This window comes from Chanodichthys erythropterus, chromosome 17, assembly GCF_024489055.1.
Source record: "Chanodichthys erythropterus isolate Z2021 chromosome 17, ASM2448905v1, whole genome shotgun sequence".
NCBI lineage: Eukaryota > Metazoa > Chordata > Actinopteri > Cypriniformes > Xenocyprididae > Chanodichthys > Chanodichthys erythropterus.
In genome coordinates, this window is record NC_090237.1 from 39,566,656 (window position 1) to 39,782,628 (window position 215,973).

General features: G+C 37.7%; 5 protein-coding genes and 1 long non-coding RNA gene across 9 annotated transcripts; 1 reads left to right on the forward strand and 5 right to left on the reverse strand.

The window, feature by feature from the left end:
• Positions 1-14,959: 14,959 nt before the first annotated feature.
• Positions 14,960-17,133, reverse strand: LOC137005479 (uncharacterized). Its single transcript, XR_010892251.1, has 3 exons — positions 17,048-17,133; positions 16,834-16,867; positions 14,960-15,035 (listed from the first exon to the last, which is right to left on the reverse strand). It is a non-coding gene; the product is annotated as an uncharacterized lncRNA (long non-coding RNA).
• Positions 17,134-33,922: 16,789 nt separating this feature from the next.
• Positions 33,923-85,494, forward strand: LOC137005459 (tyrosine-protein kinase receptor UFO). Of its 2 annotated transcripts, none has more exons than XM_067366389.1 (20): positions 33,923-34,588; positions 38,150-38,357; positions 39,651-39,751; positions 39,959-40,141; positions 44,037-44,117; positions 45,234-45,349; positions 48,952-49,135; positions 62,889-63,028; positions 65,814-65,961; positions 66,054-66,071; positions 67,708-67,837; positions 70,115-70,206; positions 73,565-73,660; positions 73,748-73,825; positions 73,914-74,006; positions 77,632-77,753; positions 78,651-78,760; positions 78,891-79,050; positions 80,966-81,102; positions 81,766-85,494. In XM_067366389.1, exons 1-20 carry the CDS (start codon positions 34,429-34,431, stop codon positions 82,214-82,216), a joined length of 2,808 nt encoding a protein of 935 aa, XP_067222490.1. In that variant the 5' UTR covers positions 33,923-34,428; the 3' UTR covers positions 82,217-85,494. The 2 variants fall into 2 exon arrangements, with proteins under 2 accessions (XP_067222490.1, XP_067222491.1); XM_067366390.1 differs by having other exon boundaries at positions 65,817-65,961.
• Positions 85,495-87,470: 1,976 nt separating this feature from the next.
• On the reverse strand, positions 87,471-102,477 carry bace1 (beta-secretase 1). Its single transcript, XM_067366399.1, has 9 exons — positions 101,767-102,477; positions 95,667-95,755; positions 95,367-95,583; positions 95,129-95,266; positions 94,657-94,791; positions 92,622-92,723; positions 92,382-92,531; positions 89,064-89,235; positions 87,471-88,939 (listed from the first exon to the last, which is right to left on the reverse strand). The coding sequence occupies exons 1-9, from the start codon at positions 102,040-102,042 to the stop codon at positions 88,695-88,697; spliced, it is 1,524 nt and encodes a 507-aa protein (XP_067222500.1). The 5' UTR covers positions 102,043-102,477; the 3' UTR covers positions 87,471-88,694.
• Positions 102,478-102,671: 194 nt separating this feature from the next.
• On the reverse strand, positions 102,672-121,819 carry LOC137004271 (T-box transcription factor TBX1). Its single transcript, XM_067364453.1, has 8 exons — positions 121,720-121,819; positions 121,329-121,500; positions 120,933-121,034; positions 105,083-105,254; positions 104,851-105,006; positions 103,712-103,779; positions 103,392-103,504; positions 102,672-103,242 (listed from the first exon to the last, which is right to left on the reverse strand). The coding sequence occupies exons 1-8, from the start codon at positions 121,817-121,819 to the stop codon at positions 103,043-103,045; spliced, it is 1,083 nt and encodes a 360-aa protein (XP_067220554.1). The 3' UTR covers positions 102,672-103,042.
• A 1,029-nt stretch (positions 121,820-122,848) lies between these two features.
• apoa1b (apolipoprotein A-Ib) lies at positions 122,849-125,352 on the reverse strand. The gene is made up of 4 exons (XM_067366417.1): positions 125,299-125,352; positions 124,605-124,651; positions 124,049-124,193; positions 122,849-123,788 (listed from the first exon to the last, which is right to left on the reverse strand). Exons 2-4 carry the CDS (start codon positions 124,645-124,647, stop codon positions 123,203-123,205), a joined length of 774 nt encoding a protein of 257 aa, XP_067222518.1. The 5' UTR covers positions 124,648-124,651; positions 125,299-125,352; the 3' UTR covers positions 122,849-123,202.
• A 14,521-nt stretch (positions 125,353-139,873) lies between these two features.
• Positions 139,874-211,010, reverse strand: septin4b (septin 4b). Of its 3 annotated transcripts, XM_067366401.1 has the most exons (12): positions 157,988-158,116; positions 155,316-155,621; positions 154,315-154,411; positions 151,760-151,846; positions 151,565-151,688; positions 151,181-151,315; positions 150,304-150,421; positions 150,112-150,213; positions 148,408-148,504; positions 148,111-148,273; positions 143,987-144,083; positions 139,874-141,113 (listed from the first exon to the last, which is right to left on the reverse strand). In XM_067366401.1, exons 1-12 carry the CDS (start codon positions 158,114-158,116, stop codon positions 141,045-141,047), a joined length of 1,524 nt encoding a protein of 507 aa, XP_067222502.1. In that variant the 3' UTR covers positions 139,874-141,044. The 3 variants fall into 3 exon arrangements, with proteins under 3 accessions (XP_067222502.1, XP_067222505.1, XP_067222503.1); XM_067366404.1 differs by lacking the exons at positions 155,316-155,621; positions 157,988-158,116 and adding an exon at positions 210,967-211,010; XM_067366402.1 differs by lacking the exons at positions 155,316-155,621; positions 157,988-158,116 and adding an exon at positions 169,945-170,009.
• Positions 211,011-215,973: the final 4,963 nt, after the last annotated feature.

Below are 215,973 nucleotides of genomic sequence, written 5' to 3' on the forward strand. Positions count from 1 at the left end.
AATTACACTCCCCAAAGTTAAAAATCGAATCTTCTAAAAATGTGCAGTCTAGATTAGATTATGTAGGACAAATGTGAAACATTAGTACTTAAATATGATTTTTATGACATAAATGAAACAATGCAGCATTCCCAGAATTCTTTGCATGGGGCTTTATGGGAAGGATAAAATGTTGAAATTAAGTAGGCTATAATTAGTAGCCTATAATAATTTTTTTGAGCAAGATGAGAAAAGGGGGAGACTTGATAGTGTTTATTGTTCAGTTATGTTGTGATTTAGAACCATTTCAATTAAAGTTAGTGCTAATGCTGAGGATGGGTACAAGAGCTGTCTTTGCTGTTTTACTTAAGAAACAGACTTAGCATTTAGCATGCCCCCTTGTCAACTCATCTGCTTGCTAGTCTGTTTATGGCTGCTATAGTTGCCACAGAGAGGTATCTGTGATAAGGAGAAGGGGAAGACTTTTCTCCTTTATGCTTTGATGTTGCACCGTTCACAGAGCCAGGTCTTAGTCAGCAGCTTTTAAGAGCTCTATCCCTCTCTGTGGGTCCTGAGCAATGCTGATGTTCAGCATGCTCCTCTGGAGCTTAGGTCCAGAGAAAATCTTATCTGGTCAGGAGGAATGATGCTCCTCTGATGTAAGGTCTACTCTGTTGAGAGCTGCCAAAGGTGTTGGTCACAGTGTTGGTCCTCCCTCGAGCTTAGCTGGAGGTGTTACTCAGAATATGCCTGGTCCAGAGCATCCTGTTCTGTTTTTTTTGTTTGTTTTTTTTAAATAATTCCCCCGTGATAGGGTTAAAGTAGAATTGAGAGAGTTCGCTAGTTCTCTTTTTCAAGTCATGGTATGGGCTTAAAGGTAACCTATTATGCCCCTTTTTACAAGATGTAATATAAGTCTCAGGTGTCCCCAGAATGTGTCTGTGAAGTTTCAGCTCAAAATACCCTATGCATTTTTTTTTTTTTTTATTGTACCATGTTTTAATTGCCTATTTTGGGGTGGAAGAAAAAAATGCACTGATTTGATGTGTACCTTTAAATGCAAATGAGCTCGTGCTCCCTGCCCCCAAGCTTGCAATTCCAATACACTTGGCATAAACAATACAGGAAAAGTTCACACAGCAAATATAACTCTAAAAATGGATCATTACAAACTGTTCGTAATGCAGCATATCAGATCACGTATGGCATGTATTTTGTGGATGTTTGCTAACATTCGATTCTGAATGAGTTTGATAGCGTGCTGCATGGCTAATGTGGCTAAAGCTACACACTGTTGGAGAGACTCAATAAAAATGAAGATGAACGTTTATGAATTATACAGACTGCAAGGATTTTCAGGTTAAAAATTTAAATACAGACATGGCTCTGGTCTCTGTGAATACAGTAAGAAACAATGGTAACTTTAACCACATTTAACAGTGCATTAGCAACGTGCTAACGAAACACAATTTGCAAACATCACAAAATATACAGTATATAAAATTAGATCATGAACATTTGGTTTCGATCCATCTTTGAGAATCAACTTCTGTGTAAATTTTACTGACCCTCGTGTGCAAAGCGGTCTGGTGTAAAATGACTTGCCCATACTGGTATATGAAATTATCTAGACACATTACCTTCATAAACAAAATTACACCACTGCATCCTTGGTGGCTCAGATGCCAGGAGTTTAGGCAAAATTAAATGTTAGTTATAGCCGTTAACAGATCAGATATAATGTTTACATAGCTGAAACATACCATGAGCTCAGGGAGGGTCGTTCTTGAGTACTGCTGTCCTGCAGAGTTTTGCTCTGACACAACTTCCTTCATGTAGCTTTAGTAATCCTGAAGACATTCAAGCGTGTTTGATCAGGGTTTACTGTGCAGGACAGATGCACTAAAGGACCAGAGTTACTGGTGCACCATTGTCACTTGCAAAAAATAAAAAATGAAAAAATAAATAAAAAATTGGAAACATACAGATTAAGAGGAGGTAATATTACAATAAGATCCCCTTCCTACGTCACAAGGGGAGCAAAGTCAGATTTTCATTGTGGTATCTTTACTGCAATAGTTAATGTTTGACTGCAGTGCACATAATGGCCACAAGAGGGGACTATGTTTATGTATATGGCTATGAGGTACTCTTCCGAGTGAGTGCTAATGTTGTACATTTTCTGTCGCTGCTTGTGGAGATTGAAGAGTTCAGTCTCTCGGGAATTATTGTCTTTTGTGTTCATTCGGCACAACACCACATTCATGATATGTCCTCTTTAAAGGAGAGTTAAGGGCAGGCCACATACACTAAGCATCCTATTCTCCTAATTGCTGCTCTCAATTATTTATGGGAATTTTAATTAATTAAATTATTGGGTAAACTGCAATTTGTATTTTCTCTTGTTTGCCTCCCTCACTGATTATTTTTCTGCAGGAGGGATATATGCTTCCCCTTGGATGTAGAGATATACTTCATCATAGAGAAATGAGTAGATATCCACTCATCATCCGTGGCCTTTCTCAGTATTCTCAGTATGGAAGTACTGAGGTTTAGGACCCCTTTGGTAAGGACCGCTTTCCTAAGAGCCTCTGGTAATATTTGCAGAGGCGCTAGCGAAGCATACCAGAGCGTAGCTGAGGCTATGTTGTGTATTTCCTTTATAGCTCTGCTTTGGGGCTCTAGACTGAGGCCTGTCCCACAGAGACACGGACTAAGGTGTTTCCCTAGCACCTGTGCATACTCCCACATAGCAAATGTTTTCTGGCCCAGCTCCGGGCCACACAATCACGTTTCCCTCGGCCCAAGTACCGCAAAGAATGATGGCCCTGAAGTGGCCCAGAGCTGTATTAAAGACAAGGGTCACTCATGGGCCATAACCGGCCCGAATCACTCTAAACTGGCCCTGACCTGGGCCAAAACAGGTTTTATTATTGGTAACAATTCTCAGCCATATGTTAACCATATCAACACCTACCTTTAACCAGACACCCCAAAAATGAGCCATAACCCAGCCTCATCTTACCCAAACCATGTGAACAAAAGAGTCACAAGAAAATTCAATTCTCAAAATTAGTTTAGTAGCCAATAATAATAATAATAATAATAATCACATTCAGAATTGGGTGAAGGCTATTTTATTTAGTACAATCAAAAATGCTATTTTTTGAGGCGGTCTTATTACCGCCTCAAAAAATTGCATTTAATTTCAAAATGTACTGGTATGTCTTAAACAGTAGGTAGCGACCAGGGCGGGCGAGAGCCGTGAGGGAACGGCGCGAGGCCGGTGGCGCGAGTGTTGATGAGCTTCACCTGGGAGTCCCTCGAGTCTCTCACGGAGGAGCCCCGTGAGCATAAAAGGAGGAGCGACATCAGTGAAGGACGAGAGAGGACCAGGCCTGGACTTTATTGTATGTTTTATTATGTTTGTGTGGCCGGCAGACGTCCGCGAGGGTCTGCCGGCATTACTTTCATTTTGTTCTTTGTTTATTTTGAATTAAAGTTTTGTTTGAATGTTCGCCGGTTCCCGCCTCCTTCTTCCCACATTTACGAACTGTGTTACACAGTAGCTTACTTATTGTAGTAATGCGCAAGCAAAAAAAAAAAAAAAAAATGACAGCTAGAGTTGTGTAACTGTGTGAATGCTATTTTAGTTGCCTGAACAGCCAACTATGTATAACAATTTTTTAATTCTAACTAAATGAATATATGAATGAATCTAGCACTGAAATGTAAACATATTATAATGTAATTTTACTCTCAACAAACATAGAGCAAATTAAAAAAATGACTTAAAACAAATTTACACATCAGAATGTTTGTATGTGTGAGGGAGAAAGTGATCCTATCCTCCTAAATCTTGCCTTGAATATAGCAGGCCTAAATACTTACAAATTGTCCGGTACACAAAGTATGGCCCATAATCACTACACTGATCTGGGCCACACACCTCCCATCCACACTCAGCCCAAATGTTGTCTGCTGTCATGCCATCATTGCCACGCATGCTAGTGCCGGCAACACACCAGCACTGCAATTATGAGGCCACATTTGGGCCAAGTCTGTTTGCTATGTGGTCTGTCTTTAGGGAATATTGCCAATGTGCAAATTTGCACAAGTCACATACTGTAGGATGTTCCCTTGGGATTGATGTGTTCTTGAATCTGACCTAGTCCTGTATGTAACTTAGCGCTATGTGCACTTTGTTTATGCATGTGAGGCAGGCATTCCCTCAACATGGCATAGTGGTTATTGTTTTCCCCATAGTGTCAATACCAAGACATAGCGCTGAAGTTCCACTTCGGAAGGGAACATCTTAGGTTATGTATGCAACCCAGTTCTCTGAGAGGGGAACTGCATGTCTCCTTCAGAGTTGATGACGTGTAACTCAGACACCCTTTTATACTCACCGGATCTCCCCGTGTGATGTCATGCCACTGAATATTAGTGTGTATTTACATGTGCAGGGAACCGTGTTACATACGTAACCTAAGACAATGTTGAAGTTATGTGAACGAATTATGTTTGTATTACTTGATTGATGTGGATTAAATGTATGATTAAATCATGTATACACAACAGATTTTTTTTCTCATGGCTTTATTTACTTTGTATGAATGTAAGCATAAAACATAGTTTTAAACATTTAAGCAATTTTAAGCAAGTCGCTTAATATTGAAAATTTTTTCAGAAAACAAGTCTTAATATCTTTAGTAATTATGCTTCTTAAGTTAATGTATCTTGGTGTAAGAATGGTTAGATGTTTGTACTGAAAAACAAGACATTCTGAGCAAGTGTTTTGTTTATTTGTTTGTTTGTTTTGTAGTGTGACACTCGCATGTGAGCTAAAGTTCACTTCTAAATGCTGCCTCCAGCTAATCTGCTTTATCATCCTGTTTAACTCTTGTCCCAGTCATTTATCACACTGTAAACATGATCCTACTCATTCAGCTGAAGGACAGACATTCACTATGACATAACATTAGATTTCCATTTAATAAACACTCACCTATGTTCTCACTTACACAAGCTCTCCATAACACAAACAGAGAAAGAATGTGAGCAAAAGGGGACATAAGAGGGAAAGGTATAACAAATTTTATAAAAATATTATACATTAAAATTAAGAATTACACACAGTTTGCAGAAATCACAGAAAAAAATGCACTGAATAAGTGAATTAATCGTGTCACAATAAAGTCCTTCTTCACAGTTAGGATAGTGATAATGACTGTTTTTGCAGTCATAAACTATATAAGTGTATCCACAAATATCTGAAAAGTTTTCAATAAACTTTATACAAAATAAAACTTTTGACCCCTTATATTTGAACAGGATAAATAAAAAAAGGGTTAAGAGTTCTAAGGAACAGCAAAAAAATTGTATCATCATTATTATTTCATATGGGAAGATGATGTATATTTGAAACATCCAATAGCCACAACATAAGAAATAAAAGGAGCACAGTTGGATGAATCTCACAAAACCTGCCAAGGGCATTTCTTGGTCATATTCCATACCAAAAAGAAAAAAAGAAAAAAAAAAGAAAAAATGGTATTTTGTATAAAAGGAGGGCATGGGTGTGACAAGGTGCTAAATTGGCATGGAAATGATTTCATAATTAAAAACAAAACAAAACCATAATGGTCTCTAATTCACATATTGCAATGTCTTCTACTGAAAAGAGATTACCAAATAAACTGTATACAGCAATGCATACCAATGGGTTTATATGATTTTTCCAGTTCCCCTTTCTTGTGTTTGCACTCACAAAAGAGCAATATATTATTAAGTAAAATAAATATTTCAAAGTTAGTTATATTCAGAACAGGAATTCCCATTACTTTTTGAAGGTTTGGAAATAACAATTTTTTAATTCCCTAACATTTCCACCTTTTCCATGACTGTGGGACCCCTATGGATAAGATAAACATATCCCATTAAAATGCAAACCCTCCACAGTCAAAAGCATCAAAATCAGAGTCTCCCTCAAAGTCGAAGCTGTTAAAATGTGGCGACTCTATGGCTTGGCTGCAGGCATGGTAAGAACCGCCTCCCCCCATGTCAGAGAAGGCTGTGGAGTGGGTCATTTCAGGATTATGGGCAGCCATGTTAGAGGAGGCGGGTGGACAGGAGTTCAGGTACCCCAGCGCTGAGGTCGCGGCCGCTCCGCCCATCAGCAGACAGACAGCTCTCACAGCCCGTGCATCGCTGCTGTTTCCGTGGCGCAGGCAGTCTGCGGAGCGTAGGGGCGGAGCCACTGTGGGGCTGCAGGGAGGCCGCTGATTTATGCTGCCTAAAGTTCACAACAGAAACGGTTGTAGATAAACGACCTGAACATGTCATGACATTGTATGCATATGCAATATCCACGATCATTTCAACTGTTCATAATGTGCTGAGTCAATGTTTACAGAGATTAGACAGCACTGCACTTCAGCCTAGTTTATATTGTTGTCTGCAGTGCTGTTCATGACACAGTTAAGCACCTTTCTCCTATTAAACTTCAAAAGAAAAGGAAACGATTACAAACACTAAAATGACTGAAACTTACAGCATGTTATGGCAAGGGCTGAACTGCATGAGTGTATTTAACTGACTAAATTTTTATATACTAAAATTCTGTCAGTCATAATCATCACTGTTTCAGTAATTGGCTGAATTTTGTTGTGATGTTCCACCCATTTGAGAATGATGGCACAGTAATGCAATAGTGGTATTTTTATTTTTGTGGTTGTTGTTGCTTTTTTTTATTTAAAAATTCACATGCGTCATGGCTCTGTATAGAGAAGAATTGAACATAACCAATTATGAGACTTCACAAAGATGGAAAAGAATACAGGAATATCAGTAACCAACTAAAAATCAGTTGAAACACAAGAGGTATAGATTGAGTCCTCATAAATAAGTGCTTCAGAATTAAGAGATTCTGTGAAAGCTCAGAGAGTGCAAAGGACATTAAATAAGGTCACCCTGGCAAAGCCCTTGTCTGAGACAGTGGTGGCACCTAGTGGATTTACAAAAATACAACCTATTTTGCAAATCCCCCTTTAACACATTGTGCGTCCCCTGACTCAAGACAACACAAATACAGCTCTTACAAGTGCTTTTGAAGACATGTCTCAACAGGTAAATGTAGGCTACTTTCAATAAAAGGCCCAACATGCTCTGTTCACTTTGACATGTTCATGACCTGTTTAATCTTTGAAGGTTTGAACTTCTGTAACCGAAGCTGAATGTCTTTTCCCATGTAACACGTCAGTCATGGTTCCACACCAACTAAACACCCTCTGGCTCTGCCTGCTACAGTAGCCACACCTCAAACTCACGCTAGTGGTTGAGCTGGAAAAATTTTGACAGATCTGAACGGACGCTCTCATTATTTAGATGGTGCCTGGGGGGATCAATGTTTACACTACTGGGGGAGATAAACCAATGAATGACATACAAATAGTAGTCAATGAACAATAAACTGGGTTAAGAGAATGTATTTTAACATAACATTTCTTATATACACATCACATTTAATATATGGAAAGTTTTGCAGAACATATGAAATATGAGCATATATGAGAGTTTAATTATAGAAATAATGATGTTACTGGATAAAATTATTTTGTATAATCCATCCATGGATTTTTTATGATCCATGCAAGAAGCCAAGTGTGGATATTCTAAAAAAAAAAAAGTCTACTGGAGAAATTTCAAAACAGAATTACTATATGTGGTGATTTGAATTCCCCAAATAGCCTATGAGAACTATAATGGGGAAATAATAAAAGAGTTTATGGAAGACAACTCTAGAATTTCTGAATAATGGAAAGACTACACAAATAGATATAATAAAAGCCAGGAAATGCTTTAAATGCACATGGACAGACATAGATAATAATTTGGGAAGTGATCATTTCCCATTGTAATGTCCAGATTTTGCCACAGTATCAAAACTTTTATAAATGTTATAAATGGAATTGTAAGAAGGCAGTAGGGGTGTCGCCGGAAACTATTATTTACCATAATTGTGATATTTAAAAAAAAAATAATGAAATATCGTTACCATATTAATTAGGTGTGTTGCAATATACTGGTATGGGCGTTAACCATAATATTTAAAAGAAATAGTGTATTCACATGATAATATGACATGTAAATTATCCAGCGCCAGTATCTGGTTGATATCCCAATGTACAGTAGGTGGTGGTATTGTACCTTTAAACAAATGAGATTTACATAAGAAGGAGGAAACAATGGTGTTTGAGACTCACTGTATGTCATTTCCATGTACTGAACTCTTGTTATTCAAGTATGCCGAGATAAATTCAAGGGCAACTTTAAAAGATCTGTAAAGATAAAGATAAAGATTGGTAAAGATCTGATTGATAGAATTATTTCAATAGATATTGCAATAAGTTGTTATTGTGAATTATTTTAACCACGATAATCGTGTAGTGAAAAATCTGATATCATGACAGCTCTACAAGGCAGTTTGGGAAAAATGTAAAATGTTATGTGAAGAGTTATTTAACAAAATATCTTTGGAAGGAAATACTGGAAGGAAGGAAATTGTCTTTGGAAGGAAATACTGAAGAAAACTATGGTAAATCTGTAAATATGATATCCCTTGCACAAAAGGAATCTATTCCTATAGCAATGGGTAGGAAAAGGAAAAGAAGAGTGTACCATGGTGGAATTAGGAATGTAAATTAGAAAAAAAGGCATTTCACATGGTAAAGAAAAAACGCGGGGCATTTTTCAAAGGAAAAGAGCTGTTTTAAGGAATTAATAAGTTGTTTTAAGTAATTAAGGATGCAAAAAAGGAAAATATCTCAATTACGACTGTAACCATGGTTTCCTGAGAGGGAACCAGACACTGGGTCGAAGCACCCGGTGACGGACGCATCTGTTGTAAGCATTACGTGATGACAAGGAACCCCCAACACCGGCCATTGGGAAAGGAACCAAGGTTTTTTTCCACATGACACAGGTAAAAAGGCATTGTCGCCTGACCTTGATAATGTGAAATGGATTCCCCTCGAGGAGAACCAAGGGTCTCATGTGCAGCAAGGCAAAAAGTATCACGGTGGACGCAGCTTCCATCAGACCCAACTCTCTGAAACTGTTTGCCAGTGGGTGACTGGCCTAGCTTTAACTTGTTTACGGCTATGAGAAATGCTTCCATTTGAGCAAGAGACAGACGTGCCTGCATTGACTGAAAGCTCTTGAGGTGGCATGGTTGGCAGAAAGGCCCCCTGAGGGCACCGAAGGGAGACAGGCACCGTATAATGAGGTGTGATCCATCTTGCCCCGAAGGAGACTGCCTTCAGAAGCCTGATGCCACTGGCATCAGGACGTCTTCGTCGAAGCCTTCTCAGAGATAATAACGGTCCTCAGATCCGTTTTATTCTTCAAAGGCTTCGGCTGTGAGAGCCGCCCCGATCCCAAGGTATTCTGCGGGGGAGCTCAGGTAGCATCACTCAAATTCTGCTGTGCCCTGTATGACACTAAAAGTGTACTTGTAAGTGTACTATTTTAGTACTACTTGGGACCAAATTGTAAACTGTACTACAAGTGAACTTATAGGTATACTGATTGTTTACATATGGGTAATTGAGTGTTATTTGTGTTCACATTGTGTTGCTTGAGTTACTTATTTGTACTTGTGTCTTCTGAATGAGAATATGGTTAAACCTGTGCAAAATTAAGGCATTTTTGTCTGATGTTTTGCAGCTTCTGAGTAAATTGGATTGTGTGTGAAAAAAACAGGTGAAATGTGTTTATAGTTTTGAGAAATGTGTCGTCGTATTGAGAACTGAACGACATCTACATCTACATCATCATATCTAAATGAGTTTTATTCAAGTCAAAAATATTAGTTAATATTGTCGAATCAACCTAAATGCATTAATTTATTTAAAAAAAGAAAAAAGAAAAAAGTATTTTGTTAGTCAATTTTATGCCAACAAAATTATTTTTATGGGTGAAATCAAATCAAATAATAATAATAATAATAATAATAATGATAAAACTCTTTAAGGTAGAAAATGCAGTGCACCATTGAAAGAGAGACCTAAATACATAATACTGAACATAGCAGAAAGAATAAGCATGAAAAAGGAGCTAAACATGCTTAACAGATTATAGCAAAGAGAGAGAGAGAGAGAGAGAGGGAGGCTTACCACAGAACAACTGCACTGACATTGCAGGAGATTTTTCTCTTTTAATCAGCAACATGTCAGGATTATTTATTTCGTTTGTGTAAGTGTACTCTAAACCACAGACAGTGATGATTTATGATATTAATACTATGATTCTTTGATACATACAATCATCATCGAGAACAGGCAGTGGCTTCATAACATCACCTGTGTCTACAGAAGCTCTACTGCAGGTGCTGACCACCTAAAGTGAAACTATGGGATTGTCCCAATACTCACACTTGAAATAACTTGAGAGAATGTGCATGCAACAGGAAATAGGTGCACAAGACTGTCCCAGGACCATATTTTATGGCCTTCCCTCGCAAATTTCCCTGCGTCTCGTTCACTCAGATGTATGTCATTGCTTATGTTGCATCAGTGCCCACAACTGACAGAACTTTTGCAATGGATTTAAATGGATGCCCTTAGACAACTAGCTGATTCATTATTTACAGTTTATTTCCTTATAAATCTGTTTTATGCACAATTCTATAGGCCTGTATGTATGTGGTTAACGTGGTTTCATGAAGTAGAACATGTTTCTGGATCAACATCCTTGTTGATCCTGGAACAACATTCCAATCAACCAATCAGATTTGAGGGATTGGTTGTCATGTTTAGGCTTACAACAAGGGTTAGGGGCTTCTTCACCATTCTTATTCTCCTATCATTTTCCTCTGATTTTTGGGATAAGTTATGGTAGGGTTAGGTTTAGGGGTAGGGATACCCTGCAAACATGCCCCTGCAGGGCCCATGCTGGCTTTTTGCGGGCACAGTGGGCTAGGGCCAGCCCACACCAAACCTAAACAGGCCCAATGCGGGCTTGCCCAGGCGAGGCCCACAGCTTTGGGCTCACTGCAGGCTCTATGTGAGCAGCCCACACTAGCAAACTGCCCATATTAAGCCCATGATGACCCAGTGTGGGCCAGCCCGTTCAGGCCCAGAGTAACTTTTGTAACTTTGGGCCCATGCAGGTTTTGTGCAGGCAGCCCGATTTCGTTTCCCATGCTCTGTTTGGCTGCTTTCTAAAATTTTATGTAAAAATTCAATAAGACCTTCCTTCCATTTATAACTCTGCACAGATGGAAGAAAATTTAATTACAGTAATTCAAATTTTTTTATACTGAAAAATTGCTGTATTTTTATATAGTATTTTCTGTTTTCTTAAATTACATACAGGTGCTGGTCATATAATTAGAATATCATCAAAAAGTTGATTTATTTCACTAATTCCATTCAAAAGGTGAAACTTGTATATTATATTCATTCATTCCACACAGACTGATATATTTCAAATGTTTATTTCTTTTAATTTTGATGATTATAACTGACAACTAAGGAAAATCCCAAATTCAGTATCTCAGAAAATTAGACTACTTAAGACCAATACAAAGGATGCATTTTTAGAAATCTTGGCCAACTGAAAAGTATGAACATGAAAAGTATGAGCATGTACAGCACTCAGTACTTAGTTGGGGTTCCTTTTGCCTGAATTACTGCAGCAATGCGGCGTGGCATGGAGTCGATCAGTCTGTGGCACTGCTCAGGTGTTATGAGAGCCCAGGTTGCTCTGATAGTGGCCTTCAGCTCTTCTGCATTGTTGGGTCTGGCATATCGCATCTTCCTCTTCACAATACCCCATAGATTTACTATGGGGTTAAGGTCAGGTGAGTTAAGAACAGGGATATCATGGTCCTTAAACCAGGTACTGGTAGCTTTGGCACTGTGTGCAGGTGCCAAGTCCTGTTGGAAAATGAAATCTGCATCTCCATAAAGTTGGTCAGCAGCAGGAAGCATGAAGTGCTCTAAAACTTCCTGGTATACGGCTGCATTGACATCGGACCTCAGAAAACACAGTGGACCAACACCAGCAGATGACATGGCACCCCAAACCATCACTGACTGTGGAAACTTTACACTGGACCTCAAGCAACGTGGATTGTGTGCCTCTCCTCTCTTCCTCCAGACTCTGGGACCCTGATTTCCAAAGGGAATGCAAAATTTACTTTCATCAGAGAACATAACTTTGGACCACTCAGCAGCAGTCCAGTCCTTTTTGTCTTTAGACGCTTCTAACACTGTCTGTTGTTCAAGAGTGGCTTGACACAAGGAATGCGACAGCTGAAACCCATGTCTTGCATACGTCTGTGCGTAGTGGTTCTTGAAGCTCTGACTCCAGCTTCAGTCCACTCTTTGTGAATCTCCCCCACATTTTTGAATGGGTTTTGTTTCACAATCCTCTCCAGGGTACAGTTATCCCTATTGCTTGTACACTTTTTTTCTACCACATCTTTTCATATCCTTCACCTCTCTATTGGTGCGCTTGGACACAGAGCTCTGTGAACAGCCAGCCTCTTTTGCAATGACCTTTTGTGTCTTGCCCTCCTTGAGCAAGGTGTCAATGGTCGTCTTTTGGACAACTGTCAAGTCAGCAGTCTTCCCCATGATGGTGTAGCCTACAGAACTAGACTGAGAGACCATTTAAAGGCCTTTGCAGGTGTTTTGAGTTAATTATCTGATTAGAGTGTGGCACCAGGTGTCTTCAATATTGAACCTTTTCGCAATATTCTAATTTTCTGAGATACTGAATTTGGGATTTTCCTTAGTTGTCAGTTATAATCATCAAAATTAAAAGAAATAAACATTTGAAATATATCAGTCTGTGTGTAATGAATGAATATAATATACAAGTTTCACTTTTTGAATGAAATTAGTGAAATAAACTTTTTGATAATATTCTAATTATATGACCAGCACCAAGTAAAATTACAAAAATAACCTGTAATTAATACAATAACAAAACAGATGATAAAACGGTCAAATGACTGGCAGTAAAGTCAAATTAAAGTAAAAGTCCTTATTTTATTACCAATAATTACAGTATTACAGTTAATTATTATTAACTGTGTGTTTCTGAAGCACTTTTATTATAGCAAAAATTAAAGTTGATTACTTATTGATGATTCAATCATCATGCAGTGGTCAGAATCAAAGATATTTACATTTTACAGAGTATGATTTAGGATATTTTTGATAGGCAGATACTTCTGCCAGTCATTGACCATTTCTTTTTTTTTAACAATCTTTAACTGTTATTTTCATTAATGGTAAACATGTGGCACCCTGTGCTGTCAGATTTATTGTTGTAGATTAATAGTGTGAGCCCTGTGTGGGCCTAGTGAGGGCTTCTTGAGGGCTGCCCATGCAGTGCCATCGCTAAGGGGTCAATGTTTTGCCAATGAGCAAATTTTCGGACCCTGCGCTGGCAGCCTGCTGGGGGCCCTTACGCTAGCCCTAAGTGGGCCCGTAAAGGGCCAGTGCAGGCTAGTTTGCAGGGATAGGGTTAGGACTATGTTTTTGAACAAGGAATGTTGTTCCAGAATCAACAATAAATGTTGATCCAGGAACATGTCTTACTTGGCAAAATCACGACGACTGTATCTATGCTTGGGCTGTTGAAGAAAATATAAAAAAAATAAAAAAAATTACACAAAAGAAAATAACAATACATTAAACTCTAACTGTGTAAAAACAGTCAGCTTAAAGTAGCTACAAGTACGGTTAAAAGTCAAAATAACTCCAATATCATACACTGGAGTTGTGTGGGGTGGGGGCTAGCGTAAGGGCCCCCAGCAGGCTGCCAGCGCAGGGCCCGAAAATTTGCTCATTGGCAAAACATTGGCCCCTTAGCTATAGCACTGCATGGGCAGCCCTCAAGAAGCCCTCACTAGGCCCACACAGGTCTTAAGTGACACAATCGTGTTGCATTGTGGTCTATGTATCTGTCTGAAGTGTACATATTGAGTAGGCTTCCTACCTCTGTCAAGCAATGTAAGTTTATTTGGACAGACCCTCGACCCTTCGATTTTGACAAAGTTGAACACACTTCAAAATGACGGCAGATCTGATTTCGCTACATGTCAGAAAAACTTTCCAATGACTATAGACTATAGAGATTATATGTATTTTGTAAAATGTTTGCAAATTAAGCAGCACAATCACTAAAAATGTGGTCAAGTGCAAACACCACAAGTTTGGTATTGGGACAAGCCCTTTATACAAATTCAGCAGCCATGTGGATTGATTTTCTAACCACAAAGCCACAGTTGTTCAAATTAACTTTGATGCCTGTAACTGCTTTCTCCTTCTATTTATTTTGTTGACTTGACTGTATTTTTTCAATACATGTATCATTCAAAATTAAACATGTATTCTGACTAAATAAAACTTTTTTGGCCGCTAAAGGAGGGTTTGGGACTGTTGTAATTTTACATGCCTTCAGGCAGTCTTCACCTTCACATCCTGCAGGTGCAGTGTGTCACATGGCATTAGCTTTTGAGATGTTTGGCTCCAAAACAATTGCATCCAGAACTTAGTTTCCATGAGTAAATATAGCAGAATTCATATCACATACTGTAGTTCCAGGGGGAGCAACTGCCTTTTACTTGAATGGGAATGCTAATAGTTCTCCTGCTTGAGAACCACTGCTCCAGAAGGAATATTTGTATGAATGGTTTAAAAAAAAAAAAAGCCAAAAAAATATGATATTACCATAGCATGGTAATATCACTGCATATTTTAATAAATATTAAAATATGCAGTGAAATGTAATAAAAATGATGTAATGTCAATGTAAGTATGATGTAAGTAAAAATGATGAAATATGTAGTAAAAGTGGGCCGCACCTCTGTGTCTGATGGAGTTCTCTCTGGAGCGGATGCGCGGGGAGCTCAAGCCCTTGTCGCTGAGGTGCGGGGATGTGGGCTCTTTGTCACTGGAGATGTCTGGAAGCGGCTCCCGGTCTGTGATGCAGGGCGTGATGCTCTGCTGTCTCTTCAGGGCCAGTGGTGAAGTCACACCCTGAGCAAAAAGAGGATGCCACTGATGTGCAAATATACTGTATGCAGAGTGGTCATGAAAACATCTTTCTAATCCAAAGATTAAAGATGGCAAAGTATTCGGTTGTCTCTCATGAGAGATTACAACACTTATCATTGATATAGGATCTGGAGAAGGCACTGCCACATGACATATTATGTAACATTCATCAAGAATAATCCTGCTGTTCGGCCCTGTATAAAAAGCATTTTAACTGCATTTATGGGAAGTGCATACAATGTTCGTTGCCTTGAAAAAAAAAAAAGAAGAAAAAATATAAATATATATATATATATATATATATATATATGTGTGTGTGTGTGTGTGTGTGTGTGTGTGTGTGTGTGTGTGCAGACTTGTATAGTCATGTACAATCTTACTAAATTAAAGCAAAATGGAATGACCAAATACTCCAAAATCACTCTCACACACACACACATATATATATATATAAACAATATATATAAACAAACATTAAGACATTAAGAAATAAGATTTCATTGGTCAAATACCAAATAAAAATGATAGGAACACTATGGGAACTGTTTTCTTTATGTTCTGATGATACCAATAAAACAATTTTTACACTACTATTGAAAAGTTTGGGGTCAGTAAGATTTTTTTTTTATGTTTTTGAAAAAAGTCTCATGCTCACCAAGGCTGCATTTATTTGATGAAAAATACAGCAAAAACATATTGTTAAATATTATTACTGTATCATTTAAAATAGTCATTTATATTCAGTAAGGATAGATTAAATTGATCAAAAATGACAGGTAAAGATATTTATAAAAAGTATATCACAGTTTCCACAAAAATAGGAATATAAAGCAGCACAATGGTTTTCAACACCGATATTAATAAGAAATGTTTCTTGAGCATCAAATCATCATATTAGAATGATTTGAGGCATCATGTGACACTGAAAATTCATCACAGGAATAATCTTTGTTTTAAAATAAATTAAAATAAATATAAATAAAAAGTAAATAAAAATATTTTTTTTATAAATAAAAAATCCAGCGTTAGCGTCAGTTCTGGCAGGTCACGTCAGTCAAGCTAGTATCAGCTGACTCGCGTTAACCTATAGGAATACGATGTCTATCACAGCATCCATATATAAGCTCCTCATATTATGAGCAGCTATCGCATTTCTCAGGAGTAAATTACCCTCCTCCATCCCCAGCTCCTCCTCACGTCAGTCAGGATTTGGCCTTATGATTCCCCTGAATCTTAAAAATATCTGTACGTTAAATTACTGACATTAATGATATCTGCACATTTATGTTGGTTCTGTTCTGTTTACCCTAAGGGGGGTTATCGCTGCTCTCCCTGCTCTTATCCATGCTAGGCTGCATGGATGCACAGGGAGTTCTTGCCCAGAACAGAACAATACCGCCAATACAAACTGCCAATATGCATTATCAATCACATTTGACGACAGTGGTCCTGACAGAAATAAAATGAAAATAAGCCAATCTTACTGACCTCAACCCTTTGAACTGCAGTGTGTTTATTGCTTAAATGGGCTCCAAAATAATGAGCTCACTAGAGAAAATGCTTCTATCTGCATTCTTTTTAAATTAAATACAGTATTTTTTACATCACACATTATGATATCAGCATAACAATTTGAGTAAAAGGTTTAATTCCCCCAAAACTACAAGAAAGTCAGTATTTATTTTCAAAAATGATTTCCAGGTATACAAGGTTTTCCAGTGTGGTCTCAGACTTTCTGACCCGACAGTATATTTGGTGTTAATGAAATATAATAACTCACCTCCTTCACCTTCCTGAGTAACTTCAGCCATTGACTGTTGGAGACAAAAACTTTAGTATCACACTCATCACATTTGCTAAATATTTCTCTTAACAGAAACTTAACTACTATATCCATCAGTTAAGGTAATGCACAATCCACAAATGCACAAATATATACTTATACAAATGATAATCATTGAAGAAGCTTTACATGACCCAGGCTGTGAGCCCACCTGCACTCTTCAGGGCTATCAGAGAGCAGGAGGAGGAACTTGTCTTGGGGCAGGATGAGGGCAAAGCAGCTGTCTCTGCGTCCTCCAGGGGGTAAACGGGGCAAGTCCAAGATTTCTTTACCCTCCACTATGGACTCACAGTTACTCTGCAGCACCACCACCAGGTCAGGTGGCGAGTCTGCATCTCGACACACCATTAGATTTCCTTCCACCGTCAACACCAGATACTTTTCCTTCCATTGCTTAAACATGAAGCCCCCTTAGAGAAAAACAGAGAGTAAATCTGAGACATGAATACATGAAAGTGCACAGTTTTTGCTCCATTCTCAGAAAACAGTGAATCTGTGTGTCTGAAAATTTCAAGAAAATTATATTCATTGTTCTTATTGAAAAGGGTACTGCCAAACCTTCTAGAAATTATACTTTCTATAAATCAACTGGATTCTTCAGGCTGTGAGCAGTAGGGTCACAGAGCTTCTTAAATGACTGAAAATATAAATATGCCAAATTTGAATCATTATTATTTCATGGTCACGTTTAGTTTCATGGTTTTCATTGACTGTGTTTTAGTTCTTCATTAGTTAGGAATAGTTCACCCAAAAATGAAAAAAATTAAAAAAAATTTTTAAAAAAAATTACCCCATGATTTACTTACCCTCAAGCCATCCAAGGTGTATATGACTTTCTTCTTTCAGACCAACACAATCAAATTTATTTAAAATATATATCCTGGCTCTTCCAAGCTTTATAATGGTACTGATTGGCAATTTTGAAGTCCAAAAAAGCACATCCATCCATCATAATGGTAATCTATATGATTCCAAAGGCCTTCTGGAGTGAAGCAATGGGTTTTTGTAAGAAAAATATCCATATTTAAAACTTTTTAAACTAAAATATCTAGCTTCTGGGCCTACGCAAATCGACTTGTGTCAAATGAGTAACCCCTGACGCGATGTATGACGCAGGATGTAGGAGTAGTGTAGGCTTAGTGCAAACAAATAGAGCTAGGCAACAAACTTGAGCTCATCTTCTCTTATGTTGAAATCCTCCCACATTTCTCTTTAAAAATTATAATTTTACACCTAATTCGTGGCCGGTGTTTTGTTTTGCTCTATCCTCTGTGCTTCCGCATTCGTCACTGCCTCAGGTCAGAGATTACTCTTTTGGCGTAATAATCAAGGAACTTTGCTGCCGTTCCATGGCTGCAGCAGGCGCAATGATATTACGCAGCGTCTCTCACAAACGTCTCCATGGTTGCAAGGCACGTTCCCTGTGCAAGCAGGGGCTCACGGGCGCTGCGTAATATCATTGCACTGCTGCAGCCATGAAACGGCAGCAAAGTTCCTTGATTATTACGTCTGAATGAGAGTATAGTTCCTAGCCATATCAGCCTAGAAAATCACAACTTTTCATTTTCCGCCGGTCTTAGTACACGATTTAACTACAGAAGAGTCAAGTTTTAAATAGGAAAAATATCAAAACTCTTTGGTCATTTTTGAGCGTGATGCTAACGGTCTAATCAGATTCAATGAACTATGCTAAGCTATGCTAAAAGTGGTACCGCCAGAACCGGAGATCGGCTGAATGGATTCGAAAACGGTAAAACTCAACTGTTTAACTCTAGGGGAGTTGGAAAATTAGCCTATTTTCAAAAAAAGTGGAGTGTTCCTTTAAGCATAACCCTATAGCGCTCCATTAATTCAACACCAGTCACAGTATGTTTTTATTGTCATATGAACAGATTTAGGCTAATAGATAACAGTGAATCGAACAGATAACAATGCATTAGTATCACTCGTTTAACTGTGCCTTATAAATCACACATAAATAAATAAAAAACAACAACAACAACAATGAAACACAATATCAATAATCCATTATACCTATCTTTCACACATAATTTGTGCCAGCCCAGGTTGGTACATTCAAAATGTTTTGCCATTTAATGTAACAGGAATGAAGTTAAAAATGTCTATTAATAGATTTATCCACCAAATATAATTAGACCAGATTTTTACAGTCAGTACTAGTGTACTCATACAGGAATGTGTACTTTTTTCAAATACCTAACCTATGGCACTGAGGCTGTATGATGTATGATGTTACAAACATACTACAACTTTTAAAGGAGAAAATATCAGGGTTAAACAGAAATGCACTTTTCTCTTGACAATTGATGGCATGAAATCTCATCTCAACACATTTGATGAAATATGCTACACTCTTCTTAATTTTGTAATTTCATCTGATTATCAACATTTGTGAGATTTAGTCAGACAAAACAGTTTTGAGGCTAACTGATCTAATTTTGTGTCTCTGGAAAGTAATGATCTATATGACATGACTTTTTGTTAAATATACCAAAGCTTTTTGTGTATATTTGTTAATGATGGATTTGTGGACAAATTTGTGTTGTTAGATTTGTCGAGTATAAATTATAGTTTTTATTTTGAAGTAAAAAGATGAAATTAGACCCTAAGGGTATGACGGGCTACCAGATTTTGCCCAGAAGTACCCGAGTGGCATGTATTTGTTACTGGTGTTATTATCATGTTAGCCCAGTAGTGGAGTAAGATGGCCTCTTTGAACAACCAGCTAGTCCAAAACACAGCAACTAGAGTTCATACTAGAACTAGGAAGTATGACCATATTAGCCCAGTTCTGTCAACACTGCATTGGCTCCATATTAAACGTCTCATACATTTTAAAAATCGTTCTAATTACAAAACACTAAATGGTTCAGCTCCCAACTACTTGAGCAAGCTCTTAACACATCATAGTACTTCACATCTATTGCAATCTCAAAATTCTTGCCAGTTTGTAATACCTAGAATATCAAAATCAACCGCAGGCAGTAGATATTTTTCCTATTTGGCACCAAAACTCTGGAACAATCTTCCCAGCATTGTTAAGAAGCAGACACACTCTGTTAGTTTAAATCTCGACTAAAAATCTCTTTAACCTGGCATAACACATTATCACATTTCTATAAATTCAGGTCCGTTAAAGGATTGTTAGGCTGCATAAAGTAGGTCAACCAGAACCAGGAACACTTCCAACAACATCCGATATACTTGTTACATGGTAAGAAGAATGGCATCTATGCTAATATTAGTCTGTCTGTCTCATCCTTATCCCGAGGTTACCGTAGTCAGTCGGATCTGGTCCATATCCACATTAGAGGTGGACCTGCACCTAGACATGACCACAACAGCCCTGAATGTCAGCAGAGACCGTGTCTACTAGACAATCCCCTGTGAAGGCCTCGTCAACATGCCAGCCATCAGCACAGATCCACAGCAAAGACCACAAGAACCAGACAAGTCCTCTTCACAGACCCCGATGGCCAGCTTCGTCTCCATACTGGCGTGATGAATCTGATCTTCAAACAGAAGGAACTAGATGAAATATTATGAATGATACCAATCCACAGTCTGACTTCTGACTTGCCTGAATCATAATCACACCATGTTCGTTCGTTTGCTAGAGGAGAATTGGCCCCGCGACTGAGCCTGGTTTCTCCCAAGATTTTTTTCTCTTTTTTTTTTTTTTTTTGGTTTCTTGCCACTGTCTTGCTTATAAACTGTTTTATAGCCGAATTGAACTTATTCCATAATTGATGATCTTTACAATGGGACAGAATCAACACTGAACTGACTTCAGCTAAACAATGACACTCATTTCTTTTTAGAGCTGCTTTACAGGCGAATTGAACTATGTTTGCCTCATTGAATCATTACTTTCCTGTTGATCACTGTAAAGCTGCTTTGAATCTGTATTGAATAAAGCACTATAAAAATAAAGGTGATGACTTGAATTTTGCATTTTGTGCTGACAACTAATTTAGCAAAAAAAAAAAAAAAATCCCTTAATAACACAGTATTAACAAACACTGATGCATCATCATTCTGCACATGCTAAACTTACATCTAAATATGTTACAATTTAAAAGTAAATGCATATTGTTTTTCCCACATCGTCCCCTATTTCATATTCCATATAACCCATAAAAAATGTAAGGGTGATGATTGTTATCATTGGCTAATATTTAAAAATGATGTTAATGTATCAGTTTACTAACAATGCGAACTTATTGATTTTTGTAAAGTAAAATATTTCAAACCAGACAGGACAGTTTAAATGTTTTGTTTTGTAGTATAATCTTTTCCCCTTTTTTTGTTGTAGACTAAGTCATTATGAATTTTATCATTATCATTTCATCATCATCATTTGACCTAAATACAGACATACAGGTGGACAGGTGGAGCTGACACACTTTATGCTGTGAAAGCCTGAAAGCAATAGATGAAGAGCACATACAAATAGCTCACTGTCAGATTATAGATTATTTAAACATCAGATAGATTAACGTTATAGTATATTGATCGGTAACAAAAAAAAATTAATAAATTCTGTTTGAGTATTCTGCAATGTATTTTATGAAAGTTGTGAGATGTGTCATAGGCAGAGATTTTATGTTAAATGTAGTACTATATTCTGGACTGAATGTTGACAGTGTAAAACACAAACACAAAACTCTTTTAATCTCCAATCAACGTGTCATGATCTTCTACAAGGACACATCCTTTATTTTTGTATCAAATGCAAGTCACAGACTATTCAAGAACCTTTAAAAGGAGTTATAAGTAGTCTACCATGAATGAAAGCAAAATAAATGTACCAGAAAAATGTCTGTGCAACATAAAATTAAAAATGCAGGTAACACTTATGTATTATGCATTATAAAGATATTCAAAATGTATGTTACAATGCATTATATCTTTTTATAAATAACTGTAACCAAATTTAAACTGCATTATAATATTTGCAGATTCTGAAATTGTTGGTTTGTCACGTGTTTTAATGCATTATACTTTCTAAAGGTGTGTTCAATGAATAGATCCGTTTTATAATGTATTATAACTGTGGTTACAATTATTCATGAGACCATATGCATTATAAGATGCATTACAAGGCATAATTACTGCATTAAAAATATTTTTATTATGCATTATACATAAGGACTTTAAGTGTTACCAAAAATTACTGCATAGACAGAAACAAATCAATGGCATTAGTCAAAAAGTATTTATATAGGTTTATAGAATAATGAGTGGCACACAAAGTGGCTAAAACATTAGTGAACAAAATAATAATAATAATAATAATAATAATAATAATAAAACAACTCAGCCGGCACAGGTGGGATTCAAAAGAAGAGGGAAATCAAAAAGTGTAAACTTTACCATATTTCCTGAGGAATCCTCTGTGCACCACTGCTGCGTTCATTCCTGTGCCCAGCCAAGCAGCAGAGATACAAAGCATTCAAGCTGCAGCTTTACTCACAATTTGAGAGAGAGACACACACATAATCCGCACTCATTTAGAACATTCCAGCAGGCAGCGTCCAATCTCAGCATGCAGAGCAGGGCATTATGGGATTGTAGCGACTGCATCTGAAAGGGAAGACACACCAGTGGTTATAAACATCACATGCACCCATAAGCTGCCAATCATGATCAGAACCAAGAGAAAATCCCATCGAGCTAGAGGTTGACAAATAACATGTCAACAAGGTCTATCTCTTAATGTACACTTTACGTAAAAAAGCATGTGATTTAGTTGGATTTCGGCATATATTGATCATAAAACAGTACATAAACGCAGTATGCTTATACCAACAATAATGTTTCCACATGCTGTGTACCACATTCACATGTGTATGAATCCCTGCACTCTTAGAAAATAAATATTTGTTATTGGCATTGATGGTTCTTTGAAGAACCTTTATTATCAATGGAGCCTTTTCATTATACAAAAGGTTCTTAATAGTGGAAAAAGGTTATTTAGATGAAAATGACACTATGACGAACTCCCTCAGCGTGACCGGTGTCTGAAGCACGTGTGACAACCATACCAATTAATTGGCTGACGACACAAGCGGTGCACCCGTAAGTATAAAAGGATGCCTGTAATACACGTCATTATCAGCTTTTTTTCTTCAGGAGCTGCTTGTTTGTACGCACATGTAAGAAAAAAGCTGGGTATGCTCATTGTGTTGCATTCACAGTAAGTTCTGTTCTTTCTTTTGTTCTCTCCCGAGGGATGAGAATATAGCATTTGCACAGAGCATGTTCGGTTCTCAAGGTAATAGGAGGCGCTCATGGCAATTTATTCACAGTAGGAAGCTCTGTTAATGCTCGATTCTCTCTCGATATAAGAATCGAGCGTATGCACGTAGTGTGTTCAGCTCTCAAGGGAGCTGAATGCATTCATTGTGATGCATTCACTGTGAGAAGCTCCGCCCTTGCTTGACTCTCTCTCTCTGGAGGGATGAGACTCTAGCATTTGTAGCTTGCAGTTTGGGTCTCTGCAGCTCCTGCCTGCTCTGTTGCTTCTGCGTTGGTTCAGCCACTCTAGCCACTCTATGTCTATTTCCGACCTAATTGTTAATGTGGCATGTGTAATTCTGAGGAATTAGATGCAAAAAGAATTGAGGCAGGCGTTATTAAAATAAGCTGCTTATTCCACTGTTCTGCATATACATTTGTGAGCCTTATTCCCTCTAGATCTCCACGTTGATGTATTGAGGTTACAGAGGAATTTTGTAATAGCGATATGCAAGGTCGCCCCAGTTGAAGAGCTACTGAAGAGCTATCTCTCCGCTGGTGTAGCCTCTTTGAAGGCCCACCTTGCCAATAGAGCGAGCACATTCAGCTCTCGAGGGAGTTGAATGTGCTCACTGTTGTGAGTCGTGGTGAGGCAGCTCCCCTTGTGCTTGAATTTTTTGGGTGGAAAGCTGAAATGGCTGGAATACATGGCACCTTCGATCGTGCACTTGTAGGGGGACAGAGTATAGGCAGATATTAGCAATTAAGTCCTCCTCTGCTTATTACCCTGCAGATTTTTAGCAAGTCATATGCACAGGAAAGACAGGCCTGGGAGGCCCTACACACCAAAAATCCACCCAATCTCTGATCAGAAGAAGCTCGCCATCATAGACTCTGCAGAGTACTACTTTGAAAAAGAGAAATTGGTGTGACACTCTTTCTGTCACTAGTCTTATAATGTGCACTAAACAGTGCTTGATCACTTCTGCATGCTGGTGTATTTTCAGCAAGATGCTTTCAGATTAGGCTGTAGGATGTACATATGTCTGAGGACATCCTGCCTCCACTTGCCCCTAAAGATGAGAGTGGAATTGGTCAGAGGCTGTGGGCAGAAGTTGATTGTCTCTGGCCTCTCTCTTGCTCTGCTCTGATATCCTGAAAGCATATTTTTTCCAAGTTTGAGCTATATGCTCCCCTATTTTAGGGTCTAAAACAGAATTACACTTCCCTGTGAATGGGTTGCTTGGTAAGCACCCCCTTAAAGGTGGATGCAGGGTGAATGGAGTTATATAGGGCAGTACAGATTTCCTGTACTTTGTTAACCTCCCTCCACAACTACTGCTGGGTCTTGAAATAGGGATGTATGCACCTAACCCCCAATCACTCCCTGGGTGCCGCAGCAAAAATGTCTGCCCACTGCTTGGAGAGTGTGTTCAATATTTACTACTGTGTGTGCACTTGGATGGGTGAAATGCAGAGCACAAATTCCAGCAAACTTGGCTACACGTTACGTCACTTTCACTTTATAGTTAGTGCTGGAGTAGAATGCCAGACATAGTGGGTATTGGAGAAGTGCCTTTATTCAAGTCAGGGTTGGGCTGCTCTCTCCCAGTGTTCTGGGTTATTTAAGTAGAGCATAAGCTCCCCTGTGCCCTCAGTGGGGATAGATTATGGATTATAAGAGCTATTGGCAAACTGCAGCCTACCTTTCTCTTGTCTGGGACATATCTTCCCTTTGGATGGCCCTTAGGGTTGATGCAAGGGGAATGGAGTTATGTAGGGTCGTATAGATTCCATCTACCTTGTTTACCTCCCTCCACAGCTACGGTTGGGGTCTTGAAGTAGGGATCTTGGGTCTTGAAGTAGTAGTACACTTCTCAGCCACTTTCTGAGGACCTTCTGCCAGAGCCTCCAGTACACTTGGAACCAGTTCTTCGCCTGGGCTGAGTATGCCCAGATCTCCCTCCGACAACCAACAACAGGTCTCACTCCATTTCAGTGCATACTTGGTTTTCAGCCTCCATTATTCCCCTGGTCAAGTGAAACATTCTTTCCATCAACCAGTGAGAGGTTGTGGGATGAAGCTCATCACCATATTCAGCAGGCAGTGCGCAGACATACGAGTTATGTGGACGCTAAACGAAGCAACACTTCCACTTACCAATCAGAACATCGATCCATTCCAGGTCATAAGACAGGTCAACTCTGTCACATATGAACTCAAGCTCCTTGCACAATACAGAAATCACCCCATATTCCATGTTTCCCTATTGAAACCTCACCAGACCTCCTGTTTCTGTTCCCTCCAGAGCCTGGTCCCAGTGACAAGCCCCCTGTACCACTAGTCATTGACGAGGAACCCATCTACACCCTGATGGAGATCCTGGACTCCCAACACCATGGTGGCTGCCTTGAGTATTTCGTGGACTGGGAGGGTTACGGCCCAGAGAAGACCGTAAGACAACAGTTATCGTACAGTGCTCAGCAGTGGACAATAGGGGTATAAACAGTGAACCAAATTGATCTCTTCTTGTAAACTCAGAGATGTTTATTTGGGTGGCAATTAAATTACCACACGACCTTGGTGTTTGTCAAAAAACAGTAACTAATTTGGCTGGGGATTTTTTTGCAGGTGGTGGGAGAAAAACAGTGACATTCTGGATTCGGACGACAATAAAATCACAGACTAGCTCCTGTATATATTGAAAATACCTTACATTCCCATAACAAACAATTACCATCCGAATAGGGCTATAGACAGAAAAAAAGCCATGTAGAAAAGGTCCTCATCCACACTGAATTATGGTGATGGATCTTTAATGGTCTGGGGCTAAATTTCTTCAAAAGACCCTGGACAACTTGTTAGGATACATGCTATCATAAACTATCAAGTACCAGCAGATATTAAATCAACACCTGACTGACCCTGTCAGGAAGCTTAAACTGGGCCATGGGTGGATCTTGCACATCTCAAAATAAACAACAGAAGAGTTCACTGACCACAGAATGAAGGTTTTGCCATGGACATAGCAGTCCCCTGACCCAACCCCCTTAAAAAACCTGTGGGATGAGCTGAACAAAAGATTCCACAAGCATGGACCACATAATCTGAAGGATCTGGAGAGATTCTGTATGGAGAAATGGTCTCAGATCTCTTGCCATATGTTCATCAACTTTATTACCATTATAGGCAGTGCTCAAAGTGGGCAGGTACACACCAGTACCCAGTACCAGCACTTCTATACTTTAATCTGTAGTGTACCCTCACTTTTTCTTGTGTACCGGCTCTTCTCAGATGTTGCCAGTACTCTTGTTCCACCCCCAGAACACAAACCGAGGTGGACACTTGTGCGTGTGTGTGTCAGTTTGCAGTCTTTTTACCCAGAAAAAAAAAAAAAATCTGCTCCAGAGCTGGATAGCCATACAGCATAAGTGGCTAGTGCTACCCAGGTAAGTTAGAGTTTAGTTTGCTTTTTAGTTTAGGGCCTTTAGCTCCATTGTACTCATATTTACATGTAAACAGAGAAAAAGATTCTATCAGCACAGCAGTTAAACAGTCTCTGAGAGTGAGGTCATCACTGTGGATTCATTATTTCTCTCTGATGTTGGTGGTAAGCCATGAGCTCACTGGATTATCAGACGTGGGATTGTTATTCTCCAGCAGCTGTCCTGCGCTCCAGCGCTCGCTGATAATCTCAGGCAGAGTGGGCACACGTTCCTCAGCCCCTGCCCTCAATAATATAAATTGTTTTTTTAGTTTTAGATGTGAGAGAGAAAAAGGAAAAAGTAGAATCATTGTCCTAATGACATTCTGTTATGTAACTAACATACAAGAGTAATAAAAGGTTGTCATCTTAAACCCATCGTGACCTTCCGGGCACTGCCTATAGAATATATACAGATGAATATTATAAGCAGATCCTTTTGCTGACTCTAAGCCTGATTCTAAACCTTGACATTAGATACTGTGTTTGAAAACTACTACAATCACATTTCATACCATCTTATTTTTTTCTTGCTGTGCTAAACGTTGAATATTTCTTATTTATATTATCTGAAATATTAGTTTTGCACTCATGGTTTTCAGTCACTATATTACACTTTTGAATATGGTAAAGTTGAATCTTTTACTGTATGGCTTACAGTCTAACAACACCTCTTATTTTAAATGAGAGATAATAACAAACTTCTGGGACTTGATCTTATCCATCAGCAAACATGAGCTGGTTAAGAGTGGGCATTCAGACCCAACTGTAGTCCTCGCCCCTCCAGAAACATTAGAGAGAGGGCTTTTTCATTGGGATCCACTCTTCAGAACCATCTCCACTTATCCCAAAGTTAATACTTCTTTTTCAAATATATCGGTATTTGCTATGATTTCTATAACATTAAGCAGTGCTTATTTACACTGAGTGCAAATAGCTAACCTTGTTGGCAAAGGCTGTTTTTACCTCAGCTCATCATTGCTCAGATATTTTACGATTAGTACAAGTAGCATATTACAACTTTTATTTAACAATTAAATTATAGCTATTACATCTAACTATCGGTAAGATTTTAGAAAGGTGGCAATACCTACAGTACAACAGTAGCTTAAACACAGCCAAAAAATCTTCACTATAATATTTTTCTTAAGAAGAATTTCTAGTACATTTAGTTCAAAATTAATGCGCGAATATAGAGCACTTTAAGTACATTATAGAAGTTTACTTTTAATCACCTGGGAAAGCAAGGTAAGTATTACGCAACTGTCTATACTTGATTCTGATTGCTCATTTTCAGCATTCAGCAGTCAGATGTTTCTTAACATCTTTGACAGGTAACTGAAACCACTTTCATGTCTCTCATATCACAACTTAAACACTGCTCACTCTCTCTCTTTTTCATACAAACACAGCTGTCACCATCGTGTTATTGATTGCATTCAAAATGACCTCCGAGGACTTTAATGTTAATGCCTTGTTGCAAGGCTGATTGTTTTGTATGTTTGTTTGGTTTTTCCTTAGAAGAGACTTTAAAATATTTTTTACAGGAAGGAATATAAAATAATTTCAACTTAAATATGTTTCATGCAAATATATTTATTTATTTGGGGGGTAGCCAAAGAATAAGTGGTATAATGTACAATTTTGCGGGCGAGGACATCACCCAGTTTATGACCAGCTTATGCATTATTATTACATTAAGTTTTCAAAGAAATTATTTCTATGGAATAACATGTATTGGTGGATTGAACATATGGGATGTGATTTGCTGGTAGACCTTAGAGCTGCAAAGAAAAAGGCTGAAAGTTTCAGCAAATAACAAGACATCCTAATTCTGCTGTGCCACCCTTGTGCTCTTTGTAAAGTTCTTTAAAAGGAACCTAAGCAGTAATCAACATTGACATTGCTTTCAATCCTCACTTGAAGTTTTGTTAGCAACCACAAGGTGGTGCACCGGTCGTGTTTAGGAACACAGAACACATAATCTCAGGACTGCAATCTCTTTCTTGTGTTCAGTCAATAAATCACATTTGTGAAAGTGTGAGCTTTAGTGTTTGAATTTAACCACGTCTATGAGTTGACAGAGATCATGAGATAAAGGACTGACCAGCTATAAGTAGATGAAGGCTGTTGTTGTGAAGCACATTGTAGGTAGGCTACTTACCTTACGAAAACACTTCATGTGTGCATACAGGTCTAATTCAGTATCGGCTCCTGACTGTAAAAATTTAGGTAGGGTAGAGTCTGGGTTTTAGCTTTAGTTTATGCTAAACATAAATTCTAATCGCTGAACGCATGCAGACACACTTTTGACAGATTTCTCGTGTCCTTGCATTGTTCAGCATGAGGGTGGCGCTCTAATGTTGATTGACAGGCTTTACGTGCATAAACATCTTAGAATTGCCTTAATGTAGTATTTATTGCCTCCGAATGTTGTTGTTGTTGTTGTTAAATATCACAAGTTGTGGAGGAATTCCACTGAGGAAACGAAAGTCATGTCTGTTCTCAAACATGAAACGAACACGTTCCCACGAGCACGTTTAAACTAAGGGATTTATACTCTCATTAATTTGGTAGGAATTTGGTAGGAAGAACAGACATGTCAACTAGTTACTGACCTGATGCAGACTAATATACACATAGCTGAAGCGGATTGATGTCATCTTGGTCTGGAGCGAGGTTTACCTAAAGGTAACCTGAAAATAAGCGGGCCAGTCTGAAATCTGCCCCAATGGCTTTCAATTACAGCGTGCTGCAGTTCCATTTTTTCACCACAGATTTACATTGGAAGGTTGTGTGGCGCTGTAGAGCTGAGGAGAAACTCAGGCACCCGCTGCCACCTTTTAGTAAACATACACGCCTGTAGAAGACATGCATGACATTTTTAATATATTCTGCTCACTTTACGAATTAAAATAGAAAAATCCGAAAAATATTTGTTGCAGAATTCTGAACACATTTATCAATCATTATTCATCAATCAGTGAGTTGGTGGGAATGATCTTATGCTTTACAAATCGAGTGATCGACTGTCTCTTTAATGTTCCCCACTTAGAAAATCTTATGCATGTAACTGCACTCTGATGTGCTTAATGCTTAGTTAAGTTTTTGTTTTGTTTTGTTTTTTACGTTGTCTCTGAGCAGCTTTGTCCCGAAATGTGCTATTGTTTGTTTTCAGAGAAACGATCCTCGCATTGTTTCCAGTCACGTGAATGCTTCACTTTGCGTGTCAGAATGTTTGAACCCAGACCATATGGAAGTTCAAGTCCATTTACTAAACATTTTGAACATAAATAAGCCTGTAGTCTATATTACATCATCATATGTTCTGTCAGAATAAAAAACAGCACAATTTACTTGCCTCAAACAACTCAGTATGCATTAGGCTATTATTATTATTATAATTATTGTTTTTGTTGATCTATTTCATCAACTGCCAGACTTTAATATGTGAATTATTTTATTGAAATAAAAACATTTAGCGTCGTCAAGCTTTTGTTTGTGCTTAATGGATAAAACAACGGAACTGCGCAGTCAAGTTTATTGGTGCTGTAAATTTGACCTGCCACAAAATGGCGCTGTTTTCAACACTCTTGATGCTTTGAAACCATAAACCTTTCCCGAATCATTTAGAGAAAAGCTTCAAAGATTTAGTTTTACGCACTTTTGCAAATGTTTCAGTCGAATTTAGCTGTTTTAGAGAGTGTTTACTCATCTTGAGCCAGTTTTTAAAAATTAACTATCTGTAACATAATTTTTCATGTGTGGAAAAAAACGACGAAACTAAACTAGCCAATCAGATATCTTTTCACCCATATCCCCCACGCCCACCCATGCACGCACATACACACGTTTGACTTTACAACACACAAACGCACACCTTTATTTATTCTCATTTTCTCTTGCTTTCTTAATATGTCATGTACGTGTGTAGGCTACGCAGATAGATTTTAATAATCAATTTAAAAATTATGTAAAAAATAAAAACGGTATTAATAAGCGCCCTCTCATGGTACGCACAGTGCGTACAGCCGTACAGCTGCAGGCGCCACTGATTCAGTTTAAAGCTGCAGTCCGACATTTTTCCTCTTTGTCGCCATCTCTGTTTGAAACATGCGATTGCAGTCATATGGGGAATAGTTATTGTTACGTGCGTTGTGCATCGGCACGGCTCAGCGCGGATGAATCTAATGTTTGCTGTCAATCACTACACCAGTGTGGATGCTGTACTTCAGAATCACAGATTCTACGTCTTGAAAGTATGACCAATATAATAATTTTCACTGGAAAATATCAGCTGAACAAGTAACATTTCTGCCACTTTTGTACTGACAAATTGAGGAATAAATCATGCTGCTAATGATGATTAAATCTAACGATCGCTTAACTCGGATCACGCCAAACCGTGCAAATTATTATTACTGTTATACTTTGTTCTCAAATAGTTAATGTTAACGGCATCAGCATTGCGTGACTATCCCTGCGTCTCAATCAGCTCCCTAGTTCGTGAATCAGTATATCATGTAAATGAATGTGGCCGATTCCCTGATCAGTGCCTGACTACTGAACTAGGGGGCAGATTGAGACGCATGCTATGTGTATTTAGTGTATATTAGTGACGTAACGTAATGACGCAAAGACAAACGGAAAATCCACCAGGTCGCTCTTATTATAAAACATTATTACAGGCTCACCGTTGTGAATCGGGCTAAGATAAGGAGATAGTTTTGAACACTGGCTGGTTATGTACTTGCTTTAAAAATTGATTTTGGTCAATTTGGTCAAACAGTAGAGGTTTATGTTTTGGCTGAATATTTTATACCTGAGCCGTGGCTGCTCAGATTACAATTCAGATTTCAACATGCCAGTATTTTCACATTTCATATAAACAGACGGATGATAAATCAAAGAAAAAATCCATGGGATTCGGCGGCTCTGCTATGCTGTGATGGTCATATTGCTGACATGGTGTGGGTCCACTTGTCCCATTAGAGGAGAGGGTCATGTTCTGCAAATCATGTTCATCTTAGACAACACCATGAAAAGAATAAAAGAGGGAATATGTTTTGGAAGAACAGTGTTCAATCCCTCCAGTGGAGATCCAGAGACTTACAGAATCAATACCATGGCAGCACGGGGTGACCCAACACCTTACTAATACACTTTATGTTGTTGTTTTGTTTTTCTTTCGTTTGGCATCCACAAAACACACACGCACACCATCAACTGTCCCAAATGGCCATCCATAAAGTTGAGCTCTAGTATATAAACTATGCGGATACAAACTGTTTTTCATGAGAATAAATTCCAGAGCTGAATTTCAAGACCAGTCAACAGTTGAGTTGTTTGCGGTCAGTTTTCTCTGTAACCTATTTTCTAATGGCATGATTGTCATCGTAAGTGATTTGAGGTAGACCGGGTCTAACCTGTTTGACAAGTTTAGTGAGGCAGTTTAATCAGTGCTGAAGTTCTCTCTCATATAACCTAACCCACCCACACTAGCCCTCTCTGTCTACCCAAACAAAGTCTCCTCATCTCCTCAGTATTTTGCATTTTTTCTCTCTTCTCAATCTTTTAGGACCATGTTTGATACTTTCTGCCTCCTTTATCTCCTCCTCTCTGTCTGTGTATTTGTGTGTGAGTGTGTGCCTGTGTGTGTCAAAGAGAGAGAGAGAGCTTGATTCCTTGGTTTCTTTTGAAAAGCAAGGACACAATGGGGTCTTTCTCAGATGGGTTCTGTCTCCATTAAAGACCCTGGGAACACTGCACGGACCCCTCAACCTCCTCTTAAAGGGCCAGAGAACTCCCCATCCAATGCAACCCGAGAGCGCAGCAACAATCCCTTGCGTTTTCATGGGAAAAAGCAGGAATCAATTATTCATGAAGGGTGCATGAATCCCACCTATCTTACACTCTCCCTGCGGTCACCCAAACAAACTTCACCCATATTTATTATCTCTCCTGAGTCCTGTATGAACACGCTGTACTCTCTCTCCCGCAGACATAACCATGAGAGCGACATAACAAACTAGAAAACAAGAGAATATATACACACAAAGTACTGTGTTTGTCTTTTACTCAATGGGATTAATGTTTAAATGTCTTCATCTGGGTACAGATGCTCACTTGGATAATAAGTGAAACATGTTTTCACAGATTAATATCAGTATGGCTCAACTTTAAAACTTTGATGAGCTTCATCTTTTGTAATTCAGTTTCAAAAATGTGCCAAAATCCTAATACAATTTACAATGAAATTAAATACAAGAAATTGCGTACAATGAAAGTGGTTCATGAATTTTAGGAATATTTTCTCGAATAGACCTTGAACAAGTTTGATGCAAAAACTTGAGAAAATGAGATCCAGGCAGTTGATGCCGTTGAAGAAAAATTGTTTATTCATTGCAATTAAATTTAGCCTCACACGAAGCTTCAATCGATAATGAAAATATTTAATAAAACCAAAAGATAAAATAAAAATCAGAAATAGAACATCTATGACAATAACATTCTGAAATCTGAGTATATGAGTAATCTAGAAGAAAGTGGCGCCACGAGACCGCAAGATGATAGGATAGCAGGTACCAATTGAGAGAATGAGCCAGGTTTTATACCTTAAGATTGGAAGAACTTACATCACCCTTCCAGGTCTTGTTTGATTAGATAAGAAAAGGTCAAAGTGAACTTTTCCGTTGTTTTGGAGGATTTCAAGAAATGTTGCTATCCAAATATGCATTGGGTAATTTTATTTTCTCGTGACGATTGACATTATCAGTAAAAACAGCCCCCAAAAGTGTGGGTTTACACCTTCGTCAGAACAATTGAAAAACAAAGTTAACATTTTTCAAAGATTCCCTTTTATTTGAATACGTACAAAATATTATTGCAGAAAAAGTATAAAGTGTGATCAATTCACTAAAATTCACTTAGAACTTCAATGTCACAGAGTTCAACAGGTGAAAGAAACACAATGAAGATCAAAATAACAAAAGAGCACAATAAGGAGTAAATATGTGATTATACTTGACTATACGTGAGTAATTAAGTAAGATTATATGAATACTTGAAATCATAAGTAACATTAAAGATCATAAGCAATACAATGAGTGTAACGGATGAAGAACTCTGGACAATCTTTCTTTGAAGCTGTCACAACAAACTTTTAACTTTAGCCATTACAACGACTCATCCTTAGACAATTGCAATAAGATTTAAAGTAAACACATGTTCTAAATATATTTAGTTGGTCTGAAGGCTTAGTTAAGTCTAGGTGAAGGGGGTTGTTGTGTATTGGAGCACCGAGAGGGAGGGCGAGATGGAGGAGGGGAGGAGAAAGAAAGAATGGACAAAAGTTGAGTGGAGGAATGTGAGTTCGTCTGAAGAGGGAATACGGCGTCCTGATGGGAGAGAGTTTTGGAGGCAAAAGGAAATTCTGACAAAAATACGCGTCGTGATTCCAAAAATAACAACTCTGGTTGGAAAACTCTAGAGTGCTCTTTGGTTTCGGCTTCACGCGCTTCAATAGCCTACTTCACGTACAGGATTACTAAAAACATTTTGAACTTAAAAAAGAAGAAAGGACGAATTAACTGCTTTTGGAAACAGATTTCAACGGATGACAATTTTGGGGACAACTTGACAGCTGCTATTTTGAACCTGAGGATTCGAGATTTTCTATGTATTCCCTTCTTTACCTTTTTGAAGTTTACTAAGGAATCCGAGAGAAGCGCTCATCTGTGGAAAGTTGAAGCGCAATCTGAGCTCGCGTTAGCGCTGGAGCGATGCGATGATGATGATGCGGTCTGAGTCCACCGTCACTGATTCCCTCACGGCACCGACGCCGAACCGCCGCGGCCCGAAACCAGACAAAAGAATGACCGGGTCGAACCTTATCATTCTGTTGCTCGTGATAGTGCTGCGCCTCGGGACCGCGGAGTATGTGTCAGGTACGAGATCTACCAGATTTTTGGATTTACAACCTTTTAAATTCAATGCATTGGAAGGTTCAAATGTTTCCTGAGCATGCACACTGATTGAATATCAATATAATCGTTGTTGAGTCTGAAAAAAGTACTCGGACACTTTAGTTAGCTACTCTTTAAAAATGTCTTAATGTCATATGCATTAGAAAATACAATTTTCACTTTGCAAGCAACGCAGTGCTTATGTTTGAAATGATTGCAATAGATTTAGAGTTAAATATAAAGTATTGCGACGCTTAATGTGATAAACTTCATGTCTACATCTGCGGTTACTCCTCACTTTTAACTTGAGGGAAACTTTTTATAGTCACTAAAATGACCAAAGGTTATTGACTAAAGTGTCCAACAACTTTTTCGAGCCTATGTATATTCATTTCTCATATATGACTAGTGCATCTCATTGATGACAGTGACAAACAACCAACGATGCTTGACAACATGTAGTTAACTCTCAACTAATTCATGCACTTTGCTCAGTTTATGTCTCACCAGTTTTGCTCCATGGCTAGTTGAGAAGTTTGTGTGATTTTATTAATAATATTATTTTCAAAACAATGGGACTGTTTTCACCTGACAGCCCAAAGCTTAATCCTATTGAAGTTGGGACTTGAGGTATATCTCCAGACAAGAATGTCTTATAGACTTGAGGGTGGGCTCTTTTGACTTGAGTTAGTAAGAAACCACCCCCTACCAACACTCTTAACAACAATAGCATTGCATGACCTTAGCAACCAGCCAGAACATCCAACTGCATTGCATCATGACAGCAGCTTTTGCAAAGGCAAGCATCATTCACATTTTCCTCTGGAAAAAGTTGTTTGTAGCATTGTCTTGCGCAAGATAATGGGTTTAAGTGTTTACCAGACACAAACTTACAGTTGTTTTAAAGTTGTCTAAGAGTGGCCCTTACTTGTGCTGACATATTGAGCCAAGAATCTGAGACGTGACGTGACGTGTTTCCCCAGTAAGTCTGGCAGATTGGACACTTATCAGACTCTCACATCAAATCTTCCAGAGTCTGAGGACGGGCAGCCTAAACATGCAGTGTGGAATATTGTGGGGATGTGGGGACAGATGAGGGATTTCAGACGGAATGTGATTCGGGGGCCAAGCTGAATCAGACAGGGGAAATGATGGATTGAGTTTGGGGCAAAGGGACGGATGAGGGGATGAATTGAATGAAGAATGAATAAAAAGCCACGGGAGGAGACTGAGATTGGCCGACAAGTGAAAACATACAAGAAGAAAAGAAAAAGTGATTTGTGTTAGACTGGGCTGATAATAGAGAGGGACTGCTTTTCCTGCATGTTAGTTGTTGTCTTTGACAGGAAATTAGAAAACATGGTTGGCCTTAAACCTAACAGACATGTTGTGGACTAAAATAGACAGTTTTCTATTATAATATACTTTAAAATATAATTAATGTCTGCGATGCAAAGCTGATTTTTTTTAGCATTTTTAGCATTTTTTTATTCTTTGATGAGTAAAAAGTTTAAAAAGAGCAGCATTTATTTAAATTAAATCATTTGTAACAATATACACTACTGTTCAAAAGTTTGGGGTCAGCATTTTTTTCTTTCTTTCTTTTTTTGGAAGAAATTAACACTTTTTTCCAACAAGGATGTGTTAAATTGATAAAAAGTGATAGTAAAGATTTATATTGTTAGAAAAAAAATCTATTTTGAATAAATGCTGTTCTTTTGACTATTTATTCATCAATGAATCCAATGAATCCAAAAAAAAAAAAAAGTAAATGCAGGCTTGATAAGCATAAGAGACTTCTTTCAAAAATATTAAAAATAGTAATTTTCCAAACTTTTGAATGGTATTGTATATAGAGGCCATTTTTCATTACAGAGTCAGTTCTCCATGGAAAGTTTCTTGCTGAATAGACAAGAATACAGAAGTTTCTTCTTGATAATTACATAGTTTTCTTTAGAAAAATATGCCATATTACGAAAGTATAAAGGATTTGGAACACCATTTTAATTTGGCTTTAAACATTCATATTTAAAAGGAAGCTGAAAGCACACAAAGAGAGGTCAGGTCAGAGTTGACCGCCCACTTTCAGGATATCATAAAAGGAGAGATGTTAAGAAGAACTAGTGAAGCTAAAAGCCACTATAGCAATATAAAGAAAAAACTAACCATGACAGGAGGATTTAGTGGGCCTCATTTTAAACATCAACTTGGGACTTGCATCTCTGTGTATGTGCGTTCTCCTTTACCTTCCCTGAAAGATTGACTGTGTCAACATGTTGTTCACCCCATTCATATTTCAACAACCTCCAGATGCATTGGAAGGAATGTTAAACGAAAAAAAAAAAAATCTTTAACTCAAATCTAAGTGTTTCTGTTGAGTATTCCCCTGAATGTGAACAGTGGTCCAAAGTTTCTGAAAGTTAGTTCTTTTTCTTGTCGTTGAGAAAGTAGGTCCACGCAGAAGAGTTAGTAAGTGTTTTGGATGCCATGTCACACTGGGTGAAATAATCATCATAGGGTCAAAGGTTAAGGGTCACGGCAGTGTCTGACAGCGTTGAGAAAATCCAAAACTTGAGTTACAAAGCATGAAGGAATTCAGAATGAGTCTAAACTACACGGATCTGGCCTAATACTGGATTACATGCCTCTGGTATCTCTCCAGCTTCAGCTGCAGAGCTTGTTATCGACTCCATGCCGACACGGGAATTTAAAACATTCCAGTTCTTCAGGCAGATGGAAATGCTTGGAGCCAATGGAAAGTGAGTCGCCATGGCCATGCTGATGTTTGACAGAGAGCTGATTTGCTGTCTTACAGTCTTATTCACATCTTAAAAATCCATGCGAGGGAGGGTTGTGTTTTTACCCTACAAAATCAGTTCACAAAGCTACACCACCCCAATGGCATTGAAAAGAAGGTTTGTCTGATAAGTTCATGTAATGTACTGAGAGACAAGGATGCAAAATCATTTAGAAATGGAAGGGCCTAAGCCATATCTTAGGATGAGAAAAGCATTGACACTTTGAGGTGGACTCAGAATAACCACTAAGAAGTAAGGTGGTTTTCAACCCATGTCCTGGACTCCCTCCGATACACCTGATTCAACTCAGAGGTGAGACAACAAGACCAGAAATGTCTGTGTGTGATAAGGACTGGTGTTGGGAACCACTGATTTAGAACAGCTGACCCCCACAAAGAAACACCTTAGCCACCGCAGAGCAATGACCCTAGCAAGAATCACACAGAGTTTCCTTCAGGAAAATAAACAGAAAGTCATGAATTTTCATCTTCTAAAATGATGGATTAACCCTTTCAATATGATGACCAGCTCTTCAGACATCAGCAAATTACATTGCCAAAAAGTACCATGTTTTTGTGGTCATTTAGTGCTTTGACGTACTTTGGAGCACCATGTAAAAGCCTTGGCTGGCAATTATTTAGCACCATTGTATCTTTCAAAGTACCACGAATTTGGAAGCTGAAGTGATGGTCTTGACTTTACCTCTGACTTAATGAGTTTTTCATGATTTTCCTGCACTGCACAGGTCTACATTTCGTGGAGAGCCCTGAGAACGTGACTTCTTCTCTTGGGAAGCCAGTGGTGCTTCGGTGTACCTTGCAAGCGGACGGGGTGGACCAGGAGCCCCTGGATGTGATCTGGCTGAGAGAGGGAAAACCGCTGGACTTAGCTGACACCAACCAGATGCAGTTCCCCGTAGATGAGAACAGCTGGCTGGTTTACAGTGATCTCAAGTAGGAATGCCGTTTTTATGTGTCTGTGCAGATCTGTCCATGATCGGTGTTGGGGACCATTACTTTTAACTTGTTTGTTACGTACATTATTGTGTTAATGCCTAATAAAAGCACTGAATTAGTTGACTTCAGAATTTAAATTTCCTGATAATTTACTCATCCAAGATTTTTATGACTTTCTTTCTTCAGTCAAAAAGAAATGAAGGTTTTTGAGGAAAACATTCCAGGATTTTTCTCCATATAGTGGACTTCACTGGGGTTCAACAGGTTGAAGGTCCAAATGTCAGTTTCAGTGCAGCTTCAAAGATCCCAGATGAGGAATAAGAGTCTTATCTAGAGAAACCATTGACCATTTTCTAAAAAAATGAAAAAATGATATACTTTTTAACCACAAATGCTGGTCTTGCACTGCTTTGTGATGCACCACGCATTACGTAATCATCTTAGAAAGATCATGCGTGACGTAGTCAGAAGTACCGATCCAGTGTCTACAAAGTGAACGTGCAAAGAGCATTTGTGGTTAATATGTATATCTATTTTAATTTTTTTTTAAAGAAAATGTCAGATGGTTTCTCTATATAAGACTCTTATTCCTCGTCTGGGATCATCTCTTTGAAGCTGCACTGAAACTGACATTTGGACCTTCAACCTGCTGAACCCCAGTGAAACCGACCATATGGAGAAAAATCCTGGAAAAATCTTAATTTCTTTTAGACTGAAGAAAGACGTAAACATCTTGGATGACATGGTGTTGAGTAAAGTATCAGGAAATTTTAATTCTGAAGTCAACTAATCCTTTAAGTTCCATAATGAATTTGTATGGACAGTAATGTGATAGTTATTTTTATGTCAGTTTTTCTCACTGGCTCTTTCTCTTTGAATATAGAAGTGATATGCTTGGTTTGTAGATATATAATCCTAAGCCAATATGACTCTTTTGCCAGCAAAAAAAAAAAAGTTGCTTATTAGAAAAAGCAACTAGGATGTTATGTATTATTCCAAAAGTAACATGTGCTTGCTACGTTTGTAAGTAATCTAATTACATAAAATCTCATTACCTGTAACCCTCAACACTGATTATATCAGCCCACATGCATACATAAATATTTTCAGAACAACACTGTGCTTTCTCTAAAGCTGATTGGTGCTGCAATGGGTCCAAATCCCAGTGAACACACATATTGATAAAACTGAAACCTTTGAAATTCACTTTGGGAGAAAAGTTTCTGCCAAATGAACACATCAAACTGTGACTTCAATTTCAGATGAATAGCATCCACTTTCTGCTTACAGGATAGAGGAGGTACAGCTCTCAGATATGGGCGGCTATCAGTGTGCGGTTTACTCCGGTTTAGAGAAGACATTTTCCATTGAGGGGCACATCCACGTAGAAGGTATTATCTTTGTTTAGTGTATGTTACTTAAAATCCAATGTTCCCTTTAAATTCACATCTGCTTTGTGATGGGAATATTTGTGCAGAGAGGCGGAAACAAACTCTGGGAGTTTGGCCTTGGTTGAGACTAACAGTAGACTTCACTTTTGGGAACTCCACTATAGCACATTGATGATACATAGATCTCTCTTTCTTTCTCTTCTTCAGGTCTCCCTCATTTCTCAGTGGAGCCGCACCATTTGACAGTAGTGGCTAATGTAGGGCTGAGTCTGCGCTGTGAGGCTCATGGTCCTCCTGAACCTGTACGGGTCATCTGGCTACAGGACGGGGCTCCTCTCAATAAACTGGATGACCCGATATCCCTGTCGCCCTCAACACTCAACATCTCAGGTATTGGCTTATTTTGAAACAACTGTACATCGTACAACTGTACTCACATTTTTTTTTCAATCAACATTTCTTGCCTAACAACAAATTCATTGACACTGACTGGTGGAAAACTTGTATTCCCATATCCCATATCTAAATGTATGATATCTGTCCATGAGTTTTCAAATATTTAACCAATGAAATGTCGGCAAAACCTTGAAGCTCTGCCTCAGTCTTGAACGAGGTGCCCCGATCGTTTCTGCACAAACAATGCAAGAGTAAATATAGAACTGGTACTATACTCAAGAAACACTATGCATAAAAAATCTAATTTTTGATGTATTTGAGGAGCAGAGAAGAGTGTCTTAGTCTAGCATGTGCTGTCTAGTCATAAGCCAGTGTTGAGAAAGTTACTTTAAAAGTAATGCATTACATATTGCGTTTCTCCCTATAAAAAGTAACTAATTGCATTAGTTACTTTTTATGAAATGTAATGCATTACATTACTCTTGCATTACTTTTTCTTATACTTTCTCTTACTTTTTTAATGACAAAAAATAAGTAAAGAATAAGTCTCAGGCTGAAGGAAATGCAAATTCATGCCTGTACAGTAGAGGGCGCAGCTCAAACAAACCTTTCAGCTGTGCTGCCATTCTGGGTTGCAGAAGAATTAGGACACAGGAGAAGAAATGCAAACCAAACCAGACCGGTTCAGCGTAAAAAATCACGCAGAAGAAACGCACACAACGCCTCTGCACTTACTCCAGATTTCCCTCAAGACAGGAGAAGTGTCAGTCATTAAATGGGAAAACAATGTAACTTGAGTTATATATTTGAAAACGTAAGTTAGATATGAAGTGGTCAGATGCAAAAACCTCTAAGTCCGTCTGACATGTTTTCTTTTAAACGAGCATTTTTTTCTTCTATGTTTAGGTTCAGTAATTTCACTTTAATGGCAATGAAAAGGTGGTTAGTTAGTTATGGAAATGCCTTATTTTCAAAAATGTCATTTTGGTCAATTAACAAATTTGACTGTCTTTTACTGTAAAGTCCATGTGTGCATTTTTTGCCATCTCTTTGGACAAGAAGACGTCCGTTTCTGTCAGTTTTACAGCAGCACAAGGAACACTGTTGTGTTTACTTGCTACTCACCAAATCTTGTCATTGCTACTGTAATGATGGACAAAACATGATAAAAACTTGCAGCTCGGCTGTTGAAAGTGGCTCATACACACACCGTCATTCATCTTGAAATCATATGATTTGATTTGCATCTTCTGAATCTGTATTTCTGAATGGGCTGATGCTGGGATTTACCGGATTTGACGAATTTGATGAACATATACTATGTGTGGAGAGGATTCGCTCAATATCATTATCTCATTTTTGACGGAGGTGGCGTTTAGTGGCTTTTGCATCTGAACTCTTCATATTTTGTTGTAAATTTTAAAATAATGCGTTACTTTACTAGTTACTTGAAAAAAGTAATCTGATTACTTAACTCACGTCACTTGTAATACGTCACCCCTGCTGTCTTAAATAGACTTTGCGTAGCACTTCATGTTTTATAACATGAGATTATGGCCAAATGCATTCAAGGACAGGAAAAACTTAGGGCTCACATATATAATATAAACTTTGTAACATGTAAGTTGATGCGTTACGCTTACTGCCTAAGATGTGGCCGTACTAATGACGGACAAACACTTTCATCCTATAATGTGTGCTGCACCTGGTGGATGATAAAACAGACAAAGAAATTCCCATAGACTTACATTGACGGAGGTACCTGAGCCACATCTAGATACCCAAGACTTTGAATAAACTTCTTAGACTAGTATTACAAATTAGTCATCTATTTTTTTCTTTAAGATATTCTTTCTTTAAGACTCGTCTCACACACACACACACACACACACACACACACACACACACACACACACAGACTCTCTGCAGCAGGCGAACTGTCTGGCTGTTTTCCAAGTGGGAATCATCCTTTGAGACGCTGGCCTTTGCTTACTGGTGAAAGAGCAGCAGGAGATGAGAGGAAGGCCGGACAGGAAGAAAGAGTAGAGGGAAAAAAATGAGGAGAAGGAGGAGGAAGAGGAGGAGGCCTTTGAAAACCTGCCACAGCAGAGTGCCACATACAGCCTGTGTTGTTGTTCCAGCTGTACTGAGCTGAAGAGAGAGAGAGAGGCTTTGACTCATCGTGGACAACTGACCATTAGTGGTGCATTCACATCTTTGGAATGAAACACTTCTGCTTGCACACTCACGCACACCCACTGACTCACACTCATTCAAGAATTTCATAAACTAAAATGGCGGTTCTTTCCGTCCATAACATTCCTTCTGTCAGTGAAACAGAACCAGTCCTCACAGGGAGAACATTAAACACTTCGTAAAGCATTCAGTGCTGTTCGCTAAAGCAAGCTGCATTATTATTACCATTTACTTATGGTCAGGGGTTTGATAAAACAACATTAAGTATTACATTTTGAGGAGACGTGTGCACATTTCCAGGCAGTTAGACTTAGGATTTCTGCCTAGCAGATAATAAAACAAGCAAAAACACAAAACACCTTACCAATGCCCACAATACCATATCATCACAAGTTTTGCAAAGGCACTCCAGTTCATATTTGATTTTTTTGGCAGGAAAGTATAGCTGCAACATTAGCTGAATGCTTCTTAAATGTCTTAATTTAGTCTTTTGTAGTGGAAAGTTCATTTGTATTGTGGGAAAATGTATTATAAGGCAATGATCTTTCAGTTTTGTATTATATGGCAGAAGCATGGTTATTAGTTGAGCAACTAATGAGTTTACACTGTTTAAAGAACTTGCTTTTCTTGAATCTGTGCTGATGAAAACAGATTGAGTTTTGGGGAAGGAAATAAAGCGAGGTGAAACTACACGTGTCTTGTGCTAAACTCTCTCACACACACACCACTCAGCTCTTGTCCATCAGAATTTGATCCGATGACCCTTCATATTGAACTTCTGTGGCCTTTCAACAATGGACACATAGTGTTCCTGAATGACACACAAGCGTTATTTTCACTGAAAGTGCGAAGAATGCTGTGTGTGAGAAAGAGAGGCTTCATTTGATAAGTTTCTGTGAATGTCAGCATGTGCAGTGTGTGTGTGTGTATGTGTGTGTGTGTGTGTGTGTGTGTTTTTGTGATTTATGAGGACATAAATTTGTATAATGGCATGGGTATTACACTGGTTTTACGACGTAAACATGAAATATGAGGACATTTCATGAATACTCATTTTAAAAACATTCTAAACAATATTTTATTAAAAATATAAAAATGCAGACAGATTTCTGTGATGGTAGGTTTAGGGGTAGGGGTAGTGTCGGGGTACAGAATGTATAGTTTGTACAGTATAAAAAGCATTACGCCTATAGAGTCCTCATTAAGATAGCAAAACAAACGTGTGTGTGTGTGTGTGTGTGTGTGCGCACACTCCTCTCCTCAGTGTTTTCCTTAAAGCAGAAGTAGCTCTTTTCAAATCAGCTCTTTTTAATTCTCTACTAACACATTCTGAAACTCAGACACAACCACAACCCAACACAACTTTGGGTAACACTTTATTAGACAATCTGTTGACTATAAGAAAGGCTGCACCTGCATGTCAACTCTTTTTCTTAATATCTTCTAATACTTTATTTAACAGATATTCTACTGACTATAAGTAACTTTGTAAGTTCATGTCAACTTATTCTACTAAATCAAACCCCCTATTCTCCTAACAGTCTACTAATACCCAACTAATACTCTAATGAGAGTTATTTGACAAGTACAACATTACTTATAACTGAAGTGGGCTATGAAAATGAAGTGTAACCCAACTTTGCAGGTTTCTTGGTCTCAGCTTTCTCAGCCATGTTGTTTCACTTCTCAACAGGTTTGAATAAAACCAGCTCTTTCTCCTGTGAGGCACATAATCGCAAAGGTGTGGCGTCATCTGGCACGGGTGTTGTGACGGGTAAGTGTGACGTCCTGAAGTGAGAGTGCTTGTGTGTGCTTCTAGGCCCTGTTTTCACCTGCCGTTCACAAGTGGTCTGTGGGCACTATCATACAACCGGTGCAATGTGACGCCAGGCGCGATGCAAGAGTTTTTCATAGTTTTTCCAACGCAGTTATCATTTTCACATCCAGCACCACATTGTTTAAATAGCAAATGCACTCATGCTCATCTGTTCGCCCATGGACGTGCTGGTCTGAAAATGATGTGCGTTCAGGTGCATTGTTGGCGTGTTGCTATATTGAGGCTATTGAAAACGACTGCGCCAAACCTGCTTTAAAGTCAATAGTGTAGTATTTATTTTTTTTGTTCACAACAGGCGTACACTCTGCTTCTTACACACACAGGGACGTGGCTTTTAAATTGAATGGGAGATGACACTCTGATTGCTTTATTGCATGTTAAAAACACATCCATGACTCATTAAGAGACTACATACAACCCTTTTGAACTTTGCGCCGGGCACGGCGACCATTTTTTCCATTAAACTAGCAAAGGGTGGATTCGGACACGCCATAAGAGTACCTGCGCTTCAGGCCATCGTTAAAATAGGGCCCATAGTGTCTACAGCTCATGGATCATTTACTCATTGAGTCACTATTGATTCCTGGAGTATTTGATGCTGCAATATGCAAAAACATACATAGTCATACAAATATTGATTTAAATAGTACATTTCGTTGAAGTGCAGTGGAAGCCAGTGACATTTGAGGACAAGGATAAGTTGAAAGAATTTAAGTATTTGCAATACAACTCCTCAAGGTTTGCTTGTATAAAGCTCTCACTGTAATACTTATGAGTATAACAGCGCACTGTCTCCAGTGACCGAACAACTACCAGTATGTAAAACTGTGCAGAACTGTGATGAATGCCAATACGTGATGTGAGAGTCGAAAAAATCCCGATATGACTGTTCAGACGGAGGCCTTTATCAGACCTTTATCTGTATTTTAGGACCACAGAATTGAGTCACATTTCCCTGCAGTCTGAATGTAGCCAAAATGTGCAAACACAAATATATTTTAGCCATTTTTAGGAATAAATGTTTTCTATCTTTCTTTTTATCTTTCTGTCTAGTCCTTCCTTCCCCGCCCCATGACATTAAAGCTGAAGAGATCACTAATTCAAGTGTCCGCCTGTCTTGGCACATGGGCTTTGGAGGAATCTATCCCATCAGCCTCTGCATTGTTCAGGTACCTTCCAAAACTGTCTTTCAATGGATCGACAACAGAATGAGTCAGTTTGTGTTTGTTTGTTTCAAACTGTTGTATCATTTGACTTTGACAAGCATATGGTGCATCTATTTTGTCCCACAAATGTGAGTCAGAACCCTTTTACCTACATAGACGTGCTGTTTAATCATGCTGCAGAGTATCACATTTCACACTTCGAAAGAGGCCCCGTACGACTCACTTTTGAGGCCCAGTTCCCCCTATGTTCTGGGGCCCTGGTAGGATGTGAGCTGTGTGTGTGTGTGTGTGTGTCATACACTTGGCCTGAGCACCACCCCAAAGTGCCTGGTTCTAATAAAAATAGGCTCTTGTGTCTGAGCCCTCGCCCCTCCCCTGGTTCCTCAACTCTACAGAACCGAACGCCCCAAACTGAGACAAAATACACTAACCTGAGGGAACTGAGGGATAATAAACAAGAACAATGAAAGAGTCAGAAATGTTTAACACTGACAAAAGAGAAAGATAGATTTCTTTATTTATGAACATGGCCATATATAGCATACCAGTGCGAAGCAGCTTATTGTTTAACCAAACATACTTTTGCCAAAAAACATCAAAGACAAACAAGAAGAATACACTCGGCCAATAGAGGATAGAGGAAATCAATAGAGGAAATAATTTATGTTCATAAGATCACATTTACATCTAATTTTGCTGTCTGAATGGAAGTCAATGATCTAGAAAGGATAGAGACACCAGTCACCTGAAATACAGAAATACACTGCGGGTCTTGTAAATGGTGGTCTGGACAGTTAAACTAACCCGTCGTAGGGGAATTCACCAGCTGTGTGAGTCAGTAACCAGCAGCGCTCCTTTCGCTCTATTTATTGACTCACTCTGAATCACAGAGTCGTGACTCACGTGTGACTCCTCACTTCAAAATGAAGTCCTTCAAGATAATCAGGAAGAATTAATTCTGCGTGTTATGACACATCTGCTCTTTCGTACCGCAGCACTGATCCAATCATGAGTCAGTTCTTTCATTCACTACATTACAATAAACATTATAAAGCATGACTTCTCATTTTGTCATGCTTATTGTCTTTGGTCTGGTTGTTTTGCTCATTGGTATCCACACGTTTGAAGCTTCTGAGATTTTTAACGCTGCCTCAGAGAATGGGAGAAAAATAGAAACAAGGATATTTTACATGCATTTTTAGATATGCTTATTCCAGAATTATGTGCACACAACCTTGATTTCATATAATGTCACTTCTTGACAGTTTCACACGTTGTATTTTGTTGTTTTATGTTGTATTTCTGGCTTAAACTTGCATGCAGCCTGAATTCTATGGCATTCTTTTAATCGTTTTTAGTCATGCCACTAAAGCTTTTGTTCATTTATAAAGCCCAAACTTTCTTTCTTCTCTGTAATTCCGACAGCCGAGAATGATTTGAAGCAGTATAACTCTGGGTAGGTGGTTAGTTAAAGGGAAGTTTTCTGCCAGAGTTTGATGTTTTGAGGCTGTTTGTTGTGTGTCTTTGCATCGGCAGCATGTTTCTCCTGCTGAGTGAGGTGTTTTCATGTGTCCTGCTGTGCTAGCAGCATGTCTCCAGGTGGAGATGACTTTATTGAATAGAAATACAAAGTGTGTGTATGTGTGCCAAGACCAGCTCTGGAAGACAGCTGCATGATTATGTGCTTATGTTAATGTACACAATCATGTATTAAAGGAATATTCTGGGTTCAAGATAACTTACAGGAGACATATGCAGTTTCTTCTAATGTCAGTTTAATAAAACTATGTTATTCTTTCTGCAAAAGATACAGCAACATAAATTTGTACAGCACCATAAAAGCAAAAAAGACAAAAACAAAAAAAAAGAACATATGTTTCATATGTATAAATGTTACATGCACACACACTGGAAAACTACCAGGTTTATAAGTGCACCAACAAAGAATATGACATAATTACGTGTTATCTCAGAACAAACATGTACGAAAATTACTTCACGCTCTGACATTAGCACAGGAAAATGCGGAAAAGAGAAGTGGTAGTAGTTGCTTCTTCTTTGTCGTAAACAGAAAGTGAATGTCACACATTTCACTCAAGTAATTAGTGGCTATTCCCTGTGTGTGTCCACACACCATTCATTACTTCTTCTTGCCTCATTAAATAATAAAAATAATAATTAATATAGCTGCGAGCATCAATTACCAGCGTTTTAAGGCCTTTAAGCACATGCGTAAAAAGGTATTCTGTTTTCTTTAACCAGTCTGTAACCACCAAGATCATAGATGGAAAAGACCATTGTGTTCAAAAGCTTTGTAACAGTTAAAGCGCCTAACAGCTATAGCGCCACCTATAGGCTGATCTCCATAAACTTTTGCATGCTTCTTTAGAATCATGTGCCGCATGTGCTCACCTTATGATGTGAAAGTTTTCGTCTAGGAATGATAGGCTTTTGGGTAGACTTGACCATGCCTGTTTTTTTTAAATGACGCTCTTATAGCAATCCAAAGGCCAAAGTTCAACATTTGTGCTGTAATGGTTTTATCGAGATTGAGCCACAAATCTAGTTGCCAAAGTTCGTTGCCTCCATTAACCTTGTCTGATAGCTAGCTGCTCAAGCATTTTTCGAGATACGCGAATGTCCTCAAAGGCAATCTTCGCACTTTGGACAAAGACACCGCACGCCAATTTTCAAGTCAATCAGATTTAGGGTTGTGTAGTTACAGACATTTTTAAGTTTTTCCATGTTATAGCGCCACCAAGTGGCCAATCACCACACGCTTTTTCACGTGACCACAGAATGAGCTCTTACATACTGTGTGCCAATATGTCATTCCTTTCACAAGTTATAGCCATTTTAGTAAAAGGTTTTGGTGGCCCTTAGAGACCATGAATCGAAATTTCAACTTTTTTGATAATTATTGACTCCAGAGAATCTTGCTGCATTAGTTTGGCTCCGATCGGGCCAAAAACCTAGGACTAGTTGGCAAAAGTAGGTTTTTCAATAAATTCAAAATACACATAACCCAGAATCTGAGGCATGCATTTCTGTCTTGAGCCAAGGATTCCAGCGATATAAGACACTTGAGCCTACGCTTTAGCAGTTTAGCAGTTATGATCCATTTCTTACTTTTTACTGCTGTAGCGTCCCCATCAAGCTGATTGGGCCAAGCCTTGGTGACGTTGTAGATGGCGTGAGTAAAGTTGCAAGTCTCTATGACTTACGGTTTGGTCTGCCCGATCACTTTTAGAGGAGAATGCTGGAAACCTTGGAAATTTTAACAATTACAATGGGGTTTCAGCGCAACCCCTAATAATTTTCCACAGCCGCAGGATGTCCATTCAATATACTAACAATGTTTAGAGTGAGACTGTTGAAGTGTGATTAAAAAAGATTTACACTAGTTTAATATTTTGCATATCTGTGATTTGCAAAAAAACAAAGTTTAAACAAACAAAACAAACAAACATTTTTTGGATTTTGGTGTTTGGCAAAGTTTTCATAGGTTTAATAGCATTGTGCGAGGCCCTATTATAGATGGCACTAGGAAATTATAACAAGCCACTAAAAATCATCTAATGGTTTTAAAATCCAATACCTTTCAGGTTAAAGCTTCTGGTGAAGACTCCGATCAGCTGATCTACAATCAGGAGGTCAGCGCACCAGACACCAGCCGTCTGGTATCGGATCTGGAAGCCTTCAGCCAATATGATTTCAGAATGGCCTGCCAGAGCAGTCAGGGTATCTCTAACTGGACGGCGTGGGTCACCATCAGCACCAGCGAAGGAGGTAAGCACATTTATTCTCTCATGCTCAGAGAGAAAGAACACGCTGTACTCATGTTCAGATTGTTACAGTGCAGTCTTCACATTGCTGATTCTGCTGGAGTCAAAAGAGATGAAGTGTGTTTACGGTAGCTAGATGTGTGAGGTCTGTGTCTGCTAAACACTGAGCGCTGTTTGACATGGACGAGAAGACCAGGGACTGAGAAAGACAGACATGAATGAAGAGGTGTGCATTAGGGGTGAGGAATCAAACAGGAAAACACATAGGAATGACCAAAATGCCCTTCCCTAATGTCCAGTTGATCCTGAAGACCTGTCTGTGATTGTGCGCTGTGAGGTTCGTCTCCAGGGTTTGGTGTGGTGGCTGTGAGTGTGTGTTTTCTGCTCTGGCTGTCTTCAGCACTGAGCTTCAGTCAGCCGTAACTGTACTTGAGCTGTAGTAAGTTTTTCCATGCCAGATTATAGTTGAAGGAGTGTTTGTAGAAGAGAGAGAGAGCGAGTGAGAGAGAGAGGTGGGCATGTGGCTGTTGGGTACTTTCCATAAATTGGCATTATAAAATGTTTCTTTGAAACAAACGGCTGCGAGTGAAGCTTTAATACACACAGACGGTAAGAAATGGAGACATGGGGCCTCATTTATAAAATGTTGCGTAGAAACCATTCTACATTTGATCTTAGGCTCATTTCTCAAATGTGTGTACGTGTGATTCAAAGAACAAATGTACACACACACACACACACACACACACACACACACACACACACAAAAACACATGCGCCTCTCTTCCAGACGTGAATTCTATAAATCCTAAATGATTTATAAAAATTGTGCGCAGCTGAATGGTTCCAGATCTCCACCTAGTAAACGCCACCTAATGGACTCCCCACCATTAATGGAAATTTCCGTCATTTATGAGACAACGTTTCTCCGCCATTGATGGAAATTTCCGGCTTTCTGTGTTTTCACTGTTATACAGTAGGGGGCGCTATGACACATCTTCTGAAAGTGTACTGAATCTCCTGATCAAAAGACATGTGAAGCAGAAGCAGAAACAAGCGATAGCATATGTAATTAGATGCATATGTAAAATAATGTGATCATCAAACATTAAACAGGATATGAATCAAAACTGCCTAACGTTACCAAGTGAAATCTCGACCCAGGACGAGCTATAGGACTGTACAAGCTTTGGGGGTGTTGATGGATTCAGTCTACTTCATCTATGTTTTGATCATCGTTCTGAATCCGATCTGGGTGTAGTCTTGTTTTTCTCAGATTTTTGCTCAAAATGTTGCTTTTTTAAAGAAACTGACTACGGAAGAGGATTAGGGCCAAGCAATAATAAAAAAATAAAACAAGCTCAAGATTAAACTCGTTAAATTACGAGAAAAAAGTCAAGTCAAAAAGTCAAGTCAAATTTATTTATATAGCGCTTTTACAATTGGTAATTGTTTCAAAGCAGCTTTACATATTAGAAGCACAGAAAAAAAGGGAAGTGGTTAAAACTGTACGAACAAGCGTGGTAATATGTAACATATACAAGATGGTGCTACATTAAGCCAATGTCGGCTGACTTCCAGGGGTGGAAAAAACCCCCTAGGAGAAAAACCCAGCGTGCTAGCACTGGGAAAAAAGTCCTAGGAGGGAAAAAACCCCTTGGAAGATATATATATGTAAATGTATATGGAGATCAAAATCTGAATTGTACATTTTTATTATAGAGATTAAAAATCGATTATATATAAATATATGTAAGCGGATACGGGGATCCTGGGCTACGTTGTAGTCAGGTCCAGACGCAGGTTCTCCATCTGACCTGGATACGGCCTGGATCCAGCACCCGGCAAATCTCAGGATAAGCAGAGAGACAGATATTAGCGTAGATGCCATTCTTGTTCTGATGTACAGGTATATCTAGTGTTATAGGAAATGTTCTCGGTTCCGGCCGACCTAATTATTGCAGCGTAACAATCCTTTAACGGATTTGAAAAATGTTAATGTATTGATAATGTGTTATGTGTATGCAAGAGCAAAGAGATGTGTTTTTAGTCTAGATTTAAACTGACAGAGTGTGTCTGCTTCCCGAACAATGCTAGGAAGATTGTTCCAGAGTTTAGGTGCTAAATAGGAAAATGATCTGCCACCTTCAGTTGATTTTGATATTCTGGGTATTATCAACTGGCCTAAATTCTGAGATCGCAATAAACGTGAAGGACTATAATGCATTAAGAGCTCACTTAGGTACTGGGGAGCTAAACCATTTAGAGCTTTATAAGTAAGTAGCAAGATTTTAAAATCTATACGATGTTTAATAGGGAGCCAATGTAATGTTAACAGAACTGGGCTAATATGGTCATACTTTCTGGTTCTAGTAAGAACTCTAGCTGCCGCATTTTGAACCAACTGTAGTTTGTTTAAAAGCCGAGCAGAACAACCACCCAGTAGAGCGTTACAATAATCTAGTCTTGAGGTCATGAATGCATGAACCAACTGTTCCGCATTTGTCATTGAGAGCATATGTCGTAATTTAGATATATTTTTTAGATGGAAGAAGGCGGTTTTACAGATACTAGAAACATGACTTTCAAATGAAAGATTGGTATCAAAGAGCACACCCAGGTTCCTAACTGAGGACGAAGGTTTAATGGAGCACCCGTCAAGTGTTAGAGAGTATTCAAGGTTTTTTCGTGAGGAAGTTTTTGGTCCAAAGATTAGGAAATCAGTTTTTTCTGAATTTAATAATAAGAAATTTCTTGTCATCCAGTTTTTAATGTCAGCTATGCATTCTGTTAGTTTTGTGAATTTGTAGGTTTCGTCAGGGCGCGAGGAAATATAGAGCTGAGTATCGTCAGCGTAGCAGTGAAAACTAACACCATGCTTCCTAATTATCTCTCCTAAGGGCAGCATGTACAGAGTGAAAAGCAACGGTCCTAATACTGAGCCTTGTGGTACCCCATATTTAACCTGTGATCGATACGACATCTCTTCATTAACTACCACAGACTGATAACGGTCAGATAAGTACGATTTGAACCATGCCAAAGCAATTCCACTAATGCCAATATAGTTTTCAAGTCTTTTTAAAAGAATGTTATGATCGATAGTGTCAAAAGCAGCACTGAGATCTAATAACACTAATAGAGAAATACAGCCACGATCGGATGATAGGAGTAGATCGTTTGTAACTCTAACGAGAGCAGTCTCAGTACTATGGTATGGTCTAAATCCTGACTGGAAATCCTCACAGATTCCATTTCTTTCTAAAAAGGAACACAGTTGTGTTGAAACTGCCTTTTCTAGTATCTTTGACAGAAAAGGTAGATTCGATATTGGCCTGTAATTTACTAAATCTCTCGGATCTAGTTGAGGTTTTTTAATAAGAGGTTTGATAATAGCCTGCTTAAAGGTTTTTGGCACGTGTCCTAGTGTTAAAGATGAATTAATTATATCAAGAAGTGGACCTACGACCTCTGGAAGCATTTCTTTCAGTAGTTTAGTCGGCATTGCGTCTAACATGTCGTTGATTTTGATGATTTGATAAGTTTAGATAATTCTTCCTCTCCTATAGCGGCGAATGATTCTAGTTTTACCTCAGGGACACTACAGTGCACTGTCTGAAGAGAAACTGTAGACGGTTGCATGTTTATAATTTTCTCTCTAATATTATCAATCTTGCAAGTAAAGAAGTTCATAAAGTCATTACTGCTGTGCTCTATGGAAACGTCAGCAGTTGAATCTCTGTTTCTAGTTAATTTAGCCACTGTGTCAAATAAATACCTAGGATTATGTTTGTTTTCTATTAAGAGATTTGAAAAATAAGTAGATCTAGCATTTCTTATGGCTGTTCTGTACTCAATCATTTTTTCTTTCCACGAAAGGCGAAAAACTTCTAGTTTTGTTTTCTTCCAACTACGTTCAGCTTTTCTAACAGCTCGTTTTAGAGCCCGAGTGTGCTCATCATACCACGGCGTTGGATTAGTTTCCTTAATCTTCTTTAGACGTAAAGGAGCGACCGCATCTAATGTGCTGGAAAAGAGAGAGCCAATAGTTTCTGTTGCAGCATCGAGTTCTTCTAAGTTGTCAGGTATACTAAGGCGATGAAACTGCTCGGGGAGATTATTTATAAAGCAATCTTTAGTGGCAGACGTGATTGTTCTACAATATTTATGGCTGGGTGGTGGTTTTGTAGCCTTGGCTAATTGTATTATACACAAGACTAAATAATGATCTGATATATCATCGCTCTGCTGTAGAATTTCAACAGCATCAATATCTATTCCATGCGACAGTATTAGATCTAGGGTATGATTACGACAATGAGTGGGTCCTGACACGTGTTGTTTAACTCCAATAGAGTTTAAAATATCTGCAAATGCCAATCCAAATGAGTCTTTATTATTATCTACATGGATATTAAAATCACCAACAACAAGGACTTTATCCGCAGCCAGTACTAACTCTGATAGAAACTCAGCAAATTCTTTGATAAAGTCAGTATGGTGCCCTGGTGGCCTGTATACAGTAGCCAGCACAAATGTCAACTTACATAATGTTACATAAAGCACCATCACTTCAAAGGAATTATATTTGAAATTCTTTTGAATGATTCTGAATATATTACTATAAATTACAGCAACACCTCCCCCTTTGCCTTTCTGTCGAGGATTGTGTCGATAATCATAACCTTGAGGACTAGATTCATTTAAAGTAATGTAATCGTCTGGTTTTAGCCAGGTTTCTGTCAAACACAGCAAGTCTAGTTTATTGTCTGTGATAATTTCATTTACAATAAGTGCTTTTGAAGAAATAGATCTAATATTCAGTAACCCAAGCTTTATCATTTGTTTATCTGATTTATCTGTGATTTTCATTTTTTGAACATCAATTAAATTTTTACCCTTAAAAGGTTTTGGAAGTTTTTTGTATTTACTAGTTCGAGGTACAGACACAGTCTCTATGTGATAATATCTAGGTGAAAGTGTTTCTATGTGCTGTGAATTATCTGAGTTCTGTGACGTGAGGCGGCTAGCAGACGGTCGGTTTAGCCAGTTTGTCTGCGTCCTGATCTGGGCCCTGGTTTGTCATGTTTCAGTCGAGATAAAATGTTGAGAATAAACTTGTTAAATTACGAGAAAAATGTCGTTAAATTTCAAGAAAAAAGTCGAGATAAAATGTTGAGAATAAACTCGTTAAATTACGAGAAAAACATTGGTTAAATTACGAGAACAAATTCATTAAATTACGAATTTGTTCTCATAATTTAACAACTTTATTCTCGTAATTTAACGAGTTTATCCTCAACATTTTATCTCGACTTTTTTCTCATAATTTAACGAATTTGTTCTCGTAATTTAACATCTCTTTTATCGTAATTTAATGACTATTCTCAATTTAATGAGTTTATTCTCAACATTTTATCTTGGCTTTTTTCTCGTACTTTAACGAGTTTATTCTCAACATTTTATCTTGACTTTTTTCTCATAATTTAATGAGTTTATTCTCAACATTTTATTCTCGACTTTTTTCTCGAAATTTAACAACATTTTTCTCATAATTTAATGAATTTGTTCTCGTAATTTAATGACTTTATTCTCAATTTAATGAGTTTATTCTCAACATTTTATCTCAACTTTTTTCTCATAATTTAATGACTTTTTTTAGCGTACACACACTCTAAGATCAAATCTGTGCATACACACGTTTTATAAATGAGGCACCTGGTGAGTTAATGAGAGCACAAGAAGAATTTCCTTGAAGCTCCTGGAAAATGTTATTCCTCAGTGATTGCTTTCTTTCATTTATTCACTTCATTTGGACTCTTTTATTTATAGGGGATGTGTGTCATATTTTATAGTGTTAAAATACTTTTTCATATCCCAGCTTAAAACGCAGAGACAACAATAAATATCCATTCTTGGGATGAATCTTTCATGAAGTGTAAACAATTGGACTTTTAGCACTACCACATCATTGATCTGTTTGTTTGTTCATTTCAATCAGCCCATCATGGCAGCATCCGCTCTACGGCATGACAAAGTGCTCCGTTTGCAGATGCTATTACTGGCTCTCACAATAAAAGTAAAAACAAAAAACGTATGTAATTACTATATATATATAATATTTTTTTCAAAATGCTGTGTAACATACCTTATTAAGGTGAATTAAAATGCAGCCTTATTAATGAGCAAAACGTTCGGATGTGGCTGGGAGCAGGTGTAGATTTCTTTCGTACCAACTAACATTTGGAAAATACAAACTTTTTATGAATCCGAAAATTTACGCCAGAACCACTTTACACACGATTTACACAAAAATTGTTCTGCTCTTGTTTCATGAATGAGACCCAGTGTCATTCACACACACACTAAACACCATCATGGTAACATGCATGAAATTTTAAAAATGCAATAAACATTAATTTAACAACATTAGATGTAACATGAAACCCTAATGTACATAACTGATTAGAAACAAATGAGAAAAACTAAGAAGAAACAGAGTTATTTCAACGAAAATATATCAAATGTGAAGTGTCACGCAGGAAATTGTGGGAATGTCAATTTACCGTTTTTCACTGTAAATTTTACAACGAATTGTTATTTAACGGTATTTTACTGTAAAATTTAAATTAAATGTACCGTTAGATCTATTACAGTTATCCACCGTATATGGTACGGAAACTTTCGGTTAACCAATTAACAGTTTTTCACCGCAGCATTTTTACAGTCTTTTACTGTTAAAATCACAGTCATTTTTTACAGTGTACCCAATCAGAGTGAGAGGAGGGTCTCTTTCTCTCTTTCTCTCTCTCTCTATATATAGAGCTGACTTACCTCTGTTCCATGACAGGCTTTCCAGCATCCCTCCTCCATCCCAATTCCTCACTCTCCTCACTATTCCTATATCCCAGCCAGGGATAGGGGGTGCTCTGGGTTTGGGCCAAATTCTGATCTCAAAGCCCTCTCCTCGGACACATACCAAATACACATATACACACTTATTATACAATACATGAGTTTGTAAAATTGGTTTGTATTGCCATCTCATGTTGTCTTTTAAAAGGTTTCACTTCTCTTTCTCTGTGTCTTCTGCTTAACCAGATTTCGTTTTATTCGTCTTTTCAATCTCTAGAGAATAATTTACGTCAGCGCTGTGTCTTTATGTGGGATGGAATGATGGAGGAGTGAAGAAAATGTTTCATTTTTTCCAGGAGAGTGTTTTGATCATGTTTGGCTGCACTGTGTGTTTATGTGTGTGTGTAGGTGTGGTGTTGTTTTTGGTTTGCGTGTTATTAGTGTGTTTATTATGTTAGTCTAGCAGGGTGGTGGACTCGAAGCTTTTCTTTAGCATCTTTTCCCTCTCAAATGCCTTTTTTGTTTTGCTGTCCCTCTGTTCTTTCTCCTCACAAAAAAAGATGTGGGTTATGTGATGGTATATACCACATTACACATGTGTCATACCGTTCATACTGCAGTATTTTTTTATATTCTCTGATATTTTTTAAGTCCACGCAACCAAAATTTTCAAAAAGTTCATAAAAACACATTAAGAGTAATCCATATGAACTGAGCGGTTTGATCCAAGTCTTCTGAAGAGACACAGTCGCTTTATATGATGAACATATTTAATTCACATATAAACATTGACAAGACATTATATGTAATATGCTAAACAGAAGCTCAACCGCACTTGCGAGACACACGAGAATAACCCTCAGTGGTCAAGTCTTTGTGTGTGTGTGTGTGTGTTAAACAATGTTCTTTTGGATTTGTGGAAAAGTAAATAACAACAGAATTTTTCATGTTTGGGTCAGCTAACCCTAGTAGGGATGTAACACATGAGTTCATTTATTTACAGCTGTTGAGCAACATTGCAACTTATTATAGAGTTCAACTGATCACAGATGTATGAGAGAGAGAGAGAGAGAGAGAGAGAGAGAGAGAAATATGAACTCAAATATTTCAGATTCTTCCATGATCTGTGCTGCTACATGAATTTTATAGCTCTAATGTGTGTCAACAAATATTTTATTTGTCTATTTGAATTTTGATATGTCCCCCTAATATTCTAGGAGAAACATCTTAGACAAAGCTGATACTTAACTGAGAACAACACCATGTCACTTGAGCTATAAAAAGAGCAAACTCTGAGCACTACAATTTTCATCTCTCTCTTGCTATATGCACTAATCCTACAAATTCTCCTCAAGAAAGAATTTCCTGCTTTCCCAAACACGCTACATTGGTTTCTGTCCCTCCCCCGTTTCATGTAGCGGCCCCTGTCTTGTCTGCCCTGACCTTACATGACCTTTGATTTATTCTTGCCAAAAAAAAAAGAAGGAATGAAATACAGACATGCACACACTGTGGGAAAAGTGAATGGGGCAGAGGAATGCTGTGATGGATAGGACAGGAAAAAGAGGAGGGGGTTTGTGAAGATAGAAAAAAAACATACTCTTTACTAGTTTCCCAGAGTCCCACATTGCCCAAGGGATGAGAGAGAGAGAGAGAGAAAAAACAAAGCTGATCGCTGATATCCCAACGAAATTGGTTTGGCACTTTCTGTTTGAACGGATTAACTTAAACCTGTGAGCTGAACTTACATAATCATAATCACTGATCTACTTTTCTCCTCCAGTGCTGGGGAAGCTATAAAAGTAAAGTAGTGGACTAGTTATTAACAGCAGTGTTTACTCAATATTTTGCAGTTATATTTTTTTCTGTAAATTAACTGTCTGAACTGAATCACTACAGTATATCAGACTTTTCAGTGCCACATTTAAGGACGTTTTAATAGAGCATTTCTGATTGCCTCATTTCAGATGTAAAATGGCATATGAAATACAATATAACAACAACAACAAAATTTTGCACCACTTGTGTGAAAGAGTACAGCCCAATGTATACTTCACTTTTTACGCAAACGTGAGTGTGCAGCGCCAGATTTTTATAACAGTGAGTATTTTGTACATGCGCATTTCATTTTTTTTGTTGTTGCAGTAATTAGTTTATCCACAAGGTGGCACCCGTGCCCTGAGGGCGTCGATTCACAAGGTAGTCAAAGGCCACGTACACACTGTAAGTTTCAGGAGTGACAACTGCATTTAATTTCTGTAAATGCGGTTGTCACTACCTGTATTTTTCGGGAGTTAATACGGTTGTAGAATGCTGTTGTCACTCCAGTATTTTACTGAACTGTGTGTGTACAGAACGCGAAAAGGTGAACTGACAACCGAATTTAGCTGCAGAGTGTACGTGGCCAAAGAAAAACTGCATAAACAGAACAGAGCGGAACACATGCAAGCTACAGCAGTGATGGAGGCCTGCATAAACGAGAGATTGTGTGAAGAGGTTAGAAAGTACCCTCATTAGTATAACTATAACATGAAAGAATACAAAGATGTTTACATAGGTTGTAACTCGTGGCAAGAGATCGATCAAAACTGTGCATGTGTATGCGTACAAGTCGAATGAAGTATACTGTGCAAGGCTGTGTGTTCGACTGTATGTTTACATTAGCGTACGTGTAAAAAAAAAGAAGCATACCCAAGGCTTAACTTGTAACTTGAAAATGTATTGTTTTGAAAAATGCTAAGTTATTATCTTGCTACTGAAAATGTACGAAAGTGACAGTCTGCTGCACTATAGCCACATACACATCATAGACTGTAAAAACAAAAATATGGACTTTCTTCCACTGTAGAAAAGTGAAGCCACCAATGTCCCAGTAGGTTGCTGACATCTTGTGCTGATTCAGGATTTAAGTCTGTGCAGTACTGAGCATGGAGTGTAGCCACACGCCATCAAGGTCCCGCCCACACTCCCGCAGAATCAGTTAGTATGGTTTAACAACTCATTATGTCTTAAAGCAACATCTTTAAAAAAATTATCTGCATGTGGCCTGGCCCTAAATAAATCCATATATATTTCCTACCTGTCTCTGTTGCCTTTGTTCTTTGATGAACACTAATGACAGACATCACAGTAACTGGTTTATTAGGCTACTGTCACTTTAAGAGCTGCCGCTGCCGAACAAGACACAGATCTGATGCGCATCTCATTTTCTCACAACTCTAAGTTAATTTAAGATGTTATTTAACTAATTTAAGGCTACTCTTATGAAGATACTCGACAAAACAGGCATAATTCTCTATGTTATTGTTTGTTCAAGAGTGAAAGGAAAGTTGATATTGGTGCGCATCTTTCTGTCTTTTCTTTTCTGTGAGTCGTGTGTGTCAAATGCAGTGCACGTTATTAAAAAGTAATTAGTTTTAGTTACTAGTTACTTCTCACAAATAGTAACTGAGTTAATAGCTGATTTAGATTAAAAGTAACTTTTAACTTGTAAAAGTAACTAATTATCAGGTAAAGTAACTTGGAGTTACTTGGATGCCCCATTTCTCTGGACTGTACGTGTTGGTAGCATTAAAGAAAATGTATTTAGTTTAATATTTATTTTTTAATAAGCCTATTATAATGTTTTTTTTTTTAAATTCAATCTATTGGATTATGAAAAGTGAACAGCATGACTAAGATAGGATGCATCATAAGATGCCCAATATGTCGGGAGACATGCAGTGGGTCAGACATGATTTTGATTATTAAGTTTTGTTTTCACTTTATTAAGTTTTGTTTAATAGAAAGCCTTTATTTAAAATGAATTTCATTTTGTATAAATACTATCTTAATTTTAATCAATGTTTCATCAACCAATTGCCTGGATTTAATAAATAAGAAGCAAATATAGCTGACAATATAATCATGACATGGAGGCGCCGGCGCGATCACTTGCGCGTGAACTGGAACACGTCTTAAATGAACCGAAACTCAGCGGCAGCTTGCCTCACAGTCACAGACATGAGAAATATATCTATAGAAAGCTTGAAATATCTACTTTTAAACAAAATAATTCAAAACAAAAAGAAACAGGCTTTCTGATGATCATCCGAATGAAATGTGAAATGTCTCTCTAAGCGCGTCCACAGAGATGAGAGTCAGTAATGTCATCTTCGTCTTTGCAGCTGACACTGATTCAGAAAACACTAGTTTATTAATACACAATTAAAATGTCTCCTTGTTGTTTTTGTCACGTTCATAATCATTACGTTTGCAGGCTTTTTATGTCAAGCTTTATTTAGCATTTTGCTTCGCATCACCCACAGGATGTGTTCGTTTTGGCGAATAGATCGGACCCACTCTGACAAAGCGACATTAATTGGTTCGACATTAAGTGACAATTCAACTATATCCAATGAACAATGAAGCTAGTATTTTGCTCCCCTCTTGACTGGTGGGCTGGTGGACTAGAGTCCAGGCGATGTTGCAGTTATGAAGGCTCCTCCTCAAAACCTGAGGCCCTAGGCAATTGCCTGCTCTGCCTATAGGTAGCACCGGCCCTGTCTGTGTGTGTATAAAATACAACATACTTCTGAATTTGTGATGATTGACTGCTGTAGACGTGCTTTGTGTCAGCTTTGAAGGCTGCTTCACAGAGCGCATTCTTGAAGTGTTGCCATCTCCAATTATTATTAAGGTATTTTGGTCTCATACTCAGTGTAAAGCATTTGGATTTATTTTGGTTTATTATTGTTTTTTTTTTTTGTTTTTTTGGCAAGATCTGGCAACATGAATGAGTCACTTTTTTCCCTGTGTTTTTCTTGCGCATACAGATGTGTTTAAATAAAGCATTAACAACTAGTTCTTCAGTTCAGTTCAGCTCAGCACACACAAATACATTTTTATGTAAATGCGATTGTCACTACCGGCATTTTCAGGTTAATTCAACTGTAGAATGTGGTTTTCACTCCTGTAAATCACTGAACTGTGTGTGTACAGAACAGGATTAAGCAGTAAAAGGTTAATTGGCAACAGAATTTTGCGTACGTGGCGCATATTCCCATAAACACAGCCCTGTCTGCATGAGAGAACAGTCAAAGGAAATCTTTCTAAAGCACATTTTACACCGCGTGTGACCGCAAACAGTAAACAACGCAATTTGTGACTAATTGCTTTAAGACTGGGGTAAACTCAGACCTTGTAAAGCAGCACATGTGCTCAAAGAAACACTTGACTCATAGTTTCATTGTCAAAGAATTCAAAATGCTGACCAAGGTTTACTGGTAAATGTTCAGGTCACGTATACAAATCCAGTAATAGAGTAGGATCCAAACTGACCCCCACACCCCACCCACCACCACCAACACTGCACTCCCAATGATTTACACAGCACACAATACCTGTTGGATTTATGACTAGATCCTTCCAGTTTTAGTAACAGCCAGTTTCCTGTCACCCATTTTTCCTGGTTTCTTTGAACAGTGTGCTTGATCGTAGTGGAAGTTTAAGAGAAGTCTTCCAAAAAGGAAAGTTATTGAGGGAGAAGGTTAGGCCATAGAGACGGGAGAGGAAGGCAGAGCGCTTTTGACAAAAGTGTATTTTCACAGCCATGAGCCCGAGACACATGTGGAAACAATCAGACGTGAAACTCCTCCTGATAACATCATCTGAATGCTGCGCCATGTTCCTCAACGTCTCCAGCGCAGGGACGAGCAGACTGTGTGTTTACATGAAGAAATGACAAAGAACAAGCTTTCTCTCATACCTGCAATGGGGGAAAATGTGCTAAGAAACTGATTTGATTCTTATTTTTAAGAGAATTCTGTTCTGGGATGTTGGCACACATGTACACACACGCACGCACACACACACACACACACACACACACAGAGCTATTTCCAGACTGTTTCTGCGGCCGTTGCCAGTGTGTGTTGTTATTTCTGCTGCAATGGATTAGAAACAGAGACAGCGGCAGTAAAATGAGTTTCACAAAAAAAAGCAGAGAGAAAAGTAAAAGAGGCTCTTTGCTACAATTTTGCAGTATATCTCAAAAGTGAAAATATGGCTATGTTCTGACTGTAATACAATCTTACTACTACGCAGAGAACACTTGTATTTACTATTCATTAAAAAAATGAAACTAGGCATTGTTCACACAATGTACTCTGTACTTCAACATTGTTGTCGCATGACCACATCACATCACACGTGAGTGGCGTGTAGTTCTCATGAATGAACAGTTGTTTTGCATCGTAATAATAACAAATCAATATAGAGATCATGCCATTAAATCTGCTGGTAAATGTAGTGGCGATGGACATGTCAAAGTCATCTTGCATCTTGAAATTACAAACAACATCAAATACATGATCAAAAATCCCTTATAGAAAGCAAGCAAAATTAATGAAATGCATACAAGAACAAATGTGACATATTTTTAATCTATGTACAAAAAAATAAAACTTATATCCCTGCATATGATGTATATATGTGATGTGTGAAGTGACTCTCTCTTTGATAGTCAATGTTGGGACACATGAAATTATACCTCTCATATGTAGGGATGTGCCTGAAGCCGAATACCTTATTTGGAAAAGGCATAGATAATGACTTCAAATAAAGATTTCTACCGAATAATAGGAAAAATATTCGGCAGACCCTTTCACTTCTTGTGTTTGCTGAATATCTTGTGTTTGCTGGAAATCTCAAAAATCACTACACAATAATAAGTGTGTCAAGTGAACGAGTGTAAAACTTTATGAATGAAATGAAGGCGCATTGAGTCTCTCAGAAATCAGGGCATCTAAGCATCTTATCCACTGATAAGCAACAATGAGAGTGTAGATGTTTGGTGTTGTTTCTGTTGGTTTTCTTCCTGTCACACAGTTTTGATTATTTTTGTTGTTTTATTTGCGTTTTAGTTCCGGATTCGGCCCCAGACAATGTGACGGTTGTGGTGAACGGAACAGAAGTGTTCCTGATATGGTCAGAACCTTCTGGAAAGATTAACGGCCAACTACAGGGATACATGATGGAGTACAGCGCACCGAATATGGAACAGGTAACCGTACACTCTCTCTTTCACACACACACACTCTCACACACGTTGGGTTTCCATGATTTACCATGACTTTCCATAGACATAATTATTTTTATACCGTACAAACAGTATATTCTATCCCCTTACCCTAACCTTACCCATCGAAGAAAACTTTCTGCAGTTATACATTTTCAAAAATACATCACTTAGTATGATTTATAAGCTGTTTTCCTATTGGGGACCAAGAAAATGTCCCCATAAGGACAACGATTTTGGATATTGACATCTTTGTTAGGACATTTTGTCCCCATAACGTAGGATGTACCTGAACCACACACTGAAAACAATCTCTTTGTTTACTTTTGGATTCATATTCCTTTATCTTTGAAAAATTACTATTTGTTTCAGACATGTTCCTTGGTAATATTAATATGGTATCATTCAGTAGTATTGCCATGTTATACCATCATGGTACCAAAGAAATTGAAGAGAATATGTTTTTGTAAAGTCCAGCAAGTGTTCTGTAGAACATCTTATTCCTTGGGATTTTTAATTAAAAATGACATCAGTGACGTCACTTCAAACACGAAATCAAATTTGTCCCAATTCATCATACTTTTTCCTCATTGAATAGCTGTGTCAATCCATCAGATTACAGAAAACAGTGTTTCATGCTGACTCTAACATCTGTAACATCGTTGCTTTGCTGAAAATCCAGCAAAATCCAGGCTGGTTTAATAATAATAATAATAAAAATAATAAATTTATTTTGTATAGCGCTTTTCTGCAAACTCAAGGTCGCTTTACAATATTATACACTCACTCTTAGTGAGTGAAGAAATGTGAGGAAAGAAGAAGAGAGAGAAGTGTCAAAGATTATTAATCTTAAAGGTGCCCTAGAATCAAAATTTGAATTTATCTTGGCATAGTTGAATAACAAGAGTTCAGTACATGGAAAAGACATACATTGAGTCTCAAACTCCATTGTTTCCTCCTTCGTATACAAATCTCATTTGTTTAAAAGACTTCCGAAAAACAGGCAAATCTCAACATAACACTGACTGTTACGTAACAGTCGGGATCATTAATATGTACGCCCCCAATATTTGCATATGCCAGCTCATGTTCAAGACATTAGACAAGGAAAAGCAGTATTAACATCTGGATCTGTGCACAGACAAGGTAGCATGCATGCATACAGCATGCATGACGAACACCTTGTAAAGATCCATTTGAGGGTTATATTAGCTGTGTGAACTTTGTAAATGCACTGTAATATAGTCGAGAGCTCGTGTAGCAGGGAGCAGGCGAATTAAAGGGGCGGCGCGCTGCAAAAATCAGTGTATAGTTAATGATGCCCCAAAATAGGCAGTTAAAAAAATTAATTAAAACAAATCTATGGGGTATTTTGAGCTGAAACTTCACAGACACATTCAGGGGACACCTTAGACTTATATTACATCTTGTGAAAAAGCATTCTTGGGCACCTTTAAAGTTTTTAACAGAGGTGGAATGTCAAACCAAGACTCCAGCCATGTTAACATTGTCAACACACAAACAAGCTACAATTTTAGGTGAACCAACAGGAAGTAGATATTCTTGTTATCAGTGTTGAGTTTAAGAAAACTGCTGGTCATCCAAGTGTTTATATCATTAATATAAGCCAGTATAGAGTTGGTGGGGAAAGGAGCATTGTGTTGAGAACGGATATCATCTGGATAGCAATGGAAGTTGAAGCCATGATGATGGATAATGTTACCTAATGGGAGCATGTAGATAATGAACAGTAAAGGTCCAAGAACAGAACCCTGGGGAACACTGTGTGAGACAGGGGCAGTAATGGACTCTATCCTGGCGGATAGAGATGTAAAGGCAGGAACACACCAAGCCGACAGTCAGTTTTTGTTTGCCAGCGGACTAAGTTTTCTCAGTGTGTTCCGCACCGTCGGCTGAAGTTGGTCATGTTGAATCGGCGTCGGAGCTCGTCGGTCCATCGGACCATCTGATCATTCTGATTGGCTGTTCAGCTACTGCCACCTGCTGGTGCGGAAAGGCATTTCTTCTTACGCAGGCGCAGAACTGACGTGTTACTTGGCTGTCGGGTGTCGAGCGTTGCTTTGGTGTGTCAGACCGACTTTGGACCCAGACGTTGCCGACGTGAGCCGACCCCACAGTCTGCTTTCGTCGCCTCTACTTCATCGGCATCGGCTCGGTGTGTTCCTGCCATAATGCTGATGGTCAGACAGGTAGGAAGTGAACCAGGATAGGGCAGTTCCAGAAATACCAAGAGCAGAGAGTCGTGAAATGAGAATACTGTGAGAGATTGTGTCAAAAGCAGAGGAAAGGTCTTCTTTCTTTCTTTATTCCTTATACGTCCTTCTATGTCACAGGGCTGGAGCCTATCCCAGTTTCCGAGGAAAGGTCTAACAGAATTAAAATGCTAATGGAGCCTGAGTCAGTGGCCATAAGGAGGTCACTGACAACCTTAAGAAGTGCTGTCTCAGTCCTGTGGAGAGTGTGAAAGCCAGATTGGAAACATTCGTAGAGGTTATGAGATAACAAATGCGATTGATGTTGAGCAGCTGTTTCAAGCAGCTTCGAAAAAAAACTGAAGATGCTGGTTAGAGCTGGTATGTTGCTGGTCTAGCTGGTCCATCAACACTTTCCGTGCTGGTGACCAGAAACCAGCATCCCACACAGGTCCCTGCATGAAAAACATACCTTATGCTGGTGACCATCAATGCTGTTTTTTTAGCAGGGCTCAGTTGTTGCTTATCACTGATTCATCTGCATATGTCCGTTCCAGCAGGTTATGGTGGACACGGGTTTGGACACAGAGCTGCTGGTCAATCTCTCAGCACCCCTATTCAATGTTTCCTTCAGAGTGTGTGCGTACACCAGAGCAGGACAGGGACCCTGGACGCCCCTCCAAACCATTACACTCGTTCATGCAGGTATGAAAGCAGACAGACAATAATCTAAAATACTCACAGGTCAAACATTTCCACTGAATGTTAACATTCTCTTTTCTTGCAATGTTTTGCAGAAACCGGGCAATCCAGAGGTGAGTGACGTACACATACAAGTGTTTTTATACCATGGTGGGAACATCCTGTTTTCATTCTTTTTATATTGATCTAATTAAATTTGTTTTAACTTAATTAGATCAATATAAACTAGCCTAAACCTAACCCTGAAAGAAACCTTTTCACATTTGTATGTTTTAATCAAGATGTTATTTGACTGAAGTGATTTCAGACATGTAAGTGCCACAAGAAATCTAGACCACATAAGATATGGAAGTGGACTTTTCCTTTTACTTCCCTTATTTAGTCCCTTCTTGTTTTTTTGTGTTTGCTATTGCCGTCTCAGAAAAGAGGAAGAAAAAGACAAATGAAGGAAAGAAAGGAACAGAAAGAAAAAAGGAAATCAGTTATTGACAGAACCCGTGAGGAGTTTTCTTGAGTGGGCGGCATGAGGAAAGAGAGACAGAGACTTAAGAACAATTTCTAGAAGCAGTACGCCCTCTTGTAAATATGGACATATTGCACTGAGGTCATTTAATGAGCTAATTCAACCAATGACCAACGGAACAAAACACACATCCACCCCCAGACACACACACAGAGTTTATAGTCTCTTACAGATGTGTTTTAGGGTGACCAGATGACCATGATAAAATATTAAGACGTGTCACATATTGCTCTGGTGAGCGTAGTGCAACACGGTATGGTATCACTTATTTGTGTAAGCCAGGTTTGAATCTAGTCTGGTGTAATTTAACTAAATGCTCTTGTTTGTAAAGAACAGAAATGAGATTATGATAATTTTGCCATGTCTACAGCTCAGGGCTTCTTCAGTAATTTAAACCTCACTAGCCGTGACTAATTTGCAACAAGCAGCGCATTACAATAATCCTGAGTTCATGAATGCCTGGGCTAGCATCTCTACATCAGGAACAGAAAGCATGTTTCGTAACTTAGATTTCTCAGGAGGAAGAATGTTGTCATGCAAAAATTCCTATCGAGCTCGACATCCGGGCAAAATGCACCAAATGTCGGATCAGTTTTCTCTCCTAATCCATGCTCACATACTATATTTTAAAATTATTATTTAAAATATAACTATATATTTAAAATATATAGCTGATTGTCCAATAAAGCTGTTCATATTTGCATATTTTCTGAAAAAAATGTAGTTCATCAGTACTGAAATAAGATCAAATTTTCCATCTTGATTTTTTTCTTCTTCACTGAGCCCATTGCATTTCATTCTGGGATTCATTTTATCTGCCTTAGAATTTGGCTGAAATTTGTATAATAATGCACAATGTTGCTGCCTGAATCATGAAATAGACTGTGTAACACTGAAGTCAGAACCATATGAGCACAGGATCCAAATGCACTAACTTTAATACAAAAGGAAACAGAGAATCAAGGAAACAGACTTGAAAGAGCAAGACCTGACAATGAACACTGAAAACAGAACTACAGATGTCTACAAAACAAAAACACATATGGAAAATACATTATACTCAAGAGCCAGTCATGCCTTGAAATCCTGTTTAGCAGTCAGAATGCTACGGTTTGAAACATAGCTATACATACACATCAGTGCTTGCATGTTTTTCTTCATTGTAATCAAGTTTAAATGGACATTATTGTCTTTTGAAATCTGATTTTCTCTGTGTATGTGTGTAGGTCTCTCGAGTCCTCCAGCGTTCTCCTGGCACTGGTGGTACGTGGTGATGGCCATCGCCGTCGCTGTCGCTCTTGCCGTGCTCTTGGCTGTGTACGTGACCAGGCTGAGGCGGAAGGAGACACGCTTCGGGTGGGTGGTGATGAGGCTTTTACTGTCTTTTCCATTCAGTGGCCACACACATTTTGCTGTTTTTTCCACCAGGGTTCTGACGCTGTGGATTTCAGCAGAGATGTCAAAGCTACCATTAAACATATCTAAAAAATAGTAGGAAACTGATTGACTGATTGAAAATTAAGGGGGTCCTATTATGCTTTTTTATGTTCAGATTTTCTGTTTGCGCATGAAGAAGGTCTGCAAAGTTCCAAAGCACAAAGTCACTCCAAAGGAAGTCAGGGTACGCTTACATGACAACGATGTACTAAAAACGTAAAAGTTTTTTTCTTTGTGTTTATTGTCAAAACGATCTCTGTTCACACAGATCTGCCAAACGACTAAAAAAACAATGTACTACTCATGCCAGGCTAGTAGTTGGCAATGTAGTCATATGATGTCACAGTTTACACAGATTTTTGTCATTTACATGGAGATGATAATGGTATTGTTTTCAAAAACTTGCACTTTGAAACACGTTTTCAAAAGTTTGCGTTTTCAGGCCCCGTTGTCATGTAAATGATTGGCCAAAGCGCAATGAAACGCCTCCACTGTAGTCTTGAGTTTCCTTCACGATATTCCTCATTTAAATAATTCATACGCTGAATAAAGGGGCGGGGCCTGGTTGAGTTAGTTAGTAGTGTGTTAAAACTGGCGGTTATGGTAAGTGGCGGGACATTTCCCAAACACACTCGAAACGCTTGACCAAAACTCACACACTGCTCCAGCCGACCAATCAGAGCACAGCTGATTAAGCTTTTCAGAAGGAGGGGCTTCATAGAGACAGGAACTAAACAGAGCGTTACTGACAGAAAGGAGCTGCAACAGTGTCAAATTTGGGAAGAATAATGTTTTTTGAACATTCAAGCATGAAAACCTATTCTATAGAGCCCAAAATAACATCAAGACTTTGTAAAAGGGCATAATATGGCCTCTTTAAGAAAATAATTATTAAAGTTGCCGTAGAACGCCTTTTCAAAAGATGTAATATAAGTCTAATGTGTCTGTGAAGTTTCAGCTCAAAATACCCCATAGATTTTTTTTAATACATTTTTTTTAACTGCCTATTTTGGGGCATCATTAACTATGCACCAATTCAGGCTGTGCGGCCCCTTTAAATCTCGTGCTGTTGGAGAGATTTCTAAAGAATGAAGTTGTTTATGAATTATACAGACTGCAAGTGTTTAATAATGAAAATAACGACAGTCTTGTCTCCGTGAATACAGTAAGAAACGATGGTAACTTTAACCACATTTAACAGTACATTAGCAACATGCTAACGAAACATTTAGAAAGACAATTTACAAATATCACTAAAAATATCATGTTATCATGGATCATGTCAGTTATTATTGCTCCATCTGCCATTTTTCGCTGTTGTTCTTGCTTGCTTACCTAGTCTGATGATTCAGCTGTGCACAGATCCAGACGTTAATACTGGCTGCCCTTGTGTAATGCCTTGAACATGAGCTGGCATATGCAAATATTGGGGGCGTACATATTAATGATCCCGACTGTTAAGTAACAGTGGGTGTTATGTTGAGATTCGCCTGTTCTTCTGAGGTCTTTTAAACAAATGAGATTTATATAAGAAGGAAGAAACAATGGAGTTTGAGACTCACTGTATGTCATTTCCATGTACTGAACTCTTGTTATTCAACTGTGCCGAGGTAAATTCAATTTTTGATTCTAAATGTTTTTCACCCAAATTGTTCCACAATTGACTAGATGATGAAATAATTTGCAGCTTGCTGTTTACATCATTGGACCAAAATTTGTATGCACCCATGAGATGATTCAATGTTATACTGGAAAGGAAACAGTGTGCATTTTAAGTGCATATATCTGTAGGGTTTTTTCCCCCGACTTTCATCACATTAGCACTTGGAAGGAGTTTGCATGTTCTTCCTGCACAGATTAGGGTTTCCCCCACAGTCCTATGGCCTGAGACGCTGGAATAAGCTCCAGCATCCACTCATAACCTTATAAAGGACAAGCAGTTAGCATGAAGATGACCTCAGTGCTAACAAACATGAACTAAAAGGCACAAAACTCTCAATTTGAATCCAATCGTCATTCTGTGCTGAGAAAATGTGGAATATCTGTTAAGTGTACATATTTATGTTCAGTAATGTTTACTATAGGTATACTTTAGGTATTACATTACCAAAAATACATTGACTGAATAAATGAATGAAAAATACAAAAGGGTTCTGTTTCATGTGAAAGATGTATATATTTGTTTATGTTGTACAGTGAGGCATTTGAACCCATGATGGAGAGCGGTGAACTCGTCGTTCGATACCGAGCTCGTCGCACGTACAGCCGACGCACGACAGAAGCCACACGTGAGTCTGCTTTTTCTCTAGCGACATATAAAACTGTCTGAATCTGAGTCTTTTCTTGCTTGAACATGAAACTGTAACTGGATCAGTAACACCTGGCCAAGAACGGATCAATTGAAGTTTCTCCTGCACCTCTACCTTCACTTGCACCTTCTAGTTGTCATTTTTTTCAAAGTTATACATTTAGATTAAATACTGAAAACCTAAACTGTCACATAATTCTTTTTCTGTCTTGTAAGCAGTGCAATTTCTCCCTGGAAACTTACTGTCATAAAATGCATCATTTCATGATGATGTGAAGTATATTTGAAGGTTAATGGTGTCAAGAGTATTCCATGACAGAAGATCAGCCAACCTCACTTGTCACTTCTGAGTACACTTGAGATGTTTTCACTGTTGTTTGGCAGAGGTTTGAAGAAAATGAGCGTTCACTCTTAGCCTGGCATCACATTTCACCCTCATACTGTTGGATTTATCACTGACATGACACTGATGTGCCTCAACATGCAGGAGCAACCAAACTGGAAAGAGAGAGAGTGAAAGTATACCTAGAGACCAATAGAGGAAGAAAAACATATTTATGATAATATGAAAACTTGAGAAATGGGTGTTGGCTTTAAAACCTGACAGAACCTTCCAACCGATGAGTTGAATCAACTCCACAGCAACTACATCAATTTATCCACTAACCATTCAGAAACGTCTAAAAGTTGTAACTTCTTCCTGAGTCTCTCCATCAGTGTCGACTCCAGTTTGAACAATGTAAGGCTGAACACTTTCCTCATTTTGGCTGCGTGAGATTCTCCAGCTTTGTTGTTGTTGAGCTGTTAAAGCTCCGCCCTCTTCTGGAGCAGCAGCTCATTTGCATTTAAAGGGACACACACAAAAACGGTGTGTTTTTGCTCACAGCCAAATAGAGGCAAATTTGACAAGCTATAATAAATGATCTGTGGGGGATTTTGAGCTGAAACTTCACACACACATTCTGGAGACACCAGAGACTTTTATTACATCTTGTGAAAAGGGCATTATAGGACCCCTTTAATAATATTTTTCTTCTCACCCGTGCCCTGACAATGAGTTGAGCGTAAATGAGATGTGTCCTATGCTGAACCCCAGTATTTAAAAATATCGACTATAACTCTCATGCATATCTCAGTGCTGTCATGAGGTGAATCACTGAAACAAAAGCTGAGTGTTGCTCTAGAGTAGAAACATCTGCATTATCTCAAGGTTTGTATTACATTTGTTGTCCGATCCAGAGAATTTCAGGGAAGCCTGACATCATGTGTTGTGAGATAGTGAGAGAAAGGTCATGATAGTGTTCATATGTGAATGTGAGCTTGTTTTGAGCAGTAGTAAAGGGTGGAGGGTTTATGTCATCTGGACAAGCTCCATAAAATCTTTGCTCTCGCTCTCTTTCTATCCCACTTGCTCTCTTGATTTCCATTCAGGCTTCATTTGTAGAGCAAAACAATCTTGCAGCATCATAGAGTTCTTTCACACCCAAATTCTCGTTGGTCACGTACACACTGCTGCTGAATGCACTCCGTCTATTGAATTCATTACTTCAGGAGTGTCAATCTCATTCTTCCATTAGAGTTCCAAAGCAAAGGTTTTGGGAAGTCAAACTCATGAATCTAATGCTCCCTAAACACTGACAGAGTGACAACCACCATTTATAAAATCCAAAATAACAGAACCAAATTGTTCAGTTATTTATTTGTCACTAACAAAACTTTCCAGTGTGTATGAGAAGAACAAAACTCTTCAAGTGGATTAAAAAAGTCAGGCAAGGGAAAAAGGCATGTACTGTATGTACTTCCCATGTCTGTTTGCTTCATTGTATTGTTAGTTAGTTCACCCAAAAATGAAAATGATGTCATTAATGACTCACCCTCATGTCGTTCCAAACCTGTAAGACCTTCATTCATCTTCAGAACACAGTTTAGTTTTTAGTTTTAGTTTTAGTTTTAGTCCGAGAGCTTTCTGTCCCTCCATTGAAAATGTATGTACGGTATACTGTCCATGTCCAGAAAGGTAATAAAAACATCATCAAAGTAGTCCATGTGACATCAGTGGGTTAGTTAGTAGTTGTTGAAGCATCGAAAATACATTTTGGTCTAAAAATAACAAAAAACTACGACTTTATTCAGCATTGTATTGTCTTCCGGGTCTGTTTTCAATTTGTGCTCACAACTCCGCTTCTTCTTCTTCTTCTTCTTCTTCTTCTTCTTTCCTGCTTTACGGCGGTTGGCATCCAGCTTATTGGTGCATTACCGCCCCCTTCTGCTCCGGAGTGTGGCTCACGACTCCGCAGTGACGCTGCTGACGTGTTATCCGGTGCGCCCGAGCTTCGTTTACAGTCTGAGGGAGACACACGCTGTATTCAAGCTATTCTACATTGTTTGTATTTTGGTATTGCTATATTTTTTAAAATGGTGCGTTAGTGTGCATGTCGCGGATGTCCTAATCGCCAAAAACAATGACATACAAGTGCATTACCAACACCGACAGATGAAAGGATTCAATGGAATCAATTAAATGTAATCAATTCAATGGAATCCGTTCAATGGAATCGATTCCGGAAGAGAAGACAATGCTGAATAAAGTCATAGTTTTTGTTCTTTTTGGACCAAAATGTATTTTCGATGCTTCAACAAATTCTAACTAACCCACTGATGTCACATGGACTACTTTGATGATGTTTTTATTACCTTTCTGGACATGGACAGTATACCGGTGAGTCATTAATGACATAATTTTCATTTTTGGGTGAACTAACCCTTTAATCTACTTTTGGATCTTGGACAACCAGAATATTGTATCATTATTATTATTATTATTATTATTTTGTATATTGTTATTATTAGAATATTAAAAAGCAAGAGCAGTTTTTCCTTAATATCTAGAATTTTACATCTCTGTTAGCGACATTCGTAATTTTCGTACAAGATAATTGATTTTCGAATATAACTCACATTTTGTCATCTGAACAGAAATAAAACATACAGTAGTCCATCTGTCTCTTAAAATGTTTCGATTTACACATACGTATCACCGTACACATAACATAAGACAAAGTTCTTGTGAACCACTTGCAGACACTTGAAGTAAAGTATGAAGATACCGTGTATTGAGTGCCAACACATATCACCTTTAACTCACTTTGGTTGATTGTGTGAACGTGTGATCATGTGTCACTTGGTGATTGTGTTGCAATACAAAGAGAAAACATCACTATGTCAATGTCAAAGACAATATTCTCTCTAAAGAATAGGCCTTTATTGTTTTTCTGGTATATGTTGAAAAGGCTTTGAAAACTGATGCTAATATCTGAGGTGGCTCGTTCTTTTCTCAGTAAACTCTCTGGGGATCAGCGATGAGCTCAAACAAAAGTTACAGGATGTGATGGTGGACAGACATAAGCTAACGCTGGGAAAAACACTCGGGGAAGGTGAGCATTACATAACTGCTATGGGGATCTGTGAGCTGTATTGTCTGGACTCAGGATCAGATCAGATAAAGGCTTGTTTGTGTGCAGGTGAGTTCGGCTCTGTTATGGAGGGTTTACTCACTCAGGAGGACTCTGTGCTCAAAGTGGCAGTGAAGACCATGAAAAGTGAGTCAAAAGAGACCGCAGCATCTCTGAAAACACGTGCAATCATTTCCATCCCACTAACTTCATCCTCCTGCTGTGTTTTGGTCAGTTGCTATCTGCACTCGCACCGAGATGGAAGATTTCCTGAGAGAAGCAGCGTGCATGAAGGAGTTCGATCATCAGAATGTCATGCGGCTTCTAGGTAAGTGGGATCACACTTTTGGTAAAACACTAAACCGTCTCCTGACATTAAACTACAAGAGAGTTTCGCTCACTTCTCCTCCATATCGCCAAATATAGTAACAGGAGATGATCACATGACATCTAATGTCTTCACTCCTATTGGTAGTCAACTAATAGTTTGTAGCTTAGCCATCTAACTGATTGGTGTTATAATAATAACAATGTATTACAGTTTTTTACTATCGCTAGGACATTTTTCTTGAGTCGCTTTTTTTTTTTTGTTACCTTTATTTATATAGCGCTTTTTACAATGCAGATTGTGTCAAAGCAGCTTTACATTGATAACTGGTATATAATTTTTGCTGCACAGCAGCTCTTAAATAATAGTGTCAATGTAGGCAGATCAAAGCACTGTTGAATAAATGTTACTGTTGAATATCAAATGTCAAGTCAAATGTCAAGTGTCCCCGACTAAGCAAGCCAAAGGCAACAGCGGCAAGGAACCCAAACTCCAACAGGTGACATCAGGTGACAAACAGGTGGCAAATAGGTGTAAATAGGTAAATAGGCTTTTCCAAAACTCCTTACACAGTTCTTCTTACCAACTTTCAATTTGGCACAGCAGTTAATTTCACTTTCAAAATGCACTATAACTATCAAAACCCTTCATAGATGTCTCAAATCAAGTCATTTTTGAATCTAGTCACACTAGTAAAGGTTTTCACCCAACAAACACACTTTGTCAATCATAAAACAACGACCTAAAAACACAAACAACAGGCAGCATTTTACGTTTTGTTTAGTAAAATTTCTTGACAAAACAAAAATGACACTCTCTGCTGCTTACAAATGCACTGCTGTTTATGTTACATAGTCCATGTTTACATTACTGCACAAATTAAATATTGCTGTTTTATCATTTTTATATTATGGTAGGTTTTGAACGTAAAGTCGCTATGAATTATTATTATTTTTTTTTTCAGTATGAATATGCTAGGCTTACTCTTATCTATAAGCTGGTGTGTACCAAAACAATGACAAAATTTGCATTTTGTACATATAAGCATTCAAAACTTACAGTCTCTCACTTCTGCCAATATAGATTAATGATTTTAATGACATCACCCTGCACTTCAGTTTCTCATCAGATCTTCTGTCCAATCAAATGCTCTCTATAATCTAAAGCGTCCCGCCACCTACATTATAAATGGACTCTGTGGCTTTGGCTAAAATTGGACACTTGTTCACACATTTACTCTTTTCTACATGGTGTATGGCACATAGTGCACTATATAGGGGATAGGGAATGATTAAGACAGTGTAAATATGCATTCCATTGGGGCAAATGAAGTCTGTTTTCATGTTAGTGTCACGCGAACCGCCACAGGGCTCACATAGTCTGATCCGGTCCAGAGACACGAGAGCAAAGAGCAGATCATATGTGCAAGTTGGCACAGACCACAAAATATATTGGACCCATTTCAATTCTGCACAGTCTGCTGTATTTTTAAGCAATATGGAGGAGATTAGGAGGAGAAACAGTTAGAGATTAGTATGAAAATGAGGCTTTACCAAGCTCAACAGCTCTGGTCGAGCTGTGATATAAACTATTGGCTATTATAAAAACAAAAAGGGGAAGAGCTGCTTCATATGTCCTGCCCTGTCTTCCTGTTTCAGTGGAAATTACATCAACACATTGAATAATGCTGCGCGTTTCAAGACACTTCAGTGGGCCGTTAACATTTTTGAACAGAGTATGTAAACGTGCAGATTGGTCTGTAGGTTCATAGAGTTTTGGTGGTGTTTGTGTCTACGTGACAAAAGAGGTGATGTAATTTGAAAGATGTAGTCATTGAATGCATTTTGTGCCAAAGCAATGAAAAATGATCCACTGTTTAGCCCACATAAACTGATACTGCGATCACTGTGTGAAGAGTTTTGAATAGTGACCTAAGTATTAAGAAATGTGTCCTAGCGATTGTAAAAAACACTGTAAGTGCATCATATTCAGTAGCTAAGAATTGTCATCACAGAAACAAGGATGTGAAAGCAGGATAAACTCAAAATAAAAGCTGACATCAAGTCAACATTTTAATCTGTGCCTCTGCTTATGAATCATTTTTTTAAAAACAGAATTGAACGTTAGTCCCACTCGTCTACAGGGTCCATTTTTTTTAAAGCTTTCTCCACTGGCGCGATCAAGGGAGTTCTCCGGGGCAGGGTTGACGATCTTTGTGTCTTCCTTCGGTCAGTTGAGCCACCACATCTTCAGTCATCCCTGTGGTCACCGTCTTTGGGGATGCTTCCACTAAATCTGTGGCGCGCCATACGACATGTCCGTACCACCGTAGTCTGCCTTCACACATCTTCTCCTTGATTGTGGGCAATGCCCAGGCATTATCTGATGTTCGTCACATGGTCACATCACATTTCCATGATGTGCAGGGCTTGTTCATGTTTCACCGACACTGACCAGCACTTGGTGCCATTAAGGGTCATGAAAATTCATGTCATGTTAGGCTATGGTCTTATTAGCAGTGTTGGGGGTAACGCATTACAAGTAATGTGAGTTATGTAATCGGATTACTTTTTTCAAGTAACTAGTAAAGTAATGCATTACTTTTAAATTTACAATAAAATATCTCAAATATCTCTTTTTCAAATAAGTAATGCAAGTTACTTTGTTTTCCCATTTATTGACTGACAGCTCTCCTGTCCTCATGTTGAGAGAAATCAGGAGTAAGTGCAGAGGTGCAGATGATTATGTCATTCTAGACTAAATGTGAGCATTTACTTGTCACTTGAACAAAAACATATTCATTATTTCTCAAAATGAATAAAATTAGTGAAATGCAATCTCAGAATATTAATCAAACCTGGAATAATTAAATGTTAAATTACACAAATGTATGTTATATATTTAATATCACTTTATTAAGCAATGTCTTTGCTGCTAACCTCTGATGGTCCAATACAATCAGACTAATAGGCAAAAGGCTTATTCATTTTACTTTTGGTGTGAAAAAGCCTTAAGATTTGACAAACATAGAACGTTTCATTTATTATTATTGTTATTAACAAACAAATAAGCTAGCACAGCTCCAATGAGGAAAAAGTAATGTAACGCATTACTTTCCATAAAAACAAACTAAGTAATGCAATTAGTTGCTTTTTTAGGGAGTAACGCAATATTGTGACGCATTACTTTTAAAAGTAACTTTCTCCATTACTGTTTATAAGTGGCGATTGGCCAGCTTTACAATTATTATTGTTCATATTTAGGGTAAGGAAACTGCATTATGTATTAAACTTGAATGATCAGGCGGTTTGATGAGGAGAATTGTGCTGTTACTTTACTAAGCCATTACACTGACACTGTATTCAGAATATGTGAAAAATCTGGTTGGATGATATAATTTTCCTTGCCCAGGTGATAGCCTTCACAGAGGTTTATAAACTAATAACATTTTATTGAATTATTTTTTTTTTTAATAACACACACTAATATGTAGTACACAATAAGATCGGGAATACTTCCAAAGAAAATGCTGTTGATTTAGTTTTCATGGGTCCTTTAAAAGAGACCTTGAAGAAGTGAGACGGCGGATTGACTGATGAGAGTCATGGCTGTGTTTTTGTGATAGGTGTGTGTCTGCAGACAGTGGAGAGTGAAGGCTATCCGTCTCCTGTTGTCATTCTTCCCTACATGAAGCACGGAGACCTGCACAGCTACCTGCTCTACTCCAGACTCGGCGACACACCGGTGGTGAGTTCACTGGCACTGCTTTAGAGGACGTCCTGAAACACTGGAAGACAAATGAGAGAAAGAGAAATGTGGAATAAAAAGTGAAAAAGAGAAGAAATAAAAAGGATTCAGCAACCTAAAAGAGTGGCAGTTCCCTTTTTTAAAAAAAAAAATAGTCACCCAAACATGAATGACTTTCTTCTGTGAAACTAAAAAGAAGATAATAATAGCAGAATTCATGCTGCTCTTTTTCATAAAAGCAAAAAATGTTCATACATAAAAAGGGTTTGAAACCACATGAATGTGAGTAAATGAGGACTTTTGTTTTCGGGTGAACTATTCCTTTAACCCAAAAAAAAAAATATATATATATATATATTTTAGAAACATTGGCTCATACAGACACATCTGTGATACAGCCTATCCTATCTGGCACCAGCGCTACTAAAAGAAGTCTTTTTTTCACAAACGTTACACCATCGCTTATGAATGCAAACACTGTGAAGGAAAGCAAGGCCATTCACAGCGAATGATTCTGTCAAGATCAAACTAATGACTAGTTTGTTTTGAGGCTAGATGAACATCCTCGTGGCCAGCGTTGTGAAACTCCTTTGCAATCATAAATTAAGTTCCTCTAAAGGACAGACGTCAGGCACACACTCACAGTACATTCCTCAGAAACATGTTGTACCGCAATTGTTTTTTAATGCCCACTGGTCTATAATTTTTGTTATTGTCAATGGACATGTATCTGTGGTCAGAGCAGAATCTGGGAAAGTCTCTGGCACCACCTGCCTGTCGCAGGAGGAACATGCACAAAAAAACTCATTGGAAGATGCAAAAGCTTTCTACAGCAGTTTGAAGACCAAAATCATTACTGTTTTAAATATCTTGAATATCTCTGTCTCCTGTGTGTAGTTTCTGCCCTCTCAAATGCTGGTGAAGTTCATGACAGATATTGCCAGAGGAATGGAGTACCTGAGTGGCAAAAATTTCATTCATAGAGACCTGGCAGCTCGAAACTGCATGTGGGTGAAACAAACACACACACACACACACAAGCTCATACACAGTTATCTTCTTCTACATTTGCTACTTATAGTACTACAGAAATGGACATGCAATATTGATGTGAGTTTTTGTTCCTCTGCTTACCAGGTTAAATGAGAACATGAATGTGTGTGTGGCTGACTTTGGCTTGTCTAAGAAGATCTATAATGGGGACTACTACAGGCAAGGGCGCATCTCTAAGATGCCTGTCAAGTGGATCGCCATTGAGAGTCTGGCAGACAGAGTCTACACCACTAAAAGTGACGTGGTAAGACATTGTCTGTTTGACAGACTGCGAAAGTACTGATTTAAATCATTCCAGAGAGCTAATTAAGGTGTTTTAGCCATAGGTGGAGGATGAAACAACTCTAGGGTAAGGCTAGGGAGATGCGCTTCCCATTCAAAAACACATTTAAATAGATTCCCTTAAAATAGTTTACATGTCACCGCACAACCTACACATCCCAAGCCAATGTTTTGTTTAGTGCTAACTTAACCCTCTGGTGCTGCTCAGTCATTTTTGACCAAAGTTTTACTTTTTTTTTTTTTTTTTTTGAATTTTTAACTTCATTGGAATGGTGCAAAACTTAGTAAAGGTTTTGGCACTTGCTATGTGAACACACACACAAAATAATGGACATGATTCGAAGAAGTTAAATGGTCCTGAAAAAAATAGTCACATTTGTACTGTTCGTGGTCAGAAATGACAGCATTGGAAATGAATGGGAAACAAATTTCCATCTAGTGGAAATGCTTGGTACTGCGCCCAAACAAAATCTTTCTGAAAGCTCATTTTTGAGATATCAACCTCAAATTTGGAGCATGACTTTTTTAGATTTATGGCTTGATTTTCTCAAAGTTTTAAAGTAAAACATGTTTTATAAAATGTATATTTCATATAAAATTTTAAAACAGTATTTTTGTGCATTTACTTCTATAACTTGTTTTTGTTTAAATTTTTTAACTTTTCTATTTCAAGTTTTAAGTTGGGTTAATTTTCAGGTCTATGCTCTAAAAGTGATTAACAGGTAATGAATGGATCATAACTGTAAGTTAGTACCATAAAATCCCCTAAAAATATTAAATATTAAATTATCAAACTAAAATAAAGTACATTCATTTAATTGAAAAAAAAAAATATATATATATATATATATATATATATATTTTTTTTTTTTTTTTTTTTTTTGACCACCATGCAGGCAGCACCAAAGGGTTTTTAAACCCCTCTGATTGGCCATTGAAATCAAGAAATCAACAGATATTTTTTTGATTGGCTACATTACTCAACACTGCAAAAACACGTTGTAAATAGTAACCCTTGTTACAGAGTGCAAACAAAGAAATGCATTGGATCACTTGACAAATCTGTTTAGCCAATATGCTATTATTACAGAGAAAATAGATCTTAGAACAGCATTTATGTGGGCAGCTTTTCCCTCTAAAAGCAATCAGAAGTGAGAAAATCCCACTCTAGTCTCAAGTTCATAACCAGAGGAAGGCTATGCCTTACACATGCTGAGCAGTGGTTCTTAACCAGGGGGCCTGGGACCCACTGGGGAGGCTAAATTTGTCTTTAACCATGCCACTGTTAGAAATTATATTGTTTACTACTGTAATTGTTTTGAAGTCACTACAATTGTGATCAGTGTTCCATTTGCTTGAGATCTTGGACCTTGTGTATTCATATTCAAATTTCTGATAATTTGTTCATTTGAAAACATTTGTTAAAACAATGACAAGCTAGAATATAAAATAGGCTAATTGGTCCATTATAAGTTATATACTATTATTAGTGTTATTTCAGAAGGGGGTTGGGACCCACTAGGGATCTTTCTAGTTATACCAAGCTCCAAAATATTTTATCAGGTAGAATTGTGACTGAGGGGGGCCTTCAAATGTTGTTGTGGACAACGTGGGGGGCCTTGAAATCAAAAAGGTTGAGATCCATTGCACTAGAGCAGTATAAACAAATACAATGTACAGACAGATTGAAAACTGAGCTTAATATGTCTGCCTGGTCTTATTTTTAATGATTAATCAGAGGATGTTATTTCAAAGACATAAAAAACCCTCTGAAACGACATTCCTTTTTAGTATTCTGCAAACTGTTGTTTTACAGTGCTGAGTATCATTTCTCACAGTTCATATTGTGTATAAAAGTGCATTTGTCTGTCCTGCAGTGGTCATTTGGAGTGACAATGTGGGAGATTGCGACTCGAGGTCAGACACCGTACCCTGGAGTGGAAAACAGTGAAATCTATGATTATCTGAGGCAGGGCAACCGTCTGAAACAACCTCCAGACTGCCTGGACAGCATGTGAGTATGCCTGTAAAAACCTGTAAGGCTTCTTAGACTGTGCTTAGACCTATATTAATATATTTCAACTACTGGTTAAAACAACTTTCAGCTTCGGCATAAGGATTGCTTCACACTGGTCATTTAGAAAGGAGGTTGCGCCGCTGGGTTATGAATGCATACAGTAGGTATACAGACTGAACCAGAGCTAGAATCTTAATGAAGAAGAAGAAGAAACCTGATTTTGTACAAGCATTGCTCTTTAAAAAAGGGTGTGATCTCTGCTACTAGTGACACCGAAGGGAAAATATAATGATAGTTTCCAAACTGGCGAACAATTCAGACTTTGTTTTCGTGGCACTTTGGAATTGGTTGTGGCACAGCAGCATAGGTGTACAGCAGAGCAAGTAGCACTAACTCTAATTTATTATAGTCTTCTGCTAAAAATGCACTGAAGCAAACAAACACTGGAACCAGTACTGATTAAGAACTGGCTCTTGATTCCCAGCCCTACTCATGTGCTATATTAAGTCAAACTTGAGCGGTGAGGAAAAGACCAAAACTCGATTTTTGTTTTTATGAAAATCATCCCCTCAACCAACTTTTAAACATGTCGCAACCAATCACGAGACAAACAATGTTTGACGTCCTTGACATCTATGTGTCTCTTTTTGTTTTTCACAGCTATTCCCTGATGTTTTCCTGTTGGCTGTTGAGCCCGAAGGACAGGCCGAGCTTCGAGATCTTGCGCTGCGAGCTGGAAAAGGTCCTGGAAGATCTTCCGAGCCAAGACCCGGAGGAGATACTCTATGTCAATATGGAGGAGACCTCTGGAGAGTTGGGGGCTGTGGGGGGCCGTGACCCCATAATGGGCATCCCTTGTGTTTTCGGGGCCCTGAAGGGTTCGGGCTCTGTGGCCACAGTAGAAGTCCACCACCCCAGCCGGTATGTGATCTGCCCGCAACATGAGAACCAGCGCCTGCTCAACGCAGACTCTATGGAGAGTCTGAACCTCACGGGCTCTGCACCCGCCCCGCTACTGCAGCCCTCGTCCTGTTCCACTCCAGTGCCGCCCTCTGAGAGTCAGTCCTCAGAGGAAAGGGACGAAAAGATGAAAGTGCCCTGGCAGGGATGATGCTGTCGTGACTGAGAGCATTCCAGACTGCTGAGCTATTGCTCCTACCCCATCACTTTGCACAGACACTCCACACACTCCACATGCCAGACATTCAGTGTTTAAAGACTTTTTAATGCTCTTCAGGCATTTGTTTTTTTCCCTCTGCGTTCCAAAATGTTCTTTCTGTTCAGTGTAGGTAATAAGAAGTCATATTTTTCTGTCTAAAGGTCTATTCACACCAAGAACTATGAAGATAACTAGAACAATAACTATATTAGCGTCCACAACAACAAATGATAACCAGTAGCGTGTTTTTTAACCCACCAAAGTATGCAATTGCATGGGGCCCTGTGAGCAAGGGATGCCCCTGTGTTTCTCCACACCAGAATGCGATTCAGGGGGCCCCCTTCCGGAGATTTGCTTAGGGCCCCCAATAATGTAAACCCACCCCTGACAATAACAGTCTTTTTATTCTAAGCTCGTGCACTGTGGTTTCAAAGTAGTGAAAATGGATGTACATGACCTGCTGCTTTACATTACACAAAAACATCAAAGGAAAAACAGACGCTTTTGGTTACACAAGATCCTTAAAAGACTAGAGGAGTGGGGAGAATCCATCACTCTGATTAGAGTTGTCTTTGAAGACAAATTTTATTTATATTTATGCTGCATTTCACAGCTTTTACGAGAAGATGCCCTCAGCATGCTATTTTTTGAGTGCATCTAAACAGTGATCTTAGCTAGTGTAACCGATCTAATCTAACAGTGAATTTAGCTGACGAAGTTACTATAGTGGAATAAAAATGCCTAGTCTTTTTCACTGCAACTTCAAAGGAAGCAAAACAATGTAGTTAGCTGTGTTGTGAACTACATCTTTATCGCTATCTTTATAGTTATCATTCCTTGGTGTGAACGGGCCTTTACGCTGTGTCGTAACCAGAAATTATGTTGATGAAGTGACAAACGACGAGTAATTCGTCTGTGCTCAGCAACAAAACAAAATGGCAGATCATTGGCATATTTAGTAGTGTTTGCTTACTGTTACTTAGGTTTAACAATTTGAACACCCCCCCAGACTTGTGAATTAAACTTCAGTGTTACGGCTTGTTGAGATGTATGCTGTTACTTTTCAAAGAGACTCAACTTTGAAGACTAACATAGTGTTGCATTGATAAAGGGACCCCAGCAATATCTGGAGATTGAGACTCGTTAACCACCCTAGTAAACGCATGGCAATGCTCTAACAACTACTCCATTTGCTATGGTATGCCAACGGCAGCACAACAGAAACAGAACATCAGCATGACACCTGGTTAGGACATGGTGTTGGACTCAAAACAAGTTGAGATAATCAGCGCCCCTACTGCCGCCTTATAAGACTGATATCAGTCAGCTGGAATCTGACCAGTTTAAGCCCTTTTCTGTAAGGTCTAAGCTCATGATATAGTTAGCATGCTGCTGATATTGATCACAACAACTCAGGTGGTGCTTGGATTTACAATGACCAATGACACAAAGCTCAGATTCAGCAAATGCCGTGAACTAGCTTGACACTGCCACTCTGTAGAATGGGATGGAACTGGTCAGAGACTGAATCCGTGTCTGTCCTCTGAGACATTTGACATAAACTCTCTTGAGTCTCCTGAACAGCATCTTTTTCCAAAGAAACACATGGAGGATGACGATTACATTCCATGTTTGGTCTAACATGTCAAACCAAATCCTCAGTGATTACGTGCGAGACCTAGAGACACACTTGAGCTAATCTGGAGGTGTACATTTTTATAACTCTGGTTTGAAGGTTTTCTGAATCAACAGGGTTGTTTTTTTAAACATTGATTTGAGACCAATTTTGTGGTTTCTTTCGAGATTCGCAGGTTTAGAGGAGTAGACTAGAGCTTCTCAGAGGCCCTGCCCCAGACTCAAGCACAGTATTTTTTCTTGTTTCTTAATGTTTTTTTTTTGTAAATTTGATATTTTGCACTAATCAATTTTTTGTCAGTGTATTGTTTGTGTTTCTTTGTTTATGCTTTTTTGTTTGTTTGTTTTATCTGATATGGACATTTAGACAATGTATGATAGAAATACATTTACCATAATATTATCATATTATGATAATATAAAAAAAAGTTTTCAAATGAGGTCAAATATAGATGACATTTTTTTTTTTTTTTTTTGCCATTATTATTATTATTATTATTATTTTTAATTAACATGCTAAAAATGATCATTTGTTAAAGTCATTTCTTCCACACAGCCTTCAATCTAATCTGAAATTTAAATCAGTCAATCAGTTTACACCATAGAACCAATGATTGAAAAAAGATTAATGGTCATTTTTTCACTGATGTAATGTGGTACTTGTAAGATTGACCGGGGTACTTTAAGATATGACAGATGCATATGATAATTCACTGAGCCACAATGCTGTAGATACATACAGCATTGGATGACAAATGATGTTCATGTGTGCCGGTGCTCAGCTGGAATCATCTATGATAAACACATTTACTGTCTACACCTTTTTAATGTATGAAATATCGAAGGCCAACATTAACTTAACAGCACAAAAGCCCCTACAAATGTTTTCAGTCACATTGTGTGTATTTGCATGCTCACATTTTCAGCACAATTCTAATAACTTTTGTCTTTCATGATGTGGATCTCGGTGTGTAAATGCATTTGAAGTGTGTCTAACCTCAGCTGAAGAGGACAAACTGAACTGCACCACTTTTGCATGTGGTATTTCAGCCTGCATCTTTGTCAACTATCCTCAATCTAGCAACAGGCCCAATCAGCTCTGAAACAATGCTGTGCTATTTCAATTTAAATTCATTGTCATTTGTTGTTCAGACAGACAGTCCTTTTCCTATGTGAATTAGGCTCATTATTGATTGTGCTTTATTTACACATACTCTGTCCTATTTGCCCGGCGCAGTTAACAGTGCACTATTACCATCCACAAAAACAGAATTTTATTTAACATTACATTTAATATTCTGTCAGTAAATCAGCCAATGATGATCAAATGGTGAAGAGTAGAGTTATAACCGGACGATTTTTATGTGCGAAAAGTGCTGTGACAGATGTACAAATAATGTTTTTATCAACATGAATTCATAGACAGAATCATGCACTTCAAAGTGCCTTTGAACGCCAGTATTTTGCCAGTATAATGGCTGTTTATGGTGCACAAACATTTAGCTTTAGGTTTATATGTCTAATGTTGTCTAGATAACATCAGTGTCATTATTGTGATTTTGATACGCTTTGTATTAAAAAATAAATACTGCCTGCACAGTTGAGGAGTTTGTGTGTGCGTGTGTGCGTGTGTGTTGTGATAATGATTGCACAGAAATTGTTCTTGAGTGTAAAAACTCATGGACATTGATCACAACATTAAATGATGTAAGTTGTAAGCCTATTGAAAGTACATTGATTTAAAGTGCATTGTAACACAATGGTTAAATACTTTGTAAACTGGAGAACTCAATAGTACGTTTATTTATGAAGGCAGAAGGGTCAAGGCAATGCAGCTGAGGAGCGAGAGGATTGAAAGACTGAATATATTAAATGGTTAAAATATATTGAAAAATATATGGAATTATATATTTATATAATATATTGAATAATACATAAGGAACTGCCACTTTTGTGTGTGGAAACAATTGTCTTAAATATCTCAAGCATGAATTACTCATTTTGTATCAGACTTTAGACATAATGTCTAATCTGTGCAAAATTATGGAGAGAATGGTTATATTTAGATTGGCATATGCTATGGATTCGTACTAAGGCAGTAGGCCTATAACCAGATAGTAGTGAATGGCTCTTTCCTGGTTTGCCACTGGGATAATTGCCCCATGTTTCCAACTAGATGGAAGAATCCCATTTTCCCAAACTTTATTACAGAGGCATAACAATATAGAGATGCCTCTTCCTCACTCCTTTTACTTTCTGGCATAAAGAAATCTCAACCCTAATACTTATTCCCTGGCACCTCCTAGTGGCCAAGATTAACAACTACTAATAACAGTTCTGTTCATATGGATCATTCATTTACGGCCATTAGAGGGCGCTAGGGATAAATTTTCAGGAAGATTTCTCTAGGCCAGAGAGTAAAATGATAAATTATAGAAGCACAGAATACAGGTAACAGTATACTGGAACTGGTACAAGTTTGCTATGAGATGAGATAGACTTGAACTTGATGCAAACAGCAATGGGTAAAGAGAGGTGCGGCACATCATCTCTTTTCAGTATCTCTAGTAGTGCTGCTGTGTTGAATCTTTAGTAAAGGTTTGTCCATTTATTTTTACAATGCTTTATACAATATTGATGCAATATTCTTCAACTAGGAAGCAATACATTTGGTTGTAACTTCAATTTCAACTATAACAAAGTGTTACAGGAGACAATATGGTCTTTGCTAAAGTTGGACCCACTTTATATTAAGTGGCCTTAACTACTGTGTACTTACATTTAAATTAATAATTTGATACAATGCACTTATTGTGTACATACATGTTTTTACATTATATTTTAAAAACACCTGCATGTAATTACATATGTAATTAATTTCTGTAATTACATTTATAATTACACTGTTGACCCATCCCTTACACCTTACCACTACCCTTAAACCTACCAATACCACCAGAGCTTTCCCTAACCTTACCCGTATCCACCTCAATAGCAGCAAACGTGTTTTGCAATTCATTATGAACCCAATAAGTACATTGTACTTATTTTTTTATGTAAGTACATAGTAGTTAAGGCCACTTAATATAAAGTGGGACCCTAAAGTCCTTGCTAGCCTGATACAATGGTAGAACAAAGCATATCAATTGCTAGGAGAAGCCATGTGTCTGTTAAATAGGTTCCAGTGATGTAGTATGTAAGTATATGGAGAAGAGAAGGGGTCCAAGTACTGACCCCTGGTGTACCCCGGGACCAGTTGATGTGCTTCGGACACTTCTCTCCTCCAGCTAACCTTGAAAGACCCACCTGTGAGGTAAGATGCACACCAGCAAAGTGGAGTATCAGTGATGCGCAAGGATGGACACAACGATTTGATGGTTAATGGTGTCAAAAATGAGTTCATATGAGTAAATAAAAAAAAAACGTAATTTAATTTTATAGAAAAAAATGTTAAATGTTATCTTCCATTACAGGATTGAATGAGCACCTCTGTTCACTGGCAAAGGAAGCACAGAGGAGATTATCATGCTATATCACATAATCGTCAGGAAATGAGGCCACACGCTGCTGTTTTATGCACTTTATTGGATGTAAGAGCTGCCAATCTGGATTTTCTTTAATACACGTTACAGGTTAGCAGTAGCAGCAGGAACCTGCTCTGCAGATTTTCACTTGAGACATGTTTAGTTCTGGCTTAATCTGAGTTGGTTAGGATGATGTAAGAGTGTGTGTGCTTTTCCTAATATATGTGAGTTATATGCATAAGAATAAGCAGCGATTGTTTTAGGTGCATTTATTGTTGGGTTGCATGTGTGTGTGTGCAATTATATTTGCAATGTGAAGTCAGCATTACAGTTCCATACGTGTCCAGAGTAATGATACAAAAGCTGATGAATATTTGTTACATCATTTAGATATGAATGTTTGAGTAAATCTCAAGAAAACATGTCCAGATAAGATATGACTACAAAATCAAAAGAAACAACAATTTAAGGTCCTATTTTAAGTCCATTGAAATAATAAAATTAAATCAAATTAATACATAATATATTATTTATTTATTTGTATTTATTTATTTGCATTGAGGTAATGGAAATCTGGGAGAAAATGTTATTGAAATGGTTATGAATATAACATCACAATTCAATTACTTTGTTGTGACTCTTAGTCCAAAAATAGGCTTTATTTTTAAATATTTCTTTTGATTTTGGGGTAAAATATGGCTGGACATGTTCTCTCCCAGTGATATCCGTTATTACAAATCATATAAGTCTATTTACTGTAAGTTTTCAATTAATTAAGATCATGTCGTCTTAGTAAGTAATAGAAATACAGTATGAGTTCCTTATTGTATTGTTGGGGACTGGTATAAGTCATAAACAGTACTCTGTTATCCTATATTCATTTCGACAATCAAACAATATTATAGAATATGACATCTTAATATAGCACACAAACTCTCTCACACTTTCAAACACAGACACACTCACTTTACATAACTTTACAGAACTTAACTTGAACAGTCCGAAGACAGCTATCCACACTTAAAAGTCTGTAAGATAAAGGATCATTCACACATCACATGTACTCAAAAAGGTTTAGAGGGTACGGAATCCCTCCAAGGTGGGACAAGGTGTGTGTATGTGTGTGTGTGTGTGTGTGTGTGTGTGCATATTCACAATTATAACATATGTAGTTATAATTATAGTAGCCTCATCAATATTTCCCCTTCTTTAAGAACCTCAAGGATGGCCACCTTTACGAACAGTTTAAATGCTGTACGTTTTGATATGGCTCACTTTAGGAGAGATATGTCATCAGAGAAATCTCCAGCGCCCAGAGGATGAAGGCAGCGCGTAAAACGCCACTGACAGACCATGAGGCACAGAGGCAGCATAAATAGGGCACAGATGCCCGCCATAATGTAGGCGATGGTCATTAATGTGGACTCGTCGGTCTGAGGAACATTGTAGCCACAGTCCTCAAGGTCCACACCATGGAACGGTCCCTCCACTGAGGCCGTACGGAACTCGTCGTGGACTAGAGAGAAGGAAAATAACAAAGGCAAGGACATGAACAAACACAGGATCAAATGATAAAATACAGACACAGTATTTGATTTGTGTCCTAATACTGTAAGTTCCCAGAGAAAATGCTCTCTCACCGTGACACGTGCTAACAGCAAAGCCGATGCGCTTGTGTTCTCGGTCAAACACCACATAGAAGCCCTCCATGATGACGGCACCCATTACTGTACCAGTGCTCGACTGAGACACAGCGAATTTATAACAGTCCTCCTGTGCTGAGGCCACGTCCTCCACCGGCCTCAGATACTGCTGCAGAGACCCGAGAGAGACAGACACACATCAGCTACATATATACGCATTCGAGACTGTCCTCCACCAAAAAACGACCCTATAGGTTGTTTTTTCAAGTACCTTATTATGACCTATATTTACTTTTAAAGTCTAGCTGGCGTAATTAATAAGTGTCGTGTTACGTCTATGAGCGTCGTTACCAATCAAATTGCGTGTTCATTTAAATGCAATGTGTGGACTTTTTGCACTCGCCATTTGTTCTATTTCCATTTAGCGAAACTCATTGTCAATTTTGCTTTTGGCAGATGTGTTGGAAAGTGATTTATAGTGCATATACACTTTATAAGCATGTGCGTTCCCTGGGATCGAACCCACAATCGCATGATTGCATGTAGTTGCATAACACAATGCTCTACCACCTGAGCCTGACAGGGCACAACTTCTGTAAACGTCGTATTTCAGGGAAGTGACAAACGACCTATAGGGGCGTACTGGTTGGAGGACGTCACAAACGATTAAAGATGAAAAAACTGATAAATGGTTGTTGTAGACAACAAGAGGGCAAGAAGATTATTTAAAAAAGCCGATAATCTCAGACTGGTCAAACCTCAGTGTATCACTACTGGTATGTACTTCTGGACCTGCTGCTGTATGTGTGTAGCTTCAAACGAGCAACTGTACATCTGTGTTTTTTTATTGTCGTGATGTTTTTGTTTTTCATATTCATATATAATTTAAAGGTGCCGTAGAATCAAAAATTGAATTTACCTTGGCATAGTTGAATAAAAAAATGGAAAAGACATACAGTGAGTCTCAAACACCATTGTTTTTCTTCCTTCTTACGTAAATCTCATTTGTTTAAAAGACCTCCGAAGAACAGGCGAATCTCAACATAACACCGACTGTTACGTAACAGTCGGGATCATTAATATGTACGCCCCAATATTTGCATATGCCAGCTCATGTTCAAGGCATTAGACAAGGGCAGCCAGTATTAACGTCTGGATCTGAGCACAGCTGAATCATCAGACTAGGTAAGCAAGCAAGAACAACAGCGAAAAATGGCAGATGGAGCAATAATAACTGACATGATTCATGATATCATGATATTTTTAGTGATATTTGTAAACTGTCTTTCTAAATGTTTCGTTAGCATGTTGCTAATGTACTGTTAAATGTGGTTAAAGTTACCATCGTTTCTTACTGTATTCACGGAGACAAGAGTCGTAGCTATTTTCATTATTAAACACTTGCAGTCTGTATAATTCATAAACACAACTTCATTCTTTATAAATCTCTCCAACAGTGTGTAATGTTAGCTTTAGCCACGGAGCATTATCAGACTCATTCAGAATCAAATGTAAACATCCAAATAAATACAATACTCACATGATCCGACGCATACATGCCGCATGCATGACGAACACTTTGTAAGATCCATTTTGAGGGTTATATTAGCTGTGTGAACTTTGTTTATGCAGTGTATTATAATCGAGAGCTCAGGGGCGGGGAGCACAAGGATTTAAAGGGGCCGCAGCCTGAATTGGTGCATAGTTAATGATGCCCCAAAATAGGCAGTTAAAATAATTAATTAAAAAAATCTATGGGGTATTTTGAGCTGAAACTTCACAGACACATTCAGGACACACCTTACACTTATATTATATCTTTTGAAAGAATGTTCTAGGGCACCTTTAAACGTTTACTTCTTGCTCTTGCCAAGCTTGCTATTGTTGGTTTAATCCAGGGGTTCACATCTCTGGCTCTCAAGATCAAACGTTCCTGCTGTTTACCTCCAACCTTCAACCTCAAATTCACCTGCCTTTTTTAGCTGTATTCAATTAGGGTTGGAACTAAACTCTTCAGGAACGTGGAGCTCACGAGCCAGAGTTGAGAACCCCTGGTTTAATCGTATGATAGTGCAGTTTCAAGGGAAATTTGTTTTCAGGGGTTCTCAACTCTGGCTCTCTCAGCTCACCACATGTGTCTATTAACATGTCTGTATATAGAGAGAAAAAGATCCAGCTGCTTGCATTAAACTGTGGGATACAGTATCCCATGATCACTGTCAAACTCTGCTCTTGAAGGGCCACTGTCCTGCAGAATGTAGCACCAAACAGCTAAAACACCTGCCTGGATGTTTCTAGCAGAGATGGTCTTATTATTATTGGGAGATATGAGGGTCCATGGTTCTACTATTGGAGAAAGCGTACCGGCCAACTTGGATCACGTTTGCCTTGAACCCTCATTTACTATTCCCTACATTAGTCCACTAATATCCCAGGCAGCAACATAGTGCGGCCCACATCTGGTAAATGTGGATTACACGTGGACCAGATGTGGGCCGGATCTGGGCCGACACTATGTCGCTGTCTGGGATTGAGGGAGTGAATGGAAATGAGTAAGTGAATTCGGACACTGATGGTGCCAGAAGAGCTGCCGCTTTTTCATAGTTTGTGCTTGTTGTTTAATAATATTTTGAATCTTAGCAAACTGTCAGCTCCAGTAGCAATGAAAAGACTTATCATGAAAACTAGCATGTATAAACTGTAATTAAACAATTTAATAATCAATTAAATGGAGTTTATACCTGTATGATATTATGCTGTAGCCACATTGAACCAGCAGTTTGGAAAATGGAGGCGCCATCTTCTGGCAAGATGAGGGAATTCATTCAGCATGACTCTCACAGTGCATTCTGGCTATTCTCTAGCCGTTCGTACATTCATTATTGTGGTACATTGAATGAGTGCACTTGATAACGTCCACTATGGTTTCAGACATGACTACAAATGGCTGTCCCCTCAAATATGGCCCTATTTAAGGGCCCTTGATTGGCTGGTTCAGGTGTGTTTAATAGGGTTTGAGCTGAACTCTGCAAAACAGTGGCCCTATAGTGGTCATATAGGTTCAAAAACCACATGAGGGTGAGAAAATGAGGAGAGGACATTTTTGGTTGAGCTATCCATTCAACTGTTGCCGCAGGTATACAGAATATGGACTGACTGATAATCAATTTGATCATTCTGACCCATATTTCGACTGAATCAGTTATCTCTATATAGGTTAAGGTGTGGCCCGTTATCACCCAGCAGCCTCTTATAGCAGTATACCCTTCAGAAAGCTGTCATAGCCACAGAATGAAGAAAGCAGAATGATGGTACCTGTGGCAGGATGGAGATACGGAAGGACTGGTTTCTATTTTCACTCATTAGGTAGAGAGAAATGACAGGGAAGATATGCCAGGGCGTGGTGCCCGCCTGCCAACATACCAGCTGCTCCCCCAGCCAAAAACCTGAGGGAAACTGTTCAGTCTGTGGAGACAAAATTGTGAGATGTGAGAGAAATCTGAAAAAAGTTTAGCACGTTCAAGAATGAGACCAGCTGAGATGATATAAACCGACCGATGAAGCGGCTTCAATGGCCTTCACAGCAGCCTGGAACACTTTACGAGGGAGACGCAGGTTTGTAGTGCCGCTGTCCACAATACTCTTATCATAGTTATACTGAGAGACAGAGAAACAAAAACTGTGAGAATGGCTGCTTTTAGCAATGACTACTTTTTCTTTGTTTAATATTAAACAACAACAACAACAGTAGTCTGTTCAACTGTATTCTAAACCATGACCAACTGTGAGAGTACAAAGAGAAAATGCATAAAATGTTCCTTTAGCTGTAGTTTTGACATTTGAAAAAAAAGAAGAAGAAAAAAAAGCTCCCTTAAAATGCACTACTAACAATGTCCAGCAGTGGACACTCCATGTCTTGCTGATGCTAATTCATATGCAGCATTATATGCATCCAAAATACAAATAAATAATTTAAAATATATATTATTTCAATTATACATTTTAATTAGTATAAGCAATTAAATATGTAAACATTCATATGCCTAATGAATAAATTATGGAGTGTCTATTTACACCAAGTGCAAATCATCTATACATTAAAGGCATGTGAAATATATGGGCCATTCTACAGAATTGGTGCAAACTGCTGCCCACAACCAAAAAACACATTTAAAAAGCATTTAAGTATTCCAGTTTTAGATGTTTACTAAGATCCTTCTATTATCTATTGAATCTCACGGTAACACTTTACAATAAGGTTCATTAGTTAACATTAGTTAACATGAACTAATGATGAACTGCACTTCTACAGCATTTATTAATCTTTGTTAATATTAATTTCAACATTTACTAATACATTATTAAAATCTTGTTAACATTAGTTAATGCACTGTGAACTAACATGAACAAACAATGAACAACTGTATTTTCATTAATGAAGATTAGTAAATACAGTAACAAATATATTGCTCATGGTTAGTTCATGTTAGTTAATACATTAACTAATGAACCTTATTGAAAAGTGTTACCAATCTCACAATAATATTTAAAATATCAGTAAGATTTATATATATAGAAAATATAATAATTAATTTATTGTGTACTTTCAATTGGTGTCTGTCCTGAACCCTAACCCTTAAATTTCAACTTGTAAAAAAATGATATTGAAATAATTTTTGCAGTTTTGATATATATTTTATTTTTAAATCATGAAACTTTGTGTCCCGCATGTTCACATCACTACCGAAACAGTGTGTGTTTCAGTCCACTGTCTGAGACTGAGACCTCTACATTTCTGATCAGGAAATATTCCTCTCACAGCCTCTCTTTTACAGTAGACAGATCATCATTCTGAGTTAAATGTGTTCAAAAGTCTGAAAATCTGTGTGTAACTTGAACAAACGTCACTGCCAAACACCTTTTATCTGCAATTAAGCAGAATATTTTGGGTGTTATTCCATAAAATGTAGTTTTTGTGTGTGTAAAACTGTTCAGAACTGTGCTGGATAACCATGTGTTGACTATCATCTTTGAGCGGATGAGACGTATCGAAAATCGTCACAACTGAAACTTCACCACGTTTCGGTCGTGACTGTTTCATTACTGACACCATTGTTTTGGTAGTGATAAAAGGGATATAATCATTTATTGGGGGAAATAAACAAAATTTTACGACATTCATGTAAATCATTAGTATTTTAATATGTTTTAGTATGTGAGTTAAAATCCTGTCATGTGATGCGGTCACTACCAACACATTACTGTCACTACTGAAAATGTGCAGTCACGACCGAAACATGGATGTTTTGTTAGAAATAAAGTATATTGACTGATCAACTAAGATGTTATTATAGTGTTTAGTTCAATGTTTATTCAAACTAATGAATCCTTCACTTTGAAATCAGTTTGATAAACTTTATGACTTTTACAAAGAAAGACTGGATTCAAAATACAACAAATCGCATAAATTACACTTGAAATATTGTTAAAATTGCAAATGTTATTGATTTACCTGTGAAAACCTTTTTTTTAATAAATAGCAAACAAACAAACAAACAAACAAACAAAAAAACAGAAGATTTGTTCTCACTTCTTTGCAGTCCATATTGAGATCCTGTCCGTTAACCTCGATGCGCACGATGATGACCTCATAATACCACTCTCGTCTGATTGGTGTGTACCACAGCTCCCCAACATATAAAGACGGATCTATTCCCCCAATGATCTGGAAAGAATAAAGACAATCTGTGAATAAACAAATCCTTAATTTGTTTTGTTGGACATTACATATAGTTTTATAACAAGATGGTGTGTGATTCAAAGATTTTAATCATTTCATATGACTGCACTTTTGTTCCTCAAAACACACAAATCATATGGACTGTTTTTATGATTTTTTGTTAAAAGACATATTTTTGTCCTCTTTTCGGAGCTTGGCAGTCTCAATCTCCTTTCATTTTCCATAGAAGAACGAGTCATTTAAAGTAAATGACAGAATTTCAGTTTGGGGTCAATTAAGCATTTCTTGCAGTAAAAAGATCTAGTTCTTGGTCAGCTCTCACCATACTGCCCCCTACAGTGGAGCTGCCGGCGCTGTAGTTCTGGGTGAATCCTGCTCCACAGAGCTGCAGAGAAAACATGTCTGGGACGCTGGTCTGTCTCAACAGAGAGTCGAAGAACGGCTCTAGATTCTCATCCGGCTGAAAGATGGAAAACCTGATTAGAAGAGACTCTTCATTAAGCACTGTGAAGTGATGACAGCACAAGCACTCGTGTTACAGAAACACTGCAGGAACCGACCCTTGCGATCTCAGCATAGGCCAGGCCGAGTATGCCCTCCCAGTTGGATCCATTGATGAAGAAGCGATCAGACTGGGTGATTGCAGCGATGTTGGCCCTCAGAGACACATTGGGCCCGTGAGGAATTGACACCAGATCAGTGCCCAGCTCTCCCTCCCACCGGCCCTGTGTGTACGGCACATACACACCGCGGCCCAGATCTCTGTACGATGACGAACTATCAACAGACGGGAAAACATTTGTTAGTCTTTACAACATATGTCATGACACATGTGTGTGTGGTTAGTTACTACTACTCACAGAGAGCGGTGGTAATATCTGTGGAGGAACGGGTGAGCGGCGGCGCCGACTGCAAAATTACTGCTGCCCGTATCAACCAGGATGTTCAACTGAAACACAAAGGGATTTAATTTATGATTAGAGAAGATGAATAACTCGAGAACAATGTGAGTGGTGCTCACCAAAGTTACTTTTAAAAGTAATGCATTACAATATTGTGTTACTCCCTATAAAGTAACTAATTGCACTACTTAGTTACTTTTTATGGAACATTATGTTACTTTTGCTTTTCTTTTTCTCACCTGGGCTTGTTTGTTTGTTTGTTTAAAAACAACAACAACAAAAAGTTCTATTTTTGGCAAACGTAAAGGCCCTTTCTCCAGTGGTGGATCTAGGATTTTTTAAAGCAGGGGCCACAATGGGGCCGCCCTTTACAGAGAGGTGGCAAGTTTAACATGTATGTGTAATTATTATATTAATGAGTTTTGCACACATTTTACCTCTTTCCTTTGCTGCTGGCTCTAGCGCTTTGTTCATTAACTGTTCTTTAAAGCTTTAAGTTCAAGCACCTTTTGGATTTAGAGTTTCTTCCAAACATTTTCTGGATTTAGGAACTACTGCAAGCAGCTATTTCCATATTTTATTTTTTCTTCATTAAGAATAACACAGCTAATAAAATATAAAACAACATTTGAAGAAGAAAAAAATCTTCTGTGCAAATTTGGAGTTCTGTTTTAACATTTTGTTGTGTTTTTGGGTTCCAGCAAGAACATTGCATAAAAATAGGTATAGCTTAATGTTTTTCTGACCATATTTTATTTCAAATTCGAGGATAATTAAAGTTTAAACTAACTTTAATTTAATGATTTTTGAGGCCATGCAATGTGATCTTGTTTAGAGGAGACTAAAATGGTAAAGGTGCCATCGAACGTTTTTTTACAAGATGTAATATAAGTCTAAGGTGTCCCCTGAATGTGTCTGTGAAGTTTCAGCTCAAAATACCCTATAGATTTTTTTTTTTATTAATTTTTTTAACTGCCTATTTTGGGGCATAATTAGAAATGCACCGATTCAGGCTGCGGCCCCTTTAAATTCTCGTGCTCTCGGCCCCCGAGCTCTCGACTATAATACAGTGCATTTACAAAGTTCACACAGCTAATATAACCCTCAAAATGGATCTGACAAAGTGTTCGTCATGCAGCATGTCTAATCGCGTAAGTATTGTATTTATTTGGATCTTTACATTTGATTCTGAATGAGTTTGATGGTGCTCCGTGGCTAAAGCTAACATTACACACTGTTGGAGAGATTTATAAAGAATGAAGTTGTGTTTATGAATTATACAGACTGCAAGTGTTTAAAAATGAAAATAGCGACGGCTCTTGTCTCCGTGAATACAGTAAGAAACGATGGTAACTTTAACCACATTTAACAGTACATTAGCAACATGCTAACAAAACATTTAGAAAGACAATTTACAAATATCACTAAAAATATCATGATATCATGAATCATGTCAGTTATTATCGCTCCATCTGCCATTTTTCACTGTTGTTCTTGCTTGCTTACCTAGTCTGATGATTCAGCTGTGCTCAGATCCAGACGTTAATACTGGCTGCCCTTGTGTAATGCCTTGAACATGAGCTGGCATATGCAAATATTGGGGTCGTACATATTAATGATCCCGACTGTTACATAACAGTCTGTGTTATGTTGAGATTCGCCTGTTCTTCAGAGGTCTTTTAAACAAATGAGATTTATATAAGAAGGAAGAAACAATGGAGTTTTAGACTCACTGTATGTCTTTTCCATGAACTGAACTCTTGATATTCAACTATCCCAAGGTACATTCAATTTTTAATTCTAGGGCACCTTTAACTAATAGTTACTCACATTATCTAAGCAAGCAGTTGATGTTTTTTTTTTTTTTTTTTTTCCTCAATCTGAGGCTTCTTATTACAGATCTTGAGAAAAACACTATTTTGTAGGGTTCTACTGTAATAAAGGCTAATTCGATTAGCATTGCATTCTCATACTTTATTCTTATGAAAATAGGACTTTTATACTTTTATATCTGACTTTTATAAGTCTAAGTCTTGTACTTTCTGCGCGAGGGCGCCCTCTGGCTTCGAGTATTAATTAAAACTTACATTACCGCAATAATAGAATTCAGTTTTAATGACAATTAAAATGTGAAACCGTCCTAACTGTCTGGAACTTTATCGTGAAAGCGCTTTTCTTATTGCAGTGTGTAAGACATTTGTTCTCTTTCTGGCTCATGTTTTGATTGACATTTCAGTGAATTATTGACAACTGTACATTTATTTTTCAACCAAACACTCTCCGTAACGTACAATGGGTACAGAAAGTATTCAGACCCCTTTCACTCTTTGTTATATTGCAGCCATTTGCTAAAACCTGCAAACCTGCAGTGATGCCAGTGGTTGGCAAGGTGTTGCTATGCAGTGTTTTAAGGACACTGTGATGTGATACAGTTTTCTGAGTATTAGCTATGGTGTTCTGGATCCACTGCAGGTACATGTTTTATCAGCTCACTCCCAAGTCTCTATAAAATCCTCTGGCCTCATTTCTAAAATATTAGAAACCGCCCTACATTTGATCTTACGATCAATTCTCAAACGTGCACATGTGTGAATCAACGTGTACGTGTTACATAGAGGTGAGTTCAAATCTGTGCATACAGTACACACGTTTTATAAATAAGGCCCTTGGTCTCTAGATGTGGCTCAGGTCTTTCAGCTGACTGTTGTCAAATGTTTCTGACCTTGTGGGTGTTTGTGTGTTTGTGAGGAGGTATTTAAGAATGAGAAGTATTATCGATCGGCCTCCTGCAGGCCCCCAGCGACTGACTGGCAGCCTGTCTCTGAGCGTGAGACTCACTGACTGAACAAAATGTGATACACGCTGAGGGAGAGCGAGACGGAGAGAGACAGACAGGACAGGACGGGTGATGGGAAACCTGAGAACAAGAAAGAGCTGCCAGACGTCGGTTGGATATACTGGACAGACATTCTGAAATGATCGAGATCAGACAATTACTGTGTCCACTTTTCTGAGAGTCTACCGATGAAGAATATTTTGGAGAGAGTCTTCCTGGGTAAGTTAGTTTAATGGCACAGAAGGTAACTCCATCATTAATACGTCACTCTTCTCAGCGTCTGCTTTTTCAGTGGCCGCGGCTGAGAGCAGGGTGACTGATGACGTATTATATTGATAAAACACAATGACGGAGCACTTACACACAATACTGCTTTGTTGTAGAAACATCACACACGTCCATTCACAAATTCAGAGTCGTTCCAAACACAAGCGTGTCTCTCTATATAAATTCGATTAGACAAGCGTTTTAGATTCATCAGCGTTTTTGAACTCAAAGGTGGTTGATAACACACTTGACCTTCTTACCACGTCTGCCTATTCCTCTCAGCAGCTCTCCACTGTAGTAAGAATTGAGCTGACTCCTCATGTCATTGATCTGTCCTGTGGGCTTCCTGTTATTGCGCTCACTGAATCTGGCCTGTGTGCATCCTTCCTCTACGAGACCTGCCTTCACCCACAGGGCTTCCTCTTCCTCATACATTATGTGACCTTGTTGAGTCAGTGTACAGTTGAAGATGTTTGGTGCGCAAAAACACTAATTCATTTCCTTCCACATCATTTTAAGCTCGTGTTGTGATGCATTAGATGTGGACACAAAACAGTTCTAGTGATGATACTAGAATTTAGATCAAGTCTTCCTGGAGCTTAAACAGAAAAGCATAACACTAACAATGTCATGAGTTCGATTCCCAGCAAATGCATGAAAAAATAAATAAATAAATAAAATGCTTAGCTTGAATGTAAAGTAAGTCTCTTTGGATAAAAGATGCAAAAACCTTTTAATAGAACAGTTATTGTTGGTACATGGTTCTTATAACAAAAGGATGGCATGTAGATGTGTATAGATACTGGGCAATAGTGCACTATTATTCTAAGGGGCCGTTTACACAACACAGTTTTCAACTAAAAACACATTTATTCATTGCTGTTTATTTACACGACAACAGCGTTTTGGCGGCCTTAAAATGCCAATTTTTGAAAATGGATTTCAGGGTTCACAGAGATGGTTAAAAACGCTGTATTACTCAAGCCAGGCCAGTAGGTGGCGATGTTACTTTTTAAAGAAACACTGCATGCCTATAGACTGAACACGTAATACGCATGTGCATGATATCACAGTTTTTACAAATTCACATATTTGTAGTTTACACAGAAACGACAATGCTATCATTTTCAAAAACTTGCACTTGGAAATCCAGTTTCAAAATTCAAGCCCCCAAAGCGCTATTGTTGTGTAAATGAACGGCCAAAACACATGAAAAGTTTTCAGTTTTTAGTTGAAAACGGTGTTGTGTAAACGGAATCTCAAAGTACAAGTTTTTGAAAGCAGTACCGTTATAGTCTCTGTGTAAACTACAAAAACATGAATTTGTGGAAAAAGTAACATCATATGCATGCGTATTACATGTTCAGTCTATATGCATGTACACTCTAAAAAATGCTGGGTTAAAATCAACCCAAGTTGGGTTAAATATGGACAAACCCAGCGGTTGGGTTAGATGCACCAATCAAACTTTTTTCAATTTGCTTATTTAAAAACATGATCAAAACTATCTATTTTAATGACAAAAATAAGTGAGCAAGTGACAAATATCAGTATCAGTATTGGAATAGGCCAATAATTGTTTGTTAAAATCGGTATCAGCCCCAAAAAATCCTATTGGTGCATACCTAGTTAAATGTTTGCTGGCCACTTTTATTTAACTCAACTATTGTTTAAAAAATGACTAAATGTCTGGCTTAAAATGAACCCAAAATTAAAAATCAGACACATAATTACTAGAGGCAACAATAATAATCAAAAGGTGAACATTTATTAATAAACAATTTAACAATAGTTTATTATTTAATTATTATTCATTAAACTTACAGTATTAATAAATGTTCATTTCAACCTATTCTGGGTTCATTTTAAGTGAGCCATATAGTCATTTTAAACAATAACTGAGTTAAATAAAACTAGCATCATAACAATAATTGGGTCAAAACATCTCATTTGCTGGCTTTGTCCATTTTCAACCCAACTTGGGTTATTTTTAACCCAGCATTTTTAGTGTAGTGTTTATTTACAAAGTGACATCGCCAACTACTGGCATGATAGCAGAATGCAGTGTTTTTAGTTGTGAACGGGGATCATTTTGAGTTCTTCTTCAAAAGAAGAACTTTTCAGTTTTTAGTACACCATTGTCGTGTACACGTAGCAGGATAGGACAGTGAAACTGAGCAGGGTCATACAGTCTCAGATGTGCTCTACATACAGCTGTGATGGGTGGGCAAAACCCATATAGGCTACTTCACAAAACAATCCCACAGTCAGCGTTTAGTCGTTTAATCAATGCTCTAATATTCCCATAAAGCACAAAGATCTAAACGAAACAGGCCACTGGAATGGAGTACAAGCACTCTGCTTACTACACAGTACATACTGTAAATGTGGACAAAAACAAACACCAGTAAACACCAATAACTAGAAGGTGACAATTATGCAAATTATAGATTGAATATAGCATATATTCCAGTTTAACACAGTATTACTGTTGAACTGTTGAATGTTATAATGGAAATCTCTCGTTTCACCACTTTAAATCACATTTCACTAGTTCAGTAACAAAAAAAGCAAAGTGTAAGTATTCATCCATTGCTTTAAATCTTTTTTATTTAAAGTAATATGTAAACATGTAATCATTTTTGAAAAGTAGATACTGCCAAAATGTTTTAATTATATGATGGTTTATCTGGATAAGTTTCTGTATTTCACTGTACATTATGTAGACAATTTACACATTTTAGCCCACATTTTTAGCCTTGATCAATAAAATAAATAGATTATATTGTCTTGGACAAAATCTTTCCTGTCCAAGAAAATTAAGTAAAATATCAAATAAAATTTGAATGGCCTTTTTTTTTTTTCTGAGGGCAGCAAATATCAATATGTGGAGGTAATATGCTGTGGCATGTTTTGTTATATGGTGAGAACCCATTTATTTGGATCGAGTCTCACCTTCTGAGGTGGGGTGCCCACAGCCATTTCGATGTAATACCCTTGTCCTGACTTTCCTCGAAGGTTGTCAATCATGTTAACAAAATTCACCACAGGGACTCCTCTGCGTGTCCGTGCGGCTCTCGAGGGGACCCGGGGGGCCGCGGGCTGTGAGAGGGGCCCCTGCTGCAGAGGGACACGGAGCAACACTGAGCCAGAGCTGCCAGCGGAGGAGGAGGTGACCGGCAGAAGGGCCACAAATGCCCACGAATACAGAAACAGAAGCGGCACTTTCATCTTTCCGAGCTATAAAATCCCTTTGTTTACTTTAGAACGCGTCAAGCGGCGGATCCGAAAGTTCTATTATGGCGTCATAATACACAGAACGCCGACAACAGAATGCGCAAATTCCAAATCCCCGCGAGCACTAAAGGACATTCGGGCTCATGTTTATTATCCTTCGTTTTCTCCATCCTCCGCATTTACAAACAACGGCAACCATTCCCGTTTTCCTCATTCGTCTTTCTTTTTTATATGGAGATTCCGAACTCGGTGTCCTATAGCAAAACCTCCCCGCATGCTCTTTAAGAAATCAACTGTTAAAATAAGACGATCCTTCTATTTAAATAAACGCAGAAGTAGAGCAGGTGGGCATCGCTCTTCTGGAGTTCTGTCGTTGAATGTCTGCCATTGAAATGCGCTCGACGTCGTGTCCATTTAGAGCCGCCTTTTGCCCTTTGATCATTTGACGGAGCAAACCTCCATAATCCGCATCTATATGTCCTCAAACAGCTCCTGCCTCCTCCTCCATCTTCCCTGCATCCGCACGCACTGAAGCGCTGTCCGATTCCTGAATGAATCATTAGGATGAATCAGTTCTATTGAACGATTCAGTCAGAGCGATTCGCGAAGCGTTCGACTGAAAGCGGTTCGAAGTAAGATTTGATACGGTGAGTCATTTTACTGAACCGGTTCAGTGGCGCGAATCGTCTGAATGAACCGATTCACAAAAATGAATCAGACATCCTTTACCCTAGCGCACTGAGCTGACTCCACACACACACACACACACACACACACACACACACACACACACACACACACTAATGTCAAGCGCTGGAATGATGCATCATGGGGCTTGAAGTTTATTCAACAGACCATTATTCTCATGTGCTGTATAACATCTATCTATCTATCTATCTATCTATCTATCTATCTATCTATCTATCTATCTATCTATCTATCTATCTATCTATCTATCTATCTATCTATCTATCTATCTATCACAAGGCTCTTGTTAGCCAATCAGACCTCTATCTGCTCTGGCCAGGTCGTCCCACTGGCAGGGCAGTGTGAAGAACACAGGAGTGCTGTAGAAATGAGCATGTGAACCTCCGTCCCTCCTGTCTGTGCTGCAGTCCATCCCTTCACTATATGACAGCGCTGCTGCTTCATCCATCGCTGTCTGCAGGGTTGGATCATGGGCATTTGAATGACCTGCAAAGGGAGAAGCAGAGGTTTACAATAAACAAACTGTTGTGTGTTGTTGTCTGCAGTAGATATGAAATTAGCATTGGCAATGGCAAGACGATTCATCCACTTTTCCCCTAAAATGTTTGAATGTTGGTCTCAGTAACTGCACTCACGCTGTGCCTGTGGTTGGTGTCGTGGCCTCTGGTCTTCACGCAAAGACGTACCCTCAAACAGGTTCCAGGGCAAAGATAGTCGAGGAGATTCAGTTTGGCATTGAGCTGAATGTCTGAGATCAGAAAGCATAATTATGCTCATAGCCATTTCATAACAACTATACAATTGCAGGAAGTCACACTAACCATAAAATAATGGTTGTCATGCAAAGTCTCATATAAGAGACAAACAAGTTCCATATTACATAAAAAAGCCACAATAAATTTAGATCTCAGGACTTGCAATCTCAGCTCTAATGTTATATGGCATAAACATTTACCTGTTTTCAGAATCTGCTGTACGAAAGCCTTTCGCAAAGGGGTTGCAAGCGATCTTCAGCTGGGTAATCTGTGACAGGAAAGACATGAGTATCATATACTCGCTGTAACTACTTTATACTGAACTTATTATACAGTTATTGATGAAAATACCCATCAAAAATCTAAATAAATAAATAAAAAATAACACATTTATTGAATTTGTCCTGACAGACTCGATAACTGTTTTTGAATTATAAAACCATTAACTGTTACGCATGTGGTAGCCAACATGCTCAAAGATGAAGACAAAAATGGGTATTCCAAAATTTATTGTCTTTATTTACGAAATTAACACATATGAGATCGCTGGAGAAACCAAACTCAATGCAAACCAGAACCAACAAAGACAAATGAAAACACAGAATCCTGAAAAGACGTTTATGTTGTTTAGCCATGACTGAATTGAACGGGTATAAATGTGTCCTACTTTTTGCACAATTATCTCTTAATAAAACAGCTGCATTTTTCATACTAAACCAAGTACAGTTTGTCTTTCTTCATTTTTATGTACGTAAAGTGTCATGTTCATGCATTTTACAACATTCTTATTCAAACTATTGTTAAATAGATGGAATTAAAATGTACATTAAATTAAGCTAATTTTTAAACCAGAATTAAACCAGTGAATTTTAAAGTGAATTGATTTGTTGTCAAGCCAAAGATTCACTATGGCAAATCAACTTCAATATAACAATCAAATCATTTCAGTGACATGAAAGTAATGTTTTAAAATTTAGGTTGCACTTTATTTTGATGGTCCACTTCTAACTATATGTAACTTTGCAACTATGTCAACTAACTCACAGAGTATTAGTAGACTGTTAGGTTTTAGGGTTCGAGTTAGTAGAATAAGCTGGCATACTTGCAAGGTAATTTATAGTCAGTGTCTTTTGGGCAAACATCAAAATAAAGTACTAGCAGATATTAAGCAGACAGTCTACTAATATTGTAATGAGAGTTAGTTGACATGTTGTTGCAAAGTTATATTGTCTAAAGTGGTCCAAAATGTATAGCCTAGACACTTTAGCTAAACAGCTTAATAAGTAAATGAATCCTGCTTGTTAGTCCTAGGTTTATGTAGATGGTGAGTGTTCATTACCCTGTGGTTCTGGTAGGCGGTGACTGCGATGAAGCGAGTTTCTGGGAAGCTGAAAGTGCAGAAGTTGCGGTGAGCGAAGCGCTGGCTGTTTCTGCTCCTGTCCACCAGCACCACGTGCAGCCGCGGCTGGTAGCGATGCATGGAGTTCAGGATCATCTACAGACACGTGCACAAGTGTTTGAATCTCTGCAGGAATCCAGATAATTATTGTGTGTGTGTGTGTGTGTCTTACATGGCCATTATCGTCCAGCAGGTTGTTGGTGAGTTTGAGGCGGTCGAATGAAACCGTCTGTTTGATCCACTGGGCTCCCCGTGCGGGTGAGTCTGGATGGAAGTGCACTCGTCCCGGGGCAGCTATATCTCCACGTCCTGCTACCAACCAGGAGGAGCTGTGGAAAGCGTACCTGCATGAGGGAACATTAAGAATATCCAAAATATGTCAAATCAAAACAGAACCAACATTCTTAAGACCAGGGTTTCAGCTGCAGTCGGGAGCAGGCAGGAGGTCAGGCCACTAACATATTAACATATGTTACATTTAATTCTTAACTACTTTAAAATCTTAATTCTGTTGCATTTTTAGAGTGTACAACATCAGAATTGCGAGTTATAAAGTCAGAACGGAGGTAACACAGTTGTGCAGAATTGCGAGTTATAAAGTCTGGAATGGCCCTGAAAAAGTCAGAATTGCGAGTTACAAAGTCATTTGCATTATGAAGTCAGAATTGCGAGATATAAAGTCAGAATTGCGAGTTATAAAGTCAGAATTGTGAGATATAAAGTCAGAATTGTGAGATATAAAGTCAGAATTGCGAGTTATAAAGTCAGAATTGCATTATGAAGTCAGAATTGTGAGATATAAAGTCAGAATTGTGAGATATAAAGTCAGAATTGTGAGATATTAAGTCAGAATTGCGAGATATAAAGTCAGAACTGCGAGTTATAAAGTCAGAATTGCGAGTTATAAAGTCAGAATTGTGAGTTATAAAGTCAGAATTGCGAGATATAAAGTCAGAATTGTGAGTTATAAAGTCAGAATTAAGAGTTATAAAGTCAGAATTGTGAGATATAAAGTCAGAATTGCGAGATATAAAGTCAGAATTGTAAGATATAGTCAGAATTGCGAGATATAAAGTCAGAATTGTGAGATATAAAGTCAGAATTGTGAGATATAAAGTCAGAATTGCGAGATATAAAGTCAGAATTGCATTATGAAGTCAGAATTGTGAGATATAAAGTCAGAATTGTGAGATATAAAGTCAGAATTGTGAGATATAAAGTCAGAATTGCGTGATATAAAGTCAGAATTGCGAGTTATAAAGTCAGAATTGCATTATGAAGTCAGAATTGCGAGATATAAAGTCAATATTGTGAGTTATAAAGTCAGAATTGTGAGATATAAATCAGAATTACGAGATATAAAGTCAGAATTGCGAGATATAAAGTCAGAATTGCGAGTTATAAAGTCAGAATTGTGAGATATAAAGTCAGAATTGCGAGATATAAAGTCAGAATTGTGAGTTATAAAGTCAGAATTGTGAGTTATAAAGTCAGAATTGCGAGATATAAAGTCAGAATTGCGAGATATAAAGTCAGAATTGTAAGATATAGTCAGAATTGCGAGATATAAAGTCAGAATTGCGAGATATAAAGTCAGAATTGCGAGTTATAAAGTCAGAATTGTGAGATATAAAGTCAGAATTGCGAGATATAAAGTCAGAATTGTGAGTTATAAAGTCAGAATTGTGAGATATAAAGTCAGAATTGCGAGTTATAAAGTCAGAATTGCGAGATATAAAGTCAGAATTGTAAGATATAGTCAGAATTGTGTTATAAAGTCAGAATTGTGAGTTATAAAGTCAGAATTGCGAGATATAAAGTCAGAATTGCGAGATATAAAGTCAGAATTGCTAGTTATAAAGTCAGAATTTAGATATATAAAGTCAGAATTGCGAGATATAAAGTCAGAATAGCGAGTTTTAAAATCAGAATTGCGAGTTATAAAGTCAGAATTGCGAGATATAAAGTCAGAATTGTGAGGTATAAAGTCAGAATTGCGAGTTATAAAGTCAGAATTGCGAGATATAAAGTCAGAATTGAGGTATAAAGTCAGAATTGCGAGTTTTAAAGTCAGAATTGTGAGGTATAAAGTCAGAATTGTGAGGTATAAAGTCAGAATTGAGTTATAAAGTCAGAATTGCGAGATATAAAGTCAGAATTGCGAGTTTTAAAGTCAGAATTGTGAGGTATAAAGTCAGAATTGCGAGATATAAAGTCAGAATTGAGGTATAAAGTCAGAATTGCGAGTTATAAAGTCAGAATTGTGAGGTATAAAGTCAGAATTGCGTGATATAAAGTCAGAATTGTGAGTTATAAAGTCAGAATTGCGAAATATAAAGTCAGAATTGCGAGTTATAAAGTCAGAATTGTGAGTTATGAAGTCAGAATTGCGAAATATATAATGTCAGAATTGCGAGTTATAAAGTCAGAATTGTGAGTTATAAAGTCAGAATTGTGAGATATAAATCAGAATTACGAGATATAAAGTCAGAATTGCGAGATATAAAGTCAGAATTGCGAGTTATAAAGTCAGAATTGTGAGATATAAAGTCAGAATTGTGAGATATAAAGTCAGAATTGCGAGTTATAAAGTCAGAATTGAGAGATATAAAGTCAGAATTGCGAGTTATAAAGTAAGAATTACAAGTTATAAAGTAAGAATTGCAAGTTATAAAGTCAGAATTGCAAGTTATAAAGTCAGAATTGCGTGATATAAAGTCAGAATTGCAAGTTATAAAGTCAGAATTGCGAGATATAAAGTCAGAATTGCGAGATATAAAGTCAGAATTGCGAGTTATAAAATCAGAATTGCGAGATATAAAGTCAGAATTGTGAGTTATAAAGTCAGAATTGCGAGTTATAAAGTCAGAATTGTGTTATAAAGTCAGAATTGCGTTATTAAGTCAGAATTGCGTTATTAAGTCAGAATTGCGAGTTATAAAGTCAGAATTGCGTGTTATAAAGTCAGAATTGCGAGATATAAAGTCAGAATTGTGAGATATAAAGTCAGAATTGCAAGTTATAAAGTCAGAATTGCGAGATATAAAGTCAGAATTGCGAGATATAAAGTCAGAATTGCGAGTTATAAAGTCAGAATTGTGAGATATAAAGTCAGAATTGCGAGTTATAAAGTCAGAATTGTGAGATATAAAGTCAGAATTGTGAGATATAAAGTCAGAATTGCGAGTTATAAAGTCAGAATTGTGAGATATAAAGTCAGAATTGCGAGTTATAAAGTCAGAATTGCATTATGAAGTCAGAATTGCGAGTTATAAAGTCAGAATTGCGAAATATAAAGTCAGAATTGCGTGATATAAAGTCAGAATTGCGAGATATAAAGTCAGAATTGCGAGATATAAAGTCAGAATTGCGAGTTATAAAGTCAGAATTGCGAGATATAGTCAGAATTGCGTGATATAAAGTCAGAATTGCGAGTTATAAAGTCAGAATTGTGAGATATAAAGTCAGAATTGTGAGATATAAAGTCAGAATTTGCGAGTTATAAAGTCAGAATTGCGAGATATAAAGTCAGAATTGCGAATTATAAAGTCAGAATTGTGAGATATAAAGTCAGAATTGCGTGATAAAGTCAGATTTTGCGAGTTATAAAGTCAGAATTGTGAGATATAAAGTCAGAATTTGCGAGTTATAAAGTCAGAATTGCGAGTTATAAAGTCAGAATTTGCGAGTTATAAAGTCAGAATTGCGTGATATAAAGTCAGAATTGCGAGTTATAAAGTCAGAATTGTGAGATATAAAGTCAGAATTTGCGAGTTATAAAGTCAGAATTGTGAGATATAAAGTCAGAATTGCGAGTTATAAAGTCAGAATTGCGAGTTATAAAGTAAGAATTGCGAGTTATAAAGTTAGAATTGCGAGATATAAAATCAGAAATGTGAGATATAAAGTCAGAATTGCGAGTTATAAAGTCAGAATTGTGAGATATAAAGTCAGAATTGCGAGTTATAAAGTCAGAATTGCATTATGAAGTCAGAATTGCGAGTTATAAAGTCAGAATTGCGAAATATAAAGTCAGAATTGCGTGATATAAAGTCAGAATTGCGAGATATAAAGTCAGAATTGCGAGATATAAAGTCAGAATTGCGAGTTATAAAGTCAGAATTGCGAGATATAAAGTCAGAATTGCGTGATATAAAGTCAGAATTGCGAGTTATAAAGTCAGAATTGTGAGATATAAAGTCAGAATTGTGAGATATAAAGTCAGAATTTGCGAGTTATAAAGTCAGAATTGCGAGATATAAAGTCAGAATTGCGAATTATAAAGTCAGAATTGTGAGATATAAAGTCAGAATTGCGTGATAAAGTCAGATTTTGCGAGTTATAAAGTCAGAATTGTGAGATATAAAGTCAGAATTTGCGAGTTATAAAGTCAGAATTGCGAGTTATAAAGTCAGAATTTGCGAGTTATAAAGTCAGAATTGCGTGATATAAAGTCAGAATTGCGAGTTATAAAGTCAGAATTGTGAGATATAAAGTCAGAATTTGCGAGTTATAAAGTCAGAATTGTGAGATATAAAGTCAGAATTGCGAGTTATAAAGTCAGAATTGCGAGATATAAAGTCAGAATTGTGAGTTATAAAGTCAGAATTGTGAGATATAAAGTCAGAATTGTGAGATATAAAGTCAGAATTGCGAGTTATAAAGTCAGAATTGCATTATGAAGTCAGAATTGCGAGTTATAAAGTCAGAATTGCGAAATATAAAGTCAGAATTGCGTGATATAAAGTCAGAATTGCGAGATATAAAGTCAGAATTGCGAGATATAAAGTCAGAATTGCGTGATAAAGTCAGAATTGTGAGATATAAAGTCAGAATTGTGAGATATTAAGTCAGAATTGCGAGATATAAAGTCAGAATTGCGAGTTATAAAGTAAGAATTGCGAGTTATAAAGTCAGAATTGCGAGATATAGTCAGAATTGCGTGATATAAAGTCAGAATTGCGAGTTATAAAGTCAGAATTGTGAGATATAAAGTCAGAATTGTGAGATATAAAGTCAGAATTTGCGAGTTATAAAGTCAGAATTGCGAGATATAAAGTCAGAATTGCGAATTATAAAGTCAGAATTGTGAGATATAAAGTCAGAATTGCGTGATAAAGTCAGATTTTGCGAGTTATAAAGTCAGAATTGTGAGATATAAAGTCAGAATTTGCGAGTTATAAAGTCAGAATTGCGAGTTATAAAGTCAGAATTTGCGAGTTATAAAGTCAGAATTGCGTGATATAAAGTCAGAATTGCGAGTTATAAAGTCAGAATTGTGAGATATAAAGTCAGAATTTGCGAGTTATAAAGTCAGAATTGTGAGATATAAAGTCAGAATTGCGAGTTATAAAGTCAGAATTGCGAGTTATAAAGTAAGAATTGCGAGTTATAAAGTTAGAATTGCGAGATATAAAGTCAGAATTGTGAGTTATAAAGTCAGAATTGTGAGATATAAAGTCAGAATTGTGAGATATAAAGTCAGAATTGTGAGATATAAAGTCAGAATTGCGTGATATAAAGTCAGAATTGCGTGATAAAGTCAGAATTGCGAGATATAAAGTCAGAATTGCGTGATATAAAGTCAGAATTGCGTGATAAAGTCAGAATTGCAAGATATAAAGTCAGAATTGCGTGATATAAAGTGAGAATTGCGAGATATAAAGTCAGAACTGCGAGATATAAAGTCAGAATTGCGAGTTATAAAGTCAGAATTGTGAGATATAAAGTCAGAATTGTGAGTTATATAGTCAGAATTGCGAGTTATAAAGTCAGAATTGCGAGTTATAAAGTCAGAATTGCATTATGAAGTCAGAATTGTGAGTTATAAAGTCAGAATTGCGAGTTATAAAGTCAGAATTGTGAGATATAAAGTCAGAATTGCGAGATATAAAGTCAGAATTGTGAGTTATAAAGTCAGAATTGCATTATGAAGTCAGAATTGCGAGATATAAAGTCAATATTGTGAGTTATAAAGTCAGAATTGTGAGATATAAATCAGAATTACGAGATATAAAGTCAGAATTGCGAGATATAAAGTCAGAATTGCGAGTTATAAAGTCAGAATTGTGAGATATAAAGTCAGAATTGCGAGATATAAAGTCAGAATTGTGAGTTATAAAGTCAGAATTGTGAGTTATAAAGTCAGAATTGCGAGATATAAAGTCAGAATTGCGAGATATAAAGTCAGAATTGTAAGATATAGTCAGAATTGCGAGATATAAAGTCAGAATTGCGAGATATAAAGTCAGAATTGCGAGTTATAAAGTCAGAATTGCGAGTTATAAAGTCAGAATTGCATTATGAAGTCAGAATTGTGAGTTATAAAGTCAGAATTGCGAGTTATAAAGTCAGAATTGTGAGATATAAAGTCAGAATTGCGAGATATAAAGTCAGAATTGTGAGTTATAAAGTCAGAATTGCATTATGAAGTCAGAATTGCGAGATATAAAGTCAATATTGTGAGTTATAAAGTCAGAATTGTGAGATATAAATCAGAATTACGAGATATAAAGTCAGAATTGCGAGATATAAAGTCAGAATTGCGAGTTATAAAGTCAGAATTGTGAGATATAAAGTCAGAATTGCGAGATATAAAGTCAGAATTGTGAGTTATAAAGTCAGAATTGTGAGTTATAAAGTCAGAATTGCGAGATATAAAGTCAGAATTGCGAGATATAAAGTCAGAATTGTAAGATATAGTCAGAATTGCGAGATATAAAGTCAGAATTGCGAGATATAAAGTCAGAATTGCGAGTTATAAAGTCAGAATTGTGAGATATAAAGTCAGAATTGCGAGATATAAAGTCAGAATTGTGAGTTATAAAGTCAGAATTGTGAGATATAAAGTCAGAATTGCGAGTTATAAAGTCAGAATTGCGAGATATAAAGTCAGAATTGTAAGATATAGTCAGAATTGTGTTATAAAGTCAGAATTGTGAGTTATAAAGTCAGAATTGCGAGATATAAAGTCAGAATTGCGAGATATAAAGTCAGAATTGCGAGTTATAAAGTCAGAATTGCGAGATATAAAGTCAGAATTGCGAGATATAAAGTCAGAATTGAGGTATAAAATCAGAATTGCGAGTTATAAAGTCAGAATTGCGAGATATAAAGTCAGAATTGCGAGTTATAAAGTCAGAATTGCGAGATATAAAGTCAGAATTGCGAGATATAAAGTCAGAATTGAGGTATAAAGTCATAATTGCGAGTTATAAAGTCAGAATTGCGAGATATAAAGTCAGAATTGCGAGTTATAAAGTCAGAATTGAGTTATAAAGTCAGAATTGCGAGATATAAAGTCAGAATTGCGAGTTATAAAGTCAGAATTGCGAGATATAAAGTCAGAATTGCGAGATATAAAGTCAGAATTGAGGTATAAAGTCAGAATTGCGAGTTATAAAGTCAGAATTGCGAGATATAAAGTCAGAATTGCGAGTTATAAAGTCAGAATTGTGAGTTATAAAGTCAGAATTGCGAGATATAAAGTCAGAATTGCGAGTTATAAAGTCAGAATTGCGAGTTATAAAGTCAGAATTGCGAGATATAAAGTCAGAATTGCGAGTTATAAAGTCAGAATTGTGAGTTATAAAGTCAGAATTGTGAGATATAAATCAGAATTACGAGATATAAAGTCAGAATTGCGAGATATAAAGTCAGAATTGCGAGTTATAAAGTCAGAATTGTGAGATATAAAGTCAGAATTGTGAGATATAAAGTCAGAATTGCGAGTTATAAAGTCAGAATTGAGAGATATAAAGTCAGAATTGCGAGTTATAAAGTAAGAATTACAAGTTATAAAGTAAGAATTGCAAGTTATAAAGTCAGAATTGCAAGTTATAAAGTCAGAATTGCGTGATATAAAGTCAGAATTGCAAGTTATAAAGTCAGAATTGCGAGATATAAAGTCAGAATTGCGAGATATAAAGTCAGAATTGCGAGTTATAAAGTCAGAATTGTGAGATATAAAGTCAGAATTGCGAGTTATAAAGTCAGAATTGCGAGTTATAAAGTCAGAATTGTGAGTTATAAAGTCAGAATTGCGAGTTATAAAGTCAGAATTGCATTATGAAGTCAGAATTGCGAGTTATAAAGTCAGAATTGCGAAATATAAAGTCAGAATTGCGTGATATAAAGTCAGAATTGTGAGATATAAAGTCAGAATTGCAAGTTATAAAGTCAGAATTGCGAGATATAAAGTCAGAATTGCGAGATATAAAGTCAGAATTGCGAGTTATAAAGTCAGAATTGTGAGATATAAAGTCAGAATTGCGAGTTATAAAGTCAGAATTGTGAGATATAAAGTCAGAATTGTGAGATATAAAGTCAGAATTGCGAGTTATAAAGTCAGAATTGTGAGATATAAAGTCAGAATTGCGAGTTATAAAGTCAGAATTGCATTATGAAGTCAGAATTGCGAGTTATAAAGTCAGAATTGCGAAATATAAAGTCAGAATTGCGTGATATAAAGTCAGAATTGCGAGATATAAAGTCAGAATTGCGAGATATAAAGTCAGAATTGCGAGTTATAAAGTCAGAATTGCGAGATATAGTCAGAATTGCGTGATATAAAGTCAGAATTGCGAGTTATAAAGTCAGAATTGTGAGATATAAAGTCAGAATTGTGAGATATAAAGTCAGAATTTGCGAGTTATAAAGTCAGAATTGCGAGATATAAAGTCAGAATTGCGAATTATAAAGTCAGAATTGTGAGATATAAAGTCAGAATTGCGTGATAAAGTCAGATTTTGCGAGTTATAAAGTCAGAATTGTGAGATATAAAGTCAGAATTTGCGAGTTATAAAGTCAGAATTGCGAGTTATAAAGTCAGAATTTGCGAGTTATAAAGTCAGAATTGCGTGATATAAAGTCAGAATTGCGAGTTATAAAGTCAGAATTGTGAGATATAAAGTCAGAATTTGCGAGTTATAAAGTCAGAATTGTGAGATATAAAGTCAGAATTGCGAGTTATAAAGTCAGAATTGCGAGTTATAAAGTAAGAATTGCGAGTTATAAAGTTAGAATTGCGAGATATAAAGTCAGAATTGTGAGTTATAAAGTCAGAATTGTGAGATATAAAGTCAGAATTGTGAGATATAAAGTCAGAATTGCGAGTTATAAAGTCAGAATTGCATTATGAAGTCAGAATTGCGAGTTATAAAGTCAGAATTGCGAAATATAAAGTCAGAATTGCGTGATATAAAGTCAGAATTGCGAGATATAAAGTCAGAATTGCGAGATATAAAGTCAGAATTGCGTGATAAAGTCAGAATTGTGAGATATAAAGTCAGAATTGTGAGATATTAAGTCAGAATTGCGAGATATAAAGTCAGAATTGCGAGTTATAAAGTAAGAATTGCGAGTTATAAAGTCAGAATTGCGAGATATAGTCAGAATTGCGTGATATAAAGTCAGAATTGCGAGTTATAAAGTCAGAATTGTGAGATATAAAGTCAGAATTGTGAGATATAAAGTCAGAATTTGCGAGTTATAAAGTCAGAATTGCGAGATATAAAGTCAGAATTGCGAATTATAAAGTCAGAATTGTGAGATATAAAGTCAGAATTGTGTGATAAAGTCAGATTTTGCGAGTTATAAAGTCAGAATTGTGAGATATAAAGTCAGAATTTGCGAGTTATAAAGTCAGAATTGCGAGTTATAAAGTCAGAATTTGCGAGTTATAAAGTCAGAATTGCGTGATATAAAGTCAGAATTGCGAGTTATAAAGTCAGAATTGTGAGATATAAAGTCAGAATTTGCGAGTTATAAAGTCAGAATTGTGAGATATAAAGTCAGAATTGCGAGTTATAAAGTCAGAATTGCGAGTTATAAAGTCAGAATTGCGAGTTATAAAGTCAGAATTGCGTGATATAAAGTGAGAATTGCGAGATATAAAGTCAGAACTGCGAGATATAAAGTCAGAATTGCGAGTTATAAAGTCAGAATTGTGAGATATAAAGTCAGAATTGCGTGATATAAAGCCAGAATTGCGTGATAAAGTCAGAATTGCAAGATATAAAGTCAGAATTGCGTGATATAAAGTCAGAATTGCGTGATAAAGTCAGAATTGCAAGATATAAAGTCAGAATTGCGTGATATAAAGTCAGAATTGCGTGATAAAGTCAGAATTGCAAGATATAAAGTCAGAATTGCGTGATATAAAGTCAGAATTGCGTGATAAAGTCAGAATTGCGAGATATAAAGTCAGAATTGTGAGTTATAAAGTCAGAATTGTGAGATATAAAGTCAGAATTGCGAGTTATAAAGTCAGAATCGCGAGATATAAAGTCAGAATTGTGAGTTATAAAGTCAGAATTGCGAGATATAAAGTCAGAATTGTGAGTTATAAAGTCAGAATTGTGAGTTATAAAGTCAGAATTGTGAGATATAAAGTCAGAATTGCGAGTTATAAAGTCAGAATTGCGAGATATAAAGTCAGAATTGTGAGTTATAAAGTCAGAATTGCGTGATATAAAGTGAGAATTGCGAGATATAAAGTCAGAACTGCGAGATATAAAGTCAGAATTGCGAGTTATAAAGTCAGAATTGTGAGATATAAAGTCAGAATTGTGAGTTATATAGTCAGAATTGCGTGATATAAAGCCAGAATTGCGTGATAAAGTCAGAATTGCAAGATATAAAGTCAGAATTGCGTGATATAAAGTCAGAATTGCGTGATAAAGTCAGAATTGCGAGATATAAAGTCAGAATTGTGAGTTATAAAGTCAGAATTGTGAGATATAAAGTCAGAATTTGCGAGTTATAAAGTCAGAATTGTGAGATATAAAGTCAGAATTGCGAGTTATAAAGTCAGAATTGTGTGATATAAAGTCAGAATTGCGTGATAAAGTCAGAATTGCGAGATATAAAGTCAGAATTGTGAGTTATAAAGTCAGAATTGTGAGATATAAAGTCAGAATTTGCAAGTTATAAAGTCAGAATTGTGAGATATAAAGTCAGAATTGCGAGTTATAAAGTCAGAATTGCGAGTTATAAAGTAAGAATTGCGAGTTATAAAGTTAGAATTGCGAGATATAAAGTCAGAATTGTGAGTTATAAAGTCAGAATTGTGAGATATAAAGTCAGAATTGTGAGATATAAAGTCAGAATTGTGAGATATAAAGTCAGAATTGCGTGATATAAAGTCAGAATTGCGTGATAAAGTCAGAATTGCGAGATATAAAGTCAGAATTGCGTGATATAAAGTCAGAATTGCGTGATAAAGTCAGAATTGCAAGATATAAAGTCAGAATTGCGTGATATAAAGTGAGAATTGCGAGATATAAAGTCAGAACTGCGAGATATAAAGTCAGAATTGCGAGTTATAAAGTCAGAATTGTGAGATATAAAGTCAGAATTGTGAGTTATATAGTCAGAATTGCGTGATATAAAGCCAGAATTGCGTGATAAAGTCAGAATTGCAAGATATAAAGTCAGAATTGCGTGATATAAAGTCAGAATTGCGTGATAAAGTCAGAATTGCGAGATATAAAGTCAGAATTGTGAGTTATAAAGTCAGAATTGTGAGATATAAAGTCAGAATTGCGAGTTATAAAGTCAGAATTGCGTGATATAAAGTGAGAATTGCGAGATATAAAGTCAGAACTGCGAGATATAAAGTCAGAATTGCGAGTTATAAAGTCAGAATTGTGAGATATAAAGTCAGAATTGCGTGATATAAAGCCAGAATTGCGTGATAAAGTCAGAATTGCAAGATATAAAGTCAGAATTGCGTGATATAAAGTCAGAATTGCGTGATAAAGTCAGAATTGCAAGATATAAAGTCAGAATTGCGTGATATAAAGTCAGAATTGCGTGATAAAGTCAGAATTGCAAGATATAAAGTCAGAATTGCGTGATATAAAGTCAGAATTGCGTGATAAAGTCAGAATTGCGAGATATAAAGTCAGAATTGTGAGTTATAAAGTCAGAATTGTGAGATATAAAGTCAGAATTGCGAGTTATAAAGTCAGAATCGCGAGATATAAAGTCAGAATTGTGAGTTATAAAGTCAGAATTGCGAGATATAAAGTCAGAATTGTGAGTTATAAAGTCAGAATTGTGAGTTATAAAGTCAGAATTGCGAGATATAAAGTCAGAATTGCGAGATATAAAGTCAGAATTGTGAGTTATAAAGTCAGAATTGCGAGTTATAAAGTCAGAATTGAGAGATATAAAGTCAGAATTGTGAGTTATAAAGTCAGAATTGCGAGATATAAAGTCAGAATTGCGAGTTATAAAGTCAGAATCGCGAGATATAAAGTCAGAATTGTGAGTTATAAAGTCAGAATTGCGAGATATAAAGTCAGAATTGCGAGATATAAAGTCAGAATTGTGAGATATAAAGTCAGAATTGTGAGATATAAAGTCAGAATTGCGTGATAAAGTCAGATTTTGCGAGTTATAAAGTCAGAATTGTGAGATATAAAGTCAGAATTTGCGAGTTATAAAGTCAGAATTGCGAGTTATAAAGTCAGAATTTGCGAGTTATAAAGTCAGAATTGCGTGATATAAAGTCAGAATTGCGAGTTATAAAGTCAGAATTGTGAGATATAAAGTCAGAATTTGCGAGTTATAAAGTCAGAATTGTGAGATATAAAGTCAGAATTGCGAGTTATAAAGTCAGAATTGCGAGTTATAAAGTAAGAATTGCGAGTTATAAAGTTAGAATTGCGAGATATAAAGTCAGAATTGTGAGTTATAAAGTCAGAATTGTGAGATATAAAGTCAGAATTGTGAGATATAAAGTCAGAATTGTGAGATATAAAGTCAGAATTGCGTGATATAAAGTCAGAATTGCGTGATAAAGTCAGAATTGCGAGATATAAAGTCAGAATTGCGTGATATAAAGTCAGAATTGCGTGATAAAGTCAGAATTGCAAGATATAAAGTCAGAATTGCGTGATATAAAGTGAGAATTGCGAGATATAAAGTCAGAACTGCGAGATATAAAGTCAGAATTGCGAGTTATAAAGTCAGAATTGTGAGATATAAAGTCAGAATTGTGAGTCATATAGTCAGAATTGCGTGATATAAAGCCAGAATTGTGAGTTATAAAGTCAGAATTGTGAGATATAAAGTCAGAATTGTGAGATATAAAGTCAGAATTGTGAGTTATAAAGTCAGAATTGTGAGATATAAAGTCAGAATTGCGAGTTATAAAGTCAGAATTGCGAGATATAAAGTCAGAATTGTGAGTTATAAAGTCAGAATTGCGTGATATAAAGTGAGAATTGCGAGATATAAAGTCAGAACTGCGAGATATAAAGTCAGAATTGCGAGTTATAAAGTCAGAATTGTGAGATATAAAGTCAGAATTGTGAGTTATATAGTCAGAATTGCGTGATATAAAGCCAGAATTGCGTGATAAAGTCAGAATTGCAAGATATAAAGTCAGAATTGCGTGATATAAAGTCAGAATTGCGTGATAAAGTCAGAATTGCGAGATATAAAGTCAGAATTGTGAGTTATAAAGTCAGAATTGTGAGATATAAAGTCAGAATTTGCGAGTTATAAAGTCAGAATTGTGAGATATAAAGTCAGAATTGCGAGTTATAAAGTCAGAATTGTGTGATATAAAGTCAGAATTGCGTGATAAAGTCAGAATTGCGAGATATAAAGTCAGAATTGTGAGTTATAAAGTCAGAATTGTGAGATATAAAGTCAGAATTTGCAAGTTATAAAGTCAGAATTGTGAGATATAAAGTCAGAATTGCGAGTTATAAAGTCAGAATTGCGAGTTATAAAGTAAGAATTGCGAGTTATAAAGTTAGAATTGCGAGATATAAAGTCAGAATTGTGAGTTATAAAGTCAGAATTGTGAGATATAAAGTCAGAATTGTGAGATATAAAGTCAGAATTGTGAGATATAAAGTCAGAATTGCGTGATATAAAGTCAGAATTGCGTGATAAAGTCAGAATTGCGAGATATAAAGTCAGAATTGCGTGATATAAAGTCAGAATTGCGTGATAAAGTCAGAATTGCAAGATATAAAGTCAGAATTGCGTGATATAAAGTGAGAATTGCGAGATATAAAGTCAGAACTGCGAGATATAAAGTCAGAATTGCGAGTTATAAAGTCAGAATTGTGAGATATAAAGTCAGAATTGTGAGTTATATAGTCAGAATTGCGTGATATAAAGCCAGAATTGCGTGATAAAGTCAGAATTGCAAGATATAAAGTCAGAATTGCGTGATATAAAGTCAGAATTGCGTGATAAAGTCAGAATTGCGAGATATAAAGTCAGAATTGTGAGTTATAAAGTCAGAATTGTGAGATATAAAGTCAGAATTGCGAGTTATAAAGTCAGAATTGCGTGATATAAAGTGAGAATTGCGAGATATAAAGTCAGAACTGCGAGATATAAAGTCAGAATTGCGAGTTATAAAGTCAGAATTGTGAGATAAAAAGTCAGAATTGCGTGATATAAAGCCAGAATTGCGTGATAAAGTCAGAATTGCAAGATATAAAGTCAGAATTGCGTGATATAAAGTCAGAATTGCGTGATAAAGTCAGAATTGCAAGATATAAAGTCAGAATTGCGTGATATAAAGTCAGAATTGCGTGATAAAGTCAGAATTGCAAGATATAAAGTCAGAATTGCGTGATATAAAGTCAGAATTGCGTGATAAAGTCAGAATTGCGAGATATAAAGTCAGAATTGTGAGTTATAAAGTCAGAATTGTGAGATATAAAGTCAGAATTGCGAGTTATAAAGTCAGAATCGCGAGATATAAAGTCAGAATTGTGAGTTATAAAGTCAGAATTGCGAGATATAAAGTCAGAATTGTGAGTTATAAAGTCAGAATTGTGAGTTATAAAGTCAGAATTGCGAGATATAAAGTCAGAATTGCGAGATATAAAGTCAGAATTGTGAGTTATAAAGTCAGAATTGCGAGTTATAAAGTCAGAATTGAGAGATATAAAGTCAGAATTGTGAGTTATAAAGTCAGAATTGCGAGATATAAAGTCAGAATTGCGAGTTATAAAGTCAGAATCGCGAGATATAAAGTCAGAATTGTGAGTTATAAAGTCAGAATTGCGAGATATAAAGTCATAATTGAGAGTCATAAAGTCAGAATTGTGAGTTATAAAGTCAGAATTGCGAGTTATAAAGTCAGAATTGAGAGATATAAAGTCAGAATTGTGAGTTATAAAGTCAGAATTGTGAGATATAAAGTCAGAATTGCGAGTTATAAAGTCAGAATCGCGAGATATAAAGTCAGAATTGTGAGTTATAAAGTCAGAATTGCGAGATATAAAGTCAGAATTGTGAGTTATAAAGTCAGAATTGTGAGTTATAAAGTCAGAATTGCGAGATATAAAGACAGAATTGCGAGATATAAAGTCAGAATTGTGAGTTATAAAGTCAGAATTGCGAGTTATAAAGTCAGAATTGAGAGATATAAAGTCAGAATTGCGAGTTATAAAGTCAGAATTGCGAGATATAAAGTCAGAATTGCGAGATATAAAGTCAGAATTGTGAGTTATAAAGTCAGAATTGTGAGATATAAATCAGAATTACGAGATATAAAGTCAGAATTGCGAGATATAAAGTCAGAATTGTGAGTTATAAAGTCAGAATTGTGAGATATAAAGTCAGAATTGCGAGATATAAAGTCAGAATTGCGAGATATAAAGTCAGAATTGTGAGTTATAAAGTCAGAATTGCGAGATATAAAGTCAGAATTGAGAGATATAAAGTCAGAATTGTGAGTTATAAAGTCAGAATTGCGAGTTATAAAGTCAGAATTGAGAGATATAAAGTCAGAATTGTGAGTTATAAAGTCAGAATTGCGAGATATAAAGTCAGAATTGAGAGATATAAAGTCAGAATTGTGAGATATAAAGTCAGAATTGTGAGATATAAAGTCAGAATTGTGAGATATAAAGTCAGAATTGTGAGATATAAAGTCAGAATTGCATTATATAAAGTCGCAATCTTTTGGTCTCTCTTTAAACTTGACTGAACATTATGCTAGATTTATCAAAATAGTTAAGAAACCTTTTCTGTTGAGATACCTGTATCGTTTGTCATCAACAGGAATAAAGTCCATTAGAAGAACATATTCTGCCGCTGGGTCCATGCCTGAAATGTGTACTTGAAAAGTAGGAAACATCCTTCTACAAACACAAACAACACAAGTTTCAACATATTTAACATACATGGTGTTTTCTGAGGCAACAATCAATATTACCATTGCTAAAATCTCTAACCCTAACCATTGAGGTTTAGGACTGTTTAAGAGGCAATAGACCGGAGGACTCTTTGGAAACAACCTCTTTGCTACCTCAAAAAACACCCACAATACCCTAGAATCACCACTCACACTTTCTTCAGACAATGTAAAAATGGAATTGAGCATGACACAATGCTTCAAAGAGGTTGTGTTACAAGATGCAAAGATTTGATGAAACCTTCCAGCTTTTGTTACAATCATTTCGGTGCCCAGCTGGTCAAACTGCCGCCACAGGCTTTGCATTTCCAGCTGAACTCTGACGCTGGCAACTTCAGGGGCTTTGCTGCACGTCCGCCCCTCGTCTGGAGAACACGGCAGCACCAGAGAACCAGCCTGAGACAACTCTGAGACTACAGACACAGGCCAAGGGTAAAAGATCAAGACACTTTGTTTGTTACAAGGTCAAATATATAAGTATGCACAAGTGAATCACTTACAATAAGACAAATAACATGTATCAAGACCCTTTGAAAGCATGTTTCCATATTTCACTGCTCTTTACACTAGATGAAGTATAGCATTTTTATTTCACAAAGCAAAAAATAACAAAGTAAAAATATGAATATTACCATTCATCATTTGTGCTGTACTCAGGAAATCTGGTCCAACATCCAATTGCAAACAGGATCGAGGTGTGAATGTGTCTGATTCCATGCATCTGTGGCTCATGACGGTGGCTTTATATATTCTGAGAGATCTAATATGCAGTATTTCAGCACCTCATCCATTTCACTCTCTCACAACCCGTGACCCACGATGCCCACAAACTTACTGTGTATTACACTCAAGTATTTGTTAATTACATATACATCACCCAACATTATTGACTGCGAACAGAAGGATCCGTTGGTCGTGGCAGCAATTGATCGATGCTTCGGTGTCACACCTCCAACACTCAACAAACAGCTAATTAGACTTTTACCACCATTGTTCTGATGGAAAAAGCCTTGCTGCAAGGTCATACTTATGACCTTTGTTCTAGCTCTCCATGAGCACTCTCAACTCAGCGTTAAGATCCTGACAAGCAGTGAAGACGGATCTGTTAATAACGTCCATGAGCATTTCTGCAACGTTGAATCAAGTACTACTGTTGCCTCATACAGGAAGGACGCATTTGATAATAAGATCTCTTTAATATCGCAGTTGTTCTAGTTGATACACAAATTTAACATAACTGACTCTGACCAGTTTTTCACCAAAAGCATCCCATCATATTTTGGATGCAAATCTCGACAGAATGGTTCTGAAACCTGATTATCAAGTTTTAACTTGTCAATATGCCATAGCCTGAATAGCACAGGATTGCTTTCCTTAATATGTTCGGCAAAAATTATGGTTTGGTGTTGACATAATCTTGCCTGAGGACATTAAAATGGCCACCACATCCATCTTACCCTATTACTAATAAGTAACAGATCACTAGACCAGGATATATTGATCACCGGTGACACAATTTTGTAATCAACTCATTAATCAGATCTAAAATGTAGAAAAGTGTGTACTCTGTTTATTTTAAAGGCCATTGTTGTGCATTTGTATGACATGGATAAGCAACCATAATTGTAATTGCTTTTTTTTTTTTTATTTAAAAATGTTTATTTTGTAATGTGTAATAATATATTATATGCCATTTGTTGTTTTCATGTCATATAATTTCAACCAAACATCCAAATAAGACACATTTAGACATTGAAGAAATAGTATGAAAGTTTTTTTTTTTTTTTATTGTTTATTATTTTTATTTCATTGAACATTGAAAATCAGTTTTTAACAAAAAGCAGCTTAACAAAGGATTTTTGCTAGGCATTTTTTGAATGAACAGGTTTCAGTGTTCTTTTATTCATATCTGTGTTTGCCCATTAGAGAGAATGTGAGTCCTGCAGTGGTGGGAAGTGTGTAAAAAGTGCATATGAGTGTATTCGTGTATTGTGTGCTTCGAGTAAAGGTTGGATATGCTCTGAGAAAAGCCTTCTGGATGACGGGTCGAGGTGCCGGTGCTTGGCGCAGGAGGCAAGGAAGAAGGAAGGGTGGGTGGTGTAAAAAACAGCTGGTTTACTCCTTGCTAATAAACTTTTGGAGAGCTTCAACTATTTTCTCAAAGTGAGGCTTCACCTCATCACCCAATTCGGTCATCTTTTTCCTCAGTTCTCCGGATCGCACGGCCTCGCGGAACTCTTTGGTTCCCTTCTCCACCTGATCCTTATATTCCTGGATGTAGGGCTCCAGACTGGTCTTCGCATCCTGCAGATACTCAGCCACCTTTACACGCACAGCTTCCAGGATGGGCATCAGCTTGGACTTGGTCTCCTCCCAGTTGGGTCCAATCTTTTCCTTCAAGCTCTTGACGATTGGCTCCAGCTTGGTTCGGACTTCCTCCATGCGTTCACGCTCCTTGGCCAAGTAATCGTCGACAAAAGGCTTCAGCTCGTCTCTGTACTCCTCGAAGTGCTTCTGCAGAACCTGCCTGAGCTCCTCACGCATGGGCTCGAGCTGCTTACGGAGGTCCTCGATGTCCTTGGTGAACTTCTCACGGTGTTGAGCGGTGGCATCCAGCACCTGGGTACCGACTGGGGTGATGAATTCAAAGGCTTTCTCAAGGTAGCCATGGAGGTTGTCTATGGACTGGCCCAGGAATTCCCTAAACAGAATGTGGATTTAGGTTGGTTGTCACTGGAAAAACAGTGTTCCTTACTATGTAAGGTGGCCCCAGTTCATAGCAACATTGGTACAATCAATGGCATCAATTACGACAGGATTATGTTTGCTCTTAGATACTAGTTTGAGGATGCTCTTTGTCATATTACAGGGTTGTTTCAGTTTGACTTTAAGATTAATGCCATGCTACTCTGCTGCTCTAGAAGAGTTCAGCAAGAAATGAAGAGATTTTTGCTTTCTTACTTGTAGTCTTTGAACTCTGTGTCATCGAGGTGAGTGAGGGTCTTGTGTCCGGACTGCTTCAGCTGATCTGTGTAAAGCTTGAACGCAGACTTCACATGATCCAGCTGTGATGGTGCTTCGTCCTGCAGGAAACGGGCCTGGCAACCTGGATGAAGGAAGTGTCAGTTCATAAGCTTGCGTTTGGAACAAAGGTCTGGCATTCTGATCACTGGTGTGACTTTTTTTTCAGAAAATGTTTCTTCCCAGACAGCAACTTAGTGTTGGCCCAGATCTGGCCCACATTTGGTACATGTGGATTACACGCAGACCAGATGTGGGCCGGATCTGGGTCGACACTATGTTGCTGTCAGGGTTCGTTGAAGTTAATTTCTTCACTGGCATAAACTAGTAAAAAAACTTAAAACAAGAACAAAATCTAAAGGTATATGTAAAACAAGTCTGCCAAATTTCTTAACAAAATGTATCTTGGCTTAGATTTTAAACTGAAAAACTAGACAAAAATGCTGATTAAGAACATTATATTTTTAGTGTGGAGAGAAGCAATGGGTTTACATACCTGCCAGCAAAACAGTGAGGGCGAGGGCTACGAACCTCATCATGGATCTGGGCCAAAAACAAACATCAGATATTGTTAATATAATTGAAGAAGCTCACAATGAATGGATGGGTTTGAGATTTTTAACCAAAGGGAGAGTAGAAACAATTCAGCATGATTCATTCTAATGTTATTGAACCTTTTAGTACTGTGATTGTTCTAGATTGATACTACAACTATGCCTTCTCAGGCTGCTTGGGAAAGGTTAAAAATACAACATATGTCAGCCTATTAGACTAGAATCTAATTCATCCCAGATTAGACAGAGTTACAAAGGCTTCACAACCAGATTAGCTCTCAACATAATCTAAAATCCTTAGATTAACTTGGACACATTGATGGTGGACCTGGGAAACTGAGCAGACTTCAGTCAATCCTATTGTTACTTTCAGGCAGCCGAGGAATAAAAGGGCTACAATAATTTATCAAATTTCATCAATAAGGCTTTGCCATTATTCTTCAAACCAAAACCATTACTTTTGGTACTTTTAACAGTAAAACTACAAACTACAAAACATGTTTTGCCAATGTCCTCTCAACAACAGTCATATTTAAAAGTATAATTTGATACAAATTTTGTTGTTTTGCTAACGGTCCAGCTGTTTCTTGACAAAAGCCTGAGTGACTTTACGGTGTCCGAGGTCGGGCTGCTTACCTGTTGATGTAGCTGGTCTGGGACGAGACTGAAGAAGAAGGGCCAGAGATATGTCTTTTATAAGGCTCAGTGGGAGGGAGGGGGCAGGTATCTGGAGCTGAACCTCAACCCCGCGCCTCCTCACAGCAGGGTTCAAAGGTTACCTTCTGAGGGGACGGGGGAGGCCGCACAAACACATGCATGCACATTCATGATAGATTGCTTCAGGCTCTTTGAGTTTTGACAATATGTCACTCACATCAAAATGTAGCATATGAACACTCTAAAAAAAATGCTGGGATAAAAACAACCCAAGTTGGGTTGAAAATGGACAGACTCAGAGATTGGGTTGTTTTAACCCAGTGGTTGGGTAAAATGTTTACCCAACATGGGCAGTTTTATTTAACCCAACTATTGTTTAAAAATATGTATGGCTAAAAATGAACCCAAGATAGGTTGGAAATTAAAAATCAGATACATAATTACTAGAGGCAACAATAATAATCAAAAGATGAAAGCAATTTAATAAATGTTTATTGTTTAATTATTATTCATTAAACTTATTAATAAATGTCCATGTATTAAACATATTAGTAAATGTTAATTTCCAACATACTTTGTGTTCATTTTAAGCAAGCAATACAGACATTTTTAAACAACAGTTGAGTTAAATAAAACTACCCAGCAGGTTGGGTCAAACATTTAACCCAACCACTGGGTTAAAACAACCCAATCGCTGGGTCAAAACAACTCTGTTGCTGGGTTTGTCCATTTTCAACCCAACTTCACTCTAACAAAAATATTTTCATGATTTATTATCGCAACATTTTTTTCTTAATTAATGTGGTTCAGATAACATAATATTTTGAGTTTCTGTTGATTAAACCAATTGCCTTCATTGTATTAACTCAAATTTTTCATTTCAATGAACTCAAAAAAAGTAAGTTACCTGGTTGCCTTAAAATTTTAAGTTAAACCAACAGTGTTGGGCTGTTTTTAACCCAGCATTGTTTAGAGTGTATGTCTTTCAATCACTCATTCTTTTGACACAAGTGAGAAATGTGCAGTTTGTTCTCAAGAAGTTATTTCCACCATATCTGGCCACTGAATAGGGCTTTTCTTTATTTAACTTAATAGAGACTGGTTAATTCAGTCATAGTAAATGATTTTTTTTTTTTAACTTGGAATAATCCAGTTAAAGCACATTTTTACAGAGTTTTACTGTTCTTTCATATATAGTACAACTTATTCACTGTCTCTATTTCTTTTTCTAAAAATGTTTGGTTTCAAAACACATTTCATTGTCACCATGTACCGCTGTTTGCTATGTTATTGCACATGACTTTGAGACCATTCTGAGAAGCTCTTTTACCAAATTATTTTAAGTCATTCTAAACGTTTTCTTTCTTCAGGTTACACTTCCTCTGGAAACAATGGCATCTGTGTGCTCTGCATTGATGTGCTGATGTGATTAACAGGATATTGAACTGTGTCACATGATTTAATCATATTGTTCTTGGATAAGTAAATAATGATATCTGTTTTTCCCCCTTGACCTCTGACCCCATAACATTCAACCACAGAACACATTGAATGTAACGGGGTTGGCATAAACATGTTTTTAAAACTAAGTGTCTGGTTTATTTTTCCAATTTTATTCTTTGCTTTCTCTCTTCAAAATGGGTTGCAATATGAACTTAAGTAGTTACGGCCTGTGTGCATTTAGTCTAAGGTGGGACAATATGATTTATTGAACGTTAAAAGGAATTAAACATGGCACTGTTTCCTGAGAATCACCCTACTGTAAAACGACAAAGTTTTGTAATCTGAATGCTTTTACTAATGTGAAACGCTGCATCTTCAGAGCTTCAGGCTCTGTTGTGACACATTCAACTCTCTGAGAGACCTGTGAGCAATCACACCTCACGTGGAGACGTTTCTGAGGCCGATAGCTGGCCGGAACCACAGTGTGACTTAACATGGGCTTCACCAGATGTGTTTCTTCAGTCACATGCCATCCACTGTCTTTTGTCATGTTTTCGGAGAGACATGAACCCTATACAATGTAAAATCAAGGGTAAAAACCCCAAAAGAGTTCATGATTTGTGCATATCAGCTCATCTGAGTAGGAGTTTGTGTAAACTACTCAAGCAAATAACTAAGCAAACACAGAGTTAGTTAGAAAATCAATGTCAGCAGAGTTTCATCCCTCATGTGTGTCTCTGGTTTTCGCTGTAAGGTCCAGGACTTATGTGAATGTCCTCTGTGATAAGGCCTGCTGGGGCATTCGGTCCAGCCTCTGCTATGTAGGGTGAATGTCGTAACCGTTCCTAGTACACACTGTCTATATGAGCACATAGCAGAACACTGCCAGCCGCTGTTTGAGAGCAAATGGGTCAAAGAGTCATTGAAGCCGCGAGTGGACTTTGAGGCTCTGGTGTGCGTGTGGACGAGCTACAAACAACTGTTAAGCACTCTTTGTAAAATGAAGTGATTCGATGGCAATAATGCCAATGCTCTTGTTGATTGAATTGATTCAGAAGCATCAAAATAATGGCTGTAACGGCTGATACACTCATGCATAAACACTAAAAAGTGCTGGGTTAAAAACAAAGCAACTGGGCTGTTATGACCCAGCGGTTGGGTTAAATGTTTGACCAATCTGCTGGGCAGTTTTATTTAACTCAACTATTGTTTAAAAATGACTATATGGCTGGCTTAAAATGAACCCAAAAATATGTTGGAAATTAAAAATCAGACATATAATTACTAGAGGCAACAATAATAATCAGAAGGTGAACATTAATTAATAAGAAATTTGACAAATGTTTATTGTTTAATTATTATTCATTAAACTTAGTAATAAAATTGTATTCATTAAACATATTAGAAATTGTTAATTTCCAACATACTTTGTGTTCATTTTAAGCGAGTCATTTTTAAACAATAGTTGAGTTAAATAAAACAACCCAGCAGATTGGACAAACATTCAACCCAACCACTGGGTTAAAACAACCCAATTGCTGGGTTTTGTCCAATTTCAACCCAACTTGGGTTGTTTCAAGTGAAAAATTGACAAACCTAACCTTTGGGTTAATTTCTTTCATTACCAAATTAAATTTCCAACCCAACGGTTGGGTTTGTCCATTTTTGACTCAAATTTTGTGCATTTTTTTTAGTTTGTTCACATTTATTCATTTAGCAAGAGCATTTATTCAAAGTGACAATTAATGCTGTGAAAACCCAACCCCAGCAGTACTAGGAAATGGTCTAAAAGGGCAGTAGTCATGCTTTTTTCCCCGTTATCTTTACGTGTATGTTGTCAGCATATACTGAACACTGAGTCAATCAGCTGTTCAATGGAATCAATCTAGCTGTTGATTAAAGGGTTAGTTCACCCAAAAATTAAAATAATGTCATTTATTACTCATCCTCATGTCGTTCCACACTCGTAAGACCTTCCTTCATCTTCAGAACACAAATGAAGATATTTTAGTTGAAATCCGATGGCTCATTGAGGCCTTCATAGCCAGCAATGACATTTCCTCTCTCAAGATCCATTAATGTACTAAAAACATATTTAAATCAGTTCATGTGAGTACAGTGGTTCAATATTAATATTATAAAGCAACGTGAATACTTTTTGTGCACCAAAAAAACCCCTAAAATAACGACTTTTCAACAATATCTAGTGATGGGCGATTTCAAAACACTGAAGCTTCGAAGCTTTGATCAGAACGCCAAAGTCACGTGATTTCAGCAGTTTGGCGGTTTGATACACGATCCGAATCACTGATTCGACTCAAAAGATTCATAACGCTCCGAAGCAGTGTCTTGAAATCGGCCATCAATTGATATTGTTAAAAAGTCGGGGGTTTTGGGGGTTTTTTTGGCGCACAAAAAATATTCTTGTCGCTTCTTCATAATATTAATATTGAACCACTGTACTCACATGAAGTGATTTAAATATGTTTTTAGTACATTAATGGATCTTGAGAGAGGAAATGTCATTGCTGGCTATGCAGGCCTCACGGAGCCATCGGATTTCAACTAAAATATCTTAATTTGTGTTCTGAAGATGAATGAAGGTCTTACGGATGTGGAACGACATGAGGGTGAGTAATTAATGACAGCATTTTCATTTTTGGTTGAACTAACCCTTTAAAGTATAATACAGAAATACATCCAGCAGTGTATTTACAGCCATTCATCTTTACAGCATTGTATTTATGCATAGTGTGCTTTGGCCATATTGACAATACTGTCATTATTATTAGGGCACCAACTAGTGAGTCCCTATATACAAATGGCCTGAAAATCCCTAATCAATGAAATGTTTTAAATGTTATAAATGTCTTCAAAGCTCTAGAAATGAGCTGTTTAATTTCATGCTGTTCTGTTTATCGTTTATCCTATTGTCTTATGTTGACTTGTTTTCCAAGGAAATACTCTTCTTTGTGTGTTTCAGTGCTTTAAGTGCTTCCAGTTTTACTTATTTTTCAATTGAATTGAATTGCATTTTTTGTCATTATCTTCTTTTCATCTCTCTCATTCATCTTTATGAGCGCTCTAACACTCCTTCTCTTTGTCATGTATCCCTCTCTTCTCTCCTGCTGCTAGTGCATGTGAATAGTCCTCTCCTGCTTTCAGGGTCCAGCCGTGAGTTCTCACCTCTCTCCCGGTGTGAGCGGAGACGCCTGGACTGCTAGTCTCCTACCATGATTCCACCAAATCAGTGCTGCATCACAGATCTAAAGATTTCAGCTCAAAATCTCATATTCTTTTGTTTTTGAGTGTGTTTTAGAAAACGTTGCTTCATCACACTAACAAACTTTCACTGCAGTTGTAATAAAGTATACATGTATGGTAAGAACAATGTGCATTTCTTTGCATTTAAACTGCAATTATTTAGATAATCATTTAGCATGTGCAGGATAATGATGCATCAGCCAGTGCGTTATTATAGGAAATAAATAGAAACATTTGCTAAATTACTTGTCATATCACAACATTATTCAAATGGGGTGAGATGGACTACCCAAACTAAATAAGTGATGAAAGATAAAGTAGAAACCCAGTAAAAGACATTAATCTGAGAGGTACATTTATTCCAGGCATATGAATATTTACATATTTAATTGCCCATATTTTTAATTGAATTCAAACTGATTTAATTAGCCTATAGGTTTGAATGAATAGCAAAGATGCCTCACATGTGGGTCTATGTCTAATTCATGGAAATGTTAAATAATAACCTCATGAATTACAAAACATTACATTTAAGATAATATCAGTTACAACATATCACTCTGGTGCTATTCTGTGCCAATTCTATGTGGCCCATCTTACCCCAAGGGTCTAATTATATCATTTTAATTCAAAATAAAATTATACTCAACAAATCTAACAACATGAATGTGTCCACACGTCCTTCATTAAAAAATAGACACACACACACAAAAAGTAGTCAAACATAATGATATTCAACATAATGTAATGTGATAGATCACTCTTTTCCAGAGACACAAAATTAGATCAATTAACCTCAAAACTGTTTCGACTGACTAAATCTCAGAAATGTTGATATTCAGGTGAAATTACAAAATTAAAAATAGCTATTTATCAAAAGTGTTGAGATCTATTGTCAAGAGGAAAAATGCAGGTGGTGGGGGAACTCTGACTTTTACAAAAGCCTTCCCGGGAATCTAATTAGGATATATTCATCGCAAATACACTTGATAAGCTTCCTGTTCTTGGAATATACCTACACCTTATGCACCCTGTAACTACCCTGAGAAAGAAAAAGTATATTTTCTCTATATCTATATTTTAATTGCATCACATATTCTCATTATTATTAGGCCCCGAGCACCGATGGTGTGAGGACCCTATTGGAATTGCTCAGTCAATTCTTCTTCTTCTCTGAAATGAATCACATTTTTGAGGGCCTAAAGTGCTCGAAAACTCACGAAACTTTGCACACGAGTCAGAAGTGGTGAAAATTTACATCTGATATGGGTTTCAGAATTAGGTGTGGCAAAATGGCTCGATAGCGCCACCTACAAAATTTCAACTAATTTCAACTACACTTCATGTACAGCTATGAAAATTCAGTCGACACATCTAACAGCCCAAAACCTACAAAAAAGTCCTGGGGTGCAAAATCTGTAAACCCAACAGGAAGTCAGATATTTTGAATTTTCTCTGCAAAATTTTTGCAGTTTTTCCCATTTTCACACATTGTACTTTAACAAACTCCTCCTAGAGCTTTAATCAGATCAACATCATATGTTGTCAGTCTAATCTTAAGACCTTGGCGACGTTAAATTGCGAAGATCTAGAGTTTTCGCTGAAGGGCGTGTCCGTGGAGGCCTGACAAATCTGATGTTTCGCCATGAAACAGGAAGTTGTTGTAACTCGGGCATACAATGTTCGATCTGCCCCAAACTTCACATGTTTTATTAGAGTCCTGACCTGAACACATCTACATTCTGTTGCGGTCATAGCGCCACCTGTGGGCAACAGGAAATGACATGTTTTACACTGTGATTTACTCCTCGTAGAGATTTAACCAGACCAACATCCATATTTGGTCAGTCTAATCTTACGACCTTAGCGATGTTAAATTGCAAGTTTTTGTTGGAGGGCGTGTTTGTGGCGGCCTGACAAAGTCTGATGTTTCGCCATGAAAGAGGAACATAAGAATGTGATAAGAGTCCTGGCCTGAAGACATCTACATGGCAATATCAGTCAAAGCGCCACCTGTTGGCAGCAGGAAGTGTGGCACGTTGAAATGACTTTGCCATATTTCCCTTGTATTTACTCGCTTACACGCATATCGCCAACTGTTCACTGTTTTCCTAAGGCCACTGGGTGGCGTGAGCCCGGGTGCGAGGGCCCTTTCATCGCTGCATGCAGCTTTAATTGGTGTTATATTTCATTTTATTCCCTTCATTTCTATGTATGTCTGTAATTGAGTATGCTGACCTCTATAAAGTTAGTACAGGGTGTTTCCCTGCCTTCAGGACAAGTGGTTTGGAAAATGGACTGATAGATGCACAGAAATATTTCATTTAGATGACAAATGATTACCTGACACAAGTTCATAAGTCCAAAGCCCTCCTATCCTGCACATCTGAAGGTTCATTAAGCTGTGCTGAATATTTATTTTAATGAATTATTTTGGGGGGATGCTGTCATTTTTCTATACGTAACAACTAAAATAAAAGCTAAATTCAATCCAAAACAGTCAGCCATGATATGTTGTGTGACTGGAGGATTCAACTTATATCTACATACATCATGTGGGTTAAACTGTTCACACAGCAACCCGTTCTTTACTATGACTATTTAACACAATTTAACATATCAACAACACTATCAAAATATATTATTTTATAAAGAACTCATCTACAAAACATTTCCAGCAAAACAAAAGAGTCTTGAACTGCATCATGTTCTCATCTGAAATGATTCTTTTATAGTTGCATTCGAATGAAACTCCAATAGTCACTAAACACACTAGAAATAGGGGGAAATAGTGTCGTTTGCTGATAAAGGGTCAAATTACAGTCGTTACAAAACACTGATCTTTTACCTCATTCACCCCATCAGCAGAAAGACTGCAGTCCTGTCCTCATGGCAAAACTGAAGGACTTGAGGGGAAAAGCCACTATGAAAACTGAAGGCAGAGTGTGCTCTTGGTGGTTTTGTGTACTCTGTGAAGATGTTAAAGCGTAACATTAAATGTTTGGTTAACTTGCAGCTGGCATCCAAGCCATTATTAACATATTTTGCTGCCTGGTTGCATCCACATGTTTGGGACAATTTAAATCAAAGCAAAAAAGACGGTTTGAGCTGTTCTTCTGTGTCCAGATGGATGCATTGATTGGCTGGATCATGTGTTCAAGGATCATTGGGGTTAAATTTGCTTTCACAAACAGACACCCACCTGCACTGATAAAGAAGGTTTGCTGTTTGTCAAGATTTGGCCTCACGTCCAGCAAATCTCAAAGTTCTGCCACTGAATTTTATATCGAAAAAAATACAATGTGTGCGTGCTTGTTTTCATGATTTATGAGGACACAAATTTGTATAATGACATGGGTATTGCACTGGTATTACGGCATAAACGTTTTATGAGGACATTTCATGAGTCCTCATATTTAAAATAGCTTTAAAAAACATACTAAACATTGTTTTATTAAAAATGTAAAAATGCAGAGTTTTCTGTAGTTGGTAGGTTTAGGTTTGGGCGTAGTGTCGGGAGAGAGAATGTACAGTATATAAACCATTACGCCTATGGATGTCCTCAGCAAAACAAACCTGTGTGTGTGTGTGTGTGTGTGTGTGTGTGTGTGTGTGTGTGTGTGTGTGTGTGTGGTGAGACTTGCCGCAGCTATCGTGTCACTTTTTTAGAAGTGCTAATCTAGTTTTCTTGATTCTAATTGTAAGTGACGGAGTGAATTTATTCAGTCTATTTTGAGTTCAAGCCAACGGCGCGACTGCTGCAGCTCTTTACTGCCACCTGTGCCACACAAGAGAGATACAAGATCACAGTCAGAGGAGTGATGCCAAAAAGTGTTTGGGCCTTAAACTTAAATCATATCATATTCCCACTTGAGACACATTTCAGGTGGTGATCAGCAAGAAATGCCTCCATTTTGGGCTAACACTTTACAGTAAGGTTCATTAGTTAAACATTAATTAATGTATTAACTAACATGAACTAACCATGAGCAATATATTTGTTACTGTTTTTACTAATATTTATTATTTATTATAATGAAAATACATGTTCATTGTTTGTTCATGTTAGATCACAGTGCATTAACTAATGTTAACAAGATTTTAATAATGTATTAGTAAATGTGAAGTTAACATGAACAAAGATTAATAAATGCTGTAGAAGTGCAGTTCATCATTAGTTCATGTTAACTAATGTAGTTAACTAATGAAACCTTATTGTAAAGTGTTACTAATTTTGTATAATAATCTCATATTGTGCCCTTCTTTCTGGGTCAACAGATCTGCACAGTCTTTCTGCTGCTGATGTGGCTGCCATTTCTGACATATCTGATATATATATATATATATCATAATTTTGACAGTATGTTAATTATGAATTTGAATGTCAACTTAATGTTTCAACTTATGTCAATTATGACTTAGTCAATTTTAATTGTAAGTTATGATGATGAATGTCAATTTCATTATGACTTTATATGTAATAACTGACTTTTTATGTCTCAATTTCTTTTTTTTTTTTTTTTTTTTTCAGACTTTCTATTCATAATCTTGACTTGGTATGTCATAATTTAGCAAAATGTGTGTGATATTTCTATAATGAAAATGACATATTTTATGGTTAAAGGCAGCTGCAGAGACCCAAAATAATTAGAAGTCCCTCAGCTACTCTCTGAGGGTAATTACATTTACATGACTTTTTTTTCTGACATATTTAACCTACTGTTTCTAATATTAACATTTTAACAACAAATGTTTAAAAAGTAGTTGTTAAATATTTTTAAAATAAGTTTTATGTTTACTTTTTTGCAATGTGTGAGAAATATTAATGTTAAAGGTTTACTGCTTTTACCTAATTTTATTTATTTTTTTTTATGTGATTTTAAGTGAACTGTATTCTGAACTGTTTGACCCAATAATAAAAACATAAAACTAAAACATCACACCCACAACTGTAACAAAACAAATATTAAGGAACATTCCACACTTTAATTTTGAACGGGAATCATTGGTGTCAAACCCTCAACAACACACTGATGTGCAATGCTAATTAATGTTAATTTTATTAAACTAAAACTTTGCTCACACAGGGTGTAACAACTTCCCAACATTTTAGGATAATTTTTTAACTTTTCTTTCTACCTTGGTGTTACAGGACAAAAATGATCTGCTTACAAAAGACTGCTTATAAATCTCAACACGTTTAGTCTTATTGTTTAAATCTAATTTTCTTGATGTTTTGCGATGCTTTACCATGCCTCAGAGAAAAACACTGTTTTGTGAAGTAGCTAACATAGCATAATCAGATGCAGCTTTATTTTTACTAACAGTAATACAGCATTTTCTCCATCATACAATACGTTTTAAAATTAATTGCATGCAACACAAGCCATCCAGTATTTAATATGATATTGTAAAATGGATCTATCTTACTGCAGTGTGTAACAGTGTCTCACAGCAGTGAACACACAGAGTAACGTTATAACATCATCTTCAACACTCTCAAATGTATCTAATATGATAAAACCATGTCCATTGACATGATTTCTTCCTGAGTCCAATCCCAATTGTTTGCACCGTCCGTTGAGGTGAACTCCACACTCCATCACTTCCGCTCTCAAACTTAACGTCATCAAGCTACGCCTTTGTTTTGAATAGACCTCTAGCGGACAGAAATTTTACATATTGCACCTTTAATTAATATATTTATTAAATATACTTGTTATTTAAATAATTTATATAGGCTATATTTTAAAATATATTAAATATATATTGTTAAATGAAAATAAAAAATATATTGTCATCTATTTAAAGGTGCAATGTGTAAATTTTTGGAGGATCTATTGACAGAAATGCAATATAATATCCATAACTATGTTTTCAGTGGTGTATAAAAACCTTACATAATGATCCATTATGTTTTTATTACCTCAGAATGAGCCATTTCTATCTACATACACCGTGGGTCCCCTTACATGTTAAATGGGCATTTTGCACCAGCATGTTTCTACAGTATCCCTAAACGGACAAACACTCTACAGAGCGCGTTTGCTTGACTGGCTACTCTCTGCTGTCTCAGACGACGATGCAACGACGCAACCTCACCGCTAGATGCCACTAAAATTTACACACTGCACCTTTAACATGTTTACTAAACATAGATATATATGTATTGTAAAAATTAATTAAAAATATTTAATATATTTTAAAATAAATATATGAAATTTCAAAAATAAGTATATATTTAAGAAATGCATTAATTGTATTACATTTCTGTAAAGATTTAGTAACTTAAGGGGTATAGCTATTAAATAATGAAATATGAACTAGCTTTCAGCTAAATTCATCCAAATAAAATTTAAAACAGCGTAAATAAAATTAAAACTTTAAGGCTCTTTATGGGAAAAATGTTCATTCCTTTTCGGTGGGTTTTCACTCTGTTTGGGCTGGACATTTTTCTGAGACAAGGCAACCCTGCAGTTTTAAACCTAAACAGACAGAAAACCGCGCCATATTTCTGCTCAACAACAAAACCTATCTTGTTTTATAACATGAGTCCATGTGTTGGTTTGCTTCTGTGGTTTATTTTCCACAAACCACTTCACTGCTTTGGACAGCCGCCTTGAACTTAAAGGGTTAGTTCACCCAAAAATGAAAATAATGTCATTAATGACTCACCCTCATGTCGTTCCAAACCTGTAAGACCTTCATTCATCTTCAGAACACAGTTTAAGATATTTTAGATTTAGTCCGAGAGCTTTCTGTCCCTCCATTGAAAATGTGTGTACGGCAGACTGTCCATGTCCAGAAAGGTAATAAAAACATCATCAAAGTAGTCCATGTGACATCAGTGTGTTAGTTAGAGTTTTTTGAAGCATCGAAAATACATTTTGGTCCAAAAATAACAAAAACTATGACTTTATTCAGCTTTATATTCTCTTCCAGAATCAATTCCATTGAACTGATTCCATTGAACTGATTCCATTGAATTGATTCCATTGAATCCTTTCATCTGTCGGCGTTGGTAATGCACTTTTACGTCGCCGTGGTTGTTTTTGGCGATAAGGACATCCGCGACATGCACACTTATGCACCATTTTAAAAAATATAGCAATACCAAAATACAAACAATGTAGAATAGCTTGAATACAGCGTGCGTCTCCCTCAGACTGTAAACGAAGCTCGGGCGCACCGGATAACACGTCAGCAGCGTCTTACGTCAGCAGCGTCACTGCGGAGTCGTGAACCCGGATTAACAGAGAAGAGAATATAATGCTGAATAAAGTCGTAGTTTTTGTTATTTTTGGACCAAAATGTATTTAAGATGCTTCAAAAACTTCTAACTAACCCACTGATGTCACATGGACTACTTTGATGATGTTTTTATTACCTTTCTGGACATGGACAGTATACCGTACATACATTTTCAATGGAGGGACAGAAAGCTCTCGGACTAAATCTAAAATATCTTAAACTGTGTTCTGAAGATGAACGGAGGTCTTACAGGTTCGGATCGACATGAGGGTGAGTCATTAATGACATGATTTTCATTTTTGGGTGAACTAACCCTTTAAGTTCAAGGCGGCTGTCCAAAGCAGTGAAGTGGTTTGTGGAAAATAAACCACAGAAGCAAACCAACACATGGACTCATGTGATTCCATGTCCCAGATGTGGCGACTGTAAAAATGCTGCTGTGAAAAACTGTCAATTGGTTTACAGAAAGTTTCTGTACTATATACGGTGAATAACTGTAATAGATCTAACGGTACATTTAATGTAATTTTACGGTAAAATACCATTAAATTCACAGTTTTTGGAAGTGAAAAATAACAATTCATTGTAAAATTTACAGTGAAAAACGGTAAATTGACATTCCCACAATTCCCTGTGTGACACTTCACATTTGATATATTTTCGTTGAAATAACTCTGTTTCTTCTTAGTTTTTCAATTTTTTTTCTAATCAGTTATGTACATTAGGGTTTTATGTTACATCTAATGTTGTTAAATTAATGTTTATTGCATTTTTAAAATGTCATGCATGTTACCATGATGGTCTTTAGTGTGTGTGTGAATGACACTGTGTGCAACTTCTATATGTTAGTATTGTCTTCCTCAACTTGTGGAAAATCTGCTTGTGATGAACTTTGATTCATCATGTGACTCTTATCATCACTGTGTTTGGTGACTGTCAGTGTATTATAAAGGTACAAAACAGATATTTTACTTCATTAGGTTGGTAAATTAACATTATATCAGTTAATGAAATACGTTATTTTACCGTTAATTTAACAGATTTTTTTTTTACGTTGCTACTGTATTTTTTACGGTAAAGTTCTGGCAACCACAGCTGCAGGTTTTTTACTGTAAATTTTACTGGGATTTTTTTTTTTTACAGTGTACTAACTCGGGGTACGATAAACGCAACACGCCTAAAACATATACGCGCCATTACCAAGATAACAAAAGCGCACTTTAGCGTCTGTATTGCGACAAGCCGAAATATTTGCCGTCAGTAGGGAATTTTATCATCATGAAATTATATGCTGATATAATTTTGTCATCATGATGGCATGATATTTTGGGGCATGATTGTCATTATTATTTTTATTATTATTATTATTATTATTGGACGTCTTGAAGTAAGAACGGGTTGGCTTTTTTGAATGGATGTCAATGGAGGCACGGCTGACATTCGCTGACTTTTGTTAGGAAACAGCTGATCACTTTGGCAGTCTGTCCGCTAATACTCAATGTTTTTACCATTAAACATTATTTTTATAGTGAGCTATATTTAGAAATTACAACAAATTGATTGCTGTTTTATAAGAGAAGTTTTTATTCTTATGATATTCTCAGTGGTTGACTGTTGTAAAGCTAAGAGGCATTCAGTGATTCAGAATCAGATTATATATGATATTTGTGTTGATTTTCTGAATGGCAGGTAATGTAAAAATGTAGTAGCCTAATTTGCTGGTGAATGAAAAAGTTAACTTCAAACACTGTATGAATACACATAAATTTGAAGTAATGTACACTGCCCTCCAAAAGTTTGGAAACGCCCTAGAAAAGTGGGGTTTTGGACAATATTGGCATGAATCCTTTTTAATTTGCAATAATTTTGCACTGATAAAGGGACAACACAAACTATGAAAACATATTTTATTACATAAACAGTTTATACATAGAAAAAACTTAAATTTTCGATTCATCAAAATATCCAGCATTAGCAGCTATCTGACCTAAACTGGTTCTGATTGGTTCATTGTATTCTAAACTTAATTGGCAATCAATTGTTGAAGCTATATAGGTGTGCTGACCCAGACATCTTTTACAAACCTGGGCCAAGTTTAATCCAGTAACCAGCATCACAGCATGTCTGACTTTGACATGTATATATTGCCATTATTATGTAATCAAAATGAAAATTGTTATTGCTGGTCTTCAATGATAATGTCAAGTTACTGTAATGTATTTGCACCGAAAAATGATAAGGATTTATGCTGATATCGTCCAAAACCACACTTTGCCAGGGGTGTTTCCAAACTTTTGGAGGGCAGTGTATGTTTGGCCACATATCACTATCTAAATGTGTTACTAGACTATTTATCTCAAGTTATTTTACCTTTATGAATCTTTTTTTTTTTTTTTTAAGGGTGTTTTGTCCCTAAAGCAAAACGGTATGTAGAATATTACTGTTAGGCCTACATCTTTAATGCAGTTTCAAAAGGCCATTGAAAGGAATATAAATATTATCCTTATGACTTTAGCCGACAATCAATATAACAGTGACAGTATAATATAGAAATATCAGAAATAACTGGCAACAACAGAACATAAGCCATAGTAAATGGGTTTATTCACCTCTGACCCAACACGCTATTTCAAGGGTTTTTTTTCTTTCTCTTTTCTTAGTGTTCTTTGTTTCACCAACATTACCCAAGAAAATATATATATGATGCAGGAGAAACATAATTTATTTCTATGGACTGTAACACCATGTCTATAACACAGATATTACAATGAGCACCCTTACCACAACTGAAACAGCAGAAGCATATTGGTTCATTCATGTTTTGTCAGAATGTCTGTTTTGAGATCTCTTCTGAGCGGATCACATGACCACCAGCCGCCAAAGATCTTCAACTTGTGACAAAGACATCAGTGTTTTTACTGCTCAGAAACTGAGTATCACTAAACTGTGTTTCTGACATCACATGATCGCACCAAGAGCACAGATTCAGGCGTTTCTTCTTTAAACATGCACTTGTGGAATGAGTTCAAGGCCAGGAACATCTTATCCAGAGGAGAAACAATATGTGTTAGCCGTGTTAACAAAAATATCTCTCTACAGTACTTTATTTCTCCAATAAGAAAATAAAACAATTTTTTTTTTCATTTAGAAACTTTCTAAAAGAAGCCATTTTGCAGTTTTGTATAGAAATGCAAACAAAACCAAAGACATACATAACAACCGATGCAATTAATGAACATTGTACAAAATAAAGTTACACATTGTAGAAAACAAAAAATTAAATAATTCCATCGTGTCTATCCTACGATATCGAGCAATTATAAAACAATCTTGGGGTAGAAACACATATTGGACAACAAGCAAAGTGGTTAAAGGGCTGTTGTCTTCACCGCCCCTAAACCAGACGCCTTCACATGAGCGCCTTTATCTTCAAACAAGAACAGTTATACCGAATAACGTCAGTCAGAATGGAAACAACAATAACCTAGTGCAGAATAAAGGTTTTTGTCATAGATGGAACCATCAATGCCAATAATGAACCTTTATTCATATCAACATGTCTGGGTGAAATTTCACCTCAAAAATCAAAGAAATTATTATTATTTGTTGTTATTATTATTACTCTGAAATGTGACCCAGACATGTATTAGTGAGATGTTTGTAGTGAAAGACTGCTCTGTTCTGACATGGACGGCACACTCAGCCGGGTCTAGCGTGTTCAGTGATACCGCGGTAATGTGAAGGTGCCGGTGGAGAGGACGGCGCCGTTAATACGCCTCTTTCTGCGTGTGCATCTGCTCCTGGATCTTCTGCAGCATTTCCTGCATTCGTCTCAACTGCATAGAAGAAAACAACAAACAATCAATCAATCACACTATACCAGCAAAACTCATCAATCAATACTGGCCAATCAATGAGTCACATGATGTCGATCTCCAAACTAACCAATCATATTAGCCAGGCAAAAGTCACGTGAGCTGATAATCAATAACGCGCATGCCTTGAGTACGTGACATCCGTGATATTGACAGAGTTTGCAGGAGATCGATACCGTTGTTACGACATTTAAGCTAAAATTGATACTACTTCCTGTACATGCCACGGCTTCATGTAAATAATATGCTAAATAATTTAATTTGTGTTAGAATGTCAACATTTCCAGCAGTTGTCATTTTCTGATTAGTAATTAGTGAAAATGAACAAAAACTACTGCACTTTGTGTCGTGACTGTGGAGACATTTATCAGGGTTTCATGCTTTGTTTTGTGTGGAGCGACTTCCTTGCATACTGCATTTATGTGAAGCCTGAGCCGCTGTTAAAGTTCAGAAAGAATGACTGGGAACTGGAATGGAGTCAACAAACCTGTGCAGTTCATGAAGAATCGTAAATGATAATAATGCCGTGATATAAACCTTTAAGCAACACTCAGATGTCAACAATGATTGTGAAAGGTGTGTATGAATACAGATGTGCCATGTCAAATCATATCACCAGTGTTAACAAGACTTTAATCACAGACTGATTCCAGTGCAATAAATCCATAACAGATAGCAACTTAAAAGCAAAGCCTTCGTATATATTTTCTTCATTCCATTCCAACTTATATAATGCAGTAACTGCTTCAGAAAGACAACATGAATCTACTAATCTTCCAAAATATATACAAAAATACCATGACTGAAATAAGTCCAAAATATATTTTAGCCTATATTTGGAAAAATGTTCTACAGGAAAATACTGTAAAAGCTTTACATCACTGTTGGGTATTACGATTTTTAGAAAACTGCAGGAAACATGTTCAGGTCATATTTCCCCCCAAAAAGAAAATGAAGTCTATATTTACTAAAATGCCAGTTGCACATTTCCCCCTAAATAAATAAATAAATAAAAATGAATAAGTAAATATATATATACAGCTATGGAAAAAATTAAGAAACCACTCCAAGTTCAGAAATCAATGTTAAGTGGTCTCTTAATTTTTTCCATAGCTGTATATATATATATATATATATATATATATATATATATATATATACAGTATATGAAGAGTTTCGTTGCAAAATGAGATAACTCCGTTTTTAACATTTGTCAAAACATGTTTATTATTATGTTATCATGTTATTATTTTGTTTTATGGTGCTACTTAGCTGTATTTTTTAAGTTATGAAGGTTTAAATCAAAACAAACCAACTCCAGTTGAATTGATATTAATTGGAATGCACAACCAAAAAACAAGATTTTTGAAAAATTTAAAAAACAGAGTTAACTCTTCATATATATATATATATATATATATATATATATATATATATATATATATATATATATATATATATATATATATATATATATTTATACGTTTACTGTAACCACAAAAAGCATTGTATATATGAGTGCAGCAATATAAATCATTTAACATAATTGCTCTCAAACCACCATGATGGTAACTCTACAAAAACTCACATTAACAGAAACTCTTGTAAATTAGCACGACAAAACATTAAACTGCTACTAAATCTCACACTTAACATTATTTTTTTCACAAAAAAACATTAGCATTTTAGCACTTACTTTCCCTTTGAAGTGTCATGGGCAAAGCATGCTTGGAAATAGAAATTCCAGTTCAGGTTCATTTAAACTTAAGTTTGTTTAAATTAAAAGAAATGAGTTCATAAAACTCAAAACAATTAAAAAGTTTAGTTTACTTAAAACATATCAGTTCTGTGAACTCAAAAGACAAAGAAAGTGCTAAATACTCATAAAAGTTAATTTAACGAACAAATTTGTTTAATTTAAGTTTGTCTCACTCAAAACAATTAATTATTTTGAGCGTTATGAGGATTTACAATGATCATTCTCATTACTGTAATATATTATATAACAGTTTTATAGTATGGTCCCACTTTATTTTAAGTGTCTTGTTTGATGAAAAAAATTGTTAGATACAATGTACTAATTGTATTAAACACTTTATTTTAAGGTGTCCTTATTACAGTGTAATTATACATTTAATTAACAACTATAGGGTTAGGTTAGGAATAGGGTTTGGTTTAGGGTTAGTTGCATGTAATTATGCACATTTTACTTTTATTACTACTATTATAGCTCAATATATAATTGTAGTATATGTTGTATTGAACTTAATTTAGACTGTATGATTTACTGCAGTACTATATTACAGTAATAAGAAGATTTTTTTTTTTTTTTTTTTTGCATTGTGGTAGTTTGAATTAAGGGAAAATGTGCTTATTTGCCAATTTAAAAAAATCCTAACAACAAGTAATAATATTAATAATCATAATCATTTTTGGGGTTCAATATACTACATACGCTGAACATGTCTTAGTAAGGTTCACCCATTATGCGATGCAGGATTAAAGTGCATCATGCCAGAGATGTGCAGGCTTTTTAGAGGCATTACACACACAACTGATCCTGAGCCTCACACAGCATGTGCTCTAGTCTAACTGCCTGACAGCACTCCGGATTCACCTACAGGGGGCGCCAGTGGCACATATAACCACCGCTCTAGAGGGTTGGTTCACGAGGTTAAATATGTATTATGAAACCCTATCAGAAGCCGTCAGGACCCTCTGGGGTCAGCGCTGGGTTCGGGCTCTGATTGAGGATCCACACACGGCTCCGGCTCCAAATGTGGCTCATGTTGTGGCGTTTGCTCATGTTGATCTTGGCAGGGAGAATGCCGTACCTCCTCGTCTTTCTCTCGGATGAGCTTCTCCGTCTCGTCAGTTGCGCTGGGCACCATGGGAATGGGGAAGTCGGTGCCGCTCTCCCTGGTCAGTTTGCTGCTCGGAGCAAAACAGCACATGCATGCACGTACGGTCAGTTTCACCAGCAAAACAAATGCCATCGTTTACTGTAACCCCAAAAAGCATCGTACAAAAACACGGTACAGTTTGGTGCTTCATATGCAACCCAGCAAACATCCCATGTTCAACTATTATCTAATATAAAATGAACATAGTATGAAAAGAAATCTGTTGATATTCAATTCATTGTGTAAGGATATATTTTAAATTCTTAATGTGGGTTAATGACTTAATATTTAGTTGTGGGACGGGAAGCAACATCATTTAGTTTAATCCTAATGGTGTGACTTCCAATGTGAAGTGCTACCGCTTCACGCCAGTCCTGTATGCTTTTGTTGTTGTTGTTGTTGGAACTGTTTTACTGGGAGTCGACAGACCAGGACTGTTCAAAACCCTTCAAAACTCCCGATATCTGGCCTGGCTTTTTTTGTGATCCCATAGCACTGATCTGCTGTGAACCCTCCAACATCTGATACAGTGAGCCTCCACTCTCTTTATCATTTGTACTGGCATCATTTTTCCTTGGTGTGGTTGGGTAGCCTTCCTTTCTGTGGACTGTAGATGTGAATTCAATACTGTTCTGGCTAATGCAGATATATTGATTAAGTTGTTTGTTTGGGTCCTGAACAATCATTGGTCATGTACTCGTGTAACTGCTTTCACATTTTGCTCCTTTGTCTTTTTGGATTGTTTTTGTCTGACTTCAATCAAACGGTTCCTTCCACATAGCTCTTCAGTACTCAACTGCTCAGGATTTTTTCATTTGAATCCAATCATCTACGAATGGTGTAAACATCTTGGTATTTTATGCCGCCCACGATCCATACACCATTCGTGGAAGACACTTTGGGCTTTTCACCCATGCTCCCCATAAATCTCAAAAGAAAAGTCATATCACTGAGACTGAGGTACATGATGTTTCCTCCATTGAATACCTAGCTTTGAAAATGGTTGGTCAAACATCACTAGCTGTGATCTTAATCTATCAGCCTCCAAAATCCCATATTGATAATTTCTCTGAGATTAGTGAGCTACTTAAGGCCCTGATATACTTCAAGCAGAATAGAAGAATGAAATGGTATGACGTCATTTCGGACAAAATCAAGCCAAAATGAAGTTCGCTTGGAGTTTGTTTTGGGAGTTCAAAACAGCCAAAGTGAACTTTTTCGGGAAAGTTCACTTTGGCTGGTAAACACCTTTGAACCCCCATTGGCCCGTGGCGATTACGTAATAGGTAGGTGTGCTCTAGGGCTCTGTCCTGCTCCTTCATTTCCTCTGTTGAGGTCAGATGTCTGTGAGTGAAAACATAAACACTGGAGAGCTTCTTTATAGAGCAAATTGAAGTGTAATTCTAATTGAAAGAATCACTGACACTGTTTTCTCATGTTTAATACTGTAAAGCTTGTTTGGTTTAACCCTTAAATGCATACCTCTGGTCTTTAGGATGTCAGTCACTACCCTCTTCCTTATTCAGTTTTTAAAGTTAGAAAACCTTCTCAGCCTCAATTAATTCATTATAAACAATATAAATAAAAAATCATAAAATTATAAGAGACTGCCTATTTTCCCATTCATCAAAAAAAAAAAAAAAATTGTATAGGGTCGCTAACGACGCAAGGTGTGTAACAGTGCAAGTATATTTTTCTGCACAACAATAATCTGAATAAGTGCAATTCACATTTATGAGTGTGTGATACACAATAATGCAGAGACATTTCACTCATAGTTACTGCAGGCAGAAAACAAAGAATAGGAAGATCATCAGCAAAACTTGAAATGGTTCAGTGATTTACTGCTGAGCAAGTACTGAACACAATCAAATACTGTCACTGTCACTTCAGAAGCTGTCAGTGAACAAAATATTGATTTTGAAGGTATTGAAAATGATAGTTTTGAGAATATGTTTGAGATCACGAATATTAACCAGATGCTGAATGTACTGGGAAATGAGGTTTGACGAGGACAGTGATGATGGTGAAAAACATCTGCTCAAACTGAACCCTTCCAAGCTCCAAAAGGTAACAAAATATGCTTTATTTCATTCTTCTGTAAATGTTACTCCAATATATTATGGCGACAGGTAGAGATCCACCCGGGTCGCTAAAGACCCGAATATGTAAAAATGATTGGCGAAACATTGATGCATTTAAGGGTTAAAGCAATCTATTGTATAAAGTGCAATATAAATAAACGTGACTTTACTTGACTGGAGTGCCAAATTGCAGAGCTGGCACAAACATATCCACATCACTATGATCAGATGCTTTCTTAACTGCTGTCATTTTTGTTGTGCGTTTATTTTGTTACTGAACGTAAAGTGCCCAGCACATATTTACATATCATCTAAACGTCACTCTCAGCAGTGTGGGTGGTGTCAGGATGTTCGCTAACAGTATACTGCTGCAAAGGTATTTCCAATTTATTTTTAACCCCAAATGAAGAATGAAAAAATAACTTTGCTGTGAGTATATCGAGGCCTTTACTCTTGTCTGTGCTAGATTTGTATCTGTTATTGTACTTGAGGATTTTAATACATAAAAATACTGCACAATATAATGAATTTATGTCTGTGTTGGAATGTTTCAAACTTATTCAACATGTTCATTTTGCAACTCATTGCATGGGTCATATACTGGATCTTATCTCTAGTATAATTCTGTGTTACTGGTTCTGTCTTTGCTTTCTCTTAACACATACTTTTAAACTTTAGCTTGAGTTTTTCAATATGAAAAAAATGCCCTCCTACCATAAAATCATTTTTGTAAACTCATCGTCTTTTCCTCTTTCCACTCTTTATGATGCAACTTCTGAACTCTAAGCTATGAACGTTAAAAGTCATTGCCTGGAAAGACTGAACATGAAAACTGGACTTGTTGTGCATTCTCTGGTATAAACAGATGTTTTTTCTGTATAGCTTTCACTGCCACACTGTACTCATATCTCTCTTCCACCATTAAGAAGTCTACATGCAGAGCTAAACAAGCTCCCTAACCCTCCACAACATGCCATCTCTGGCTCTGGTGAGCTCGCTTCCGTCAGTTTTACTCAGACAAACTTAAGTCAATCACTGATATTATTGCCAAAGATTGGCAGCTCACTCAAAATATTCTCTCTCTGCTTTCATCTTAACTGCTCCTGCTATAACTGATCTTATTATGAAGCTCCTCTGACACATGGTGTTCCTCAGGGTTCAGTTTTTGGTCCATTACTCTTTATCATCTACATGCATCCTCTTGGTGAGATCATACATATCCATATAAGTTTTGACTTATACTCATTTTCTATGTTATTCTGTATGTACAATGTTATAAAATGTAATATATTGTACTTACTGCATGTATTGGGGATATCACACACTGAATCTTCTTAAATTTGAATATTGCTGATTGGCTCTGCTACACCAGACAAAAGAATGGACCTGTGCTTTGAGATCGATGGGGTTCATGTCAAATCCTCCTCCGCAGTTCTCAAATCAAACAAGCGCTCTGCTTGCATCACTCCCATCTGTGTGATCTTCACTAAGATACTCCTAACATTTAAGGCTTTAAATGGTCTTGCCCCATCCTAAGTGTCTGACTTGCTTCACCCATATCTGCCCACTCGGTCTCTTAGATTGTCTGAACTTGGCCTTTTGTCCATTCCTAGATCTCAACTGTCTACTACAGGTGAAAGATCATTTTATGTTTCTGCCCCTACGCTTTGGGACTCACTACCCCTTACTCTTCTAAACATCCTCGGTCTACTTTCATTACCAGTTAAAAACATCATTTGCAATGTATTTTTGATGATTTGCACTTGGTGTGTTGTATTGTGTACTGATTCTTTGTTTTCCTTGAAATGCACTTTTTGTAAGACTACCTTGAGCCTTGGAAAGGCACTGTATAAATGCAAATATCTTATGTGACTTAAGTTTCCAAATACTTTTTGGGGCCACTGTTGTTCAAAAGAAAAGCTGATGAAGAGTGAAAACACAGCTTCTGCTGCCTGAGTCGTGACTGCGTACTTGCGGTTGCGTTCTTTCACCACCATGCGGGTCATACTCTGGATGCATTGGGCTCTGTAGTTCTCGTAGTGGGTTTCCCGGGTCACATCCTTCAGATCTTGCATGTGTGTTCGTACCAACATGTTCCTCAACTTCACGAAGTCACAGTGTGCTGGGTTCTCCACTGTCCAACAAACACACACAAACACACAGTACATATCCAGTCTATTAAATGATCATAAAATAATTTTGTAACCCCTTTACTGACATAGTGGGAAACTTTTTTGAAGCGTGTTTGTTTATGAATCAGGACCATACCTTCTACAATTCCCCAAGGGTACAGACGTCCTCGAACCCTCTTGCCTTTCGCTTCCACTACTGTGTTACTGCCGATCACAGCGAAGGGAATGCTGTCCTAAAGGAGGAGAACAAGCAAACTAATAATCTCAACAGAAATAGAGGTGCCACTACCCACAAATGGTACAAAATGGGCCTGAAAAGAAGCCTTTTAGACATAAGAGCTATGTTATTACCTATTCATTGTATTTAACCAATGTAAATTGGTTGAAGACTTAGCCTCAATTCAGACTGGGAACAAACTGGGATCCAGTGCAGTTACAAGACACTGGCCACTAAACAGAAGCAAATGAAGCTACGCTTTGACAGACAGAGAAGTAGTCAGAGTTTCCAAGTGGGCGACTCAGTATTACTGGCAGTGACTATTTCTGCATTGCAAGCACGGTGTACTAAGCCTTATTCAGTGGAACAAAAACTGAGTGAAACCAAATATATTAATAGTACCCTGGATCGCTATGTCAAAATGCTTAAGTTGAAAGAGCGGGTGAAAGCAAAGCATGTCTAAAACAGCTGCTGTTTCAGTTGTGCTAAAGTTTTCTGCTGTAAAATCTGAAGTTGACGGCTGCGTTGGCCGTGATGGAGTAACAGAATCCAGAATACCAGTGGTTATCTTACTACATATCTATATCTTAGAGACATACAATATCTAACACTTTGCAGCCTTTGTATTGTAAATAGGAAAAAAAAATATTTTGGATAACTGTCAGTGGAGAATCATGTTTTTTTTTCTGTCTATAACTGCAGAGACTAACAAGACCACGCTAACCAGCCAAACTCCTTGACCCACTTGTCAAGTTTTTATTAGGGGTTGTGCACAAAATCTGGGTATCACATTTCTGGTAATTAAAACGAGTCCCACTGTTTATTAATTGTCTTTAACTACTATGTATTAACATTTAAATTAAGCATTTGATACAATGCACTTATTGTTCAGCTGATGTTCATCTGTTTTTTTTTTTTTTTATATATAGCCAACTTATTTTCGTCATCAGTCATCAAGGTGGATTAACACTGGCCACAGCCACAAAGATACACCTTTAATTTCACCAAGATGATTGCTCTAAAAAAAACAAACAAACAAAACAACCCACTGTCACCATGTTTCAGGCCATTTCAAGTTTGATTTTGATGTGATCATATCCAATCATAGCATGATGGAGGCATTGCCTCCTCTCATGTGACTTTCCCCCATTCATTCTCAATAACCCACCGCATGCTTTAGGGGGTCTGTTATAAGTCAATGGGTTCAGGGGAGGCAAGCCTTCGCTGTAACTTTACCAGTGGGTGTCGCTGTTGGACAGTGTTACTTTACAAAATTTGTGTTGTTTTATTTTTGTAAAATGGAATATTTTCTCATCCAATTATTTGAGGAGGCACTGCCTCCCTTGTCTCATCAGAGGAAATGCCCCAGATTGACGCTACCCTTACCTCTTAACCTACCCTTAAACCAAACCATACCACCAAACCTGTCCCTAACCTTACCTGTATCCACCTCAATAGCAGCACAAGTGCTTTGCAATTGAACACAATTGCATGTAAGTACACAGTAGTTAAACACACCTAATATAAAGTGGGACCACATTTTTCTCTACTACAAATATCTCACAAAACACAAATCTTTCTTTCATTGGCTCAGGACACGATATGTGAATAAAATCTCTGAACCTTGAGCTCTTGGTCTTGCTGTTTGAAGTCCTCATCCTCATCTGAATCACAATCTGGAAACTGGTAGATCTTTATTCCGTATTGTTCGATCTCCTCTCGAATCTGCTTGAGCACAAAGGGTTTGAAACTGAAATAAGCTCATGGTACTTACACAAACAACACGCAATGGGTTTTGACAGCTCGAGCACTTGCCTTGATTTTCTTTTTCTTGACCTCCATTGGTGTGAGTGTGTCAGCTTTAGCTAGTACAGGAACAATGTTGACCTTCTCATGAAGAGCCTTCATAAACTCCACGTCCAGAGGCCTTAAACTGATGCAAACACACAGTGACGGTAATCACCACACACAACGGCACAAACTAGAGGTTTGCCAGCAATTTATTGTTAGCTGTTTGATTTCTGTCATTGGTGCTAGACTAACTGTGTTTTTATGGTGGTGGTAGTAGGTGAAATGACAATAACAACAAGAAGAACTTGTTGACTTGGTTTGCTTTCCTGTCACAATCAGACATGACCAGCAGAGGGCATAGATGCATTGTGGGAGCTGGTTACATTTTAACTGGCATATCTCTCACTGAGATGGATCACTTACTGTGTCGCATCGCATGACTGACATTAAAGTAGGACTGTTTTTTTTTTTTCTTCGTCCAGTAATAAACAAACAAAAAACGCCTATATACTGTATGACTCTAATCGTCATGATTCTGGAACTAGTATTTCAGACAAATATCAAACAGTTGATCTTGTTGCTCTTCAAATAGAAAAGAATATGGATACAAACGCATGGAGCAAAAATAAGTGATGTAAAAAATGCATTTGGACTAAATGAAGATGCATGTATGTCACATTAAAGTGAGTGAAATATGCATTATCAGATTACTTAAGTCTTGGACTTTACAGTACACATACTATCATACTATAGAGATGATCCCTCTTTAGCTGACAGATCAGCCCTTATGGAGTTTGAATACCAGCTCCAAGCCTTGATCTTCAACCACTACACCACACCACCATAAGAAGTCAGATAGGTCAGATCAGATCTGTGTTTATAACGCTGATGACGCACATACCCGTGACCGAAGGGTGAAATGAAGTAGAGACAGCAGTGCACTCGGTTATCCTGAATGTTCTTGCGGTTCAGTCCGCTCTCATCTCTGAAGTACTGCTCAAACTGTTGGTCTATGTAGTCTGCCACTGACTTCCAGCTGAAAACACACAGATACAGCACTGATAATCAACCTCACCAGACCTCTGAAGAACATACCTGTGTCATATTTCACTACAAAATCAAAAGATGAATGAAATACTTTGTCAGCATCAAGTATTTATACATCATGATAGTATTGGTGTACTGCCTTATAGAGCATTTTATTTAAAAGTAATGTGAATCTCATGAGATTAGCATGCATCATGTGACTGTATGTAGAATTAGAAACCCTAAAGCCTTTATGTACCATTCAGTGTTATTGACAGCATCCCCGAATCCTGGTGTGTCCACGATAGTGAGCTTCAGTTTGACGCCCTTCTCCTCAATGTCCACTGTGTGTTTGGTGATCTCCACTGTCTGAGTGATCCTCTCTACCAACAACACAGCCATCAGAACATGAACAGCAACATTCACAGCAAACAACCGCGAGAGATGAACTCACCTTCAGCATTGAGCAGTTTTCGGTCTTTGTAGAGATCTGTAAGGAACAGACTGTTGACCAGAGTGGACTTCCCTAAACCTGACTCTCCTGTGAGGAACAAAAACTTCATCATCAGTGACACCATTGATATTAAAGGAGCTGTTCACCCAAAAATTACAATTTTGTCTCGCATCATCGTGCTCGATTATGGCAAAAATCATAACCACGATTGTTTTTGATCAATATTGGAATCACGATTATTTAACATTATTATAAGTGGGTGATACAATCAAAGTCTTATTTCACGATATGAGGCATTTTAAATATCAGTGAAATTTCACAATTAGCGACACATCAGCAAAAACTAATACTAGGTTAACTAATGTAAAAAAAAAGTCCTCAAAATAATTACAGAAGACAAGTAAACAGTCAGCAATACAATAAGAATAAAGAAACTAATTACAAACAAACAAAAATAAATAAATAAATAAATACAACAGACCGAAAATTAAATTAAATTAACCATGTTTTTCAGGAAGATGTACTAACAGTGGTATTAATAATCCTATAAAAAAAAGCAAAAAGAAGAAAAAAAAACAAATGTAAAATAACACTACATAGTCTTACTGTACACATTAAAGGTGCCCTAGAATGCTTTTTCACAAGATGTAATATAAGTCTAAGGTGTTCACTGAATGTGTCTGTGAAGTTTCAGCTCAAAATACCCCATAGATTTTTTTAAATTAATTTTTTAACTGCCTATTTTGGGGCATCATTAAATATGCGCAGATTCAGGCTGCTTCCCCTTTAAATCCTCGTGCTCCCCGCCCCAGAGCTCACGACTCTAATACATTGCATAAAGTCCACACAGCTAATATAACCCTCAAAATGGATCTTTACAAAGTGTTCGTCATGCAGACTGCATGCATGCATCAGATCATGTGAGTATAGTATTTATTTGGATGTTTACATTTGATTCTGAATGAGTTTGATAGCGCTCTGTGGCTAAAGCTAACATTACACACTGTTGGAGAGATTTATAAAGAATGAAGTTGTGTTTATGAATTATACAGACTGCAAGTGTTTAAAAATGAAAATAGCTACGACTCTTGTCTCCGTGAATACAGTAAGAAACGATGGTAACTTTAACCACATTTAACAGTACATTAGCAACATGCTAATGAAACATTTAGAAAGACAATTTACAAATATCAGTAAAAATATCATGTTATCATGGATCATGTCAGTTATTATTGCTCCATCTGACATTTTTCACTGTTGTTCCTGCTTGCTTACCTAGTCTGATGATTCAGCTGTGCACAGATCCAGACATTAATACTGGCTGCCCTTGTCTAATGCCTTGAACATGAGCTGGCATATGCAAATATTGGGGGTGTACATATTAATGATCCCAACTGTTACGTAACAGTGGGTGTTATGTTGAGATTCGCCTGTTCTTCGGAGGTCTTTTAAACAAATGAGATTTATATAAGAAGGAGGAAACAATGGAGTTTGAAACTCACTGTATGTCTTTTCCATGTACTGAACTCGTGTTATTTAACTATGCCAAGGTAAATTCAATTTTCAATTCTATGGCACCTTTAAATATAAATTAATCCTTATTACACTTTAAGTTATTCAGTCAAGTCATCAGTGAGTGATTTTCCTGTGTCATTTGTTGTCTGATTATCATTAATGACAGACTGCAGCAGGTATATTAGGCTGCTGTCACTTTAAGAGCTGCACAGATCCAATATACTGTTACACAAATGTTTTCTTTCTCAACTGTATATGTTTACTTAAGACATATCCAACTGTGTATACATGAATACTCTCCAAAAAGGCATTTTCTTATCAGAAGCCCATTTGCTTATCTGCGTTTGACTCCAACTTGGATCCGCCTGGAGAACAGTATCTCTTTTGCTGCTTAATGCGCATTTAATAACACTGTTTAATATCAAACAAGTCCCACAGTTTAGAAATGTTGAGAGAAATGAAGGTCAGAGGTGTTGTGTGCACTGTATGAACATGATGTTATTGTAGTTCTAGACTAAATGTGAACATGCATTTATTCATCTCACAAAAACATTCAGTATTCCTCAAAATGAATAAAAACAGTGAAATGCAATCTCAGAATTGTATGCAAACCTGTAATAATTAACTATATTAAATTACACAAATATACTTTATGTATTTAATCTCACTTTATAAACCAATGTCTTTGCTGCTGACCTTCAATGATCTAATTCACCCATACTAATAAGCAGAAATGACTTTAGATTAGATTTAGAAATAAGTGTGTTGAACTTTCTCCTGTATCCCATTCTTCTTTGGTCCAGAATCACAGCACAGCTGAAAGAATTGTTTGGGGTTCCCCCCTTTACTGTACAGGTGTAAATATGCATTTCCTTGCAATTTCAGTAGGTGGAAAAGAGCAGCATGAACTGTTTCTGAACAACATGATGGTTCACTAAATTATGAGTGAACTAAACCTTTAATATAAAGAAAAGGAGAACACACTATTTTTACACAGTTTGTTTTGAAGTTAATTACCACAGTTGTGATGTTGAAATTACCTGCTACCATTAAAGTGAAGTCAAAGCCCTTCTTCACAGATTTGCGGTGAACCTGATTTGGCAAAGTAGCAAATCCCACATATTCCTTGTCCTGGTCCTACCAAGAAATAACAAAGAAAGAGAGAGACAGAGGGATAAAATGATGAAGAAAATTAAAATCACTGAGCAGATATGACAAATGTAATATATGTATGTATATAAATATATATAAATGAAACATTCAAATAACAACAACAACAAAAAAAACAATAATAAAACCCACTAATAAATGAACAAATATATAGTGGATATCATAGAAAAATAAATATAAAATAATACAAATCAAAAGTCTAAAAACTTCAAGTTCATAAGAGCAATGACCCAAGAAACAACAATGAAACATATTTTCTCAAAATTGAATCAGCATAGTGAAACGTCAGCGTTCAGTTTGTAGGCGATATCTCTTATTATCATAAGAGCTAGCAGGAGCTGACAGACATTTTGAGAGTTTCTCTCTGGGAGGCAAACCACACGTGCCAGGTTTTAGCTTGAACTGAATTAGGAAAGATGTGGGGTGGAGTGTCATAAACCCAAAAAGGGCTTTACGCCTTTAATTATCATCTTTTACAAACATGCTCTAGACCGCCAACAGGATCTACTTAAAAACATGCCATTAAAATGTATATCCATCCTCCCAACAAGGAAGTGACAGATGAAACAATCTCAAGAATGAAAATATGATTCCAATTCAGAACAAAAAACTATGAGAGGTAACCGTTCTTAGACACCCAATTGGTCTACTGAGATCCCTCACAAAACAGCCCTGTAGTGTGATATAGTAATGTCATAGTACTTTGATATGTACCATGGTACTGAAGGATTACCATTCCTGAAAACTTCAAAGAATACCATGGTACATCCCAACATGTGATTCTCATGGTTGTTGGGAGTGATGTTGCAAGGTGTTTGTGCACGAACGCTCCTGACGTAAATCAGACCCTTTCTACCCCGACGTTCATTACCTCAACAGATTCATAGGGGTCAAAGCGACCCCAGGGACTTTTAGGCCTGGATGGGCTGATGGGAGACGGCAGGCTAAAGTCCACATGGCCCCGCTGAGCCCCGTGCTCTAACTCTCCGGGGCCCCTGGGTGCCGCCGCGGGCCTCAGGAAGGTAGGTGTTCCTGGGGTGTGAGGCCTGCTGTGAGCCTCACCCTCACTATCGGCCTTATGGGGCCCGGGGTGGGCGAACGGGTGGCCCTCTCTGGGTGGGTGATGTCCCATGATGTGCTCCAGCTCCGAGTCCTCCGAGTCTTCCTTAGGGAAGTGCTGAGGTCAGGAGGGGATCGGGCAAGTTAGGGGTCGGGCCAGAACATATGGGCAGGTGCAGAAGCGGTTTAATATGGGAAGTTAAGGTCATGGAGAAGAGAAGCAAAAAGAGAATAGACCATTTAGTGGTTAGGTACAAAACACTGTGCAAGCCCTTGCAAAATATTACCATGGTAAATACCCATTTACAATAGCAGTAACCCAGTAAATGAAATCTCCTTCAGTGAAGCGTTTTGGCAGAAACTAAGGTTACCATGGTAAAAGTTTGACAAGGCTTTAAGAATACAAGAAAAGCACATTAGTAGTAAAAGGAGTGATCCTGAGGAAGAGCGCACGTGTCTACATCACTGCTGTTAGTGTCCACACAAGACGAGTGACATCAGACACAACACAGATGACACTGATACTCCCTGCACAAGAGCTGCTGGATTGATAACAATGACAGAATCAATGCAGTTGTGAACGGAAAGAGTAAAGATTCCTGCTCCACAAACCCCTATAGAGGAGTCTTTCCACAGCAGATTGACGAGACACACGACACATTCAACACATCAGCCGTGCTGCAAAGGGCAATGATTAGTTTATGTTCTTTAATGAGCTTCTGACAAGCAAACTTAATGAGTACAATGCTAATAAACCCTCAAACATCACTGACAACCATATTTAACTGCATTGCTGTCATTAAACTCGAACAATGACCTAGTTGTCTTGGGAAACCTTTTCAGAGAAGGCCATGATGCAAAACTAAAGGTTGCACGTGACAGTTGGGCAACGTGACCCTCTCAGGTTTCCACTGTTCTGAGACCTTTCCAGATAAATAATGCAGTGCGGTGCAGTGAATCCGTGTTTGAGGTGCAGGCATGATCTTGTACACTGGAAAAGTGAATAATCATGGTCATATGGTCAGTCTGTTGCCACAACCTGGAAGACACAAACTCTGAAATGAGCAGATGTCCTATACGAGCCCTGCCTGCTGTTCATCTCTTCACATTGAATTTCCATCCTTTCTCCAAATCACTTGTCCTACATAGGGTCACAGGGATGCTGGAGCGAAACATGCTAGACAGTTCATTTCAGTTCAAAATGTTTTCATTTTTTTAAATGCAACAAGACTCTTTGACTAGCAGACTGGATATTCAAAGGTATTCCACTGGTTAACTTGGAATAAATATATCGCTATTTGCTATTGCGGTGTAACCTTTATTACATGAACTTTAACTGGCACTACAGAAATGCATTTGCGATTGGCTTAAATAGCTATTTGAAAGCGAAAGTGACATTTGAAGGCAACTCATCATTTGTCATCTGCATTTAACTCATTCAAGTTAGTGCACACACACTGCGAACTGTGGACACACACACACGGAGCAATGGGCAGCCATTTTTGCTCTGGTGCCAGAAGAGCGATTGGGGGTTATGGGCCTTACTCAAGGACCTGCAACCTTCAGGTTACCAGTCTGACTCTCTAACCATTAGGCCACGACTGCCCCCGACCGCCCTGATCATTTAACATAATTTCTGTCCTAGGTGATATCACTCGAAAGGGCTAGCTCGATTACTAAAAAAGGAGCGTTTCTGACCGAGCAATATTTTGGAAAAAACACTAGACCATTCACAGCATTTGATAGCAATCATAAGCATTATCCTGGTGTGTATGGCTCTGTTTGGCAAACAGGTACGCTATGTATAATGGGCGTCCATATGGGTTTTGCACAAAAGATGAATATGACGGCACATGCTAGTGGATGAGTTGAATCAACTCCACAGCAACTACATCAATTTATCCACTAACCATTCAGAAACGTCTAAAAGTTGTAACTTCTTCCTGAGTCTCTCCATCAGTGTCGACTCCGCTTTGAACAATGTAAGGCTGAACACTTTCCTCATTTTGGCTGCGTGAGATTCTCCAGCTTTGTTGTTGTTGAGCTGTTAAAGCTCCGCCCTCTTCTGGAAAGGGGGCGGGAGCAGCTGCTCATTTGCATTTAAAGGGACACACACAAAAATGGCGTGTTTTTGCTCACACCCGAATAGGGGCAAATTTGACAAGCTATAATAAATGATCTGTGGGGTATTTTGAGCTGAAACTTCACACACACATTCTGGAGACACCAGAGACTTATATTACATCTCGTGAAAAGGGCATTATAGGTTTCTTTTAGGAACAATATACGTTGATAAATCGTTAACAATAAGAAGGTAAGAAACTAAGAAAGTAAGGTCAATTTCAAGTTGACTTTAACAAATAGTTAAAGTAAATATGCTTGCAGAAGAATGGTCCACATTTAAGGGCAGTCAGTGGGACAGTATCCTAAGAGGTCAGAGGTCAAACTGACCCAATAAAGTGGGAGGAAGGGAGGGAGGTGCACCAGTACCTTTTCCACTTCATGCATCCTGGGCTCAGGTGACGTTGGCACAGAGTCCTGCTCATCTGATGCCGAGTCGACCTCACGGTCACTGTCCTCCATCGCTACTGGGGCTACTGTACACTCTGCCATCTCCAACCACAAGAGACAGGGAGGAGAGGAGAGGAGGAGCACGGCGGGTACAGACCGAGAGCGAGGGAGGAGGAGGGATGTTACATGGCAGTAATGTTTGGTGGAAAGGATGGTGAAGGGATGAGAGAAAAAGAAAAAGATGAATGATTACATTAATGCAACAGGTCTTGATGTAGCCAATGGACATAAAAGCAGAAGATGCCTGTGCACAGCACAGCTGGCCACTGGAGATACTCTCTGGATCATCAAGTATAGATGTAGCATTTTGTAGTAAAAATGAAGTCAAAAAGCACCACATGATGCTATCAGAATGCTATCACATTCAACTTTGTTGGTGAACAGAATTTGTGAGCACACATCTAACCAAATGTTTTTGGGCAGCAATGAAACAACTGAATGTCAAATGTCTAATGCTCACACTTAATTCTGAGGAAACCCAATTCAAGAATTCAAGTTGAACAGTAAACAGAAACAGATTTTTAATGAAAAAGGGGGCCTAAACATAAAAATAATGTCACAGGCCCTGTGAATTTTAGTGATGAAAATGATTATTAGTAATTTTTTTTTTGTTAAATTATGATGAACATCACAGTCCGATGGCTTTAATCTTCTAATTAAAGAGGCGGGACTAGAGATTATAAACTCAATGTTTTAAGTTATAATAAATAAATCTAGTGATTCATAACTGATGCTAAAACAATAGCAATGGTGATGCTTGACTTGACTAACAGCACTAATGAAGAGTTTCACAGATTAGGCGACGGTGACCTGCTTTCCACCACATGAGAGCTACAGAGATCAATGTTCAATCTCCATCACCATGGGCTTCACTGGCCTATTTCAATCACTGCTCAATACTGAAAGCACGGCCTCCAGAAACAGACTGGACAGTACAGTGCCAAAAAGCTGGCTTCCTGTGAGGTGATGTGATGAAAATGTTGAAATGTCTTCAATGGTAAAGCATTATTCCTCAAGTTTGTCAAGTCAAGATTTCAGCTCAGCCTACTTGGACATACAGTGTCATACAGTTCATATTATTGAGACGGTTATATCATGAGTTATATTACATATCTACGAGGAGCATATCAACAGCAACATCCTCTTATGCAAATCTAAATTAAATCTGTTCTCTGTTTGGTCTGGTGGAAAAAAAACTAAGCAGAATAAGATGTACATCCAAAATAAAATAAAAAGAAGGACAGTGAGCCCAAAAGATAATTCTGATGCCATATTCCACATTCATCCCAACATGCAAACAGAATCTCACCTGAAACGCCTCTGGAAGGATGAAATAATCTAAACTTTTTGCCTTGTCGGAGCCAGCTTCTCATTCCCTTTCCCACTCAAGACCCGGTGGCACACTCATTAGCTCAGGCTTTTATACCCTGACAGCCAGGGACGCAGTGCCCTTCACTGCATCGAGCTGCCCCGCTGCCCCAGGGCACCAATCAGCAGCGGCCTCCACCACAGCGCTATCGACACACCGCACTAAACCTGACCCAGGACACCACTACATTCACATTCACCAGATCCACACGAGGAACAGCTGCTACAGCACACCGCCATCATCTCCATGATTTTCACAATGCTTTATGGGGAATTAATGACTGTTCTGTTGTTGAGAGAACTGCTCAATTAGTGGGGCTCCACAGATCAGTGCAGCACTTTCAGTGAGAAGCAATGGCATTTGGTTTCATTTACATTAAACCTGACACACCCCAGTTTCACAGACAAGGCTTAAGCCTATAGTTCCAGACTAAAATGTATGTTTGAGCTGTTTTAACTGAAATCAACTTGTACTGACAAATCTTAAAATATTTCAGTTCCATAGTTTTGTCTCAAGATGCACATCAGTAATGTTTTTTTCTAAGGCACATTTATAAAAGCTACTTAAACATCCTAATCCTGCTTTAATCTAAGCCCTGTCTGTGAAACCAGGCCCAAGTTTGTAAATGTGAAATGAGTAAATGAGTTAGTTTCTAGAGCAATTGTTGAACTATTCTTTTGATTACTACTGAGTTCAGAGTCTTACTCATTGTGGAAAATGTGGCTGTGGTAAGAGGGCAGCCGTGGGCTTGAGGTAAAGTCAAGTGTGAGATTATAATCGGTATTAAAGTCTTAACAGATCTCAGTCGCAGCAGATAAAGATTTAGAGAGCAAGATTAAGGAATTTCAGAGCATGTCCCAGATCTCACTACTCCCTCTAACTCTATTTCTGGGTCTAAGAAACAAAAGATTCAGATATGGGATTATAGAAGTGCGCTCTCTGTGTATTCTGCTATGAAATTTTAAAAAAGCACTTTAAATTAATATTTAATTCAGTTAAAACACATTTATTTCAAAACATGGTAGCTAGAAATCCATAGTTTACCATAGCAAGGCAATATAAAAAGGATTAGTTCACTTCAGAGTTAAAATTTCCTGATAATCTGCTCACCCCCATGTCATCCAAGATGTTTATTAAAGGTTACAATTAACAACAGAGCCCAAAATATTAAGTTCAGTTCTTTTTTCTTCTTCTTTTTTTTTTTTTTTTAGATATAATAAAAAATAAATAAATAAATAAAGTAAATTGCACATTAGGAAGGTTTGGCGTTAACTTCTCCAATTTATTTTTGAAATATGTATCATTTACACAGATAACATCTTTTCATGACAAATGTATATATATATATATATATATATATATATATATATATATATATATATATATATATATATATATATATACATACATTTGTCATGAAAAGATGTATATATATATATATATATATATATATATATATATATATATATATATATATATTAAATAATTAAGACATTACTAACAGCTAAAGTAAATATAATGAACATTTAAGCTAATATAGGTCACATATTTAGTGAAACGCTCCCTCTAGAGTTCTCTAGTGAACTAACATGCTGTGGACACTGAATGACTTGCCTGAGGTGAATGTAATGCTATAAGAGATATTATTCTCAAGCTGTTTTATTGATGTCTTTCTGCGGCTGAAACACTGATTGAGAGATTACATGTAAATATGTCTATGCATCCTGTTGTGGCATTTAGCAAACAGTGCTGCATTACTGCGCACACCCCCTACTGCACTCAAAAAAATGATTCTAGCTGCTTGTTCAGTTTATTTAAATAAAATAAGCTGAACCAACACAAATCTTTAGTTTTTTACTTAATTGGCATTCGCACTCAATTGTATTATGTTAAATGAAATTAAATTTGCAAAATGTTAGGTCAACCTAAACCATTTGTGTTGGGACTACATGAATCATTTATGTTGCATTGATTGAACCTGGGCAGTGGATTTCTAGTTCCCAGCATGCTTTGCATAGGGAAAGATTGGGACAGTAAATGTTGAACTTAAGTGCTGTTTAATGTGTTTTTTAGTAAAGGGAAATACCTTTTAAAGTTTGAAGTTCAGTTATATTTGACATTTAAAAGAGTTTATGTTATGTCGATTTTTTGAGGTTACCATTATGCTGAAGTGTAGACCTTGTGGTTAGGCTCTAGGTGGCTACTTAAAACAAATTTATATTGTTTTCAATGAGCATTAACTGTGCTCAAGCCAGTAATGAGAAGTTCTTTATCTGATCATTACTTGCATGCTATAAATGTTACTTAACATATGAATAAGTGTTATTTTAGTTTAGTTTTTATAGAAATATAAATAAATTACTTGGAGGGCCAGCACAAATTTTACACAGTCTACATATGGTCATCAGCTTTTCCCCTCTCAATGGTAATGAAACATGTATGTCTGTGTACAACAGCTACTCAAAACCTAAGCACAAGCACACATCTTCACCATGATGGTAACAAAAAAAAAAAAAAAAAAAAGCACTGGTTGGATCAACAAGAATGAATTATGTTCAGGAAACATACACAGAATACGTCAAATGAAACTGGTGTGATCTCATTCAATTAGGATGAATTTCACTCATTAGTACAATTAACCTAGCTTAAGTTCAAATAAATCAGTTCAACTGTGTGGAAATAGGTGTCATAATTGAATTAAGTTAGACCAACAAGTTATTTTTTTGAGTGTGTATTGGAGAGTGAATATCCTGTGACTAACTGTATTCTTCATCTGACTGCATGCACTGAACCATGATGTCCGTACTGTGACGGTTCAGGATCAATACATGTATCGTTACACCCCTACTGTCCACTGAGCTGAACTTGTATTGAATAGAGTGCAACAGTTGGATTCTGGAAGTAAAAACTCCATTAGTTTTCCCCATAGGGAAATTATTTTTTAACAATAACTTATGAACTTTTATAGACAGACCTACTGTGAGCTACAAGGTTGCTAATTGATGGTATTTGCTTCTGTTGAAGCCATCAGCCTGCATTATTTCTACTTAGTTTTAAAATAATTGCATTTAACAATGGAATTTCTGGTGAAAAACTACATTGCCCATCATGCTTTGCAGAAAATTCCACCAATCAGAGAGCTGAAACAAGCAAAATGTGCCAAAAGAGCTCTTTAGCTCCGCCCATTCCCATGAAGCACTGCAATGCAATGTAATTTAGTTGATCTCTCTTTGCTCTCAAAAAACTTAAATATTTGAATATATATATATATTTTTTTTTTTTTTTTTTGAACTGATGTTGCGTGACGTAGGCGGAAGTACTGATCCAGTGTCTACAAAGCGTATGTGCAAAGATGAAGTCAAATGCGAGAATGGAGAAAATGGAGAAAATGAGATGGAGTTTTTCGCACTACATCACACGTGACCTTTCCAACATGATTACGTAATGCGTGGCGCATCACAGAGCAGTGCAAGATGAGCATTTGTGGTTAAAAAGTATATATATATTTTTATTTTTTGTAGAAAATGAGCATTCGTTTCGCTAAATAAGACTCTTATTCCTCGTCTGGGATCATGTAGAGCTCTTTGAAGCTGCACTGAAACTGACATTTGGACCTTCAACCCGTTGAACCCCAGTGAAGTCCACTATATGGAGAAAAATCCTGGAATGTTTTCCTCAAAAACCTTCATTTCTTTTCCACTGAAGAAAGAAAGACATGAACATCTTGGATGACATGGAGGAGAGTAAATTATGAGGAAATTTGAATTCTGAAGTGAACTAATCCTTTAATGCTATAAGTATTTTGTGTGGAAAATTTTTTTTTTCAGTTTAGTTGTTTCCAAGTATATTCTTTTTAAGTTGACAAAACATTTTAGCCCAAAACATTTTTATTATTATAATTTTTTTGACCATTTGGCAAGTAAATATCTGTACTTATTGGTTTAAAAACTTGTAAAATTACATATACAGTATAGAAGATTCTCTCATTAGGGAAGCAACATTTTTCATTTTTTTTTTTTTTTTTTGGTAAAATTTTCAAAAATGAATTCCTTTAAACTTGACAGCATCTTATAATGCAATGGCCAAAGACATCTGTCAGATACATGTGTGTACATAGACCAACAATGGAAACTAGAGTCCACTCTCTCAAAATCCTTAAAAAAAAAAAAAAGAAAAGGCTTTAGCCACTGCATGCATCTGTTTGTTTGTCAAACTTAAGGGAGGACTCTAACATAACACCCATGTCTGGTTTAATAAAGTATGCCAAATTAGCAAGGTTAAGATTAGTAACGTCTCTAGAGCAACCACAGAGGGCCCAAAAACAATAACTTCAGTCTCGCTCTCATTAAAGTTTAAAGTGATCTCAGATCTAATGACACACACATGCAGGCGAGCAAGAATTCAAAATCTTTCCTTTCGTTCTGTTTCAAAGGCAAGTAAACTCAAGTGTCATCTGACAAAGACTATAGTACTATATTATATTAGAAGCACAGAAAACAGCCACCTTTCAGTCGGTGAAGAAGAAAACAGGTCATTCCTGCGTTTGTCTGTCAGGTCACTGTGGTCAGATCTGCTCATCCACGCATGAACATCTCAGCTCATCTCAGAGTGTGTGAATCCAGCTGAACGGCCCGCACAAACACTACTGAAGCAACCCAAAGGGGAACGACAACTGCAGAGGTTAAAGGCTCAGACTGTTACTAGGGTACCTGCTATACTTTTTAATAAATAATGAACAGAAAGCGAGCAACGCAACAACAAGTTCACAGAGTTTGATGTGACCGAGAGCCGCAGTTCAGCACGCCCAACACAAACAATGAAGAGCTCTACTGCACGATCAAGCTCGCTCTTACACCGCTTCCAAGCTGCTGTTTCTGTATGATCAAATATTTTCATGAAGTTGACCTCCTGATGAATGTAACACTGTGACTCTTTCCACATGTTAAGTGATGGCTCAACCAACAGCATGAGATCCAGATCCATTCTGAACATTGGGAGGTCAGAGTCTGACCTCAGCGCACGCCCAACAAAACTACTGAAGACCCTGTACATTAGCATGGACCTGTTCGGATTGACATGCGCTTCACATAACCTGTACTTCAGCAGGAGTGATGACCGATGTGTTTGCAGTGAGCTGTAGGTGTGAGTGTGTGTGACAGCAGCTGAGTGTGTGTCAATGGAGCTGTTGTGTGAATCAGCACAGCGGAGCTCTTTGTGTGTGTGTGTGTGTGTTTCAGACTCCAGTGAAAGTCTCTAACAGGTGCACAATATCAAAATGATACAAACATATACATGAGCAAAAATATTAAAGTGACAAATTCATATGTGAAAATATATTCACAAGCAGATAATATTGGCTAAAATGTGGCATATGTCAAAAAAACCCATGTCAGCTAATCATTAATAAAACCATATAGACAATCATGCATTTTCCACAAAAGCATATATTCATAAAAGCAGATGCATCCAGTTTCTCACATCCATGTCTGATGAAATCCAACCAAAACATCCTCACAGCTTGACTGAAACATCTGGCGGCTTCTGTTGCTGCAGTCAGCAATCAGATCCTGTTATTCACAATTTCTGACTCTCTCTCAAGATCCTCCGTCACTGTAAACGCAATGCAAAGTCAACATCCACAAATTCAAGTAAGTATGCAGACTGCAGACATACCTCAGAATCGCTGTTGACTTCAGAGTTTGCTGCCATTATTACTGATGGAGAGCAAACGATCAGTGTTTAGAGAGAGAGAGAGAGAGGCCACACACACAAGAAGGCACATGACCCACTGACTGTCTGTCTGCATCTCCATATAGCTCATTTGCATAGCCACACCTCCGGCACATGCATCTCATGCCACTGTGAAAGCTCATTTGCATAGCCACACCTCTGGCACATGCATCTCATGCCACTGTCAAAGCTCATTTGCATAGCCACACCTCCGGCACATGCATCTCATGCCACTGTGAACGCTCATTTGCATAGCCACACCCCCATCCATCATATGCATGTCGTCGGCTGGAGCGTTTGTGTGCGAAAACTGGTCTTACTGATCATAAAGAACTGTATGCTAATCATATGCAATGCTATCCAGAGGCTATCATTAAGGCTAAATCTGAATTTTACACTTATTTAATTAGGGCCAGCGAAGGAAATACTAATTTTGACAACTTTCGTCCTAATTAAAATTTACAGTTTATTTCTAAAATACTAGAGAAATCTGTTGCAGCTCAGGTTTCACACTACCAAACAATTTGTTTGAAAATGTTCAATCTGGCTTTCGTCCACTTCACAGCACAGCACTGCAAATACTAATGATCTGCTTATGGCAGTGGATTCTGGACAGCTGACTTTACTTATTTTGCTCAAACTGAGTTCGGCCTTTGATACGATCTCACATAACATCCTCCTAGACAGGCTTTATCTTTCTGGTCGCACTCAGTTCGTACAACTCAAAACTTTTAGATCTGAGCTATCTCATGTTACCGTTGGTGTTCCCCCAGGTTCAGTTTTGGGCCCTCTTCTGTTTATTATTTATTTACTGCCCCGTGGACATATTTTCAGAAAGTATGAAATTCATTCATTGTAATTAAAAGGTTAGTTCACCCAAAAATGAAATTTCTGTCATTTATTACTCACCCTCATGCCGTTCCACACCCGTAAGACCTTCGTTCATCTTCAGAACACAAATTAAGATATTTTAGTTGAAATCCGATGGCTCCGTGAGGCCTGCATAGCCAGCAATGACATTTCCTCTCTCAAGATCCATTAATGTACTAAAAACATATTTAAATCACTTCATGTGAGTACAGTGGTTCAATATTAATATTCTAAAGCCACAAGGATACTTTTAGTGTGCCAAAAAAAACAAAATAATGACTTATATAGTGATGGCCGATTTCAAAACACTGCTTCAGGAAGCTTTGGAGCACAAAAGAATGAGGGTGTCGAATCATGATTCGGATCGCGTGTCAAACTGCTGAAATCACGTGACTTTGGCGCTCCGAACCGCTGATTCGATACACTGATTCATTTGTTCTCTGAATCTTCCTGAAGCAGTGTTTTGAAATCGGCCATCACTATATAAGTAATTATTTTATTTTTTTGGTGCACCAAAAATATTCTCGTCGCTTTATAATATTAATATTGAACCACTGAATTCACATGAACTGATTTAAATATGTTTTTAGTACCTTTATGGATCTTGAGAGAGAAAATGTCATTGCTGGCTATGCAGGATTTCATCAAAAATATCTTAATTTGTGTTCTGAAGATGAACAAAGGTCTTACGGGTGTGGAACGACATGAGGGAGAGTAATAAATGACAGAATTTTCATTTTTGGGTGAACTAACCCTTTAAGTCTTTCCTCCACTTTCTCTATCAAGATGTCTAGTTGAAATTAAAAACTGGATTTCATTTAATTTCCTTAAACTTAAAAAGTTTTTGTAGGCACAAAGTCTAATCTGGCAAAATCTGTTTCTCTGTGACTATTGACCAGTCAGGAGTTTTTCCATCTTCATAGGTAAAAAGTCTGGGTGTTGTCCTTGATAGCACCTTGTCCTTTTTAAATCACATTAATAATATTATTCGTTCTGCCAATTTTCATTTGCGAAACATATAACGTATTCGTCCTTCTTTGACAGCGGACAGCACTGCTACTCTTGTACATGCCCTGGATACGTCACGTTTAGATTACTATAACTCTCCTTTCTTTGGTCTTCCTTCTAAAATTATACATAGACTGCAGCTGGTCCAGAATTCAGCTGCACAAATGTCTCTAGAACCTCTTCCATAGAGCAAGTTAGAGAAGAGATGAAATGCAGAGAAGAATTAGAAGGGTTGTTTCTTATCTCCTCATAAGTATTGCATTTCTCTATTGTATATAGTATCTCTCGCTCTCATCTTTCTTCAAGAGTGATGTTGTCTTGCTAGAGGCTTTAAACAACATCTGTCCAGTGACTTAAAAAAGCCACATGTCCCCAATCTGCAAAGCCTGGACACACACACACGGTTGGGGTTTTTATATGTATATATATATATGTATTACGGGGTCTTTCCATAGACATTATGATTTTTATACTGTACTAACTGCATATTATCTCCCCGTACCCTAACTCTACCCATCACAGAAAACGTTCTGCATTTTTACATTTTCAAATAAGATCGCAGTGTGATTTATGAGCTGTTTTCCTCATGGGAACCAAAAAGTGTCCACAAGGACAAGGATTTCTGATATTGCCATCTCTGTGTGGACATTTTGTCCCACACACACTGACATTGCAAAGCCTGTCAATAATATTTCCAGATCATACTTCATCCAAAAGCCAAGAAAAAAAAAAGAAAAGAAAAAAATGATGCATTGTGAAATAATTTCCATGTCATTTAAGCACATTCCTTGATTCTCATTACTATAAACGTGAAAAAAAATAATTCTTATTACCATAATGTAAAACAAACATTCATTACAGTAAAGCAAAATAGCAAATATAAATACTTTTATATTTATAGAACATTGCATTATTTCATATTACTGAAAATCACTTGCAATCAAAACAAAAATAAAACTTCATGTTACAGTAGAGAATTTAGGGGGAATTAGCATAATTCTAATAAAAAAATGTCAAAAAATCATAATGGTCCTAAAACAATCATAATTTTCTAAACAAGTAAATGATTAAATACTTCTAAATACTGATTCTCCTATGGATTTGTGGGATGAACATGCCGCACACCCAACACTACTGAACACATGCTCTTTTACACAACACAACCTCTCAGAGGAAAGTCCCTTCCACTGATGTAATATTTTGTGAAAGCTCGATCATATTTATCCGTTTCTCGAGCCGTCCGTGGGTTTGTGTCTGGAGGCGTCTGTGAGCGCAGTGCCGAGCGAAGCCTGGTGCCGCCACTGAACACGTCAGCCTGCCACATCTGAGCCGCTCGCAGCACAAAGGACCCAAACACAGACACGACAACCCCTCAAACACATCCTCACATCGCACAGACGCCTTTATTAATACTTATTACATGAGCAGATGCTGAAAACTGACCATGTCTATATCAAATGATAATCTCGACATGATCATCTCAAAGGATCAGTGTTGTGTTGTCATTATGGGAATAAAATGCATTGTTGATCCTCTTTTTTTTGTCTTAAGTATGTCAGTACAGATAGAGGACAATGAGTCTTTATTTTACATATGTATCACTGCAGGATGAGTTATTAAAGCAATAAGCCCCAATAAGCCGTGGTTTACATTGAATTTATATAAATTCACTGTAAACCACAGCTTCACATGGTTTATTGCTTTAATTAAATGGTTATTCCATATATGCAAATATTAAAGCAAATATATGTATATATTGATGCAACTTTCATGAAGTAAAATCACTAAAAGCTACAGAATTTGTCATCTCATGGAAAACAGACTAGGAAAAGTCAGATGGTGGCAAAGACTGTTTGAGTGAGTCAGTCAGCAGCGAAGACTTTTATTTTGAAAGGACTGATACTGTTGTGAACACTAGCGCTGTCAGTGTCAGCAGGGCACAGGGAAATCCCTTCACTGTTAAAAGGACAAGATATCGCAGCTGACATTCAAATGGGTTTTTATTATGAACATAGGACGGACCTGAAGGAAAATGCTATGCTCAGTGAACAGTATTAATGAGAACAACATATCTTTATGTTGCTAAAGGTGTTGTGCAGTGATACATAAAACTGTTAGGTGATTATCGTGAATAAAACACAGCTAATGACCAATCAGAATCAAGAACTGGAACTAACCATTTTATAATAGGGCTTTTTACACTTGAACTATTTAACACTGGGTCATTCAGAGAGTACGTTTACACAACAACAATGTACTAAAAACAAAAAAAGTTTTCCTTTGCATTTTTCGGGTACAGACTACAACGTTGTCAAAATGATTGTTTGCAGATTCAGTGTCACTGATTGGACAAACATCACATGCGTTTACATAAAGGCTCCAGCTCTACACTTCCTCATATATATTTCCAACTGAACACTCAAGTTTATACTGAATTGACTTGAATTGATCTCTTCTTCACTCAGATTGTGTTTTCGTTCAACAACATTTGACATTTTCCCCCTCAAACGTTGAAACTACTGTTTAACACGCAGTGTTTAAAAGCAGGGTTAAAAGGGGTTAAAAGCAGGGTTTCAAACAAAGATAGCCCGGGGTTAAGCACAGTTTGAAAAGTCCTATTTAGTATTATACTAATGTAATACCACAGTAATTATTTGGAGAGAAAAAAAGGACTAAATATCAATTTAACTATCGCTTGAATATTCTGAAGGAAAGCTTCTCCTCAACCCATGTTCCAGGATCATATTCCCAAACAAAAAATGCTGCTCTCATCAGTGTTTATACTGAGAAATGTGCTGTCAGCAGTCCTAAGAGCTGTCTCAGATAACACACACACACACACATGTCTAGACAGTCGCTATCAAAAACAGGTAATGTATGTGGCAGTCTTTACATTCGCCTGATGTCAGGTTTTGCCCTGTTCACATGCGAGTCTTTTCCACCCTGGATGTGTCTCTGGCTGATGATGTCACTGCAGTGCTGATGGCCGGACAGAGCAGCGCCCTCTGCTGCTGACTGCTGCCAATTACCATCTCCAAACACACTGACCCCCGTTTTCATCAGACAAGGCTTAAAGGGATAGTTCCCCCAAAAATGATGATTATCCCATAATTTACTCTCCTTCAAGCCATCCTAGGTGTATATGACTTTCTTCTTTCAGTCAAACACAACCGGAGATATATTCAAAAATATCCTAGCTCTCCAAAAATATATCCAAAAATAAATGCATTCACATACCAAAAGTAATCCATACGGCTTCAGTGGGTTAATAAAGGCCTTCTGAAGAGAGGTGATGGGTTTTTGTCAGAAAAATATCCATATTTAAAACTTTATAATCTAAAATAACTATCTTCCGCCAGACGACTGTACGCATACTGTGCAAGTCGACTTGCACCAAATGAGTAACGCAGGATGTACGTGAGCTTAGACGCCGCTCGCGGTTTAAACAAATAGGGCTGTGCAACAAACTCAAGCTCCTCTTCTCTTTTAGCAATCCTCCAACATTTCTCTTTAAAATGTCTTGTTTTAGACTTCTAATTTATGACCGATGTTTTGTTTTGCTCTATCCTCTGTGCTTCCACGTTCATCATTGTGTCATGCATCAGGTCAGAGGTCACTCTTCCGCCGCAAATCAATGTGTACGGCCGTCTGACAGAAGCTAGTTATATATGTAAAGTTTTAAATATGGATAATTTTCTTACAAAAACCCATCCCTTTATTTCAGAAGGCCTTTATTAACTAGCCATATGGATTACTTTTATGATGGATGGATGCATTTATTTGGGGTTTCAAAATCAGGAGTGCCATTCACTACCATTATAAATCTTTGGAGAGCCAGGATATTTTCAAATATATCTCTGATTATGATCATCGGAAAGAAGAGGGTGAGTAAATCATGGAATAAATAATTATCCCTTTAAACCTAGTCCCAGACTAAAATGCATGTTTGAGCTGTTTTAACTGAAAGCAATATGTTTCACATGTCACACTGCACTGAGATATCTTAGAATATGTCAGTGCCATTGTTTCGTCTCAAGATGCACACCAGTAATGTGTTTTTTTTTTTTTTTTTTTTATTCTAAGGCACATTTATAAAAGCTACTTAAATGTCTTAATTGAAATAAAGCCTAATCCTGGCTTAATCTAAGCTCTGTCTGTGAAACCAGGCCTTAATGATGTTTAAATGAGGTCAAATCATGGACTCAGAAGCTCTGAATAAATCCTGTTGATTTCAAGTACTTTTTTTTTTAAATAAGGTATTATATTTCTCATAAACTAACTCTACCCCTAAACATAACCCACACAGAAACCTTTTGCATTTTTAAACTTTTAGTACTTTATAAAAGCATAGCATATCTATAAGCTTTGCATGAATACACCTGTACTGATCTGTAAACGTGGACAGACAAACCTGACTTGAAATGTGAATTTTTATAAATCCATTTTGAGCTACAGAAACCAATGCAGATATTCCGTTAAACAAAAGAGTGGCATGGGACACACAAATCTGATCTGAAGAGTTCCGATACGCAGTGTGGACAGGAAATAATTTAGATCAGATTCCAATCAGATAACAAATAACCGGATTTGGACTGACAGTGTGAACATGAGATTTCTCTAGAATATCCTGGATGGATCCTCCTTTCTGTGGTATTTTACCATTTTAGTGTCCATTTGGTGAAAACCATCATCCAGATCACTCAGTAAAGTAAGAGCTCACCTCTCCTTGATGAATCATTCATGAAACTTAAATGGTGCAGGATGAGTTACATGCAAGTTTTGAACAAACCCAATTTCAGTAATAGTGATACTTGACTTAGCAAATGGCTTAGAATCTCCTCAAGAGAGACTTCATGAGCTGAATAAGCAGAAATAGATTATATCATCTGTTTTCTTGCAAAGCAAACGTATAAAAGCAGATTCAATACTTCCCACAGAGAGTAGATGTTATGGGCTCTAGGTCTGAAAACATTGTCTTGCAGTTTCCCACATACCTAGTTAGTTCTTTACTGTAGACTACGGCCTCTCAAGGACTGGCTGGCGCTGGCAAAGTACCTTTCCCAGACTTCCTGTCGCATTCAATTAGAGTCTTTATCTACAAGTCTAAGTTCCTGTTCAAACTTGATGCAGCTCGGGTGATGTCCCCTCCCTTCAGCCAGAGTCGAGCGAGCAATCGTTTTCTGCTGATGAAGCACTTCCCACAGCAGGAGAAGGGCCAGACGAGGGCGGCCGGAGGCCATTAGACGTGCGGGGCTGTGCTCACAGAGTCTCAAGCACCTGCAGCTTTGACCTCACCATTCCCATTCATGTGCAGGCTGATCCTCTGCTTGTGGCTAAAAGAAGTGAAAATTATAGGTGCTTGCACTCGCTGGAGTGCAGATTTATGGTTCAGAAAGGCAGCTCTGACTTCTGCCACTTTGTTTAATTTCCTCAAAAGAAATAAGCATAACGTAATGCTTGAGGTAGTTGCCCGCTAAAGCTATAAAATGGCTTCATATAAATGAAACCAGCCAGTTTACAAAACACCATGCCATAAAAATATCAGCCATTGGCAAAAGAACAGTCAGGTGGGACCACCGTATCAAACCAGCAACGCACCTTCAGAAATACTGCACCAAAACCACTCGTATGGTGAGCCATCAAGCATTTTTGCACATGCTAATGAGCCATATTCAGAGCGATACAGCCATGACTCTAAAGGAAAAGCAGGATTACACTGTCTATTGATTTTCAGTGGACCTCGAGTGAAAGAAATGGTGAATAGCACAATTTCTTCTCCCATAAAGAATAAAGAGTCATGGTCTTGAATGGTTCGTTATGTAAAGTTCTCTGTGGTGCGGGGTGGAGAGCAACTTCACCTGAGATGCAAACAATAGACGTAGACATAACAACAGAGGAATGTGGAAGGTCGTGCCCCGGTCTTGGATTTGCTTGCTGCATTGTGAAAGAGCTTTGGTCGCTATCATGGTGGCCTAATTCCAGTGCACGAGGTTCATTAGCAACAGAAGGGCCTGACAAAACACAGAAAAGTGTTTGAAGATTCAAAACAATGGAAATCTGATCTTGTTTATTACCTCCTCTGGAGTCACTATAGCTGAGAAAGACTTTCCTAGTGGTTTGAGAGATTGAAGTTGTGATACAGTTCTTTGTAGTGTAAACACGGATTCATTTCTGACATGTGAAGGATCACCTAGCATGACCATGAGACCTGAGCTGCAAAAAGACTTGCTCTCAAACCCACCTGAAGCTTTCCATTGGACTTGGCTCATGTAGCAGACCTGCCAATCTGCATCAACTTCTGATCCATTCATGTTGAGAAAGTGTAAGCAGGGCCTGAGGGTATGTTTACACAACACTGATGTGTTAAAACGGAAAAGTTTTTCCTTTGCATTTTTCGGAAACAGACAACAACGTTGTCAAAACGATCCCACGGATCCATAAAAAAAAAAAAAAAATTGAGAAAAAGCTGTATTCTGCTGCCAGGCCAGCAGTTGGCAATGAAGAAACACTACACACCTATAGACTGAATACATTATATGCATGACGACACTCTTTTCACAAATGCACGTTTTTGTAGTTTACATGAAGACGATAACTGAAAAAAATTTAGACCCGTTTTCAAAAGTTTGCATTTCAGGCACCCAAACCACCTTTGCTGTGTAAAATGGCCAAAATGCTTAAAAAGTTTTCTGTTTTTAGTGGAAAACATTGTTGTGTAGATGGCCATGGTCACTGTAGGATCATGTATCACATGCACTTTCCTATCAAAAATGTCTAAAGAAAACACTTGAAATGTGCATTTCACTTCAGCAGGTAAATTATCTCGGAAAAAAAATTGCACTCTGGAATGTCCAGAGGAAGTCTGGCCCTTTTGTTGTTTTTTTTTTCTTTTTTCAGTAGTTGACATTGTGTCCTCTATTGCAACACCCCTCCCCACAGTGTATCCTCTGAACGATTATCCCATTATGCCATTAGAGCGCTGACTGCCGGCACCCCTCTGCCAAATGACACGCAGACTGGGCAACACATACTGTACGTCAGCCAACAGGTCACTGAGTTTGAAAGCCACATATTCCCCATAAAGCATCTCAATGTGTGACTGACCAGTGTCTCTATGGCTAGGAGTTAGTCAAGTCAAGTCACCTTTATTTATATAGCGCCTTTTACAATGTAGATTGTGTCAAAGCAGCTTTACATTGATAACTGGTACATTATTTTGGCTGCACAGCAGCTCTTAGAGAATAGTGTCAATGCAGGCAGATCAGAAGCACTGTTGGATATCAAATGTCAAGTGTTCCCGACTAAGCAAGCCAAAGGCGACAGCGGCAAGGAACCCAAACTCCAACAGGTGACATCAGGTGGCAAATTGGAGAAAAAAACTTGGGAGAAACCAGACTTAGTTAAAGGGTTAGTTCAACGAAAAATGAAAATTCTGTAATTTTGTTACAAAAAAAAACAAATTAACGACTTTATTCAACAATATCTAATGATGGGCGATTTCAAAACACTTCTTCAAGAAGCTTCAAAGCTTTACGAATCTTTTGATTCGAATCAGTGGTTCGGAGTGTGCATCAAACTGCCAGTCACGTGAACCATTGAAATTGCGAAACATTTTGAAACACTTATGACGTAACAAAGCCTCAATTACTGAAATCACGTGACTTTGGCAGTTTGATACACGCTCTGAACCACTGATTCAAAACAAAATATTTGTAAAGCTTTGAAGCTTCTTGAAGCAGTGTTTTGAAATCACCCATCACTAGATATTGTTGAATAAAGTCATTATTTTGTTTTTTTGGCGCACAAAAAGTATTCTCATCGCTTTATAACATTTAGATTGAACCACTGTAGTCACATGAACTGTTTACATCTTCAGTAGCTTTCTGGGCATTTGAAAGTGTTAATTATCTTGCTGTCAATGGAGGCCTCACTGAGCCATCGGATTTCATCAAAAATATCTTAATTTTGTGTTCTAAAGAATGAAGGTCTTACAGGTGTAGAACGAGGGTGAGTAATAATTTTCATTTTTGCGTGAACTAACGCTTTAAGCTCATCTCAAGGGGGAGCATAAATGACATCCGCAAAATCAGGGGTGTCCAGTCGGGCTCCTGGAGGACCATCTACCAGCAGTGTTTAACTTCAACCCAATTAAACACAAAGATCGCTTGAAACTTCTAGACAGGTTTGTTGAATCAGGATTGGACACCCTGGCCAAAATAAAAAGGTTGCTGCTCACCAGACTTCACACAACTATCTTTAGAAAGCGAAGTGTGAGAGTGTACTGTTCAAGAATTACTTATATATTAATAATATAATGATATTGTGGTAGTGTGTTAGTGGCTGATGTGTGCAATCTCTAATGGAATTGCAAAATGAATAACTGCCAAACAGGTTTCCCCAAACATTCCTACCACAACAAACAGGCAGTCCAGCCCAAACTCACACCAGTGGTTGAGTCAGTTGACACATCACACACTCAAACAAACAGAGTGATGTTTTGAATCGAACCCACCAGTGGAAAAAGTTGGAAAAAACTGCACAAATCCTCTGTAAGCTCAGCACTGCATGGGTTTGGTTCAAGTCAGTATGTGGTGAGCTATAAGCCAATATGGCCATTGAGCAAGGCCCCAGGTTACTTCAGTGGGACGGTGCCTGTCCAGTGTGGGACTGACATGTAGCACTGGCTGTAGAAATGAAGATGAAGGCCGTGATGACTGTAAACTCCAGACACAACAGTTACTTGAGATTCAGAGACTCATCTCATCTTTCTTCACTGGCGGCTGTGCTGCTCGTGACTGTGAAAGTATGCCAACATTCTCTGTCGTATTTCCATTTTTACTATGAAACCAGGACAAGACTACCGGGAGAACAGATGGGGAAACAGTGGTATTACAATGGAATCTGCCAAATAATACTTCACATGCACCTTTCTCTAAAAATACTCACTCACACGCACACTGACACACACTCATACAGTATATGTATACAAATATTTGCGTATATACATGAGCATCATGGCCACGCCCACCAAGAGAAGATATGATGGTCATTTCCTGTTGCAGGAAGACATGAGCTGCTTTAATAAGAGCATTAGACTGTCCCTGAGGATGTGATTTAACAAGCAGAGACGGAGAGACCAAGACTGTCCTCTTCTGTTGTCTAATCACAGATACCATCATCCTTAAAAGAATAATTTACCTAAAAATGAAACATGCATTTACCCTTATGTCAGTCATGACATGAGGGTAATGTTCCTTATTCCACTGGAGACAAAAAGAGATGTTTTAAAGTTGCAATGGCTGTCAAAAGGACAAAAAAGAGACTTGTATGAATTGTACATTGCATTCCACATCGTCTTGGGTGATGAACATGCTTTTCATTAAAAATCTTCCCCTTCACTTTCAAATGTTACTGTAGCTCTCCAATCTCATCTGCACATAAAAATATATTCAAGCTTGGTGTGGCTGGTGGCATCAGGTTTGACAACAATGACATGAAATGACAATACATTAAAGGATTACAGTAATTCACCCAAAAATATACATTCAGTCATTAATTACTTACCCTCATGTTGTTCCAAACCGTAAGACTTTCATTCATCTTCAGAACACAAATGCAGGTCTTTTTGATGAAATCTGAGAGCTTTCCGTCCCTCCATACACAGCTATGCAACTGAAACATTGATGCTTAAAATAGTTCATAAAGAGATCGTAAAAATAATCCATATGAATTGAGCAGTTTAGTCCAGATTTTCTGAAGAGACTCGATCACTTTATTTGCTGAACAGATTGAATTTAGGCTTTTATTCATTGATCAGTGAACACATCAATTGTAGTAAACTGAAGCTCAAGCATGTTTGCTTGATGCATGTGAGAACCAATGAGGTTCATTCTCGTGTTACGCAGCACGTTTGAGCTTCGGTAAGAACCAATGAGCTTCATTCTCGTGTTACGCAGCAATGGAGGGAGAGAAAATCACGCAAATTTCATTAAAAATATCTTCATTTATGCTCTAAAGATGAACAAAAGTCTTAGGGGTTTGGAACGACATGAGGGTGAGTAACTGAAGACAGAACTTTGACTTTTGGGTGAAAACGTTAAGTTTGAATATTCAGAAATGAAAATGAGATTTGAGGGCTGCAGACAGAAGGGAAGATTGACTTGCTGATGTCTGTTGACACAAATGACACAAAGCTGTCATTTGACTTTGAAGACACAGAATTCATCACACAATTCATACACATAATTTTATGTTTTTATGGTGCTTTTTGAACAGCCCCTGGTCACTGCATGCTTTCATTGCATGGAAAAGAGCAGCAAGGACATTCTGCTAAACATCTCCTTTTGTGTTTCACGAAAGAAAGAAAGTGGAACAGGAGTTATACAACATGAAGGTGAGTAAATTATGTCAGAATTCTTTTTTTTTTTAACATCTGATCACATGACGGCTTGCAAATGAATGCAAATAAATTAAATAAATAAACAATATAATAAATAAAAGCAGCTCAACATGAGGGAAGACATGAGTAATATGGTAACAGCTTCTGGGTGCGGCTGAAGCTCCGAGCGTTCAGCATTCAGATCAAACTGATAGCACATGTTGAGATCTGTTTCTCTGGAGGGATTTGACTGTATATACTCATCACATGGACATACACTGAGACCAGTTTCACACCAGATTCATCTTAAATGAGGACTTTTGTACAAATGTGCACAAACTATTAAGAGTAAAGTAGCTATTTTGGCAAATAAATATATGTGCTCAGAAACTATCTTGTTCATGCATCACTGCACTCGGTTTAAAAAGTATGTTTGTGTGATCCCGCTTTAAAACAGATGACACTTGCTTTGATATTTTGTTATATTACAACATTTTAAAGTGTGGCTTAAGTGTGGCATTTACACTTTGGCGGATGCATTGCCTTATATGGCTAAAACTAAAAGTCTTACAATATATGTTTTTTATTATTTATCAAACAGAGCACTAATAGACTGTACTGGAATTTCTGACCGTTTAGGACCTGTTAATTATGTTATTACTTAAATAATACAATGAAATATGAAAATACATCCATTTATACTTATTATTATAATTATTATAATAATTATTAAACTTTGAAAGGGTTATTGGCTCATCTAACACAGTGCCCTGTGGGAAAAAAAAAAAAAAAAAAAAAAGTAATTTGTTTGTACTGACAGTTCTAACAGCTGTTTATACTTCAGTTGTGAAAGGACAATAAGAAATGATATCAGCATCAGTCAGATTCATTTATATTAAATGAAATGACAGAAGAAAGGGATGATGCTGATGAGTTCTGTATCGTTATCAGACATGAAAAAGCTTGATTCTAAAAGATTAATGACTGGAAACAGCAGTTGTATGTTCACTTTTAAAATATACATTTTTGTAAAATAGAAAATTAGACTATACAAATCTGAAAGTAAATACAAACCAATCAATTTCTGAATAACCACAATTATGTGAAAGAGTATGGGGTTTTCATGTTTTATTATGAGCCATATTCATTGTTCATGTTCAAATGTTAAACCACCCACTATATAAGCACAAAACATTCTTCTGAACAGACAAAAGTATGTAGGTTTTGGACTGACCTTGCTTTACTGTAAACATAATGTCCATAAAAATGTAATTCTGGGAAATGTGCCATGCACAATCTCTGTTATGACATGCTGAGATCAAATCCAAACACTGTGTGCTTATTCTGTAGCTATTATATGAGGTGAGCCCTGGACACAGACAGGCCGTGGCTTCAGCTCATCTACGGCCTTTAAAGGTAGACTATGTTTTATGTAAAAAGACATTCTCTTAACCCAGTTTATTGGTCACTGACTACTATTAGTATGCCATTCATGGGTTTATTTCCCCCAGAAGTGTAAACATTGATCCTGCCAGGCACCATCTAAACATTGAGAGTGTTCACTCAAATCTGTCAGTCTCTTTCCAGCTCAACCAATAGTGACAGTTTGGGGCGTGGCCACTGTAGCAGGTGGAGCCAGAGGGTGTTTAGCTGGTATGGGACAATGGCTGATGTGTTATATGGGATATCAGCTTTGAAGAAATTTGGCTTGCACTTCTATAATCAAAGATTAAACAGGTCATGAACATGTCAAACCGAACAATGCAACATCTTCATGCACCCATTCAGAAAAACAAATGTACCAGTTTGTAACGTTTACTCTGACGTATCGTAGTTTATTATAAGAGAGACTCTCGTGTTTGCACTAGACAGAAGAGTGATAGCCTACTCAATAACTTAACAACACAGCTAAACGTATTCCTAATATGTTGGGACTTTTATTGAAAGTAGCCTACATTTATCTGTTGAGACATGAGACAAGTACCCGTAAGATCTGTATATTTGTGATGTTTAAGTTGTGGGAGGTGTGATGTGCAAAAGGGGCTTTTGCAAAATATGCTTTATTTTTGTAATTTGGCTAGGTGCCATTAGTGTTACAGAAACTACATACTTCACCTTTAAAGGTGCATTTGTCTCACTGATCAGGACATCAACATAAAGGACAATGTACATTCATCTCCTCTAATTCATCAGCTTTGACCACAGTGTTTTAGGCCACAGAGTCTCTTGACAAACCGCTGATTTTTGTCCTCTACTAACAGACGTGCATCGCTTTCTCAAGTCTTTTTATGGAGTTTATAGCATTACAGCGTTCTGGAGTCTCAAGTGTCCCTTTAATTATCTCTGACTGCTCTGTGCTCTAAACCAATCACAGTCAACCGATCAATTTCCATAAATCCCTCAAGTTTGTTCCACTTCTGAATGTGCAAAGCGGAATCCATTAGACTAAATGAGTCTACTGCAGATCACAGATGCAGTGTCTCGGACCAGGATAATGGCTGATCCTATGCACGGTACACACTGTACGATTTTGGGCTGTCCTAGACGAAAGATGACCAGTCATGGCCATTTCTGTGGTCGTGGCTCCTAAATGGTGGTCCCAGTGAGAGAGACTCAGAGAGGACCGTTGTCATGTTCATGCGACAGAAGATAGCCTGACATTTTTCTGAAAGTGTCAGAAATTCAGCATGAACATCTCACAGTGTGTTTGCTGCTATGACCTATGTTTACTGACGGGCCGATAAAAATGCAACATGAAATGGTGTATTGATAAACGCGACATGGAGCGAAAACTACTTACCTCAAGTTCCATTTGCAAAATTGGCATGCCAAATTGGCCTCTTTTCCCTGGCCATGACCACATCCATATTCTCCTCTTTTGCTTCCTCCTCTTTTTTTCAGCTCACATATAAGCCACAATTGCCAAAGTGCGATTCATCTTGCTCTATTTGTTTACCACTAGCTCATGCTGATGTTTTATTCTTCTATACTAACTATACTAACATGTCGTACCCAAGTTTATTAGATCCATGTCATACAGTGTGATTTGTAATGATCTTATTGGATTGTCAAAATCACACCATCTGTAGCAGGTATTACAGGAATATTCTGTATTATATACAAACAAATCTGATTCCAAAAAAATTGGGACACTGTACAAATTGTGAATAAAAACAGAATGCAATGATGTGGAAGTTTCAAACTTCAATATTTTATTCAGAATACAACATAGATGACATATCAAATGTTTAAACTGAGAAAATTTATCATTTTAAGGGAAAAATAAGTATTTTAAATTTCATGGCATCAACACATCTCAAAAAAGTTGGACATAGCCATGTTTAGCACTGTGTGGCATCCCCTCTTCTTTTTATAACAGTCTGCAAACGTCTGGGGACTGAGGAGACAAGTTGCTCAAGTTTAGGAATAGGAATGTTGTCCCATTCTTGTCTAATACAGGCTTCTAGTTGCTCAACTGTCTTAGGTCTTCTTTGTCGCATCTTCCTCTTTATGATGCACCAAATGTTTTCTATGGGTGAAAGATCTGGACTGCAGGCTGGCCATTTCAGTACCCGGATCCTTCTTCTACGCAGCCAAGATGTTGTAATTGATGCAGTATGTGGTCTGGCATTGTCATGTTGGAAAATGCAAGGTCTTCCCTGAAAGAGACGACGTCTGGATGGGAGCATATGTTGTTCTAGATCCTGGATATACCTTTCAGCATTGATGGTGCCTTTCCAGATGTGTAAGCTGCCCATGCCACACCCACTCATGCAACCCCATACCATCAGAGATGCAGGCTTCTGAACTGAGTGCTGATAACAACTTGGGTCGTCCTTGTCCTCTTTAGTCCGGATGACATGGCGTCCCAGTTTTCCAAAAAGAACTTCAAATTTTGACCACAGAACAGTTTTCCACTTTGCCACAGTCCATTTTAAATGAGCCTTGGCCCAGAGAAAACGCCTGCGCTTCTGGATCATGTTTAGATATGGCTTCTTTTTTGACCTATAGAGTTTTAGCCGGCAACGGCGAATGGCACGGTGGATTGTGTTCACTGACAATGTTTTCTGGAAGTATTCCTGAGCCCATGTTGTGATTTCCATTACAGTAGCATTCCTGTATGTGATGCAGTGCCATCTAGGGGCCCGAAGATAATGGGCATCCAGTATGGTTTTCCGGCCTTGACCCTTACGCACAGAGATTGTTCCAGATTCTCTGAATCTTTGGATGATATTATGCACTGTAGATGATGATAACTTCAAACTCTTTGCAATTTTTCTCTGAGAAACTCCTTTCTGATGTTGCTCCACTATTTTTGGCCGCAGCATTGGGGGAATTGGTGATCCTCTGCCCATCTTGACTTCTGAGAGACACTGCCACTCTGAGAGGCTCTTTTTATACCCAATCATGTTGCTAATTGATCTAATAAGTTGCAAATTGGTCCTCCAGCTTTTCCTTATATGTGCATTTAACTTTTCCGGCCTCTTATTGCTACCTGTCCCAACTTTTTTGGAATGTGTAGCTCTCCTGAAATCCAAAATGAGCCAATGTTTGGCATGACATTTCAAAATGTCTCACTTTCAACATTTGATATGTTATCTATATTCTATTGAGAATAAAATATAAGTTCATGAGATTTACAAATTATTGCATTCCTTTTTTATTCACAATTTGTACAGTGTCCCAAGTTTTTTGGAATCGGGTTTGTATATATATATATATATATATATATATATATATATATATATATATATATATATATATATATATATATATATATATAGACTGCTGCATTAAACAGTTTCATAAGGGGAAAAAAAAATAAAAATAAATCAACTCCATAGCAGATTTCAAGTGATCAAGGGCTTAGGGCATTTCAATTCAGTTCCGCCAGTAGTGGGCACTCGTCCAACGTAAGCAATGATGTACTTCCGTGTCAATGAGACTGAGGGAAGTAAGTGAGGGAAGGGCATAAAAAAAAAAAATGAACTGGAACACATCCCAGAAGTGAATAGTAGTTGCTTGCACACAAGTAAGCTAACGTGATCATCAAAAATTCAACAGCAAATAAATCTGCCTAACGTTCCCAAATGAAATGTCAAATCCATGATGAGGAATAGGACTGTGAAGCTTCAGGGGGTTGATGGTCTCAATCTACTCCATCTGTGTTTTTCTTATCATTCTGAATCTGATCTGTACAAAGTCTGACTAAAACATGATTTTCTCAGCTTTTTGTTTGAAATGTTGTTGTTGTTTTTCCTACCCACATTCAAGTGTTGATAAAAAAGAATGAATGAAGCTATAAAAAAAAATCAACAAAATATTCTGGGGGTCATGGAAGTTTTGTTAATATGATCAAAAACACTGACACTGGCTGGCAACTTTTAAAAACATAAAAAAAACACTGGCACTTTCCACTATGTAATTAATACAATCAAGTCCTGGCCATGTTGAACATTCTCATTCATTTAGGAAATGTCATATTATCTATCTTTTTTACCACATTTAATTCTGCAAAATCCCCCAAAATCAGTGCAGGTTTGAATGCTCCCTCTGGGTCTGTTGATGACATGTTTAAACACACACAAACCTGATGCCTGTTAGTCTGACATACTCCATATTCCAAACATCTCCAGCTCAATGACCCTGCCTACATCACAGCATTAACGTCACCTGCGACATCCCGCCGCTGGCAGACGCCAAAGGGCCGCTTTCAGTCTCAAAACAAGCATTCCTGCATGCAAAACTACCAGACCACCATCATAGCGACGAGACTGACGTATCAATATTGCCTACACACAAATGTAACACTCAGACAGATCTCACGCAAACACACAGACAGACAGACAGGTGGCGAGACAGACGTCTGTGTTGCCTGCAGCAGCTGACAGACGCACAGATCCACTTACCATCCCGCAGAATGCTGATACACACTGGCTCGGCTCAGCAGAACCACCTCAGCACGAGATGAATGAATCCTCACACACACACACACTCACACACGCACATACAGAGGCTCAGCAGCAGCTGCAGGGAGAAGAACGAGAGCGAGCGCATGAAGGCCAGAGGGGCTGCAGCGGAGAGAGAGACCAAATGTGCCCGGCACAATGGAGTTCAGGAAATACCAGCAGGAGACGCAGATAAACGGAGGATATGGAAGCAGCGGACGGAGCTGAGGGGAGGCGTCTCCGTGGGGAAAGAAAATCAAGACGTTCTGAGGAAAACCCAGCAGAACATCCCAAAGCCCATTATAATTCACTGATATTGTATATTTCTGAATGAATAGAAGAAAAAAAAAAATCTACCATGCATATCTTGATATCTACCGAGAGCCTTGTCTACCAGTTATTTTAAAGTAAACATGTATGAAAGAAGTGATAATGTAATTTTTATTCTAAAGTACACACTCAGTCTGTGCACTAACCATATAAATAGACAGCTTTTTCTAAGTCCAGTAAAATTTCATCTGATTTGATTTAACTTCCAGCAGTAAGGAATGATTGTTTGCGGATTGTTTGCTGTGCACGTCAGTAGAGCTGCTCTACAGCACCAGATGTAAACACTGCGGGAAACACTTGTCAAGTCACGTCACAAAGGAATAATTTATGTCAGCATGTGTTGACATGTAAGCAAATGTCTAGCAAAGTAAATGTGCTCTAATGAAAGTGCTTTGAAAATATGACACCGGGCTATTTTCATGTGCAGAGTTGTACATTTGATACTGTTGATACCTTTGATTCTCAGGTAGACGGATGTACCTGTTTAACTGTTTAACACCATCTCCGGTGCTCTGGAGAGTCAGTGGTGGAAACGTCCAGTTAGCATCTGCATCTGATACTAACATATTTCTAAATGTGAGTCTGAAGCAATCATAGTCTACAGCAGGGGTGTCCAATCCTGCTCCTGGAGGGCCACTGTCCTGCAGAGTTTTGCTCCAACTTGCCTCAACACACCTGCCTGGAAGTTTCTAGTATTCCCAGTAAGACCGAATAACCTAGTAAATTTAGGTGTGTTTTAATTGGGGTTGGAACAAGTGTTAATTTTGGCAGATATTTTAGCCTGCGTCTCAATGTGCACACTATCCATCCTAAATAGTATGTCACACTAGTAATATTCAAGACTATTCTCAAATGTTTTAGTGTCGTACCCCCTGAGGGATTTAACATCCTTCTGCATACCCTCTCATATCCACTTACTGCAGTTACACCTTTTCCATTAAAGGACAATATTTGCCTTCTTAAATCGATTTTTCCAGTGCATTTTTACCTTTATAAAATAAATAATGCTTAAATTTAATAAATACAATGATGATAAAAACCGAAGTGATACTTTTAAATATTACATTAAAACCGCCAGTAGGTGGCGGTAAGTCACTGTTTTTATGAGTGTTAACTGTGTTATGTTTTGTCTCCTTTATTCGACAAAAATAAAAATGATGATTTCAAAAGAACACATTTTAGCCACATTTCAGTCTCGTCTTTTTTCATCAACGATGTGGCATGTGTTGTTTTAGTCACGTTATCGTTAAATGACATTGGTGTCGTCTCTCATCATCTAGTCTTAGTCATGGAAAAAAAATTTGTCAACGAACATTTTTCGTCATAGTTTTCGTTAACGAAATTAACACTGGTTGGAACTGAACTCTGCAGGACAGTGGCCCTCCAGTAGGGCTGGGTACCGAACTCGATACTTTTTAGGTACCGATCGAACTGCCTCGATACTATCGAGTATCGAAAAGTGTCTTGTCATTCGGTACCAAATTTCGGTACCTCAGAATGGAGCTGAGGAGAGGGGCGGAGAAATGCTTTCGCTGTCTCGTTGAGGAGCAAGTAACGTTGCGCTACATTATTATTTATATCTAAATATATAAAACTATACGCGCGAGAGAGACTCTATGTGCGAGAGGGCGAGTGAATCAACGGTTTCGTTTTTAGTTTATCTCCGAATGGACGGGTGAGAAACGGCTGTTTATCTGAGCAACCGGTTCACTACAGATAATACTGTTAACAGAAAACAAAAGTGTCGCACTGCCTGCAGAAACAGCGGAACGCGCGATGTTTTTTAGACTAGTTATGGACAGGTACAACACACAGCAGCTTTACAGCTTTCATCCCTCAAGTCTATGGAAACTCGCGACCGGTTCGTGACGGCCTCTAGTTCGCCTGCACGAGCACAGGCTCTGCCTCTGGCTCCAGAACGCGAACAATTCTGCTGAAAAAGGGGTATCAGCGTCCTCCTGATACTGCGGATAATCTGCGGGTCGGGCCAAGTAATAAAAAAATAACATTCAAATTAATTGCGGGTGGATGAGAGATGAATCATTAATGTGTTGATTTTAATGAAGACACAGAACTCTTATTTCACGGTAAGACGCAACGAACTTGCGTCACTCTTACTTCCGCTTTGATCTTGTTAATAATAATTAATTTTTTGAAGAAGAACATTTGCTGAGTGATTTAAAAAGAGCCTCACATACTGAATGTTTGCATTGAAAACTAAACTTTATTAAAACTATTTGCACTGATTTATTGTGTTGGGTAAATTTTGTTAATTTGTGCTTTTTTTTATTCCCCGCAGTGGCTCAGGAGATGAGTCTTTGAGTCTGAAAAAAGGTCAACAAAGTTAAAATATAAAACCAAAGATTTTTTTTGAGGTTATGTAATCTTGTTTAAACAGATTTTATAAAATTGGTATCGAAAAAGGTATCGTTTAGGTATCGGTATCGAAGTCAATGTATCGGTGTCGTCTCGGTATCGAAAAATTTTTAACGATACCCAGCCCTACCCTCCAGGATCAGGACTGGACACCACTGCTCTACAGGCTGCAGTTGACAAAGATGATCCCAATCATTTCATGTCGAAAGAATGGCATTCAAAGGGGCTTCCACTAGGGCTGGGACAATAAATATTTGAATCGCAAATCGAGAAATGATTCTGGATCGATTCATCACAATTCTCTCTTGAATTGATTCTGAGCTTAGTTTTTAACAGCAGATGGCACTGTGTGCTTTAGAAACAGCCGTACTTGAACTCGATACACACACCACTTGAACCTTCCATAAAATAATCATTCATAGAAAAGGTTGAAGTGAATTACAAGGGTGTTTGCAGTGGGCTGTTTGCATTAATCTCGCGTCATAAAAACATTCGGAGGTACATACACATAGCCGAACACACAAACGTTCTTCTTCCTCAGCATTTGAGTGTGCAGTTAAAAACTAGCTTAGAGCGCCATCTGCTGTTAAAAACTAAGCTCAGAATCGATTCAAGAGAGAATCTTGATGCATTCGGAAAATCTTAGAATCAATCCACAAATCAAGATGAATCGATTTATTGTCCCAGCCCTAGCTTCCACAGACTTATGAAAGACTCACAAACCCACAATTGTCTTTATTATGTTGAAGTATTTCCTATTCAAACAGGAAGTTGAGGTAGGACTTGTCTTTTATAATTGCTAATATCCTTTTATTTAAGCCCAGCACAACATTTGCTGTTTGCTATTGGTAATTGGTGGCTGGTGCTTTAAGGGGGAGGAACACTCTCATTATAGCTGAGCATTTGATTGGACAAACATTTGTGAGCTATCCAGTCTGTGCAGGAGATAATGTTATCAATATTTTGTCCAGATTTCTGAAAGTTCATTTCACATAAATCTACAGATATGGACAAAACTCTTTGATTTCATGGGGTTTATTCAAACTACACACAAGCTCTTCACTGAACTCATGTAACAGGTACACACTTCCATATTTTAGCAATTACTGGAAGCTTTTTTCTTGAGAACAACCTTGATTAAATGCTGTTCATCGTTGCCAGATGCAATGAATATGACGCCAACCAGAGATCACAGTTGGGATATGGAAAGAGCATTTAAAAGGACATTTGAGCAACCAACAGAGCATTAACCTTCTGTAGGGCCAACCGCTGAGAGACATTTCACAAGCAGTGGCATCACACTGCTGGATAATTACAGGTTAAGAGGCTTGAAGTTCATTAGCTTATAGAATACATCTATGTATGGGGATGGCTGATCATGTGACTTGGTGATGGGCGTGTGATGGGTGCGCGATTCAACATGGCAGCACGCCGCTGCTAGAAGAAAAGACAAACTTTTCTAGACTTTTTTTTTTCTTTCTTTCTTTCTTCAACTCTTCAACCTCTTCAATTCCTCTTTTTCCCCCGCCAAGACATCACCCGATTAAAACCTGGATTACGACTCAGAACTGGACCACCTGGAGGATTACATTGACAAATTTTACAATAGACTATGTACAATGGGCCGATCACGCAAAGCCAAAAAACCGCGCACTTCGGACTCTCCCATATCAACTGATTCTTCATCTTCACCAATATCCACTCCTATCAAAACTAACTGCTGTTCCGACGTACTTTTATCAATCAACGAGCGCTTATCTAATTTGGATTCTAGACTATCACTCATCGAAGTACTCCACAAAGAATTCCAAAACCTTCGCCATAGCCTGGAATATAGTCAACAACAAGTCGATTCGCTCACAGAAGAAAACAAATCATTAAAAAGCTCCGTGGACACACTCACCGCTAAACTTTCAACTGTAGCCACTCAACTCACCTCCGTCACCGCCGAAAACAAAGCTATGCAAGAAACCATCCTGGATCTACAGTCACGCAGTATGAGAGACAATTTAATCATCTCTGGCATTCCCGAATCATCCACCGAAGACCCCGAAAAATCTGTTAAGGACTTCATGGTTAACCAGCTCAAACTTACACCAGAGACTGTCGAACAAATCACCTTCCATCGCGTACACCGTTTAGGACAGAAACCCCTCAACTTCAACCGACCCCGGCCCATCATCGTCAAATTCGAACATTTCAAACAGAAAGTACTGGTTCAGCGACAAGGCCGGCAGCTAAAAGGGACTCATTACGGACTCAATGACCAATTTCCACAAGAGATCATCCGCCGACGTAAGCTACTCTTTCCCATCCGCAAATCAATGATCAATCAAGGTAAAAAAGCAATAATTACAGTAGACAAACTATATATTGATGGACAATTATTCAGAGAAAAAGACACTACCCCCTGGCTTTATTAATTTCAGAAACTGTGAAGTGATGTATAGACAATAGACCCCCTGCCCCTCTCCCACTCTAACTCTATCATCCCCCCTTTCCTTCCCCCCCTCTTCTTTTTTTTTTTTTTTTACCACTACCACTCCTCTTGTCAATTTATACTTTTAACATTAAACCACTTGCACCACACGCATACATTGTACACTAAATGCACCAAATTAGCCTTTTTGCTCATTGTTTACATGTTTTGTTGTTGGTTAATGGAATCTATGTTTGTCCTGTTTTTTTGTTTTTTTTTGTTTTTGTTTGTTTGTTTGTTTTTGTTTTTTTTTTGTTTTTTTCATTTGGCACACACACACACACACACACACACACACACACACACACACACACACACACACACACACACACACACAGACTTATACTCACACAGCATAATTATGAAGTTCATACTATAGGTTCATGCAATTAAAATTCTTAACTTGGAACATTCGCGGAGTTGGCTCACAAACAAAAAAAAACAAAGTCCTAAATTACCTAAAAAATACACAAGCTGATATATGTCTAATACAGGAAACGCACTTCTCACAATCTACACAAAACAGCTTAAAAACTACACATTTTAACCACTGTTTTTCCTCATACTATAATTCAAAACAAAGAGGTGTATGCATCTTAATAAACAAAAAAATACAATTTAACCACCATACAACCATTTCAGATCCTGAAGGCCGTTTTATCATTATTAACATTTCAATCAACAATAATCCAATAACAATTGGCAACGTTTATGGACCAAACTCTGATGACCCCTCCTTCTTTTCAAATTTCTTTTCCTCTCTTTCAAACCTTGCTAGCAGTCCAATAATTATAGGAGGAGACTATAACACCGTAATCAATCCACCATTGGACAGGTCAAAACATACAGGCAAATTCTGGCAGTCCTCCAAAACAATAAAACAGTTCATGAGTGATTTTGGTCTTGGCGATGGTTGGAGGCTACAACACCCATTCGCCAGAGAGTATACGTTTTATTCTAATGTCCACCAAACCTACTCACGTATTGATTTTTTTCTAACCAGTAATTCAGTCATACCAAATATCATAGAAACCAAAATTCATCCCATCAATATTAGTGACCATTCTCCGGTAACTCTCACATGGAACACACCCGCCATACAGAAGCACCCCGGTAGATGGCGTTTTAATACATCACTCTTGAAGGATCCAGAATTTGACAGCTACTTCAAGAGAGAGTGGACATCCTTCCTTGAAATAAATGACTCTCCAAAGTCACCAGCATCACTGCTCTGGGAAACATGGAAAGTAGTATTACGGGGAAAAATTATATCATATTCAGTTCATAAAAAAAAGAAGGAAAAAGAAAAAGAAGTCCAACTAGAAGAAAAAATAAAAGAATTGGAAATTTTACACGCAAATAACCCATCAGAAACCATCCATAAAGAATTAAGAAAAAATAAATGCTTGCTTAATGAAATAATAAATAAAAGAAACCAATTTCTTATTCACAGACTTCGTCACGAGACTTTTCACCATAGCAATAAATCCGGAAAATATTTAGCCAGTCAAATCAAAAGAAATAAAGAAAAAACAGCTATAACGTCTATTAGAAACTCAGCAGGGAAACTAACCAATTCACCAATTGAGATAAATAAAATATTTGAAGAATACTACAAAAAATTATACTCATCTGATCTGGACCCAAACCAAGAAGACATAAACCAATTCCTTGATAACATCCTACTACCAAAACTCAACCTGGAACAAATTAACTCTCTCGAATTACCAGTCACTGAAAAAGAACTCCACTCCGCGCTGAAACACATGCAAAATAATAAGGCACCAGGACCGGATGGCTTCCCTGCTGAGTTCTACAAACATTTTTGGTCAACCTTATTCCCACTATTCAGTAGAACAATAACAGAAATAAAACAAAATGCTAAATTCCCATCCCACATGAACACAGCGCTTATATCAATCATCCCTAAACCCAACAAAGACCACACCCTCACATCTAACTACCGTCCTATTTCACTTATAAATGTCGACATAAAAATCATCAGCAAAGCATTATCCCATAGAATTGAAAAAATTATCCCATATATCATCCATCCTGATCAGACCGGCTTTATAAAAGGTAGACATGCATCCAACAATACTCGCAGATTATACAATTTAATGCATTACTCATCAGTACAACAGAAAGATACTCTCATTGCCACATTAGATGCAGAAAAAGCTTTCGACAGGGTCAACTGGAAATTTTTATTCACCACACTACAAAAATTTGGCTTTGGAGAGTAATTTATTAACTGGATCAAGATTTTATACACATCACCATCTGCCACAGTCACAACCAATGGACTAACATCACAAAGCTTCACATTGCACAGGGGGACAAGGCAGGGATGTCCACTCTCTCCATCTCTATTCACCATTTTTATTGAACCCCTAGCAGCAGCTATCCGCCAAAACCCATCGATCAAAGGTATTGAAACACCACAACAAACACATAAAATCTCACTTTATGCAGATGATATTCTACTATTTATACAAAAACCGTTAGTATCCACTCAAGAAATAATTAAAACAATCCAGTCCTTTTCAAAGATCTCAGATTATGCAATAAATTGGAACAAATCATCCATCCTCCCTTTACATAAAACCAAATGGGATGTGGCGCCCCACCAATCACCTATACCTATATGTCATGATCACATCACTTACCTAGGCATCAAAATTTCCTCCAGACTGTCAGAGTTGGTAACACTCAACTTCACACCACTGCTAAAAAAAATAGAAGATTACTTGCTTCGATGGCTCAACCTTCCAATCTCCATAATTGGCAGGATAGTGGCAATAAAGATGACAATTTTACCAAAAATCAATTATCTATTCTCAATGATTCCAACCCACCCCACACTCACCTGGTTTAAATCACTAGACTCCATTATCACTCACTTCTACTGGAAAAATAAAACGCCAAGGATAAAACTCGCTACACTACAAAAAAATAAGGCTCAAGGAGGACTAGAAGCACCAAACTTTCATTACTACTCAATGGCTAACCAACTGCAATACATATACAAATGGATCCACCCCACCCAATCCGATATTATATGGCTAGATATAGAACAGTCACTATGCAAAGAATTAAATATAGCTGACATACCATTCCTTTCTAAATCAATCAAACAACACACATGTTTTAATGCTGTAACAATAAATTCCACTCTGACAGCCTGGTGGAAATTTCACCAAATCACAAATTCTATACTAGTTCCGTCTAACCTCACCCCACTGTGGAACAATCCTGACTTCATAAGCAATAAAAAAATACTGAACTTCCGCACATGGGCTGAAAAAGGTATCACTCACATTAAACATATTTTCAAATCCAACACATTAACAACATTTCCGCAGTTGGCCCAGGAGTTTGGCATCAGGAGCAATGAATTTTTAAAATACCTACAAATCAAATCTTCTGTTCTGGCAAAAATAAACATCAGAGCCACAAACTTAGAACTTCCACCCGCAATATCAGACTTGGTTAACATTCCATCCCCAAAGAAACTTCTCTCTAAAATATACAAAATCATTTCAAATCAACTTCAGACCATATACTTGCCAACAATAAAATGGGAAAATGATCTCTCAATAGCTCCTGATGCCAACTTCTGGACCCAAATCTGCAAAAACATCTATCTTATGTCCAAAAATGCTAATCTTCAATTAATACAATACAAAACACTTCACAGAACACATTACACGGGCAATAGATTAGCTAAAATGGGTTTTACATCAGAAATTTGCACACATTGCAGTCAGAAATCCACAGATACATACATCCATGCAACCTGGCACTGCACTCCCATCAAACAGTTTTGGGAAGAGGTAACACAGTCACTATCCACTTTAGTGGGTTGCCACATCCCACTATCGCCCTCTCTCTGCTTGCTAGGGGACCTCACAATAATTACTGATAAATCTATAAACTTTAAAATTCTCCTAATAGCTCTAACCATCGCCAAGAAAACTATCCTCATGAACTGGAAAACTCGCAACAACATACACATTAACCACTGGAAAAATCTCCTTACCGACTTCATTACATTTGAATATACATCTCCCTCCTATAATCATTCATCTGAAACCGACCTTTGTCATCCAACACTTTCTGACCTCTTACAACTCTGAATCCCTTCTCTATCCTCAACTTCAACTCCTCCCACCTTATAATCAAACCACAGATATTACTGCATTGCTGTTACTGTTGTCATCATTGTCATTATTTTCATACTTTCATTAATGTTAATGTTATGATTGCTATTATTGTTTGTTGTTATCATTGTCATTATTGTTGTATTTATTGTTGCTCTTATCACTCTTATCATTGCCATTGTCATCATCATTGTCATCATCAACAACATCATCATTATTATTATTATTATTATTATTATTGCTATTATGGAATAACTAACCTGGTTTTCATTGTCAACACCACTATATTTAAAACATTGGATTATTTCCAATCCCCCCCTAATCTTCTCGTGTTTTTAATGCACCACAACGTAGAAGAGAAAATATATATACATACATTGAAAAACCTCACAAACACTCAGGCAGGTGAGACAGGCGAGAAGTGGTGCACTAGGACAGCAGCTCTGTCCCAGGTTGACACACTCGCACCATGTCCCCCTTCTTTTAATGCACCTTAGACACTACACATAACATAAAAGAAAAAAAAAAAAAAAAAAAAGGACATAGGTACCGAAAAGATGCAGGGGGGAGGTCTATATTATATTATATTATATTATATTATATTATATCACTAGCTGAAATTAATTGATTCATTGAGAGTGGTGTGACAATGGTAATCATTACATCGGACCAAAAAAAAAAAAAAAAAAAAAAATTTGACTAATGCCAGAATGGTGATGGTGGGTGAGTGCTGTTAATGGTGATGACAATGGTAATAAATGGGCACACATACACACACACACACACACACACACACACACACACACACACACACACACACACACACACACACACACACACACGTCACACTTATACATTTACACCTTTTTTCTTTTATTTTTTTTATTTTTTTTTGTTCACTTCTGGAATTATGGAACTACTAGATTGTTGGTCACTGCACTATTAGAGTCTGTACATCTGTCTGTCTGTCTGTTAATAAAAAAAAAATAAAAAAAAAAATAAAAAAAAAAAAAAGAATACATCTATGTCACCATTACAAAAAAGCATTTATAAAATTGATCTATAGATTGGTTTCAGAGGTCTTTTAGTGGTTTCCATGTTGGTTCAAAAGCTCCGAGCTCACAGACTGTAATGCTCTGGACTCGAGATGGCTTGAGTCAGTGACAATCATGACCTGTACTTGGGTTTTGGGTCTTTGTCCTAATAGTCCTAAGAAAGAGCAATAGAAAGCATTATGCTTGCCTTAGTTGCTTTCAGTGTTTAACCATTCATTCCTGTGGTCTACCTGTCTTGAAAGGTTTTGAAGAACTTGGAATCATACATTTAATTAAGATGAGCTTAACATTAAAATAACAACATTTGAGAAATTAAACATTTTCTGATGTGTTGAAAGCTGATCATTTAAAAGCACTTCAAGTGTTGAGAATTGTTTTTCTTTCCATCCCAAAAATGACAGGTACCTGACTTTTTGAATAGATGGGATGTTATTGTGATGCAATGGTGACAGGGAGAATGTGTGTGAGAAGAATAAGGTTATGTGAGAATGAATGACTGACACAGAGTCAATAATTCATTAGATGATGGTGGAACAGGACAAGAGAGACGAACATATGTTGCTTGAATGTTGGGAAGCTCAAGTTTCAAAGTATTTAAACTACAAGCAAGAGCTGCTCTTTTGAGTAGTTGGCTACATTTCACATTAAGATTACTATTTAAGGGGGGCAATTTATCTCTCACAAAACAATGAAGATCTCACTTGGGGTGATAGCATTAAACTTATAGAAGTAAAATCCTGCAAATGGAGGCAATTCATTATAATCAAATGGACTTCCCAAGAGCTGTATAGAGTGGAGAGCTGATGTTGTGTGAGGAGGAAGTAATATCAGAAGAACATGGAGAAGTGGGAAGATAAGGTGATGAGTGGAAGTGAGAGTGCATGAGATAAAAACAGTAATCGGACACATGTGTGATGTGGGAAGTGTTCACTCACGAGAGCTGTGGGAGGAAGTGAACACTTCTTCACGACAGATCACAATACCGGACACTTACACGAGGATGTAGGACTGTGCCATCAACACAGCAAGCTTTCAACAGACCAGAGGATCACATCTTCATATGAGTGAAAATCAACACATTTTACAGAGGACGGCCTTGAGAAGAGAGAAATCCTCAGCTCTGTCTGAATGTCATAATTCATGACTTCCCAAAGCAGCACATCCATGACTAATCATTCATTTTTACAACTTGCATTTTAATGCCTTTTCCATACGTTTTGTACAAAAAAACAAACAAAAAAAAAAACTCAATGCTTATTTGGCATATTCAAAATGTTTCTTACCGTTTCTTTGTAACTGTGAAATTTACTAGCAATTTTTGAGTGAAAATAGGTTTCTACAACAAATGTTTTTCAGTGTATGAAAATTCTACTTCTATACTATTCTGAATACATTAAATTCATGCAAGTTTCAAAACGGCAACTATATTAGTTTCATGTAAATTCTGTTAGTTTGAGAACTTCTACATGTCAACTTCTGACTCATGCAATGGCATGGGTTTGGTGCACGACTACCGTTTGTCTGAAAAATCAGTCAAACTAAATTTTACAGTCATGTTCCACATGTACATACTATATACTTATATTAATTACAATAACTGGGTAATAAATAGGTACTAAACCTAAACCTACCCCTAAACCCAACCTTAACCCATATAGTTACAGTGTATTACCCAGTACTTTCTTAAGTACGCTGTAAGTACAAAAAAGTGCAAGTACTGTAAAATGAAATGTGAAAAATTAAAAATCAATATATTTACAATTTTGTGTGGCATATCATCTTTAAAAACACAGGTGTGCTCTGGACCAGCTGTGAATACTGCAAGACAAAGAATTTTGAGACAGTGAGAATCAGTCCAGTAAACTGAAATTCAGGCCAGCTTATAAAGGACTGTGCAGGTAAACCTCACCAACCTGACCCAAAGAGGTGCACTAGCGACTGATGCTAGAAGCTGTGGTCTTTAGCGTCCTTGTAAGTGCATATGCCTCCCATGCTCGAGACGCCAGTTCAAATCCTGCTCGGAGCGGTGTGAGTCGAACCGGAGGGGTTACATTGGTGCCATGACCCAGATGGTAGTGAGGTTTAGGGGGGTAGTGTGGCAGAGGCCTGCTAGTAAAGATCTGTGCAGGTAAACCTCACTCCCCTGGCCTTAAGAGGCGCACTAGCAATGGATGCTAGAGGCTGCATCTTTAGCGTTCTTGAAAGCATGCCCACCTCTAATGCCGGAGACGCAGGTTCGAATCCTGCTCAGAAGAGTAAGATAAGAACCAGAGAGGTTACATTGGTGCCATGACCCGGATGGTAGTGAGGTTTAGGGGGGGTGAGTGTAACGGAGGCCTGATAATAAGGAGCTGTGCAGGTAAACCTCACTTCCTTGACCTTATGAAAAACACCATCGACTGATGCTAGAAGCAGCGGTCTTTAGCGTCCTTGTAAGTGCATATGCCTCCCATGCTGGAGACGCCATTTCAAATTCCGCTTGGAGCGAAACGAGTAGAACCGGGAGGGCTTACATTGGTGCCATGACCCGGATGGTAGTGAGGTTTAGGGGGGTGAGTGTAACGGAGGCCAGATAGTAATGGGCTGTGTGGGTAAACCTCACTCCCCTGGCCTCAAGAGGCACACTAGCAACTGACTCTAGATACTGCTTCCTTGTTAGCGTGCCCGTCTCCCATGCCAGAAATGCCAGTTTGAATCCCGCTAGGAGCGGGGCAAGTAGAACCAGAGGGGGTTACACCAACAGCACTGTGAACGGCCCCAGAAGAGGCGGTTTTTAACAGCACTGTGATAAATGCATCAGTAGCAGAAAATAAAATGTTTGGAATTCACCACATAACAGGAGAATATATTTCATGGCCTCTTGCAAGAGCTGAAATTTTCGAGGTGACCTCCGCCTGAATTCTCAAGCTAACTCTAAAAATAACCCAGAAATCTCCCAAGATGCACCGCCTCGCTCTGACCAGCCTAGTTCAAAAGAAAAACAATACTGCTTCCTCTCAATCTGTCCCAACACCACTGCGAGTAGCCTTAAACTGAGTTGCGTTCCAGGCATTCAGGAGGTTTCGGCGGTGGATGGGTGTAAATCATAAACACACAGTCTGTACAGTATGTGCTGTTGTGTGATCAATCACATCTGACTGAAAGCCAAACAAACTGACAAAATGTTTTTTTTCCCCATTTCGAGCACTTGATATCTTCTAAACGGATTGAAGCGTAAAACACTTCTCCCTGAGGGGAACTTCAAATAAATATGTAAATGAATTAGAACTCTTCATATGTTCCCTGTCACTTCTTTTAATTGAGGCCCCATTGCGGTGCATGAGCAGCAATCCAAAGCCAACGTCAAACAGCATTGACTCTCAACCCCTCTCGCCTCTGTAATGTGACATTCTGAGTGAACAATGGAATATGAGAAAATAAATGTAGGGCTTGACTTTATCATGGGGAATTAATTAGATGCTATAAAGTGGCTATTCCACAACGGAACCAAAAGTCAGTTTGCAGTGGATTGTGGGAGATTTCCTCCCCTCCTGAAACACATGTTTGAAGGGGCTTTTTGAGCAGGACATCAAAGCTAAAGGTCAAGTTCATCCTCCAGAACATCTCCACTTATCCTAGTGGTGATATACTTCTTTTTCAAACATAGCACTGGTTGTTATAATTGCCATAACCTTTATTACATTAACCAGTATGAAATGCCTTTGCTAACTATTGGTAATATTTTAGAAAGGCTTTCTGAGGCCTAAGTGACATATGGGGGACTCCATATGACACATACACTAACTACAACAATTACCAAGTTACTGTTGTCTGTACTTGTCCGAAGCCATTTCATTTATCTGAACCTCAAAATTATAATCCTCTATATGGGAAAATTGCTTTAGACTTACTGCACTGTTAGCTGCTGTACATCTAACAAATGAATGACAACTATCTCCATATGTATACAACACATTAACAGGGTAAAGTTGTTAACTACAACTAAACACTTTACCAACTTAAGTGAACAAAAAAGACAAACAAGATGAAGTCAAACATGATCAAGCAAAATATTTTGACAGCAAGTAGCTCATAATCAGCTAGAGATGATCAAATACAGAAACCCAGAGGGCATATCTACCAAATCAAGTCAGCATCAGCCTTACTTCAGCAGATGAAGCAGGATCTAGCGGCTCGTCTAAAGGATCCAGCATCATCCGCTCTGTCCCGATGCACTGCTGCAGAGAGCTGAATGACTCTTCACACAAACCCCTTCAATTAGTTTCCACGTCGCCGGCTCAGATTTGCAGAGGCTTTACTAACCACAGCGGATTCCAGGGCTTTCTTGCTGATTACTACTCGCTCTACTCTAGCTGAGCGATAGGAGCTGACTGGTGATTTTTTTTTTTTTTTAAGTAGCCTGCTAACGTGCAGTGCCACCCTCAGGCTCAGGCGTAATAGCTGAACATTAAGAAACTGGAACCCAGCCAAAAGATTACATAATCATGCTTGATAACATGGGCACATACCCAACAATACACTGGATCTTTACCTTTTTCAGCAGAAAATGAGCTCTTGTTGTTTTGGGCTGTTGCAAAAGTGCTAATATGTGTTTGCTGAGGAACCCTGAGTGTTAAGCACAGAGGCCATTGCTAGGTGTTGGCAAGAGTGTTCTGAGCGGTTTCTAGGGTGTTTCTAGGCACTCACTGGGGTTTTCTGAGTGGTTTCTACGGCATTGCTAGGTGCTCACTAGGTTGTTCTGTGAAGTTTTTAGGGAGTTGCTAGCTGCTTACCAGGATGTTCTGAGCAGTTTCTATAGCGTTGTTAAGTTATCACGGGTGTTATAAGGGGATTCTAGGATGTTGCTAAGTGCTCACTAGGTTGTTCTGAGAAGTTTCTAGGGTGTTGCTAGGTGCTTACTATGATGTTCTGAGCAGTTTCTTTGGCATTGTTATGTTCTCGCTGGGGTTTTCTGAGTGGTTTTTAGGGCGTTGCTAGGTGCACATTAGGTGGTTTCTAGGTGTCGGGTGATCTATGATGGTTTCTAGGTGTTGCTTGGTGCTCACTATGGTGTTTTGAGTGGTTTCTAAAACGTTGCTAGGTGCACACTAGGGTGTTCTGAGAGGTTCATAGGCTGTTACTAGGTGGTTGCTGGGGTGTTCTGGGTGGTTGTGCTCTGAACTGAGACCATTTTTCCTGCTGATGTGATTAATTCCATAGTGTGTCTTATAGAAACCTATGTTACACTCAACCACAAGGAACTACGCCTGGTTGTGCCTGTGGTTACCATGAGGCTGTTACAAAGGCTACAGTTCAGTTATGGATAAGAACTATGGTACATTTTCACAAGGGCAAGAGAAGCCAGTTCTAATTTCAGGCCCTGTCATTCATCATTGCTTATGTCATGTCCATAAATTCTGGCTAATATGCTCAGAAAACATTTGTTGGATTTAAGTCTTGTAGGACTTTCTTCGTACTCTCAGTGACTCTGAAAGTGACGTGCAATTTCACGTTTCAACCTCAGAATCATGTAGTGTACCTTTAATATCAGTGAATTTGGATCCCAAATGGTGTACAGATGTCTCAGGTCTACAGGAATTATTTCTTCATTTCTTCAGCCTACACATTTTTTTTTTTTTTTTTTGATTCCATTAATGGAGAAAACCATTTATGTCGCATCTAATTTATGATTAGCACTTATAGGGGAATATCTGTAGCATTTACATAAACAGGCATTTTTTGTTTGGGTTACTGGGATAAGAAAATTAATCACCAGGTCAGAGAGTTAAGCGGTCTGCTTGTGTAATGGACTGATGCAATGTCAAGTGCTGTCTGGTCTACTGAGAGGTTGAAGCACTGTCCGCATCACACACAGCTGATTCATATATCAGGAAGTCTGTTTACTCACTGCAGCATGTTTGTATAGCTATAAAGAAATGTATGAATCGGAAGGCTGGGAGCCTCATATCCTGACAGGAAGTTCCCTAGGATCTTTATGGTTTGGTTCTTCCAGGTCAGTGAGGCCTTTATTATGTTTTTATTATTTGTGATCTATACATAACAATTGAGTTTTTTTTTTTTTTTTAACTTGATTTGATTAATGCATCTCCTTAAATTTGTGCACTCTACTAGATTCGATTAGACAGGGCGACTGTGAACTAATCAATTACTCAAAAAAATTATTATTTCTGTTCACATTATTATAACTGTAGTTTCCAGCATGTTTTGTATGGGATTAAATGGGGAGAGTAAAAATGTTGGAATAAAGTATGTGCCTCTAAGCTGCTGGAAGCCCTGACACAACCCTGAAATGTGATTAAGCCTGATAAAGTTTAGCCTACAAGCAAATCCTTCTGTTTGACACAAACCACATACAACCCAACACCATAAAACCATTTCTATTATCAAATACAGTATCATGCTTTCAGATTGCAGGCAAATCTATGAGGAATTTGCCTCAGTTTAGCAGAGATCTGCGTTTGGAGTGAAGATTTGTTTTTCAAAGCAGTTCTTCAGAAGAACTGCAGGGGTGAATTATAAAGGTCCTGTATGTCCAGCACAAGCTGTGATGATTGACAGGGAGGTTGAGTTTCAGCAGACAAGTGTGTGTGCACGTACATGCGTGCGTGCATGTGTGTGTGTGTGTGTGTGTGTGTGTGTGTGTGTTTGTGACATATCAGGACACAAATTTGTATAATGACATGGGTATGCTATAGGTATTAGCTTTATGAGGACATTACACCATGTCCCCATTGTTCAAAAGGCTTATAAATCATACAGAATGAGTTTTTGTGGGAAAGTAAAAGTGTGCACAGTTTCCTGTGATGGGTTGGTGTAGGGGGATAGAAAATATGGTTTGTACAGTATAAAAACCATTACGCCTATGAAACGTCCCCACAATTCACAAAAACAAAACTGTGCGTGTGTGCGTGTGTGTGGTGACATGAAACACACAGAAGGCAGACAGAAGCGCTTTGATCGCTGAATGGAAAACACATGTTGGGCCTCTCACACACTTGTGTCACATCTTTACTTCATTCATAAAAGCAAACATTTAATTGCTTAGACTTTTAGAGTTATTTACAAAAATGCAAATAGTATAAACTAGAGTTTTTAATTCTTAATAAAGTGAAATGATGCAACATGCAACAGTACATTCTGCCATGAGATAATTTTAATTTATGTGAAAAATAAACCAATTAGGTTCATTTCTCCTGCTAGGTGATTAATACACATTAATTAAAAATGAATACACATTTTTGGTTTGTTTGTTTAGAGCTACCAACTGGACACCATTGCTGTGTTTAACATGCAACAAAATGAGGAATTCTACAGTTTAAAATGTAGGGTGCACAAATGACATACTGTTTCACATACTATTAATAAAAAAAAAAAACATTTGTGGTGTCTCTCAGGAGTTATAAGTAATGAACAACACGAGACAGGAGTCTCATCACTTCTGTTCTCACACACATTACATCAGAATACAACATTTCAACAGCTCAGACCTCCTTTTTCAAAATAATTCTACTTATGAACACAACAACATTGAGAAGTATAAAGTATTGTGCAGTAGACAGTACACTATTACTTCATTGCAAACAGCCTTTGTCTTCATCTCAATCAAACATTCTGACCTGACTGAATTATCCAGCCTGTAAATATTTACACCACACCACATGAGCTGTTTCTCTCAAGTCTAAAGTCAAACTCATGTGGGCTTAAAGGGAGATGTTCAGCAGAATGTCCCTGCTGCTCTTGTACAGTACATACAATAAAAGTCAATAGGAGTTTTTGCATAAGTTATAGGAACCATAACTAATATTCGCCTAGGGCCATTTTCCTGGTGGCATTCGCACCGCCAGTAGGAACTCTGAAGTGACGTAAGCCGCACTTGTTGTGGTGACTTTTATTTTGACGGCACGGTGGACTTTTTGTTGTTTTGACAGTGCTGAGAATGCCAAGGCCTAAGCACACAGTGCTCACATTCTCCATCTTCATTAGATTACGACCTGTTTAATTGTCCTGTCTAACATGTTATTGCACTGTTATACAGAGAAATTAAACGTTATGATGAAGTATTAATGTTTGCCATGTGGTTGATGGCCAATGTCGCTAGCTGAGCAGAAATACAGAATCATGTTTTGCTGGGTCCAATCAAAGTCATGTTGGATTTTCTCCTTAACATAAAGGTTGAGAGGTCCATCTATTACTGTTTTCCATGTTCGTACAGTTAGTTTGTGGAGTAAATATACAGCAAAGAATTTATATACAGAAGGACGGCCCACTCGTATTACTATGAATGGGAGAAAGTGCAATGCGCAATATGGCGGAATAAGTCCTGCCTTCTAAATAAAAGAGCCAATCGCTGATTGATAAAGTCATTGCGTCACTGCGACTGCCGTTAGAAGCTCCGGTTCCTATAGAAACAGTCAGTGTTCTGAGACGTGCGCTTAGGACTGCGCATGCGCATTAGCTTGGTCCAGCCTGAAATATGCTGTTTTTTTGCTAATGATTCGAGCGTTTAGAAACAAATTGTAATGAGACGGTTGTTGTCATAATTTCAAATCTGAATTCGTAAGCTTGGTGAACAGCTTTGGAGAATCTGATCTTTCCCCATTCAAAGAGATAGGAGCTGCAGTTGCAAGATGGCCACCGAGTGAAATGACTTGTCTTAAAGGGTATTTGTACATAGGCTATAAACTGTGTGTGTGCACAGCTTTTTTAAAAATGATACATTCTGGTGTTTCACGTCAGTTCGGCCAATCACTTACATCACAGGTAGTTCATATTGCGCTGGGCTATGCAACCTTCACATGCTCTCTGAATTATCGTAAATATGAGTTTCCCAGGTAAAAAAAAAAAAAAAAAAATTGTACATGAACGCCCGACTCTGAAGTAAGAGTCAAAAGACATTCCTAGAAGAACTACAATTCTTCTAGGAACTGTGAAAAGGTTAATCCAGTGTGAAAGCCTTTAATGAGGACAATATGCTGTCAAGCTCCAACAAATTTCAATAGAGGAACCAAAAACAGTCTATACAACTTTTCTGAGTTCCTGAAGCCATATGATAGCTTTGTGTGAGGAACAGATCTCAAGTTGTGCATGTTGTGTATATCAGCCTCTGCACAGGTATTTTAGTGTGCGATTGTTGGCAGCTTGTGATGTGTATTTTTTGAGGTCTTCTGTAACTTCTGTAAAAGAGCCAAAGGGTCAAAACAACAAATCACATGCTCTCTGTCTGACAGAACCTGCAGACACGTCAGAGAACTGTCTCGGTCACAGCAAGCATTCACACACACACACACACACACACACACACACACACACACACAACAGTGTGTTTGTGCATCAACATCCAAACAGATGTGAAAGTAACGTGATTCAGCCAGAGGAAACACACCAAAGTGCATATGAACGTCTTCATTAAGTTCATCAAGGGGCTCGTTTTGTCTCAGCGTGGCTCCACATTCCACACACAGGTCAATCGGAGGCTCTCGGTCACATGATATGAACACGACCTATAGCTTCTCTCCTTACATTTGACATGTCAATGGCCTGTTGTTCTTGCCGCTGCGCTGGACAGATTATTCCCATCTCCACTCAGATGGCCCTTCAGAAAGTCTGAATTTTATGGTTAATAAAATGATCTTTTATCCTGCTGCTGTTGAGGATCTGCGTTACAGTGATTTAACTGGGTTATAGCAACACCCATGAACTGTGGTAATTGACTGTAATGTATTATGATGTTCACACTGCTTTCATGTCCCCAGTGTCTTCCAGGGTTTCAGGTGTAATATCCTGTTAAGAAGCTGCAGTGATTTCAACCTGTCTTCCAGTGTTTGCTGCTTCCTGTCTGTGGCACATGTGCAGACGGTTAGGGTACGGCTGCAGTCTGTCCGTCACCAATCCAATCTGAAACCTCTGAGTCCAGATGACATTCAGACAGCCAATGTCAAGCTCTAGATAAGACTCTTATTCCTCATCTGGGATCATGTAGAGCTCTTTGAAGCTGCACTGAAACTGACATTTGGACCTTCAACCCGTTGAACCCCACTATATGGAGAAAAATCCTGGAATGTTTTCCTCTTAATTTCTTTTCGACTGAAGAAAGAAAGACATGAACATCTTGGATGAGATGGAGGTGAGTAAATTATCAGGAAATTTTAATTCTTTAAGAGAAAGGCAATGGCGAGGATGTGCCCCTTTTACACTGGGTAATCTGTGCATATAGACACATCTGCACACAACACAAACAGAAGCGCAGCAATAAACTCTCTATCACAGCAGGACATCATTCGCCTGACTAACCACGACTTGCTGTCGCACACATTTCTGAAATGAGACATTTGAAACTGCATTTTGGCTGATTGGCTGCTTTGAAAACACATGCCCAACACTCTCTAACGGCAACTCAAACTAATGCGGAGGCTGGACGTTCCTCTGATGTAACGTTCGGGTCACACAGAGCCATGAGAACCAGGCTGGGTTGTATTTATAGAAAAGCCCTCAGTAACGCAAGCGTCTTTGGGTGTTCACAGGCATTCCAGAGTCATTGCAGACCGTGAAGCCGAGGCTGAGCCAGTGAAGAGGATGGCATTGAGAAGCTTATTAAAAACTGTTGCCGTCAACTATACAGAAGCTTCCAAAGTAAAAACTCTGGTGTTTATTGTGGAGTTATGCTGCATGAAAGTGAAAAAGTTAAGAGAGAACTGTACAAAATGATGGCACTGCAAAATAAAATTCATTCAATACTGTAACTGGCATTGAACTCTTGTTTTGTGCTGGCAGTGGAGTAGTTTAGGCTTTCTGTAGCTGTAACTCTAACAGAGCTTCAGTAACGCTGTTCAGCAGATTACAACAACTAAACAGAAGAGTGGAGCATCCCACTGGAGAAATGAAAAAGAGGTGGATATTTCCTAAAGGGATAGTTCGCCCAAAAATTTAAATTATTCCATGATTTACTCACACTCAAGCTATCCTAAAGTTGGTATATATGACTATCTTTTTTCAGATGAACACAATGCGAGATATATTTAAGTAGTGAATAGCGCTCCTGATTTTGAAGCCCAAAAAAGCACATCCATCATTAAAGTAATCCATACCGCACCAGGGAGTTAATAAAGGTCTTCTGAAGTGATGCATTTTGTAAGAAAATTATCCATTTTTAAAACTTCATAGAATATAATAACTAGCTTCCGCCAAACAGCCGTACGCATTGAGCTCCAGCAGAAGCGTAACCCCTGATGTGATGCATGATGCATGTAGGAGTATCGTACGCTTAGATGCCTCTCATGGATTAAACAACTCAAGCTCCTCTTCTCTTATATCAAAATCCTCCCACATTTCTCTTTAAAAATTCTCGTTTTACACTTCTAATTTGTGACCGGTGTGTTTTGTTTTGCTCTATCCTCTGCGCTTCCATGTTCATAAATACATCATTCATCGGGTCAGAGGTCACTCTTCCACTGCAAATCGATGCATACGGCCGTTCGCCAGAAGGTAGTTATTTTAGTTTTAAAAGTTTTAATTATGTACAATTTTTTTCACAAAAACCCATTGCTTCGCTTCAGAAGGCATTTATTAAACCTTTGGAGTCGTATGGATTACTTTTATGATGGATTGATGTGCTTTTTTTGGCTTCAAAATCTCACCTCCCATTCACTCCCATAATAAAGCTTTGGAGAGTCATACAATTTTTTAAATACATCTCTGATTGTGTTTGTCTGAAAGAAGATAGTCATATACACCTAGGATGGCTTGAGGGTGAGTAAATCATGGGATTATTTTCATTTTTTGGTGAACTATCCCTTTAATATCATTATATTAAAGTCAAAGCAAGTCTCATTTATTCACTGTCTACATCTGCATCTTTGTGTAAAGAACCTGTGTCTGTAAAACATTTTCATGCAGAAATTACAATCCATGATTTAAAAGTGCCATAGAATTAAAAAATGAATTTACCTTGGCATAGTTAAATAACAAGAGTTCAGTACATGGAAATGACATACAGTGAGTCTCAAACTCCATTGTTTTTCTTCCTTCTTATATAAATCTCATTTGTTTAAAAGACCTCCGAAGAACAGGCGAATCTCAACATAACACCGACTGTTACGTAACAGTCGGGATCATTAATATGTATGACCCCAATATTTGCATATGCCAGCTCATGTTCAAGGCATTACACAAGGGCAGCCAGTATTAACGTCTGGATCTGAGCACAGCTGAATCATCAGACTAGGTAAGCAAGCAAGAACAATAGTGAAAAATGGCAGATGGAGCAATAATAACTGACATGATCCATGATATCATGATATTTTTAGTGATATTTATGAATTGTCTTTCTAAATGTTTCATTAGCATGTTGCTAATGTACTGTTAAATGTGGTTAAAGTTACCATCGTTTATTACTGTATTCACGGAGACAAGAGCCGTCGTTATTTTCATTATTAAACACTTGCAGTCTGTATAATTCATAAACACAACTTCATTCTTTATAAATCTCTCCAACAGTGTGTAATGTTAGCTTTAGCCACGGAGCGCTATCAAACTCATTCAGAATCAAATGTTAACATCCAAATAAATACCATACTTACACGATTAGACATGCTGCATGACAAACACTCTGTAAAGATCCATTTTGAGGGTTATATTAGCTGTGTAAACTTTGTTTATGCTGTTTAAAGCAGTCGCGAGCTCCGGGGGCGGGGAGCATGAAAATTTAAAGGGGACGCAGCCTGAATCGGCGCATTTTTAATGATGCCCCAAAATAGGCAGTTAAAAAAATTAATAAAAAAAATCTATGGGGTATTTTGAGCTGAAACTTCACAGACACATTCAGGAGACACCTTAGACTTATATTACATCTTGTAAAAAGACGTTCTATGGCACTTTTAAATGTGTAAATTTACAAAAACAACAGCAACAAAAATATCTTAATCAGCACAAATCTCAGACTGTCAGAACCTGAATAACTTAGTGACCCTGTTACACCCTACATAAAGTCTAAGTGAGTGAGTGAGCTGGAGAGAATTTTTATGTAAGTTTGACGTGTAGGAATGTCTGACACAAACACACACTCCCTTAATTTACAATAATTTACAACATTAAAACAAATATATGCATGCACCCATCTGTAATGAATCATCTTTACACACATAGAAAAAGATTTTGTAACCAGAACATTTTCTCTGCAGTCATAATCCAATAACTATCAAAATCATTCTATCATCCTGAGCATCCGCAGGCCTATAGATGGTCTACTCCAGTAACCGCTGGCTTTTATTATGCTGTCAAGAAATATCAAATCATGTCATTTTACTCGATCATAAAGGGCCAATTGACTTGGTTAGGAAACAATGTTTCAATCGGACACTGCGTTTGGAGGAAACGTAGATGATAGACAAGTGAAGTGAAAGTCTTCAGGAGGCTGAGAGACGGCATCAGACATGACGTCACTCATCGCTCATAAAGCCTGAACTACAGCTGCTTTTGTTGAAATGATATTTAAAGCCGTGGTGTTACTGGGTGCACAGGTTGGAGAGGTTCTGGGCAGGACTGATGGGTGTTTCCAACACACCCACTGGAACACTAAACTGAGAACACTGAAGGACAGACAAAGACACAAATGTACAACTAGACATGTATGCAAGCAAACAGCCCAAATAAAGTCCAAATATAGCCTGGAAGCACACATTTTACACTGCAGGCGTCACATACACACAGATATCTGCGGTTAGAAGCCGTCTGCAGGTCTAAAACTGGATGAGATGACATCACAGCCTCAGAGTTGGCTTTGGCGCAGTCGTGGCATTTGGGTCTTTTTTCTGCATTTATTGCAGCAGAAGCAGCAAAGATCTCCACCACACCCAACACAGACCAGCAAAGGCAACAACTTCACGAACATCCAAGAGCTGGTGCTAAACCGCGGATGCTACAAATAGCATGTTATTGTAAAGTGGTTTGTCATCAGTGGGTTCGGCTGGTTTATGGTGGGTTGTGATTCTAGCCAGTAAATCTAAAACTGCTGTCAGTCTTTTCATTCATTAATTCATTAACCATATCTGTCGTATTTAACTCTTAGTTTACATCTGGTATTAAGATGCGTTGTGGTCGATCGGATCACAAGTAGATGACACATTCCCGTTTACACCTTGTGTTGTAATCCGTCTCTTTTTGTCCACTTTCAACCACTTCTGTCCTGGTTTCTTTGAGGGAAGGGTCTAAGGGTGGGTAAATGTAAGGGCTTTTTCAGATCTTTCGATCTAATGGATGAAATAAGCTTACACAATTTACATATGTTAAAAAGGTGCCATTTAAGTTAATAATTAATGATTTTTACAATGGAAATAATTCAATCAAAAACTTACTTTAGCTCGATAATAACTTTTTCCTAGAGCTGCTGTGAAGCTAAAACAATCTCTGTCCTTTAATTTTTCTGGGCCAGTTGTTCAAAAAGTTTAATCTGGATCAGAATGATCTGGATTTGGAAATCTCATATTTTTCTATCCAGGATCAGGTAATCCATCTTACTTTTATGCTGGTTTTTCAAAGAAAAATTGGATTGGATCACTATGATCCAGATACACACATTTCCAGATTACCAAAAACCTAAAGGGACATGATGATAGAGAGAATATGGGTTTTGCATTAAATATAATATTTTTTGTTGGATATTTACAGCTGTTTGGGGATTGTTTTATGGCACCAAAATCTTTTTTACTTTACAGTAGGTTACCAAAAGGCTAAATATGTAGGTTAATGTCTACTTCTAATTTATTTAACAGTTAAACTAATCAAGAGCAAAAAAAAAAAAAAAAAAAAAGTGTATGTATATTATATGATATAAATGTTGTATTTTTTGACCAGTTTTAAAGTTACACTACATTTTCCTCCTGGAATCCACCTTGAAATCCTACCCCCTGTTGGGATCAGGATAATCCTGTTTTTTGGATCAAAATCCAAATCCTACTGAAAAGTTTTGAACAACAAAAACTGAAGGTGATCCAGATGAAAACTAGGGTTGGATTTCGTGATCTAATCTGATTTCAGAATCCCTTTTTCCTTTTGAACAACCCATTTTCAAGATTTGATCCAATCCAATGGCCGAAATCCGATCAGATTACTTTTGAACAACTGGCGCCTAGTTATCACTGTGAAGCTGCTATATAACTGAAGATGACTTGACTTTACATATGAATGCAATCAGAGACGACGGAGAGCATCAGCTTTCATTTCCGCTCTGCCGAACGCTGTGAGCGTGTGTTAGAAATCAGGAATGGTGAGAGAACATTGTGATTGGTACATTTTTCATCTTCAAACCAAACTTGGGTCTTCAGCTGCCAAAATTATAAATCCTGTCTAGCTAGTGCGCTCCATAATGTTTATGCGTTAGGTCAGTAAGTGGAGAGTAGGCGTCTTTAGTGTCTGTTTGAACACATTCGACCACATGAGCGTCTACACTACGAAAGCAATCCGGCTGAATGCGCTCTCGACGGCCTCTGGAAGTGGTTGAAAGTGCTCAGTACATTTTATCTTCTTTTACGTCCACCTGTGATCTGATCGACCAAAATGGACAATTTAGTGTCTCCCATTCACCTTCACTGCATGTTTTTGGATTGTGGGGAAACCTGGATTAAACCCAAATAGACACAGGGAGAACATGCAAACTCCACACTCTATGCTCAAGCTCAGTCGGGACTCGAACCGGGGACCTCCGTGCTGTGAGGAGCCACTGTGCCACCGTCAGTCTTTTAGACACCAACATAACAGACAGAATTCATAACATCCATTTTCATACTCTGCGGATCATCTGTTAGAAGTACAATTGAAAATACATTGAAGGAATATGAGCTTCATTTGAGGCATATATACATATGAGCTGGTTGGGCACCTATTATGCCCTCTTTCACATGATGTAATATAAGTCTCTGGTATGGTCAAGTTTCAGCTTAAAATACCCCACAAATTTGCCCCTATTTGTGGGTGAGCAAAAACATGCCTTTTACTATATTAATATATTGCTGGCTAAAAAAATAAATCCAAAATTGGTTGAAAAAATGGCTGGGTGAAAACAACCCAATCCCTGGTTTTGTCCATATTTAACCCAGCAGTTTTTAGAGTGTTGTTTCTTCTAAACATCAAGGAAATGAAATGGAGAGAAAACAGAAATATTTGAGAAGCCTGCTGAGAAAAATCCCTCAAGAATCTCACATGTGTCTCCTCTGAAATTTCAGAAGACATCTCAGGGGTTTGCCGATGTCAAACGTCCATCAAAAGTCAAACTCAAACATAAACTCTTCCAGGCGCAGATGATCTGAGATGCTATACACAACTGATTCATTTTATAGCTCAGTGCTGGTACTGTGTGTGTCAGAACAGAGTTTGTGTCTGGAGCTTTAGGAGAAACATCTGTAACAGCATCTTCTGCATCTGCAGCAGGACACATTATAACACGCTGGCATGGAATGCATGTAAAATAAACAAGATGCTCTTGACACCAACCCTCTGTTTGGCAACAGCTCAACATATTCAAACACAGCTGCAGCGCCACATGATGCTCAATCGCACAGAGCTTGCTGGGAAAGCAGACCTGATAACCCATTCAGTACCTTCTCTACAGGAGCGCCACAGCTCATAACATGATCAGATATTGAATGCTCGTGTTAAATGTCAGAGCAAACAGTGAGCCGGCCTCGCTCTCATCCCGCGGCTCATCTGTCAGCCGCTCGTCTCTCCGGCTCAGTGTGCCGTTCATCAAGCAGCATTCCAGAGGAATGTTTTGGAACAAGAAAAACTGGGCTTGGTGAAACCAGTGACCAAACCCTTTCTTGAGCAACAGCAGGAATGAGAAACTTGCTCTGGGTTTACTGACAGCATGAAAACTCTCATCAGAGACCATAAGAATGACTATCCCATGATTCATAGCATGAGAAAACGACACACTATACTATCGCTGCAGCATACACGGATGACCCACACAATGAATCCCATAATGCACTCAACCTCTACTAACTGATATCACTGTTTGAGTAGAAGCTGTGCAGTGTGGGTGTTTCAGAGAAAGATTCATTTAGTTACTTAAAAACAATAGTATGCAGTACACAGTATGAGCAGTATAGTGTGCCACTCTTCCGCCCGTCTCATGAAACTGGGATAGACGTGTTACATTAAACTCTCGTCACGTGCACATGTGAACGCTGGCTTACCTCATCGTCCGCTGAAGAGGAGGATTCAACCGGAGCGACGGATCCGACGGCACAACAAACCCAGAGAGAAAGAGAGCAGAAAACACAAAATCAACACACTTAAATTTCAGCAAGAGACCACCTGAATGAACCTGCACACAAACAATGCAAATATGATGGCAAATTGAATAGCCAAACTCATACTGAACTCCATAACGAAGTAAACGGAATAAATGAAAGGCTTGAGCTCGTTGTTAGTTGTTATCATGTGATATTGGACACAACAGAGGGAAAACTGCATCTGTGATGGAAGCAGCGGACCTTGAGTTTCAGCTCGCCACAGTTTCTAAATATTCACAGATTCAGACGGCCAGACCATGCCATAAAACACCTTATGCAGGCTGTGTTTTATGTGTTAAACCTTCATGTATGGAGAGCACATGCACAACACATGCTCTTCTGGAGCTTATAGAGAGTCCTGAGCACATGGACTCTTAACACTTACCAGAGACTTTTGGCAGATTATAGGGACTTTTAATCAAACAATGACAAGACAAATAGAAAAGCGTTTGCAGGCACTTTACAGCTCAAATGACACTTTTGAACAGAAAACTGGTATCACAGTCCTGCTCTACATGAACATAAGGCAAGTGCAATAACTGTGTAATAACTAGGTACTAACCCTGAACCTAAACTTAATCCATGATAAGTTACCTCATATTACTTATTTCTTGTGCACGTTCGCTGTAAGTACACAATAAAGCGCTACAGAAAATGTAAAAAGTTTAAAGTGTTCCTATTATGTTCATTTACAGGTTATAATTTTGTTTATGGGTTAACTAGATTGCGTTTACATCATTTAATGTTAAAAAAACCCCTCATTTTTCTCATAATTTACATTGTTGTTTTCTCCCTCTGTCTGAGCGCTCCGTTATAGTTTCAGTTTCTTTAAAACCCGCCTTCTGAAAAGTTAAGTCCGCTCTGATTGGTCAGTCAGTCCGAGTCTGTTGTAAATGGTCTACTTCACTTTTCAGAAGGCGGGTAGCAAAATTCTCTGTTTTTACTGTTATTTCTGTTCCTTATGTTCTATTTTTATTATTCTTCTTTATGTAAAGCACTTTGAATTACCATTGCGTATGAAATGTGCTATACAAATAAAATTGCCTTGCCTTACTGCTTAGAGCGTGTGTCTGAAGTGTAACGGCCCTTACCATAACCGGCGAGTAAGGCTTTATTTGCATTGGGCGGGAATTATTTAAATGAGGAATATTGTGTCATGTTCGTTCTCGAAAGAAACTCTGCGTATTGATATAGAAAATAACTCTGTTTGTAAGTTTTGCAAGTTGGATTTAATACATTAGGTATCTGCAAAACATTCTTCTATTTTGAGAAAAATAGCTTGATCAAAGATTATTTAGTAGGATGAGTCCGTTAAGTATCCTGAGTGCACTAAATAAGAATACTGTAAACATGTTGCTAACAAAAGTTTTTTTGTTGACTTAGATTGTCAAGTTTTTGTTCAAAAATTGTCCAAATGTTGTCCCAACATTCTAAATTGAGTTATCTGAACAAACAATTTAACATTGAACAATGTTGTGCCAGTTCTCCGCACGCATTGCAGCTTTAACAAATTGTTTTCTTTGAAAATCAAGCATGGAGATGAAAAACAAGGATTGTAGCTGCTTGCATTGCTAAATGCTAAACATTCCAAGTTCAAAAGATGTACATGTTACTGGATGAGCAAAAGTTTTTAAGTTGATTCAACTGGAGTCAAATTATTTGAGTTAAATTAAAAAGAGTAATAGGTTGCCTTGTTTTTTTTCTTTTCAAGTTGGCTCAAATAGTGTTTTTAGTTGCCTTGACAAGAATTTTTAAGTTCAAAAGAATACCTGTTACTCATTAGATGAAGTATTTAAGTTGACTTTAATTGGAGCGAATTAGTTAACTTAAAAAATAAGGTAACCTATGACACTCAACTTTTTAAGTTAGCTCAACTTTTTTTCTTTTTTTTTTTAAAGTGCACTAAAGAAAGGTAAACATTATATGAAAGGTAAACAAATGACCCCTTTAAAAGCTTCTCTTTTAAATCCATCACTGTAAACATAATTCTATACAGTATTTGCAGGCAGTATCTATATTGTGTTATGAATCCAGAGTCAGATGATGAGTATTTCAGATGTGCCGCTCATTCCTTTACGTCAGTTCAGTAATGGCATTCCAGTGTCACCTGCTCCTGCCAAATCCAACCAGAGCGCCTATATCCGTCTCTCGCTCAACCGTTTTACGCATTTCTGTATTTCTGCAGCTCACTGACTTAAATCCAAGCAGAGATGTGTTTTCCAAGCGCTGTCCGCCAAACACTAGCCGAGGAATGCTCACCGCGAGCTCCTCTAACCAATCTGGCATCTGACCGCAGACTGTTGTTTCAGCTGGACTTCAGAGAGGAACCGCACTTCAGCTTGTTTTCCTGTTCGTCCCTGAAGGAGGCTCAATATGAAGGGAACTAGTTGCATCACAAGTGTATATATTAACTGTCAGGGCTAGTGCATTAACTAGTTGTGCGACACAGCCTCACGTTTGACCTGCATGACTCTGTTCAGAGGCACAACGCATCCTCTGCAATACACTCTCAATGCTGTCAAACTAGTGTGTGAGACATTATTCGATCATTAAGACATTCACACAGCAGTATGCTTGTGAGATACTGCACTCTGTTGTCGATAGTCACTTATATACTGTGCACTATACATTAATGCATTGAAGTAGTATGGCAGTAATCTATTATCAGGTACTCAAATGTGATGGACTGACTGTATGTTGTTTGCACAGGAGCAGCGGGACGCGGTATCAGATCCTGCTGAACTGAGCAGCTTAAAGCAGCGTGAGTGCAGATGGTCAACAGTTAGTGTGCTTCCTTTTTCCACTCTTCTCTCCACAGGATCATGACGTAATCACCTTGCCACTTCGCCTTCTCTCCACCACGAAAACACCTCTAGTTGTTCTAGTCCTGGTTAGGGGTTAGTATTTGTTGTAGGTAATCAGTCAGCACTGTGATTGACACGACCATTGAAACCTTTAGAATCGGCTGTGGGGCGGCGTTTGAAAATCAAACATGGCTATTAATGCTTTATAAATGATGAATTCACTGTTTACTAATGCTTAACTAACGATTAATAGCATGAGTTATTATAAAGTGTTACAAAATTACTGGACCTTGAAAGTGGTAGTTGCGTTGGATCTCTATGGAGGGACAGAAAGTTCCCCAGCACGGAGTTTGTGTTGAATCGGTTTGGGGAAAATCAAGCCTGTCGTATATCACTGCGCCGTTAAAGGTATAGTTCACCCAAAAATGAAAATTATCCCATATTGTACTCACCCTCAAGCCATCATAGGTGTATATGACCATCTTCTTTCAGCCAAACATAGTTGGAGCTACATTAAAAAAATATCCTGGCTCTTCCATGCTTTATAATGGGAGTGAATAGTAACCGAGATTTTGAAGCCCAAAAAAAGCACATCCATCCATCATAAAAGTAATCCATATGACTCCAAGGGGTTAATAAAGGCCTTCTGAAATTAAACAATGCATTTTTGTAAGAAATCTATCTATATTTATAACTTTATAAACTATAATCACTAGCTTTGGGTAACATCCATCCGTGCATTCACAAGAGAGACGAGTTGCCGTAGGATGTAGGTGTAGCGTAAGCTTAGGTGAGAGTAGACGCCTCTTCCGGTTCAGACTAATAGAGCTGGACAACAAACTCAAGCTCCTCCCACATTTCTCTTTAAATATTCTTGTTTTAGACTTCTAATTCACGACCAGTGTTTTGTTTTGCTTTATCCTCTGCGTTTCTGTGTTCATCAATACATCATGCGTCAGGTCAAAGTTCACTCTTCTGCTAGAATTGACTCACGTACGGAAGTCAGTGATTAAAGTCTATAAAGTTTTAAATATGGATATTTTTCTTACAAAAATCCATCGCTTCACTTCAGAAGGCCTTTATTAACCCTCTGGAATTGTATGGATTACTTTTATGATGGATGGATGTGCTTTTTTCGGCTTTGAAATCTCAACCCCTATCACTGCCATTATAAAGCTTGGAAGAGCCAGAATATTTTTAATATAACTGAAAGAAGATAGTCATATACACCTAGGATGGCTTGAGGGTGAGTAAATCATTGGATAATTTTGTATTTTTGGGTGAACAAACCCTTTAAGCAGTTGAAGTGTCGTGGACTGAACTACTATACTGTATGCAGAAACATCGAATAACAGTATTCATGAAGCAGAGGGCAAACAATACCCAGTTTCTGAAGTGTGCAAACAGTGAACACTTTGCTATCCCGTAACGCCACAGGAGTTGAGGAGCTGCCAAAAATATCGGGGGGAAAAAAATGCAGAAATCTGACAGCACAATGAAAGAACAATAGCAATATGACTGATGAAACACGTCTGGGAATGTGTTCATACTCTACGCCTGCATACCTGAAGAACATACTTCATCAGCGCTTCACTGAATACAGTACGTACTCTCAGCATATGGGAACCAAAAGACAGCATACTGTATAATGGAAGGATGTCACTGCATGGGAATGCTTAATAAAACCATGTTTTAATGAAAACTTGTGTCCTTCGTACTTTTAGTGATGGTTTAAATCAAAACAACTCGAATATGAAAGTTTGCCTTGCCTGGAACTTTAAAGGTGCAGTGTTCTGAGTGGTTGCTAAGGTGTTGATAAGCAGTATTGATTTTTTTTTTTACTGGTTTCTAGGTGGTAGCTAAGCAGTATTGACACTTTTTGACTGGTTGTTATGGTGTTGATAAGCAGTATTGTATTTTTTGACTGGTTGTTAGGGTGTTGATAAGCAGCATTGACACTTTTTGACTGGTTGTTAGGGTGTTGATAAGCAGTATTGATTTTTTTTTACTGGTTTCTAGGTGGTAGCTAAGCAGTATTGACACTTTTTTGACTGGTTGTTAGGGTGTTGATAAGCAGTATTGACTTTCTAACTGGTTACTAGGG

Excerpts from the sequence above, each read along its gene's own strand:
- septin4b (XM_067366401.1), bottom strand. The coding sequence starts at position 158,116 with ATGGCAGAGTGTACAGTAGCCCCAGTAGCGATGGAGGACAGTGACCGT. Across the intron at positions 151,689-151,759 it reads AAAACTGCTCAATGCTGAAG|AGAGGATCACTCAGACAGTG; the intron begins GTGAGTTCATCT and ends TGTTGTTGGTAG. Across the intron at positions 148,274-148,407 it reads CCCTTGGGGAATTGTAGAAG|TGGAGAACCCAGCACACTGT; the intron begins GTATGGTCCTGA and ends TTTGTTGGACAG.
- bace1 (XM_067366399.1), bottom strand. The coding sequence starts at position 102,042 with ATGAAAGTGCCGCTTCTGTTTCTGTATTCGTGGGCATTTGTGGCCCTT. Across the intron at positions 94,792-95,128 it reads CCACTGTAGGGGGCAGTATG|ATCATTGGGGGAATAGATCC; the intron begins GTGAGAGCTGAC and ends TATTCTTTCCAG. Across the intron at positions 92,532-92,621 it reads CCATTGAAGCCGCTTCATCG|ACTGAACAGTTTCCCTCAGG; the intron begins GTCGGTTTATAT and ends TTGTCTCCACAG.
- LOC137005459 (XM_067366389.1), top strand. The coding sequence starts at position 34,429 with ATGATGATGATGCGGTCTGAGTCCACCGTCACTGATTCCCTCACGGCA. Across the intron at positions 63,029-65,813 it reads GCGCACCGAATATGGAACAG|CAGGTTATGGTGGACACGGG; the intron begins GTAACCGTACAC and ends TGTCCGTTCCAG. Across the intron at positions 79,051-80,965 it reads ACACCACTAAAAGTGACGTG|TGGTCATTTGGAGTGACAAT; the intron begins GTAAGACATTGT and ends TCTGTCCTGCAG.
- LOC137004271 (XM_067364453.1), bottom strand. The coding sequence starts at position 121,819 with ATGAGCCACAGATGCATGGAATCAGACACATTCACACCTCGATCCTGT. Across the intron at positions 121,501-121,719 it reads TACAGCACAAATGATGAATG|TCTCAGAGTTGTCTCAGGCT; the intron begins GTAATATTCATA and ends CTGTGTCTGTAG. Across the intron at positions 103,780-104,850 it reads CCGCCTACCAGAACCACAGG|ATTACCCAGCTGAAGATCGC; the intron begins GTAATGAACACT and ends TTCCTGTCACAG.
- apoa1b (XM_067366417.1), bottom strand. The coding sequence starts at position 124,647 with ATGATGAGGTTCGTAGCCCTCGCCCTCACTGTTTTGCTGGCAG. Across the intron at positions 124,194-124,604 it reads CCTCACTGTTTTGCTGGCAG|GTTGCCAGGCCCGTTTCCTG; the intron begins GTATGTAAACCC and ends TCCTTCATCCAG. Across the intron at positions 123,789-124,048 it reads ACAGAGTTCAAAGACTACAA|GGAATTCCTGGGCCAGTCCA; the intron begins GTAAGAAAGCAA and ends CATTCTGTTTAG.